Source organism: Pagrus pagrus (genome assembly GCF_965226575.1).
Source record: "Pagrus pagrus genome assembly, chromosome: 12".
NCBI lineage: Eukaryota > Metazoa > Chordata > Actinopteri > Spariformes > Sparidae > Pagrus > Pagrus pagrus.
The window spans coordinates 15805482-16093839 of NC_140196.1; the positions used below are offsets into that span (position 1 = coordinate 15805482).

General features: G+C 40.1%; 10 protein-coding genes across 16 annotated transcripts; 6 read left to right on the forward strand and 4 right to left on the reverse strand.

Moving 5' to 3' along the window:
• The first annotated feature begins 51346 nt into the window (after positions 1-51346).
• cdcp2 (CUB domain containing protein 2) lies at positions 51347-56038 on the forward strand. The gene is made up of 6 exons (XM_084369999.1): positions 51347-51532; positions 51779-52126; positions 52513-52854; positions 54186-54539; positions 55443-55621; positions 55724-56038. Exons 1-6 carry the CDS (start codon positions 51466-51468, stop codon positions 56027-56029), a joined length of 1596 nt encoding a protein of 531 aa, XP_084226125.1. The 5' UTR covers positions 51347-51465; the 3' UTR covers positions 56030-56038.
• A 34-nt stretch (positions 56039-56072) lies between these two features.
• tceanc2 (transcription elongation factor A (SII) N-terminal and central domain containing 2) lies at positions 56073-58820 on the reverse strand. The gene is made up of 4 exons (XM_084369998.1): positions 58385-58820; positions 58144-58285; positions 57273-57466; positions 56073-56597 (listed from the first exon to the last, which is right to left on the reverse strand). The coding sequence occupies exons 1-4, from the start codon at positions 58481-58483 to the stop codon at positions 56409-56411; spliced, it is 624 nt and encodes a 207-aa protein (XP_084226124.1). The 5' UTR covers positions 58484-58820; the 3' UTR covers positions 56073-56408.
• Positions 58821-59505: 685 nt separating this feature from the next.
• Positions 59506-63136, forward strand: tmem59 (transmembrane protein 59). 4 transcript variants are annotated; one of them, XM_084369879.1, is made up of 8 exons: positions 59506-59736; positions 59976-60081; positions 60304-60404; positions 60496-60660; positions 60784-60856; positions 61871-61988; positions 62127-62244; positions 62394-63136. In XM_084369879.1, exons 1-8 carry the CDS (start codon positions 59581-59583, stop codon positions 62544-62546), a joined length of 990 nt encoding a protein of 329 aa, XP_084226005.1. In that variant the 5' UTR covers positions 59506-59580; the 3' UTR covers positions 62547-63136. The 4 variants fall into 4 exon arrangements, with proteins under 4 accessions (XP_084226005.1, XP_084226007.1, XP_084226006.1 ...); XM_084369881.1 differs by having other exon boundaries at positions 60496-60648; XM_084369880.1 differs by having other exon boundaries at positions 60304-60398.
• Positions 63137-64436: 1300 nt separating this feature from the next.
• Positions 64437-66847, reverse strand: lrrc42 (leucine rich repeat containing 42). Its single transcript, XM_084369878.1, has 7 exons — positions 66025-66847; positions 65802-65933; positions 65594-65715; positions 65379-65464; positions 65190-65303; positions 64977-65061; positions 64437-64887 (listed from the first exon to the last, which is right to left on the reverse strand). The coding sequence occupies exons 1-7, from the start codon at positions 66411-66413 to the stop codon at positions 64604-64606; spliced, it is 1212 nt and encodes a 403-aa protein (XP_084226004.1). The 5' UTR covers positions 66414-66847; the 3' UTR covers positions 64437-64603.
• Positions 66848-66943: 96 nt separating this feature from the next.
• On the forward strand, positions 66944-71472 carry yipf1 (Yip1 domain family, member 1). Its single transcript, XM_084369883.1, has 10 exons — positions 66944-67029; positions 67316-67446; positions 67627-67784; positions 67911-67991; positions 68090-68177; positions 68362-68478; positions 68593-68759; positions 69549-69731; positions 70462-70569; positions 70860-71472. The coding sequence occupies exons 2-9, from the start codon at positions 67413-67415 to the stop codon at positions 70546-70548; spliced, it is 915 nt and encodes a 304-aa protein (XP_084226009.1). The 5' UTR covers positions 66944-67029; positions 67316-67412; the 3' UTR covers positions 70549-70569; positions 70860-71472.
• A 1747-nt stretch (positions 71473-73219) lies between these two features.
• LOC311266057 (uncharacterized protein) lies at positions 73220-73978 on the forward strand (the record flags this gene model as incomplete). The annotated part of the gene is made up of 1 exon (XM_084368241.1): positions 73220-73978. The coding sequence occupies one exon, from the start codon at positions 73220-73222 to the stop codon at positions 73976-73978; it is 759 nt and encodes a 252-aa protein (XP_084224367.1).
• Positions 73979-74385: 407 nt separating this feature from the next.
• Positions 74386-83174, forward strand: ndc1 (NDC1 transmembrane nucleoporin). Of its 2 annotated transcripts, XM_084369918.1 has the most exons (18): positions 74386-74535; positions 75595-75715; positions 75800-75901; positions 76567-76741; positions 76820-76952; positions 77134-77242; positions 77414-77465; positions 77602-77734; positions 78187-78279; positions 78386-78467; positions 78596-78757; positions 78844-79104; positions 79587-79699; positions 80425-80475; positions 80998-81061; positions 81159-81259; positions 82006-82166; positions 82266-83174. In XM_084369918.1, the coding sequence occupies exons 1-18, from the start codon at positions 74497-74499 to the stop codon at positions 82327-82329; spliced, it is 2016 nt and encodes a 671-aa protein (XP_084226044.1). In that variant the 5' UTR covers positions 74386-74496; the 3' UTR covers positions 82330-83174. The 2 variants fall into 2 exon arrangements, with proteins under 2 accessions (XP_084226044.1, XP_084226045.1); XM_084369919.1 differs by lacking the exon at positions 80425-80475.
• Positions 83175-84410: 1236 nt separating this feature from the next.
• Positions 84411-93055, reverse strand: dcaf8 (DDB1 and CUL4 associated factor 8). The gene is made up of 13 exons (XM_084369266.1): positions 92800-93055; positions 92226-92299; positions 92020-92115; positions 91084-91730; positions 90522-90662; positions 90300-90394; positions 89910-90020; positions 89670-89800; positions 89048-89155; positions 88683-88813; positions 88307-88426; positions 87666-87782; positions 84411-86574 (listed from the first exon to the last, which is right to left on the reverse strand). The coding sequence occupies exons 2-13, from the start codon at positions 92260-92262 to the stop codon at positions 86467-86469; spliced, it is 1842 nt and encodes a 613-aa protein (XP_084225392.1). The 5' UTR covers positions 92263-92299; positions 92800-93055; the 3' UTR covers positions 84411-86466.
• A 2869-nt stretch (positions 93056-95924) lies between these two features.
• Positions 95925-146368, forward strand: LOC311266762 (guanine nucleotide exchange factor VAV3-like). Its single transcript, XM_084369294.1, has 28 exons — positions 95925-96239; positions 99675-99791; positions 105775-105833; positions 106538-106603; positions 107286-107403; positions 108966-109055; positions 109469-109537; positions 109618-109721; positions 110372-110471; positions 111193-111288; positions 113314-113382; positions 114154-114240; positions 115773-115858; positions 116303-116435; positions 119441-119550; positions 122383-122484; positions 123006-123097; positions 123887-123909; positions 125062-125086; positions 128156-128286; positions 131833-131898; positions 132147-132181; positions 132332-132448; positions 135977-136064; positions 136525-136654; positions 141726-141779; positions 143541-143689; positions 144382-146368. Exons 1-28 carry the CDS (start codon positions 96036-96038, stop codon positions 144421-144423), a joined length of 2562 nt encoding a protein of 853 aa, XP_084225420.1. The 5' UTR covers positions 95925-96035; the 3' UTR covers positions 144424-146368.
• Positions 146369-157924: 11556 nt separating this feature from the next.
• On the reverse strand, positions 157925-226291 carry LOC311266759 (netrin-G1-like). 3 transcript variants are annotated; one of them, XM_084369289.1, is made up of 7 exons: positions 226105-226291; positions 218579-219235; positions 193258-193901; positions 173541-173713; positions 168435-168461; positions 166845-166889; positions 157925-159236 (listed from the first exon to the last, which is right to left on the reverse strand). In XM_084369289.1, the coding sequence occupies exons 2-7, from the start codon at positions 218822-218824 to the stop codon at positions 158998-159000; spliced, it is 1374 nt and encodes a 457-aa protein (XP_084225415.1). In that variant the 5' UTR covers positions 218825-219235; positions 226105-226291; the 3' UTR covers positions 157925-158997. The 3 variants fall into 3 exon arrangements, with proteins under 3 accessions (XP_084225415.1, XP_084225414.1, XP_084225416.1); XM_084369288.1 differs by lacking the exon at positions 226105-226291 and adding an exon at positions 224703-225248; XM_084369290.1 differs by lacking the exons at positions 166845-166889; positions 226105-226291 and adding an exon at positions 224703-225248.
• Between the last annotated feature and the right edge of the window lie 62067 nt (positions 226292-288358).

Below are 288358 nucleotides of genomic sequence, written 5' to 3' on the forward strand. Positions count from 1 at the left end.
TGTTCTGCTGATTTCTTAAAATAAGTTAGACTGAAGTGCGGTGCCAGAAGAAGCACGGTTATTTTCATACTGCCTTTGTTCTGCGAGATCAGTCAGAATGTCTCCAACATGGAGAGCAAGTCTCTTTGAAACACACGGATAAAGCTTCATCTTCAGATTGTCTCCCACTTCTCTCTCGCTTCCGCTTCACTCTTCCACTGTAACCCAAGACTTTGGCGGAGAAAAAGAGTACATGTCATCTAGTTTCTGCAGTGAGTCTTGTTGTTTTTTCTCTTTTCAGGAATGATTGTTTCTCCATGAGTTGAAAAAAAAATGCTAATTGCTGTAATGATGCTGCATCAGCACATCTAATTGATCCACTGATCACACACACAAACTACAACTGCAAGGCTGCACCTAATGATTATTTTTAATTATCAATTAGTCTATTAAAAAATTGTTTAATAAAATGCACATCACTGTTTCTCCAAAGTGACATCTTCAAATTGCTTGACTCTTTACCATCGTACATGACAAAGAAAGCAGAACATTTTTACATTCAAGAAGCTGGAACCAGCAAATGTTTGACATTTTTGCTTGAAAAATTAGTGAAATGATTAATTAACCTCAGTTTGATATCTTTCTAAAGAATCTGAACCCAATTTCTAAATCAGTTTAAGGTGTGACCACCTGGTGTTGGATGAGAAGCCAGATATATTAGTTTTTAGAGGTAGCTGTAAAATTAATTAACACTAACAATTGACATACAGTAGATGTTTTAATTTTCACATGATGAAGCTACAATGTGAAAATGAGATGAGGAGCAGAGGATATGACATGTTGACTGTTAATTGGTAATGCTTTTTTGACACACTGAAATAACAGCTGTGACTTTTACACCTGATTTTTCACAAACTTCTTCAAATATGTATGGTCTTGATTAAAAATCACAAGGTGAATGAATCAAAATATTGATTTTAAAAGCATGAAAAGTTTAACTTGGAATATTACGTGACTCCATTAGCTCGATCCTTCTCTGGAGAAGAGTTGCCTCTCTGTCAAACAACAACAACAACAACCCAGTTTTTCCACGATCTTAAGAGCGATGCTACACAGTGATCACTGTATAGCTGTCATGGAATTAACAGTTTCAGATCAAGAGATTTGATAGAATTGGAGATTAATGAATCTGGGTATTTGTCGATCAGGGACCAGATCCAAATTGAACTGCCTTTCAGAACTGGGGCTTCATTTTAGATTAATCTACTGGTTATTTTCGCAATTAATCAATAATCTATTTAGTCTATAAATGTAAAAATGCTCATCATAAATTTACGTAGCCCAAAGTGACAGTCCAAAACCCAAAGACTAATAAATTACAGAAACACATCTTTACATACAAGAAGCTGAAAACAGCAAATGTTTGACTTGGAAATTTTCTTGAAAATGACTGAAACCCATGCCTAATCTACAGTATGTTTACGATTTAATCATTAGTTGTATATATTTTTGTATAATGAGCAGTAATGAAAATGCACATTAACTATTACCTATTTCACCATGAGTAAAGAATAAACTGACCCCCGTCATGTCAAAGAGGAAAATGTTTTTACCACTGTGTCTACTGTAGTTGTCATGAGACAAGCCCTTTCCAAGGATCACAGGCACTGCAGAAACAGTAGGTCTAAAAGTGGATTATATTCGGTGGAGCAACAGTCTCTCTCTGTCCCTGGCATTTCCTCTCTTAATCCAATCATGTCCCAATTACAAAAACCCAAGATGAAGTCAGCGAAAGACAGAAGAAGAACACTCCAAATGTAAACTTAGCTTTCTGGCACCACTTTTGATGGATGAGCTTATGACCTTTATTTTTGCGTATTTAGACAGATCCCAGAGGAAGGCGAGCAGGCAAGCCAAGAAAATTTAATCAGGGCTTTGTGAAGTACACGGTAAATATCATATATATCCTCTGTGTGCTTCTGACCTGCAGACAGCATCTCCCAAAAGAGAGGAAGAAAGTGCCATACGGTATTTTACTGGAGAAGAAAAAACACAGGGACCAGCTAATCATGAAATTGCTAAATAAACTGAATCCTATACGGTAACAACGTTTGAATTTCCAGATGGCTACGGACACCCCTGAGGGAAGACAAACATTTTTCATCAGGGATGCAGAGATCGTTTACAATGTTGTTGTCTTAACTGCCGCTCTAAACCATTAACTCCTAATCAATTTAGTTTTTTTTTAAAGGAAAAGTTATATTGCTTTTTAGAAGCATAGGTGCCTTGAATAAAAAATCATTTTCTTTTATGGGGCCTGATAGACACCATTTGAATTGTTCTTAATGCCTTGGTCATAGGAAATGTTGCTTGACATAATAACTGAGAATTGATTTAGATTTGTTTACAGTGGCCATTTCTGCTCCAGGCAAAATGATTTCCCAATCTAGGTGTTTATCTTTGTACATATTGTACAACTGACTGTCAAAAAACTTTGTGAGACAGCCTCATCTAGCATCCCACTAATGGTAGCAGTAATTGTCACACTCAATATGACAGACTTTCAATCTATCTACAATAGTTTACTGAAAGCCTTAAAATCTATCTTACCGAAGGAGTATCGCTACAGAAGAAAATTAAGTGTAAAGTGTTTTTGGTTTTTTTTCAATCCAGTAAGTGCGACATCTTTATTTGACTAAGAGGACACAAGTAGGAGACTCAGTGGATGATTGGGAGTTTGACACATGGGACCGGGGTTTATGTGTGCTTAGATTTCAGCTACTCAAACAATGTGTTAAGGAAAGGGGATGACTGTTGTTTTAGTTAAATATTAAAACACTCAATGAGTCTCCCCTCGTGCTTAAACTCAGACTTGACTTTTTAAATATTTAACCAAAACAATAACCGTTCCCTAACCTTAATGTTTTAGTGCTCGTAGCTGTATAAATGTTAGTGTTAAGAGATGGCTCTTGTAGGTAGAACAAATGGAATACATTCATTGTTCATTTTGGAAAAACAGCATGTTACATAATGTACTTGATGATACAAATTAGTCATACTTGAGTCAGGCTGTACGGAGGATGTGTTGAACATGCTGCTAAAGTTATTTCATGCATCTGCTGCATTTCATTGAAACCAATTTAGTTTTGAATGAAAAAGACAGAAAAAGGCGAATCCTCACAATTGAAAGGCTGGAATGAGTTTTTGTTATTTTTGTAAGATTTAATCAAGGTTCAGTGTTTATTTATTAGTCATCTTACAACACAGGGTTGTAGAACAAAATGCAAGTTGTAGTCGCTTTAAGCTGCAGAACAAAAAGTATTTTTTTATAGAGTGCAGAGGATGAGTTTAAAGCCGCTCTGCAGTCTGGTTGCACGGCAGCAGAAACGTCTCTATCTCTGATCAGAACCAATTGTGGCTAGGGTGGGTGTGTCTTTTAAGTATCCTTTGGTCTCTGTGCAGACACTTCACCGATATCACCTCTGCTCGGTAGGTGGGTGCCACTGATGTTCTGGGCGATTTTAATCACCCTCTGTAGAGCCTTCCTGTCCTGGGCCGTGCACAAACCATGCCAGACTGTGATGTTTCCAGTCAGAAAGCTTTCTATTGCTCCTCTGTAAAAGCTGACAAGAACTTGGCACAGGAATTTAACATTATGAGGTAGAAAAATCAGAATATTTGCATCTTAATTTTCTGCCATGCTATGTTTTGTAAAATATGTTTTACATCTGCCAATTTACAGCTGCACTGTAAGTGAGTAAGTGAGGTTCTATTATAGTGTACTTGAATAATATGTCCATATGTAGTGTGTGACTATTTAAGCTGTCTATTTATCTTTGGACCAATGCCACCAAGGCAAATTCATACATAGTTATTGAAGTTGACGAATAGAGCTACGCTGCTAATTATTCAGTGTGGGAGCACAGTTCTTGAGGTTAATATATTTTGCCAGAACTTGTGAAACACTGTGTCCTTGTTGTACATCAGAGCCATTATTCCTCACAAATTTAGTTGTGAAAGACAGGAAGACTTTGGTTTATGTGCCTGAGGCCTCTTGTTGACCTGAATCATGAAATCATTCTGCTGCAGCAACAATGGCACACTGTGCGCGCGTGTGCGTTTGTGTGTGTGATGCTTAAAAAGGAGCCTTGGGTAGCAGGAAATGCAGGTCAGTAATTACGGTTTGCTCAGTTGAGCAACACTGTTAATCTGTATGTCACTGTTAATCTGCTGCTGTCTATATATGGATGTTGCTTCATCGCACCTGAAGGCACAACAATTACTCTTTTCCTTTACCTTTAAACTGGGTCATTAAACACAACAGGAAAAGTGTGAAATATTTCTACATCTTTAGCCTAGGAAAACATACAAATGAGACTGATCCTCACCTGAATGTCACAACTGTGACAGAAGCCTGTCACTTTGATGTACAATTTAAAACAGGCACTTTTGGAGATATATCGGTGGCCAGTTATGACAACGGCATCAGTAATTAGACTAATTATATGACTTCATTAGTGTGTGGGACAGCATCTTTCCGGAGTGACACCGGTAATCAGATTTAGAGCTCACATCTCTGACAGTTCACCGTTCACTCACCTACCCTCATCCCGCCCCCTTTTGTCTTTGACATCACCTCTTTAAAGATTCATAAGCCAGGGCAATTTACATAAAAGTTAAAGCGTCTGATTAGTCGTATTACAACCCACTCTGACCGACGTGAGCCCTGCAGGGACTGGAGGATTGGCCAAGGTTACAGCTCAGGCATGTGCTCAACAGCACTCGATGGGACCTACCATGACGCCAGGCATGGGAGAGATTATAAATTTCTTGAGAACGGAGCTATTTCACAGTCTCTTCTACACTTATGCTCTCCCTAATTATTGATACTGCTTAATAACACTATTATCTTGACACTTATCACACAGAATTAATTCTTCAATCGATTCACACAAGGAGTATTTGTATTAATGACACTCAGCTTTTTGCTTGAATCAATAGCAAACTGTGTGCATGTTCTCCACAATACACACAAAGTTAATTTGTTTTTTTTGTTGTTTTTGTTGTTGATGCGCTGAAATGAGTGACCATGATGCAATGCTGGAGCAATTTAATTGTTTTCATGCAATAAAAAGGCATAAAAATATTGAAAATGAAACTATTCATTGCAATTCAATTGGGGTCATCAAGTCAAAATTTGCATTTATATAGCAACATTAAAATGTTACATAGTATTGCTGAATAATGTGCTCGTTCATACCACTGCATCATAATTAATGGGTGTTTCCAAGGAAACCTAAGGAACCTAATTGCTCACAGGGTGGTCTCATTATAGCAGCAACACAATGCTTTACACAAGCCTGGCTGACCAGAGCACAGAAGCTGAAGGTATTCATTAAAGTTGGCTGTCAGGAAGGCAATCAAAATCAAGAAGTCACAGATTCTACAACAAATCGGAAATTCCTTAAATCCTCTTTATGTTTTATAGCTTTATATGTCTCCATTCTCTGTAAATGTCTTGTCATAGCTTCTCACTGAGCGAGCTCTTCGGTCATTTTGGAATAATTTTGCACTTTAAACGTGAGAAGCTTGCTGATGAATTTTGCAGAGGACCCTCGAGCCTACTCCTGCCCAAGCAACATCCCTGAGGCTGGGCAGAAATGCATCAGGACTTATAATAACTGCCTCTGCTTGTTTCCCCAGACTTGCCAGCAGCAGTCCACACCATGTTCTACAGGGTTTAAGAGAAAGCCTCTGCAGGCCAATACAGACCTCTTTTATAAAAGACAAAGAATATATAGCCCTCTTTCACAGGTAACACCCTGGGGCGTTCGAGCATGCATGTCTTGATAAGGAAAATAGTCATGCTTTACTGTAGGTTACGGGTTTGAGAGGTTTTATCGGGGCAACACAAGATCTTTTTTGTGCAATAAAATTCATACATAAAAATATACTAGATGTAAAAATACCAGCGACAGCTAGATAAAACTTTTATTTCTAAAACCTGCTTTAAAAAAGAAGTAAAAAAAAAATCCCTCTAATATTGCATTTTCAAGCCAATGCACTTCAGTAGGGGCAACAGAGCTCTAATTGGCCAGTCATCTATTCCATTAGCTGCAGTAATGGAGGCTATTATAGGCAAAGGGGGTAAAGTGGATGGGATGGTGCCCACTGTATGGAGGGGCTAGGTGGCACCAATGCAATAGTGTTGACATTTTGTTGTTTGTTTTGCAGGATGGAGCAAGAGGTGAGGAAGGTAGCCATATGGTGGGTATTTATCAGCCGATGGCTGCCAGAGTGATTGAATGTGAGCTGAAGGTGAAGCAGCAGACAGCTGAGAGGGAGAGCACGGCCTGAGGCCCGGGGTCTGGTACCAGGCTGTTCATCATCTCCCTTAAAGGAAGGTCAACAGTCCAATGAATCACGTTCACCACCAAACTTACAGCTTGTTCTCTGTCAGCTTTACTGCATTCTGCTGCAGTTCTCAGTGTTCAGCTGGAACCTAATCCAATCACTGTGTCCCTGCATGAGAGTCTTGAGAGGTGATTGGAAGATACCAAGATGCCAAAGACTTTTAAATCTAATGATACAGTATTTTTAGACGTCATCAGAAATGTCTGCTGACGTCAGTAAAGCAGCGACAGCACACCGTTTGAATTGGTGTTCTGCAAGGCATGTAATGAAAAGGACAAGAACCAGAATCATATCTGATCTCTCCGGTCCAGACACAAATGATACAGCCCACATGTGGTACAGAGACAATGGAGCAATTCCATGAACACACACTACACATTCAGCTGAGGGCTTGAGTGGGAAAACTGCAAAACCCACAGAGCATTAAGTTTTCATCAAAAAGTTCTTACTCAACCTTTTTAACCAATCGCCAAGACCTCACAAAACACATGGGAGGAACATACACAAGAGGCAGGGAAGCCAGGGATTTGGCCTTGAATACTGTAGACTATGCAAAATATGACAAGGGCACTCATGTTTGAAGAAAGTAATCCTCCTCCATGTAAAATTAGAGCATCCTCTCTCTCAGGGAGACACTCCTCTTACAATTTGGTGAAAAAGATGAAAAATACAGAAGTTAATTCCAATTTTGACTGACTCATCTCATTGTTGAGGACACCACAGGCAGATTTGGGCATCCCATGGGGTCAGTGTATAAGGTGCACCCAGTTCGTAGCACAGAGCCAGCACTTTCAGACTGGCAGTAGGTTTAGATTTAGACTACAAGTGTGACAGACTAAATAAATGAGAGTGAATGTGTGCAACAACTTTATATATTACCCAATATTGGGTGAATAAACAAGAGGAAGGAAGAGGAAGGAGAATTACAAGAAAAAAAGGCAGCTGAGAAGGCAACTTATTTCCAACCAGGTCTTGTTTCTGATCATGTTAGCTCGTGATATATATGAAGAGACAGAATCAAATGGTTCAGATCCTGTCGACTTAAAGCGATATTGAAACGCGGACATTAACGCAGTCTACTTGTCCTGTGGATGGAAATATCCCAGGGAGCCAAAAGCTTGTCAAACACAACTGAACATGACAATTGTTGCCTGTCATCCCCCACTCTGTCTCCTCTCTCTGCCTCCCCGCTCACCACTCGTACACAACCTAATAAAAGTATGAATGTCATGAAAATATTATTCTAAAAACAGGACGCACTGATAGAGAAGAAGCATCACTTTCATTTTGCTTCGTATGACACTATCACAGTTGCACAGAAGGCTTGTTTCATAGCAGGTGGTAAATACTGCAGCTCCCTCCCAAGCAGCTCAACCATCAACCCCTGAGGGTACAACAGGAAGACTCACACTTTATAAGTATACGCACACATACACACCACTTTATCTGGCACACCTTGGCGTTTGCTCCTCCAAATTCCTGTGTGACTAAAGCTTAAGTACAAATAATGCAGAGATAAAAATGTGCGGTTACTGTTCAAGTAAATGTTAAAAGCGGCAAGACGTGCGGTTCAAGTGACCTTGAATGTGTTATGATGGTTGATGTGCCATTTCCAGCAATTCATAAACAACCAACAGTGGCCAGGAATGGCTGCCCTCTGGACATGCAATAAAGTGGACCTAAATTCTAGCAAGTGCTGTCAGCAAAAATGCCTTGTTGATTAGAATTGAGGAGAGAAAAGCAAGACTCCAGGCTGGTTGCACACACACAGGGGGGGACAGGTATGTAAATACTAGCTGTGTACAATACCGGTGTGCAGAGGAGCATCTGCAAACAAACAACTCATCAAGGATTGGACTGGATCGACGGATAGCGGGAGATCAATGTTGGCTTCCAGCTAAGAACATGGGGAAGGTACAGCGGGCACATGAACACTTTCCAAATGAAGGGTAGGAAAAGCCTCCTTGGCCCGATAATTACAGTAAATATTGTAATACTGAACGCCAGGTCAATACGTAGAGCTAACAAGACAAATCTACATATCCACTGAACCGAGCAGAAGTAACACGATCTGGAAGCTAAGTCATGGTACTTTTGAATGTAGTCTTGCAGACTTGCTGCTCTATCTTTGTAGCTGTTATCTTGGTTTGAAGCTAAGGACATCCCAAAACTTCGGCGTCAGCATCTTTGCTACTTTGTCAGAAAAATCAAACTCACAACACAAGCAACGAGTAAACATGATTGCCATCAAAAAACCCTGAATTTTTGCTCGCTTTTTCGTACATTATAAAGTCTGCTCTTCCCACAGCTGGCTGTCAGGTTTTGTGAGGTGGAGGTTCCCACAGCACAAGAACGCACTACAGCACAAGTGTCAGCCACGCACATGGAGCAGCCTGCAGCAAACTTTCTCAACCAAATCTGAGAAGGCATGCAAAAAACACAGGTACTGTATGGGGCCTGAACATCATTATAAAAGATGCAAAAGGGAAGGAGAGGAAGCAGTGAATTAATTCTGTAGCTTAGAGCTGAGCAGCGTCGGGAGGTGCAAAGGAAAGCTACGTGCTAAATATATATACATGTGACTGACATTTTCAGCTCTGCTCATACAGGGGAAAATACATTGTGTCTCTTCATAAATCTGTGATTTGTGTTGGTACAGTAGCTTCTGTTTTGAGAAATAAATGTGATGTCCACAGTGGATAATTGGATTTTGTGATTGGCTTTCTATGTGTGGCTTCTGGTGAGGTTTTTTCTTCCTTTTCTGGGCACTCACATAGACATGAGTGTGCACACAAATTTAACATTTTGCGACTACTCCATGTGGCTGCACTCACACAACTAGATAATTAATCAATTAGTCAACTGACAAAAAATAAATCAACATCAATTTTGATAACTGGTTATTTAAATCCTTGATTAGGCACAAAGTACTTAAAAATGGATCGCTCCAGCTTTGAAAATGTGATGATTTGTTGCTTTTCTCTGTTTCTTTCTTTGATATTTTTGGGCTGTTAGTCGGACAAAACAAGCAATATTAAGACATCAGCGGGGGCTAAATTGTAAGGGGCTATTTCTAGAATTTAGAAAATTAGATAGAATAATTGTTTAATAATAATTTAATAATTGTCAAATATTAATTAATATTTAAAAAAAATCTATAGATAAATCAATAATTTACAACGTGGAATACATGGGTTGAAGCGACACATGAAGTCGACCCAAACATTATATCATCAAGACATACATTTAACACATAATGCAGCATGTCACTTTGTATTCTATACTATAAGATTACAATCACTTTGAAGGTGCAATCTGTAAGATAATTGATTACTCAATGTGGCATTCCATCTCCTCTTCCATTGCATTCATGTCACAACACCACTGCTGTTCAGATCATCTACCCCCTTAAGTAGTTGCCAGTTGGTTGCACTACCTAACGTTGCTAAGGCTAGTGAGCTGACATTAACATTGCTAACACTAGCTAACTTTAATGTCACTCACACTGGCTAGCTAACGTTCGGACAGAACAGTATGCACCCACAATTGATTGATACACAATAATAATGATGTTTTTAAGGAAAACAAAATACTTCTGCACCTTTATACAAGCTCTGAAGAAGTATTATTTCTTTCAATGATTTGACAGGGACAGGGAATGAGACTCAACAATCAACTACCTTTCTCCAGAATCACTTTTTGCACCTTTAACAGCTGAACATAACAGTGACTTTAGATCAGTTCCCACATCTCAACCCAAAGGTACACCTTCAGGATATCATAAAATTGAATGTTAACAGCAAAAAAGTGAGGTCAGAGTAGAGCAGGATCTCTCTGCAGTGTTTTCAGCACTTTGCTGACTCAATGAATTGAAGAATTCAAACAGTTTTGGTGGCAGAAGGATCCTATTCGGCGCTGGTTAGGTGTCCTCAATAAAAAGGCTACGGAGTGTGAAATGTTTTGTGCTTTCTGCCTAAATACTTAGCTATGTTCAAGGGATCAGTGCTTTGTTCCAAAGAAAGGAAATTACTCTCTCCACTCTGTTGGATATATGCAAAGTCCCTGTCTCTCTTTCTCACTTGCACACAGCGACACTGGCAGGTTATTGATTCCCAACCTCCCATTGTGTGCCATAGTGAAACTGACACCTAACTCACAGCAAAGATTATGCAGAAGTTGCTGCAAATGGTGAGGGAAAGTGAGGGATAACAGAAAGAGACAACGGCAAGCTCCTCTTCTCTGTCTGACCCTCCTTCCCTGATTATACTGAAACACGGTAAATGATTTTAAAGATCTTTTCCACACATGTATTAAGGCATACAAAGGTTTTTGTAGACAAAAAGTATAATCACCACATTAAAAAAATCCTTAAAATGGCACCTACAGTACTAATTCCTCTTTTAAATGTCAAGAATATATGAATATGCAAATATTTCATTAATTTAACTGCTGGACACAAGATGTCTCCTACTCCTACTACACTGTTAAGTCCATTCACACTGTGCCAAAATGGCACCTCAGTGCTGTCATAGACAATAATTAACCAGTCAGTCATTCAAATATCCATGTATTTCCCCTCTACTGAATCTGATAGTTTTAAAACAAGTCTAGAGAACCATATGTTTCTTAAGTTTTCTCAATGCTGTTGGACTGTAGTCTGGCTTTATTATCAACAGTTTTCTATGTAAAATATGCAGAGCAAGACTGATGAACTGGCAATGTTGATACATCAACTGATATTAGTCGGCGCATATGTCGGATGATAATTAACAAGAAATGTCAGTGTACAGAAATGCTAAATAATTGATTGAGGTAGTGTAGAAACAGTGTCACCATTACATAATTTGTCTGTGAGAGAGAGTTTACAATTGCAAAATGCCTTGCTCAGTACACATGTAGGTCACAAGTCTTTTAAAAAATAAAAAACATAATAGTTATGTGATCATATTGTCTATTTCTAATATTGCCTGATACATCATTATTGAACTCTTGTATACATTTATTTGTCATTATCTGTGTGTTTTCATTTCTTTATTTCTATTTTTTTATTTCTAGGTTAGGTTTGGTTCGGTTACTTCATTATCCCCATATGGAAACTCTTTATCAGTGAAACTCAGTCGTTTGGCATGACAATACAAAACAGGGAAAAAGGATACGACACTTCAACAAATCACAAATTAACACCAACCGTATCACAGTATCAGTATTGCACAGATCCCTCAAATGATAGAATGAGAAACATGAAGCTTCAGCGGTCACAATTAACATGAGTCATATCACCATATCACAATATTGCAAAATCCCTCAATTTATAGTCTAAAACCAACCTCAGTGCTGTACGAAACTAAAATTAAATAATGTGCACGGACCAGACCTGCTGGACAGAACCACAGATTTGATCACTTGTGGTATGAATTACTGTTTTGTTCTGTTTTATTGAGAGGGCTGGGTACCGAAACCTACAGCCAAAAACACTGCAGGTCGCCACAGAGCAGCACCCCCAAGTCAGGGTCTTATTAAATTCTATATTTATTACATAACTTCCTTGTATTTATCTTATTGGTTTCCTCTTTTCTTCCATAACTTCTCTTCAAAGGCAAACATTTCTGCCTGATATAAAAAGCAAACAGAGAATTGTCAATATTAACTGACCTGCTTATTATGAGATCTCACTGTTGGTCTGAGTGGTTGTGCTACCAGGATAGAGAGGATAACTCTATCATATAAGAAAGGCTGTAACAAGACTGAGACCAGAAAAAGGTGAAATGAACTGGACAAACACTCAGTCAGTCAGGGTTAAGTTATACACGAGAGCTTTACACTGACAGCAAGCCTATACGCAGCATCTACTGTAGCATGCATCATCCATGTATAAGGCTGTGGCTACAGGGTACATCAAAAATAAAAGGTTATATTTAAGTGAAAATAGAAGAATTTTGTAGGAATACTCCGTGCTCCTGTGCCAGGAAAATGTCAGGTATACAGCAGATATGTTACCATGCCACACATTCTTTCACTCAGTTGAATAAGCAAAGAGATGCTTAGCGTTGACAGCATGCATAGTTAAGTTGCAGTCGGAACGACACGCTTGACAGCACGTACGGTATATTCACACAGGGCATGCACGCTTCCACATGTCTGTCTGTTTTTTTATGCATGGATCAGCCGAGACCAGCATATCAGAACAATGACGAACTTTAAGGGACATTGCATAGCAGCTTTTACATGTAAGCTCGCCATTGTTTGCTCGAAAAGCACTCTTGCTTGAGAGCATCTAAATAGCACATGCACTTACTGTATGTATAGAAAAAGGAGGGCTGGTAAAAAGGCAGTACAGAAGTAATTCAGTTATTACATCGGGCTGCTTATAAAAAGCAAAGCCTCGAAATAAAGCCAAGCATCTATTGGTTCAAGAGCAGGGCAGATTTATAGGGAGCATTTGAAGAGATTTATTCTAAAACTAAACATTATAATTCTAGAAAAACCTTGGGGTGAAGGTAAATCACATTATGAGTTACTGATGAAGCACAATACCTCCTTAACTTAAAGAATAGTGAATGTGATAGTAAAATCATCTGGATTTATATCACATATCCCACATACCCACAAAATGCTGTGTTGTGAAGTGACAGAATTTCAATTGCCTCAGTTGTAGTTTGTAGTAGGGCTGGGTCAGGCTTGAATAAGAACAGCCAGTGCCCAAAAAGAATCATCTCCCTCATTTAATTCTGCATGTGTGGGTGGATCTGATGATTCTCAGTCCAAGCGTTCACATTCCTGCCTGTCTGAAACATTGCCTCAGGGTGTATGCCTACAATTCTCCAGCACACATAGGGTTGGTATGGGAACTCACAGAGCACAGAGATAGTGTTGAGAACTGGAGCCTACCACTGAAACCAGTCAAAAAATGGAAATGGACTGCAGGTGAGATATTGCCCCCTAGTGGTTTGTTTGCCAAAAACAGGGACTTCTCAGCTGAGTGACAGTGAGGCTGAGAAGCAGATTCATTGGACAGCCTTCCTAAGTAAAGCAGAAAAGTGTAGATCACCTGCATGAATCACCTTATAAATTGTAAAAATTCAGAATTTGATTCCTTCCTGTTGGTGAAACAGAGCGGGGTCAACACAAGGTAAAATGTTGGGAATATGAAACATGCTTGATCATCCAAAAAAAAGAAGGAAATTAAATATATAAAACCATACGCTGGAGGAGTTTGAGGATTTTCTCCTTCTGTGCCGGTCGAGGATGTGCAGCTGTTCAGGTACTGTGCCAACAACACGCCAAGGTTGACTCACTTCCAGGAGCTGCTGTGCAGAATCATCCACAGGCTGGGGAGTCACCGCTGCTGAGGCTGACTGACGCACTGTGCTGATTTCTTCATGAAATCCTAATAACAGTTTTAAGATATCACTCTAGTCCTGTGATATTAAAGAGAAAGCAGTCCTTTGAGGGTATGTTTTTCATCTTAAAGTTTCTTCTATCTTAAATATCTGACAGGACTCTAACAATCAAAACATCAGGGTTAAAGAAATACAATAACAGAGCTCAGTGGATATTTGCAGGGGAGGAATGAAGACAAAACAAATGTTGTCATAAAAATTGAGAGAACAAAATGAAGCAAAATGACAACAGCAGATAAAATAAACAAAAACTCCTGTCGTGATCAAAAACAGAAGAAAACTATCAAATAAGACTATCAATTCAGTCTCTCTAGTACCCTTTTGCATTGGACAAAAAACCCTCTAAAACCAACTACCATCTGACTATTGCCTTCAATGGGACAGGGTTCAGTCAGCATTCGTTTTTGGGTCAAATAACTCTGCAGTAGTCAGGGATTTGTATTGACCGCAGCTCTGATCAGCTGTGATGGAAACATGACATCCAGGTAAACACACACACTTTTGCCCCTTTTCTGAACGGGACGAACAGTCAGTCCTTATCAGAATAACAAACCATATAGGTCGCCTGTTAAAGCAGCTTATTACGACTCATATTTACATTTCTTGTTAGGCAGCGACCTCTGGTGGCCATCGTAATTATTATCACAGCACAGAAGGAAGTAAAATGGGTGACAAGTCTGCATAGGGAGGAGGTTGGGGATGGACAGTCAGGTTAAACAAGCACAGGACTTTCATTCAAGTGACATCATGTACTTAATGCAACTGAAGTTACAGTACATATACAACATTTGAATGTTCGTACCTGAAAAACCTGTAAGTGACGTAGTAATTTTAACCTAAACCATGTTGTTTTTGTCCTAAACCTAACCAAACTGTGATGGTTCAACAAAGGTCCAGTACTCCTAAAGCTGGTACGTTGCAATCATCATGTTGTTGTGGGAGCGGTGATATATGTGTCATTTTGAGAGTGAGTGGCATTTCGACGTATTCTGTCATTTAGGTATGAGGATGCGTTGGGGCCAAACTGGAAAGAAAAAAAAAAGGAAACTTGTCCACCGCCTAAAGACAAATCTTAAGTTAAAAATAAATACCACTTATGACACCACTATATGAAACTGCTCTTGGATTTGTTGTTGTTTAAGTGACTCAAACAGGCACCAGCGTATTTGTCCATCTTCGCTTGTAAAGAAGCAATAGCAGTATTAAACGGAAATGGTAAATGCTGACATGCTTGTCAGTTCTAATTAGTGTGCGACAACAAAATCAGCCCTGTGTCGCACAGCCCTGTAAAGCCATCCATTTTGTTGCTAAGTTACATTTCTCATCATCCAAGCAACAACAAAATTGCAAGTGACAATTGTCGTGATCCCCTGGAACTCTCAGATCAACTGATAATTGGACAGTTCTTCACAAGCAAAGAACAAACGCCATAGTAACATCACCCATAATTGCTCTGTGTCTCATGTTGAGTATTCATTAATGCTGGCTGGCCCTGCTGCCACTGTGTTGATTGGCTCACTCTGTCCTGACAAGAACATTGTGATCACAAGAATATTATCCATTCCATACTGAAACCAGCCACACAGACGGTAATTGGAAACACAAGGTCCTTGTAGCATTGTTTGAGGTTTCATTGACAAACACAAAAACTCGGTCCAACAACGTCTGCAACGAACTGCACGGCTTTTAGTTAATTCCATTGCAGCCTCTCCTTAAAGTGTATAAACTTAAAATGAAATAGTTCACAGAAGCCTTTGATGGCAGAAATTTTGAGGCTTCTTCAGTATGGCAGACACAATTGAATAAAAATAGGTTCTTCAGATTGCCTTAGCTCAATAGCTGTTTGTGTAATGTAGCATGAATTGTACAAATTGCTACAGAGGCCTGTCTCTTATCCTCTCTGTATTCGGCTGGTGCTCCTCTGAGCAGTCAAGGTCCTTTCCAACACATATTCTCTTAGATGGTAAACAACCTCTCTCACATGTCTTCTGTTCATTCTTTCAATAATCCACCTTGCATTTGTCTTCAAAATGGCTGTTTTTTGTCAAACATCAGCAACAGCAGAGCCAATTAACCTTTTTTCTGAGCTCAAATACATGTCGGCTTAGGACAGGGAAGACACATTTTGAGTGATTTGAGAAGAAGTGGTTCGAAAAATCACAGTTTTGTGAAAAAGTGGGTGTGAATAATGCGTGAAGAATGTTGTTCATCTGACAGAAACACGTACCTAGACAAGATAGAGGGATTGAGTGGGAGGCGAAGGTGAAGGTACTTTTGCTGTAATGTCGCATCCAGGTGAGTGGTTACACTGGCATGCTGCAACAAGTGTAGATAGTGATAGATGGCTTAAATGTGCTGTTCTTCACTTAGTGATTTCAACACTTTCATTCCTCAAAAAAAACAACACGTTTTCTTGGAGTAGAACAGGGAAAAAAGACCAAAGCCTATACCAGTTTGCTTCATGTGGCCGGATGGAAAATATCCTTTTGTCTCGTTAAAAACATCCTGTGGTTTCATGCTTCCTCATCATGAAAAAATCCAGTGGTTTATCATCCAAATCCAGTCTTAAAGCTCCTGAACTGCTTGCGGACTCATCAGGGCAATCCTGGTAACATATTTGATATTTAGGATTTAAAATCTGGATGATTACATCAGTACTTCCTGAACAGGACCATAATAGCAAAGGAAAGAGAAAATTGTAGAAATCTTGATATGATACATGCATCACATGTACAAATTTGCATGTATCAGTGGTTTTTGCAGAAATATAAAATGCCAACGTTTTATTCTGGCGACTGGGATGGTATTAATGCTCAGCCCTAAACAAATGCACTTTATACTATTCCTATGTTTTTGGAAGTACCTTATACATTATATAGCATAGGTACTTTGGGCTGACTGGAAAAGATGGGGTAGGGAAGTTGGAAAGCACTGACGACAACAAAAACATTGTTGGTTTTGGTCTTTTCAGAGGATTTGTTGACAATAACAAAAATACAGAATAACACCAACCTTATCACTTAACATATGCAATGTGAAAACGTTATCTGTAATAATCTGCTGCTGCTCAGTTAAAATGTAATCATAGATAAAGGCGCATTTTAAATTCCTCCAGGAAAGTTGCTTAGGTTGCACACTCTTTTGCAGCTATACCTTCAATTACAACCATACAGACACTTTCATAACGTATATTTCTATCTGCCAGCCCACCCGAGAGTCTGTTTTGAGTGTAACTCTCTACAGAAAAAGCATCAAGAGGGATTGAACAGCACAGAGATGTTGTGTATCAGAGAAAAACCCAAAGCGTACAACAACATAACAGCCATCCTATAGGATCAACTAGAATTACAATACGTGCTCCCTGCTGAGTAAAACGGCATCCATCTCCAGTTGATACAAACCTGCTGCTGTGAAAATATGCGGGGATGGGAAAAACAATCCAATTTGTGTGGGTTGTTAAGAATACCCTCTAATTTGATGTTTCCTTCACTATCCAAAAAATAAAATGTAAATGAAAAAAGAGTGAATAATAAATGGAGCATGATAAGCAGGGGGAATTGCTGATAAAGAGAAAAATGTTACAGAGACTAATGTGCTTGGAAGCTGGCCAATTATTTAGTCCACTGTCATCTCATCTCTTTGGAAGACCATTTGCTATTTTGATTGATGCGTGAGAACCTCCCGCCAGAGTTTACGCTAAATGTTGAAGGAAAGAGGAGTGGAATCGGTGGAATGGGGCAGCAGCTGGACAAAAGTATGATTCACAATTCCGCGCTCCTCCTGGCAACCCTGGCCTGATGGACTGCTGATGAGTGGTGGATGTTGTGGCGGATGAGTGGAGGACAGAGAGAACCCGCTGAGAGGTCAATAGTTCTGCGCTGACCTGTGAAGAACTCCATTATACCTCGATCACATCTCTGACTCCCTCCTTTTTCCAACTGGTGCAGCAGGCCAATACTGAGCAGTAACAATATCATTGTTGCAAACTGCACTAGAGTCCTGATTCAATCACAACCCTGTACAGAAATATATCACACAGTCGTCTCTTGCTTTCAGCAAAAGTTTGCAAGCACTTTGGCTGCAATATAGGTTGCAATTTGATGGCATTTCAGTCAATACTACGCCCTTCTATTTGATCCCAAAACCTGCGATCACTTCAAAAACACAATGCTTCAAGTCTTCTGAAAGCACGTCTACACTTTTGAAAGGTTGATTTATATGATCTGTTACAAACAAGCAAATGGCTGCCCCCTCACTTTCACTGAAACAAAAAAAAAGGAGAGAACGGAGCTGATTGAATTCCCTTACATAACACCTTTGTCTGTTGTTGAGAGGAGCAATCTGTTATTACTGAGGCTACGCTTTGTCACTGCCATTACAGCCAAACAATTACATGCCTGAATGTATTCACTTTGCCCTTACACACACCCACTGCAATTCTTTATGCTCTTACAACCTACTGAAACGCTTTGCATATGATACAGCTGCTAAGTTGCATATTCTATTTAGAAGCTGGAAGACCGTAAAAACCTGCAGGAAATACATGATAAGTGAAAAGTAGCTGTGATTTCTTCGAGGGTTTAGGGTGGGTCCCAATACTAGGGCAGTGATGGAAGAAGTATTTACATGTAGACCTGAGCAATCACAATGCTACAATGTAAAGTACCCTTCATATAGAGAGGTACTTTATATACTGCTGGGTTATTCAATCTACAGCAGTGCCCAATGTTTCCTAAAAGGCTGATGAACTTTTCAATCTGAAATGTAACTAGTACCAAAAGCCGTGAAATAAATGAGGAAAAGGCACGATGTAGCTTTAAATTAAAATACTCAAGTACAGTTCAAGAAAGATGTACTTTGGTACAGTAACTGAGTGACTGCCTGTGTTTACTTTTACAACTGTATGTTGAAATAAATATCATCACATTAACAACATTCTTCCGACAGTATATTAATTCAATTCAGGGGCTTTATTGGCAAGATAAATATTTACATTGCCAAACGTGTGAAACAGAAACAACACATATAGAATAGAAATGTGTACATACAATGCATCAATATGATACAAATGATCAGTATCACTGTGTGAAAAAGGTACATTTGAGTGTGTTGTACTTACAGTACTTATGACAACAAACCCAAGATAATAAATTTAAGCAATGTACTTTTCTGCAAACCACATATATATTGAAACTTAACATTTCTTTATGTTGCAACTTTACGTTTCTTCAGGTTCATTTTTCAATTTCATGTTGTGACAATGCTTTGCTTACAGTCTGGTTAGATTTAGGCACAAAAAAAACTTGGGTAGGGTGAGGAAAAGATATACGTTTTGGTTTATTATACCTGCTTTGGTCACCACAAAAACGGCTGAAGATGTCCCAACTTCCTGTTAAATATATAATATAAAAAGATTAGGTTTTGGGAAATCGTCACAAGGTCTCCTTAAAGCAACATTATGTAGAAATTGGCATTTTGTGCAATATGGCACCCCCCACAGTTTTACGAGTGTAAATACAAATCCCAGGTCTGTAACAATTTGTGCTAACTACAAACAAAACTCATTACATTATAACAATGTTATGTCTTGAAAACACTGTGATCCGACGCTCTCACTGAAGTTACATAGTGCAGAAACAAGAGATGGAGGGCAGAGTGGCTGAGACAGAGACACTATTCACAGAGACACTGTACCATTAAAATAGTTTTGAAGCTGTTATTTCAAGGTAAAAAAGTTACCTGATGTTGCTTTAAAAATGTCATTGCTCACTATGTCAACACACTGTGGTTCCTTGTCAAAAATATCTAATGGTTTCATCCTTACAGATGTTGAAATGCATTCCTGAACTGCGGTCATTGGCTTTGCAGCCTTCTCAATTTCACCATAAAGGATTGTGGTGCAGTTGAGAAGGTGATCATGAATCATTGGTTTGCCACTATAAACTCGGAACACGTGTTCATACTTTTCAATACCTTCATGAAACACGTTGATGAAGGTTCTCAGTCATCCAGGTCATAGGAAATCTAGGTGCTGTATCGTAGGCAACTGGACTTGTTTCAGTTTCTTGAAGACGTTTCACCTCTCATCCAAGAGGCTTCTTCAGTTCTAACTAACTGGAGGGGAAGCTTTTAAACTCTGTGTGGGAGTGTCCTTAAAGAGTCGTTAAGGACACGTGCGAGCTCTGAGTTTCAGAGTCGTTAGGGCCACTTGTGTGGTCGTTGGTCAAACCGGCCTTCATGTGGGTTTCTAAGGCTAGGTGAACCCAGGTGTGAATGATTGTTAGGCTGTCTGGGGAGAGAACTCAGTACAGCATTGTAGGTGGGTGATAAGTAATGCCTTAGGCCACCTCCTCTGTTCAAAGACGGTTGTTCCAGTTTGACATAGATGGATTCTTATACTGCTTTTTCAAACCATCTGTCTTCTCTGGCCAAGATGTTTACATTGTTGTCCTCATGAAAGTTGACAAAGAATAATATCAAATTATTGCTCTGCCCAATACAAACCATCCATCCATCCATTTTCTGAAACAGCTTATTCTTTTCAGGGTCACAGGGGGGCTGGAACCAATCCCAGCTGACACTGGGCGACGGCAGGGTTCACCCTGGATAAGTCGCCAGCTCATCACAGGGCTGACATATAGGGACAAACAACCATTCACGCTCACATTCACACCTATGGACAATTTAGAGTAACCGACTGACCTAACTTCTTTGCATGTCTTTGGATTGTGGGAGGAACTGTGTGGTGTGGGTCAACAGCGCTAACCACTGCGCCGCTGTGCTGCCCAATACAAACCCTTAAGTATAATTCTGTGGTATCATCATCCCATTCAATAGAAGGACAGGGAAGTCCCCCGGTCACTACTGCCATTGTTGTTGTTTTAAGACTGAGTCACACGGCAGGAGACGATGGACAGTCTGTCCTAGAGCAGGTCTTGCTTATTTGAATAAGCATGAATAATAACACAGACTCCTCTTGGCAATAAGGGCACCATACAACACATGGCAATTTTTTAATATCTCTAACAGCGCACACAAATCGTCAGTCACCACAATTATCTCTTTCTGAACCTTTATGAATAGGAAATTACAAACAGTAAACTGATCCAGAGATGTCTGTATGGCTACATGGCATGAGAGAGAAGAGTGATTCATGGTGTTGTATTTTGGTTGTAGGGAGATGAGCCCATAGTAATGAATAAGCCTTAAGGAGGGCTTGGCCCCCATCATTAATCTTACAAAACTGGGCTACAGAGAAACGCAGAGTCACTCTATTACCACAAAAGAAGACATCCATTCTGTTACGCTTTGTTGAACTCACCGAAGAAATACGCAGATTGCTTCAAAGCAATTATACGATTCCAGTATGCCATTATATGGTCCTCTAGGAGCAAATGAGAAAGCACAACTAACTTAAAAAACATGAGGGATGGATAACAGGTGGAGGACATATCTGATTCAATTAGGATTCAGAGCATTTTCCCTCTGAGGTGAAAGAAAAAGTAATGAAAATCTGGACTAGAGTAAATGGTGGCACTACTGAAAATGTTTGACTAGGCACTGAGCTGTTAGAGCTGCCAAAGCAATGCTGCTTGTGGTTTATGTCACAAGGCGAGTGATACCCCCCATCATTACACACCTAAGCTCCTTTTGATGAAACAGCTATCTTGGAAAATGTGTCTTCTTCCTGACACACTGTGTGGGCTTTTTCAAGTCTTCTCACTCTGAGCATGATGAGAAAACAGAGACAAGACGATGGCAACTATGAGACAGGAGCATCAGTCGCGTTTTCAGTCCCCATTCGTTTTCAGTGAGCGAGGCCGAAAACTTTGAAGAACTTCTGAAGGATTCTCGAGGTTTTGCAGAGAAGGTTTCAGTTTTTAGGAAAGTCTGAATTTCTTGCATAATCCCCAATCCACTCAGCCAGCTGTTGTCAGTTTTTCAATTCAGTTATTTCATTTTTTCTGTCTGGGATGCAATCCCGTGATAGGTCTTTCACTGTGCAGCTCTATACATTTTTTTTTCTTAACTCATCAAGTGCTTTCATTTAAGGAAATCAAAGTTTCAGCGTTGGGAAATGTGACTTTTCAAATGTAAAATACAATATCTGACACTTCCTTGTGGCAATCACAGGCTGAATTCGGTGCTTTCTCCTGTGAAATATGCCTGTCAAACACAATTTCATCCTGGGCCACATCAACATTACAGTTGCCCTCAAAGGGCCAAATGTAAAAACAAAAAAGTTTCTCCTTGTTATCACATTATATAGTTGCCTCTGAATTTGATTATTATTGATTTTAGTAATATTTTAATAATAAATAACTAGCTCTGAAAGTAGAAGTGTAAAGTGTAAAACAGTTCACACACTTTAAACAATCAATGGGGCGATTAAAAAAAGCAACAATAAAGCTGTTTTTTACACCTCTGCACCATTTCTTTTTGTAACTTATGTGAACATCTTCAGTTGAGAACAGGCCTTTAGTTTGGACTTTTGTTGCATTTCTTGGTGGCTAAGGATAGCATACTTTGCTCTGTGTTTGGTGCCAATGTGCCACTGTAGATTCTATGCCTTTGGCTCAGCTATATTAAACACACAAACAGTTTATATTAATATTGTCATGTTGGTGAGGATGGGTTCTTAAAAAAACAACAATAAACTCCTCACTTCAGTCAGTAACGTGGATTTTCACGTGTTACGTCACATAACTTTAGTAATTTATTACTGAAATAATATTCGTAACGTATTATATTACTCCATTACTGCAAAAAGTAATATATAACTTTTACGCATTGCTTTTGTAACGCATTACCCCCAACACTGTATATCTAGCTAAGAAGCAACAGTAGTAGATATCATTTATCTTTGAATAAGTTAAATATGTAGGTCAGTATTGCCTAGCCCTTTAGCAAAAAATATGCCTAGAATGTAGGCTACTTAGTAAAAAAATAAAATAAAATCCACTGAGTTAAGGAGGGGAGCAGAAGAAACTGTAGTCCAGAGAGAGACAGAACTTTATTTGTGAATGAAATTTTACAGCCTTACCACAAATTTACAAATTGTCCAATGTTATAACCTAGACTACTACTTATCACTAAAACTTGCCTTGTAAAATAATGTGTGACATGTAGTCATTGTCGTTACTGAATCAAATGTTGTTAAATTGCATTGTGTTGTATTGTAAATTGAAAAATACAACTAGAATCTGTACTTTTGTACATTTGCCATAATATGGCTGGTTAAAACAATGATTCTACTTGGCTCAGGTCCAAATGTCCGACTGACCAAACTAATATTCCAAGTCAGTGTTTGTGTGAATGATACCGCGCGGCAGGAGTCTCCGACACATTATATTTCGAAAGCCGTGTATTAATGCTAGCAAGCACGGTGTGTCTGATGCCCTGAGACATCCATGTTAGTCAACATTTTGTTTTCTCCAATGACTCCCTTGAACATTTTCTCTGTAATTACCATTTCAATACACTGGATAATCGCTTGAGTTTAATTCATTCCTAAGTATTCTAGCTTCGGTGCCTTCAGTTTTCATTTTCCCCTCACCAGAGCTACAGTGCATCTGTCACTAGTTTTGTTTTAGTCCACTTGGTGTGCACCAGGGACTGACAGTGAATTAGGGTAGAGAGAGACGAGCTCGGGGTGGAAATTGGTACAATTACGTTCATCTTTTTAGAGGATGCCTCAGTGAAAGGTGCTCCCTGGGGAATTAATCACCCCAGTGTTTGAGCATCTTACCTGTTTAATAACCAATTTAATCACTTCCTCCCAAGGTTCAACACTCCTAAAAAGATACGAGTGGTTGATTTTTATTAACACACTGTGCTTCCATTAAAGGCCAATTAGAAGCCATGAATCAGTCGTGTGCTTGTGTGTGCGTGTCTGCTGTAATTCATTTGTTGTAAACAAAATGAGATAGGGCTATTGAGAGTAACTCAACAGAGCTTTACCCGGATTAGTATAATTTATTACAATAACAGACACATATGAATATGGTGCTGCTGCTCATGCTATACATCAATGGTATCAATAAAATCCATAATCTTGTATTTCTATGCCCTCAGTTGCTGTATCTGCCTCACAAACTATTTATCCTCAAGTGACTTGAAAGGCTTAACATTCAAACCAGGAGCCAAGTTTAAAAAAGAGCCTTCTCAAGGTCAATGGCACACTTACAACAAGCCTAATTGAGAATTTGATCTAGTCGCTCGAGGGGGTGGACAAAGTGCTGCTGTGAATGTTAAAGATGAGCTATCAGGATTTGATCAGAAGTAATCAAAATTCTGGCCTACTTTTAGGTCACTTCCCTCTTTACCACCAAACTGTGCATCAGACATTAAACTGCCAGACTTTCTTAAGCACAGCAAACACATAGAGAACTCCTGGTATATCAGCAGAGATAGATAGGAATAGAAAAATCCAGTATATTTTCAGACATCTGGACAGTGGAGCAATAGTTTAACAACACTGTTGCTGATAAACTCCTCAGAACCCAGTGGGAATAATAGCATGCTATAGACAGACAGAATGATTTACAACAAATTTATGCTTTGTTTAAAACTCTGAAATAAAAAAATAAAAAAATACAAGCAAGTAACTTAAGCACACAGCATAACTCCTGCCAATGGGGCAAAACAAAATACATAGTTTGATGACATGAGTTGCTGTCTTCATTGTTCAACAACCACCAATAAATGCCAATAAAAAATGTACCCGACGTAACTCAGGCAGAAATGTTCAAAGACAAGGTAATGTTTAATAGTTATATTCACGTTTTATTTGGTCATGTCCATCGACCTCCTTCCTCATTCTGATGTTTCCCTGGACGTTCCAGCAAAATGATCAAATTAAATGTGTCGTTACCTTGAATAAAATTATGATTTTATCCAGGTTTGTACATTGTTAGAAACATTTGAGATGTCAGTAAACTCAACAAAATCTATATCTCAAAGATCTAGTCGTCTTTAGATGATTTAATTCCAACACATCCTCATACTTAAATGACTTAATAGAGAGATTGCCAGTGACTCGACGTAAGACGACATTCATCGACATTCAACATGACCCTTGCAGCATACCAATGACAGATGTACCGGTTCTTCGTTGTATGCTCACAGTTTGGTTACATTTAGGCAAGAAAAGTACTTGGTTAGTTTTAGGGAAACATCCAGGTTTGGCTTTAAATAACCACACTACCTATGTAACTTCAGTTACATAATGTACCTCATGAGACTTCACTCTGTTATATATTAAAACTGAAATGCAAATATGGGTTGTAATAATCTGCTTTAAATAAACTGTTTTTCTGATGAGGACAGCCTGTTTATTGCAGAAATGTTACATACTATATCTTTCATCAAAGGTATTCACATTTCAACACTCATAATCCCCATTTATGATAATTAAGGCATCTAGAGTATAGTACTTGGAGAAAACTTGACCCATTACAAGCAATCATGTACTTTTAACTTCTTTTATATTAAGCATACGATGAAAAGGCATGGTGTAAAGTCAACTAAAGACTGCAATTAATCTTTCATAATACAATGTTAGAGCCATGCCGTGCATGATATCCCTTACAGAGGAATGTTTTGATTGAAGAGCCACGTGAGAGCAGTGATACTGCAGCATGAATCTCTTGGTGAAAGGCAGCTTGTTTTCTGGGAAACAAACTTTTTGCAGAGAATAATGCTGCTGTGTTCTGATTAAAGGCAGACACCATTGAATATTTCATTGCAGCTTCAAACTGAACTTGTGTTGTGAGAGGCTTTGATGTAAACTTGCCGTTTCAACCAGTGGTGGCTTGTTTGACAGGCAGCAGTCACACAGAGACAAAAAACAGCCCAAAGTTGAGCGGGAGAAATGTGCCCCCCTTCTACAAGCTGGCAGAGTGGTAATGATTAGCTCTCTAGCAGGATTCTCCTAAGGCAAGTGATTACGACACGCTCTGCAAACTATGACACCTTTTACCTGGAGCCCAAACAAAGACAGCATCCCAAAATATTTCTAGAGCGCTGCTAAGAAGAGTTTGAGCTCAAATGTTGTTTTTTGCCATCTCCCTGAAAGAGTTTGTGTTTATCATTCGGGTTGAGGACTTGGGGGGGAAATTGGTTTTGCTAATGAAAATTACTTCCTCCGAAAACAAATGAACTGTAAATGCCATGCGTGAGAGTTGCATACCTGTTTTTTATTTTAGCTGGGTGCTTGAGTTGGATGAGAGCTGTTGAGTATGAATCATTTTTCTCAGTGTTTCGCTCTGTTTTGCCCCTTACCCGGGTTGTGAGCAGCGCTAAGCCTCCATGAGAGGAATAACCTGAAATGGAGGAACACTTCAATGTCGCCCTTTCCCCCTCTCCTCCACGAGTGATTATACAATTGATTTTTTTTCCACCAGTGGTTCCTGCTATAGGAGCAGTAATAACAATTTATCTTGGCTCCTTGTTCCATTACAGCAGAGCTGCAGTGAAACCAGAGGAAAAGTGCTGTGTTTTATGATTTATGGAGGCTATTTGACCCGTGCTTATTAGAGGGATCTACCGAACGTGATGCCGACTTCGGAAATAGACTATGAGCTTTGCTCTGTGATGGGAGTGTGGACATGGCTTTCAGGCAAGATGGAATGGGTGTCCCAACTGATTGAAAAACAAACATGACCCAGTCAGAACAGTGATGTTTAAATATATATCAGCTCTGCTGCCACATTTCAACACACACAATACTTGATACCATCTGATTTCAATTTCATTTAGAGGTCAAAAAGAAGAAAATCTCAGCCTTAATCCCTCTCTCATTCCCAAAAGTACTTAAGAATATAAGTTTTACAACAGCACAAGTGATTCACACATAAAGCCCCTGTTGTTGGGTATAATTTGGCATGGATAGAGATAAGTAGGTGAGATATTTATCTTCATGTGCCCTTACCTTGTTCCTAGTTTTTGTTAGAGTAACGCCTGAAGGAAACCGCCGTAGCTCTAAGGGGCCCCTGGTTGTTCCTCATTGACTAGCGTTTATGGAGCCGTTTAAGCATGGCGGCTACCTCGCTGCCTCCCACCACCAAATCCAGGTCTCTCTCCTGTGGCTAGTGATAATATTTAACTACTGACCTTATCTCCTCTTCCCCACATCTCCTCTCCGCCAGCGAACGGAGAGCATGTTAATGTCTGACACAGCTCTACATGTAGCATGCTAATCCATCTGTGGCCTGGCTGATTAAAGATGAATATCGGTGGGATGGTAAACACAGGCATGCCCCAGGCAGCTTCACCGATGACTACATCTGCACAGAACCATGTAAACGGTTACACTCCAACCAGCATATAATATAACAGATCTCGGGGCTAGATGAATAAATCACGGGTCCTCACTTAATAACAAGCAAACAAGCTGCAAACTTTTATTGTCAACTGTTTGGCACAAAGAACTATATTCCCATCTGCCTACATCCACCACAAATTAACAAAACATTTATCTTCATCTAAGCATCACATATTTTGCTTAACAGAATGCCATTTTACACTCAGCAAATGTATTGATAAAGAATAAGAGACAGATAATCACAAATAAGAGGGTTGAATTTATTAAATAGCTCTAGTTGATGTGTGAGGAATAAGATGTCTAATGGGACCGCACAATATGGGAGCATTGCAAAGTGTCCGTTAAATTAAATAACACCTGAAATACATATTGGTTATGTGACAGTTAATTTTAAAAGAAAACAAACCATAAATCATTCTCTAATTCATTTTTATGCCATGGTGACATGTACTATGAATATATCTTAGCATACCATTACAGCAAGCTGGTAAATATAGCTGAAAGCACATATATAAATATTATGACCGTACATGTAAAAATGCTGTATAAATGATTTGTATATGTTATACATAATTGCAACAGAAGGTTACCGTGCCCAATTAAAAGTGTAAAGGTTTTTATTACACTAACAGCAGCCAAAGGCAGAATAAACTCTACTTTTATTACATGACATTATTATTTAATGTTACTTTGGACTCAAATCTCCTTGTTGTCAAATACTCTCTACTCGCACAGAAAGATGTGTAAGTACCTCTTGTTTTGTGGAGAAATGTACACCAATATTAAAATGCCCTTTTATTATTCAACTCACTTGATGCAATATTCCCACTTTGTGGGGATAAATGTTTATGAGTTTGTAGAAATGTAAATACAAATACAGTAACCCTTAATTTCATGATAGTTGGATGCTTTCTTAAGTAAGAATTGCTATTGCTTTGTCTAGTAAAACTATATCTTTGTTCCCAAAGCAACTATATGTTCCTTGAATGCTGCTACAAATGTCTTATCCAGCAGACAAAGACAGAATATGTGCCGCCTTCAGCTGATCGATAGTGGACCACCTGAGAGTTGTGCCCTTTCTCTGTAGGCAGAGTTGTCACCATTAGCTGGATGAGGAGCACATAGTTGGAGAAAGAACGATAATGTTGGCTGACACGCTGTATAAAATACCTTTGAAAACAACAGAAGAGGGTAAAAACTGAACAATTTTGTGAAAGTGATGGTTGACTTTACTTTATAAATATCATCAGAAGAAATCATTATCTCTGTAGTGCTGAGAGGGAGAGCAGGGTGCTCTGCATCATATCAGGTGCAGTTCTCTTCTCAGACAAGCCATGGGGTGGCTAGACAGGAGAACCACAGTCTTACTCAGCTAGACTACTAATGAATCTGGGGAGTTGTTTGCCATCACCCACATGACTTGCTTTGGCTCATACCATCATCTTCCCAAACCAAACACAATACTTTGCACTACAGATATGACAAGCAGTTGAAACTGAGAGGTACGTTTAATACTACAACTGATATCTTAAACACTGCATGTTATTGATATGAAATTGTGTCTGTTATTAATTTGCAAGCAAAACAGACCACAGGCACAATTCAGGCTAAATAAATAAGTAAACTGAAAAAGACATCTGCAGTCTTTAGTTAGTTTTAAAATATGCTGTCAAGGATAGTTTACTCTTATTAAAGTCAAGGGAAAAACTATTTGATTGACATCTCAAAGCAAGCACAGATGCTGCAGTTTGGGAGAACTTTCAAGGGAACATGAAGGTTCTTAACCAACAATTTGCGTGGCTGATTTTTTTAAAAAGCAAACAGTTAGATACAGAATTACTATAGTGATAAAATCCTAACTGCATAACGAGGGTTTTTTAGTTTCAGTGTTTCTTGTATTTAAAGAAAATCTGTGAATTTAACCTTGTTATTTCAAGTAAAAGAAATGTGGGAAGATGCAAGACTCTGTAGTTACACCTCATTTGTTGTTTTGCCTCAAATGTACTTAGAGGCTGCATAATCCACATCTTATCTTGCATTTTATACCCATTTTTAGCTACAACCAGCAGCTCTATAGGTCACTTGCTCAGCCGTTCAGTTGGTCAGTCTACAAAAATGTCCCCATCCTTTAATGGCCACAGATCTCATTAAAATGGGCACATAGAACTCTACAAATGCCAACATGTTCTCACTCCCAGCTCATCAAATACAGCAGCTGGGTCGGTGGCCTTAGACTTCTAGACGCTCTACCTACCCCTTTAGCGTCTTGTCAGTGGCTTAACTCATGTCACGTAATGTAAGTTGACTCTTGGTCACAAACAGGACACAAACCCTGGTCTCTAAAGGGAAATTCTTGTGTATGACCCATCCAACCACCACCTGACTTTGACTTTCTTGCTCTTTATACTACTGCACTAGAGGGGCGCTTCAAGAAGTGACGCTAGAGGGGTTCCCTCAGCATCAAACTTCTAAGTGTAGAGCCACTGACCAGGCAGCAGCCCTATTTGACACTTTGGGAGTTGGGAGGGCTGTTAATGCCCCCCATTATGAAATGAGCAAAGCTCTCCCATTTGTCAGGTTTTTAACATTGCAGCCACATATCAGCCACAAGAGAGTTGAAAAGTGTCATTTTTCATTCCTATAGATAGACTTATCGGGGAGGTGAGAGTGATGTATTGCATTTAATTGTATTTATGTGTCATGGACACTGCACATTAATCAACATTAGAATGTAAATGTGCCATTGTCAGTCTCTTTCAAGAATGTTAAAATGGTCCTACCTGCAAAGATGAAGAGCCTCACATATTAAATGTTGTCAACTGAGCAGATAGCAATGCGGTGTTTGACTCAAAGGCAAGTTGAATAAGCAATATAAAATTTTAATTAAACTTGTAGGTTAACCCACTCAAGTTCTACTTCTTTGCACCTCAAGGAATTCTCTACATTTGTTCCATGTTAACCCAGAGCCAATTCTACTTTACTACTTGATGCAGTGATGGCTCCCACTGCATTAGTGCTTTCCTAGGGGACTGGATTTCTTATTTATTCTGTTTTATTTATTAATTTTGGTTTTGGATGTCAGTAATTTGGTACAGGATTTGTGTGGGCGGGCACTTCAAAATAAAAACAGTTATACAGACAGTTGTTGGCTTTTGCTTGGTCCCAGCTGTGATTTGGTGCTGTTCGATTATGGCAAAAACCATATTCATGATTATTTTGGTCAATATTGCGACCACAATTATTTAACACAATTACTCATCGCTGTGGAAGCATCATGCGCTCATTAAACATTGAAAAAAAAAACATTTTAAAAGAGGATTTCGTTGAACTTTATGTGTGATTCAACTGAAAAACAAATAAAAAATAAATGCTTAATAATAGTAATAAAATATAATGATAATAATAATAATAAAAAAAATAATAATATAAGACTTTTAATACACCATGTGCATTATAATGTAATTTCTATTTGGCATATAAAATGTGACAACAGATTGCAGAAATACGACTTTGATACTTTTTGGGTGCTCTGAGCTCCAATACTGTAACAATACTGATAGACGCGCATCAAAATCTAAGCGACAGCTGGCTTTTTGAAAACAGCAGATCACTTGCCAGAAATGAGCTGACCTAAACATGCCGCAACCTAGCTGAGAGTGTGTTTGTGCTTACGGAGAGGCGGCAAAACTGCACAGCTGAGCATCACTGTGAATTAGAATGCAGCACATGAATTTTTTTATCTTGATTATTTCATAATCATTGGAAGCCAAAATTGTAATTGAAAATAAAAAACAGCCAGTACTATGACATTACACCATAATGCGATTGAAATCATGGGGTAAGTATTGTTGTTGTCTGTCGACTGAAGTTGACTGGACCAACGGAAAAGATACAGCTAACAATACCTTCTAATTAGCCTAGCTTACTAGCTTCCACTTTCCTATACAAACTTGATAGGTTGAAGTTTTATCCTCTTTCGAAAATGGAAAAACATGCATAATGGCCGCAGTAAAATTTTTGTTTTTATTTCCTCACACAAAAGGTAAGGAGAATTTAAATTTCAGTTCAACTTAAAAGTTTTCTGTTTCTTGATGAGGGAGTCTTGTGGAAACCCACGCCTCCACTTACAACCTGCATTATTCTAAAAGCAGCCACCCTCCAGATACCAGCTGGCACCTGGAACATGTCCTTCTGTTGGTGTTGGCAACCAAACCAGCAGCCCTTTGCTGTTAATTAGCCTCTCTACCACTAGGCCAATGAGAAGCATCCATGGCACAGCATTTATGCACTCAGCAGTGCAACAGATCACAACGGTCTTTTTCCTTTTACATTTCAGACATTGACTCAGCCCCCCACACACACGTCAAAACCACCAGATGCCAATATCTTCAACCTCAGTTTGAGTGAAGAGGAAGGGGAGCAGTACATTAGCATAAATCGGGATTACTATGCATGACTGTCACTGCAAAGATAATCAAACAAATTAGAAAATTCTTCAAGTGTTCACGAATGTTGGAATGCGTCAGAGATAATCCACTTTGCTTTGATTCATTTATTTTTTTGTTTTTTTGCCAGTCACAAGCATTTCACATACTTATGTAACTTAGAGCCGGGTACTAATACAGGGCAGCAGCTGCAAGATGCACAAGTACAGGAAAAAAATATAATGAGGAGGGAGCAGCAGGGGACTGCAGAAAAGAGAGCACAGCCTTAAGTCTAGACAAGGTAATGGATACGGTCAAAAGCCAATAATCAATAAACTTCTCCTGCCAAATGATCATTATTAGCAGCACCTCCAGATAGACCACAGACACAGATGTGGTTTCTTCAGACTGCCTGAAGATGAAAAAGGGGTAGTTTTAGGCTTCTTCTCCTTAATAGGTTTGCTATTGCATCAAGATAGGGCTAAATCAAAAAATTATCAAAATCGCAGTATGACCAAGTGCAATACGAAGGTAAAATGTGTCACAATATACCACCATAACTGAAGCATTGTGGTGCTCGGGAGATACCACTGGCCTACAAATCATAGTCTCAGACATGAGGGAACATACTTGTCAGTACAGATCCTAGACAAAATCACAGTATCAACATTTATCAGTAAAAATGAAATGCAAAATTGAACATTCCCACGAAAATGTGACTCATATCGCAATGCAACCCGGTATCATGCCAAGCTGTGTAATAGACCCACCAGTCCGCCATGTCACTCACCTATTTGGCCTCACCTCTTACATGGTCAAGTTAACAATAACAAACATGGTATGTCCGGTTACAATTTCAAAGTAAAGGCACCAAAACTATTTGTTAGGTTGAGGGAAAGATCAAAGTTTCGCTTAAAATAACACTTTAAATTGCCTGGGCCCAAGTCCTATGAATAAACCATCCTTAACCTCCGTCAGACACAGACTTTCTTGTTCTTTTATCTGTGGTCATCTGTTATCCCCAACTGTCACCATCACATGCTGAACTCTAGTGGATCTAGAGTTGTTAAAAGCTCTGACGTTTGACTAAGCGCAATAGCTTTCAAAATAATCGCAATATAACTTTTTTGCATTTTGTTCAGCCCTAATCAATAAACACAATTAGTCAAATCAAAGGACAGGTTTATGCTGCGACACCAGTCGGTGTTTCAGCAATACTGCTGTCGGACAAAGCAAGCAATTAGAAGCTTTCACTGTATCTTGGAAATTGTGATGAGCATTTCTTTTTACTTTTCTCTGACATTTTACAGACCAAACAATCAACCAGTGAGTCTGACAAATTATCGATAAAGAACTAATCCACTACAGGCAGTGGTAGCCTGAGGATCAGAGAGACTCTGGGAGACAGATTTACACATTATTTCTAGCTGGGAATAACTTGGCAGGAGAAGTTATTGCTGATCCCTTAATCAATAACAGGTAACTGCTTGAACTTCTGCTCCAATAAAGCTGCTCACTCTACTGTACAACACAGAACTGCTGGGATTTTTTGTAGGTTCACATGTGAATCTAACATTTAAACCTTCTGCAACAGCTCCCCCCAGGCTGTTACTGTAGTCAACTTGTCCGATTAAATGTTTACTGGATATGAAAATGAAGACTTCCATCCCCCCAACACTGTAAACTAATGGCATCATATCTGACAACCCTGGGCCTCATCAAGCAGTCATAAAGTTTAATAAAGCACAATGAAATGTGATTTTCACATGGTGCCATTCATTTCCATAAGCCCTTCCTTTACTACCCTCCCGTGTCGCCTCAGTGTCTCAGTGGGGTTGTAGAAAGTGGGGCTCGCACAGGAGCGGAACACTTTCACAGCTCCATTTTCATTTAGTGTCATTAGAAATTCAATTCCCAGCAAATGAGTTTTTAGAATTTCACAGCAGTCCCTTAAGATGTTCTTGCATGACCCACTTTTGTCTCAGGCAGTACAGGCTTCTCTTCATCGCTGCAGTTCACATGCATATTCCTAAACTGCTCAGTCTGAGTCCCAGTGTTCTTGTTTAACTGTGGGTTTGTCAGGCCGCCTACTAGGACTGCTGGGGTCACTGCAGGGGAAACTGGTCATTTGCTTTGAAAGTCCCACAGTGATTCAGGACGGCGGTAGCTGCTGGCTGTTCTCAGCTTGTACAAAGTGTTGTCTGCAACCTGTATGTCCGTGTCAAATATGCAGCAATGGCTAGACATAGAAAGAGAATATTATCAATGACACTGCTACCTTGGGAAAATCGTTTTTTTCTTTTTTTGCCTTGAGACCAGGTTATACCCATTTAAAAAAAAAAAAAAAGAAGCCCAATCCACTGACACCCTAACACTGAGGCTGAATCATCCAGATCACAGGGCGATTTTCACCTGTGTACCAACATGAATTTCTCTGATGGTTCTGTTGATTGCTGACTTCAGGTGCAAACACATCGTACATCAACAGCTAAGCACGCTGAGATTATGTTCTGTGATCTGCCCCATCTGTTAAAAGGCCGATGACGAAAGCAGCAGATCTGTCTCGGCTCCCCTTCGGAGTTAAGTAGGAAGTGGGTACAGTTGACACTTGTAACTTTAAGCGTGAAATGAACACACTCACTTTTCTGTCTGTGCAAACAAGGCTTAATAAAAGGTGATGGGCTATAAATCTGGTGCTCCACCTTTTTCAATTTCCTGCTTCACTGAGCATCCTATGGAAGCAGGGGACCACCTATCCTCAGGAAATACCCCAACAAAGTGACATCACATATGAAGTAATGCGACACATGAAATGTGGAAATACTGAATTTCACACTTGGGGTTTAGGGAGACTGACCAAATGCAAATTAAATCATGTCAAAAAAGCAGATATGGGCCATCAGCTAAAGAGAAAGTCGACTCGTGGGACCCCAGAGGAAAGACTGTACTCCAGGACATTAAGCGAATGATGATTCCTACAGAAATCGCTCTATTCAGGTCAATGACACTGTTGCCCTTTGAAAGCCTAGGTCTAATGGAGCTAATTAATGCTTTACCATTGAGTTTATGAAGCGTACATCCTTGAACTGAAGTCCACTGCCCCCAAGTTGATCTTAAACATCATCAGTCGTGAGTCTGCTGGCTCTGACAGGTGGTCCTGTGTTGGAGAGCGGGTGACCCGCCCCTCCCTTCCCTCGATCCTGTCAGTCACAGTGACAAAGGTGACATTAGGAGCAGATCCTGCCAGGATGCAAAGGGCATCTGCACAGCATGTACATCTTTTAATAGCCTCTACCGAGATCAGACAGGCAGATAGTGACACGCAAATTTACCCACTTTTGAGTGAGTACACACACAGTGAGATACGGGACCCTCTCTGGTCTGAATACACACACAGGTACAAGATGTCCTCCTGAGAAAAGAGGACAAATAGTTTGTACATGGTAAGAAGCAGTGATAAAAGTACCACAGGTGGCAGATTGCAATGTTCTCAAATGGATTTAAAATATACTGTGTGTGTGTATATATATATATATATATATATATATACATATATATATAATGGTTTAAAATGCATGGTTTTTACTTTGTACTTATCATGTACAGTCCTTGTCAATATTACTTGTTTTTGCAAACTATATGAGAAATGACTCCAATACTGCCTAAAAGCTGGAATCCATATCGGTGAGTACAAGAGTCTATGCACCAATCCGATACCACATCATTTATTTATTAGAACTGGGACCCTGCTACTTCCCAGCTGTGTGTCATACACCTGCATACTACTTAACATACTATATACAAGCAGCCTATACAATAAAAATATGTAAATGTACATACAGTATATATACAGGTATTGGATCAATATCAGCTGATACACAAATTTCAGGTATCAGAATTGGTGTCAGAAAGGATGTCCGTCCTAATTCTGATTCAGTTTTCTGTCACACCTATAAGTAATAATAACATGGTACTAAGTAATTGCTCAAATCCTGAAACACAATTTTGACTAATCTGTCGATAATTTTAAGATTAATCACTATAAAATATATATTTTTTTTTTGTGTTATCACAATTTCCATCACCTGTGACAGATGTTTGAAATGACCAGAGTAATACTTTTACCATTTGCCTTTATGCCTTGTGTTGTCATCTTACTGCTGTGCAGTGTTGTATAAAGTACCCAGAATACAAATAGTACTTTAATAAGTGTTACGGTATCTCATATTAAATGCATTGAGCAAAAAGTACAATATTTTGTACTAGGTAGAGTAGAATTATATTGTACCAGAAAAGGGAAATACTCAAGTACTCAAAATTCAGTGCCTTTAAGTACAGTACTTAAAGTAAAGTAAATGTACCTAGTTACATTCCATCACTGCTGCTGTGTATCTGGCCCTGTCAGACTCCTTTTAAGCAATGTGGCCATGATCAATGAAATTACCGAAAAACTTGCAATACACAAAAATGATCCTTTAAAATACTGAAGTATGTTCCGCCTTTCCTATTGCTGCTTGGAGACCTTAAAGTGTAGAGTGTCCATGAAGAAACAGAAATAGTACACTCCAGTGAAGATGGATTGTGAACATGCTGAATCTTTCACAACCTCGCTCTGAAAATAACGGCGTGCTTTGAGGAAAATGTGAAATGGCTGATGTGTGGGAAAGCTCAAGAAGAGATACTGTGCAAGTCTGCACCGCAGAACAAAATGGTCCCCCTAGAGAGACGCTAGAGGCAACAGCAATCACTTCCTCCTCTTGTTCTTCCTGTCGTCATATCTCAGATCTGCCACTGCTGAAAACATGCTGTGGGCTGTAATGGATGTCTTTTCATCCTCGTCTCTGTGCTAATTGAAACAGAATCTGTGGGTAAATAGGTCCATTTGGTCAGGCTAGGCTTTTAACTCCAGTTAATGCACAGAGCTATTCGTCTGAGCATATGCTTCAGTCAAAATATAGTTACTGACTCAAGGGAAAAGTGAAGTTGCTTCCGTCGTGGACAGTAAAGATTCTCCTTGAAAACAATAGCTGATAGCTTCTACACTTAAGGGTTTTTTTCTTGTTCGTTTAACTTCTTTGCCAGATAAAAAGTGTTTTCATCAAAACTACAGTAGACGTCAGAACATATGTTGTATATGTTTGAGCTGTTTAACTTTGAGACGACATTATGTAATTAATAAAGCAAAACCAATTCTAGAAGCTCAGATTAGCAAAATGTGATAATGGAAAGCAAAGAGTGTAACCCTTGAGAGTATTTTCTTCCATATCATATAGACAAACATCACAATTAATAAATAATAGATTGTCATGTATAAAAGATTATTTGTGAATTATTCACTGCTGAAAATCGTTTATATCCGAGGTTTGATGTTTGTCGAGCACAAATAACAAATATAGCTGAAGAATTCTAATGAATATTTTATTTGAGCTGATCTATGTCAATAATTCATGTTTTACTGTAAAGACATCTTGACACGAAAGCCTGGACAGAGTGTGTGGAGTTCATCCAGGTTCAATGATGTTAAACCACTTTTTCATAAAATATCTTTAGTCACAGTTCTACAAAAAGGAACTAATAAACAATTTAAGACAGTATAAACAGTGGACAGAGCTTTTGGGTCTGAAAAGTGAAGTCAATGCAGAGGTGCCTTAAATCTGCATTCTTTCTAATGGCCAGCAGGGGTCAGGACCACTGGTTTCAAAATGAAGTCTGATTATATGTAAGAGAAAATGACACTACTTCTTTACCTCTGTAAACAGTTTCCTAAAATGTTTATGTCTCAGTCGCTAGTTTGTAGCCATTACAATGTTCATTTGTAAATTACAGTCCTATTTTGAGTAAAATAGACACTAAGGCTGGGTATGCTTTAGATTTAGCTACCTTGCCATTGACAAGTTGCTACCAGGAGGCCTCTTCTGGTTCATGGTCAAATCCAATCAAATAGAAGCTGAGCAATGCGTCCAAATACGGACACATCTGCCTCCAAAGAAACTAAGATGGCAACGGCCAAAGTGCCAAACTCGAGGCTTCAAACACAATAGGTGAAATTGTGGTGACTCTGTCCACAACATACAGTCTATGGGTAACACAGAACTGTCTTGACCTATAGAGGAGACAATATGTTTACTGAAAACATGTTTAAGCCTTTAAATTTGTAGGACTATATCAACAAATCCCACAACAATGTCTAAAACCAACAGTTAGCAAGTATTAAAACCTTGCACAGCCTGATCAGACCTTTTCTCTGGTGTACTTGGGAGTGTACAAACTATGTTTGACTGACATCTCTCTTCCTCTCCCCATTAGGTTTGTTGCACCTGTTATGCATCATATAAATTACACCATAATTACAAGCGACTGAGCAGAAAAAAAACATATAAGCGACAAATTGACAAAACTGGAGATCTAGCTGCAAAGCCTCTATTGCTGGCAGTTACAGTGTTGGCACCTAACTGCTCTAAATATATAGCACAACAAAAATTGCAAATTTAGATTAGGTTTAGGTTTCACTACATTGTATATTGTGTGATTGTGTGTGATTACTAAAAAAGATCCTTCTTCTTCTAAATGGTGTGACAACAAGGCTAGTAATGCATGATGCATGATGCCTAATTGGATTAGTGGGAGGTTTTGTTGTTCCTATTCTGCCAACATAGCTTGAATGTAGCACCAGCACAGACAACATACACCATTATTATTTATTGAAATGATTCATACAGTTATTATTCGGTAAAATCGCAAAAATTCCTGTCTGACTTTAACCAGCTTCTACCTGACTAGAAGTCTAATCAGCCAGAACTGAGAGCACCTGTATCGGTGTACATTAGTAAGCCATACTGTTGGGCTACAGATTCCTTTATCGCTACTGTAAATTAAAATAGTCTCAAAAAAGGTACCATTTAGTCATGCTTGAGTAATGTTTGCTAAAAACTACAGTGCCCATTGGCCCATTTTTTAATTGTTACTTTAAAAGGAACTCTAAATTTGTGACCTGGTTTAAAGAATGTCATCGTTAGTAGAAACAAATGGGCCCTTTACACAATGCCAGAGACAGGGTAGAGAAGTTGGTAAGTATTGAGAGACAAACAAGGGAATTGTTGGCTTTGGTCTCTCCATTGGATTTACTGACAATTCAAAAATGTAGAATAATGCCTGTGTTATGCTTTAAGGGACTATATACATCAACTCCTAAACCCAAACAACCAGGACAACATCCTCTGGGAATTTATGCAAAATCAGATACTAAAAGGCAGACGCTGTCAAAAATAAGGGACTGTGAAAAATAAATGAGGTTCACACCCTTATTTACACTTTTTAGTCTCCAATACATAAAGTCTCTGGTCCAATTCCTCCTCATGTCACAAAACACAATTAAGCCACAAAGGACCAGATGAGAAAACCCTGGCGAACCAAGGACATCCGCACAAGCTGCCCTAGTGGGAAGTTGATGAAATGGTTATACGATACAGTGAAACATCATCCACACATGAGCTAAAACACATTTCCATATTCCATTCCTAGAGAAAAAACACATTTTGAATGAGGAAGGGACACGTGGCACATAAGATGTAGAGCAGGGAATGGAATAATCTAAGCTCAGTGACCAAACAACCTTTCGAAAATAATAAGGTGAGTCGAGTTGTAGGTAGGCAGGGAGGAAGATTTGCAAGATTTTATCACATGAGGGCAAAGGCATATTAATCATAGTCCAGGCACACATGAGCACAATGGTATAGGGAAGAACTCAGGAAAGGTTAATGTGTGGAAACGTGTGTAATAACGTGCGGCGTTGGAATACTAAAATGGTAGGTTCAATATGCAGCAAAGCAATCACAGCACTTTGTCACATGTCATTGTACATAAGAAATGCTCGCTGTACACTGCTGGCAAAGAAATATGATGAAAAAATGTACAGCGTCTGCCAAACTGCATTAATTTAACAATAAAAAACAGAAATGTTTGTGTGGGAAGTTCAGCTGGTTAAGGCTGTCATTTTGAATTCGATTCAGCCTTTTCTGCATGTCATTCCCTTTCTTTCACATTTCCTGAATCTTTGCATAGACAAATAATCTCAAACATCATCCTAATCATCATCAACAACCTACACTTTAGGCAAATAATCCTTCACAAAAACCTCTACAGACACAGAGAGAAGACAGTGTAAACAATTTCCAGTTCCACTTCTGATTCCTTAATGACCTTGATAATGACAATAAAGAGCCACTGTAGAAGGAACAAAAGCAAAGCTGGCCCAAAATAAATCCAAACTTGAGTGATTCAGCTCGGCTTCTTTTTGACAGTCCGGCGGGCTACAAGCTTTACATCTCTGTTTCAAATGCAAAATCAAAGAGACTGTGTACTCATCAGCAGGCTACAGAGCCGGCGATCTCCCTCATTGTCCCGCGGCATTGGATGTCTTGGCAGCTGGCCCTGGTACTCATGGTGTCATTGCTTCTCACTAATGAATGCAGACAAGAATTCAAAGGCCATATTGAAAAAGTAGCAACATAACTCGAGCGTTCACTTTTGTAGACGTGCAAATTTTGCTGACACAGACGGCACCAAGGAGTCTGAAAATGCTGAAGAGAGCAGGAAGGGAGATCACATGGAAAAAGTAGGTTTTGATCAGGGAAGCCATATCAATGTCTGATCTCATAAACTAACCAATTTATGCTTTTCACATGCTTTTCATTTTAATAGCACCTTCTATGTCATCTTTATGCGATCAAGGGTGTTTAACACAGATGTTGAAAATCTGATTCTGTTTGATCAAGGTCCTTTCAAGTTACCGGTTTTCATTTTATCTGAAAAAAGTTAAAAAAAAATCCTTTTCTTTTATGTTGTCTCAGATAGCTCATAAGTGGAATCATAAGAGGAGTGGACCTTGACTGTCGCAGCTCCCTCAACAGCCGCTTTACTCCCTCCAATCAAGCAGGTTTGCAGCATTTCAACCGACACACCGGCTCAAATGTTACCACTTAGCAGCTCTGAATCATCTGAATCAGGGGAGCTTGTACAGTCAGTCAGTCAGGGTTCAGAACTGTTCCACATGAAAGAACTTTCATTCTCCAAATTCATTCAACAAACACCCTATTATTTCAACTGCCCTGTTTCAGAAAACATTATTCTTACTCGGAGACGTGGTACATTTGCAGACGAACTCCTGAAAAGCAAATAATTCCAGACATTTGCTGAGCTCACCATCAATGCAAATCTGAGCCTCACAATATCAGCATAGCAATTCCCCTGTTCTGTGGTGTAAAGGTGTCGTAATAAGCATGTCGCTGCTTCAGAATAACAATCCTAGCCCTCCGACACAGTATTGTGCAACATCAATCAGGAATGTGGGTACTAATGGAACTTCAGTGGCCATCAGAGAAGGGCAGCCTACTGATAGATGAGGGAACACAGCACAAACAACTCCATCTACACACAGAAATACACAAACATACTCCCATCAGTCTGCATGCAAGTAATGATTATGTCTTATGAAAGGCGATGACGATCCACCCACAACCCTGAGATTCCTAGATATGGACAACATAGGAGTAATAAAATTTGAGAACGCATAAGCAATATCTTCTTACTGTTTTATTACACTGAAAAACATTACTGGCAATTGTTGGTCGGGAGACTATTTAATTAGACCCCAATTAATCACAGTAATTGGTCATTTTAAATCTCAGGAGTGTAACTGGCCAATAGCTGTTAACCTTCTGTCTCTATCCCTGCTGTTGCTCGCCTAACTATTAATATACTGGTCGGCATCATTTCCAAATGACTCCTGGGAAGAGTTTTCATTGGTTCTCAATGAGGGGTTGATTATCTGTGTATTCATGCAAGGTTCATCATTCCTCAAGAGTACTTATCTCACATAAACACACGTTTAGTTAAGCTGTGAACACGTGAACAAGTACTCTGAGGAGTACACGTTGCTTGCTGAACAAAGCCACATCTAATATTAAAAAGGGAAAATGTCACGGAATAACTAGGTCGCTCTGTGTTTTTACCACCTTGTTTTGTCAGATCACCGCAACATTATGTAAACTGCTCAGATGGAACAGTACCAGCGTGGCCTTTGTCAAGTACTACGCCTCGTGAAATTGGTTTTCATATTGTGGTGTAACACGAGACTTTACATTATTTGCAACTAAATGCAGTGTGAATGTTGAATGTGTTGTGGGTGTTCTGCACGAGCCCAGTCTGTACATACAGCTGGTGCCACCCACAGAGACTGGGAAATGACCAGTACGCCAGACCATCTGTCAGGAAGCAAAGAGCAGATTCAGACCCGAAAGGCCACCAAGGCGAAAAGGGTCAGCAGCAGGGAGGAAAACTGTGGCCAGAAATGGATCCAAACGGTATCATAAGAACATTTAAACACTCAGAGGCCGTGTTGTCGTGCATATTGTTTTTGAGCTTTTAGGGTTGAGCTCTAATGAGGTGAACGTCTCATCCGTTGTGTTTACACAGCAATGACTGTAATTGTTAGACCCTGAGTCACAGGATCTTAGTGCACTGTATACTGTGAATAATGGCATTGCGTTCATATTGTTAACAGAAAACACACTTTAGTCATGGCACTCATGAGTCATTAGCAGTACCCTAAAGGTATGAGGGTATGCAACAAAAAATGGTGTCGTAACTGCCCTCCAGAACAACAGATATTTTTGGATCTGATGTCTGTATTGCCTTCAGAAACAGATCCTGTCTGTTGCTGTGACACCACTATGGTTAAGGTTTTGATAGTTAGTTGATAGTTGATTAGTTGATAGGAACAAAACACAGAGTAAGGTTATTTTTCCACCACTTGCTGAATTTCATTATCTTAGCCCACACTCGCAAGCCTTGCCCGGTTACCATTGCTGAAAATGTATGTAAAATGATCCTAAAACGCCGATCCCAGTCCAGCTGAAGTGAATTGAAAGCTGTTGTTGAACCATTTGAAGTACAGACATGTGTTTGGGTTCTTTTGAAAGGTCATGAGCTGACTTTGATTATTTGTTCTGCGGGTGCTTCTGGCAATAATCTATAATGTTTGAACACACTGAATTATGTATTTATTTTTTATTCTGTGAGTACCCCTGTTAGCTGGAAAACACAATAGGTCCACATTATGTAGTCTTACAGAGTTCAAGTTCAAATTAGATCTTTTTAAAACATTTTTTACTGAAAATAAACACTTAACACATTATCTTTTTTAAGGAAATGTTCAGGCAACTGACAAAAAAAGCAATTTTTTGACCTGAAAATACCCCTGCCGAAAGTAACATGGGCAAAAACTCATTATAGTTCTTTATTTCTTTATTTACACTAACTTTATGCATATAAAATAGTCAAGAACAAGTGCTTAGGTGGGAAAACAGCCTACTTAAAGAGCAAAACACATAAAACTACATAAATGCACATAAACGCACAGGACCAGTAATACCTGGGAACCTCGAGTAATTTGTAAAAATGTTTGTATGTGATCTTAATCCTGTGTGAATCTGCCATGTCAGTTATTTGGGAAGTCAAAATTCCACTGCAAATTAGAGAGACATTATTAGCCCGTGCAAATCGGTATGTCAGCTATAGGCCTTATATTTTTTCAACATCTGTGTTCTTTTGTTAGACATCTGAATTAGTAACAAATGTGATTGCAGCTCTTAATATGTTGAACAGCAGTTAACAGCTGTGCTGTGCTGTCAGATTGGCAACATTGATGTTTAAAATGAGCAATGACAGGGAATGTCACAGCCACAAAGGATCTATCACTTGATTTAAACGAGCTGCAAATGTGTATTTATTCTTGTAACACATGAAGAATTTGGCAAAATAACTCTAGCCTATATTATTAATGTTCTTCTCCACTTCTGAAAACCTGTCATATCATATCTGGGGGATAATATTAAATAGTAAATTTGAATAAAATACACACATCCTGTGTGAATGTGCCACATGAACCTAAGACATGGGTTGGATTTCTAAATCACATGAGGTCCCTGTGCAAATAGGGCTTTAGAATGTAAACATGACATACGTAGTTATGTCTGTTACGTTTCACCATCCAATTGATTCAACTGTAAGAAAAGTACAGTCCAGTCTAGCAAAGGCGTTAGAGGCGATCATAATGTCGAGAACTGAGAATCACGATACATCAAAAAATCTATTTTTTCCCTTCTTTTTCCCTTCTCCCTTCGACCCTCTGACTCTGACAATGCGACTATGTCAAATGTACATAAACAAGCTCTTTTTGAGCATTTGATCTTGGGAGGAAAATCTTAATTTATTAAGCCGAAAGACTTTCACCGCAACAGATAAAACAAACAAACAAAAAAATGCTGCACCAGTGACATAATAATTGTAATATTTTCAAGTCACTGCCCTCCTATTTGTCATCAAGTCGCTGAGCTGTCTGTGTCACTGATTCCTGTTCCCATCCACTTCATCATTCCATTCTTTTAATTACTTCTGTGAAAATTCATGCAAGATCATAGCAAGAGCAATCTTCTGAAATAGCTGAAGCATTATGACTCAGATGTTTAGTACCCAGTGAGCAAAGGGTACTAAAACAGCTTAATCAAGTGCTCTTGCTAAGGGCCATAATTGTACTCTGTTTATGTGCCAGGGTGCCCCCCCCCCCCCCCCTTCCTGTTATCTGGAGTATTTACACTGCAGCATCGCTATGTGAGTGATTAATTAAAATGCTGTCGCTTTTTGCCCAAAACAACACAGCCGTCGAGGCGGCTCAGTTGGAATTGATTTATAGAGCTATGCTTTTGATGCTGTGCATTGCTGTATGAAAAGCTGTGATATATATTATTTTTATTATACAGAAACACTTCACTTGTCACTGATGAAAGTACATCTCAAATGGTGCCTTGCGAAATTATCTGCACAATTAGCAAAGCTGAACTGATTGATATTGAATGTACTGATGTAAACAAACAGCACCGCAAATATTCTAAACGTGTCTAGTGTCTGTTTATCTAAAGGCTTGTCAACCAGTTTGAGCAGGATATCAGGTTCCTCCTCCAACCTTCTAAAACTAAAAACTAAAATACAAAGTTGGAGGTTCACAACAGATTACGATTGTGTTGTGACAGATATTAGAAAACATAGTTGCGGAGTTGAACCCGTCACTCACCATTAACATGAACCACGCTCATGACAGCAGAGACTAAGGGAGTGATGATAATAAACTTCACTAAAATGCATCAGATACTGAGCCCGAATAATGCTATTACAAGTTCTGTGTGTGGTCTTGTACCTATTGCATAAGCCTGTTACTTTGAGTTTCGTTGGACTGTTTCTGTAATGCTTCAATAACTGTAAAGCATGTGGAGAAAACTTGACTAGCTACCCTGAGTGTGACAAAAGCCATGTTGAGCTTCCCATGAAGCCACCATTGCAGGGGAATAACTATGTAAATCTGCTGTGTGCAACAGTCGTGTTTAGAGCCATTATACAATTTTACCCTCTACTAGAGACCTGGTTTGAAGTAAGCAAATAGGAAAGGAGGCAAAAGAACGGCAGGAACCTTTCTAAACCCATCAGTCTTTCGCATGAAGCAGCAGGCTGTAGTGTGAACACTGTGTGAAAAACAGCCCCATTATTTTCTTTCAAGACAACATTTAGACCACCTCTTTGAGTCTGAACGCCCGACACCTCAGCGTTGAAGCAGAACTACTAACCTGAGCGTATTAAAATGACAAAATGTATTTTTTGTTACGTGTCGTTGAAAGCAGCATGACCATCATCAGTACATGAAGAGAGTAGCAGAAACATAAACCATAAAGGACAGCCGTTCAGTGGATTACATTTAAGAATACAAAGCGACCGCACATCCTGTGTGTTTCAAAGGCTACTTCCTATGAAGCCAATATTACAGGGTAAATATGTGAAGAGGCTGTATGCGAGAATGCAACAATCATGTTTACATCCCTACAGCAACACAATCTTTGCCTCAGTTAGAGACCGAACAGTACAATGAGGCAATAGGACACCTCCACAGACGATGACATGACTTTCACAACTTATGCTAGTTATCTTTCAACTCCTCATACAACACCAGCGTGAAACCTTGTCATAAACATGCCAAAGTATAAGAAACCAAAAAGAGAAAAAAAACATGCTGTACCAAGAGAAGAATAGCTTCAATAGTTCACAGTTGCACAAAGATAGCACCAACATATAAAGAATTGCAAAAAGCAAGCCGCTTACTCCAAACAAGCACTTACGTGAAATAGCAAGAAAACAGCTAACATTAGCATTGTTGCTGTAGGAACTGAACAGAAACAAAACATTATTTCTTCATAAAGCCTTCCTGAAACAGACCGTTAGCAGGCTAGCTTTGCTATGAAATGCTACATGAGGAACAGAGTTAGCAAACTAGCAAACAACATAGCAGCAAACGAGCGGGAAAGTGCTTTGAGTGCATAAATCTGAAATAACTGATCATTTTTGGTCACGTGACAACATAAGCATTCATTTGAATTCCTATTCTTTATACTTGACAAACATAGGTTCAATATCAACTCACCTTTTAGCTCTGTAGTTGGTCTCAACCCATTCTTGAGGAAAATATCTGCCTCTTCTGCATCTAAATACTCCACTGTGTCCACCAGCTAGCTTAATCGCTAACTGAGGCTGTCTGCTGTTCAGTGCTGAGCAGGTAGTGTACAGCGGGTTTTTGAAGTGTTTCTCTGAAAACAGCTGCCTGCTCTGACGAAAAACAATGCTATGACGAGTAAGGACTAGTGTGAGTTCTGAGTTTCATAGTCGTTAGGGCCACTTGTGGGTTGTTGACTTAACTGGCCTTCATGCAGGTCGCTAAGGCTAGGTGAACCCAGGTGTGAATGATTGTTAAGCTGCCTGAGGAGGGAACTCAGGACAGCGTAATGTCGTAGCCACCTCCTCTGTCCAAAGACGGCCGTTCCAGTTTGAAATGGATGGATTCTTTTACTCCTCTTTCAATCCATCTGTCTTCTCCGGCCACATTGTTGTCCTCAAAGGACATATATAGGCTACAGCTATTTTGCCAACAATTTTATAAGAAACATTGCTTCCCGGACTATGTTTAAAGCATGAAACGAAATTACTACCTGCCACCTGCCAATTACATATAAATTTTGTCTGTGGCAGGTAACAATTTCAGGTCACCTGCCAACAGGGCGGACTGTTTTTTCTTATATTAATAAAAAAAAACATTTAAAAGTGGGGTCTGCAATTCTGGAAAAGGACAGCTGATTTGAAGGAAATGCTGCTGCATGTTAGTTGAGGTTGTGGCGTGGTAAGGTGTAGGGAGCAAAAGCAAGACTTCATTTCTAAGATACCAAGGGAGAAGTGAAAAGCCATACCGTATATTTGTTTTAAAATTTAAATTTGTTACAAGCATTATTTAGTAATGGAATCAGACTTATTCTGGCTCATCTGGTAATCTAACTGCCTGTTGTTTTTAGAGCTGCCTTACCACCAAGGTCATCAGTTGCGATTAAAAGCATGTATTTAAGCTGTGCCGTATAATCATTTGAATTTGTGTCCATTTACTGTATTGAATGTATGTGTTTCACATTAGTCTTTACTGCAGCTATGACAACCAATTAGTGCTGCAGTATGTGTCTTGCATTTTAAAATCTTTCCATTCCAATCCATTTTCTGTGATGCCCTTGATTTAAAGTCACTCTATATGCAATTAAATTTGTATAAATAACAAAAATATCCAGGAACATAACAAATTTCATCTCATCTAACACAGCAAAGCCAGGGTAGTAAGAATAGCAGTCGGCGAGGGAAGTCGATTCTTTCTCCTCTCTGTTCCTTAACCTGAATAACAGATTTCATTGCCCTCGTAACTGTAGAGGGAGGCTTAGCTCATTAAGGTCCATAATCCAATCTGTGAGCTCCCTGAATTGGAGGTGCAATGACATATCAATATTGTCCTTGGTAGAGAGAGAAGGTGGAAATGTAGAGTGGAGCAGAGAAAATGTTAACAAAACCACTGTGAGGGAGAAAAAACAACATTTCTGGCTGTAAGTGAACATCAGCTGGGAATACATGGCACAAGGTTGTAGCAATGTTTTCCTCTGTACTCAGTCAGTTTGGCTGGTCCACTCCTGCATAAGAATTGCTACCACTGTTACACACATTTGAATAATGTTATAAAAATGCTGAATGCCATTAAATACAGTTATTAGAAATTAGCTTTGAGTGCAGCCTGAGCTCAAAAGAGCTGAAACAGGAGTTACAAAGCCAACCAGCTGCAATGCAAACATTATGGATGAAACACTGCCTTGTCACTAAACAAAAAGCAGCACAGGGTGATTCAGGGTTATCCTTAGGCTCTTTCTGCAGAAATACGCCATGCATTAAAAATATTAAGAGACAAATCATGCTAAGACACCATACAGCACCAGGTACACTTGGGAATGACATGTAGATGTGCTGCCAAGCTGCAGGCTGTGTCAGAAACATTAAGTTTTTATTGTCCTGTGACATATATGCTTATATATTCATCTCATTTTCCCCTGACTGTCAGGGGCTTTAGAGAACATTCATCAGAGTGAGCAGTTACCAACAGTCCCTCTATACCCGAAGCAAAATCTAACATAATCTGTCCTGATGTGGGGAAAAGATGTTTTGTAAACAGATTATGTTTTATTAAAATTTTATCAACGTTCGAATCAGTTGCCGTCTTGCGTTTTGGATCAAAAGATGCCAGATGTCAAGGCTGTCAAGTCCCCTCCGCCCACAACAACACAGCTAAATCCAAACCACTTACAAGTCAAGGTGTAGACTGATTTATTTTATAGTTTTGCTGAACATAACACACAAATTGTAACAAAATGATTTGATGTATTTTTGAACCAAAATTATTCAATTAAGCTCCCAGTGCCAGCCCTGGTCAAAAGGCTGCTATTTGTATGACTGAAGTTCCCCTTTATTCTGCTGGAATTTTCCAGTTCTTTCAACCATATTTGTTTTTTTAAGTATTTACTTGCTAATAGGTGATTTAATTTCTCCAAACAAACGATATCTTTCTGAAACACATTTCAGCACTGCCCAGTACCCACATCCTTGAACAATGACAAGCTTTCAGAGAGGACAGAATTAAAATTCAAAGGCAGGGCGGTTCATTTTAGTTCCAGGAACCGCTGTGTGAAAAACACTTGACTGATTTTAATCACATTCTTATTTATTTCAGCTTAGTGCTCGGCATGACTTTTCAGAAGCCGTTGGTGATTTCCACTGTGTTTTCATGGTGCAACAGCACCATCTAGCAGGTCTCTTTTGGTGCTAGCTTTGATCACTGAGGCCATTAGACATTCTCTCTAAAAGCCCTGCCTTCACAGCACCGCTAGAATAGCAAACATTTATTTGCAGAATAGGTTTTTTGCTAAGAGTACTTTATCTCCCTGTCTGTAATACACTCCACTAAGTCAGGATTATTGTTGTCGACATGTGTCTGCACTATTCAGTTACACGACTGCCAAACCAGGAGGAATGAGTCACGGCGTCTGAGTGGCATTCTGCAAATACATCAAAATCTCTGTCTGAGCCTTATTGCAGCGTTCTCCTCAGAAACAGACGCTACAGTGTAAACAAAATTTACATTACAATCACTTGCGTCTTTGAGAGAGATGACCTTGCTTCGGAGGAGTCAGGACTTCTTCTCTATAGCTCAGTTAGTTTGTAATGAAACATTTATGTATGAATAAAATAAAGGTGCACTGCATAAAAGGCGAAATTACAGAAGAGAATTTAAAGTGTATTGAGCATAATTTTATGAGACAACTTTATTTCATGGAGCTCAACTTCTTGCCGAACTACATTTTTGGACAGCTGCAATTACTTTTGTGCTGCAAAACATGTGCTTAGCTGACAAAACCTCAAATTTTAGATGCCCATTCAGAATTACAAATGCTATGGGTTTAAACCTTGTTATCATGAGGGATGTCATTTTCTCCTACTCGATTACAAGCTGCAGGTGGAAAGATAAAACAGCACAGACAGGAACCAGTCTTCACAGACATTTTATTTTTGAGCACATTACAATCCAAATGTTTAAACACTTCAACACAGATGACCACTTACAGTGAAGTATTAGAGTGGTGTTGATACTTGTTGGTTTAGCATTAAGAGTGAAGACAGTGGCAAACAGCCTAACTGTAACTTGGCTGGGGGCAGAGACCTCATAACAAACCATTTGCCTCCTGTTTCCACACTTTGTTTGAAGCTGAGCTAACAGTCTCCCGGCCATGGCCTCATATTTAAAGAATAGATATGAGTGGTATTGATCTTCTCATCTAACTGCTGGCAATGAGGAATGAGCATGCTTTCCAAAATGTCAAACTATTTCTTTAAGGTCAAGGTCCACCCACTAACGTTTTTCCAAAATTTCCGACTGCGTCTCATGCTCTTCATCTGAGCCAACTTAGATTTTTTCTTTCAAACGACTGCTTCCAAGATCAAGAATTACATTTCATGCTCATTAATATTTCTGCACTCATTAACACTCTCAAACCACCTGATGCATTATATCACTCCGCAATGAGATGCATAACTGCAAACTGCTCTATGTTACTATGGCTCTCACTATTTGCTTCAAATAATCTTTTTTGTTGTTGCTCTTATGGTTTTACTCATTTATTGTCTTGTTGCCAACATCTGGATTTTACATTGACATCGTTCATTTTATCCTGTTTTTATAAATTTGGTCTACCTGTTATTTTAACTGCATTTAATTAATGTATGTCTGTACCTCGGCAATTTGCGAATGGGGGTTCTCCCTCAGTGTGTTCACCGAGGGTTTAAATAAATGACTGAATGAATGAATGGTGATTCGGTGACTGTGCTGAATTCCTGTAGCAGCTACTATAATAAGACACAAAGCATTTAATGCTATACCAAATGAGCTCGAGACCCCCCCATCACTTGTTTCTGCACTATGTAACTTCGTGAGAGGGTAGGATCATAGCGTCAGATACAAGTTTTCAACACTAAACATTGTTACGACAGAATTAGTTTTTCTTTGTTAGCACCTACATTACTTCTGATAAATTGTTACAGTCCTGCGATTTGTATTTATCACAGTGGTGTTGCTCTCAGAAGCTGTGGGGGGCGCCAAATCACACAAAATGGCAATTTTGACATAATGTTGCTTTAAGTTTAGTTTGTTTTGATAAAGGAAAGAACAATTATACCACAAGTTTAAAACATCATGTCACAATATAACAATCAGAAATACGCCAGGGGGACTAAAAGTTGTAATAAAATGTATTTAAATAAAGTAAGCTTAAAGCGGTTATATGTTATAACAGCATTATTATTTACTATATTCAGTTGAGAGAAATGTATTGTTTGATGTGAACTGTCAGTTCGGAAAAGTTTGGCTTTTTGATTAAAAAGTTTGATCTGTGAATGTGAAAATTTGTCAAAACAATAAGCAAATGAATCAAATCGATTTGAGAACAGAGATTTCTGTCAAACAAGAAAAGCAAAGTCTCCACAGCGCGCCTGACTCCATGACATCAATAGTTGTAGGATGTTCCTCTCCCTCACATCGCTCTAATGAAGCCATTTATATAAGTGACAAATGTGCTCCCTTTCTTCCTCTCTCTTTTATCAACTCCACTTGCAGCTGTGTGTGCGTGTGTTTTTGTGCGACCATCATTAAAAATGTATAGCATCTCTCCAAACAGTGTCCCGACAAGCCACTCACGCTCATTGGATATCAGTCATTAAAATTTAGTGAAGAGGGCAAAGCGTGGCCTAGGCAGGTATCGGGTTCCTCATTCAGGCTGCGGATGAATTTTTCAAAGTCCTATTACCTCTACAAGCACCACTGCTGATGTCTCAAGGCTGTGCGCTCTGACACTGCCGGTGTCTGTCTCTGCCGGTATTGTAGCTGAGGCGTGACAAAAGCCGAATCAACAATAACAACATGAGTCTCAGGGTGGCTGTACTGATTCATTTACTACTGCTTGTTGACAAGGCTGATTCTAAAAAAGGTGAGTTGCAATTTGTTATCTTGATGGAGCATAGCTTAAATTTGATGGAAGTGCTTTATCTTGCAGGTACTGTATGTACAGAGAAAGTGGGACCTCAATTGTTCAATGTCAGCATGTAATACACTTTCAGAGGCTGTTCCAGGTTGCTAGAAAATCATCAAATAAATACGTAAGCAAGGAAAGAGCCATAACTTTTACTCTGTACCTTTATTCTTTGAGCTGAAATTAAACCTCTGTCGTTAAAAGGTGTCAAGTGTGGAGGAATCCTCTCTGCACCATCTGGCAATATCTCCAGTCCAAACTTCCCCGGCCTGTATCCCTACAACATCGACTGTTCCTGGCTAATCGTGGTGGCAGAGGGTTCCTCCGTCCTCCTCACCTTTCACCACTTTGAGCTGGAGTACCATGTCAGCTGCACTTACGACTACATCAAGATCTACAACGGCATATCTGAGGACGAGGGGAACCTCCTTGGGATATTTTGTGGTGACATCTCCCCGCCACAGTTCACCTCATCTTGGAACGTCATGTCCATCATCTTCCATTCAGACCGCCATGTGGCCCACAGGGGTTTCAGTGTTGGCTACAGAAAAGGTAACTCGTTGTATTTGATGCTATATGACATGGATCAGTTGACTATCTGCCCAAAACTTGAGTTGATTTTCTCTGACAATACCATAACTCATGGCTTTTAGCTAGAACTTCTTGACCTTAACCTCAGTGGAATAGATCTCACAAAAAGATTATACAGAAAGAAGAGACAGTAGACACATGCTCGTGGCACTGTGAGTCATAGTGGTGCTTTGGGCTAACGAGTATGCTATCATCACATTGATTATGGTAGTGTGTTTATGTAAAGTGACAGCTCACCCCAAAATCAGAGAAACATACATGTATCGTTCCTATTACGAGTAGTACTATTTATCCATCTAAATTGTTTTGTTTTCAATGCATTTGAGTTTACCCTCTATCCTCTCTAGATATGTGTGGTGGGGTCCTAACTGGCCTATCAGGTGTTATCTCCAGTCCAGGCTACCCTCAGGAGTACAGCAACGATGCCGACTGCTCGTGGGCGATCCATGTATCAAACAACAGTGTGGTCACCTTGGTCTTCTTGGACTTCCAGCTGGAAAACAACGAGGGATGTAATTTTGACTTTGTCGCCCTGTTTGATGGCCCAACTGTCACCCACCGCCATCTGGGGAAATACTGCGGGGCAGATAAACCTCCACACATAGTCACCACCTCCAACCAGCTTCTGGTAGTCTTCAAGTCTGACTTCAACATTGGTGGACGTGGGTTCAAGGCTTACTATTACTCAGGTAGGAAAGTTTGGTCTGATTGCTTGTATTATAATAGAAAAAGTTTTCGGTATTTGACCCTCCTTGCAGGATTTGGAAAATTTAAAGGAGTCCTTCAGTCCTTTAGTTCAGTCGTTAATGTTACATACTGTGACTGTCAGACATTTGAGGTTACATAAAGCAATCTTTAGTCACAGAAAACCTATTCATTTGGCTTTGCAGAGCAGAAAAGCTACCAGGCAATCCAACAACCTGTCCTCAGTGAAAACCACTGACTGAATATTTTACTTGAAAAACAGTCTGTGATGAAGTAATGAAGACCTACAGATCTGCTTAGCGCTATAAAATTATTTAGAGTTAGACTTTAACTATAGGAAAATAAACAGGACCCATGGTCAAACTGATGTTAGTTGTAAGAAGAAAAAGTATCACATTATACCATGCTGCAGGTGTGAAACAAGGAACATGAATGACTTTGATCATGGCACAAAAGATCCTGTCTACTGATGAAATGAAAACTGAACACTTCGCTTCAACACAAAGAACTACTTCAGGATAAAGCAGAATTTGTCACCCATCTCACACCATCCCTACCAGAAAAGTCTGCAAAGTGAATGTCCTTGAGTGGTCCAGTCTGGACTTGTATCCAATTGAAAAGCTGCAGAATAACTTTCAGACAGCTGAACACAGACTGTCCCATTTGGACCTTGTTGAGCATAAGCCAGTCTGAAAAATCCTATTTAAAAAAAGAAACAAGAAACTGCTACAAAATGACATTGATAGACATAGTTTGCTGCCTATATAAGTCACTAATTTTCACTTTTTCAATATTTGTAAAAGTAATCTTTTCACATTTTATTTAATGTTGACGTGTAAGGAAAATCTTCTTTTAATCCATTTTGATTTCAGAATTGCAAAATTAAAAAATATCATGCTTTTAAAGTATTGGGAAAATATGTGCATTTGTGCAAAAAGGGTCGGATGAGAAGATTGATAACACGCTGCAATCTATGCATACAAAGCTACAGCTAGCAGCTAGTAAGCTTAGCTTAGCACAAACACTGGAAACAGCTAGTCTGGCTCTGTCCAAAGGTAACAAAACCCCTTTACTATTTATTTATTATCTATATCTTGGCCTGGCGCAGTGACCAGGTTAGCTAGCTCCTGTTATTTCCAGTCTCTATGCTAGGCTAATTACATACCTGGTATAAAAATAAATGTTTGTTAGACTCACATCAAATGGTGGATGCAGTATCTTAAAATGTCAACACTAAACTGAATACAATGTAGTAAACAAATATATATATTAAAAAAAAGTTGACTAACTTATATAACCTAATGTACTCCAACAGGTGAATGCCAGCAGGTCCTGTCAACTGTAACTGGCAACTTCAGCAGCCCCCATTTCCCAAATATCTACCCAAACAACATCAACTGCCACTGGAGCATCACACTAGCAGCTGGATACCGCATCAAACTTTTCTTCCCTGTCATGGACTTGGAGGACCGCAACAGTCTGTCAGACGGGTGCGACTACGACTATGTTGCAGTTTACGACGGGGACAGTCAGACGGACACCCTGCTGGGACGCTGGTGTGGCAGGGAGCAGCCTTCCTCCCTCGTATCCAAGGGCAACAAGCTGCTGGTGGTACTCAGCACAGACAGAAATGAAGCTCACAGGGGGTTCACTGCTTCTTATCTTGGAGGTAAATGTTTTTTTATGAAGACATCATCATCATTCACATTTATAACCTATAGGGGATTATTTCCACTTAAGATGAGTTTCCATTCAAGTATTCAAAACTTTCAGTCCATCTGTATGCATACTTTCTTCTGATATAAAATGCTGCAAGTACTCAACCAATCACAAGTGTGCGGCTGCAAGCCCCAACCACAAAGTTCCTATACGTTTGGAAAGTACTACCCCCGGAGCATGGACTTTTGATGGGGGGGGTTCCAATGTCCCTCGAGCATAATTTGTATCCTGCTCCCTGCCGGGGTAACCCACTGAGTTCCTCCTTGGGTGCCTACTCCCTGGGGACAGTTCCATTTCAAGTTTGATTGAGAGTAATGTGGGTGCCAGGTTTTGAAAAGGATGAAGGATGTGTGGAATAAAAAAGGCGATATCTTTGAGTTTGCTGTATGGTTTAGATGTTTTTCTTTTTTTAAACTGTGAGTCCAACAGTGTTCTAGGAGTTTAATGCTAGACAAGTGGACTGCTTTTCCTACATTGCCCAGAAATGGAGTATATGCAGCGTTCTCTGGACCCACAAAAGGCTTTATACTACTTTTTTTGCATATTTAATAGTACTCCCCAAGACCTGTGAACACACTTTGTGTAAAATTGGTGGAGCTACCCTTTAATTTGCACCCTGGTCCCTATGGGAGAAAACACAGTGTCCCTCCTTTGGTTGCTGTGGGGAAAGTTCCTGCGGTGGAAACTCAGATATAATCTATCAGGGCGGTCCATTTAAACCATGACTTTCTCAACTTCTCAAGTCTTTAGGACTTTAATTGCTTCCAAAATGCTAAATCTCTACCTCTACAAACAACTCTTATATATGCTGCTCTTCAAAAACAAGTGACTTGTCCTTTTTCTCCCCTCAAAGTGGTACCTGTAAACGTAAGCTGCACAAGATCAGAATTCACCATTTTGATACCCCAGCAGTCCTTACCTCAGCTGGACCGTGAGAGCATCTACCTGGGTAACCCGACCTGTGCAGCCCAGTTAACCGCCACCTCATACAAAATACTAGCTCAGTTTGTTAACTGTGGTACAGCCGGCCAGGTGACTAGCCACAGTTTGATATCACTTACTCATGCACCATAATAGGCAATGATTTACTGTACTTAAAAAATGCTGATCACTGTAACTCCTGATCCCTTACAGAAACATCGGAACATCACCGTGCTGGTAAACAAGCTCTACATCGATTTCTCTGATGGGAAGCAGCAGAATGTGCAGGAATACAAAGTGCAGTGTGATGCCCTGCGGAAGATAGCATCAGTGTCCATCATTTCAGCAGAGGAGCGTCGTCTCGAGGAGCAGGCCCAGCAAACTGAAAACCACAGTGATGGCCATGCAGGCGAGCCAGAAGCTGAGCCTCATGACCTGAGCGATATCGTCTTCATTAGCATCTGTGTTCTGGCTGTTATTCTCATGGTGATAGCTATTGTTTGGCTTGTGCTGCTTTAGTACACATGTATGGCCTTATCTGACAAAGAAAGGACTTCAACACTGAATTTGTCATTATTTTCAATCATATTTTGTATAAAAATGTTCACCAGCAGTATAAAAACAAAGCACCGATCAGCAAAAAAACGTCATGGTTCCAGTACAAAGGAATGGCATTATCATCATCACAACAATACGTTACATATTCTTGACAGTGATTTACATGCATAAAACAGTGTAAGGTTGCTGATGTGCCACAGAGTGTAAAAGTATTTTATATCCCCTTTACAGAAAATCAAGAAAATAATTTAAAAAATAAAATGTGTATGCATCAAAAGGTTTTCAAGTAAAACATCCATAAGTCTTCAATATGCAGTTGAAAGGTTTGCATGATTATCAGTTATTTCTTGTATTTAGAAACCAGCTGGTTGACTGATACTGTGTTGTCCTTCACTTGAGTTCTGATCTCAGGGTTGTGTTTGAAGGCAAACACGAGCGCTCTGACAGTCCGTCTGTATGAGCTGCTGACTAACCGGGAGCTCTGGTGAAACACCTCCCTCTCAATGTTGTCTATGAGGCCAGAATCCTCCTGTAAGTCAGAGAAGAATATATAGAATATATAGAATATATAAAAGTAACATACATAAGCAAACAGACATACAAAAAGATGTCAATGGACTTGCAGCCGAAAAGACCGTTCTTTACAGTATTTTTGGTTGTGGAATGTGTAGAAATGTGCGGCGCGGTGGTGCAGTGGTCGTCCGTCTCTGTGAGTTAGCCCTGTCACAAGCTGGCAAACTGTCCAGGACGTACCTGGCCTCTCACCTAATGTCAACTGGGCTGAGAAGTGGTTATAGATAATGGATGGATTGAATGTATATCAGTTCAATTAAACATTAGAAAAAGTGCCGCGTGCTGCACGGATCATGTATGATGAATTTTAAGTGGAACTTATCGATTTTGTAAAGGTCTTAAACATCTACAACACACGGCATGTTTTCTGATAAGGAAGGAAGCATTAAACTACAAGAAGTTACAATTCATGTAAGGTTGATGTGACTGATCTCTGATACAAAAACAAAAATGAATTTAACTGACCACATACTGTCACTGTGGCGTCTCCACTTATTTACTGCATATTCCCTCAACATCACAATCAATGTAATGCAAAATGAAGTGTAAACTAGAGGCAGAGTAAACAGAACGAGTTGAACACAAAGACTTTTGCTATCACAATGGACTCAACTGAGATGCTTTTTCTCACCTTGACCTCCAGGGCTTCAGACATTAGTCTCCTAGCGTTGCTCCGGAGTCCTTCAGATTGTTTGTCGGAGCGCACTTCAATAGACGGCTTATTGGAATTCTCCTCGATGAATGTCCTCCAGTCGGTGTAAACCTTTGCTGCCATTGAACTCACCTCAGGGTCCAGATGCTTTCGCATTTTGTTGACAGTGTGACCTTAGAGGTGAGAGGATTTCATACTGTGTTGAACTAATTAGGTGAAGTGAATAAGGGGCTGGTATGTATGAGGTTAACACAATTTTAATAGCTGATAACCCCTTCTGAGTTATAATGCTGCTGTAACAATGCAACGACAGCCAATTCAGGACACCCTGCATTTTGTTAATCTCATGAACTGTTCATTTTTTATTAGTTTAAATTGACTTGGTATTGTAAAGTCTGTGCTACATCCTGAGCAGAAAGATAATAACAATAAATGTTTGTGCTTTGGACTTTGGTGCCAATGCCAATACTGATATTAGAAAGCAAAGAATTTGAATATTTGATATACTGGCCGATATACACAGGTTTTTTGCAATGATCCCACACATGTGACAAAATTGTGTAACAGAGGCCGGATATTTAACAGTTTAACATAAAAATGTATAGTTCAAATTGATATGAGTGCACTTAAACAGTAAACAACACTGTAAAATGAGTGTAATGATTGTGAATTACTCCAATCATCTTTTTCTTCATTATAATCTTAATAAAGACAGTTTACAATAATATCTCAGAGTCTGGCTCTGCTTTCAACATCGAGAGGGCATTGTGTCAGTTGCCACAGCAATATATCAGCATATCAGTGACAAAGTGTAAAATAACATCTTAACACAAAGTTTTCCTCAGTCTACCTATTTTAGTGGACTTGAGCACCTCCCTGGATGGCATCTTCTTGCTCAGGTCTGTCAGGGCACTCAGCAGGTTGTCTTTGCTCTGTTCTGGTAGCTCCAACATGGACTTGTAGCGCATGATGTCCTCAATCACAACCACCCTCTGTAAGAAACACAAGGGAAATGGACGATTAATTAAATCTGTCACACAGTACCATTAGGTTTTCTACATAATGACTGAGAAGTAGGACTGATAGCTCACCCGTAAAGATTCAATTGTAGCTTGTTTGTAAACCTTTTCGTTGCTTTTCGATTTTTTAGGTGATTCCCCCTTAGCAAGCCTTACTACAAACTTGTCCATCGTCAAATAGAAATTAACAAGCTACCTAGTTAGCGGGTTGTTTTCGTTTTGTTTCTAAAATAGTGATTAAACAACAAACTAAGTTCAGAAGGCGGTTCCTCCACAGACTACCAGTGCTGTTATTAGCAGTTAGCTATCTGGCTAACGTTAGATAGCAAGCTACTTCTAATGTAATATCTGCTTAAAATTCAATATATTAAACACATTGCTGGGTTGGTTTAAGTCATTCGTTTGTACTCGACTAATTAATAGCTGCCTTTGTATCAACACATGTGACAAACATGTTTGGGAAAGCTAGCTACAACTGAGTGGTTAAAGGTAAATGGTAGCTACTAATGTTGCCTTTAGGAACTGTCGGAAATAACAGGGTATCGTGGACCTGACCCAACAAGCTGGTAAATAAGAACATTTGAAGCCATTTCAGTACACACAATACAGTATTCAAGAACTAATCAATGTTATGAATAAATATCGAAAAATAACTAAATTATCACAATACAGGTACAAATGATGTATTTCACAATCAAATGCAGTTGTTTGGATTGATGTGCAACTACCAATGTGTGTGTCTAATGTTGCTTACCTCTTGTTGTGGAAAATATTGTCCACGCAACTTGGTAAAATAATATTCTGCAGAGTCTGTGCAGCTTGATCTGGTTATAAAATAAAACAACATGCACACAAGATACATGTCCAATTATAAGTACAACCAGGAAAAAGGCAACAAAAATAAACAAGCACACACTAAAAGTAAAATAAAATGACTTTACATACCAAGTAACACAAACTAAGTTGTATGCATAAAAGTGTGATACAGGATAGCCACAGACAGAATAGCAAGTTCAAAGCCTGGATAACTAGATAAGAATAAGGTGTGGTCACACTGTTTATCGTGTGAATACTTACAGAATTTGAACATGGATTTTTGTTAACAGAGCCTGTCTAAAGAATGGAGGAATTTACGAGCATCACTTAAACACAGCAAAACATTAAAATAACAGTCTCGCGTGGTGCAGAGTTCCCGCGAGACAACAACCCGTTTTAGTAGGAAGAAGAAGAAGAAGAGTGTGTTGTTTGTTTAGGTTTTCGCAGGCAAAATGGGGACTTTTACCTCCTCTGTCTGTGTTTTTGGACTGCTCGTCCTGCTTGCGTGCACGTCTGCATCTTCAGATGTATTCGACAGCGTTCTGGGAAACACAGCGTCCTGCCATAAATCTTGTGAAATGACCTACAGTTTGCACACATATCCGCGGGTGAGTACTCCTCGATGAGAAAGTAATGTCTGATAGCACAAGCTAGCTAACCTAACGTTTGGCGAGTTAGCGAAGCAAAAGAAGACCTCTAACGTTACACTTCACCTAACCTTCTGTTTTATTTAATGTTTTTTTGCGATGGAGAGCCTATAAATTGTGTAAAAGTTAAATGTGCGTCATTGTTTGCGGATGTTGTTGTTTGTCGAGACATTCAACTGGTCCTTCGGGTTGTGTTGTAGGAGCAGGAACTGTACGCCTGTCAGAGAGGCTGCCGTCTGTTCTCCATTTGTCAGTTTGTTCGAGACAGCGAAGACCTGAATCAGACCAAATCCGAGTGTGAATCGAGTAAGTTACACACTGAGTGTTTGTCTTATGTAATTATCCTCTTCACAGTGTCCTGGCCTCTCTGATAGCGCTTGTTATCTGTGTAATCGCCCCGATTAAAGCTGTAAACCATTGTTCATGCACACAACCTGCACTATGATTGCGCAGCCATATTCCTTAATAATTAAATTGGCATTAAACACTAATTTGTCCCGTGTTTAATCGTCATCCAAACTCCCGCAGCCTGTCGTGAAGCCTACACCCAGTCTGATGAGCAGTATGCATGCAACCTGGGCTGTCAGAACCAGCTTCCCTTTGCCGAGCAAAGGCATGAGCAGGTACAAGTATGTAAAAATCACTCGGTGGTCTGTATGGATATACACCCCTCTCAGTGATGAAGAACAGTGTATTCATTTTTGCTTCTGTTTCTTTCAGTTGGAGGCCATGATGCCCAAGATTCACATGCTTTACCCTCTAACTCTGGTCAGAGGGCTTTGGGAGGATGTGATGAATCAGGCCCACAGCTTCATCACCTCCACATGGACGTTCTACCTCGAGGCTGATGATGGCAAAGTTGTCATTTTCCAGGTTGAGGAAAAAGTAGATGATTCATTCTAATATTCTGTAGAAAAAAACAACAACACATTTCATCCTGTTACTGTGTGCAGATGTAAAGGTTTAATTAACACTCTTAAATATCCAATGTTATCTTCTGTTTCACAGACTGAACCACAAGTCAAGTTTTTCTCCCAGTTCCAACTGGAAAAAGAAGATAACGAGGAGCCACAGAAGAGCTGTAAGCCCTCTACTCAGTTTAATTAACGTCCACTTAAAGGATAACATTAGTGATATTCTCTATTTTTTCCCAACCTGATTTAGTGCATTCTTCTGTGCAGTAGACCTCCATTTTTGGCCCAGTCGATACGTAAATGAGCTACATAGTTGCTCCGAGTGACATGTTTCTTCATGGGCACTGTGGGTTATTTTCAGTTAATCCCACATACACCACCCTGCTGCCATAAATACTCACTAGCGCACCTGATGTATTTATCCACAGCTAAAAATTGTCCACACCAAATGCATAATTTAACCTCATGTAAGGAAGATTAGCTAAAAACTACACAGCCCATCTGTTTTAGTAAATGACTGATCCTTTTTAAGTCAAAGTATACATTTATGACCAGTTTAACTGGTTTACATCTACAGAGGGAGCTGATGGCCTTGAGGGCTCATGACCGGGTTAAATTAGAAAAGAAGTGGTTCATCTGACATCAAAAGCTTTTGTAGTAGTTTTTTTCCGAACAGCTACGCTGAAAGCCGTCCATCAAAAAGATGCAGTATTGTTTAAATACTGGGCTAGCGGTGTACATACACGTCTCCCCTTGAAGACACTTATAGTGTTGCACTTGTTCACATGAAAAGTGATAGAAATAGTAGTGTATAGAATGAAAACTGAGAGCCAGAGAGAGGGAAGTTAAAACCCTGACTACTTTCTCACCAACTTACTGTAGGTCTGACCAATCATGGCATGAAGTGAGTCTGAATGTGAGGTTTTAAGGTTTTTGGAAAACAGTGAAAAGTATTAAGAGACCAACTGACAGATTGGGTTTTTGTCGTTTTCATGGAATTTGTTGACAAGAAACAATTAGAAAGATGCCAGCCTTGTCCTTTTTTAAAATCAGTGTTTCTTTAAAAAATGCTTATATCGAGGCTATATTTCAAGCACGATACATAATTGTTGCTATACAATGAGGGAAATAAACAGATTTGATGTGTGTGCATGTCAAGTAATTTTTGTTTTCTCTTTAAGTCCCCGGGTTGCCAGTTTACAAAGAATACCATCGCACTTTAATCCAGGAGAGGGACAGAGACATGACGGGGGACCGCAGCTACGATGATGAATACAACCTCTTCAGCTGTCTTTCAAGGTTGGTTAGCACAAATTTATCTACACTGTCAAGGAAATTAAACTGTTCAAATTGCGTAGTAAAGCATGACATTAACAGCACCAAGGATCTATTTGCAGGGGAGCCACAGAGGCTTACTGTTTGTACTTTACTCTACAGGAACCCTTGGTTACCAGGGTGGATCCTAACCACAACTCTGATCCTGTCTGTGCTGGTCCTGATCTGGATCTGCTGTGCCACTGTGGCAACTGCTGTAGACCAGTATGTCCCTGCTGAGGTTTGTAATGTCCTGTCTCTTTTTTTTTGTTTTTTAATAGAGATTCCTGTCACTTTGGTTAACATTTAAGCCTAATGCACACCATATGTTTCCAGACTTTCTGCTGGATTTAGTTTTCATATTTACAACATTAGTTTTCTTTTTTTCAGAAACTGAGCATCTATGGTGACAAGGAGTTCATACAGGAACAGAAACTGACCCCATATCCAGCATCCTCCCTGCTGATCATCACCTCCAAAGGGCCAGAGGAAGAGGCCGGGCCCCTCCCCTCCAAAGTGAACCTGGGCCAGTCCGACATCTAGAAGCCAAAGCTGTAGCAGAGAAGGGATGTCCTCCTTTATGAATAATCTCTTAGTTGATTTTTATCCTCTGGCACGAGACCTGTGCTTCTTGTGGTCTAAACAGGAGTAACTACTTGCAGAACATTTTGTATTACTGATATGTCTCGTCTCCCTTTTTTGAAGCTTTTAAAATTGAAGTGATGAAAAGGTTTATTTTCTGTATATTAGTACATTGAGGCATTATAGTATAGTGATATGAGTACAGGTAAAATAGGTTTGGGAATTTTTCTTAAATTTTTGATGTGTGCATTAGGTGTCTGTTGGTGTGCTTATTTTGTTGAACAATGTTCAGATGAACTATTTGTGACTTGAAGTGATGCAGGTTTTACCCCATACCCTCAACTTTTGGTAAATTGACTATGCTAATATTGCTCCCTGTTTGTTTTCATGTTTCTACTGCAGTGATTTCCACATATTGAATTTTACAATAAAACTACGCTCTTAATCTTAATTAATAGCGATGGTACATACAGTAGGCCTTTCCTGCTTTACTGTTGTCTGTTCTCTTTAAAGGTGAATCAGAATTAAACACAATGGAGTAAAGTGCTTGACATGGGTGTGACTTTTTTCTGTCATTATTTACTGTAGATAACCTGGGGTCTATCAGTTAACATTGATTTTTTTTTTTTTTTTTAAGTACGTAGCACAGAAAAAAGTGCACAGGTATGTTGAGGTCAAACTTCTCTACAGGATGTTCCTTGTTAAGAGTACACCACTGTAAAAGTCTTAGTCATCTAGTGTTTTTTCCTGCTCTCGGCATCAAATTGTTTATGTAAGACTGCAGAGAGTAGCACTAGTTTACTGTGTGATGACAGACCAACTGCTTTTTCACTCTAATCTCTGTAATGAGGAAGTAGACTGAGGGCTTGTGGGGGCAGTAATGCACCATAACACAATTTATTTTCCAGTGGAATTGGAATTGAAAGGTCTGATCTTGGGATCTAAAAATCCTCAGCTACCTTTTATAGCACATTATTTTGTAATAATATTCTCCTTCTTCACTTGCCCTAACTCGCTATTATCATGGCTTCTTATTATTTTGGTTTAAATATCCCTAGAACTAGCTCTTTGTCAGCTGAATTAACCTGCCACAGGGGCAAAAAATGACCTTCTGTATTTACCCCTTTTTTTTGTGCTATATGAAGTGTTCAACTTTTCTGTGTTGGACTTGGTATACCACCTAACCTCCAGGTTTGCTGTGTGGTAATTTGATTTTAAAGGGGAACTGCACTGATTTTACACATCAAAGTCTGTTTACAAGTCTTGGAGAGTATTATTGCATGTGCGAAAAAAAAGTTGTTTAAAGCCTTTTGTGGATCTAGAGGAAGCTGTGTAGATGTAATGAAAGGCCTCAAGCGATGTCTGTTGGGAGAAATTGGTTGTAGCTGAAGTCAGTAAGTTTGAAAAAGAACAATCTTGAGGTATGGAGTAAGAAAGAAGTGAGCTTACCAGACCTCCACAGCCCACTCCACATCTCTGCTTAAGGCTACAGTCACACATGCAAACCAGCACTGGCTAGTGATCGCCTCCCGTTCACTTATATTCTATGCACGCAAGAGGGCAAATTTCACATCTGGTGGTGAAGAAAATTTACATCATCCAAACTTTTGTGAGCTTTGCCACAGCCAACAGCAAACACGTTTGTGAGGTTGACCCATCAAACATTGCACTGCAAACCAAGCACTATTGTATGTAGCATTTGGGGTCTCAGGACAGTTGTCTACTTTGCCCAGTTGGTAATTGAGTGTTGATGCAATCTGCCCGCAAATCTGCTATATTTGGTTCTGATGGGCTCTTGTCTGAAAATCATCTCGTTTGTGTCTCCAAACAGAAAACTGACAAGCAAGGAAGTGGACAGAACACTGCAAAATACTCATCTTTATTTATAAAAATATATATAAACAACCCAACCTATATCCAAGCAAAGGTGTTTACAGTTCACCAGTGTGAGTCGTCTTGGAAAACATTCTTATTCATTGTTCATTCTATTCTCAGCTCCTTGAAATGCTACAAATACCTCAGTAGCTGTTCAACAAGTCAATGTCCTCAGCAGAAAAGGCTGATGAGGACACACGTTTTGTAGGAGGGCTTTGACGTGGACTGTCAGACCTTTCTGACTGACGCTGCCTTTTTTTGATATTGTTCGCTTGATGGTTTGTTGTGGCGGGAGTCTGTTTCTCCGGTATGTGGCCGTTTGCTGCAGGTCTGTAGAAATGCAGTCTCTCTTTCTTGGCCTCTTCCTCGCTCTCACATACCAAGGGTGCCGCATTCAGGACTTCTCTGACAAACTTCTGCCTTCCAACTAGAGACAAAAAAAACGTTCAAAACTATCTTAGATGTGTGACAATATCAGGACTAATACGATGTGAATGTGATGCAAAATGTACTTACAAAAGCGAAGTGCTGACGTTCTGGATTCATCCATTTTCTTCTGTTTGGGCACTTGTGAGCCATTTGTTTCCCACTGGTTTACAACCTGAAATGAGACAAAGCATTTGTTTATGTGAAGTTAAACCGCACCACATCTGCAGCATTTGGCCTATGATTTAAGAATTGTGCACTAAAGAAACATGTGTTTACTTCCATCACTCTGAAAATATTTACCTGCTCTGCCCAACCTTCTGTTTTACATCTCGAGTGATCAAACATGTCCAGTGCTTTCTCCGAATAAATGAGCCCCAACAGGTCCCATATGGTTGTCTTCAATCTTGTGCCAAGCTGGGGGTATAAATTACATTTAGATGGCGGCATTACAATAAGCTACAGCCGAGTAATCAACAATTACTGTTGTACCTTCAAATCGGTTCCAGATGCATCAAGTTTTTCAAGTTTGGGGAGGCATGTGAGGTATCTGAGAGCCCTCTCTGAGATAGGGTTATCTAGTAACAAATAGAACAATTAATAACATCTTAATGATGGATGTCAACTTAAACATGTTCTTAATTTGAAGGTGGTGGTTTTTGCGCTGCTACTACAAGATGAAAACAGATCGTATTTTGGTTACTCACAGGAAACGTCGAGAAACTGAAGACAGTCCAGTCCCTTCCTCATCATCCGGATAGGTGCAGTCAATCTTTGAAGGCCGACATCTGACAGACTGTTACCACCAATGGAGAGCTGAATCAGGCTGCTAAAGAAGCAAGGCAAAAGTGTTAGTAAGACCGTCTCTTAATTTCTCTACATTTTGTCTTTTGAACTGATAAAATCCGGCATGACCTTGCCAATGAGCTGGATGTGAGGTGCAGGAATATCTCATGCTCATCACCAAGTCTGCAGCCAAACAGATCCAGAGACTTCAAACTATGAAATGTTTTTATTTCATCCATCCTCTCATGCAAGAGTGGAAACCTGCAGAAACAAAAGGGTCCAAGAGAAGTTGCTGTTTCTTGCAAAGACAACCGGGAGGCCGGAGATACAGTATGTTGCCAATATGACTCACCTATTTCTCAGACAGAGGGATCCAAGCACCATCTCCCCATATGCATCACTGAACAACTGCAGGGCTTTCGGAGAAATATTTGTGTTTAGAAATACACGGTTCTCCTCTGCTGCTGCAAAAAGTCTGTCTCCTATTTGCTCAGGGAAGCCCACCAGAGAGTCCACATGGTGAATGTTGTCAGCCACAAATAACAGAGTGATGTCAAAGAGAGATTTTGTGGTGTATCTCAGACTTCCTTCTGCATTGTAGGTGAATATAAAGTGCTCTTTTCTCAGCACAAAGGGATTTGTCCTCCTGCATGATGACACTATCTTTGGCTGTGCCAGGACTATGTCACTGACACGACGAAGGTTGCCTCTTTCTCGGACATAAATGACACTATTATCCATACTAATGTCACACCTTTCCTTGACCTGAGAAGGACACAACTCTCAATCTCTTACGTTTGGTAAGCTAGCCGGCTAAACACCTGAAGCATTACAAAAACTCAAGATAGCTTGCTAGTTAGCTTATCTATGGCCCTCACTTGAGTTAAAACCAAGGCTAAAATGATCCCCGAGTCTTAGGCAGGACTCTTTTATTACCTGTTATCGTTTCTCATCTTATTCTGCCAAGTTATTTACCACTTTTCACCGGTTTTTGCCAGTATTTAGAGTTCCTTGTTGTAGCCTACAGTGCATGTTATCGTTGAGGTCTTCGCTCGCTAACTAACTTCAAAACAAAAGCCCGGGACAAAACAGGAACACGGTTATAAATCCCTACAAACAAAATAGGCAAGCAATAATAGTACAAATTCCACTTTGATAAACTTCTGACAACACGACGTGTGGTTCTCTATATTACGATAACATATATGTTCATTTTTTTTAAAGTTAAACCCTTACTTTGAAACTTCCCTGTAACAGGAAGAAGTCTTGTTTACAAGGCAGGTTTTTCCTGTTCCACGCAGCACAACGCTAGCTCACAGAAGTGGAATGATGCCGATCAGTTTTGGAAGATAATTTGGTGAGCATTCATTGTTTGAAAAAGACTATGGATTTGTTTTTTAAAAAATACAATCGAGACTCTTGCTATTTTTTGTCCGTCATTGCGTTACGTGAGGCATTCAATGTATGTTAATCACTTGTTGAAGAGCTGTCAAGTAAAGGCTTGGCTAGCTTAACTTAAGCTAACTTGTAACGTTGTTTCCTCTTGTTGCTGTATTGCGCGTAGTTTGCAACGTTTTAACACGTCACACGGTAACGAATCTTTAGGCTCTGATGCTAAAAAGTTATGTTTCTTCCCTTCACAGCTTCATAAGATTAAGTTGGTGCCTTAGTGCAACATAAACTTGCCGATAAGTTCCTTAGAGACGAATCTTACAAACGTCACTAAGTGAATTCAGGGCAATGGCGTCGGCAAATGATCCATTTCAATTTCAAGGTGAGTGTTTGCCACAGTTTTAGTAGTGATTGTGAAAATGAATTTGCTTTATTGATGAGTCTCTGTGACTTCTGTAAACACACATCTCTCAGAAGTCTCCCTGTGCTGCACAGTGATGCCCTGGTAGCAGCCATTCATACTTCACTAATGTCTTTCCATTCATCCATGCCATGAAAATAGAGTTTGAAGAAGCTGCCAGTCTGTTGGAAGCAAACAGAGATGCGACCACCATCACCATAGACGATGAGGATAACAAACCAGAAAAGCAAAGAATAGCTGCTGGGTTCACGCCTGATGATGACGACGAGGACAGACTTGCCAGTGATGACAAGGCAGAGGTCTGAACAACAAAAACACTTACATGAGAATCTGTTGATTTTCACGACACATTAAATGTTGTTGCATTAAATAATCATTTGATACATTTTGTTTTTCTCCATTTTTGTCTTTTCTCCCCCTTGAAGCTTCTCTCCGGGCAAAAGAAAAGCGTCCCTTTCTGGACTTTTGAGTACTACCAACAGTTTTTCGACATCGAGACCCATCACGTAATATATTCATAACTTCATTTGATATCTTTGCTTGAAACGATGTGAGAATTTGTCATGCAATATGGACGTAGTTTTTTTTTTAACATTTCTTTCAGGTGAAGGAAAGAATCATTGGATCAGTGGTGCCGTGGCCCAGAAAGAACTTTGTTCATGTCTACCTTCGAAGAAATCCTGATCTTTATGGTGAGCATTCAAACATTATACATTCATGTCCTAATTAGAGGTTGTCAGACCATTTTTTGGTAAATGGGAGAAAACTGAATTGAAGGCTGAATTGAAGGCTGAATTTTTGTAATATTTGTATTGTTTTTAGAAACCAAACGTATTTACAAACTTAAATTCTAATGTTTGATATTTGTGCTTTCAGGACCATTCTGGATTTGTACGACTCTTGTGTTTGCCATTGCCATCAGTGGAAACATATCCACCTTTCTGGGGAAATTAGGCAAACCAGACTATAAGTATACCCCAGAGTTTGGAAAAGGCATGTGCTGTTATTTTGTTGTGTTATTATGGTTTACTTGTTCAGGTTGAATATAAGAGAAAACTGTTTTTTTCTCAAAACGCTCTTATTTTTTAATTTTACTGTGTTTTCCAGTGACCATAGCTGCAACAGCGATCTTCAGCTATGCTTGGTTGGTGCCCCTTGCCCTCTGGGGTTTCCTGCTGTGGAGAAACAACAAGGCTATGAACTTAGTGACATACTCCTTTATGGAGATCATCTGTGTGTACGGATATTCCCTCGCAATTTACATTCCAGCAGTGGTAAGAGCTGACATTTGTTTTTAAATTTCAGAATAGCAGGTGTAAGCTTTTATAACATTGCAGTCATATCAGGGCATATATTAATCACCACACCGGTGTTACATGTACAGTACACGTATATATTTCTTGTAGCTAGCAAATCCCATGAAAAGGCCAAAAAAGCTACAGTGGGTATATTAATTATTAATGCAGAAGATTCTGTACACAGTTTGTACTTCTTCATAACATCAATCATTTTTGGATTTGGTCTTTTCACAGGATTTGTCGACAACAAGAAAAATATAGAATATCACCTGGCTTTGTTTAACATTTTGATAACATTCACCTGTATGAAATATACTGTGCGAGACTTTGGGATTTAACAGTTTAGATGAGCAGCTACTCTGATCCAGTTAGAGTGGCTTGTGAGCATATACTTTGCAAAAAATAAATAGATAAACGAACCAAGTTTATCAACCAAGTGTGACAGCATAAACAGGAGCCATTATCTCCGTTCAGAAACCACAGGACAGCATTGTTACATTTTGAACGCAGCATCTGGTGAATTTTTCAATATACCATTTAAATTGATTTTAGAACATTGTTTGCAGTGGCTGCGTATAAAACAAATTACTGTTTCACCTTTCATCACAATATAATGTGTCCGCTACACATTACACATCCTGACAGTTGATGAATACTTATTTTCCCCTCTATTATGAATACATTTAGGGCATTGATTGTTTCTTATAATAGCTGTCATAAAACGAGACGCACAGTATATACGGAGCTGTTGTTTTTCCACATTAGTTCCTATGGATTCTCCCATATGAATGGCTGAGGTGGTGCTCCATCATGGTGGCTCTCTGCCTCTCCGGCTCAGTTCTGGTGATGACTTTCTGGCCTGCAGTCAGGGATGACCACCCCAAAGTTATCATAGCAACCATGTCAGCCATTGTTGTGCTCAACGCTCTGCTCGCTGTTGGTTGTAAGGTAAGTGTCCTGACTATAATTATGATTTGGCATGTACATACTTTTGTCTGTAGGATTAATTACAAAGTTGAGAGATATGGAAAAATAAATCAGTTTGCTGAAATAAGATACAACATTCATTGTCCGGCTTTGGCAAACTACATCTGCACTAATCCAGTTAATTCAGGCTACCTGTCCATCTTGGTGTAGATAACAACAATGATTGACTCACTTCCATTTGTCCTCAATGATCTCAGTAGCATGGCCGAGCCTTGACCCAACTTGTCTTTGTCAATCACAGACTGTACAGTACACTACACGGACATTTCTGCGTGTCTCTCCCTGTGTGTTTCTGGGAAATGACTATACCTGATAGTGTCAAGTTAACTCCCCCCCCCCCCCCCCCCCCCGGGTGGACTCACTGGAAACTGTGACCGCATTTGCTAACTGGTGTGAGAACGGGCTATTAGTGCACTTCTTAAGGTGAATACGGTCAGGTCCACAGAGGTATCATATGTCTGGTCACATTCGTGTAATTAGTCTACAAAGTAAGCCCGTGTCTGAAGACTGACCAAGATGAATGGGTTGCAGGAATAAGGTATTCTCTCCTGTAATGTCGAACATTTGCTGCACACTTGCTCACAGACACACCGGCTTCAGCTCTTGATTGATTAGTAGTTTCTCTTTGTACTGTTATTGCTTCTTTGTTGTGATGTTTTACACTATTTTTCTTATTTGTTTGACTTTTCAGGTCTATTTCTTTAGCAAACCAGAAAAATTACTAGCAGTTGAACATGCAGCTCCAACAACACATTCTGCGGCTACACATTCAACATGAAAGCCTTTCATTGTTCTGAAGGTAAACAATGGTGACACAGAAGCTCTTCATAGCATGATCCTACTGTTCAAATGCACAAATAACCTGATACATGTAAGTCATATTCCTCCACTCTGTACCTCCTCATGGCATGGCATTCTCTTGTATAAACAATGATGACCTCCTACTTCAGTAGCCTATTTTAGGGGCTTTTGCTCCAGCTCTCTCTTTTTTTTTTTTTTTTTACCTACAAGAGCAGAACATCTGACACCGGACTTCCTTTTACATGATTTCTCCTTCCCAAAGCAAGTGTTATTCTTTTTAAATTGCAGGTTCTCCTGTTGCCTTATTAGAGAGAGTCGGGTTGCTGTGTTGATGAAGTCATGGGTCATCTGGATTTCACCTGCACTTGGACCCAGCAGCGTGTACGCTTGTTTAGACTGTGTGACCTCTGAAAATGAACACTGGTACCAAGTATGTTATTTCTAATGGGATGAGTTCTTAACTTCCTTAATGATAAATGGGGTTTGGTGGTACACAGTACATAAGATCTCTCTTAGTATGGTAGTTTTCAGTTGTATAGTTCATCTGTTGAAATATTTAGATAACTGATCTGTGCAGGTATGTTGGTGGCATCAAAGACATTTTGTATATGCATTTTTTAAATATTCCGTTAATGGGAACTGGCTAGGATACTTGGTGTAAATGTTTTTCTGTATAAACGGCACAATGATTATAAGTGTTGGTAAGATATTCAAGGGTTGGGCATATTATGTACAAATAGATTTATTGTACATTCCTCTAACTGATATAACCATAAGTGCTCTCAACTAATGCCAAAGACCAGTTCTAAATGTCCAAGGGACTTCTAACTTGTGTAACTATTTTTTAATCAATCTGTTTTTATTGTGGAAAACTGCATTTGATAAAATGTAAAATATGAAATGTCTGTTCTCAGTGAGTTTTTTCATAGGAAAAAAAAAACATGGTCTTTGTGGGACTTACCCTGACGAATGAAACAATCATTGTTATGACAATGATCAATTTACAGTCAACTCGGAGCCTATTTTCAGTCACTAATAAACTCAACGAACAGATTGTATGAATACTTTCTTTACCCACCTTAAAGAACTAGTTTAACATTTTGTGAAATACCCCTTTTTTCTGCTTTCTTGCTACAAGTTAGGATCAATGCCTCTTTCATGTCTTAAATATGATTCTAAAATCCACCGACCAGCAGCTCTTAACTCACACTGACTAATTAACATGTTATATCTTGTTGGTTTAATCTGCACAAAAACTGAAGTGTAAAAATGGGTGTTATGGGCCCCCCTGCTGTTTGGCTAGGTGCTGTGACTTCTTCTCAAGTCTTGATTTTGCCAAATAACCTGTCGAGTTCATATCGATCAAACATTAATTTACACCTTGTTAATAAGTGTTCTTTGGAGGTGCTGGTGGTCAGATTTTATTGCCTTTCAACAGAGCCAGGCTAGCTGTTTACACCTGTATCCATTCTTCATGCTAAGCTAACTGGCTGCTAGCGATAGCTTTACATTAATTTGACAAATATGTAAGTGGTATCGACCTTCTCATGTAACTCTCAGCAAGAAAGCGAATAAGCCTATTATTACAAAATGAAAATGATTCCTTTTAATAATATCAAAGTTGTTTTGTCCACATTTTTTCATTTGAAATATAAAACGTGGAAGACCTTATCTGAACACCAACTGATAATCAGATCATATTATATTTGATGAAATATTCATACACCTTGTCTGATCACTTCATTGTTCATTTGGTTTCAGAATAATGACAACCTGGATTCAGTGTTTTACATTGGTAAAAAACTACTTCAAAATACTAGTATCCTATGAATCCTTTAAAATGTCAGTGAAGACTTTTTGTTTCATTCAGTAAACCTTATTTTTTAAGTTAGGACAACCTTAAATCACCCCAGCCCCTGCACGTGTCAGCAACATGACTCTTCCAGCAGCTGCTGACAGTATTAAAAGGCTCTCAGTACATTTCAACAGTTTGACATTTTAAATATTTAAGGGAGAGATCGAAACTAATAGGTAAACTTCAACATTTCAAAGAGAGCGACTAACTTTAAAAGTGGCCGTTTGGCTGCTGCTGCTCTTTTTCCAGCTCATCCATCTAAACTGTCGTGTGGTCGAGCAAACAGATAGAATCTACGGTGTCACTATTTGGATGCACAGATCACCTGCAGTGGAAAATGTTACTTATATATGTGCAGCCTGTTTCTACAGGCACGCAGTGTGTGGTCGGCACCTCACACACAATGTGCCTCTGTTGAGTCTTTGTTTAATATTTCCATTGATTAGCACAATGGCAAAGTTTTTAGATTAATTAACAAAATAGGGGGAAAAAATTGTGTCACTTGAAACGGTGTCAAAGGGATGGTGGCGCCCTAATTAATGGTCATTCTAGCCCCAGCTTTGAGTTACACAGGAGCTGCCTGTCAAACAGATAACCCTCTTAGAGGACTGTCACCTGCCTCAGTCTCAGGCATGCATGTAGGCGCTCGTGCTTGTGATGTGGATTTACCAACACAATGCTCAAGGACTATTTGAAAAGCTTGTGAGTAATAACATTTTTTTTTTTTTTTTTTTAAGAAATGCCTTTCTAATACTTACTTTATTATAAAGTGATTTGGAAACCTTGCCATAGGATGGCAACCTCAAATGGTAAAGGTGAAAAAGTGTCCAAATTTGAGACATTGAAACTTTTGGAGAAATGCAGGAAGGAAAGAGATGATGCAATGCACAGAGAGAGTATTCTCAGAGAGAAACTCAGACAGTACGAGTCAAGGATGCGTTCAACTGAGGCTCTGAAGCAGAAACTGAAAGGCTTGACAATGGACAATAAGGAGCTGAGGAAACAAGTGAAGGCTCTTCGTACTGAGATTGGACTTGAGTGCAGCCCCAAGTTCAATGGAAAGACCACGAAGGACATCATCAATGACTTTCATGAGAAGGAGCGTGAGTGCAGTTCCCTGGTGGAAAAGGCTGGGAAACTGAGTCTGACCATTGATGATTTGACATCAGAGTTGGCAAATACTGTCACGTCCAAAACACTTCTAGAGGATCAAGTGCAATCATTGCAGCAAAATCTCAAGGATATGACAAACAATCAACGCCGGCTTCTGAAGCTGTGGGAGGACAAGAAGTCCCAGAGAGAGCAGCTCGCCCTCCCCGCTATTGGCCAGAAACCTGCACAGAAACCATTCGTCCATAAAGCGATTCAAACTGAGATGTCCATCAGTTCTTCCCAGAAGCTCCCGCTCAATGCCTTTGAGACCAAACCATTCTCTCGGGATCATGAGAAGAAGACAGTTTTGGATAAACACAGTTTTCCAAATTATGGAAATGGCTATCATCATGATAAGAAAGCTTACTTGCATGATGAAACCAAAGGAATTCAGAACTGACTTGACTATAACACTGCATGTAGAGAGTAAAGCAGAGATATACAATAATCAAACCAATGTTCAATATATCTGTAAATACACAAATGAGAAAAAATATATTACATTTAAACAATGAATAGCTGATTCATGGCTTGTCTTGGTACATATTGTAATTAAAAAAATATGACAATGCAGATATTTGATTATTTATTTGAACTGTAATATAACGTTATATATCTGTTCAAATTAGGACACGTTTTAAAAATCATTGTTTGTGAACTTATTATTTATAACCATGCTTGAATTGGCCAGACAATCCGTATTAATACTTATTTTATTGTTGAAAAGGCTTCCTAAACTAAAATTGTGTAGCTGTAACTGGCAGCAGGCAGCATCACGGACGACTTTTAATCGGGGTCCTTCAGAGGTCCTTTGAATGCATGTGGCGCGATATGGGAAACTCAGTGGAAAAATAGTTTGACAGCAGGAGAGCCGAAGAGATTATTATCGGAGTGTGGCTCTCCATCCATCCCAGGAACATGTTTTCTACAGAACAAAGTTGTTGGTTTGTTCGCAAGGTGAGTCTCTAAACTTAATTCTTCATTCATAAAGAAAGAAATGTATCGCGAGTGCTAGCGTGCTAACTTGTCTGTTTATGCTAGTTGGCTAACTTGAGCGTAGCTAAGGTTTGTTTCAGTTTTTGTTGAACGACACAACAATATAAAAACATGAAACAGAACAAAAAAGGAAACTACAATTATGCTAAAAAAAATAGCGATGTATGATTATATTTGGTTACAATACAGAAGAAAGAGAAGAATAAAGGTTATCAAGTTCAATAGCTGTTTACAAAATGACTGCCAGCTATATAAAGTTAGACAAAAGATCATTGAAATATATCCTGACATATCAGCATAGAGATGTCAAGCTTTTTTGTTAATATGCGATAGTTTTTAATTAATTAAATTTTGCAGAAAGTCATTTAAAAAATAATCGTAATCGACTTGTTTAAGTAAAATATGATTCACCCATAAGAATGATCAAATTAGTAACATCAAGCAGCTAAATAGGCAACTTTTTTTTAAAAAGAGGCTGTCTCAAGATGTTTGAGTAACCAAATCTGGGTGTCTTTCGAAAATGTGCTGTATGTACACACTAAAAGAACATATATTCAGTGATTTATACTGCAGAGGAACAGAGAAAACGTGACCCGTGGCTGCAAACAATTTATTTTAATTATGACTCATCTGCCAGTTGTTTTCTCTATGAGCAGAATGATCGTCTAGTTTATACATTTCCAGAAAATGTATACACTACTCAAAATGGATATGCACTAAAAGTCAAATGAAATGTGTCGCGTTATTTTTGGGGATCAAACACAACAACCTTACTGATTTTGAGTAATGTATATCACTTAAATGAAACTTACATTTTGAAAGCACTCACTGGATGAATAGTAACATCTGTTGTTTTCTAGCTTAAAGATTGTATTTCATGCACACATTAAAATCATAGAACGCAGGGTGAAAATCACCAACTGTGAAATCTGAGCCCTTTTGAATGTCATAGTCTAAACAGCTTCTGTAATCAGTGTGTTTTCCTTTTGTATATAACAATAACAATGACTGACTGTTCAGGTGATTTGCTGGAGAGCTGCGGCCAGTATTGCCTGGGCCGTCCTGTTGTTGGGACCCATCACAGCAGCTCTTGTGATCCTCGGCAGGTTCAGTCTCTTCCACCCCATTCAGACGATATCAGGTCAGTCATCATGTTCATTTTGAGATTTGACTCATCGCCACCTGAAATTGAATGAATCTTACTCTAGACTGTTTTTACATGCAGAATGCCTGTCCCTCTTAACGAGTGCAAGTGCCGTCTTCTCATTAATCCTGCTGTGTGGAGTGATCCTCATGGTTGGGTTCCTGAACCTGGAGTATTATACAGGTGAGTGGCAGGACACTGGTTGTTATTGTTTACTCACATCTGGCTTTGTCTTGAAGGATGTTTGGTGATTGACAGGGTCTTCCAATTACTGGTCAAGTGGGCTTTCAGATTAGCAGAGCAAAGATACATTGCACCAGCACATCATTTCAGGGTTTATGTACACTAAACAAATTAAACTGATGTCTGAATTCAATAGAAGTGTAGGTAATAAAAAAGGAATGAAGTCTGCATATGTTGCAAGTGTCTTTAACAAGTCATGACACACCCAAGTAATGTTTAAAAATACGGCACTTATGTCCTCCATGAGTAAAAGTAAAATGTATAATTATATGAACCAGAATAAAAGGAACTCTTTGTATTTGTAAAAGTGTATTTAGGAAACCTTTTGATATTTTTAGTATCTTATCTGACTAAAATAATTGATGGCCTGAGTGGCATTGATTCCAGTTTTAATTAATCATTTCGGAACTGCTTTACACACAGTAAAATGTTAACCACTCAATCAGTTTGTACATTGCTTTAATTGCACTCCTTGTCACTGTTGAGTCAAGTTTGCCCGCAGTGTTGGGAACAGTGTCTAGTCAATCAAAATAAGAGAAAATTTACAGCAAGTACACATGTTAATCATTGATTGTAACTCTGTTGTTTGTTCTGTTTCTGTTCAGTCATACCAACTATTGCGTGCTCTAAAATCGCCCTGTTGGGTCAGCTACTCCACCCTCGTCAGCTTGTCAACTCCGTGGTCCACTGTATCATGGGAATAGTCGTGGCTTGGTGTTGCGCCATCACCATCGGGGGCAGATATGAAACACTCGGCTACAGTTGCCCACAGAGTGATGGGTAAGTAGCTACTGCATACAACTGTTTAGCTGTATGTGCTTCAAAAGTAGTCTAATTGGCTGAGTTTGTTTCCAACAGTGACAGTTCATCTCAGATGTGTCTTAATGAGTATCACCTCATCCTCCTGCTGGCTGGAGCCTTTGTTGGATTCTCTTACAGTCTGCTCGGTGTGATCCATAACATGAACTATGTCTCTTTCCACACTGTTCAGGTATGTGATGATGCAAAGACTGAATATTTTTAAAACATACTTTTGTCTGAATGTCTTAGTGTAAAATCTAAAGAGTGTTTTTTGTAGTCAAACTTTACAAAAACACAGTAACTGGCACAATCCTTCAAATAGCTTCATGATCAGTGTTGATCTTCATTTATTTATTGTTATTCTTCCCCAGCAATACAAATACCTTCGCTTTAAGGGAGCTCTACCTTTGGTGGTGAAGTGCAGCGCCACTCAAGCACTTTACTCTGTCAGGAACTACATTGTTGTGTATTTCTTTTTGGGTAAGTAGTGAACTCTGTTTACAAATGAAATGTAACACAGAGCTCCTCTACCTCAATAGACATACTTTTATTTATTCAATTTTTGTATCTGAGCTCTATATCTATATTTTCCCCTTGTCTTTTTATGCAGAGTTATTGGAAGATACAAAATATTTCTTTTCTTGTTCACAGGATACATTCCAAAAGCTTGGTTTTGTAAAACATTGAACCTTTACCTAAACAGGTCAGTAAAGATTGTGTGTTTATATACGATTAAACAAACAGTCTTGTTTTATCGTTTTGCCCCGCCACAGAGTGGTACTTCCTGGCATGATACATTGGACTGAATTAATGTATTTGTGTTTGTTCTCCACCTGCAGCTCGGTCCATCCTCTTGACAGCATAGCTGGACTGCTGGACCTCTCCCTGCTCTACCACCTGTGGATCAGTGCCAGCTTCCTCCTCTTCACGTGGCACATCACACTGGTGCTCTTTAGGATCTTTGTCACTGAGGTATGTATCAATAAAAGACAATTTCTGCATTTGTTATGTTTTCCCTTCCTTCTGTTTCACTTATCTTGTTGTAAATTCTGGTTTTCTATTCGATTAGCATTGTTGTACCTGACTTGAGCACATCCTCAGGCTACAGATTACCATGTAACCAAAGATCAAAGTGCCAGCTGATGAAATTTCATGTGCTCAGCCAAGTTCTGATAATCAAAACTGATTCCAATTTGTGGCTGTAGTAGAGTATTGTGTTGCAAAGACTTTTTGTTTCTAACAGTTTAGAGACACTAGGGGGCAATGTTGTCATTGCTTTGAATGTTCATGAAGAGCACCAGATGTGACTGTTATTATTCATGGGGAATGTCTCAGAATTCATCTTAAGCGAACAGTCAAAGTCATTTTTCAGGGTCTTGACTTTAAGGTAATATGTTGTCTAATGTCTTTCCTTGAATCTGCAGCTGTACAGTTTTCCTGTGCAGTCATCTTTTACCGAGGATGCCCACCAGTGTCTTGCTAAAGTTCTGACCGAGAAGCAGCCAATGATATTGAAGGTAGCTAAAACACATAATTAGAATCTTTTTAAGTTCAAGTTCTCTCTTTCTGAGCTTACTGATCATCACATGTGGGTGTTGAAACTTGTCTTTTCCCAAATTGCAGTTCCTAGCTCTGCAGGACTTGGCTCTGCTGTCTCAACACTCCCCATCAAGACGCTGTGAGGTCTTCAGTCTGAGTCAGCCAGGTCTGTTAAGCTGTCTACACAGACGTGATGTCCTTGCTTGAACAGTTGACTTTTCACGTTTAAAATAAATCTTGACACAGTTCAGATAGCTTACAAACAAAAGCAAAATGTACATTTGACCTTCCCAGGTGGCCATCCTCATAACTGGAATGCCATCAGTAAGGAGTGTCTGTCTATGCTGACTGATCTGACCCAGAGGCTTGTAGCCTATCATGACACTGTTGCAACCAATGGCAGGGCCAAGTCATTGTCTACTGGGAGTGAAAGGAAGACTTCATCTGAGACATCAGGTATGTTACTATGAAACACAAATACACTGAGTTCTTTATAACCAGTCCTCTTTATCCTCTCTTACCGACTCTGTTCTTCTTAAAAGTAACCTCAGGTACAGAAGATCTGATGAGCCCGAGGCCCAATTTACTGATGAAAACTCCAGCTTCGGTCTTTGCACGCTCTGTTGTTGGCACCCCACGGAGCCCTCTGACAGCACCATTCACTCCTGACCTGGACAGCCCTTTTGCTTCTCCAGCCCTGCGGCGTCTTACTGCTCCTGTGGAACAATGCTCGCCGTGGTTCGGCACAGTGCAGAGCCCACACGTCATGAGGAGAGGACCAAAACTCTGGTCAACCTCCACAGGTGAGAGGAGGGCAATGGAAGACATCTGGTCAATAAATTCACACCGATACTTAAAGGTCCGATTTGAGCAAAATAGAGCTGACAAACATGAGTAGCAGCCATTGTTGTTCAGACTTGGTGCCTCAAGACTATTTTCAATACACAATATTAAATACTGTGTGTACATGGTAATGGGGAGCATGACATCCCCTTTGATGATGCCAAGACGTTTTTGGCTTCTTGTGTTGTTTCTTTTTGATTTTCTTTAGACCTCTGAAACTAATGTTAATAACTTAAGTCATTGTATATGCATTGTGTATTTTCACCTTAAATTACTAAGCTAATCAGCTACATTCAGCTATTACAGACAGATGTTTTAGAACTTCTGGCATGGCATGATGTTAACATGTTAATGGGTCATGTGTCATGCCATTAGTAGCAGATGGGTGAGGGACAGATATCTGTGAATATCTTTGTAATTTGTGATCTGGCCTCTGTCTCAGATTCACAGGTCAATGGCAGTCCTCAGTCATCCCCTGCCTCAGTTCCCAGTCCCAAGCAGGAACCATCCAAACCAAGTCTCCTCGCTCAGTTCCTCCAAAACAGAAAAGAACAGGTACTTATCGATGTTAGTAGGGCTGAACGAATGTCATTTATTTACATACAAAGCTTCTCTTGAGGTTTTAATTTGACCCTAATAAAAATGTAAACATTTTAGAAAATCTCATTTGAATAAAGTGATAAATCAGATTAAATGGAGCCAAGCAAATGCAGATACATAATATAATTACTTTTTCCTTTTTCTTCTAACTACTTAAGTAATTTACTGTTGTAATATTACACAGTTGTGTGCCTCCTTTATTGTGTGGCAAGCAGGAGAGCAAACAGTTGAGCAGATAAAATAATGTTTTGAATTTTAGAAATGATTACAATCAATATTTTTTCAATAATAGATTATTTTTACTACTTTCCTTATTAAAAGCTTAAGTGCGGCAGTCACTTCTGTGTTGGCACCAGAGAGATGTGCTTCAGAGATGAGACCAGAGAAGTGCCTATAAAATTGCAATGCAAATTCATAATGATTGTCCCTCCATTTCTAATTAAAATTAAAAGATATACTACAAATGGACTTAATCAATGGGAAGAACTGTGACTCGGTAAAATTAAGTTAATTTATCTACTTTAAAAAATAAAGGTCACATCCTCCGCTCTCAGGTGCTCTGTTTTGGTGATCTCAGCCAAGGGTTAAGTGTGAAAAATCCAATATTTATTTAACTGTGTAACATTTTTCATGTGAAGTTTTGGAAGCAAAATAAATTGACACTTAACTGTCCCATTCAGGTTAAAAATTTCTTGGCAAAGCGGGTGCTGATAATGTATTTGTTTAACAAGGTAAGGACGTGTGGCATGTGCATGCTGTCTTCTTTAGGCTTCTGAACACTGTTGGGCTCCCTGCATGCTCTCATCTAACAGAGTAGATTTTCACTTTGGGTTTGACCAAATCCAGCAACCTCCCCCTGCAGCTATCACTAATTCAGACATTAGTAATGTAGCTCTTTTCCACCCATCTAGCTGTTAGAATGAGCCTTGCTAATTACTTTAAAAGCTTGAGGTAAGGAGTCGTGTAACACACGTGTCTTGCAAGTCTCTTGATTATTAAAACTTGATTTGTTCTAATCAGTTTTTGGGTAATAATGTCATTCGCCTCACAGTATTTCCTTGTAGAAACTAGTTTGGTTAGTCTGCTTTGCTCTGTGAGGTTTATGTAGCTTCCTTTTGATCTTGCATGCATGTTGTAGTGTAGCCTCTCTAAAATGTGTCCGTCTAACCGCCAACCGAAATCATTAGTCTATTGTAAATGTGCATCTGTCTGTTCACTAGAGAACTCGTACTAGTTAACATCATCTCTTTCAGCTTCCAGAAGCCTCCAGTCAAGCTCTGTTTGCAGACAGCCAGGCTCACATCTGGGCGTTAGAAGGTACGAAGAGATGGTGGACTTAATGTTTATTTGATATGCATGGCACCTGTTGATTTAATATCTATGTGACTATGTCTTCCCTTCTATCCCCCTTCAGGGCTGTCTTACCTTGTTCAGGCCTCCTTCTCAGAAGACCAGTTTGGGGTTGTACAGACAACACTACCCAGCATTCTCGGTTGCATGCTGGTCTTACAAGAGGTAAGTTGTCGTGGTTGACTGCAGCTGCCCTGAGAGCACATATTGGCGCAGCTACAATTTAAAAAAAAAAAAACCTGCCTGTATCAGATGTCATAGCCCAGCTGTCTTGTACTAAGAATTTTCTTTGCACACCACTCTGTGGTTAAATACAAACCCTGCACTGAACTTTGTACCTTGTAAAGAAACAGCAATCAAACAATACTTTGCTTGCAAAGACTTGAGAGAGTTAAAAGGAAGTCAATCTAAAAAAAACTCAAATCAAAACATGTTTCCTTCACCTACTTGGCCTTTATACGTATGTGGTGAGTAGCCATGTAGAAAGTCCAGTGTTGTAGCATTTATCAACTTAACATTTCTCATTGTATTGATCAGCAACCTCCTTCTGACAAGGAGCACATTCATCACGATTCAGTTATTGCCAATATTTACTCTTTCACAACTTATTCATTTTATCACCACTGTACATAAGTCTATCGCAGTATTATGTTTTGGTCGCTTCTGTTTCACATATATTTTACTCCTATATTTTAACTTATGTAGGTGTTTTTTTTTTTTTTTTTAACGTGCTTGATTTTCTCTTCATATAATTTGTGCTTCCAGCATTGTTGGAGGGAGCCTGAGAAAAATAATTTCATTGCCAACAATGGCCTCACTGTCACTGTTGTGCATATGGAACAAAATTATTGTTTTTGCTTTGCATTGTGTGCCCACTGACACCTCTTACGTTGTGTCCTCCTCGTCTTCAGGCAGTAGATCGACACTTCAAGCTGCCTCATGCCTCCAGTAAACCAGTCAGGTCGACGGGCAGCATGGGAGACTCCACTCACAAAACACTGCGCTTTGCTCTCAGGGCCACTCTCAAGACTGCCATCTACAGGATAACGACCACGTTTGGAGATCATTTAAAGTAAGGCTGGACATTTAAAATGGAATTTCTTCAAAAAAAAAAAAAAATACCAATGCCAAGTATACTAATTTTTCCATGTATGTATTTTCTAATCCTCAGTGCCATTCAAATGTCTGCAGAGCACAGAAAAAGATTGCAGCAGTTTCTGGAGTACAAGGAATAACCCACTGACACTTTGCCTTCAGATTCTTATCAGTGTGATTTTTGTGTGTGTGTGCGCACATTAGCATAAATGAGGCAACAAGTGAAAGCCCATGATAGTGCCTCTTTTAATATTTATGTCTGTACGATGTCATGCCGGATTGTATTTGATAGGCTGGATTACATCTCCTCCATGCCCAAGCACAGCTGCTGTGACAGGCTGGACTGTCACTGCCTGCGGTTTGGAGATTTAAACTGGCTTACTGTATAAATAAGCAACTCATTCCAAAATCTGTTTGTTTCATTTATATTACAAGAAAAAAATCAAATCAAGTAATCATATTTGACTTTTCTTAATTGGAATGAGTTGTAAAGGGCTCTTCGTGCTGCATTTGTACTCGATCATTCTGTTTTCATATTTCATCTGCTGTCCTGTATTATTTTTGATGTGATGAATGAGAGAGATGGCACGATATGTCTGAGTAGTGAGAAAGAAGCTGTGTATATTTGTTTTGAAATCTCTTCAGTTTCACTTTGAGGCGTCAGAAAGTGTGCGGCTGTATTTTCGTGGCTCATGTCTTGTTCTAAACACCAGCCAGGAGAACTAGTTTACAGCTGTGCACATCAGTTCAGGTTCTCCAACGAAAAATACACCATGATCAGATTTATAGATCAGACACCTCTGTTTGTACAGGTTAACTTTTGTTTTTTGTCAGTTTTGTTTGTGTGAAATGAGGTTGTCAGATCCAGGATGGATACATTGTGTGACTGGTAACACGTGTGGGCAATTATGTTTTCACTGCCAACATATATGGAGTTTAAATTCCCATTCCCAAGATCTGTTGAATAAAAACATTACGTAGCGATCATTTGTCGAGTTTTTGTCATTAATCAGCTGAGATGAGCACTTTTTTCCAAAGCAGACCTTGTAGAAACAGCACAAGTGCCACTAATGACTTTGAAAATCTGTCTGTTTTACTCATGCAATGACAGACAGTGAGCAGGTACGCACAATAACAGGACCCTGAAACTGAAGGAGCTAAACCAATTATCTATACTAATGTCATGAAATGTTTTCTTTTACTTTTCTATGCATGAAAGAAGACATATTCTAAAGATGGAATAATTGTAAAGCAAGCATTTGTCCTTTTTTATAAGAATTACTCACAAGGTATCACTACTGTTTTTGGGGAAAGTAATGTGTATGTACTGTATTTCAAAGTCTTAGAAAATAATCTGTTTCTCAGTGATTTTGGTTCGGGCTTAGAGTATTATTGTTAATAGAAAGAGCCTGACTGACCAAAGGGCTCTAGACTTTTCACATTCACACACTGATGGCAGAGGCTGCTATGCAAGGTGCCAGCCTGCTCATTGCAAGTAATTTGGGGTTCAATATCTTAGTCAAGGATACTTTGACATGCACCCCAGGGAACTGAACCAGTGACCTTCCAATTAATGAACAGCCCACTCTACCTCTTGAGCCACAGCAGCCCACATAAGGCCTTTGCAACACAGGGATGGTCTCACAAAAGATGCTTTTGGCTTGCATTATGGGAAATGTAGGAGCAGTTTCTGGGGCTCAAAACTCGCGATTAAAAATCAGAACATCTTGGACTCTGCTGCACAGATTTTAATGATTCTTGTCTTAAGTCTTTCACTTCTGTGAATACTTAATGGACGTGAAAATAAACTAATATGGCACAGAATATCTAGCACTTTATGAATCAAAAGACATCACTCATGGAAAGAAATTTGAGAAAGTTGCATGTGAACTCCTTCAGTCTAACTTCTGAAAGTACATTTATTCATACATTATTTATTAGACCTCCATCAGCCAAATTTGCCTGACGGTCTAGTAACGAAATGTCGTGCAGGAGTTTGCTTGCAACTTCTGGTCTACTCGTCCCTTTCCTATACTCTTGGCTCATGAAAAATATGTGTGAATTATTTTTCTGTTATGAAGAGCTTTGAGAAAATCGGTGACAAACATCTCCACAGACAAAGAATAGGACCTCTTATGGCCCCATATGTCAATCAATAAATGAATTAATACATACAAGAACACAAGACAGCAAGACCATAGAATGACAAGAACATCAAATGCACTGTCTTTTTGTTTATTGCACGAATCGTACAGATTTCCAACTGACCTGGTGGAACGCAACATTAGGCAGTGGTTGAAAAGAAATTGTTCATCAAAAGCCTTATTATGTATACAAGATGCCAAAAAATAACCAGTGGGAAAATCTGAATACAACGGTCTCAAATGATGGATTATGATCTAGAAAGGAAATACAGTTTGTTTCTTCTCAAACAAGAAAGAGAATCAAAACTTTAATACTTGAATTTGAATACTCAATAGCGGTTCTGTTCATAACAGAGAGATGTCATTCATAAAAGGGAAAACTGAACAAAAATGGTGCCTCAAGTCGACATTGTTTTTCTCTGGATTTTAAAAGTACTTTGTCCTCATATAGAATATAAACTCTGCATCAATACCAATCAAATGTTTTGACATCTTTTTTTTTTTCTTTTTTGAAGTCAAACAGCATTTGCTAAAGTTGTTTTTTTTTTTGTTTTTTTTTACAGTTTTAATATATATTTATATATGTACATATAAATTCAACTAACTAGAGTTCTCATAGAAAATGAGAAAAGCTGGACTTTATCGCTCTCACACAACAAATGACTGGCAAGCATATTGACCCTACCGCTCCCTCTGTCCTCCTCTTTGAGCCAATGTTCGTACAGCACAGACAGAAGTATCCCCCCAAGTGGTGCGCTGGCTGCCAACATACGACCTGGTTCAAATAAACTGAAAATGTTAGCCCGTGATTGATCTGAGACTGTCAGCGTCACAGAAGGACTTTAAAAGGAACCACATGAGCAAGTGGAGTCCTTTATCAGTCCAATCTTGATTGGCACATGGGCAGTCTTTTAATTATGGTTTGATCCAGGTCGGTTCTGGCTCTTCAAAAAACTACACAGTTCCCCAACAGAGCCCAACATCAGTCCTTATATGCACATGCTAAACACCATCTACCTCTGTGTTTCCATGAGAGGTGAACTGAAGTTTTCCCATTCAAAGATGGGTGTCAGGGTGAAAAGTGAGGAAGGGAGAAGAGGAAGGAAGAAGAGTAAGCAAGAGGAAAAGGACAGGCTGGTGGAAGCTAAAGAAACCTCTTCCTTTGTCGAAAAACGCTCAAGTGCAAAACATCCCCCCCCCACTCAAAAAATGATAAGAATTAAACTTAACTTCACTGTGGGTTTTCCAAGACGAGACAACAGCTCTTCCCCCCGAAAAATCACATACTCAGTGCACGATTTTGTCTGTGTCTCAAACTAAAGCATCCCTGATTCAAAGTGCACTCAGCAGTGAGGGAGGGGGCAGTGATGGAGAGAGGAAGGGAGGGAGTAGCTGAGAGGCAGCATGTAGGTTGATGCAGCATGTAGGGATTTTAGTAGTCCTCGGAGAGAAAAATGCAACTAGCTGCACAAGCTCAGGGCCAGAAATGAGTATGAGACTGGGGCGATACAGTGAGGGGGCACCGGGGTCTCCCCTCTGTAAGTTCAAATCTTAAAGGGAGTCACATTTAGGGGATGAGTTTGAGGGAACTACACCCTTCCTCATCAGCACAGAAAGCTCCAGAGCAAGAGGTGTGTTACTAAGAGAGAGGGGAGGTTGTGTGCTGGTGATGTATAGCTTCCTACAGGGCGCCTAAAGAGGAGGTGCTTGTTGCCATACACGCACAGTACGTAGTTCTGGGGTTAGGCAGAGCATATTAGATAATGTATGGACAAGCAAGGGCCTCCAAGTGGTTTATAGGGATGTAAACCTCTTTGTACAATTCTCAAAATTCAGGATTCTGGAAGTGTGTACGCAGTCTGTAGTCGCGCCATTTGCACACTCACAACTGCTGGGAAACCAGGCGTTAAGCGTCTCTGTCACTCTGCTTCAAAACTATGTTTACGTATATGTGTGTTTATCTGTTTGAGTTTGTATGTGTGTCAAAAAAACTGAAAGAAAAACAAGTCTGTGGCTCATCAGTGTTTGAGTGCGCCAGTGTGTCAATAGTGCTTGCCTATGTGCATCAATTCATGGGCAATAAAGTGTGTATGTATGTATGTATGTCTATATGTGCGTGTGTGTGTGTGTTGCTCAGGAGGACATGCACTGGACGTGGTCTGGACCTCCTTCCTCTTCATCAGAGGAATCTGGAGAGCTCCAGGACTCATCTGTGTCTGGCTCTGCACCCTCACGGCGGGCCTGTATCGAGACAAAAAAAGAGAAGAATGGAGAAAGATAAGAATGAGACTATTTTGCAATGAGTGTGCAAACATCATGCCAACATTGTCCCTAATGTTAGAAATTGTACTCGTCTGCGTTTTGACGACATGTTAATGTGTGCGACCCACAACCAGGAAATTAAAAAAGGAGCGAACTCAAAGAACAGGAACAGCAAATAAAACGTCTGCAAACTGGGGAGACAATACAAGGTCCAGGAGCTCCACACCCTTCAAGCAGAGGACAAATCAGCTGCTTTGAGATTGTTGTTATTGCCATGTTATGGCATTGTTATTGTTTAGAAAGCAATGTGTATGTAAAACGCAAGGGTAGACAAAGATGCAGTCGTTACACGTTAGACCTTTTGCTTGTGGAATGCTGGCATGCTATCCAAAACCATTACCGGGGGCAGCGGTATACCTCTGTTGTTTTGTTCAGTGTAAATAAACAAAGCCTTCAAAAACAAGGGTCCTTCATGCAGCTGCACAGAGTACCGCATTAATGATTCCTAAATCCCAGGAATAAGATGGCATTTATTTTTGCACTGGCCTACAAAAATTTGTCACCTATGCAGCACTCTAATGTGCAGGCTCTGTGTAAAAAGGACCCTTGAGGATTAAAATATTCAATGCATTTCCTTCCTTATAATTTTTTTTCCCAATGTTTTAAATTCTTTACATCCATGTTTGCTAGCTTGCAGTCTTCCTCTTTCCTGCCTTTGTAACGTAACCACACTAGTAGTCACGTGTAATCAGCGACAGCTTCCTTATGGGCTCCCGTTTTCATTAGACAAAAACCACAGACAACAGACTGTATTGCAAGTATAATACATGCTGCATCCTGCATAATATCTAAAGGGATCTTTAGCAATTTAGTATTACATTACCATTAAATTGAGTAACTCGCAAGAAACGGTCCCTACTAAGGGTCAAGCACAAACAAAGCTGGATCCCACATTTCCCACAATGCAACCAATAGTATCTTCCTGCCAGGTAAATGACCACATCGTTTCACTCTGCTCCCAGGAACAAAGTCAGTGCTTCTCAGGTTTGTGGAAGTGTTTGAGAGCTCACCCTCGGAGGCCGTCTGTTCCTCATGTGTCTCATCAGGAACCACAGCAGCTGGGTGTCGTACTGGTCGCCGTGGCGCACGCTGTCCTCATCGCGCTCCCGCTTGTTTTTCTTCATCACCTTGACAAACACCACAAATTGTTTACTACAGGTCTGAATGTGTTGAAGAAGAACATGCACACACTGCAAGCATGTTCCTGATAAGTTATTATATATGCAAATTTAATAAAACTATTTGTTTTATGTCCTGGACTGTTATCTCTTGTACTTTTTGCCATCATTTCTATGCTGAATTATGTCCCCAATAATTTATGACCCAAAATAGTCATTGTAAACATATATTACAATAAAGAGTCACCACTACACTGTAACACTGCTGCAGTGGACAGTTACACTGCCCAGTTCAGGAACATCCACTTTCATTTTCACTTCCAAATAAGTGGTTAAGACGAACAGGTTAAACTGGGTTAGTTAGATATATCTGTCTGATCCACCTTTGCTCTGAAATCAAACAGACTGTGTTTTCTGTGGTGTCAATGCATCCCCGTCTCTCTCAAAAAAAAAGGGGTGAAATGTTACTACAACCAACAGAAGGCCAAACATATAAAAAGCAGAATGGAATAAGATGGAGCAAAACAAAATACCTCTTTAAGGCCCTTGAGTCCTGTGGGGTTTTCGGCTGTGGGGGCCCACAGTTTGATGTCGTGGTCCAGCCCACTGGTGGCCATACCTGGCAGATGGGGATGTGGCTCCAAACAGTTCACCTGTAGTTGTTAAGAGTAGAGAAAATGAATGAAGATGAGGGATGTTTTACAGAGAATATTCTTGGGATGGATGCCTCAGCAGCAAAACTCTCAATTTATCACAAAGTATTAAATATAGTTCCTTGCTGCAGCTTAAATAAACACTAAATAATCGCCACTAAGACAAAGAGATTACAGAAGGAACACTACCAACCACCTGAGTGTTTTCCAAGTCATCTTTAAACTGAACTTATACTATTCTCTCTCTCTGACTCACCACTCCTCCTCTGTCTCCCTCCATAAACTGGACGATGCGAGCAGAATACTTGTCCCACAGGTAGATGTGTCCACAGTCACTGCCGCTGACCACGAACTCACTGCACGGCCCATAGAAGTTCACCCCCTTCACTGTGAGAAAGAGGTTGAGATGAGAGAGGATAATGCAGTGTCAGTCTCCTTACAGTCCTGAGTGTATGCTCAGGAATAATTAGCCCCAAGTTTTCATCAGCCAAATCTCACCAGCAAGAACAATCAGTGATCATGCACGGTTAGTTCAACTACAGCTGATAAGCTTGATTTTTAATCTGTGTGTAGATTCAAAGAGCACGACTTTAGTGCTGCAATAAATGATTGCTGTAACACCTGTAGCATTATTGCGGTGTCCCTTGTATCTCCTGCGGTAGTCAGCACCATCACTGTGGTTGGAGTCAAACAGGTAGATGTCCTCGTCATTGTAACTGGCCAGGAGCTCTGCAGAGGCAAAAGAGGTCAAACGGCCATTTGTTTAATTTCCTTTAAAAGGAAGAGGAACATGATACGGGCTTTTACATTATACAGAAATTATGCAGCTGAGCGCAGCTAAGTTGTTTATCTCAGAAAAATAGATTGTACTTCCTGTAACTGGCCCATAAAATGACCCATGAAAAGAGGTGATCACACCAATGCTTTTTATTCAGTCAAAACAGACGTCATTCTCAACGTTTCTCGAGTGTCACTGATATTGCATTGTGGTTGCATCAGGAAGGCTTTAGAAGAGCACAAGTTTTAAGACCATGAATCAAGCATGCATCAAGTGAAAGGCTCACTGGTTCAATTCAACATTTTAATTTAGAGAATGAGAAATTAGGTAAGGATAATCAAATTGAATTCCAATATTACCATGAAACAGGATTACGGAGCAAGAAAATAAATCATGCTTATGTTATGTAAGATAACTGTTTTTTAGCACATCTAAAATGACATTTTTCTTAACATGTTTTTTTACCTGTGCCATCGTGACTATAAACAAGGCAGGTGATGTTGGTTTTGGACTCGCTGGATACCAGATGTGAAGGACAGAACTTTTTCAGTACGCCGTTGTTATCGTTCTCATTGATCTTCCTCTGGTCATAGATCCTGAACAGGGTGAGGTGACGAAAAGGAAAAAGAATTAAGAACTAACGGCTATTTTCCATTTGCATTGTAAGTGAAATAATCAGCACTTGAACTACAACCTGGTCCGTACCTCACATACTGATCTCGTCCTCCCACAGCAAAGTGTTGTGTCTTTGCTGGGTTGACAAAGATGGTGTAGAGTCCTACTTTTTTATCACCCTCCTTCACAACCACCAGTTTACTGCAGCACAAACATAAGGAGACACAAAGAAAAACAGGTATTAGCTCCAGCAGGGGAAAAGTTTGAAAAATCATTTCCAAATCTGGCAAAGAGGAACGACTGAAAGACAGGACATTTGTGCAACAACACTACAAACTGGGGCCTTAAAAGGACAGAGTTGTATCAATACCTCTTGTGGTTTATGATATTTTGCCCAGCTATTTCACAAGCTGGCCAGTTAAGAAACCCAATTCCTCACTATATTTACACTTGGTAAACTTGAGTAATGATATCATTTACTTGGCGGGACGGTCTAGACGCAGATCAATACCAAACACCACGGCATCCTCTCCAGCAGACAGAAAGGAGCATGGGGAATCTGGCTCGAGGGCCAGCTAGAACAAAAGTAGGTAGAAAAAAACACACGTGTAATCATCAGTTTATCAGAGTTTTAAATAGATCTACCACAGTGGGCACAAATACCTCAGCATTTACATTCACACATCCAGTGCAAACACTCACCTTGTGTGCCGCCCCTTTGTGCTGTGCTACCCGCTTGGTGTTCTTGCAGCGCTGTGTGGCAGAGAGCTCAGCCACTCTGATCTGACCATCTCGAGCACACATGGCCAAGGTGGAGTCCCCACTGTGAGGCAGGAACTTTGCCTGTGCAGATTAAGATTAAAATAAATGTATCACTATCCCTAATGGTGTTAAAATTTCTTTGCCTTTGGCTAAATTCCTCTCACCATTAATCAGCTCTAGTCTAGGGCTGCAGATCCCGATTATATTTGTTGTTGAATAATTTCTCGATCATTTCTCAATTAGTCAATTAGTTGTTGGGTCTATAAAAAGCCAGAAAATTGTGCAAAATGTTGTTCAGTGTTTCCCAAAGCCCAATATGATGTCCTCAAATATCTTATTTTGTCCACAACCCAAAGATATTGAGTTTACTGTCATAAAAGAGAAATAAAAAAGACAAGACATTCACATTTGAAGAAGCTGGAATCAAAGAACCGATTAATCAATCATCAAAATACTTGCCAATAGTTGAAAACTAATCGATTATCGTTGCATCTGTCTTTACCTGAAATACATTGCTCTTATGGCCGCTGTCAAACTCCAGCTCTGCACGGCGGACGGCCCAGTCCCAGATCACCACTCGCAGGTCATCGCTGCCCGATGCCAGGCGTGTGCCCGAGGGGTTGAAGTGCAACGTGTTGACGCAGCCTGTGTGCCTCTCCAGGCGGCCCTGGAGCTCCAGCCTCTGCACGAGACCGCGGGCTCCACACACACGCCTCACAAACTGGTGCGAGTCCCTGCCGATCTCCCTGGAGCGCAGTGAGGGTACCGCCCGCCACACAGGGCGACTCAGGTCACGAAGCTCCGCCAACAGCCATGCCTCCATGGCATCATCATCATCATCTTCTTCATCATCCTTCTGCTCTTCTTCATCGTCCTCATCGTCATCGTCGTCTGAGCTGGTGGAGTGATTGGTGCCGCCGCCAGGTCTATTCCTCTTTCTGGCAGCCCTTTTCCCACCATCTTTATCCTTTGCCCTCTCCCGTCTGCCTCCCTCGCTCTCTCTTTCCCCGTCCTCAGTCAGAGAGTAAAGACCGCTGCCATCCATGCTGTCTGTGTCTTCTTCCTCCTCCCCCTCTCTGTTTTCCCCTGTCTCTCCTTCCACATCTGGCATAGGCTTGTCTCCAGACACCTCTCCTGTTTCTTTGGGAGCTACAGAAATAGGGAAAGCCAGAGGTTTGGAGGAAAAGGTTAAGACATTGGAGTCTCATTGGGAGATTTGACAAAAGGTGTTGCATTAATTCTCCTGCAAAATGTAATATCAGGCTGCACAGATTTCAAGAAGATTAGACTCCAACAATGATTAAAAAAAAAAAATAGCAGAGTATCCCAGCAGTAAAGATACAAATGTGAACATAATTAAAATATATTCAAGCAAAGTTTCAACCATAATGAAAATGTGTGCAGCGTGAGGTTTCCCATGACTAAAAGATGTGGTTACCATCTTGAGAAGAAGACTCTGTTTGTCCTTCTTTGCTTCCAGAGGCACCCCCATCTTTGTGTTGATCCTCTCCTGACTCTTTATCTTCAGAACCACCTAGTAAAAAGCAGACATGTCCACTGATCAGCTGCCAGCGCTACAGAGCAGAGACAGCTCACACAGTTATGGTCAGTATAAATAGTTACTTTCTGGCACTGATCCTTTACCGTTAAGCACAGTGGATTTGCCATCAGCTTCAGCCATTATGTCTCCGTTGTCCTGCGTCGACCCGAGGGAGAACCTTTGAGTGCCACACACAGAAACAACATTTATATTAACAAGTGATCGGGCTCAAATTAAGAGGAGCCACCTGTTATTGTGCATAAATACAAAGGCATGGCTGCTTGCACTCGCTCAACTGTTGATAACTACCGCCGCACCGTGTGACACAAGTTACCTGTTAGCTCCAAAACTAACAGCCAAGCTAATTTTACCACCTACCTACCGCTACACACCGACATAAACAAAGTAACTCGATGCTAGCTGTCTCACAGGCCTGAGTAATGCCCGATTTTGCTTTGACATCTTGTAAGTGTATTGTCCCCTGCAGTGCTCGGCTACCTGTCACTGTTATTGACCTGAGCTAATGCTAACTAGGCTCTGTGCGGCTAACAAATCTCGAAACTAAAAAAGCTGCTGTCAGTCCTGCTTCACGACCCAACAGCTGGCTGTCAAAAAAAAAAGCGAGCAAGCAAGCAGCTAGCGTAGCCTGTAGTGGCTAACTAGCACAGCTAGCGTTACCTCTACTCGAAGGCCCGACGAGGCGTACTTCTTAGTTTAGTCCTAATCTTTACTGCAGATTTATTTTCTCCACCTCACTGCTTAGCAAGAGAGCTAAGTGCCTTGACTGGGACGTCTCTGAAGGTGAACACACGACATGAGGAACGCGTGCATAAAGCTTTTTGTTGTTAAAGATAGGTTTAAAGCAAGCTAGCTGCGTTCACACAAGGTTGACTGCTCTGTTTATGTTTTGACGGTTCAGCTTCTTTTTTTTCTTCCATTTCCGGTGTCGTGCTCGCTTCTTTTTTCTTCTTCCGGAAGTTTACACAGGAGGAACGAGAGGCATAATAATAACAATAGTAATGATGGCGACAATAATGATAATAATAATAACAACAACAATAATAATAACAATAACAATAATAATAATAATAATAATAATAATAATAATAATAACGATGATACTAATTATGACAATCATACTAATAATAATAACAATAATAATATTAACAACAACAATAATATTAATAATTAACTATATCACTTTGAACTATTTAACAATTAATTGAAAATTCCACATCTAACTATCAATATATATACATAAGAAGATAGCTTCAAGCAAAGTGTACAGTGATTTATGAATATACAACATATTAGCACAAAACCTTATGGAAGCCAGTTAAAGAAAATCAAAACATAAAAACGCAGGCTATAAATTACAATGGTAAATCATAGTTATGAGATAAAAAGTGATCATTCTGAGAGATTAAAAAAAAGTAATAATTAAAGTTAAGTTAAAAGGTTGAAATGATGAGATAAAGTCAAAAGTATGAATTACATTTTGTGAGATACATTACATTTTTTTCTTTTTATCTTATAATTTTGACTTTTTTTCTCATAATTAGAATTTCATCCAGCTTAGTTTTCATCTTTTCTTTTTTCTTTAACTGCCGGAATGGGCTTTCATACATAACTGAATAACGGTGGTCTTAAAACTCGATTTTTTATGCTGAGTCCTTCTTGTCTTCTGTAAAACAGGGTCACATGGGTCGCAATAAAGCTGGACTTGCTTAAACACCTGAATTAATAGATTTTTTGGCCACAGGGGGGCAGCAACAAGCTGTCAGCACAGCAACACTGACATTTTAAGTTGTTGGAAAACAGTAACCAACTCGCAAATACGGAACAATGTCAGCATTTGTGTCAAGTTGTGTATCTGCCCACCTGAATAACTTCAATATTCACTCAGCTTTAAGCTCTTTTTTTGTCTCCATCAACTCCTGAGGTAAACATCATGCTGGTTAGCTCCTGAAAGCCGCGCTGTGTTTATTAGCTAGTCGCTAACTGTGTCACTTTGGCTTGGTTGCACACAGTGTTTTTTTTTAAAACAGATGCCTGTTTGCAGCTGGAAACAGAGTTTATGAGAGCAATGACACTGGACAAAAACAGCAGGCTTGTATGCCATAAAACCAAAAACAGTGAGCTGAATGTGGCTAAAATACTCCATAGAGTTGGGAAGTCATGTGATCCATTGTTGAATTAAAAAAATGTGATCACTACAGCTTTAAAAACACTTCACATCAATTGTGTCTTCGGGCACAGTAACCAGCCCTGGTGCAAAACTGAACTAATTTCCTTTTAAGTCCCACCTTCATCTGTCTTTTCCTCTTCCTTCTACTGATAATATCAACTTAAACAGTTCTTATTTAACCTCAGTTACAGGACACTTCACAGCACATCTAATTTAAGCAAATGCAATGTTGAAATTAGATTAGGAATCAAGTTTTTGTGTAAAGAAGTACTTTTATGTTTGTTAACCCCATCAGCAGGTGCTAGACGCTGACCAGTTAGTCATCCTCAATTTATTTGCAAGGAGTTTATCTGATACTCTGCTATCGGGTGAACATTTGCATTGTATTATAGTGATTTTTTTTGCATTTAATCGTTTAAAAGAACACGTTTTCCTGTTTAACCTACCTACTCTGATACAAGTTCAAATGTATGAGCCTGCGTATAGTCTGAGGAAACATCTGTCTCTCTCTCACTCGGGGTAAAGCAAGATGGGATCCCTCGGCTTCCTTCCTGTGTTTATGTCATGGGTATAATGACAGTGATCTACAGCAAATCCCATGGCAGGACGTTGTCCTTCTCTCTGCGGCTGTTAGGTCCCTTGATTCTTGTCTATGTAGTTTAACTTATGAGCATACTGAAACATTATGATCTCAGCGTCTCGGCACACCACAAAGAACTCAGATTATGGTCACCTGTCAAATAATCCACATGGAATGTCAGCTGAGAGGAGGAGACTGTGAGGGAAATGATTACTCTGAAGCAGACACGATTTCTTTAGAATAAATAGATACAAACTGTGTGTGAATTATAAACTCTGATGTTGGTTGTTGATAGTTGCAAACAACTTCAATTATTAATCGACCACTTGAGCCATTTATCAAGGAAATGGTCAAATATGTGCTTGTTAAAGCTTTCCAAATGTGAGAATGTTCTAGTTTTGTCTTCTTCACATTGTCATTATTTGAATGTACCTGGGTTGTGGATTGTTGGTGAGACAATAGAAGTGATTTGAAGAAACATATGATGGACATTTTCTTTGCTTTTTCTGATTTTAAAGACTTAGCAGCTCTGTATAAATGAAGCCATGATTTATACACTGTACGTGAATGTAAATGGTCATTTTCACTTTCTGAAACAGCTGGAGCTCCATACATAAAGTTTAAAACCCATGTCAGATCTATAGCCATTAAATCAGGCTAACACATGCATGAAAATAGTGGTGGAACCTCAAAGTACAATCTCAGGAATCATCAGCGTTGATTCAACACCTCTCAGACTTGATAAGGAACATTAAAAGCTTCACATCGCACGTGATTTTTGTTGTTGTTGCAGGATTTGCTTTGTTAGATTCTGCAGGTGCAGAAACTGGCAACTCGTTTCAAAAGTGAACGGGGCCATGTGGATTTTTCAAACTCTTCTTTGCGACCACCTCCGTGGAAATATGACAGAAGGAGGAAGGGGAAGTTGACACAGCCAGAGGGGGGTTTCACGCTGCCGTCCCCAGCTGTGCAGCAGCGCTCATAAGCTGCAGCCGCTTTCTCTGCCCTCCAGAGGCGATGCTGGAGTTTGGACACGCTGACGGACGGCGCAGAGCGCAGCTAACATGCCGGGCACAGGCTCAAAATAGGGACTAAGTTTTTAAATTTTTATTTATATATCTGGCTTTAACCTGCTGTTTTCACAACATGGAGTACTGGAGGCAATGCGCGATGTGGCTGATCAGCTGCAACGTGCTGCCCCCGAACCACCGGGTGACTGCGGACACTGCGCAGGTGTTCGACCTGGCGCAAACCCTGCGGGACGGGGTGCTGCTCTGCCAGCTGCTGAACAACTTGAGACCCCAGACCATCAACCTGAAGGAGATCAATCTCAGGCCGCAGATGTCACAGGTAGACCGATCACTTCTACTCGGCTCTCAATGCAACCTGTGGTTGTAATGTGTGCAGGGCGACTGCAAAGGAGGTTATCCAAGTGAGTGCAGCCAGACATGAATGGGATTTAGCAGCATGTAAGCAGTAAGCAGTGGTAAACATTTAGCTAGATGTCAACACGAGACACAGCAGAGGTCAGGAGTTGATAATCAGGTGCTGCAGAGTTGTGTTAGTCCTGCTAGTGGAAGAAACCACATCATCTTCACTTCTGCTTATGAAGACTCAAAGTGTGTTCTGGTATGCACAAATCAAGAAATGACAAATAAATAAAACAAAGCAGGTCCATATGGTCTTTAAACACACCACAACAGGCCGCCTGCTTTAAAACACCTGCAGGTAACAACACTAATCTGGATACAGAAGCCTATTTTCCTATTTCAAGCAGAACCTGGGAACAACACAACCTTTCCCTTCTGATACTGTCACTGTAAACATCTTAGACACCACAGAGTGACCTCTGACGGAGAGGAGATTTACTCTGGCATCGACCCGTCTTCCTCAGTTTTACTTCTTCTGGATACAATCACTTCAAACTGGTTAACTGCAATTTCTTTTCTACATGTCTGTGTTTTTCTTTTACATCTAAATCTTAAAACCAAACAGTTATGAATAACCAAAGTAATGTGCCTCAGCCCAAAGGAATGGTCCAGGGCTTGACCTCGCTTTACCCATAATTCTCCTCTCTGCCACTGGAGAGTCCTGATAAAATCCTGGCTTTGATCCACCCATTAGTCAGGGAACTTTTACTATGTGTGGAGAAGTTTGTAGTTTGCTGAAGTTTACTGAGTATGAAGCCATACATGCGTAGTTAGCCACTAGGGGACTTTATCGTTTTTAAAAAATGCTTTAGAAGAGTAAAAGCTAAAAAATAAGAACATTGATTTCCTACTATAGATCACTTATTTGGCTATTTTGTTTCTTTCAATCTCAGTGGTAGGTGTAGTGTAGTAAATATATTAACCTAATGTGGCGAGAAGCACATTTCACTTGACATAACAGAGACAGACATTTATAGCAACATGTCTCCTTTAGGTGCAGATAAACTCTGACGAAAACACTCCCTAATTATTTTCATGCCTTTTTGTAATTTGTCACCATAAGAACAAGACTTCCTGTGCACCCATTTCATTCGGGCAACGTTATAGGTGACTAGATCTTTATCAGGCCTTCTCAGAAGTACAGTGTGTGTGACAGATGCATCATCTCGTCAGTCTCTGAGCACGTTTGATTCCAACCTTGTTGCTTAACCTATTATGGTCAAATTACTTATTCATAATAAACGTCATATGATGCACACACACACAAAAAATCTTATTCTAAGTAGATCTGAAAATAATCATCACCACAGGTTCTCTGAAAATGATTAAATCACGGAAACATGTAAATTTGACCTTAACTGCCATAAACAAATGCAGATTTCAGCTAAAAAAACAGTTTCCTAGCCGGGTAGACTGCGTTCTGCCTTGCGTATGTTCCCTGTCAGTGCACTCATCTGTTATATTCTTGATAGACAGAGAAAGCAAACTCGTGGCATAATGTGCCGAACAATGGGTAGCCAAAGCCTGCAGCTGTAGGCCATCCGAGTATGGTTGAGAAAGGCATGTGTGTCAGTGGGCTCCAGATTTTAAATGGCCCTTTCATTGTGCCCTGCTGACCCGCGATCTTGGAAATGGAAGCAAGGGCATGAAGGTATAATGGACTGGAGGATGAGGATGCAGTGTGTAATGAAAATGTGCTCATAAGCGCTATTTTTTAAATTTTTTTTTTAGCAAAATGTATGTTAGGTGCAAATGCAGGAGTGTGACAGTAAAATATCATGTATGGTTAATAAATACGATACTCGACATCTGCCTTTGTTACGTTCACGGAGAAAGCAAGAGTACAAATATTCAAAGACAATCTTTCATGAACCGACCTATGCTGCTAAACATCATTATATATGAGCACAGTGAAGTGGTGAAAGTGGCATCTATTCTCAAAGTATGTAAAGAAAGTGAATATGCACCAGAGCTTTGTGTATAATCAGCAGTACGAAGCTAGTGGTGATACAAAGCCATCATGCACTTCCTCTGCAAACAAACAGGCCCCAGGGGGCGGTGGAGTGATTACAGGCGTCTCCACGATGAGCTGACGTGATAAAAAGGAGCCTATCTATTCTCAAGAATCTTGTTACAGCTCTGTTTTTACTGCAAGTGATCACACACGCTTTCTCCAGTTTAGTCATCACTTAATAACGTGCAAACGGCAAAAAGGCTTTATTGTGGGCCAAGCTTGATTCAGACCCATGACTATGAGAATATTGTCTTTATGAAAGTTGTTCGCCCTCTTTCCTCGGAGACACAGATCCTATTAGGAAGTGACACCAAGAGCACATGCTTAGTGGTTTTATTTCGCACCGTGAAACTTTCAGTTTTCATTTTCAGTTTGCTGTGTGTGTGTGTGTGCGCGTGTGTGTGTGTGGTTCACCTTCACTTTTATAAAGGCAACTTCAAGTTCACTGTGCTCTCATTATACTGTCAATATAGGTTTAAAGAGTAGACAAAGCTTTTCAACTTACCTCAACCTACCTCACAGAAAGTTTTGTAGCAGCAGAAATCTGTCTGAAATAGATGGAGGCCCATAAGTCTGTGCTTTTTTAAGGGGATCAAAGCATGAACATCTCTATTTAAAACAGTCAACAGCAAAATCTTTGTCTGGAAACAATGTCACTGTTACTCTGGATCAGGGCCTCCACGGTCCGAAGTCGGCCCACAATAAGGTTCAGTTTGGCCCGCCAGATGTTTTATGCTGTTTTACTGTTTAAATATGTAGGGTCCCTAATTATTATTTTGCATAATCTGAGCACAGCAGGCAGAGTGGCACAGTACTGTACAGGAATTCATTCAATTAAATTAAATTGGGATCTGAGTACCAATTTGCATGTGTGCATATACATTTTATCAATACAGGACATTAGGTATATACTTTCGGCCCATGGCGCACCATTACATTTCAGTTTCCCTCCAAGGGAAAAAGTTTGGGCAGCTGCGCTCTGGTTAATTCGCACACATCGCTGCCATTAGTGCAGCAGATCACAGGGACTATTTCTTTCGTAAAATATCCTTGTAATGAAAAATGTTGCTGTAAAGGCATGTAGAAATTGTAGACTTCTTAAGCCTGGGCAGGTGTATTTTGGGTGAGGGCACTCTTTCAATGTATGGATCACATTGTTATTGACAACATAAGATTCAGAAAAATAACGTATATGTTTTTTTTTTGTGGAAAGACGACCCATTATTCCTGGGATAAGGAGAATTTAACAAACATGTTGTGCCTAACATGATGTGCCTAAAACTGAAAACATGCATGGAGATTTCTGGAGACTTAATTGATGAGTATTTCTGTCCTTCGCAGTTCCTGTGCTTGAAGAACATCCGCACATTCCTGACGTCTTGCAACGTGGTGTTTCTGATGAAGAAAAGTGACTTATTCGAAGCCTTCGATCTATTCGATGTTCGGAACTTTGGAAAGGTAACACCCACATCCATCAGATCATCCGTCACAACACGATCTGAGTGATATTCTCTGATGATGGTCAAATATCTTCTGATCTGTTCTTTTCTGCTTCTTCCCTACTAGACATGATTAATGCAAGTCTTAAAGCTTGTCAGGATGTCACACCTTTACAAGCAGTTTTACTAGGAAATCCATTTGAGTGAGAACATTGCCTGTTAAATTCACGTGACATCTATTACAGCTGTGTGATTAATAGTGCTTTTTACAGTGTTTCTTCATTGTCCATGTTATGAGCAGAAACAATAGGGTAGAACAAGATAAACAAACATTAAAACCGTGTCATAGTTTGCAAATGGTTGTTGTGTTGCCAAAAACATTGTCACACAACGGTGTCTAAAAAGGGAAATATACATCAAAGATGCAAAAAAGCAAAGCAAAAATAACAAAAAAACAAACAACCAAACCAAAAAAAACATAGTACATGAAATTTTTGGTTAGTAGCTGCAAGTAAAAGTAGCAATACCACAATGTAATAATACTTTGTTACAAGTAAAAGTCCTGCATTCTAATACATTGAAGTACGAAAAGTGAAAATACTCATTTTGCAGAATGACCTAATTCAGACTGGTATTGTGTGCAAAGTAAAAAAAAAACTGCTAGAAACATGAAGCGTCACTGCATCACTGTGTGTACAAACCGCATGTGAACATTGTAGATAAGTGATAATACGTCTGTCTGCTCGTGCATCGCTCTGACGGAGGCATGGCACGTACGAGTGAATGTGAGTTTAAGAGCATTCCATATCTGTCTGCCATCGCCTGCTCTTGCATTTTCCTGGTGCACTTCTGAAGGGATTGGTCAACTACTTTTTTATTGCTGTTCTATTGTGGGAGCTGGTTTTAGTGTGTGTACACAGAGTTACCAGGTCAGTGGGTTTGTAGTGCACTCCTCCCAGCTACAGTACTCAGTGGCTCGCAGCGCATGTAGGAGCTTGATTTAACTCCACTTAAGAAAGAAAGCACCCTCACTCTGACCGGCCTCACTCCAACATTTCCTTAGCCGAGTGCATTATATTATTATTTAAACCATTCTGTGCTGAATATATCTATTTTATGATTCAGTACATTGAAAGATTAAGTCTCTTTTATCAATTCAAATAGATTGATTAATTTTAAATAATTTAAACGTTATTGGATTTGGTTTGAGAACTCAAGGTGTCCTGTGCTTGTATGTGAGTGAATTTTAATGAAAAGAATTGCTCTCCAGGCAAAAGGTGCATCAAAACTCCTTTAGTCAGGCCTATTATACATGATTAAAACTGTCTTCCCTGGTTCTCTCTATAAGTTTGAGGCAATGCATATTGAGCTGTGCGTGCAGTTTTTCCACACAGACTCTCTTTTCTTTCAGTTCAGTGTGTTGTGCTCTAAAGAAGCTTCCAGTTAATCTGGCTGCTGATAATCCCACAGGGGAGGTGCTGCCTGCAAATATGTACAGTACATCCAAGCCGGGCCGCATAATCTCGGTCATGTTCAAGGGTTGTCCGTTTAACAGACAAGCTTCCGGAGGGGGAAGATTGCGTTGCATCATTACTTTTTTTTTTCATCATTAGTTAAAGATATGGGTGTGTGCAGGTTACAGCGATTGGATTGGATTGGCTCCAGGAAGTGATGTACAGATGAACAAGAAATGCTCAATCTCTTCCTTATTTCACAGAAAACATCCAAAAGAGAACATCTCAAATCTCAGCCAGTCTAATCCACTTGGGTTGAGTTGTGCCAACTCTGCCCGTAGACGGAGCATTAGTCCACTGAATATCTAATGAGAGCTCTCTAACCTACATCCCTCTGCTGAGTTACTACAGGCTTCACCCCGGGCAGCCACGCTGACTGCATGCAGCCTGGAGGCCAGAGGGATGAAGGGAATAAGCCAGAAGAAGTGTTTATTTCTTCCCTCAGCATAAAATTATATCAACCTTGTCTGTAAAAGCAAAATGTTTGCATACTAAATTTAAGTGAACAGAGAGGGGCATTTTACGTTGAAGGAATGGCTAGTTTTTTCTTTTTTCTTAAAGAAACAGTTCAATGATTTGGTAAATACAAAGCAGCAACCTTCGAGGCTGAAAAATGAAGCCGATACAGAAGTCCCAAAAACTGCAATTGCTCCAATGGCCACTTGAGGATGGCTCCAAAAGTGAGTCAATCCCCATTTGTACAATGATCCTGCCCTCTGTACGATGAACGACCCATAATGTATGATAATTAAGCCACTTTACGAAGCTTATATTAGTGGTTGGTATTGGTAACGTTTTCAAGCCAATCATGCTCAGATTGAACTGTCTCAGTACGGTTTTCAGTACAGGATTGTTGTATTAGTAGGCTATTAAAAAAATTGCGAGACTGATGGACATCGCCTCTAACACATCTGAGCTACCTCAGCATGCTTTAAGAAATACGAATTGGGTAGATTTGTAGGCGTGGACACCTATTCATTCTCGTGGTTATGACTTGTGGTCGATAATTTCCCCCAAAATATGAATAATTTAAGGCTCTGGCCTGATAGTTCAAGATTTTCTATCCGTCAGCGCTAAGCCCCGTATAAAAATAACCCAACTTTACAGCAGAAATAAACAGCATGCTACAATAAGCAGTTATGGTCTCTATAGCTAATTTGCCTTTTCATGACAGGTGTACGGGGTGAATTTTAATATTGCTCACTTACGGCTTTAAGGTAGCTATGATTAAGTGACAACTCTGAGTGACAGCTAGCCGCTTACTGTTAGCTAGCTTACAGTAACCAGTCAGGCACTGCCATGATGGCGACGGACAGATGTCCACGATGAATACAGTCTTTGGTAAATAAGCGTAAGATGAGAAGACAGAGACAACTTTCATGTCTGTTTGGTAAATATGCGCAGCCGGAAGGTGATTAGCTTAGCTTCACAAAAACACTGGAAACAGAGGAAAACAGCTAGCCTGGCTCTGTCCAAGTAACAAAAGCCACGTGTTCTCTGAACCTTCCTAGTTATAACTTTATATCTCGTTTATTCGATCCCATCCGTTGGTCGACTGCTGGGAAATTACTGCACCCAGTCAAGAAATAGTCGAGCGCATAACCCCCTCATAAACCAAAAAATGTGCTATCTCTATCCTAAACAAACAAAATACCTTTAACTTGCTGTGTGTTTGATATTCTTAATAATGAGACCGTTTTATTGTTATTGTGTGTATGTACTGTATATTATTTAGGTAAGAAAAATAACATGAACATGTGTTTTATGAATTGATGCTGCAGCTCTCCTTGGTGTTCTGGGAATTTCAGATTACCTTGTAACTAGGCCACACTCACCACGGTGGTTGGACTTCAGCTCAGCTTGTGGCTTTTACTTCTCAAGTCACATGTGGCTTAAACTGAGTGTCAGATCATCAGGCAGGTCAGGTGTGAGAACAACTTGTTTTTAAGACATGTTTCCAGCATATTTACGTGGGTTCTTCCTTCTCTCTTAAGTGATTCTTACTTAGTACTGGATGTGTTAAAACCCCCCAAAACTGATTAGTACTGCACAGCATCGGCTATCACTAGCGTAAATCAGTTGTGACGGATGTGATACAACTGAGAATTAAATTTACACTGATAGTGTCAAAGTTGCAAGAATACCACATAAATGAAATCATTCATGTATTTTTTCTAATGCTGATTAATTGTAAGCATTTCATTGTATTGAATCTATTGACCTTCAGGACCACAGTGTGTTTCGAGTGTCTAGCTGTGGAATAATGATACGCAACTAGATATCAGGGCTGCAAGTACATAATAAAAAATCGAAATATTCTCACTTAAAAGGCAAAAATCTTTTGTTTTCTTCAGGAAAGACATCATTTAGACTGTTGTTATTGCCTTGCTAAGATGCAGAGGTCTTGTGCAGTTTTAAAGCTGGTCTCTCACACTACAAACAGGACTCTTTTGAGTCACATGCACACCTGGGTTCAGCCAAAGCCACAGCACTCATTCACACAGGAAGAGACAATAAACTGCAGATAGACGGGCTGGTTTAACTAACCCCATCAACTATCTTTTTTTAAACCACGCCTGCAAATCCAAATCCTGAGAACACAATAAATTGAAGTGAAGCCTATTTGAGGAAATGATTAATAGAGGAGAGTTAACTGGCAGATGGGTCACTTTTCTCCTATTTTTTTGGAACGAGAAGCACGAAATGAACACATTTGCTGCGTTTGTATGACAGAAAATACACATTGCAATGCAAACATCACTATTTTTACTGTGGCCACTTTTTATCATGTCATCCTCATCAAACACACATCTTATTTCCTTTCATTATTTCTCCTATTGAGGAAAAACTGAGGAAGTTTTTGTTTAGTTGCAGCACAGATCTGTTAATCAGACTTGTCTCTCTTTCTTCTTTTTTTCTTTTTCGCTCTATGTGACACAAATACCACACCGTCATGGACACACATGCAAACATCTTGATGCAAAGGTGTGAGAGGCTGAGGTAGCATGACCATTTCCTGCAGACCATGCTTATCTTTCTCTTCCAGTCTGTTGTTCTGCTGTCTGTCTCTTACTTTAGATCAAGTCAAGTTTTGTCAAACAGAATGAACATTTACAATGTAATTTAACATTTGCCAATGTAAAAAAAAAGGATAGGACAACAAATTGTTTGCACAGAACTACACAGCAGACACACAACGTTGCTATATAACAAAGAGGATTCATGTGTTGAAGGAGCTCAGTAAAGTTGCATGTGTTTCTCTGCTGGTTTTCACTCTGGCTGTCGATTGCTCTGACATATTTTGTTAGTACCATGGCAAATGCTGAATTCTTCAATTCTTGGTGGTTTACTCTTGTAAAGGAATCTGTTGTTATGTTTCCTATGTCGTAGCTGGGACACACATTTGGGGTGCTGACTAGGGCTTCAATGATGGTTGCTTAATGGTTGCCGAGCATTAGCTAGTTGGTTTCTCTGCGTTTGCTAAGGTGTTACTGAATTTTATAATGGTCAGAAAGCCAGCCAAATTCTTGGTACTTGAATCTTGGTAGAGGTATCTGTTGTTGCTTGCTTGCTGTGTAGAAATCAGCTCCTACCAAACTAAGTTTTTGGCCATTTAATGCCCTTATTAGACAGTGATAGTGGAGAGGTGACAGGAAATGAAGGAGAGAGAAGCAGCAAAGGTCCCCAGCTGGATAAGAACAGACAGCGCTGTGGTTCAAGGTTGTATCCTGACTCCTAAGCCACAGGGGCCCTGCAATTTTGCATTTTTTCAGCTGAAGGCTAACTGATGTGTTGCTACCTGTTGAGACATTGGCTTTTGTTTGGTGTCCAGCAGATGAGTAGTTTCAAAGATGTTGAAAATGTTTCCTGTGTCGAGTCAAGTCAGTTTTTATTTATTTTATTCATGTATTACCAAGTCCCCGACATTCCCGAACAAGCAAACACTTCCTGCCAGTGGCGAGAATACCTTTGTAGCTGGGAACATTTTTTGGGATGGTTACAAGGGCTTCAATAGGTGGTTGTTAAGTGGTTACTAAGCGTTAGCTAGTTGGTAAATTTTCAAGGTAGCCTATTTGCTTTAGTGATTGCAGTGGCATGTTGATTTTTGTGTGTTTATTGCTGGTAGTTACATGGGTGATTATGGGCTTCAATAGGTGGCTGCAGAATGGTTGCTTAGCTAGTTTTTTGCTGAGTGTTTGCAAAGGTGTTACTTACTAAATACGATTTTCGAGATACTTGCTGGGGTAATTGCAGTGGTTGTTACTGCATTTTGAAAGTGGCTGACTTGTGCCATGTCGGCATCATGGGATATATTTAAGAAATGGTAAAGATTCCCATGTTTATGACTTGTGCATCATCTGAGAACTCAAATAGAGAATACTGTGCATTTAAAGTATAACACTATATCCTTAAATCTGTGCTCGTCTCTAAGCCTCTGTCTCTCTGGGCCATACAAAACATTCATTACCACACCTGTTTTTTCACCAGGTTATGGACACTCTATCCAAGCTCTCGTACACAACAATTGCACAGCAAGGAGGATTCAAGTAAGTCACCCACAATTAAAAACAAACAGACTGGGATGTCAGACACTTCATAACGTGCTAACACATTTTACACCTTTTAGAAAATAAGCCCTCCAGCCCCCACACCTCCCCCACCCCCGAGTCCCTGCACCTCCACTTGAACTCCACCTCCTCAACCTTTTACCGACACTGTGGCCACATTAGCTGCAGCTCACTCACTTATTTACAGTCTTACAATATGTTTTACTTCTGCACCAGAAAAGGGGAACACCATTTGATTTTCCCTTTTTAAACAGCTTATAGGAAACAGCACAATCACTAACAGCAAACATTAAAGACATGACATACAAAACATGACAAGTATAAGAAATCATTTGATTAAAGTATTAAATGCTTGCATTATATGGAGCTTCCTTTTGCTCCGTGTGTTTTTATTTTGCCATCTTTGATATTTTTTTTGGCATCCACTGCACGCGCTAATGGGGGAGTTGCAAATCTCCATAAAAATAAAATTAGGCCCGTTCCCAAAGCGAGTTGTGACCGATTTCTGTCCTTTTCTGCCATACAAAAGCAATTTAGGCTGTTCTAGATATTTGAATACATTTTACCTCATAAATACAGCAAAAAAGTGAGTTTCCTGCCTTAAGTCACTCATTAATTAGAGCTTCTTCATAGTGATTTTCTGTGAAACACTGAGTCTCACTCTGCTTCGTTGTCATTTCCAGGCCATTCCCGACCGAGGAGAGCCTGAAAGACGAGGACATTTACAACAATCTGGAAGACTTGATTGAGTATGTATGAGGCTCCTCTCTGCGGGCCCGTTAGTGGTGTTGATAGAACATGATTATTTCGCTCAGTAGCAGAACCAACTCTGCTCATCATCCATGCTCTCCAGGGGTCTGAACACCCACATGTTTTGGTAAAAGACTTGGCTCCGTTTCTGTTACTGTCAGAGGGAACAGATGAGTAATTCTGCATGTGTTTGCTGAGTGCTCGCACTCCACCCACACCGAGACTCTGGATGGGTGCTGTTGACAGGTTGATTGATAGATAAGGAAAATAACGGTGATGTAAAGAACATATAGAACAGATACTATCCGTATTACAAGGTATGTGTGTTATTTAAATGTCACAATGGAGTCTTGTTTTCTCTGAGTTGCAGATTATGCCTTTCTAAAGTATTTCAGTCTCTAATACACAAAGCTGTTAGTAGTTAATGAATGTGTGAAAAATGGCAGCCTTGAAGACTTGACTCTTTAGGTCTTCTGTTATTTTTATAATGACTCATGAATTATTATATTTCTCACTGTATTTAACATATACAGTATATGTTTACATTATCCGCAAATTGTTGCCCTACTGCTCAGTAATTTGTGACTGCGAGTCAACACATTTTTGAGATGTTAATGTGTGTGTGTGTGTGTGTGTGTGTGTGTGTGTGTGTGTGTGTGCATGGTTGTGTTTGTTTGACAGTGAAAATGCCCCTGAGGACGAGGACGACTTGTACGCAGCTGTCTACGGGCTGGAGGAAGACTACGCAGGTGGAGAGATCTATGAAGACCTCATGAGGGCTGAGCAGAATCCCCCATTGGTACTGCAATGAGTCACACAAACACACACACACACACACACACACAAACACACACACACACACACACACACACACACACACACAGTCAATGTTGAGAAGAATACTTAGAAAACATTGTTTACTGTAGGTCTGAGCTGAACACCTTCACAAGGCATTTTGAGTACCTCAGCTTTAACGACTGACTTTTCCCCACACAATCTGAACTGCTTAATTTTCACACGATCCACACGAATTAGTGGACGAAACTAAGGATCAGGATATCTTTTAGCGCTGATACTGTAAACACTGATACTTGCAGGTTAGAATACTCATTTCAAGAGAAAGCCCTACATTCAGAATAATACTGAACTAAAGGTGCAGAAGTATGATCAGCAAAATATGATTAAAGCATCCATCCAAGTAAAGCTACTCATACTGCAATAATAATATATAACATGTGTTATTGATGTTTTAGCATGTGAACAACATTTATTATTGTGGCTGACCAAACCTGGAGTGCAGCACTTTAACGTATAAATGAAAGATCCTTATATTCAAGTCATTGCTAAAATGAGTTTGCACAATGCTAATCAAGCCTATCACCGCCGGATAAATCTGTTTGCAGAGTACTGGATCATTTCTACGCTGGCACACCGGTAGCGATGCATTTTATGTCAGTAGGCTACAGCAATTATGAGTACGGTGGAGCCTATAGCATCATTAGCACTTTGACACTGTTTGTATAATTACTGTCATTGTCAGGTGTGGAACTAATTTAAGCTATTAGTTATTTTCCAACCATGTTATTAATTTGGAGTACCACAGAGGTCTATTTTGGGACCATTGTTACTTAAAGTTTGGCCCATGCTGTTGTGTAACTACATAAAAGTAGGTAAAAAAAAAATGAAAACAAAATATCTTTCCAGGGACTGCTGATAAAACAAGCCATCTGGCCATTAACATTGTCCCTGATGACTAAATAAACCGTGTACTTAGTTTTTAATAATTCATGTATTAATTTAATAGTAATTTACACGTTGGCCAAGAATTCACAGTTACGGACTGGACAAGTATAAAAGACTGAAACACTGAAATTATATCAACTGTCTCATTTTGTGCCACAGCTATTTATGATTGATTAATCAAAATCAAATGAAATAATACAGATACAAAACAAGATTAATATCACTAAAATGCAGATACTGCAGATACTTGTAGAAGTATAATGAAAACGGAGAGCTCACATGTAATCCGTATGGTCCACCTTCTAATGTTTACAATCGTGATAAATAATAAGTACTCACCTGGACTTGCAGCAGTTGAAACTCAGCTGTGATCTGACTGTTTTAAAAATACTGCTTGTAAAGAGTTAGTTTTTTTTTTTTAAAAAGAAACAATATAGAAAGATCATCTCACTTTTGAAATTCTCTGATGTGATCTGAACTACATATATGTCATCCCTGTAGTCTGATTCTGACACACTTTCTTATCTGCAGATAAATATAAAAAAAGAAAATCATGTTTTTCTCTGTCTGATTGTGATATTAAAGCAGCATTTTCTAAGTTGTGTGTCCTCCCAAAAGCAGGTAGAGGTTGATGTCCGGAGCTGCTGCCTCACAGAAATCAAACAGACGGAGGAGAAATACACAGAGACCCTGGAGTCCATCGAGAAGGTACTGAACTTCCTTAAATTATTGCCTCTGCGCTGAGATCATATACTTTTACATGACAAATGTTAAATGATGGGTTTTCTGAGCAGGAGATATCAAACTTCTTTCAAAATAAAGAATTAATCGGTAAATAGAGCAAATTAAAATGTGATGCACATGACAGCATTTTAGGGGGATGTCAGGGGAATTCTCAGTTGATAATTCCCTGATTGCCATGCTATAGTCCGCTTATCTGATATCGAATATATAGTTTGTTATTAGTTTCAGTATGAGTGCACCCCAGCTGTTACAGTCATATCACTGCTTGCTATGAATTACCATTAAGATCGCTTCTGGCTGTATGATAACATAGTGTGTGAATCTGAGGATAAGAGCTGAAATGTGTCAGTCAGATTCCCCATTGTTTCTCTCTCCAGTATTTCCTGAATCCCCTGAAGAAATTTTTCTCTGCGGCTGAAATTGACAAAGTTTTTGTCAACATTCCCGTAAGTTCCCCAAGTTTCCCTTCTGTTCACATGACTGAAATGAAATGTTTAGATGCTGATTTCTTCTTTCTCTAATGCAGGACCTGGTTAAAGTTCACAAGAGCCTGATGGTTGACGTGCAAGACTCCATCCTTAACAAAAATGCCTTAAATCTCTACCAGATTTTTATTAGCTACAAAGAAAGGTATTCATGAACACCATTCATTGTTGTTTATTGTAAGGATGCAGGGAAAGTACATAAGTGCACTTCACTGCTACAAATGTTGAAACACAGACTGAACTGCTGTGACTGGCTTGGCGGCCTCCTTGCCTCTAACTCCACCACCACCATCCCCTCTACCTTCTGATATGACAGTCAGGTCATAAACATGTTACGTGAATGTGTTATGATGTGTTTTGTAGAAATGTCAATATAGCACATCGCCTATAACACATACAAATGTGAACGTATCAGTAGTTTGCAGAGATTTAACTGCCAACATTTTATCCTGGCAACTGGACTGGATTAAAATTTAAAGGGCCATAAATATAAAAACTAAAATAAAATGCTTTGGCTCCGTCCAAATGTTTCTATCAGCTATAAAGTTCATGGTCAACTGAGAGCACTACAAAATGTAGTGAATAGAAGTAGAATTTGATTGACAAGTGCTTTTTGAAGAATAATCTTCACATATCAGAGAGAGGATTTCCTTCTCACTCGTATCATGATGTAGTGTAGATGAATGGACTTGTTACCACTTGATAACATCTTTATCATGAGCAACACGATTGCAACATCTTAAGACTTACACTGGGTTACTTTGGCTCATCAACTGTGTTTCCTTTGAATTGTAGACTGCTCATTTATGGGATTTACTGCAGTCGGGTGGAGATCGCCATCGCTGTTTTAGACCTCATCTGCAAAGAGAAAGAAGACGTTCGCCTGAAGCTCGAGGTGAGACACCTGAACAAGGTGTCCAGTCACTAACACATATAAAGCACACACCCTCATGCACACAGGTCAGATCCAGTTTTCTAGTCCCCCCTAGTGTTTAGTATGTGCACTACACACATACGACAGAATGTATTTTTAAGATAAGCCTAAATACAGATAAATAGAGAAAGAAGAAGAATATAAAACTTAATAATAATAAAATAATCTATAAAGAGCAAACAACAAAAATTGACAAAATTACAATTACAGTATTGCATTATGTTTTCTCCAACTTTAACAAACTATATACCATACTTATTTAAGTGAATTGAAATAACTTATATGGTAAGGCAAGTTTATATGTATAGCACAATTCGGACACAAGGCAACTCAAAGTGTTTCACAGGGACATAACATTACATTAAAATACATCACAAATTACATTAAAAGACATTAAAAACAAGTATGAAGACATCAAGAAACAAAACATTAAAAAAAGGTAGGAATAAGCTAAAATAGAACAGGTTTTGATAAATACGATAAAAATTACAGTGCAGTTCAAGATATTGATGAAAGCCTTAAATTGAAAGCCTTGATTTTGTTAAATCAATATTATCTAAGTTTAGATAATAAATGTTAAATAAAGTCTCAGTACCACCAAAGGATGACATGTTATTGTAACGATATGTGAAAGGATGCATCATAGTTTGCTGTTATAAAACGTGTATTGTATTTGTTCCAGGAGTGCTCAAAGAGAGCCAACAACGGGAAGTTTACACTGAGGGACCTGCTGGTTGTCCCGATGCAGAGAGTCCTGAAGTATCATCTGCTTCTTCAGGTACAGAAGGGGTTTGACTTCACGGATTTAAAGTGTCAAACAGCACGTCACAAACTGAGAGAGTGCTCAGTTGTTAAAAGAAAGCACAGACGAGATAGATCATCTGACTCTCGGTCTGATCTTCGAATGGATATGCTGAATCTGAGTGCCTGTTTACACCAATCCACCTTTATTACTGTATACACCTGATGGTTTTAGTCTGCAGCTCTCCTGGAACATTTAGGGCTTGCTGTTTTATTTCAGGACACCATAACAGTAGCTGTAAAGCCTGGAATAAGCATCAACATCGCCTTAATTTTAACTGTTGCTGGAGGGATTCAAATCGAACACATATCTATTTTATTTTAGTACTTTTTTCTATAAATGAAAGCGTTTTTAACTCCTGTGAGGTGAGCACTGGGAAGTTTTGCCAATGTAAATGCAGCTGCCTCTGTCAGTATGAGGTTGGCCACTTGAGGGCGACATTCTCCACATTTTTGCTTCACGTTTGCCTCCCGCCACAGAATCTCAGCAGATTCACACTGCAAATAACACCATCGATGTGATTAAGATCTTGCATTCAGTCTCAATATTTCACACCACTTGGAAGAAGTACAATGAATGAATGAAGTGACATGATTATAATCTGCCTCAGTAGAATGTCCAGAATTTCCCCACAAACAGGGATTTCATTGAAGATCATTTATTCCTGGAGAGTAAGAGGAAGAGGAGTAATCTGTCAGCTGATTGCAAAATAGAACAAGTGAAATTCTCATTGCATCATTTATTGATTTTTTATGAATTATTGCAATGCGGTTGCACTCTTGCTTCTGCAGAAATCAGACAAGCAGCCCTTTCAAAATCCCCCCAATCTCACTGCCTGCTGATAACTGTGTGACATCGTCTCCCCTGGTTAGTATGAATCAGAGGTCAAACTATAGCTGGCAGGGCAGATGAGGACAATGACTACAGAGCTGTTTTAAATTGTTGTGCAGGGTAAAGGCCTCCACAGTACGTGTGGTGATCGTGGGTGTTCTCTGAGGAGAGGCTTTGGGAAGGAGGTAAAAAGGGAATAGTTAATCTCTTCATCTGTAAAGATATTAAAGAGGTAATGAAGTGTAAACTAGCCTCAAGTGACTCTACCAACCTTCTTATGTATTTTTTTTTTAACCATACAAAGCACATATTACGCAGCAAATACTGTGCTGGCAGCACTCATTAACAAGCAGCATCTGTCTAGAATTAAGCAAAAATGAAACGCAAGCTAAAACAGAAAATTAAGAATGATGCCACAGTATAATATCTTTGAAAACTTGTGAAACTGGTGCCAAACTATCTATTCACTGCCTCAGATTTATGTCATGATATTGTTTTTTTTATATTTGCCGCAGGAATAACTCAGTCTGGACTAGTTAGATTATTCGTTCGCACACCTCCTTTGCTGCTTGTCTGCTGTTTTGACGGCAATGAAACCAAAGTCTTCCACCGGAGACTGCAGATTTCATGGTGCCTCTGTGCAGGTTACACTCCCAACAATAACTTCCATTTATGGAGTAATTAAACGAACATGTGTGTGGGTGTTGGGATGTTGATGTCAGAAAATCCCCATATCTTCCTTTTTCTGGCAGTAAAAATACATTTGACAGTATTTGTGTAAATAAAAAGAAGGAGGAATCCTATTTATCCGTCAGCTTAATTATACGACTGAAGTGCATGTGCCAATCCAAGCCCACAGACCCCTTTCTGCCCTCGAATACGATTAAGAAAATGAGCTGTCTTCTAAAAAGGTGGTTTTTGCTTATAAATAATTATTAACTGAAGCATATTTGTCAGTTTTTCCATAGAAATTCCCCCTTTTGTGCATTCAAATAAGACAAATTTAAGAAAATCTCTGTCGTATGATTACAACAGCAAACAAAGGCCATCTTGTTACAAAAACTACACAGTAGCACTTAAAAGAAATCTCGCAACAATAATCCAACTACTCAAATGTTTGCCTGGGTGTGAGTTTTATGTGTATCGTTTGTCTTCTCTCCCCTCTGACAGGAGCTAGTCAAACACACTCACGATGCTGCTGACAAGAGCAACTTGAAGATCGCTCTTGATGCCATGAAAGTAAGTGCAGTACTTATGGTAAATGCTCTGTAATCACTGTGGTTTCAGCTTGTCACCAATAGCGGGCTGATTTAGAGGATAATTCCCAGACAGGCTCTGCCACTCAAATATCAACTTTCATTAGATTGGAAAAAAGTCATAAATCATCATGTTTCTCTTCTACAAATGGGTGTAAATTAATACAACTTTACATTTACAGGCACATTAGTGAATGCCCTTTTTGCCTTTCCACTTTAGAGAGCTTTAGACATCTTGAAGGCTTGATTAATACTCATTATATTCACACGATGAGCATGCTCAGCTTAAGGAAGCCCTTGATTGTCACAGTACAACATTAACGCATGTGTATAAAATTGGAATAGAAGAGATTGTCATTTAAATTGTCGACAATTTAATGAAGTCCATTTATTTGCTTTCTTGCAGAGAGGTAGAGGAGAATATTGATACCATTCAACCAAGTTATTTTGCCTGTAAAACCACTAATTTGTGGTGTCTGCTCTTTGGTTTTAACAGGCTAGCTGTTTAATACTGTTTTCAGTCTTTATGCTAACGTTCAGATATGAGAGTTGTAACAATCCTTTCTAATTTAACTCTCAGTAAAGAAAGCAAAGAAGTGCATTCTGCATTCTGTGCATTCACAGTAAATCAGTTTTTTTTCAGGCTTCACAAATGAATGCATCTGACTTTTTGGACATATTCCACTACCTCCAGACTCAACTAACTCAACAAAATGTGTGTACTTGTGTGTCTGTGTGTGTCCGTGTTGCCCAGGACCTGGCTCAGTATGTGAACGAGGTGAAGAGAGATAATGAGACTCTCAGGGAGATCGACCAGTACCAGAGGTCTATTGAAAACCTGGTAAACCAAGAATCTTTTTCTACAGCTATCAGCTTCTGTTAGTGAGCACTCTGTAAGAGTGCAGAATATCAGGAAGACATGTTGTTTTCTTTTCGTCGACGATTAACTTTGCAAGTCGAGTTTTGCCCAACAAGGTCAGTCTTCCTGCTAATTTGGGGTGGTCCTCGGAAATCAGACAGTTACACAGGATACAACACAGAGACCATAAAGTCTACGACACACATGCTCTTCAGTGTTCATTTTACCTTGATTAACCAAATCATTGTTATCAAATATGCATTTTCTGTGATTTTTCTGTAACATTTTCCTTTAATTTGTTTTTTTTCCTCTTTTTTTTTCAAAATTGTGTTCTTATGGACAATAAAGATAATAATCTGTATGACATTTTATGAGTTTAGAGCTTAAAGTATCAGATTATGAATAAACCAATTAATATTGTCAAATGGCAACATTTGCCATTTTTCAACATTATTTTTATTTTTAAGTACCAAACATGAGGTTTTAGACTGTTGGTTTGAAAAAAAAAAAAAAAAATAGGCATTTCAATATGTCACTGTATGATCAGGTACATATTATAATGGACATTTTTCACAATTGTTTTGTCATCTAATCAAAGCAACTAACTGAGAAAATACAGCAAATTAATCGATACTGAAAATATTGTCGGTTGCAGCCTTATACGAATCAAATATATTGTTAACAGCAACTGCATCTCTGTGAAGAATGTTTAAAATATCAGACCGGTTTGATATTTCTGCGAGAGAAAACTCAGCTCGGAGAATCTAGGTTTCAGCATGGACTACAGTAAATCCCCCTCCAGAACCATACAGCGCACACCACGAGCATATCATGTGAGGTAGAATAAATGGAAAACACCTCATACATAAGTCAAGATATGCCATCACCGAGTGGTAATAAGAAAGCAGAACAGGATGAGATAAGGTGGTGAAAGTAGACAGGATGAGTTGCAGGTTGAAAAAAAAAAAAAAAACCCGTATTCACCAGCCGAGGCATTATGAGTAAGAGATTGTCAAGTTAGAAAGACCTTCTTTTCTTTGTCTTGATTGAACTCAATTGGTGACTTGAGTGAATGTCATTGGTGATAACAAGAGTCGGCAGTTGCTCATCAGCTGATGGTGTCAAAACTGCCATGTTGTTGTTCTGCATCAGTTTGGAAAAAAGAAGAAAAACAGTAATGTGTGACGGAGGTCTGTTGGATTCCTCTGCTGAAATAGGTGTTTCTGGTCTGGCTTATATTTCACGTATTTGAGGGATTTCTTCTGTAGCATGAACTACTACTAGAACGTGCTGATTTTCTCAAAAACTATTGAATTTTCAAATTTTAAAAACAAAACAAAAATATGATGCGCATCAGTTTTGAAAACTTGAGACAAATGAGACATTGATTGTGCCAAAGACGGTTGATGCTGGAAATCTGACATTTGAACTGAGTTTAAAATGAGCTTTTGACTGGAACGGGTTGCATAATTCACATCCTATTCATTTTAACCCCCTGCTATGTTATTTTTCAGAATCAGCCGCTCATCAGCTATGGTCGACCAAAAGGGGACGGTGAAGTGCGCATGGTCTCCAGTGTTGACAAGAGGAAACAAGACAGGTTGTTCTACCTCATCGTCCTGAGAATGTAGAAAGGGTTGCACACAGGAAGATCACATAGTAAATGTCTGATATTGAAGCGTAGCTATTGAGTACATTTACATTTACAGTGCCTACAGAGACGAAGAGCTTATTTTTGCCTCATCACTTACGTATTTTCCACCCACCTGTCGAAGAAAGGTGTGTAAAGATTACTTTCTCTGTTAAACACACAGGAAAAACAATATATGATACGATGATACGATATATGATTGCTATGAAATCAGTTGTATATATTCTCATATAGTCCAAGAAAGTACTTGATCAGACATACAGAAAGAAATGAAATGAAAAACATCTCAGCAACCTCATCTGAATTAATACGACTGACCTTATTTACTTTAACCAGCAGTATAATATATAATACAATATAACAGTATGACATTCTGCCTCCTTATTTTTCCAGACACATCTTTTTATTTGATGTGGCTGTCATTGTTTGCAAGAGAAGGGGAGACAACTATGAGATGAAGGACATACTCGACCTCAACTACTTCAAGATCACAAACAACCCCACCTCTGACAGAGAGGGCAAAAAGGTCAGTCGGCTGGGAAAACACAGTATACTTTTATGCATATAAATAAACAGATGCCGCACTTGTATATTGGTATCGGTGCACTTTGCATTGCTTTGAATATTGTCTTTCTCACATTTTCATTAATTTATAGTTCAGACCAATAAACCAAGCCAGCGTATGGAAATGTTGCACATCTGTTTGGCTGCAGATTTTATTGCTGAAATGATTGTTGGACGCCTAATGAGAGAAACATAGAATGATATTTTTTTTCATGTTCCTTTCTGAAAAGAAATCCTGATTTGCAAGGTCGCCACCCTGCACAGTTTATACACCATGCTATTTTTCGCCTCGTGGGAACGCTCGCAGGCCGTATTGTAGTGGAGGGGACTTGTTGATGTCTTGTTGATGTATGCCACAGATGGTGTCTTCTCACCCCGCTGCTGATTTGCTAATACTAAACTGACAGCTTGCCAGAATGGGATGGTTCTGTGGGTTTTATCAAAGGGACCCCATTATCTTCCTCATTTACTCTTTTGTGAAATCATGATGTGTTGGGATTCAACATGTATGGTCTGTATGGGTTTTTGTGCGTTTTGTCGTAAACATCATTTCTTTACACATGAGTCATTCCCTTTCATTTGTATTCTCTCCGCCTTACGACGTTTTGCTGCACAGAAAAGACACAGACGTGTACGAGAATTTATTTGTAGCAAGTCTCGCACACAGAGACACAGAAAAAGACAAATATTCACAGTCAAACAGATTCCGTGTACCTACATACACCTCAACACACACCCACAAACACACACAGCGCAGGACGGAGATGCTAATATCAGGTGATGAATGTGCGCAGTCCTCCAAGGCTGCTTATAGCTATATATCATTTTCTGCTAAATGAAACTTCAGAGTGTGAATGCGGTGCCACTGAGCACCCACACAGTCATCAATGATTTAACACTCAGCAGAGCCCTAAAACACTCAGGACTTTGCAGGGCCGGCCAATCACTGACGGCTAAACCCCACCACTTTTCCTGTTATTAGATATGACACAACAAGCTGGAACAGATTAGGGTGGCAAAAGCCGAGAGGTTTGGGAATTGATTGAAAATCTTTCCCAAATATTCACATGAGCGAGGCGTTTAAGCTGTAAGAGCTGCAATGGTTATAGATTCTCTCCCAGCTGTGAGAGAAAACAAGCAAACAGCAGTAATATTGCACACACAGGATTTTCTAAAAAATCGATGTAACAACATAGCAACTGCGACTTAGAAGTTTTGGTGGTATTTTCTAAATTTAGTATTTGGAAGAGAAGGATCGAACGCTGTCTTCGGTTCCTCCGAGGCAGATTAGCAGACTCTTCCTCACTGTCATCACAGCTTAAGTCCTCTTTGGGCAGAACTCTGGTTAAACTCTGATTTCTGCTGCTCTCCTGACGTTGACAAAAAACAGCAGTCATCACACTCTGGTTAGTCTGTCACATGAAGACACATGAACTACAGCTAAGAGGGACTGATGACAGCATTAACGGTTGTACATCAGGAGGGAGGTGTCTGAGAAAGTCTGTTGGCTCGATGTAACTGGAGTGGCTAGGCAGAATTAAATTCGAATCAGGCTTCACGATTTTTTTAATTGTTTTGAGATCGCCATAAATCAGGCTAGACAATTTAATTAGTGTGTCTTTGTCTGCGAGGACACAATAGGCAACATGCTAGACAATATGACAATATGGCGGATGGCGATCAGGGAGATAATATTGACAAGTGAACTTCAAGCAAGGCAAACAACATGCTTAAAAGTTATTCTTTGTCTAACTATTTTGCTTGTGTCTTGTAGTGTCTTGCAGTGTTTAAGATAACTGGAGTTTTTCTACGTTCTGTGATAGCTAGCTAACATTCGGTGAATATCACTGACTTAACGGAATAGCTTTTGCCTGTTTGGGAAATACTGACATTTGATTTCTTGCAAAGAGTTAGAGGAGGAGATTAATATCACTCTCATGTCAAATATGAAGCTAACGGCAGCAACTAGTTAGCATAGCAGAAATACTGCAAACGGGGGGGGAAACAGGTAGCGTGGCTCTGTCCAGAAAAAAAAGGCCCTCTAAGAGCTCACCTTTTATCATGTTATATTGTTGTATGCTTAATCCATACATTACAAGTGTGAAGCCAATTTGGTAAGGTGCGGTCACTACCTGGCGTCTTGTTGCCACAGTTTTTAAAACAGTCATAATGCTAAGCTAAGCTACTGAATGTAGCTTCAGATGTATTGTATGGGTACAATATAAGAGTGGTACTGATTCTTCTCATCTTACTTTCAATAATAATGCAAATAAATGTATCTCCCAAAGCAGTATTAAAGTAGTAGTAGTAGTAAAGCATGTAGAACTATTCCTCTGAAATTAGGTACGGCATGGGGAAAAAGCAAAATATTTATTACAATACCTAGCTTAGTATTTCAATACAGTATTCAAGTACAAGATATATAATAAGCGTAACAATTTTCACAAATTTAACAATTTAGTTTGTATTTTGTCTGTCCTCCTTCTGCTTTAAGTCCAGCATGGACTCCACAAGTTTGTGCAAAACCTGATGATTCATATTATCCCAGCATGATTTTGCTGAGTGCGAAGATAATCAGAAACTTTTCTTAAACTTTTAACTCAAATTATGACGCTGATATTATTTTTAATGAAAAAATAATATTACATTCAAGACAAATGCAGACTTATTGACCCCTACTGTATTTTGCTATTTTTTTAACAGCCTAACCATAAATAGCATTTAACTTGTTAGCCATCCTCGGGTAATTGAAATAGTGCTCCAATTTAAGGATACATTGAGGATTATGAACTGTTTACATTTCAACCTACAAATACATCATAACATTCAGTGACAGATAATAATCAGAGTATGAATTATTGTGATGTTACTTTCCCTTCTATACACATAAATATGCCAAAAAATACATATACATGCATTCATGAGATAATACGTGTCTGATTGCTGTCTTCCTTCTGACCTCCACAGTGGTGCTACGGCTTCTACGTGACTCACCAGCAGGGACACACAGGCTTTGAACTCTTTTTTAAAACCAGGGAGCTGAAGAAGAAGTGGCTGGATCAGTTTGAAATGGCCATGTAAGTACACGTGAACGAGAAGCCTCCGCAGTCATGGCGGTTTGTAATCGACGCAGAAGGCCAGTGTGGGCATCATAGGAAATAAAGTAACTGTGCACTTGTATGTGCAAGTGTGCGCGGTGTCTGTTTGCCTTTGTTTGCATGCATGTTATTCCAAGGCCGAGATAGGTGTTGACTCTTTCATGTGCACTGTTTGATCAGGCCTTGCTGTAATCAGCACACACTGCTGACAACAGAACGATAACACACACACCTACACCTACACCTACACCTACACCTACACACACACACACACACACACACACACACACACAAACACAAACATAAACTGCTCCAAAGAGCTGCAAAACTACAAAGAAGTCACTCTGCCTCTATGTTTCTTCAAATCAGTGCTTTATGGAGGTATATCTTTTGTATTATTTTGTAACGGTGGGAGGCTTTTCTCAGGCAGATATCCTGTCTGCATCCTTTGTTATGTTGATTCGGGAGAATACAGTGTTGTTTTGACATTACACTCTGATTGACTGAACAAATGCTTTTGTGTTTTGGGTGGATATGTATGAAAACATCCCTGATATGCATGCTGACTACCTGCTATGGCCTTCCTGAACACATTTTCACTTCTCAAAGTCACTTGTATATATGTGTATATGCGCTGTAGCAAAGCAATGCAGTGTGTGGGGATGTATATTAAACAATGGGAAATTTAAGTGCCTCTCCTTCCCTAACTTGAACTTAAAGAATAAGTTCACCCGAAACTGAAAATTCAGTTATTATCTGCTCCCCATTCTCCTAAACAACTGAAAAACAACAGACTTGTTTAAGACGTAAATACACAACCAGAAAACCTATAAAATGACTCCATACGGCTCCTCATCCAACTCTTTGTGAAACCCAAGATCCCGAATTTGAAAAGACATTATTTACACCTTCAACGTGCAGCCACAATTTAGATTCTTGTTGTGCTGCATCGTAGGCAACTGGACTTGTTTCAGTTTCCTTGAAGACGTTTCACCTCTCATCCAAGAGGCTTCTTCACGTGTGAACTTTGAGTTTCTGAAACTCAAAGCTCACACGTGTTCTTAACAACTAGAACTGAAGAAGCCTCTTGGATAAGTCCAGTTAAATTTACCATGACCTGGATGACTGAGAACCTTCATCAACACGTCCACAATTTAGAGTAGAATTTTTTCACCCACTTCTTGGAGCTGTTTTCGCCACAGGTGCAGTTGTTTGTGTCGGAAAACAGCTATGTGTGCCTCTGTGCATTGGGTAATGACACCAGAAGGGGCCCATTCAGAAAGTGAAAATTGTACCTGTAAAGAGGATGTGGGCTCCTGATGAAGGACTCACTTATGGGAGCACTCAGTTTAAGTGGCTTCTTTATGGTGTGTTCAACACAAAAAGGCATTTTTGTGCCAGTGGTGTTTGTTCGCCTTCCAGAAAGGGCTGCTTATTTCTGCTATGCATGTTTCCCCTCTCATGTCTGAACACACGCAGCTTCAAAATCAGGCTGACTCAAGTGCTCTCCATAAATACGTACACAGGCACCGGGGGTAATAACAGCTTTTCTTTCAGTCAGTTGAGGGAATGTTTTTGTCACAACAAAGTAGTTTCATTCAGCTAATAACGAAATGATTAGGAGTGTTCCATGGCTTGAGTAAAGAAAGAAAATTGTTGCCACTACTGAAACACACACAAATCCAATCACCACATGCTAACAGCACGGCTCTCTGGCAATGTTAGTCACTCAGTCAATACACTCGGTTCTAGACTGAAATATCTCAACTAAGTTCAAATGAGTTGCCATGAAATTCTGTACAGACATCCATGGTCGCTAGAGGACGGATCCTAATGACTTTGACGATGCCCTGACTTTGCTTACAGCACCATCAGCAGGTCAAACCTTTCTTTTATCCAGTGAAAAAGATCTCCGTATCTTCTAGATGGTCTAGCACATGAAACCAATTGACTTTGGTGATCCTCTGACATTTCTTTTGGTGCCAACATGAGGTTGACCTTTGTGGTTTCGGGTGAAAAGTCTGTATGACTTTTGGATGGATTGCTGTGATATTTTCTACAAACATTCAAGCATCCCCTCAGGGTGAGTTGCATTAATTTTCTTAGGTCAGAGCTCCTGCAGTCATCATTAGGTCAAAAGTTTGTTCAATACTTAAACTAATTACTTTCCCATTAACCTCAGCTGTACTACTTGTTGAGTGCTGAGTGTGTGTGTTGAGTAAAAAGTCTGATATTCTGATATTAAACATACTTAAATATCAAAAATAATTTTAAAAAAACCAACCTTAAAGTACATACAGTACATGTATGCATATTGTATACGAGTAGCTGACTTGTGGTAGAGTGGAATTATAAAGCTCACAATTGTACTTAAGTACAGTACTAATTAAAATGCCTAGTTACAGCTTACAGAGTAGGGGTGGGAATCAGATACCGTACGATTCTGTGATAATCGAAACATTGTAAGACAATCATTGATATCATCGACACGATATCTGTCTAGCTGAAGAATACAAAAAAACCCTAAAAAGGCAAAGTGCAGGAATTGATTCACTGCATTGTGCTGTCAGTTTCACAGATTTTGACACTGAAATGAAACAATGTACAAAAAGTGTCTTAGCTCAGTGCAACATGTCAATGTTCACGTGTGCCATCATTCCAATGTGCCGAATGTTTGCATAAAAATAACAATATTTGGTTCCAGCATATCGATAATCCTAAGTTTCACAATATATTGCCATGTTGATATTTTGTCCCATCCTATCACAGAGTTTTCATTGAAACATGTTTTGTTCTTATTTCCTCTCTCAGATCAAATATCCGACCCGAGCAAGCGAACCACAACTCTCACCAGTTCAAGATGCACACTTTTGAAAGGATCACTTCCTGTAGTTTTTGTCACCTCTTGCTCAGGTAATATTCAAAGTGAACAGACGCTTCTCTCTTTTGGATACAGATAGTAGAGTAGAGTAAAAACACTTCTTCATGGGACTCAATCCTGCGTCTCAGACAGGGTGACAGTGAACTGTAACAACACACGTTGTTCTAGGATGGCAAATCATGTGTTATTGTGCTGATGGTGTTTTTCTGTTCTTATGAAAATACACTTTCAAATCTTTTTCATATTGACGGTATAAAGGGAACACCATGACGTTTCACATTCTGTCATGTCTTCAGTCAGTTTTCCTCGGACAGTTTAAGAAAAAGGACGTTTTGGGAATTTAGCCTCTCACTTAATTGTAATAAACAGGCTACAGACTGTGAGCTGTCTCATTTTTCAGCAGACGGCATCAGTTTCATGGTTTTGGGAAGCTGAAGGACATTTCTGGAGTCATTTTTCTTATCTTGAGACTGTGACAGAAGCCTGAAATTTCAAAATGTCAAGGTGTTTTTCTTAAGCAGACGAACTATATCCTGTGTTTTATTGTGTCCAGGGGCATCTTTAACCAGGGTTATCTCTGTATGAAATGTGGGCTGGGGGCTCACAAGGAGTGCCTGGGTCGACTGGGAGTCTGTGGGAGAACAGGTGAGATGGAGGCCTCCCACACTGATTGTGTTTCACTTCTTAAACACTAATGGCATCATTTCCATGATATTTGCTGTGTATTGTGATTCCCCTCAGAGAGTATTTCTTAATTTTTTGGTGACCTTTCCTCTAGTGCCACCATCAGGCCACGATTTCCACTTATACACACAAAATATCAAAATCTAAAAGGCAGATTGCTATGAAATTTACTGAGCGCATTCATGCTCCCTAGAGAAGGACCTCTTTACATTTGTGGCACTCCCTGAGCGTTAGCACCACATACTGATGCCAGATTGCCACCCTTGTACATAAGATATCTAACAGATGGTATACTATGAAATCTGTTGTAAATATTTATGGTATGTGTTTACCTTTTGACCTCAGTTTCACACTTGCACAGATCTTTATTTCCCCCTCAAAGTAAAATCTAAATTCAAAACAGCAAATCGCACATGATATATTTTTCGGCTTTGTACATTTGTAGTAGTTGTTTAATTAAAAGCTAAACTATGCCGTATAGATATTTAGCAGTTGTTGCATCGTACTTCTATGTCAAGCTTAAGCTCTTTGTCACCAGTCTGGGGCTGCAGGTACATTACCCTCCCTGAATACACAGACTGCTAAAGGCAGCCCGGGCCGTTGACAAGCCATCTCGGCAGAAGCACTGTGGTCTTTATGCATTCTGAGGCGTGATGAGGGCCAGCAGAGGTTGACAGTTGAGGTTGTATGTCAGGAAGCCACCATGCGCTGATATTGTATTCCTCTCACTGTGTCTGTCTCTAACTGCAGATACTGCCAAGCCGAAGCCCAAGGTAAGACCTGCACTCTTTCTCTTCTTTGACTTAGACACCAAAGAGAACATAATTAGTGAAGCATAACATAGCAGACATCACAGAGCAGGCGTAGGTGCAGGTAACTATCGACAGGAGGAGTTTGTCACCCACATCAGTCAGGTCAACAATTGGTAATGCTGGTGAAGGGTTGGTTAACTGATGGGTTCGAAATTCAATCTCATTAATTTGTCACATCTGCAATGTTTACAGTTTACATTTCATGGTTAATTTAGCATTGTGAAACTATAATTAAATACTTAAGTAGTGAATATTCTTCTTCCTGTTGCATACTTAAAAGGTAAAGTGTGTAGGATTTAGTGGTATTTAGTGTTGCGGTCGCAGATTGCATGCAAAGGACAAACAACTCTTGTCTTACCCTCCCCTACGATGGCCGATTTAAATGTGCAAGGCCCTCTCTAAAGCCAGTGTTTAGTTTGTACCTTCTGGGCTTCCATAGAAACATGGCAGTGCAAAACGGCAGACTCCATGGAAGAGGTTCCTACTTTCTTTGTAGATATAAAAGGCTCATTCGAAGATAACAAAAAACAAAACAATACAACGTCTCAGTTGATTACACACTAATGAAAACAGAATAATTATTTTTATTTTCCATTTCTGTCCCTAATTCCACCTCAATCCTGCTCACAGGACCTTTAAGGCTCCATGTAAACCACCTGTCATGTGGGTAGAAAATGATGAAAAAGATATATGCTTTTAATTTTGAAATGAGTCCTCATTCAAATTTTGCTTCTCGGGCATTCCTGTTAATGCAATTTGTGACAACAAATCAAAAAATACTAATTACCATTATGATGAAGTGGCTTGTGGAAAAAACGATTCAAGATTTATGATTTTTTTTCAAAGTGCTCAGAAACAGAGCGCCTAAATTGTAAGCTTGATGCGCTCTTTCCTCTCAAAATGGTTAGCTCACACGTCTATAAACTGAGTATAAATCTGAGAGATTGTTGTATTACGAGTGTGACTCACTCTTCAGGTCAGACTGATCCTGCACAAGGAGCAAGAATGACCCCTTCATTTATCCATCTCTTCCCCCCCTCCATAATTCTTTCTTTCTTCCTCGTTTTCTTGCTTTTTTTCGCCGTTGTGCTCACGTTCTCTCTTCTTCCACAGGAAAGCACAACACCACCAGACCCAGGTCAGTATGGCTTGACCACTTCCCCACTTTAGTGAACCTGCCAAGGGCTTTACGTGGTACCTCTTAAGCCGCTTTCATCTCGGTTCTGTAACAAAACAGAAACACAGACAGGATGAAAAGGAGACGGTTAGTCAGGGGCCAGGGTGAGACCTGGAGGAGTTAGACGGTGGTTGAAAGCTAACGCTCAGATGTTATCATACACCGCCGCCCTCCTCCCCCCTGCTCATTTTTGATCAAATATTACTCGATTCGTGCTTTTTTTCAACAAAAAACAAACAAACCCCGAAGATGTTTTCTTCGAAATCCACTGACGTGAATCTCTCATGCGCGCACAAAGGGTTCAAAGGAGGAAATGAACAACAACAGTTTCCTCATGACAAATATATTTGTGTAAAAATAACCAATGAATAACAGGATGCAGAAGGAATCCTTAACCAAAGCACAAAAAAGACCTCGCACCGCATGCTGCGATGCCTAAACCCAAGACGGCATTGAGATGAATTGGAGTGGGTGGAATCATTATGAGGACGGCGGCAGGAGAAATGCTGGCAGAAAAGCACTTCCAGCAGTCTATACGCCTCAGCCTCAACCGCTGTGCTGTGCCTTTGTGATAAATCAATTTCCATAAGGGGCTTTATGAGAAAGACATCCACGCTTATTGTTCTTATTAAAAACATGAATGTGAGATATTCCATTCATCTGAGGTCACCGTCAGCTAATAGTTTCCTCGGGCTGGTTTGCAGGGGAGATGTGTCTGGATGTGTGAGTCTGGGGAGAGTAAGTGACTGTGTCTTTAAAGTTGGCAGGGGTGTTTAGTCTTAGCCTGAGCCGGATGCTTGTGGCTGTATTTGTCACGCCGAGGAAATATTGGAGCTGTATCTTACAGGAATAGAAGAGATGAATTTTCTGCGAGAGCAAATTGCTGCTGTTTAGGATGGTGGCATTCTGGCCATTTAGACCTTGTTTAGGAAGATTTTCAGGGCGTCCACACACGTACATGTAAGAGATCAATTGTGCTGGAAACCTTCGGATGGTGAAAGTAAGGGAAGGCAAGCAACATAAACAATTATTGAAACATAAAAGGAGTCTTTTTCACCTGCCTCTAGTGATGTCTTAATAGTTCTGGTTGTATGTACCTGGATCTTTTGACACAGCTGGATCTGAGAAATCTACTGCCAACCCAATACAATGGAGTTGTGATGCAGAATTGTGTTTGTTGTGCTCAACACCCTTAAAGAACAACTTAACAGCAGCCAAAACTGTTAGTTTTGCCAGCCGAACTTTTCACTTTGCTGCAGTGATATAGAAGTGTACTTCAGGGTGTGTCAGTACACCTGGATGCTGCTGTTGGCTGTGGTTACAGGTGAAACGGAGCAAACGTCCGACCACACCCAACCACGCTCGTCCGTAACTAGGTTTCCAACCAAATGTAGTGCAATGTCTGTCATGCTATTATTAGTGTGAATTAGAGTTTCCTCATTGAGATAAACAGCTGGTGGTGTTAATTCTCAGGTCGGGTGCCATTAAACTATTGCAGAGGAAGAAGGCACAACTAGATGTTATTAAATGTGCGTCAGTCGTACTTCAAATAATGAAAAACTATGAAGACAACCCAGTGGAAACAGTGCCTTTATTTTTACCATCTGTGACAGCGTCAGCAGGTAATGTTTTCACCTTGTGCGTGTGTGTGTCATTGTTGCAAAAAGTGGTCCTTGAGGCGCCTGTTGTAGCAGGAACTTTTCCTTCTTTTTCCATTGAGTACTTTGCCAGGTGTCTATATTTCTGTCGGTGGTCAGATTTTGTCAGCTCGATGGTGTCAAAACCGTGAAATGTGCAATCACAAAGCTTTTCAGTTGTGTAGTCGAGATAAAAACGAAAGCTGAGTTTGAAGATGGTTGTGGTCCCATGTAATGATGTAGTAACTGTTACTGAGTAGACATGGGTCTAAACATCTGTTTCCACTGAGTTATTATTGAGCTTTTAGTGAAATTGTTACTGTTGCTGCTCTGGTAACCAAATAGTCGGACTATATTTAAAATATTTAGTTGTATTCCTCTTTTTTTTCTCCATATTTAATTTTTTTATTATTATTTTTGAAAGAAATTATTTTGTATATAACTGATATAAATATGGATAAAGAACTGAACAGATAAAGAGTATCAATAAGAGTAGTGGCATTGATAAGATCTCAACCCGTCCCTATTGACGGGTGTCGTGACTGGTATGATCTCATTACAAGATGGTCTCTTGTTGTTTTATGTATTAATTTGAGGAACAGTCTCCACATCGCTCTATACAAATCCATAGTTTTGGTCAAGTGCTATATTCATGCAAGAGGAGTCTTCAGTGGGTGTTTACATTCTATCGATGCAAAAACTTTTCCACTTCAGCCAAATATTTGCCATATTTTGAGATTTTTTTCTTTAATTTCACTGTTTCATCATATTTGTATTTAGCACAAATTGAAAATGCACAGAAGCAGATCCATAGAAACTCACCCTGTGATGCTGTTTGTGGTGAAAGAGTTGCAACACACTTTCACAGAGAGAGACCACTGAAACACTGCTTTTAACTCGAAGCAAATGAAATAACATGAAACACATCAAAATGCATCTGTGTGTGTAGTCTAGGTTACAGTCTGAGCTAATGAGAAAAAGGCGCCCCTTTAGACTTAAAAGCATTAGAATCACAGATGTAGCTCCCCTTTTACCTCCACCTCGGCTTCTCCTGCGTAAATATTCATGTTTGATTGATCAAATGTTTTAACATGTGGTGTAACTCGGCAAGTCTAGCAGAAAATATCTGAGCTTTCCATTTTAGTCACAGTCTGAGCAACTAGCACCCTGTGACTCTAGTGCCTTCTATGAATTCCTAGATCTCATCAGTACCCTCTTTCCTTTAACTGCTTTTCCTCTAACCCTTTTATATTCCAATTTCATACACAGTCACAGTATTTTTAAATGAATCAACCTCCACAAGGTCTTACCGCTTTTGTAATGCTGTATGTTATCCTGTGGTTAAATGTCTGACAATTTGAGTCTAAATGTATTTGTATTCCCTGTCTGCTAGGTTTACCCAGGATGGTTGTGATCAGAGACTACAGTGGCATCCCCTGTCCCCAATGTGGGCCCCCACTAAGCATTCATGCGGGGGATGTCATTGAACTGATGTTTGCCGACCTGCACAGCTCCTGGTGGCAGGTGCGTGTCACTCAACTCATCCTCGTTTTATCTCAACATCTGTGACTCTATGAAAAAATAACATGTTACGGCTCAGCGGGTTGCCTCGGCGCACGCGATGTCTTTGCAGTGTCATTGGTTTGAATCGGCGCTGCATGTCATCTCCTAACTCTTTGCTGCTCGTCGTCCCGCAATCCGACAAAAAAAAAAAAAGGCTTTCAGAAAATATAAAAGGGTCGACATCAACAATCCGTCTCAGTTTGGCCATAATTGTTTGTATATCATCTGTGACATTGCGGTTGTTTATGACATTCTTTGTCAGGTGAGCCATAAATATGACATTAAGATGAGGTCAGCGCTAATTAGAGGATAAAATGATCTGTTTGAGCTCCACAGAACCCCGGTTACATTACAAACGGGTATCTGTTCTTTCACTCCTCAGATTGAATCACAGCCTACATCAGATGATCTAACCAATTAGTGGCTTCAGTTGATTAATTGAGTGCCACGGTGAGACAATAAAACAGCAGACACTTCAGCCTCTGGAGGATGTTTTAATGGTGGTGCACAACCTCATGTACAGGCACATTTAGCAACCATCTCACGAGGTCAGCCAACGGTTGACAGCGTTTGACCTTATCTATTTTTGAAAGGATGGAGATTTATCTGGGGTCTTCCGGCGGCCTCCCTAGCTGTTTCTCACACTGCTTTACGGCGGCATTAAAGCCTCATCCTCCTTCTGGTGCCGCTCCAATCAGACTGCAGTCTTAGCCAACGGCACGGCTGGGAGTTGGCAGTTAGCCTGAATTTCTTTGCTCCGTGTTTCTCTCTGTTGTGACAGAGCACGAGGTGGAGGGCGAGGGCATGAGCGCCAGGAGACTTCTTGTAAGCCGATAGAACGGCATGCAGAATGTCACACTGCAGACCTGATGGCACTGCATTGTTTGCTGCCATGGCAACCATGCATGCTGGGAGGTTGATAATTAAATGAATTAAATGATAATGCAGATTTGAGTGTACTTCCGCCCTTTGCACAATAGAATTGTAATAAGGCTCCTATCCTGCTGCCATGTTGTTCGCATTATGCGTTTAATCGGTGTACACAAAAGGATTGACAACATGCTGGTTTCTGAAGTTCCCTACAAAGGCAGAGAACTATAAAGTTAGGGCAGATGAAAACAAATAGAATGTGATGAGAAAATACACTATCTGCAGACAAAATAGTTTGTTTTTCAGCTTTCTCCATTTTAACTAATGTGTTCTAGACAATGTACTTCATTTTCTTTATTCATTGTCCATAGTTCAGGTGAATGAATGTGTATCTGTCTGTTTACTGTAAATCAATACCTTGAACTAATCTTCAATTTAATACATTAAGATATGTGATTAAGAAGGCGCTTACCCGCACCACATCACACAAACTCCCCCAGAGTCAAAAGCAGAGATGAGTAACTCAGTCTCTATTTTAGCAGCACTAGCTTAGCCTGGTTTTTCCCCTTTATGGTTGGATTTAGCCCCCAGCCTCTTTAGATTAGAGCTATGTGGAAAAACAAACTGGATGTAAGATGGTGTTTCATGAAAATTGAATATTTTTCATTAACAGATAACAGCTAGGGGGGAAAAATGCAAATGTAGTTTTAGCTTTTGGGGCTAGCAGCTGGCAAATTACTCTACAGCTTGATACAGCTTGCCTAGTTCAGTGATTCTGAACCTTTTTGAGTCGCGACCACCCAGAAAAACCGGGTTGGTGTTGGGTGAGTGTCCTTTGAGGAACTACTGGCAGTTGGAGAGACAGCAGCTATATGCATGGTTTAGCTGTGTCAACCAGTGACAGAGCAGCTGTTCATCTGGAAACAACAATGACGGCTCCTCAAGAGGTTAAAGTACATGCTGCTTTAGCATGAGTTATATCAGAACTGGAGAGTATATTTCAGTGAAAGAAGAGCAAGGATCAGAAAATATATTTTTCACTCTTCTCTAGCTGGCTTCGGTAATAATTTAATGCACCAACTGGCTCCACTGCTGGTTGTGCTATAGTTGATTTGATTGGTTGAAGTTAGCCCCCGATTGACGATAATAGACACGTGGTTCATCCAGTAACCTGCCAAGTACTTTTTGAATGTGCCTTCCCTATTCTAAATATTTTAACGGAAATTATTAAGTTCATTATTGGACAACAGTGTTAATGAAAACTTTACAACCTTGAGTCCAAACCACACATTTATTTAAATAAACACTGTCTTTTTTACAGTTTACATTTACATTTCTGCGAGGGCACTCATGCATATCAACAGTTGGTGGCAGCCATGAGCTTTAACATGCAGGATGCAGTAATAAAAGAAAAGAAGATTAAGAAGACTGCTATGTAACATAAACAATACGACTCTCAAAGCCCACAAATTAAGGCTTTGCACGTCTTTTCTACAATTTTATCAAGTCGTACGGTCACACACAATGCGTTTTGGTTAGAAAACACTGGATCTTCACACAACCGCGTTTGTTTACAATGAAAACTCCACAGGGTACCTTTAATCTTCAGTGTCCCCAGTGGCGCCAGAGGATGGAATTACAGAACATTGAGAATTCATATCCCCTGTTACCCAGGAGGCAATTATCCCCCATCCCACTGGCAGAACAATACAATCAATCACCGTAATTTCATTTGATCCTTTGGCTGCTGCCTGTTTATGCCAACAGAGTAATAAGTTTAATCTTTATCATACGCTTATCGAAGGCATAACAAATAGAGAGGGGCTCTCAAAAAACCTTTGATGAAATGTTATTACACAGAATGAATCATAGAGATGGGTAAAGATTCGCTTTCCAATCTAGTTACTGCCGGGGCTTGCACGGTCCCAAAAAGCATTTCATACTCTAATAAAGAGGAGTGAGTAGGAAAGCATAAACAGGGCAGGAAGCTGAATGAAGAGCTCCACATGCCCTCAACACTCACTGTCTTCTCAGATTGACTCAATGGACTCCAAATTGACCTCGAACTCAGAACTGGAAACTCAAATTTTCTTGAGCTTCATGTTGATATACTGTAAATGCTTATTACCGTCTACGAGATCATGTAGATGATAGAGAATTAAGGCTATGAAATATACTGGACATCTACGCAGTAGTAATTTGTTTAACCAATTTGGTTTATTTATCTGGAGAAAAAAGTGTTTCTACACTATGTTTGTTGAAGGAATTAATGGTTTTCATACAAAGCTTGTGTTTGCTTGAGGCGGGTTAGCTAAAATGCAATTGTTAGTCTTTAGTGCAAGCCAGAGAGCTCACGCTGTTTGGGTATTCAAAGACCAGAATAAGATCCATTATTTAGTGTTAAACGAAGCTCTTGTTTTGATGCAGTACAAATCTAACTGCCGGCAGAGTTTGAACCATAATTAACTTGGGCTGCAAATTAGATGCACTGCTTGTTGTGTGCTAATTGCTGAGGATTTATTGAAGCGAGTGTGGGAGGGGAAGAGAAAGGGGAAAGAGAGGAAGAGAGAGAGAGAGAGAGAGGTGTAGTAGCTCCCAGACATATATAATGCGATTAACAGCTGCTTGCCATTGCAGGGCAAAATTCTGGCGACAAGCAAGATTGGCTTCTTTCCAAGTGATGCTGTGAGGCCTTGCCCGTGTGTAAGTGTGCATATTTTTTCTACTCAATAAGACACATTTAGTGTGATTACAATGCATTCAGTGGATAATGGCTACTATTGATGTCTTAGCAAAGGAATGCTGCCCTTTTCAATTGCACTTTTTCGCTGCAGAAGACTGATTTAAGCCATTAGATGTGGCTTGAATATCACATTACAACAAATGACCTCCACCCCGTCTGTATCGACTCCATTAAGACACAAAATAACCGAAATTCTTTTATGTGCCAGGTTCCAAAACCTGTTGATTACTCGGCCCAGCTCTGGTAAGTGATGAAAGCAAACGGCTGTAGATTGCTGACAGCAACCTGAAGGCATTCTTACTCCATTTTATTGAATGTATTGATTGTTCTCATCCTCATGTTCAGAATGATTGATTGCAGTATAAGTGCAGTAGTTGTTCACGGGTGGTTCAGGTTTGCAGGGCCTATGGAGAGGTACCAGGCTGAGGAGGAGCTCCTGGACCGAGAAAACAGCACGTATCTGATTCGACACCGCAGTAAAGAGTGCACCGAATACGCCATCAGTATAAAGTAAGTGATGTGACGTCTTGTTTTCCATTTATTCCCATAGTAAGCCTCCTGCAATTTTCACTTCACTCCAGTTTACCAAGAACGGTCGAATAAACCAAACACATGCAGTCAGCAGCAGTCTTGTGGGCAAAAACACCTTACTGTGAGAGGCAAGTGGTAAAAATCATTCAAAATGCCCACATGCAAATAACAGCTCCGTACAACAATGGTGCAGTATCTGAAAACAAACACTTCATCAAACGTTGAAATGGATGGGCTGCGGCAGAAGGAGATCACGCTGTGTTCCACTCATGTCAGTGCAAAACAAGAAGTTGTCGTGACTATATAATCATCAAGAGCAGCAACTGAAGGATGGGAGAAGTTTGACCAGTCTGATGAATCACAGTTGATATTGAAATGCAGATGGTGGGGGCAAAATATATTTAAAGTTGTTTCACACAAATTGCAAAAATACATTTTTTTTCACTTACCAGCTAGTTGTGTAAAGCAAATGTGTTTTGTCCAGGTTTTGAGATATCTGTCTCAGAGCGTTCAGCCTCTAAACAAAACTGTACAAAACCGAACCCAGTTTTACTTTTTAGGAATTTTAATGGATTATCATGGCCGTAATTGTTTGTTAAACTTTAGTTAGTACTCCTTTAGGTGTGTACTTTACTACTACTTTAGCTCAGGGCTATGTGCTTTGTGCTAACTGAGTTAGCTGCTAAACCACAGGCTCAGAGGCTGTGTACTGTGAGTGCAGCGCTTTGTTGTCATCGCCACCCGTATCCAACTACCTCATGTCTCACTCACAACCTAACGTAATCATGAAGAACATGAACATCAACATAGCTTGTGTTGGTACTCAGCGCTGTCAGGCTAGCATGTTAGTATTTGGAAATTTTGGCTGCACCTTCTCTTACATTCTTATAGCTTTAGCAGTATATCTGCACCAAGCCTAGGAAGACTCCAGTCACCTGCAAAATACATGCACGGGCAGAGTGCATGCAGGCGGGCAAGTACTTTGGTAGACAGACTGGTAGCCTGTTCAAATTATTTCATATGGGCCGAATGAAATGATTCAGTGGGCTAAGTAGAGGCCTGCGATATTTGTCAGAGCATTTGATTTATTGATTTTTGTCGAGGTCTTGAGAGATTTTATACAAATGTCACAAAAAAATGCTTCCAAAAAATAATTTCCAGTTAGGCCTACAATTTAACCTGGATAATTCCCAGACCTCACTCTGAACTGTTTTCAGTACAGTATAGAAGAAACAGTCCCAATGAACTGCTGACAGTGTGGTATGCTTCTGTTACTGGAAAGAGATGGACGGCTTCTGTTGACGTCACAAATTTTCTCAACAGTGCTCTCAACATCAAACATGAAGGTCTGACTCAATTATACTGAGATATAGGTAGAAAAGATAAGTATACTTTAGCATCCACAAAGAAAACCCAGGCTCACTGCATGGTTTGACAAGTGAGGGAAACATTTTTTCTCTTGTTTGAGTTGCCCTTCCTGTGTCAATGGCACAGGCTTCGTTTGAACCTTACATCATGCCCCAACATTGTTGCTGTTAATTTCAGTTTACTCTGATGGTCGGAGCCCATACGTCTCAGCTGAATGCAGCCTGGGGAAGAGGTGGAATTGGATGATCTTTTTAACCATCTATCTATTGTCTGTCTCTTCTGTCCAGACATTTGTTCAAGGAGAGTCTGATAGCTTTGCATCATACTATTCGCTGCTCTTTGGCTATCAGTCCTAGAAATGTATGTCAAAAGAAAGATAGCAACACACTCAAATTGTAGATGAAACATCCATTCCTTTGGGCCTTAATAAATGGCTGTTTAATCTGCAAGTTCAGTGCCTCGGTATCCCTCTTTTGAAATACAACGCTGTCCATTTCACTGGCGAATATCTTTCAGGCTACATCAAAGCTTGTTCAGTCTTTTAAAAAAAAGAAAGGACTGTCGAGTCCTCCTGACCTGGCATGACGGCTCCAAGAGATTATAACGATCGAGGGTGCACTCTGAAATAGTGTTTGGATGTTCAGACTATTTAGCCAGTGACACACCATTGCAGCCCATTTGGTTTGGTGGACTCATACCGTCCCTCATTCAAAGCTTTGATGTACAGGGCCAGTTTCTGAAAACTCCAATCCTAATTGCCTGTCTCACTGCTTAAGATCATTATCGGGATGGCCGTTTGAGATAATGGTGCTTTATACGGAGAGCTGCTTGTAATCAGCTGGAACCGTCTAATGTCAAACACCACGAGTCTTCAGTTTTTGTGTGTTGAATGATGTTTGTGGGTATGTATGCAGCCATGAGGAGCCTATAGGAGGAAAGAGAAATTCAGCCTTCACCAAACATGGCTCGTCTATCTCCACGTGTTATGCAACATATAACTCAACACACATCAATTATGCATTACTCACCATATATTCATAATGTATCAGTGAAACTGCATTGGACGATTTACAATGTGGATCTATCTCCGGTGTAACTTGTGCATCACCATATGGGAGACATGCAATATACGGTGCTGTGCTTGCAATCGGCTTGACAGGACATCCCCACATGTGCCTGCAGTATGTATGGACTGAAAAGTGTGTATGTGTATTCAAGGTTGGCCCTCAACTAAGTACTCAGCCCGAGCTATGGTTCTCACATGACATTATTATTTAATCACTTAATTATTGAATCAGGCCTATACCATATGCTCTCAGATACTTTGGAGTGTGTTTTTATTGTCAGTTGGGATACATTTTTCTATCTTGGATTAAGTGAGGACATGAAATGGCGTCTCCCAGGAGAGGGATGTTTGGTAAAAAATCAACATAAAAAAATAAATTATATTGATAATAAAGTTTATTCATATAGCATGTATGTAAACAAGGTTACAAAATGCTTTACAGAATACACAAGTATAAAACAAAAGTAAGAGCATGGGCAACCATACTGAATATAGTTACAAATGAGAACAAATAAAAACAGAATAGCAGTGTAGAAGTTACAGATCAGCCATCAAAAAAGGCTTTCCCATAAAAATATGTTTTAAAAAAGGTAATGTGTTTAGCGTATAGGGCTCTATGTATTATGTATGTTATCAGTGTAGTGAGAAAAACCTAAAAACCGTGTTTTGAAAAAGGGGAGTGGTCATGTCATCCATCCTTATATACAGTCAATGTTGCCGGTAATAAAGATACAAATTAAGCATTCATAAAATTGCCAGTGTTCATACTAACTATGCTTGATTTCTGTGTGATGAGCAAGTAATGGAGACTATTGTCCCACAATGTTTTGCACAAAACAGACTTTGCACAAGACGCTGCTCACACCTGGAAAACTTAAAAATTGTCTCTTTCACAGCAGACATTCTCACATGCCATAGCAGGAAAACCAAAAAACAGAAAAAAAAGTGCTTTGTTGTCATTCTTTGGCGCACCTTTTGTATTATTTCCTGTCAGTGCAAAGTGGTAATTCTTACAGTAACTCAGTTGATTGATTGCATTGATTGGAAGCCTGCGTCTCATCCATCCTCCACAGGTTCAACGAAAAAGTCAGGCACATTAAGATTCTGACCAAGGATGGCTGCTTCTACATCGCTGAGAGCCGGCTGTTCAAGACCGTGCTGGTAAAGGTTTTAACTTTGTATGGATTTTTGTGCCCTTTAAACTCATGTAGCATTAATGAGTACAATCATTTTGACATTACTCTACTTTTGCAGCACTCTCTTGAGATAAACCCCGACATGCATGTGGACATTTTAATTAAAGAATATGTCTACTTGTGGTTGATTTCTGCATTTGTGTATGCACTCAGAAAGCAACAAGTGCATGGTATGAGCAACTGCCTGTGGTGCTGTGGGGCAGTAGCTAATAGTGGCTTGTTTTTAACCCTAACGCTTACACTTGAAATGGGCAGATAGAAAAATATAGCTGCCCTGCTCAGGAACACACTCTGGCTGCTGTTGTATTGTTAGGATCGAACAAGCAGCTTCCTCTGTAAAAAATGTCTTCCATACATTTGCACACAATACCATAAAGATTTACCCTGGCTCATTGCTGTTTCGTTTCGTGGTGTTTTTTACACAGGACCTTGTGGAATACTACAAACAGTACTCTCTGAAGGAGGGTTTCAGCAGTCTTGACACCACTCTGCAGGTCCCCTATAGGGAACCTTCCAATGGAAACATGCCCAGGGCCATTACTAAGCCTGGCAGTGGTGAGTATGCTTCACAAACATCCATGTTCCCTGACTGAGAGTTGAGATCTGTCTGACAGGTGGAAATGCTACCAGTTCAGGTCAGGTCTCAAAGTCGAAAGTAGTTGAAGTAATTTTAAGCATCTGTTTTGAAGTACCTGAGGAATGGGTTTTACTACACCAGTCGAGTTCAGATAAAGAAAGGTGAGTTTATCTGACCTGCTTTGTAAGCCTCTCTATATGACCAAAACTGTGAATGGCAACTTCCCTAGTCATCAAATAGACATAACAAGACAAGCTAAGGGGAACAAACACTTTCCTGAAAATGCACTTGCTATATTTTGTTACTACAGGCCAGCTAATACACTGTATGCCCTCACCTCGAGGAAAAAATGTTCCAGCTTACATTACAAAATCATGCTGACAGAGCATTAGGCACTCAAATTAAGACTGTCTTGATACCCGAGGCAATCCCATCTTTGACGTGTGAAACATGCTAGAAATATTTAGTACAGCAAATTGAGCTAACACGATTCCCTACGGAAGAGCGCAGCGTGGAAGACAGCAGCAGTTTTTATGCGAGACGTGCCTCCTCGGTTTTGTTTGATTCATCCTCTTCTGTCATTATCACATAATCAGGTCAAATGTGGGCAAAAACAACATTTTAGCACATGTATCATGCCATTTAGATTTGACCGCACAAACAACACCATATCTCTTTGTAACATGGGGCTTAGATCTTGGTCAATGAGTGTGGTTGTAAAATGTTTGCTAATGTCTTCAATAACTTGCAAATAGTGTTCACTGCAGCTTAGTTCAATGATGTAAAAAATTCAAAAACTTTTTTGTTAAATTGCAATAATTCCATCACAATGACTGTGATAATTTGTTCCATTTTTTATTATAAAGAGGACATTGATTGTAATCTATCACGCTTCTATGTATTCATGTTAAATGATGCGATGGATCAAAAGTGTTGAAATGTGCTGACCCCAATGATGATATTTGTACTTTCGGCCTCAGTTAAACTAAAACTGTTAACAGTTAAACTGAGCTGTTTATTTTTAGGAGAAAATAAAACAAAAATATGGCTTTCATTTTTACAAAAGTCGCAATGAAAAAGTAAAAGATAAACAAAATACAAGCTTTCACAGGATCGGACTGATACATGCTGCCAGTATTGTGCCTCCACCGTGAGCAGTTCAGCAGCATCTGTGATTCCAACCTACCGAAATTAACAGGCATGAATAAATGCATCCGTGCGCTTACATTCAACAAGTCCAGTCATGGCATCGTTACTGGCCCTCAGAGACACAAGCAGATGGTCATTCACTCTCTGGAGAAGAAGAAAGGGGTCTTGAGGAATAAGAAGTGGGGAGAGAGGAGGTGAGAGCAGGGAGCAGGGGAAAGGCACGACGAGGGGGAAGAGGCAAAAGGGTTTAGGAGGCAAAAATGTGGGATACAATGAGAGAGACATTAGTTTTCATCAATGTATTTTTATGTGCAATTTGAGGTTTCACATTAGAAAATGAGGGTTGATGAGCTTAATGTAATCAACATTTCACTCACCTGACTGATCAGCTGGTCTCTTGTCAGTTGGTCAAGGCGTCTGATTTAGCTCCCTCTTTTTCTTCTTCTTCTTCTTCTTCTTTGAGGTTTATTGTTGGTTGGTAAAAAAAAAAAATGGCTTTGTTAATTTGTCTTCTCTGTTCGTAGCCATATGTACCGAGCCTATACTGACAACTTCTTATGAAACTATGCTTTGCATGGTCTAGTTTATCGCTCCAAACCAGTTGATAGAAATACCTGCCTAATTAGCATTTTCATTTTTTGCAACTTTTTTGAAGGTTGCTTCACATTCGCTTGACAATTAGGTGGAAACAGCCATTGACGTAAGAAAGGGATGGGCCATTTGTAGCGTTTTGAAGTGGAGTTAAGTCACCTTTCAACTAACCAAGAGTTTGATGAAAAGACTGATACATTGATATAGAGCTGTTTATGCCATCTTAACTTAGCATAAAAAACTGGAAACGGCACGGAACAGCCAGCCTGTTTCGGCACCTCTAAAGTTCTCAATTGTAATGTTAAAAAATATAATTTGTGGTTTGGTAGAGTCTCATGTTTCTAACAAAGAACAAGAAAGTCGCTGCTCCCAGACAAAAAATGGTCCTGCACATAACCCACATCTTTCAGTCCTCATGCTAAGCTAATGAGCATCGGCTTCGCTCTCGCTTCTTACGTAGCATTCAGACACATGAGCTGCTTAGATCCAATAAAAGCCAGACCACCTTGAGATGTGATGCACAATTACTCTGCATTTGCACCTAGAATTAAAGTGTTATTCCTTACCCAAATAATACATCCAGATGCAGATAGCATGTTAATATCATGGTTAAAAGGAAGACACACAGTACAAAGGAACAGCGTGAGGTAAGAGAGTTGGAGGTAGAGCACAAGACAAAAGAGGAAGTGAGAGAGACAGTGAGTGAAGGAAAAAGAAAGGAGCCTCGGCAGCTCACCAGGCTTGGCAGAGAGGTCCCAGTTAGGGCCCAATGCCCCAGGCAAGCACCAGGAGCCTGCTACTGCAAACGTCACACTGCGCACGCTGCTCAGCTCTGAGATGGCTTCACAATTTTCCTGACAGGACATGACATTTCACTTGGGCTGGCAGCGGAGAAAACCGTGTGACAGCCGCCTGCTGACACACTCCTGGGGGATACCCCTGGTCCAACCGAGGGACTGCGCCTGTTTCCACAAAACTGGGAAAAGTTTGCAAATATGATCTGATGTAAAAGAGCAGAAAGCAGCTGGAGGTAAACTGTCTTAACATAAAGAGAGGCGTACGTGTAAACAACCACAGCCGCTGCAGCAGCAGCAGCCGAGGCAAGCAGAGGAACGCTGGAACAAAGTCAAAGTTAGCCTTTTGTGTCTGTTCGGATGTAAAATTCTGCTACATCCTTGTCCCTCTGCCTCCTTTGGCAGCGTCGGTCTCCCAGCGCATCAGGCTTCAAAGCAACTCTGCAAGAGGTGTGTTTTTTGCATCGCTGCCATTCAACGTGCTTCCTTCTGTGAGAAAGCCTTGACAGACCCGCCGTTGCCTCAGTGCATTCTGGGATAGATTATTATTGCCTTAAGTCGTCCACCCCCATAGACAGACTTAGTGTGGGCACCGCGTTCTCTGTCTGGTAAACAGCCTCTGTGGAAAGACAGATGTCATGCCAAAACAAAAACACACACACACACAAAATGGTTTGAATCTCAAAACAGACACCTCATAGCAAAGAAAACAGAATGTAAGACTAAGTAAACAATCACAAGCTGCGGAACTGCTGAAAAACCATCAAAACTCGGGAGTAATTTGTCTGGAAAATACCCCAGCCAGCATCTTTAATTAAGTCTGACTGAGATGTTTTTCATCTGTGGATGCAAGAGCAGGGAAATCATTAAAGCTATCTTTTACTATCCGTCAGGCGGATCATTTTGTTGTTAACTGTCGGTGTCATCAGGATACACAGCTCTGTTGTCTCAAATGAATGGTTGTAAGTGAATACTATTCAAAATCTTTATCAAAATGAGAATTGTCAGATACATATTAAAAACATTATACAGGTTTATGAGACTGGAATGTGTCAACCTCTCATATGAAACTCTGCTTTATGTCCTGTACGTACAGTATGTGCTTGTTTATGTACTTCCTGCACTTATGTGTGTAGTTGTTTGTGTGCATTCTGGTCAGACAAACACTTGACACATTTTGGCCTGCATTTACTTATCCCTGTGGGGCAGAGAAGGAACGCATGGAAGCATATTGTGGTGATGACAGGAGGTAGTTTTCTCAGTGTGGCTCAGATGGGATTTCATATGGGAGCAGAAGTCGTTGGCTCTGCAGTGTCGATTCCCAGACGTTGCCTTGTCAGGGCGCCGTGCTGTGCCCAGACGTATACTTACCCCCATGCTGCTGCCTCGTCTCACCTGGTCTGAAGCTCAGGAGGTTGTTGTTGCTGATTATTATGCAGTATGACCCGGGGAAGGTTGTGGAAGCTATACTACATGGTAAACGTATGCAGACAGCTGAACATCTGATCTTTACACCCATATGTGATTCTTGAGCATCTCATTCAAAAAACATGGGCAACAATATGCTGCTACAATAGCATCAGCTCTTGTGGGAAAGCTCTCCACATGGCTGCCATTCAACAACAAGAGCATCAGTGGGGTTGGCTGCTGCTGTCGGGCAATAAGGTTCAGACGGAGAACAGTTATGTGTTAACACAACACAAAGGGACTGCGTTGGTCGGGGCAAGTTTCTTCAGGTTCCAGTGGGATGATTTAAAAATATGATTCAGGAAGTCAAGTTTGAGTCTGAAGGTTTGTCAGAAGCACTACGCAGAGATTCATAAGACGTGATACAGGATTTAACAACTAGATTACGCGATGGGAACAATAATGAGTTTGCATTGCAAAGCAATCTAGCAGGAATGTTTGATTGCTCGTGTTTTGATTGGCCACTGCAGCTCTTTGCTGGATGACATTGCATCCAAAGGAGGAAGTCGAACACAGGAACAGTACAGAGCATCCGGTCAATTTTCAGAATAACACATTATTTGCAGACTCTGAATTTAAAGCACAACAAAGTCAAAAATAAGAACAATAAACACACTTAAAACAGACACAAAATGACACCATTAACCATGTGTCCTACTCATCCATGGTAGAAGCACAAAATGGGTGTCTGCATACTTTTGGACATGTGCATAAGTTTAGTATGTTTGTTGATTACTCAATACCCACCTTGTATCGGTCATTATTTCATAAATATTTCATAAATATCATGCGTCTGGTAAAATGACAAATGTCGGATGCTTTCACTGTTTTGCCCTCCATTCCCGCTCTTATCTCCCACCCGTCCTCGCTCTTTTTTTTTGTTCTATGACTTTGCCAACTTTTTCCCTCTCTCTCTCTCTGTCTCTCTCTCTCTCCTTTACCATCGCTCACACTCTCTTTCTGTCAAACTTGTGTTTACTTTGCTTATGTTCTCTCTTTGCTCCCTCTACGGCCTGAACCCCCCATCACTCGCCCCGTTTCTCTGTAGTTCCTCCTGGCGGCTGCAGCTTTGTTCCTCCCTCCTCCTCGCCTTTCTGGTCAGGTACAGGTACAGCTTTTCTACTCTCTTTGTCTCTCCCTTGCTGCATGCCCACATTTCCAGGTTTGCAAAGATGAAGTGAATTGTTTTTTTCCGACTCTGTTAAATAATGTAGTCTAATAATTCTGCTTTTTACATCATATTGCACGGATCGTATGACTTGCCATGTGGGATAAACAGTCTTCCATAATTCAAATTTGGAAATATTTTGAATTTCTGACAGCTGTTACATCTTCCACGGTGTGAAAATAACTGCAGAATTGTCAACATATAAGTGGGAAAGAGCTGCAGGGCCACCATTGTTGGCATTTACACGTTCACTAAACTCGAGAATACAGCTAATTAAAAGGTGGCATTTTATTTGCATGATTTCAGTTCTTAATAAGCCACAGCAAATATGTGACACATTAAAAATGTTTCTTCAGGTTCAATATGTGTGACTACAAGGCTAGCAATGGCAGTAACCATCTTGGAGTAGTTCTTCGTAATTCTTCCAAGCCACAATAGCAGGAGGTTTTCCTATTTTTCACAGCATAATAGTCTCTGTCTGTCCTGTCTTTGTGTGCACTGTGCATGAGCATATGAACATATGCATGCATGCATGTGTGGGCTTGAGCGTCAGTGTTGGCATGATGTGCCTGTGTGTGCACAAGGGAGTAGATGTATTCCTTTCATCCAGCCTATCTTCCCAGCTGTGTCACCTGTATTTCCACAGATAAGGTAAACAAACCCATGCCGCCCCGAGTTCACATGTGATATCAGCCTTGACCTGCATGTGTAGGAATAACCTTGTATAACCTGGAGTGCTGATGCAGTGATGATGCCTGAGCTGTGTTGAATATTAACTTACCTAGTAAGATCAACACACGACCACGATAACCCAGGACCGTCATCTCTACTGTGTGTTTGGCACCACCAAGCTGAGCAGCTGTGTGTATGTGTCTCCTCTCTCACTAGTGAACATGATGTAAACCCTCATCGGTGTCTCTGTGGTTTTGCTTTTACACTTAGTATGAGTCACGCCCAAGACACAAGGCTCTTTGCTGCCTTAGGGTTAGACATTTTATTGCAGATAATACCTGTGAGAAAAGTGTTTCATGCCGTTGTAAACCTTGTAGAAGCTACAAAAGTTGTTGAACTGAGTTTGCCCTCTCATTTTCCTTGAAGTCTCAAAAATCTTGTTAGCACTGGTCATGGAACTGTAGACAAAATTCGAACTGAAGGTCTTGCATTTGGACTGGACCTTGAGTTAACTTGTAGTCAATTTCTTATTACATTTAAAAAAGTTGCTCGCCTGCATCAAGCAGTTAAGTGGATAACTTTTAGAAAGGCCAGGATTTCTGAATGCAGAGGAGAAAATAGTTTCTTGAAACTGACACAGCTGATAAGGTCTCTAAACTCTGAAAAGCAGGGTGATATAGATTAGATAATGCAGAACGCGAATGGATTTTTCTCACTCCCAAGTTAGTGAGTGTTAAGGTTTTAAAAAAAGTTAGGTTACACGAACCAGAGGGAACATCTGTGAGCCATATTTTGGATGAGATTTGAGAGACTTGTTGTATCGAGCGTGACTCTGGGTGAGATAGTTCTTGTTGGACCAATAACAGCAAGAGAGTCCCATAACCACAATGCCTGGGGTAATAGTTCTTGCCCATTTGTCATCCAAGACTTACTATATCACTTTGAATCTCTGAAAGTATTCTCAGAGAAAGTGTGTGAAATTTACTGGGCTCTGGATAATAAGACAGGATCTCTCTGTCTCAGTGTTTTCTCCCAGGGTGGTGGGCATTGCGGTTGCACGCTATGATTTCTGCTCCAGGGACACACGCGAGCTCTCCCTGCAGCAGGGAGACATCATCAAGATCTACACCAAGATGTCCAATGGGTGGTGGAAGGGAGAGGTCGACGGCACGGTAGGTCTGCTGTGGGATCCTGTTAAATAAGGACGCATTTTATTTCATCTTCACCTCCATACATCAGACAGTTCCCTCTTGAGATAAAACTGCTGAACTGGGCATACAATTCTGACAATTACTTATAATAGTTAATCAATTTCTACTTTCTCAGACTTTCTTAGAGTTTAATTGTCCGAGCAGTAGAGCTTTAGTGTATACACTGACCTAAACAGTCAATAGTGCAAACATTGTATTGTATAAACTAATCAAAGTACAATTATTAGGTTTAAACCATGTAAATGCTTTATATTTGGGTGTCTTGGAGGTGCTGGGCTAAAAACATCTGGTCAACATCACATAGTTGAGAGTGCTTGGTGGGGGGAAGCCAGTGAGGGATCAGATCGTTGGATGGCCGTGGCACCTGCAGGTGGGTGCTTTGATCTTAGCGGGGAGGGAAGAGGTAGTGCGATATGCTCTTTGTGCATTACGCAACCTCGGTGAAGCTTCTCACAGCGAGCAACATGTGTAGGCCACGAGAGAAAGACGTGTTGTGACAGGGATTGCAGTGTGAGGACATCTCACCAATTGAAACCGAGAAACTAATTTCTAATTTAAACTAATTTAAACAAATGGCACCTAAAAGTATGTATCCTGACTGAGTTGATTGCTGCTGCCTGAATTACAGTATATCCTGTTTTGCTGCCTGACAGGTTGGTTGGTTTCCCTCTACCTACGTAGAAGAGGAGGACTGACTTCGCTGGATTATTGACGTCTATTCAGCGTCCACTCAAGACTGACCACCTCCAGTGAGCGTCATGCTGCTCAGCCACTCTGTGTGCCCTGCAAGTCAGATCTCTTCGACAAAACCCAGAGACTCAGACTTAAGAGGAAGCGGCAGTGCCCTCAAAAACCCTCTCCTGCCCTCTGACAGACTCACACACAGAGCAGATGTCAAATCACAGATTCCAGGAGTGTCACGCCATATCTCGCCTCTCTGCGGCATCGTCTGCCCCTGCGGCCCACGGGGAAGTGCATGTGCTGTGCCCAGATAAACCCACCTCCCTCCCTTCCTGCTCACCTTGTCTTATTATTGATGGCTCCATTGGCTGTCGTGAGACTTGCCTTGGCTGTCATCATGTTTCGATACCAGGAAGGCTCAGTCACCCAACTGGAACACAGATCCTGCTGACAGGGCACCGCCCAGGTACTCCACCATATTGAAATGCAGGCGGTGAGGAGCTTCGACTGTCGTTGGAACACTACAGCTCTCTTGACTTTTGTTTTCAACTTCCTGTCCAAAACCTATTTTATTTTTCTAACGTTGAATGACTGGACTGATATAAACAGCGTGATATTTAAATGCAATTGCTGAAATGCATTTTGACACTGTTTTGAAAAAAAGGATGGAAGATTTCAGCAGCGCAGCGTGAAGCACTGATCTGTAATTCACACGTGATGTGTTTGCAGTCTTGAATGACTATTAGTCTTGTGGTGCAAGAACTAATTTAGCCGTATCACAGCAGGACATCTGGAGACAATGTAGTTGATAATGTGGAAAAACTGATAAAGCTATGTATGTTTAATATTATTTCTTTTTAATCATTGTCTATTTTCAATCACCACCTCAACTTTAAGCACCATCTTTATGAGGCATATCATTGTTCTCACCTGAATGGAAAGCAATAGAAATACACTGCCAAGCGTTAGATGTGTAGATCGGTATCAGTCTGTTTGCTCAATACAACCAGCAGCTGGTTAGCTTAGCTTAGCTTATCGTGAAGCCTGGCTCTCTCTGAAGGCAATGAAATCTGCCTCTAAAGTTTACCAATTAACATGTTATATCTTCTTTGTTTAATCCATAAAAAACTAAATATTTAAATGATAATACTGGGTTTTATGAGGTTGTGTACGGGACTATTGCTTGGCTGGGAGCAGTGGTGTCTCGGAGTCTCTGCTCGTTGCCTGCCACACGGCGATGACAAGAATTAGTGAGCTTAAGAGGAATCCCCCTACCAGGGTGTATTTTGTTATGTTGGGCAAAAGCCAGGCTAGCTGTTTTTCCCCATTTTCCATTCTGTCTACTAAGATAAAACTAAACGGCTGCTGGCTGTAGCTTCATATTTAGAGGACAAACATGGGAATGGTATCAATCTTGTCATCTAAACTGTCAAGAAAGCGAATAAGTATTTCCCAAATTGTTGATTTAAGCCAAAACTGACTTGTTATGGCTGGTCCCCTGAGAGAAGGTGAATCATCTAAAGGAAGAAGGAACACACACTCGGATAATGTTTCACAATGTTTAGTGGCACTAAAGGAGAAAATAAAAAAAAGGTTCCCAGAGCTCATGTTTGGCTTCAGACACGTGAAGTCATCAAAGAGAAAAAATATGCACAAAAGGAATTACAAAGCCAAATAAGTGCGAGAGGTGCATGTGTTGTAGGTTTACACGTCACTGTGAGCTCCTTCGTCTTTTGATCATTCACTATGGAAACCGGAGAGCCCTTTTACATTCCACAGATATTGTGTTTACCTCAACTCTTTTTGGTTTCAGAATGAATGATTCAAGGGTGATGTAACCGCTGTTCACTGTAGAGCAAGGTAGCAGAAGGGCGTTAAGTGATGGTGTTTTCCTTCAAACGTTAACATCCCGCTAACCATGTGTGTGACATCAATATTTAATAAAAGTATGCTCTTTGAATTGTATTTCTGAAATTTGATAGGCTATTTCTCCTTCTTCAGGCCAATGTCTCATTGCGGGAGCAAAGCCTTTGCGGTTGCATCACAAATCAGAGCCGCGGCTGACACAGTTGTGGAGGTGAAGTGCAGAACTGTCAGGCCTCAAATAATGGCTCAACAAACAGAGCAGAAACGAGACACACCTGAAATCAGCTGTGGTATGGGAACATGTAAGCTCAGTGAAGGTCCGTGTTTTCTCTCTGAATGTGTGTCACTGAGACAGTCAGTCAAAGATGTTATTTTCTGCATGAGATCATTCCTCTCTTGTTATTGTTGACACGATTCACTAATTAAAAGAAAACATAGCTGTGACCTATGGAGGAGCATGTGAAAGCCCTTCAGGATTCTATAATTAATCTCCCCTTTTTAGGCGACAGTCATTTGTGAGATGTGATGCTGACATCATTTGCAGTCTGTGTGCAAGCACCGCTCGCTTTTGTGAAACGAGCCCTTTGTCTTTGGCTTTGTCTGGGGGAAAGCTGTTGTTATTATTGTCGAAATACAGAGCTATTTAACAGACATTTAATGTTTAAAAAATACACACAATCCATGGCCTTTTAGTGTCATGCCAATAACAGACAAGTGGTGGTCACAGCTTTATTAATAATGTTTGGAATTAAAAAAATGGCTGTATGCATTAAGTTCTTTATCAGTGCAAAAGCTTTTTTTCCATGTTTGATGTATTTGACATCAGTTGATGAGCTCTCTTCTACTGATTTACAGACTTAATTAATAATTCACTACCTTTTGTATGTATGTTTTTTTCAATGCAACATTCAGGAGAAATACACGGTCAAATATGAGAACACATGTATACACCAGAGTCTCACAATATCAGTATTCTTGTAAAGTAAACATTCCTCCAGGCTTACTTTCCCCCCACTGCTCTGCAGCCTCTCTAATGACCAAACTCAGCAGAGGGAGGGCTCTGCTGGGCTAACTGTAACCCTCCCGTCACAAAGAGGCAGAAAGAATGGCTCCCCTAATACTCTTCCTCTCCTTAATCTGCCTGTTCCTGTCTTAGCCAAAGAGATGAAAGGCGATGACAGAGAAGTTGGACAGCAGCCAGGGAGAGAGAAATGGGTGTACAAGGTTGCACGGTGTAGATAAAGTACAGGCAGAACGAGGATGGTGCGTGCGGGTATGTGCGCGTATCCGAGAGGGAGAGAGACAAAAGGCAGATGGAGAGAGAGAGAAGGAAGCCGTGCATCATCTTCATCTGTCTGAATGATCTCCTTAACCCCCAGTCTTTGCCAGTCAGCCCCTCTGGATCTCTATATGGGGTTAAACAGGGATTTAGCGAAAGCTGAAGCTGCCCTTAAATACGGTGAGCTCTCAGTTCCTCTCAAAAGGGCTCAACTCTCCGAAAGACTTTATCTGTGAGATTTATATTCAACTGCTGACTTGTGACCATCAACCCCCCTTACAAAATCATAAAACTATAACTACAGAGTTTTTTCTGGATTCAGGCAAGACATAAAAAAAGGTGCCTTGCAAAAGAAAAGAGGGACGGAGAAAAAAGACGTCCAGTCCTGTGAAAAAACCCCAGAGGCTGTGGAAGACGACATTTACTATTTAATGGTCGAAATGACATGACGCCATAAAATGGAGATTTGACTTGATTGAAGGTGACTCAGTCAAAAACGTAGCCAATAAATCAAAATTCCCATTGATTTTGTAAAACAGCAATTAATTGTTGAAACATTACATTTACACTCCTGTCTAAACACTGTATTTACATTCAGAAACATAGGCAGGCATGGCAGGATTGTGTTAAAGTCTTATGGTTGGGATGACAGTGGATGCCATTAATGGTCAATGTTGGTTTCTGAAGATGATCTTTTTATAACTTTGACCGTGACCACAAGCAATATCTCAATGAGGGAATTTAATGACTTGTTAAAGGCTAAAGGCTTCCATTTAATGCACGGTTGCCCAAACTATTTTACTTGGAAGACCAAAACCATAACTTTAAGTTGGGCCATGGGCCAAAACACATACTGGTATTATTAAAATGCAAAATTATTAATTGACTGACTTCCTGTACAAAGTGTCACTCTGCCTGCTGCTCAGATTATGAAATATAATGAATAATTGATGTCCCTTTTTTTGGTCAAGAAAAAAATAAAACAAAGTAAGACAAGAATTGTTATTTCATAATATATATATATATATATATATATATATATATATATATTTTTTTTTTGGTTAGGGTTAGAAATATCTGTTGGGCCAAACTGAACCTTATGACAGGCCAACTTTGGCCAGCCCTGATCAAGTGTAATCAGGAGGTCAAGTTCATCATGAATATCCAGTGAAATCCACATCTGTAGATGGATATGCACAGATTTTTTCCTTTTCCTTTACCATCATCAACAGGTCATAATTACATTTATTGAGTATAGTATATAGTATAATTAATAAATAAATAATTAATTAGACAACTAGTGATGGGGAGTCTGGCTCCTTCGGCTCCCTAAACATTCAAAACATTATTATGTGTATCGCACGTTTTATATATACTGAACAATGTTTTGTATATTGGCAACCAGCACAATATCCAAAATCTCACCATGTTGAGTCGTAATTTTACCAAAGTCATTATAAAATAATTACATTCTGTTTTTATCTACGTATTGTATTTATGTCCCAAAGTTTCTGGAATAGGGTTTGCAAATTAAGATGATGAACGTGGTCAATATTACCTGCTTAATATCAGCAAAGGTGTCATGCTGATTTTAGCGTTTCACTGTGCCAAAGAGCAGACTCCCCCCAGACTGGTTGAGAACGCTTACTCTTTCTAATTTATTAATAGAAATATCATTAAACAAAAATGTCTGGGAATTGAGATGAATTTTTCCGGAGAAGGAAGGAATGAGAAAAAGAAGGTAAGGCGACGACCACCCTCCACCCTCCACCCTCCTCGCCTCAATGGTGTTGCTAAGTCTCTGTGAGGACTCTATCAGTGCTACCCAGCAATTAAGATCTCACAGATCAAAGCAGCCTAAATGAGCTAATCCTCAGAGAACCGCTGCTCTCTCCTCCTCTGTCTATCGCTCTCTTCCCCTCTCTATCTCTCCCTCACCCTAGTTACTTCCTCTTGACTCATGGCTCCATGTGCTGACTGCGCTTTGATGCTTGACAGCGGTGGGTCTCTTAAATGTAAAATGGTGAATAAATGTGCATTAATGGGTAACGCTTTCATATCCTTAATGCCAATTTGCACAGGCTGGGGAGCATGTTTTCAAAGGTCTTAAGACGTAATTGGTGATCATGAATCTCTAGCTACTCTATCTGATGCCCACATGCGGTGTAGCTGAGTGCAAAAGCCCAACGCGAACTCAGTGGAGAGACGTTCTCTGCGCTTGGTAACAAGCAATATTAATACATCTAAAACTTACGGTGCAACGAGCCCCCTCTGAGTGTGGTGAGTTGGAACCGGCATTGGCGAAAAACCAAGTGACAGCTTTGAGGTCAATAGTTGTTCAAAGGAGCGTGACGCCGCTAGCCGCTTAGCAGGTCGGTCATTATCATAGAAAAAGCAGAGCATCTGCCTTTGACTCCTGCGGACAGGTTTAACGAGGTGGCGCTGCTCGTCATGGGGGCCGCTTTGGCAGGGCCTGTCCGTATCTCACCCCTCCTGCTCCTTCTCTCTCCCCCCCGTCTCCTTCTTGTTCTCCAATCCCTTCCTCCGGGTCTGCCAAACAGGGGTGTTCGTGTTTACTGCTGCCTCTTTCCATCAGGGAACTATTGTTTCATGGCGGGCTTTTGTGATGAAGGCTTCTGTCTTCCCTCCTTTATTTCTCCCCACTGTAACTTGAATCTCTTTGTTTTTGTGTGCCCGTTGTCTGCCTCTAAACTAACCCTTCTTGTGTCCCTGCCAGTCTGTCTCTCTCACTAACTGTCTGTTTCTTCTCAAACCGCTTCTTTGTAGCAGCTCTTTGTTTTGGGATTTTCTGCCACCGCTGCCACCTGTGCCTCTCTTCTCTCCGATACATGAGACAACAGTCCTTGGATTAACCGATTCCGTCACCAGCACAGGTTTGTAACACATGGAACAAGTCATTTTTGTGAAAATAACGGACTCGTTTGTTGATAGTAGTTCAACTGAAGTTAAAGGTTTGGTTTGCACAAATACAAAAACAACAAAACTTCAACATATTTTTATTTTTAACCTGAGTGGTATTCAGCAATGCAGAGAGTTGTGTTTTTTATTTTGAAGTATCCATTTCTGATGTCACCCTAATACAGTGGAGGTGACTTGCTTTTACTGAAAAAATAGTCCCTTTGAAAACTGACAGCGAGGTCTGAATTATCAAGACGAACTGAAGACTGTGTCTAGACAGAGATATTGCCTTTGAATTGAGAGGGGTTAAAAATAAAGCGCTACGTATACATCTATCTGTGCCTTTCACTTTGAGCTGATGCGAGTCAACACATCAGGGCACATCAATGTTGCTTTCCGTAGCTTCAATGCATGTCAGCTCCTTAGAAAAGCAGCAACTATATCACATTTGTGCTACAGACGTCCATTGACACGCACCGAACAGTGGCGGCCTTTAGCATCTAAGGGACTATTATCTTTGTTGTTTGTGTCCATTAGAGAATTAAACAGTTTGACGAAGTGTTTGAGCTCTGCATCGTGTGTCTGGAGGTCACGTATTTCGCTGGTTTCAGGCACAGTGACCAGTATGTCGGTGATGATCGTGTCGTCAGTCTTCCACTTGTAGTTGTGGTGTCCTGTGTTTATCTGGCAAAAGTCTGCTAATGTCTGAGAAAGTTGTTAATATTTTGGTTCAAGTACAATAAAAGTGTAGAATCCGATCACGCAGCCAGGAGCCGCCATGTCGAATTTCACACCTCACCGCCGTGGTCTCCTGATCTCACAGAATCTCACACTCCTGTCTACTGAGTTCACAGAAGGGCCACACAGGAAGACAGTTCACTGTATATAGAAAAGAGGGTGAATTATTTAATCATGTCAGGAACGAGGGCATGGGCTGTTTCCATTGAAAAGGGCGAAGATATTGCTATGGCCAACAATGGCGCCCAATGATACACTCTGTCTTGGCAATGTATCTTTTCTGGTACTCAGGGTATTGTCTTATCAGGCAAACCCAACCCATCTGGTGTCTTTTTGAATGGTAGAGCAAAAATACTAAATGTTAAAATTTCCTACATATGATTTCTAGGACTCAATCTCTAGAGGAATGGATGCCAGTCTTTGTGCCTTGAAACAGCCGATAATCTTTCGCACAATCTACAGGTACGTTATTTTTGTTGTCCTAGTCAGAAGTGTTTATACAAAACCCAGGTACCAACATCAACCTCACATCCCTCCCAGCATGTAAAATAAAAATGAGGATAAACAGTTTTCTTCGAAGCTGCGGGGTCTCTCGAATAGACTGTAAACGGTATCTTTTATTTATGGACAGATTTGGTGTGAGACATAAATAATTTCTTCAACATGGTGTCGGGGGCTTGCGGTGCCAATCCCGGCCGGGGCTGATTTGCAATTTAGGTGTGGCACCGAAGGCCAGAAGAGCTGGATTTGGCATTGAGAAAAAAACAGACAAGAGCTGTGATCGTGTGTGACACTGAATAGGATTACCATCTGTAGCCGAAGAGCCGATTGCTGCCCTGGATTGTATTGAAATGAGGGGACATCAGATTGGTTTGTGGTCGTGACAAGAAAGCAGATACATATTTTTTTCATAGCTTTTGCTTAGCACAAGAATCTCTGTCCTTACTTAAAGCCATTGCAGTCCTCAGCGATGAAAGGAAAGTTAGGAATGAAATAGATGACCTGTGAGTGGTTTATGAGTGGTATTTTTCACATCTTTCTTGAACTAATGGACGGGTGCAGAGTGGAAACATTACTTCCTGTTTAGTCAGTCCTAAGAACCCTGAAAGGCCAGTAGGAAGAAAGGTATTTCCATTATGTTCCAGCTGAGGCAGCTTAACTTCCTCTTTGTTCTGTCTATTGATTCTAGTGTACTCTGGCTCTGTGCACCAAGCCAGCGAACCACCCACCAGCTGTCCTTGCGATGTCACGGATGTGAATAGGAGTTTGATAAAGCCACAGATGGCATGCTGCTCCCTCCCCTCCATAAGTGCCATTCCTGATGCGTTGCCACATAAATGGAGTCGATACAATTTCTACCGCTGGAGCTGAAAAATTGATTAAGATGGAGAGGGCGGAAGGTCCTATGGATGTCGGCGAGACAGTGCGCCGGGCTGCATGTACAGTATGTGTTGTATAAATAAAAGCAGGAGGTGCACTCTTACATGGGTGTGTGCGTCATGCTGTTTCATTTGATTTTCAGCCTTTTTTTACCAGCCCATTGCACACTTATCTAATACCCATCTAATAAAAGTTGAATCAAAGCACAAAAGCATCAGTGTCTATTCATTTTCTGTCTTTTTATTTAAACATGCTGTAAGGAACTTTTAACTGATTATGAAAGAGGTTCAGTTTAATACTGATGCCTTTATTTCATCTACACAAGACCATCAGTGACAGTATGGGCTATTTCTATATAGTCATTTTTCATGCCTGCCACAAGGTCAGATTCCAAAAATTTCATTTATTTTTTAGTGGTTGAGTGCAGAGGATGAACTGAGGAGTCTCACAGGTTGAGGAAAGAAGCTGCTCTGTAGTCTGGCGGTACGGCAGCGGATACTTATCATTTTATGTTAGCTTCGCTACTGTGATATATCTTGCTCTTGGTTTATGATTATGATCAAACATTACTAGGGAATGTTGATAACGCCAGCTTTCTCAACCAAACTTACTGTTATCAAGCAATCAGATCTGTTAGCTGTGGGATTGCATCAGCACTAAAACTATTGTCGTATTACAGTTATTACAGCTGTGTTATAAACAGAAAAAAAATGTGAAAAATCACATTGGGTATTTATTTTATTTGCTTCCAAATATAAATAAATAGGATCTCTACGACACAAGGCAATGTATACCACTACTGTCCACAGGGACGACCAGAATCAACCCTACATGAAAGTTCCTTGAAGCTGCCTTCATTTATTTCCTAATTAAAAAAAATATATACATGTCAGTACAGCATGATAGATGTGATGATATGTAAAAGATAAATATATTCTCACAAAAGGAGAATTCTACCCTGTATCACTGATTTCTCCCCGCGGCGCTGCTCTGCACTACTGTACCACACCTTTTTATAATAAGCTTGTTGTATCTCAGAAGGGAAAGTAAATCAGATAGAATGATTTGCACATGTGCTGGCCCCTGACTGAGGCTGAAATTTATAAGGCCCTGTCAGATTAGCATTTGAAAAAATATGATTTTGCAGTGAAATGCTGATTCCGCTACGGGGGACAGGGTACACCTGAACCAATGTTTCAAGTGGAGTTTGGTTACGAGTGCCATGGATGAATAGCAAGCTGTCTCGACAGTGCTGCAGACAGGTGAAGAGGAGGCTATCGTAGCTTATGCCGAGTTCTCCATCGACTTTTATTTGACTGAGATATTGTTCTATCAGCAACCAAGCTAACACGCTTGCTACCAGTTGGACATGACAGTTGGAAAGCTTGCTAGAGCAGAGTTGATTTGGTGAATAAAGTAAAAATAAAGTAAAATTGTGACTGACTAGCTCTAGCATGCCCCCGGCTGGCTATCGACTATTTCAGTCAGCATTCTCCTCCCTTCAGTGATCTGTGTTTTACTGTTTTCAAAATCCCCATCCCGACAGGAAACAACAACAACCTCAGAGCAATCCCAAAAAACTGTAAGTTACCCTAATCCTAACCTGGTAGCTAATAGTACCAACCTAAACAAGCCAGCAGCTGTTGACTAATATCTGCAGGGATTCAGCCATTTTAATGCCAGGGCTCGCCTTGCAAAACATGTTCACCCTGACGCTACTTGGCGTGGGCTGCATTGCTACATCCTGGGCTGAGTGCCACCCAAGGTGATGGTGATCACTTTTAAGAAATACAAAACAAGACAGAGCCAGAAAGACAACAGGTGCAGACAGACCTTTTTATCCAGCGCTAACAAAGCACTGCAAGACTGGTGAGTTTAGCCCGATTGCCACAGACGTAAAATTACAAACAATTCAATCCAACAGCTCAAAATCTGTGCCATAACTGTACAGTACAGTAGTGTTAATTTGGCACTCGCAATCATTTTGCAATACTAGGTGTAACCTTTCTTCAAATGGTCGATATCTCATGCGACAATTCCTTTTCTGAACAAATGCACAAACAGACAAGCAAATAAATAAATAGATAAATAAAGCATCTCCCATTGTCAGGCAGCAGGCGGCTGTCGCTTTATGTGAATTGTGCTGCAGCTCAAAAGAAGAGAGGGTCTTTGTAGAAGCTGCAATGCTCCATACGGAGCCGTACGCTCGTGGTTTCATTTCTGTGTGTGACGGGTCAAGGACGACTTGTTGATACAATAGTATATATATAGTATATGGTATAAAAAGTCATGAAATATAATATACAAGCTGTAAATACACTACAACTACTTTCTAATTAAACTTACTTAATGAACTAGGCTTTGCATCCCAGTTTCAGCATATGTATTAGTAATATTCAAACGGTTGGCATAAAATGTAAAGCATGGGACTTTATATAGCACCACTCATCATATATGCATAATTTACAGTGTTGACTGACAGAAAAGTTTAGCTCCCTGTGTCTGAACAGAACTAATTTATGCTTTAAGTTCTACTGCTGTGGATTGATCAGCTGAATATGGATATAGGATTGCCTATAAGCTGAGTGCCTCAGTCATGTTGCTGAGCCTCTTCTTTCCCAGATACTGAATACCCCTTGTCTTATGTTATGTAACTTTCTGTTGGTGCCACCAGCGCTGACAGTGGCAGAACACAAGGACTGCTTGTGTCTAAAAATGTCCTCCTAATACCGCCTCCTGAGTCTCAGAAGTGAAAGGAGGAAGGACAAGGCGTTGCTGTGGCACCGAACCGTGGGGAACATCACTAGCGAACAAAATCCTCAGGTCTTTTCTGTGTTTGCTGAATTCTGACCCCTGAAAAAAAACCAAAGAAAACTCCAGAATTGTTCCAAAAAGTCATTATCATAAAATGTCCCACTATTGGCATATGTAGATTTAATGTCAGCATTCGTGTTAAGCTATTTATTCATGCATATGTTCAGTGATGCTGTTCATGCTGTAGTTGTTACTTTTGCTGTTTTTAAATCTGTAAAAAAAAAAAGAAAGAAAGAAAGTTGCTTTAAATATTCCCATGACCATCGTCCAACAGTAAGCAGGCCATGAAGAGAAATTATGGCGCTCATTTTCCCTCCGTAGCTGAAAATGTCGATGTTGGCAGTTTGTTGCACTTGCTCATGAGGCAGAGCAATGGTCTCCATCCAGTAGTTCATCAACCTTTTGTGCCATAATCTGCATTTAAGTGCAGGAGACTTGGATTTAACCTTAAAACTTTTTTGCGCTAATAGCTAAACACAGCCCAAAGCCAGGAGCAAGTGTCATAAAACACCAATTTTATTGCACTAACATGTCATAAAGGTAATTGTCTTTCACACACACACACACACACACACTGGCCCTTAAACACTGCTGTAAAGCTTCTTTTCCTCGAACTGTCACCACAAATGGTCTCAAGTGTGCCACTTCACATTCTGCAGAGCCATATCAACGAAGACGAACCTTGAACAAAACTATTAAATCACAGAAGGCCTTACAACTGTAGTCCTGGAAAGATTACTGTGTTTGGGGTGAGAATTATTTGACAGTTTAAGTCACATCTGCAGTCTTGAAAACAGCAAGTGACATTTCGCTTTTCCCGTCCCCATTCTGCACGATGGACTATCAAGCTTTCTGTTCTTGCGTGGAATGAATGCAAATGAAAACCAAGACAGATTTATAATATTTTAAACAACTGGTCCTTGATTTCAGACAAGTGGACGATAGCAGACTAACCCATTTGTTGCTGGCACCTATTGGTGGCTGTAATGACAGCTGTTGCTGAAGATTTCATACACTATAGCTAAATAGCTAAGCTAACATTCGCTCCATAAGTTGGTTGAAAACGCCATCTCCAGCGGACTTCTTATAATTCGTATATTCATATAGACAAGTGAAATGTCCTTTAAAGCCGTCCGGCATTCGTATGTCATCTCAAGAGATCGCCTTGGAAAGAAGAAGCAGCTTTTAAAGAAAGATTAAAGCTGCATGCCCAAGGAAAAGAGTCTCCATGTGGAAGACATGAAAATAAAGAAATAACATTCATGTAAAACGTTACAAAAGGAAAGGCTTTAAGGATAAGGACTAACCAGTGGGTTTGGCGAGCATACTGTAACGTTATCATTAACAAGGTTAGCTAGGTTCAATGTAAACGTACTCAAATCCTGAAGTGAACTGGACAGATGCGCAGTAGCCCTTACTCTTATGGGCCTACCGTCAAAGTTGGAAAGCACTACAGTGAATAATGCTGGGTTAATTCTGTAGGTGGTAAGCTAGCTTGCTGAACATGCAAACAATTGCAGCTTACCTTTAAGCAGAGAAACACAGTGTTTTATCCATTCCCTCTTGTATTTTTGGTTTGGAAGGGTTAATAAAACTCTTTATGTAATTGCTTTTGATAAATCCCAGCGCTCATTACCTCCACGTGTGCAGAGATCCAAGCTCGACATCCCTGCTGCGCAGCTGTAAGCTTATGAAAGGGCAATCAACGTTTTGGGGAGTAGTTTCGCAAATGGTCAGTTCTTCAAGGAATTACTTGTATTACTGATTTATTTTCTCATTGAAATAAATTGACAATCACATTTCCAGCACACCTCTCTTATTATTTACACAGTGTTTCAAACTCCTCATCTTTGTTTTCCAAAAGTGGCTTTCTCCATCAAAAAATGCATTCGCTACTCTTTTCATCGACAGTGTCATTTAATGAGAGGCACTTACAGTAGACTCTAACACAATTAGGTGTTTCATGACAACCTCGGGAGGAAAATTAATCTCTCAAATGAAATTGGTCTCAGTGCTCAATATGTCACCCAGTGGGATGCGACTTCATTTCTATTCATTGACCCTCCATGAATTACGGCTCATTTCGTGAACGTGTCGCTTCTCGGAGGCTCCCGCAGCAGGATGCAGGCTTTCAACCGTACCGGCTCAGAAAACCTTTCCCTCTTTCCATTTGATTCAAGGATTAGATCTGATTAAAGATTTGAGCCGGACAACCTCTGCGACAGCCGTGCAATCTCCCTTTTCCCAAGTCTTCTTGTTAAATTTACATAAAGCTGATAGGATTTTGGCTCGAAATTCTTCTGATTCTCCCATGTTTCACGAGCACAACAAGGATGGGTTACCCCACATGAGAAAAAAAACAACCTTAGTCATAGAAGAAGGAAGTGATTCGCTGACTGATATTATGTTGCCAGCGACTGTTGCTTCAGTGAATAGGTCGACGACTGGCATTGATAGCTTTCATAAATCCTCTAAAATAACATTCAGCTATTGTCATTGGCTGGCGCCTATCTACAAACAATACACCTCTACACTCTACACATCTTGTCTCAAATGTCATATTACGACTTCATAAAAAAAAAAACTGTTCAACAACAAGACAAAGACATGTTTTTCTTTTTCCCTTTGGTGGAAGTGTATTGTGTACGTGTGTATGTAAACATAGTTTTGACAGCAGCTCTCAAATGAAGAGAACCATGTGCCACACAAGCAAAGAAATAATACAACCAAACTCCTTACGCACTCAGAGTCCACATCTAGGACAGGTTGGCAGCAATAGAAAACAAGTAATACATCTTTTTGTTTTTGCGTAGTCATGAAAATATCTGTTTTATACAAAAATTAAATACAGTTACAGTATGTTACAACTTTTTTTTTTTTTGTTCCCATACAGGTGAGCTCAAGCATGACTACAAAGCCTCTGAAAAAGAAAACGAAGAAGTACTAGGTTGGTACTCGTCAAGGGGCTTGATAATAATACATGTGCAGCATTTGGCAAAACAACAGACACCCTTCAGCAAAGTAAAATCACCAGAGTCACCAAAGCACAGGGAGGAGAGAGTGAGGGGGAAAGGGGGGGAGTGAGGGAAAAGGGGGAGAGAAGTAGTAGGTAACAAGTAAGGAAGGAGGCGGTGAGGCAAGATGTTTTAAGATGTCCCCGTCCACATTATTATTTTTTAATAACTTCAGATGATACTTAGAAATCATGTGTCTAGTTTTGTACAGTTTGCTCTTAGAATGTGGGTGGCTCTATCCGAGTCTCCAGCCTGCCTTTAATGAAGTATCAGCCAATGACATACAATCACACAGCGAGGGCTCCAACCATTTTCCTCTGTGAAATAAGACAGCAGTGACTTCACCAAGCCTTTCATAAATCCATATTCAGTATAATAGATCAGTGCACCACCTGTTGCACTCGTAACACCCACCACTGTGTTCTTGGAGATACAAAAGAGTTGCTTATATTGTATTTTTAGCACATTGTCCAGACATCCTTTGTCCTTCATGTCCTTCATGTCCTTAAGGTTGAGAGTTCAGTCTCAACATATGTGGTCTTGGGTTTTGGTTGAGGATGGGAGGCCGTTCGGGTCTCTCAGCAAAGGGAAACAATCAATAGAGGGAGCACTACGAGGGTAAGAGCGAGCTGGCGGCCGACGGCGGGATGATTGAAGGAGGCCCGTCCAGACAATTGGTCATCACACTCCCCGGGGCCCTGGCAGCGAGCTCTCTCGCACAGGACGCCCGTGAAGCCGGGGGTACAGTGGCACCGCTGATGGTGGTGGCACGTGCCACCGTTCTGACAGCGCAGCATAGCGTTGTCACACACCCGAGCTGCGGAGACAAAGCAAAAAGGGCAGGGGAGACAGGAAGGGGTGATTAATAGATCACTCCTTGATAGGGCGGCGGAGAATATCAACAGGCGAGTTCACAGGGCACAAGCTGCCTCTTCGTGTCCTGTCTGCATCGCTCTGTGTCCTCCGAGCACAGCTGACACATTAGGAAGGGTGAAGCCAAGGACTTTTGTGTAGTGTGCATACGAAGAGGAGGCAGATAACCAGGGCGCATCCTGTATGAATGCTAGAATGCAGCCCACAGCCTGTGAAAACCCCTTCCATAAATGATTGTTTATGACAAAAGCACACAGACAGACATTTTATGGGTGCAGGGATATTTTTAGGAGCACCAAAGGGAGCAAATAATCCTGGCAAAACAAAAAAGCAAACAAACCATGGCAGTGATGACGTGAAATTAATGATTAGTGAATAAAATGATGCCAGCGTATTGTGAAACAGCTCCTCTCTGCAGGACAGGAGAATTAAATTTTGCTCCCCCATGGCACTCAAAGAACAGAAAGAGGAGACGACACGGGATGGATACCCGGCTCCACCTACAGCACCACCGCCACCTTTGATATGCAAATAAGCATTTCCAGGTAATTCACCAATTGCTGTTATCTTCTTCTGTGTGGTTGACATTAAAACAACCCTTCAAGAAGAAGAGTACATGCTGTCTCAGGGCCGCATTGTTTTAGTGGCCACCGAACGATGCATTGTTTTGATATACAGTGGATTGATTTGGACTACATAAGCTGATGTTCACATTTCCAGACAAAAATTCACGACTCAATTATCCCAGGAAGCCCCTCTGCTGGCAGAGGTGAAATCCTGGAAGAGGTAATATTTGCCAAGAGATTTCAGTGTAATTGGATATCTCTCCCTGCATAAATAGTAATCACAGTTTTGGTTTTCAGTAATGTGGCTCATGCATCAGAATAAACTCAACAAATAATCACGCCTTCTGCCAAAAATGATTAAACATATTCCCATCCCTTTCTCACATACACCACTACTGCTGTGTTTTTATATGGATTCCACCTGTAGATATGGGATTGTATTGTCATTAATGGCTTTTCAATAATTTTGCGATGAAGTGTTGGATGTGTGTCTTTGAAAGCTCCGAGAGACGTGATGCGACAGCCTTGTTGTCTTCGACTGTTTTAATGTATTTTTAGAAGGATTGATAATGATAGCGTTCTAAGAGCAGTTCCTCCAGTCAGTCAAGCTCCTTACTTAAAATGCAGCGAGGTCTTGGGGCTGCGTTGCATGATAGATTTCTCCCCGTATGATTGTTGAACACTGCTGCGAAATAATGAGTCTGGCAAGAAGCCACTGCTCTTTGATTCAGATTCAGAGTCTGACACCCAAACCTGACATTTACCAGTGATGTTTTAGATATAGATTTAAAAATCTTTGTCGAAAAAACTTTTTTAAATCGATGTTGGGAACATGAAGTCATAATGTTTATATTTAGATTAAACCCACACACAGGAACACAGGAGACCCTGATGTGCAGATCACAACATGAATAAGCTGTTTGTTTACATTCATTTTCCTTTGAAGGGGAAGTCAATACAGCCAGAAAAGAACTGTGGTGCAGATTTTTGATAATTTTCATAATTAGAGGCGGTAGCACAGCTGTGAAAGAGATTGCATTATAATTACTTTAATATTAGTAGGCAAGGAGCTGCCTGACATGGCTTCAGCCATCGCAAGTCAGCTCCTCTCATTCCCTTTATAGGCACTGCCCTCCCTTCTTATCATGACCACTGAAAATGTCTGCAGGATTAGCAACGACGCAACATTTTATACATATTTTGCAAAGATGATACAAAGTAAGAACGTAATGCTTTTAATTTAATCACTGTTTTTATTAAACTTTATATGTGAAGTGAACTATGCTCAGCTTTACTAAGTGTCTATGCAGCTCATTGTTTTGTTATTCCTGCCCACTCTCCCTTTTTGGTTCACTCTTGCTGCTCTTGTAGGATCATTTTCAGCATCTGCAGGCAGCTGTTATTAGCAAAAGCCAGTGCGCCCTTCTTGCCCAGCATGTCTTCAGATATTAAGCAACTACCTGTTTAAAATCAGTGGAATATTTAGCATCTTAAGAGTCAGATATTTTGCTCAGGAGTTGGTGGAGACCAAGGTGAGAAGAGAGTGAATAATTGACTTCTATGAACAGAAACACGGCTCCAAATAAATGCTAATGCTCTCTGTCTGCTGGATGTGTACACGAGCAACTATTTACTTAGCAACGTGATTTCTCTGTTGCGTTTACAGCTTATTTCCATTGGCCCAAAGTGTTCGAAAATATTGGTCAGTGCAGGTTTAATTATACTCATATTTCAAGTCTAATCCTAACCAAAACCTGTCCTTAGTCAGTCCACTGTGTCAGTCCACAGTCCAAATGAACACCTTACTAGTACAAAAGTGTCTGTGCTTGAACCTTTGCATGTATGATAATGGACTCCTGAGTCTCAGAGTGCTACTGCCCCGTCCTCTGTGGGTTCAAACATTAATGGCCTTCTGGCTACGCCGCAATCAGTAATGCCAGCTTTCTAATTTTACAGCTAATGGAAAACACCTGCTCTGTGTGTTTTGGTCAAAATTTCCAATGGGATTGGCTGAGTCTCCATCGTCTAGTCTACACATTAACTTTGTTGCCTGTGGCCGGAGGATAATCTGTGTGTCCTCCAGCAAACCCTCAGGACCATTGTCTTTCTAAAAGCATCTGTAGGCCAATTAGTTTTCTTTTCTACAGGCTTAAGCCTGCGGTGTCTTTGTTGAGCAACGGGGCTCGACTGTCATAACAAAATACAGTGCGAAATAAGTCAATTATCTTGTGTCACTCAGAAAAAAGCTCACATAGTGACTGAATATGTGAAATAATAAGTTTGTAGATTTGATTGGCATCTTCAGTTCCAGTCTATTATATGTAAGATGAAACTTGTCAGTGCTAAAACAATTTGGGACTCCAGTACAATAATACATTTAGACATGCAGAGATATAATCAATATAACTTATTTAAATCTGATCATTTTATGTAGGTTTAAATATGAAATATAAAATGTAATTATAATCTCATAAGGGATGTTTAAAGGGACAATTTACTAATTAGTATTGCACTACCATAACATTTGGGGACAGATCTGAAAATGATGCATCAAAATTACAGCAGCAGCGCCTTAAATATCTTCATATTTAGTCTATTAAGCATGGGTCAAGCCCCCAAAACACTGGCTACTACATCTACCACAATGCAACTCAATAGTGGGGCATTTTTCAATCCTGTTCCTGGGGGCCTCCTGCCCTGCATGTTTTAGATGTTTCCCTGCCCAAACACACCTTGTTCAAATGAATGTGTCTTTATCACACTTCAGCAGAGCCTGATGACGAGCTGATCACTCGAATCCGGTGTGATTCAAATAATAAAGCAGAGGTCACTAATAGACGGACTGCGGTTCGGGTCTAGACTTAGACGCCGTCCCACCCGGACTTGTACCCATGATGAATTATTGGGAGTAATTACATTTTGATGGAGTGTTTCTATTTTAATTGGCACAGCTTTTCCAGCCTTTACGGTACTGGTTTAGTGGCCCCTGGAAACCCACAGACCAATTGAAGGCGGTGTAAATCATCTCCTGTGACGCTAATGATCCAATCAAATCAACACATTTGGACAAGCTAACTGTTTTTAATACAGTTGGTCGAGAATGTGACGACGTGAAATTGAGTGAACAAAAAGAAAAAAAGAGGAAACTCAAGGTTTTTTGTTTTTTTATTTATTTTTTATTTATTTTCTAAAATGAGGCACTTTATTTTAAGAGGCTATTTTTTTTCCCTTACTGGACCTCTTTGAATTTTAATTGAATACCCCTGATCTAAAACATGCAGGGCGGGGGGGCCCCAGGAAGAGGATTAAAAAATACTACAATAATGTATTGTGTTAGAAACTCACTGCTTGGCAAATGCCAGTATTGTTCAAACTCCATGCCCCCAGTTTCTAATACAGGTTTTCTCAAACATGTAGTATCATGTAAAAAAATAACCCTGATGAGCTGTTGCACAGTGTAGCATTACTAGTAGTAACTCTACATAGATGAGGGGTTGTAGTGTGGCTGTCTGGCACTGGAGGAGAGTGGAAAAGATGTTGAACTGAAGAAGGGCTCAGGAGGCAGAAAGCTGCGCAAAAAAGTGCTAGTTTTACAAACGTAAGATCACAAGGAAACAAAATAAAAAACTGAAATAGCAGAGCCTCACAGGAAGCTGCTACAGACAACAACTCTCCAACAGTGTATGTCTGAGTGACTGCCTTGTCTGGCCCCACCCTAATTGGACTAAAGGGCGTTAGGGAACCAAACAGGGAAATTCACACTATTTAAATTTAAACAATGTTTCAAGGTGAGTAACAGAACTGCTTCAATAAACTATTCCCCTCAGTGTCTGATCACACTAAGGGGGGAAGACTACTCAGCTCTCTCTTTCCTCTTCACCACTAATTGCCAATGACCACAATGACACAAGCGAAAAGGGGAAAATAACAGTGAGCCAACATCCTAGGCAATATAACCACGGTCAATACACTTTGCACAAAAGAAGCACATAAACCTGCCGAAGGAACCCATTTTCTCTTAATAGCTTATTGGTGATATAAGAAATGAACCACCAACTAATTGCAAATTAGCAACTAACTAATTGATAGCTACTCCCTGTGCCTAACTAGACACAGGTGGCCTGACTAAGCCTCGTGTCAGTGAATGCTGCAGTATGGGAAATTGGGTAGAATGAACCTTTTCACACACAGGCTGATTAGTACTCTCTGTGACACGTACACTGAACTTCATGCGTAAAATCACCCTTGAATCATAGATAATAAGATACAATCTCATGCTTTTTGAATGATTTTCTACCTCTACCTCGACATCGCTCTCCCATGGACCAGGGCAGCAAGTGAGAACACAGCAATTCGAATCCTACCTAAGCACCAGCGTACGCTCCCTCTCTGAGACATATGTGCACCTCACACCTCTGTCAGATGTGTGACATTTTAGCAGGATAACTGTTATGACAGATATATCTCTGGGGCTTGGTGTTGTATGAAGCAACAAGGAAAAATTCTCCACAGCAACAGCACAACAGTAATAGATAGGTACGATGAAGAGCTGAATGAGATTTCGTATTGCTGCTTGTGTGACTGGAGGCATGCTACAATTGAAAGGTATGTTTTCTTCAACGTCATTTGGTCGAGTGCTATTGTGCCACGTTCTCTAACCCAGCATTGGTTGGATTATTTGGTCGATTAGGACACATTTCATCCTTTCATCAAATCGCTCCTTCAGTTGTTACTTTTATAGAGGACCCTGCAGTCTGTTTATGTCCCAGACATACTCGGGCAGTTCTCTAATCCTCTCATCTCAGTGAACTCTTGAAGTCTGCAGACACTGTGCGACTGAAGTCTCTGAGATGCAGCAAATATCAGTGTGATATCAGGTTAAAAGTCACAAATGTCCCGGACTATAGTTCCTGTCACTCTTTTTGTGGAAGATCGAGATCTTAAGAGGTAAAAAAATAAGTTCTATTGAACAGCCAGCCTTTTCAAATGCTTCAAGTCATAACAGATATCTGATATTGCACAAGGCGCTGAGTTTTGTTGCAGTTGTGGAGTTATTTTACTAAAGATCAGCTTTTTTAAAAGAGTGACCCTGCAGACAGCAGCTCTTCCATTTAATTGCATAAAGGGAAGAAATTACATTGATAGTGATTCATTTAATAGTTTTAAAAAGCCTTTAAAACTATAGATTCACCATTGCAATCAACTATAGCTGGAGACAGTTCTCAGATACAGGATCTGCTAATTATATGCTCTGAGACAGAATAGTGTTGCTTCAATTACATTGAATCAATATCTTTTGCCATGATGTCAGGGTAAGCTGAAACCAGCATTCAGCCTCCTGTTATCATATTAACATGAAGGCTTCATCATTAGTCATGACTGGAGGCTGTGAAATTCAATATAAATTGTCAGCAGCATAGTAGCACTTGACAGTGGCAAGGATACAACACTGCGCCTAAAGACAGAAAGTGCCTAATTTTCCTTTTACTCGGATACAGGTGGTCCTGTGTTAGCAAATGCTTGTCAAGTCAGATTTGGAAGATTAGAAAGGAAAAGGTATAGTTCAAAATCACAGGACATTTTCCCTTTCATGCGGAGAATTACAGTAGATAAGAAGATTGATACCACACTAATGTATGTTAAATACCAGCAGCCTGCTAGCTTCGCTCTGCACAACAAGTGGAAGCACAGGGAAACAGCTAACCTGGCTATGGTCAAAAATGTGCGCACATATGACATGAGTCATGTTCGTTTAACCTATACACATACAGAATGTAACTCCAAATAAAACCACAGCTTGTCCTTTGTTGATTTTTGTCTGTTGTACCAAACTTGTACTGAACTGTGACTCCTACCTCCGTGATGGCGTCATACCTCGGTGATGACCAATGGCCTACACTCCTATTGTAGACTTTCTCAGACCAAACAAGCCTTTTAAAAATGTCACTCTGGAAAATTTGAGGGGGTTTTGTTCTGACATTTGATATGCAAAACTATTGATCGGCCGATCAGCCAGAACAAAACCATTGACAGGTGAACAAAATAACATTGATCATCTCGTTAGAATGAAATGTTCTACTGGGAAGACCAAAGTACACCCTGTCATGGCAACGGCAGGCCCCAGTTGCACTGCCCCAACCCTCAATGTTATTCACTTCACCTATTAGTTTTTTTTTAATGTTGTGGTTGATCAGTATACATCTTGGCTAACAGAAATGTCACCTCTCCTTGCACTAAAGGATTTTTCCAATGAAAACATCAGCTAACATGGTTGTTTAGAACTGATTTATATGGAAATGAAACAGATTACACAGGAAAGCTGAATTGTTTTTAATCCACCTCAGTGCAGTAACTGGTGCCTTTTCACCTCTGACTGCAGCACACCGGATTATTTTTATATGGTGCACCTCGTTCCCACCGGTGTGACTCCAGAAAAGATAGACGGAAACGCCCTCCCTGGATTGTGGAAATCCTGAAAGTCCTCTTTTAATTTGTTCTCCTCTGGCTGTGAGAGCAGTGGTGCAGATGCAACTTAACACTTACTACACAGGATATCTGGGCCCGAGGATTAGCTGGAGATAGCTGGAGATCAATCTACATAAACCCCCCTGGAGCTTCTTCTCTCCTTCTCTCTCCTTCTCCTTTTTTTCCTTGTGAACATGGCAGAAAGGGTACATCCCCAGAGAGCATTCTGGGTATTTAAAAAGAGGGCATGATCAAAGGGGTTAGGAGGCTGTGGACTCTGTGATCATGAGGCATGTGGTCCATTCCCTGTAGTGTTCTCACAACAAAAGGTCTGCCTTGTAAAGACTAGCGTGTGTTTGTGTGCGTGCAGGATGAAAGCATCTGGGCTTTGGGAAAACAACCTACTGCACACTGCAATTTGCATATTCTAAGTAACACCTTTTTTTGAATTGCCAATCAATAAGCAAACAATTCTGTGTATTGTTAATGTCATGCTGAAGTTACAAAGCCTATGAGCCTACCTTGGTTACGATTTGCAACACCAAGAGATGAAGCATTTGCTCGATCTGTGTAAAAATGGGAAAGGTTATATATTACACTGAGTTGTCATATAATTCATGCTGTTATGTAGTTAAAGCACACGGACAGCATGCATAGATTCTCATTTTTACATAATCTGTTTGTTATCTGGGCTGATTTGCCTTGAAAATGGTCTGCAACACGTTTGGAGTAGTGAATGGACTATATATGTAGAATAGTGTGCATGCAGCTCGAATGAGTGAACCTTCCACAACACAAAGGCAGAGACGCACATACGGTAGCTGCTTTTGTTATCCAGCATGAGGAGTCACCTTCAGGCATCAACATGCATAGGGATGCATGGGGGGAACCACGTCGTTATAAAACATGTCTTTCTTTTCCATGGCTTTGGGCTAGTATCTGTCTGTGCGCTTCGAGCAACTATTCTAGTGTTGTGAGAGAAGCATTCTTGGTAGTGTCTGCCAATACATGCAGGGCTCCGACAGCATTAAATATTAAACCATATTAATGTTTAGGCTTGTTATTTACAAATCATGTACGCAATATTAATGCTTGCTATTTTGAAAACCATGCTGCAGAGTTTGAGGGTATTTCCTACCTTAAAACAAAGGATGCCAATAGAATAGGAAAACCTTACAGGCATCCATTGTTTTCCATTCATTTCTGTACAATATGGAAACCAAATAGCCCGCCCTCACCAGAAAACAAGCAATCTAGTATAACCCGTATTTACGCTTACTGTGGCAGTAGTGGTTATGAGGGGAGCTACTAATCTCATATCTTTGCAACCCTACTTAACCCTAACCCTGACATACATACTACTGCATGCAAGTAATATTTTGGTTGCTCACATAGCTCAACCCAAACCAACCTCTTTTCCTAAACCAAGTAGTTTTGTTAGGTAAACCTAGTCAAGCAGTTAATGTGCCTAAATCTAACTAAACTGCAACCACTTATCAACGTTAACCACACAACGATTAATGTCTGGTTGACATTTGCCTGTCGTTGGTACTGTACTCTCCAATATGCCATAGTTTTCCTGTCCTTGTGGGAGTGGTAATAATGTTGTTTTGGCACTTGTTGGCAAAAAATTTACTCAGTCATTTAGGTATGAGGATGTGTTGAAATCCAAAGGCTTCTTAAAACCTTGTGGCGTTTTCAACAACATGATTTACGAAGCTCCAGGGTCATTGTCAGAACTTGGTTTTCATTCATTTCCCAGACAGGAAAACACAATATCCAAATATGAAACAGAACAGCATGGTTTGCAAAACTGTAAGCAGCATGTGCAGTAAACATATAAGATTTGTAATAATAGGTTAAAACATGAAAAATCTCACACCGTGCATTGGTTCATTCCATTCACAAAAGTCGGATAAAATAAGACATAATTCTACATTAATGCTTTGTTAGAATGGATTATTATCACTGTGAAAAACATAATGATGAATGACAATGGAAATGTACGGCACAATTTCTCACACCAACATCATCAGTCACACAGAGTTAGTTATCACAAAAGGAGGAAACCATTTGTCAGCATGCCAATTTACAAAGCTCGATCAACTTACGCACTGGTCCATGATTACTGGGAATACCTGCAGAAAGAGCAAAAAAAAAAAAGATTATGTTCAATTAAAGCATGACTCATGTTTTATACTCTTGAAACTTTATTCATGAAACTGCAAGAGAAAACATTTTTCTGTGTGTTGCTGCTTTGAATAATTCAAAGCCCTCCAACTGGTCTCCACTGCATCCACTGATTAACAGCCGCCATGGCTCAGACCACTGCATGGTCCAACACCCACCCTCTTCTGATGATAATCACAGGTATGCCAGTGATGAAATGTCAACAGAATCAAAACTCTTAAGGATACATAAAGTCTTTTAATCAGCATTTCAATTTATGTTTGATATAATCATGTTATCATCTGTTTGTTTTCTGCCGATAGATTCTCTTCACAACAAAGATAATGTCTGTATTGTGTTTGAATCAACCAATTTCAGGATCTGCACATCATAATTCATAGTGTTTACTGTAAACTTCTCTGATTGGTGAGAAATTACTTTTAAACATTCACTTATGATGTTGCACTACGAAGACAACATCACTTAAAAGACAAGATAAGGCAGGGTAACACTGTTAAATAAGGTACACAAAACTGTGAGTAGTTACTGAGGAGTGAGTAAGAAATTAATTAGTTGAGGGTGGCACAAAAAGAGTAACAAATCATTAAGTAATGAGTAATTAATGAATCTAACTGGTAACTACTTACTTTATGTTTTGCTTTACTTGAAAGCTCACAAAAAAGTGTAACTAATGATTAAGTAATTAGTAACTACTTAGTAATATATTTCACTTTACATGAAGGTGCATAAAAACTGTCACTAATGATTAAGCGGTTTGTGATTAATAAGTCTACTTTGTAACTACTCAGTATTATGTTTCACTTTATGTGGAGGTGCATAAAAACAAACTAATGATTACATAATTAGTAATTAATGAGTCTAACTGGTAACTACTCAGTATTATGTTTCACTTTATTTGAGAGTTCACAAAGAGTATCTAATGATTAAGTAGTTAGTACTTAATAAGTCTACTTTGTAACTACTCAATATTATGTTTTGCTTTACTTGAAGGTGCATAAAGCTTATGATGAAGTAATTAGTAATCAATGTGTCTTCACTAGTTTGTGCTACTCAGCAGCTGGTTCACAGTTAATCAGGAACAACTCATGAAGAAAGTGGTAAGTATGTCGATTCACAAAGCAGGTGACGGCCATCTGCTCTTTACTTATCCTGTTTCATTATGCAGCAGGTAGCCTGTCTGGGAGGCGGTGCTACATCCTTGTCGAAGCACCTGGGCCTGGTGCACTTACTATAAAAGCTCCACCTCTCATGGCTGCATCTCTCTTCCCTACTCTTCACTTCTCCCTCCACCAGCGCATTGTTTGTTTGTTTTCCAGCGTAAAATCCTTCGTACACACATCTTACACTCATGCACACTCACACCACTGATTTTACTGATAAAACACAGCTCATCTTATCTTCAGCTACCTTTATGTTGCAAAATTATGTGTTTTTTGTTAAATAAATGATTTATTTGTTTGCCATTAGCTGCATCACCCTCGTTTTTGTCACCGCTTTAGAGCGGGGTTGTGACAACAGATATTTATGAAGTAATCATTACCTAATGATCAATAATATAGTATCTTCCAGTCTGTTCAGTAACTCATCATTATCTACTATATAGTTCTTGAATCATGATTTTGAATTATCAACTTGTTCCTGATTCATTCCTCACTCACTCTTTAATAACTACTAACATTTTTGTGCACTTTCGTGTAAAGTTTTACTAAAAGCATAATGACAAGCACTAATAATAGGCCCTGTCTATAAGCTGGAGCTGGCTCTTCAGCAGCCTTTCTCTGAAACATATGTGTTATCAGTGTCTGGCTCTGGAGTCCCCGTCTTTGTGTTTCGTTAATGTAATCAATGGACAAATCCCACCCTACAATTACAGCAAATTTTGATCCTTTTTTCAAGCATTACCGATTTGTCCTTCTGTGATTCTGTTTCACTGGGGTATTCATACTATTTGCACCCCATTCATCACTTCATTACACGTTTCGAGCTGTCACAGCGACTGTTGGCAAGTGCACAACACTGCAGCAACACGCATTTTAAGCTCCAATTTGCAAGAAAGCAAGCAAGCCGCAATTCCTAACCAATAGTTGTTCTATGTGAGGAATAGAGGGCAAACAATATTGCCCTTTGAAGCCAAAACACATTCTACAGTCTGATCAAACTCTCAGCCCCAACCCCGCTTAACCTGTGAACCTGCTTTGGAACACAAGATGAGTTGACGCTCCCTGCAAAGTGGACTGTCAACATAATTCTCGAAGTGATTCCTCTTCTGCTCGGCTGGCAACTTACAGATTTTTCCCCTCCTTCTGTTCGGGAAGCCTTGGATTTGAATCACTCTCAGTCACTCTGTGCTGCTGACAGCTATGGCCCATAGCAACACAGGTCTCCATTTTGGGCTCTAATTTATTAGATGAAGGGTCACGTATGTCCATATATCTGCATGGGCAGGGATTTGAATATGTAATAGACCTTGCCCTGTTCCTACCTGTGAGATAAATGACTTCCATGATTAAAGAGGAAGACTTGATGACAGATGAAAGCTATTAAACCATAATTACATTTTGCACGTTCAGCATATTTGTCTTGAAAAGAGGGCTGTATGTTTAATATCCTCATAGGAAATATGAGCTTCACATAATGGATAAAGGCATGTTACCGGGCCTGGGCTGTACTTATGAGAGAAATAAGAATAATTTAAGATAAAAGTGTGTTCATTCAACACCTGGGGGACCAATATTGTTACGTCACTTCCATGTGCGACATTATTGCATTTTATGCCACTGCCAAACAAGTACTAATATTACTTTTGATATGGCTAGACCTTGGTTTCATCAGTTCAGTGCAGATGCGGCCAAGTGTTGGATTTTTTAATAACGGCCTGTCAATCTGACAGTGAGCAGCACATTGCAGGGAGGCTCATAACACAGAAGAGGTGCGGGGGTAAATCCAGCAATATCTCCGTAGAGATCACAAACGTTCCCACAAACAAACTCCCACACGCAATCAAATGTGTTGCATGTGCATGCACACATACACATACAGTTTTGGGCACATACACGCTTTAACCGCCACAGACACATACTCATTAAAATGACTGTGTAATCCTCCCATTCATCTTCAACAAATAGCCTGAAGAAGAGCAAGAAAAAGCAGCATTGCTTATTGCACGAAGGTGCTCACAACAATTCAGCAGATCGATAGCAATATCATATCTGTGTACAAATCTAATCAGAGCACCATGTCTGAGAATTCGAGTCAGACGATCAAACTGAGCATCTGAAAAACCTGCTGTCAATCCCAGCAGACTGCTGCCATGAGCGTCTCTGACTGTAAGGCTGAATCAGAGTGAACGGAGGACCAGAGGGCTAGATCTTCCACCATCTGGCCTTGCCTCGCCGTCCATTGCCACATCCCTGAGTGGCTGTATTAGATTTATTGAGGCAATGAGCCCCCTGCCTCAGGCATGGGATTTGATAAATGTGACTCAACTCCCGTCCAAGATTATAATGGGGATAATGCAAAAGAGCACCTTCTGCCTCAGAGTTAGCACGTGAACAGGCAGAAAAATTTCCAGCGTTAGTTCACACTTTTTAGCTGGGAATATCAATATGAAAGCATTGGCAGGAGTGCCGTTTATGTTTACTTAGTGTTGACTGAATGAAACATATCATGATTTATTAACGATTAAGTCAATATCTAACCCTAACACAAACAGGCAAGAGGTGAATATACCCAACAAATGCTGATTTCACTGCATTCCAAAATGACCCATGAGTCACCACTTGGTATAGATTGTATATAGACAACTAAAACTATGTGTCTCACAAAATAAACTAAGCTTAAGGTCATTTTACAATACCTTAGGGAAGTTTTGTGGAACTGTTATCTTTTGACTGCCTGATAATGTTATATATTATTATTGTTGGTGAACAATGACAATTGTTGTTGTGGTTGAAAGCTTCTAATCCGCATCAGGGGTCACACATTACAAGATATTTATCTGGGAGAACCCAGACGAGTCTGTCTGGTCTCCAAACTATGTTTTGTTGTGAAAACAGATACAGAAAGTGATGTAATGTAGCAATGCCATGCGCGTGTAACCAATTTCTTTTTCCAAGGATGACGAACAAATGACCCACCCTACTCTGCCTCTGACTGGCTAGTACTAGTTGACTAAATTGGATTGGTTGCTTAGGTTTAGACATTAGGAGTAACAATTGGTCAGGGTATGCCAATCAGAGACAGAGTAGGCAGCCATTCTTTGAGGGCCATCCTAGGAAAAGAAATATTGTGTCGACAGGACTCTTTTCTTAAATAGATATCCACAAGTTGCATGAAATTCCTGTCCTGACCCCAATATGACCAGATTTTGACCTTGCTTGATATCTTTCGGGAGTCTGTGAGGCATCGGTGAGCTCTTGGATTGAGTCTTTGAACAGTTAGCACATACAGTAGTGACTGAGTGCCGAGCGACTGAGTGACGTTTTTGCTTTTGTTCATCTCAAAAAACTGTTGTCTGGTGGAAAATTAGGTGTAAAATCCGGAAGTGTGAACTACTAACAGCATTAAGAGAAGACCACCAGGATTGACAGGAATCAACAGTGATTGTTGGGAGGTACAGGATGCAAACTGCACCCTCTTGTTTCACTGTAATTCCTCTTGACATATCTACCATCCACCAGAATGTGAGGGGAATTTGAGAGAAGGGCCCATTGCAGGCCAGGTCAGTGGAAAGATGCAAGTAGATGCAATTATTTGGGACGCTGCAAATTGATGCAAAAACACAGACAAAGACATTCGCCAACAGAGATGATCAGTGTGTCTGTTGCTAGCTAGCTTACAGCTAACGCCTGTAACAAAGCTTAATCAAAAATAAAAGGTACAAAATTTCATTTCATTCATACCTTCGTCGGGTATCACTGTCTGTTGTAACCAGACTGGAAATTGTGTGTTACTACCACCACCAACAATATCACATATAAATTAGCCATATGGCCAGTCTGTATCTACTGAAAATCAAAAATACTTACATATATTTGCTGTTCCTTTGGGAATAGGGAGGTAGGAGCCAACACTCCAGGCTCTTCCGTGGTAGTGCTTCTTACAGCGGCTGCAGTCTGACCCTGTGGTGTTGTGTTCACACTCACAGCCCAGCTTCCCCTTGTCAAACACACAGCTGTTGGCATGCAGGTTGCACTTGCACCTGAGACAGAATGATAACAACAAAAGACGGACGCATGAATAGGCATCATTCTGCACCCATTGAATCAATACCCTCTGGAGGGAATACACAAAGTCTGCCCTTGCAGCAGTGTTTATTTGCGCTTTTCAAATTTTTTGACAGGGGTAAATTGAAATCCTGGTGGGTTATCTGACATGGATCGTGCCTCCACAAAGCTTCATTATCCTCTCCTTTAAAAAACAAGGCCTCATTTGTTGCCGCCCCTGAGGAGGGAACAGCGATGCGAATGAGGTCACTTTTGCCACTCTGAGAGCGAAATGAAAGACACTCTGTAACATTTACTAATTGAGCACAAAACAGGGATCTGATAGAGAGATGATAGCATAAAGAGAAGCAGCGTAGCCTGAGAATTCTCTTTTTTCTTTGTCTTCAAAGTTGCTGGGATATTTGGCAAGGGAGCCTTCAGGCAGGAAACCCTACCAGTCGACGGAGCTGGTTTATTAGACAGAACCGTGGCAGGGCTGACAGATGCTCCTGACAGGAGAGGAGAGGAGGCCTGACGGCTTTCAACACTAGACCAAATCCACCCCTGTTCTGACCACATGGAACAAGCACGCTTGTATTTCCAAGCGAGCGGAAAAAGAATAATTTGGTTGCAGTTGGAGTGAACAACGAGAATGAGCCGAGAGTAAATCTCTCAGAATACAACCTGTTTTATTTCAGTGAAAGTTGTGTTTACTCCCAGTGAAGAGCTCTGTTGGAGGCAGAAAATGTTCTGTTTATCATCACATTGACATATTACGGTTTCATATACCACATGTATTCCAAATATAAGTCTCCGTATTTGATTTTATTCCTAAGAGGGTAAAATGTTACATCTAGTGACCCTGAGCTTCTTGGGAGGTTGGAGGTTGATACAGAAACAGTTGGGGAGGGGAAACATCGAGTGGATCTGACACACTACCCGTCTCCAGGGGTCCGGGCGGCTCATGGTTTCACATCATGACTATGTTTGTTTTTACAAAGTGCTTCCGAGGGAAGATTTCTCCCATTTGAGACTGAGGAGCCGGGTATCTGTTGCCTACAATCGCAGTGAACATGAGACTGAGAAATGACAGCAGCAGTCAGAAATACATCCATTCTAATTGACTTCCTGGCCTCAGTGTGACATCTCGTATTAATGATAGATAACTGCGGGAAACAGGGGAAACTATAGCCTGTTGTGTGTGGGGGACAAGAAGCAGTAAAGCCACTGAATAATGTCTAAAATCGTGTGGATGTCTGGTAACATCTGCTTATGGGTAACACTTATCTAAGCATCTATAAGCACCATAGAGACAGGTACTTATGTGATTTTCTGCATAGTGCTTTTTTGAAAATGAAAGGTGCTTGGTTAGGGCTTGAACTGTTTGCAAATATGAATATTTTAATGAATTTAAAGCAGCATTATGTAACTTTTTTACCTTAAAATAACAGCCTCAGAATCATTTTGATGGTACAGTGTCTTGTAATAGGGTGAATGGTGTCTCTGTCACATGTTTCCGCACTATGTAACTTCATTGAGGGGGTAGGATCACAGTGTTACACATATGTTTACCTCAACATGCAAGTTTTCAACACAATACATTGTTATGGTTTGATGAGTTTTGTTTGTATTTAGCGCCTACATCAGTCTGACAAACTGACTAACCTGGGATTTGTATTTACGACAGTGGTGTTGCACTCAGAAACTGTGGGGGGCGCCAAATTGCACAAAATGCCAATTTCTACATAATGTTGCTTTAAGTGAAAGATACATGCATGTATGAATACATCTTTCGTATGTTAACATTAGGGTTTCAAATTATACATAATGATATGCCTTATACTGTACTGTATGTTGGCATTTGACCATTTTAAAGAATTTATTACATGTTCATGTTTAAACAGTTTGAAATTGTATTTAAAACCCCTGATGTGATCATTATGTATGATTCCGACTATATAATAATGTGTTTTAAATCATTTGTTAACAGTTTCTACATTAGTTATGGATGTGTAAGGTAAAAGTTAATACATGTATACCAGGGCTGTCAGAATATCGGATTTTCACTGCAGGATCATCATGGTCAAACAAATTCACGATAATGATATAATCGCTATATCTGTAGGAATTTGACATTTGAAGAAAATGCTATCAATCAAATCCATCTTAAATCTGGTTACCTGTGTGCTTTGTGTCTTTTTTTGTGGCAAAATGACCCTCAAAATAAAAAATTAGGGAGGTGGAGAGAGATTCACTAAGGTAATAAAAGAATACTTGCACCGAATTACCAGAGAAAAGGCAACCTGATGAACTCATTAACAAAAGATGCACAAAGTCAAACATCTTTAGTCGCCCAATATTATCATGTGTGTATCATTAAAAAGATATCAATATTCACTTTTTTGATATTACAGATATGGTGAATATTGTCATATCGTGACACACCTAATATTTACATTTCTATACAGAAAATGTCCCTTTATCTGTTTAAAACTATATAACAGTGTGTTATAAACTGTCTCTTACAGCTTATAAATAGGACGGTTTAAAAAGTCTTGCCCCAAATGGCAAAATTGGTTAATCATGTCGGTAAAAAATCCTTATTTTCGAAGAGGCATTATGAGCAATACAGAACTATCTGTGAGGAGCTCACTTGGTAACAAAAGTGCCGAAAATAGCACCAGCATTAGTAACAATAGAAACAGTGTACAAAATTCTCACTGCAGTTTTAGACATTTCACAACAGGATTTTGACTATTTGCAATGATTTAAAGTACAGGAAACTCCTAATGGAAAACCTTTAGGGTTCAAGCCAGAGAAAAGTAAACACACTACATGATTGTCACTGCCTCAGCAGCATTAAAGTAGAAAACAACTTTTTGAGTCTATCTATACAAGAAAATCACCATCTTTCCTCAGGTGATGTGCTGTCTCACAATATTAGCAGCCATAATGGATGCAAATGAATATCAAACCACATTCACAGCAACTAAATGCTGGTGCCTCTCACGACGCGTTCCCCATAGTCCTTAACTTTTTAATCAATTAAAGTCCCTGCTCCATAAAATTAATGACTGGGTGTAGCTCTTCTGCCATGCAGACAGCAGAGGCTCCCTGAAGTAAAAAGCGATGAGATTTGACCTTCCATTTAATTAAAAACCAGCAAAATTTGGATCATTGGGCCCAACCGGTGCGGGTAGCACGCTGATAGAGCCGGGGATGTGGACTCAGGGGGGCTCTGGGATGTGATGCTTTTGCCGCTGGCATTGTCATATTGAAATCAGAGAGCATTACTGTCCCCAGTTTGGGTCACAAGAGGGAAGAGATCCCTTGTATGTCCAGCGTTTTGAACCGGCACCATTACAAAGAGACATCGCTGAAAGTTTTAATGACCTTTTATCCCGTGTACTGCCCAATAGCAATTGGTATTATCCATTATCCATACAAGTGACCCTCCCCTAGGAGACACTGGGGATCCTTTAGCTTCTCTGTCCTTCACATCAATTGCATTTCTTCAGCTCGAGATAAAAATGCTCTGAGAAAGGATGAAATGAACGCTGTTACGGATGAAGAGTGTGTGTGCTCTTGTTCAGGTGTATGTGTTTAAAAATTTTTTTTTCTGTTTTGTGATTTTGATAAATATTTTCTCACCTCGGGTTACGCACACTGAAGCCGGAAAGGTCAGTGTAGAAAAAGAAAACAATTTGTTGAACAATTTTCAAAGTCTGATTAAACATTTAAAAATCTCTCCTGTGTTTAAGACTCACGAAAAAGTAAATAATTAGTCTTTTAAAAATGTATCTACCTCCTTTTTTGGGTGGTTGGCTTTTGTTTTGTTAATTTTTTCTTTTGTCATATTTTTCGTATATTTTTGTTATCATTGCTGCTCATGATAATGCTGCTGTGCTATCTTTTTGTACTTTGAATGCAGAAGTGTTGATGTATTCAGAGTTGACTTGAGGCTCCATCTAATTATGAATGTTGTCGTGACCTTCTTAGTTTTAAATTACCTTCTTTAATCCTCACGCTGGAAAAAAAAAGAAGAAGACATTTTTGCTGCGCTTGGTGAATAATGTGATACAGATTCGGGTTTTAATTCTGACTAAATACATTTGCATGCTAAATGTAACTAAGAACAAATCTCTAGAGCGAAGTAAGGTGGGGCGAGGGTCTAGTTTATGTCGATACTCCGGAGCAGACGGCAGCAGTGCCCTGTGTCTTCTCCTCTGGCTGCTGCCTAACCTTGGTTTCTCCTGGCTCTTTGGCACCGTGGTGACAGGCTCGCAATGTCTTACACAGCTTTTCTTACTTGTGACAGCTTCTAGCATCTGTGCTTCAAGACAAGAGAGGAGCACAGAACTTGTTAAAAAGAACCTCAAAGTAGAAGAGCCTGAGATGACAGGGAATCTTCATTTTTTTTGTCGTTGAGTATTTTCAAGTTGAACCTCACAAAGACTTCCATTAAAAATCCCATTAAAGCGACTGATTTCATAAAGTTTAACTTTAAAGATACAGTAAACAACTGTAAATGTGTTTCTGGTCTCGGCCACATTTAGAAAAAATTATACATTTATCTGCATACATCTCTGAGGTAAATACTGGAGACTAAAGGATGTGATATAACAACCGTGTTGCATTACCTCTCAGACAGATTGCCAACAGATTACAGTGAACTCAGTGTCAAGCTATTCAGCCATGTAAATGTTTGTTTCTGAAAGCCATAATGAGTCTGTCGAAAGAGCAGATAAAAAATGTCACAAAATTATAGTTAGTGGTAAGTGATTTCTTGTTCATCAAGGCGATACAGTAGAAACATCATTATTGAAAAAAAAAGGGTGAAAAAAATGTGGAGCTATTAAAGCTTTTCACAGTCTGAGTCTCATGATACTTAGCTTGAATTATGGGTGCAACCTCAGGTCATTCCTTTCATTGAACTGGTTTCTTTGAGAACAAATGGTATCACACAGACAGTGTTCGCTGGTACGCATTTAAAAATAACTTGTTATATTCCAAGATTACTGCCATTAAAAAGTAACTCGCTACGTTACAACATTACCCACTGAGGAAAGGGACTTATTACATTAGTTTTGCATTCGCAAAAAGGTTTTAATATTTGGTATGGTGGGAATTTTCAGGGGTGTAAATAACTTATTAGATTTACTCCAATTACTGTAATGAAGTCATGTTTTGGGGTGCTTTTATGAGTATGTTTTCAAGTCTGTAATTTTACTTGTAATGAAGAATGCATTCAAGCATGCAATCTATTCAGTTAGACCACTGAGCAGAACAGAACAGGAGTTGGGAGTAATTTAGAGCGAAGATTTGGAGAATCAGAAACCCCTTTGAGTGAACGCCTGCTATCGATAATGCTCTAAACATCAACGGTTAAAAAGTAACTAATACGTATTTATTTTAATACCAGTAGTTTTACTTGTAACTGAGTAATATTTCAGTAATGTAACTGTTCTTGTACTTGAGTAAAGATTCAGCACTCTTTCCACCACTGGGTATTTTCTTTTATTGTTTTACAAAAGGTAACTTTGTAACTGTTACTTTGAAGCGACGATCGAAATATCTGACAGAACAATAATGTTTCTTTTCTTTGTGTTTAACTATTCAAAACTCTTCATTCAAGCAAAGTATTTAGTATTACAGTGACAAAATAAGCTACTTTATTGGCTGCATTACTACTGATGATAAAGTTCTGTTAACTGCACATTAATCTTACATAGTTTGTTACTGCTATCTGAAACGTCTTTAGATGTTTCCTCCCATCCCTTGGTAGTAGAAATGAAATATAGATTGGTTACTCCCACATCTATATTTCCCCTAAATCTGAAGAAACCTGTAGCAAGGGCTGACTCTCATCAATGAAAGGAATAACCGGAAGCTGTGCCTATAATTCATAAAACAACACACAAGTTATCATGGGGCCAGAAAGGTGAAATAATTCAATAGACATCTTCCTTCACATCTTGCTTCTGATGCCCAACAAGTCCACCCACACAGCTGTTTTCACTTATCTGTGTAATTAGACCTCTAAAGACAGTGTGGGTGTGTACAGAGTGTGTGTGATTGACATCTCCCTCAGGCTACTCTCTTGTTGTACCTGTTAAGGTGGGGCAAATTACACCATTTACACTGATATGGGCTCCTCTTCACAGGAGACAATAGGCCTGTTTGAGATGAACTGTGCACGGAAAGCGGACGAGAGCCGGCAGAAGCAGCAGTGGGCAGAGACAAAAAGCTGCAATTAAGTTTGAGCTTTCAGGAAGCCAGGCGATCGGTGATTTCTGTTCATGGTTCAACCTCAATTTACTTGAATTCCCACATAATCACAAGTTTGCTGCTGTATTTAAATGTCAAATTAAGACCGTCAGTGCTTCACATTCTACTTAGCAGAAGTTTTATGTGCTGCAACAATTAAATCAGTCCAATGTTAATATAGAATAGACTACAACTTTGATATATTGTAGGTAATACTATAGTTAACATGAATGATTTGAATCTCTCTGACTACTAAATGTCACCATCAGCCACACATTTATTAATGTTATGTTTTATTTAACCGACTGATTGTTGACTCTTTGAATAGCTAGGTGTTTCCATTCATGCACTGCGTCTTGCGCTTGGCGGGGACGGACGGTGGAGCTTAGCTCTTGAAACTGCATCCACCTCGATGTCATGTGATTATAATCAACCATGCGTGCATGATGTCATCAGTCCTGATCAGGTTGGACACATATTTAACCGGCATGGACTGTGCAGCGATCGATTCTGCGCAGACCTCTCAAATGAGACAGTTTTCACACATTCGAGGCATTTAAATATTAAACTTAATGATGGCTGAATTTATTTAAGCTGTTTTGGTTTACGGGTTCTGGTAAGTTTTCCATCAGCCTGTTTTTATGTGTTTTCATTCAGCATGAATAAAACAAACACCAGAAAGAGGAATTTTCTTGGAAATTCGGTTAAAATTTGCGCTGCATTTGGATGGAAACTTTTCTACTGTCATGGCTTCCTGGGACACTTGAATAGAACAGGACCATCGTTATTGTTACTAACACCTGTTCTTTTCCTACTCTCACAAGTCCGAATGAAAAACAAAAAAAGGCTTTCGATGGATTGAACTTTGTAACTTTAATCATTCCTTCCCACCTGAGCTGAGGTACAATAAGTCAGAATAACTGAAAACACCTGTGTTCATGTTTGCAGACTATATTGGCATTAAAAAAAGAAGAGCAGTGATAGATGCTTCAGTTCAAAGTGAGCTAAATTTAGATGAAGAGTTGTTTTGACATCTTGGATATATATAACCATCGTTCAAACTGCATTCCATTGCCTACATCTGAGTTCAAGTAAAGTCGTTGAAATCCTGCTGAAACAGACTGTATGTGATACCTAGATTCCTCCAAAAAGTTTGCACAAGCAATGATGTGATTGACCTAAATGATTGTCTGGACCTGTGGTAGGTTACAAATCCTGAGACTTAAAGGGCCAGGTGATACACTGATCAGGAAAATGTCTGTCTCTTTTATTCTCCTGCAAATATTTATGCAGGGTTTTATAAAAACGGTGATACAGTATTTTCGTACTTTATTTCTTTCTTTTTCCTTCAGAGATTTAACCCATGAACGCCACACTGACCGATAAGACTGAGTGAGCAAACCACTCTCCCTCAGCTCTGTATCTCACCTCAAGTCGCCCATGGTCAGAACCTGTAATGCGCCTCCATGCTGTATAAATACATACTGAGGTTTCCTGAAACTTCCCTCGACAAGACACTTGGAGAACCTCACATATCCTGAACCAGTGATAGCTCTGACAGATATGGACAGATCAAGGCTGGTGAGTGAAACTTTGGCCTTGCTGAAAGTTTTAGATGAATGTCAATGTGTTACCTGGACAAACTATAATAACCTGCCCAACACCTTACGGGGAAAGAGAGGCTGTTTGATGTCTTTTACATGAGAGGAATGAAGGCTGTGATACATGTGAGCTACACAGAGAACAAAATGGGAGAATTTCATTTAAAAATCAGGAACATGGTCCTGTTTCTGTTGCGTTTTCTAGCTCTTGGATCCTGTTTCTTATTGTCCTTTCCTTCACTGACACAGAATGTCAAACATTATTATATTTTATACAATATTTGACAATCTTCCATTCTGCTATTTGCAAAATTATATGAAATGATTTTTAAATAAAAGGTGTCTTAAAAGGGTGATCAGATGAAAATGGGCGTAATCTGGACAGGGGAGTTGGGGGTGGGTGTGGTCACATGGTCACGGTGGTACTGAAAAGTAAAACCAATTAGCGTCAAAAGTCAACTCTTAAATTATGGATGTTCACCAGGTCCCTGGATATCTGGCTCCATGTCAGCAATGGCTGGTTTAATTTAATATAAAAAAAACCAACAGTCATACTTTAAGTAGGATTCAAGCTGCAGCTGCAGAGCCGGCTGCAGGGTAACACCCAGAAAGTGTTTCACAACGGTCAGTATTTAATGTTTAATTAAGCTACAACTAATCAAATCACTTAGACCTTAGTATATGGAAATAACATTTACAGAACTTTAAATATAACAATTAAATAACAAAAATATGAATGTATGAGCTGTTGTTGAAATTGACACAAATAAATTGGAAAGTTTCATGTTGGAAAACATATTCAAGGTTAATTGGTTTGCTCAACTGTGTTTACTCTTGGAATAAATGAAATCATTCATGTTTACTCAGATGAATAATACAGCTTGAATATTTTGATCTAAAAATAAATACGGAAGTTGAAGGGCTGTTTGCTGTAATGTACAACCTCATCTGGTTAGAATTTTTAGTTTCATCCAGGCTGCCTTCAGCAAACGCCACAACGCAACATCTCAGGGAAAGAAAAGACAAAAGTCGACCTCAACGAAAACAATTTGAGAAGGAACAAGGCGACTCAAGGTAACATAATGACTTTGACAGCGTTACTTTACATTGACTGCTTCCTTTTACGTTTCAAATGGCACTGAACTTTTTCACGAGGAGAGGTGGGGAGTCACAGAGTCACCTCATTACACCAGCCTGTGTCACCGTGAAATTGAGGAGTCCGATTAGGCTTGTTTTCGTCGCTCTGTGCTGTGGCCAATTTTGTCATTCTTCGGGGTGTAATGTAATACATCTCAAGCAAATTGTTTGCGTCCCCCACTGAAATATAAAGTAGCCCCGCCAGGGCTCCCCAAATTGTTGGAGAAATATTAGGAATGGATCACAAGTTAATTCCCCCTGCTTCAATTTTCTGCCGAGGCGGAATGAAATTTGAATTTGCGTGGCTTGGGCCACTGCCACTGAAAGACTGTGATTTGTTTCAATGACAGGGCCTATTATTGAAGTTGTGCATTGATGTAGGAATACAGTATGGTAATGTCCAACCCCCCCCCAATCCCACCTCAGCCCTCATGGTGGAGGGCCGTCTCATTCATGTGATGTAAGCCGCAGAGACAAGGAGGAAGCCGTGAAGAAATCGGCAGTGGGAAAGACATATTAATATGGAAATCAGAGGCCGGCTGCATGCTCTGTGTACTCTGTGTGTGTGTGTGTGTGTGTGTGTGTGTGTGTGTGTGTGTGTGTGTGAGCAAAGAAGCATGCAAGTGTTGCTTACTGCATGCACTCATCTACTACAGCATGAAGGATGAAAGTACGAATAAAAAATCTGTTGCAGAAAAGTGATACTTTACTGTGATGAGAAAAAACATGCTTTACCCCTGCATTACTCATGAAAGGACACACACACACACACACATACACATACACAATGTGAACTCTGTCTGTCTGTCTGTCTGTTCCACTGCTGGTAAAGATGATCATACAGTAAGTATAGCAAAGCGGATATGTTGATGAGTTTACTGTTCGTGGCTGCTGTCTCTCCAGAGACAGCTTATGCTGATGCACTTTCTCTCCATATATTATTTACAAAGAAAGCTTGGGCCTTAATGAGCACTAATTAAACGCCGGAGACTGTGAGATGACTGGCAGAAAACATCGCAGCATGTGACAGGCATCTGGTGGAAGATAAGTGAGCAGGCGTTGGCAGAGCCAGCGAGAACCTTGCGGTGGTAGCGAAGTATCGCTGGGGGTCGTGTGAACCTGCACTTGAACCTGACTTTCAAACTCTGTCAATCAAGCTGGCTACAGCTGTCATGGTTCACAGGGCACGGGCTTGGAGGATTGGAAGCGTACGTGTGTGTGTGTGTGTGTACTGTATGCGAGAGGCTGGATAAGAGCCAGTGGGTTTGTGTGTGCATGTGTGTGTGGTTATGTGAAGGGCAAGACTGCAGTGTATCCATTTAAAGGGGCAACAAGGGAGATTTCAGTCCAGTTCTGGAGAAATTACAGTGTTTGATAGGCTTGACTCAGTGTTTACTTTGGCTTTCAGCCATGTATAAATGTATTTCTTCCCAACTCACCACATTTTAAACTCCTAAATAATGAACAATCCAAGATACCCTCTTCAGTAAACAATTCTGTTAGATCTCTGCTCTTAATAGCAGAGCTGCAACCATATTTTCAAGTGCTTAGTTCATGAAGAATTTCTCCAACGTTGCCACACATCATAAATATTCATTGGTAATTTTACAGGTCAAGCAATTTCATGGTAAAAATCTATTTCAATTTGGTTTTTATTATTGTCCCCAAATTACGACAGTAATTACCTCAAACTGTCAAAAACTGTCATTACTGTCAAATCCATTGAAAACTACCTCAATATTATTCAATAATAATATTCTAATATTTTTGAAAAAGCATTTGATAAATAGCTGGTCATTTTTTTGACAAATTTCCAGGAAACTTTCAACTGGTTTCCGCTTAATTTCTGCCGTGAGTGAGTTGTTGCAGCTTAACTTCCAGCTAGTTTCTGTCCAACTTTTGCTTAAAAAAAACATTAAAGCAGCCTTAAAATTCGCATTATAGTGTTAAACCCTCCACCTACCCATAAACTGCACCACTTGTCCCCAAAATAGCTACCGCCTTGCTCGCTCAGTATTTTCAGATCTCTAGAACGTTGACTGAGTTCCAGTCAGGGAAAACTCAAAGGACACGATGCAACATCTTTTTGTCACCTTTAGAGGTTCAGGTTAAGATCGCTTAAAAACCCCTTACTTAGTGTATACTGCTAACTGTCTGGGCATGATATACAATACAAATAGCGGATCACCAATTTGAACTTTGGCAAATGGCTGATTCTAATAAACAGCAAGCTCCTGACACACTCCTCACCAGACATGAAAAGAAACAGCATCTATCTGAGGCAGCAAACGTCCCCAAAGGGAAAGAAACAGGAACTGCTCAAAGATGAGGGTGAATTTGGGTTCAAAAATCTTTCCATGTGAAAATACTGAAGGAGGAAAAACATGTTCTGGGTTAAAAACCCAGCTACAAAGCTGTTTACACACTGTGGGGCTCTGGATGCTCTGCAGTCTTTGTAGTGGTCGCAGCATCATCTAATTACGTCTCACTCTTTTTAGAGAGCAACAACCTGCAGAAACAGACATACATGCTGTAGTATTTGTGTAAAAACATTACCACGTCGGGGTACGATTGCATTAGCCGAACAAAAGCGGCCTGCACTTAAGACTCACAAGGGATGTGACATCCTGAATTGGGTAATAAATGAAAAATGAGGAAAGCGATCACACACAGCAATCAGAGAGTGATATGGTAACATTGTACTAAACGACACTGCTGGAATAATGACTTCAATTTTTCAAACATGTGTGGCCGCATCTTTATCGGAGAACCAGTCATAACATTTGTTTTTGATAGTATACAATAATCACAAACTCGGAAATGTTTCCTCCAACTGAACTAAAAATCTTACATCCTTAACATCCTTTACTCAAACACAATCTGCATCCTGCCTTATGAACTCATACTCTTTAGTAGGAAAGAGACACGTAAAGACAGCTCATGATGGAAGGATATTTAAATATCAGTGGTTTAAATGAGGCATATTATAAAGTAGATGATGTGGTGTAATTCAATTACACTGCTTTTTCTTGAGTTTCTATCCAGGACCATTGAAAAGCACACACTCCAGATATCCTCGCGGTTTAGATCTTTGAGTGGGGTGTGATGCCCGTCATGTGAATGCGCTGTGAAGAAGTTACAAATTTAGACTCTTTTTAAGTACGAGACACATTTGAAGTGTGTGCCACTTTTATGAGTTCAGGATTCCCACCGGGAGAGGGAGATCCAGAGTTTCTCTATGGCTGCAGGGGAACATTGGGGAGCATATAATAACAGTAAAATGTTTCATATCTTATCATAAACTACAATTCTTTTGTACCAAAATTGCCTTTTGAATAACTCTCATGTATACCTCAGAGGGAAGGTTCAGGATTAAATATGTTTTTTGGTCTTTGAAATTTGCTTTTGTTTAACATTTGCCAGTGTGGAAAGTCGGTGGGGAATGAAGCGAATGAAACAACTCTTGTTTAAATTTCTACAAGCCTGCAGTCATGTTAACATGAGATAATCTTACTTCCTCATGTTTTACAAAGCTGCGCTTTCAGTTTTGAGACCTGCCAGTCAAAAATGGCATATTGTTCAAAATGAAAATGAATCAATGTCCTGGTTTTGTGATCAGTAAGGCCCGTCTTTTATTTAAGTGAGCTTTAAAACACCCTTTGTTTCAGAGTTATAATATCTCCATCTTCTTATATCGCACATCTGTTTCTGTCTGATAACTGGACATGAACTTGTGGCCTTGTTGTTTTTTTTGATGCAATTTTTCAAGGAACAGCAGGGTAAGAAAAAGAAAAAAACAAAGAAGAACAGGAAAAAGGTTCGGGAAAAATAGGGAATGACATGCAGGGATGAGAGAAATAGCACATTAGCACTTATGGATTAGCTGCCTCTCATTCCCAGGCCCCGCTTCAGCCCTGTAGATGTGCAGCTCTGACCGCGCAGCCAGCCGGTAGCGGTCATGTCTTAATTAACGAGCAGACATCTGATCAATAAGTGAGGAACGATGGAGAGGGAGACGTAAAAGGTGGGACAGCCTGCACGGTTCAAGGTTTTTGTTTTCCGTTGATGTGGAATAACATTAGAAATCAATAGCAAGGCTAGCCCCGCCACACACTCTGACTCTCCACTCAGAAGGAGGTGGAAAAAATAATCCCCCTTTCTAGCTGTTCCCTGTGTCTTCTTTTACCCATCACTTTTCTATCACACAGGATCTTTGTAAAAGAAGCATTCTCGGTGCAATGTGATCCTGAGCTTTGAAAAGCCAGTTTTATAAACTTGTCCTTTGTAACAATTCTTAGATTATTAAAGAGAAATCTGCCCGGGTTCTTTTGTGCTGTCATGTGTGGCATCTGAAGCTTCCCAGGATCTATTTCTAAAGCAAACGTCATTTACTTTTATTAGTGTGCCTGCTCTGCTCCAACCTGCCTCAGGCATTTTTAGTTTGGGATTTCTTCCCACAATGACTTCCAAGAGTGTGTAGATAACAAGCCGTGTTCATTAAAGATTTGTGAGCACAACTTTTGCAAAACAACAAATGAAACAAGTTGATGATGCCATCTTATTTACTTTAATACATTTGTAGTTTTGTCCCAGACACCCCACACAGCAAAATGGCGACGAAGGCCGACTGTGTTGCCTCACGCCACCTATGTCTCGGCCAAAAGAGTTGCACTTGAACACAGCACGTAGACTTCAGCCGACGGCCATCTAGCGTTTATGTTTTGCACCTGCTTGAGGAGGAAATAGCACTCCATACTGCCAGGTAGTCTGTATATGTCATTCAAAAGGGTAAACCTGAAGATTTGGGATTGTGGACATATAAGCAATCATGATGAAGCGCCATTTTTTGACACCACTCTCAAATGGCACTAGCGAGGAGGCGGAGGTCAAAATAAGCAGCAACTGCACTAAATGGGTGAATTCATGGAAATCAAGGAAGTTAATGTTGTAGTTTTGACAATATAGCTGTTTTAGGTTTGGTAAGAGTTAACTTTATTTCATTGTAGGTGCAAGGGGTTAATGGGAGTTCCACTGCAGACGCCTACATGTTAAGTTTTAATAGTTCTGAGTTAGATTTCTCCCACTGACAGCACTATTGCAACACCAGACGGACGTAACATGTGTGGTCAGTCTGCATATTTATGTTGCTTCGTCTTTGGGATGGAGAGGGGCGTCACAGTGAACAGAAGGTTTGCATTAGAAATGTTTTTTGCTAGATATGTGTGACTTAAAGGAGAAGATAACTGAGCCCTTTTCTCACCATGTTATCTTCACTCTGATCTCTCTGTACTGGCAAAAGGACCCTTTCCACTGAGGTCACTGAGGAAACGACCATAAGTCTTTGCTACAAGACCATCAACCTTTGACTTCCACACCCTTACTTTCCCACTACACCTAGGGCTTCTTCCTTCACTGGTATTAGACATACAGTAAATTGTGAGGTACAGAGTTTTCTGTCATTCAGCTCTGTTGTATCTGGATGTATTCAAAAGTGCCAACTAGCAACCTTATATTAAAACGGTTATTCTCATTCTTTTGAAAAGATTGCGTTCCTAATAGTTCGATTTCAAGGAAGTTAATGTGTTTCATGATCGATTTTTCCTCTTTCCACATTTCTCCAAATTAAATCGCTTATTCATTTGTGACTAATTCTATATTATCTTTTCATCTAAGCAAAGAATTTCTGAATTGTAAAATGAGGCCGAAGTGTTCACAGATCATTGTGGTGATATAATTTGACGTTTCTAAAGCGTGCCGGTATCCATCCATTCAGAGCTCTGACATTCATGAACATATCCGCGGGTTACCTGACGCTGCAAATATTCAGCTGGCTATGAGCGAAAGTTTATCAGCATTCGTGGAGTATTCTGGGAATTCTCAGACAGGATGGCCATTCTGTGATAAGGCTTTCACATTTGGTTGTAGCCAGAAGGCTGCTGAGGCTGGTGGGAACGCTAATCAGTCTCTCCCCACCCGTCTCCATCACCCTCTTTCAAGTGAGTTACTGATCCACCTCTGGACAGAAATCCTATGTTTATTTTCTTTTCTTTCTCACTGCAAACTTTTGGTGGAAAATTGAATTTGATGCCCAGGGGCAGGATGGAAAATTGGGCAAAATAGCTTATTTCCCCCCATTCAACCTTTTGCCACTCTTTGTAATGAATGGCAAAATAAGATATCTGTGGGAGATGCTATTCTGTGCTGGGTAGCAGGCCTTGCAATTTAGAACTCATCAATTCATGTTTACAGTACGAGTGTGAATATTGGTAGAGTGTGTCTGAATGCAGAACATGTATATCTCTCTCATAGGGCTGAATTGGGAATATCACACACACCACGATTGCAAAAAAATTGTTATGGCATGATCAAGTGCCACATTTGCTCGTTATAACTGCTCATATTCTGATTTGTTCAGATTTGGCAACCTAGCAACAAATATGGTTGTTAATTACTAGAGATCTCTGGAAATGTGTGTCATTTAAAGAAAAATCTGTAGCCTGCTCGGAAAGGAAACCTTGTAGATTAAACCATAAATCTACTCATTATTAAACAGGGCAAGGCTAAATTTGGAACCACAGCCTGGCAATTCGGAGTGTCTCCACGTTTCACTGATGTGTCTCCGATGATTACCATTTAATCAGCTGCAAATGCTCTTAATTACAAGATTAGTCTCCTACCAATTAGCCAACGTGCTAATGGTTCTAATCTGCCATTGAAGTCGACTGAATTCTAATTAGGGACTAACTGTTTCAATTCACCCAGGGCCCATCTAATGGGTCATTACCAACCTAGTTATCCTCATATAAACCAACTGCAGCAAGCAACACAGGTCCCATTTGGAGAGCAGCTGTAGAGGCTTTACGACCATCGTGTGGGCCATTTCCATGCGTCATGAAACGACAATGTTTCCATTCCCTGGCAATCGCAGAGGCATTCTGATGACTCACTGATGAAACTATTGTACACTGGAGCATTGCAAGTTGAGTTAATGGCATATGCAGAGAAATTCTTCTTCACAAAACGTACCATTTAAAAGTGGTGAACAATGAGCGTTTGACATAAGTGGAACTGGAGTATCTAATGACAAAAGGGTAAAAATGATTGGTATTATGTCAAGTGTTTCTCTTTAAAGCTGCACTAATCAATATTTTTAGATTACCAATAGATCAAACAAGTATCTGTAACTTGAAGGCAACTGTTTGTAGTGACAAACCCACTGATTTTTTTTGGCATTTTTTGGGTTATTTTGTTTTTTTAGCCTGAAAACATCGTCCGCCTTTATTCCAGCAAAAAAAGCCACTGTACACTAACTGTTTGGCATTGAGTTACAGACAGAAAAGGTTAGAGATTATCTGGTGAACATAGTGGAGCTGCTAAAAAGTCCAGCTTTGCCTTGAGGGGTTGGTGGAGACCAGACCAGAGCTAAACAGAGAGTTAAAACTGGACCTACACTATCAGATGGTCAGAAACATGACTGTAAGTGAAAGCTAATCTTGTCTTGTGTCTGTTGAAATAAGCGACGGTTTGCTAACAAGTTTGCCAAAGGACTTTACACTGAAAAAAATGCCGCTCCAAAAATAAGTGAAAATAACAATGAATAATATTTTTTCTTGCTTGTAATAAAATAAAACAAATCTGTCAATGGAAAAGTGTATGTTGTCTTATATCAAGTGTGATAAGATATTTTTGATGGAAAATTAGACAAAGGCTGATAATATGTCCATGTTGTGTTTACAGTGTGTTCTGCCGCCCCCAAGTGGACAAAAACCACCAAATGCAGCTTTAATATAACTTAGATTAACATCATGTGCTCTCAATTTATCATTCATTTGTTTATTCATTTACTACATGAACATTATTCACATTGCAAACATATAACTGTAACTACTGTTAGAGACTATACAACTTAAAATAGCCACACAAAAGGTTCCCTTCTGAACATACAACTCAAGCTCCCTAAGTAATTATTCATCCAGAGGAACTCAACAGAAATTGAGAACACTTTAGTGAAACGAGCAGCCCTTAAATCACAATATATTGAGTAATAAAACACAAAATTGCCTTCGTCTTCTGTCTTTTCTCTTCAGGGAGAACAGTAAACCTGCCTATAGCTAATGGTGTAATGTGCTTGGACGTAGCACACAAAGATTTTTGACTTCTGGCTTGATTCTGCTTTAGTATGGGTCTACATTGTTGACAATGAAAGCTTCCATCATACATTTCTATTTTGTCAATGTATTATATCTTTACTGGCCTTGTTTCTGCTGTCCTCCATGCCCTCTGTATTGTGTGAAGGTGTAAATTTGGCCTAAAATAAAACTGTTATTAAACATTTTACCATGTGATTGCATTTACAACCTTTTAAGTCATGATAGGAGCTGATTTTGTCTCTCGTGCCACCGTGAGGTTAATGCTTAAGGTAGTTCAGCTGATGGACAGAGTAGGGAAAGACCACCAGATACAATACATCTGCTCACAATTAAGGATACAATGGGAAATGAGTGTTTGATTTGTGGATGCCGATATTGTTGCCACATTTTACAAAGTTCTAATGTAATGATGTCAAGTCATTTATATTCATCGCAAGTCACAGTAATCAAAAGAAAGGTTTTATGTTGATATTGAACTGAACTGACTGCAAAACATTTAACCAAAGTAAGTTCAACTTTATGTGCTGCCTGACCCAATAATGGTGATATCATATTATGGGATTATGAGATGTCTGGAATCTTGATGTGTGTCTGCAATAAAAAATTAAGAGAGACATGCATTAAAACTCTTCTCTTTGCCACGGCTCACGGGAGGCAATCTCAGCCCTCTGTCCTTGTCAAGTTAGGGTTACGATAAGTAATTTAGGAGACTACAGTTCAGTATCTGCTCAGGCTGCGGCTTTTCTTTTTTTTTTCCTGATTCAGACTTATTTTAGGAACAGAAATTTGGGCTAGGGTGAACTGATTCAAGCCACTTTGTAGCAGCCACAGCCACAATGTGCAAGAATCAGACTAAAGATAGAAAGATAGACACTGTGTCTTTTCTTTGCATTTTGGAGGCCTAAACATTTGTAATCAGTGATGTAATGTCTCATTGCTTCTATTCAGGTTTTGACTGTGTCAGTTGATGTAGCTGGTCAGCAACATTTTTTATGTCCCTTGGGATAACAGTTATGATATGATTTTTTTTGTGCCAAAACTGGATCATCAGAACAACTCAAAAAAGAGGCAACTTTGACACAAGATACTAAAAAGAAAGAAAGAAAGAAAGAAAGAAAAAGGGAAATATTTTCGAGTATTTTTCAGAGACGAACATAGTTTGATTTGTACCGGAGGTGGTAAACCATGTAGCACGAAGACGCCACAGTATGGAGGTTTTCATTCATCTTATCACCTCAGCAGGTGATCACACTGATGAGTTCTTCCTCTCCACTTGAAGCAGTGCTAATTAGTGTTTGGTGTCTTTGTTTGTAATGAAAACCTGCAAATTGTTTGCAAATGGTTGAGTGCTCCCAGTTAATAATGATGGTCTGTGATAATTATGATACCATTCTATTAATATTGATATGGCCTTGTCCAATGCTGAGGACTACAGGACTTACAGGAATATTTACATAGGCATTCTTTTCCACACATTTAAAAGGTCCACAGGTTCTGTTTTAAGAATTTAAATCATTGTGGACGTAGCCACATTTGTACAAGCCTCATTTCTTCTCCCACAATTATTGATAAACGGATGTAGAAACAGCCTTAAACATCTGTTTGCAAATCAATACCTGTTCCTGCTCCACTGCTCATTAGATCTGCCATTAAGAAGAACGATACAGAAGAAAAAGTACAATTCGATTGTGTTGCATCGATGATGTTCTTCATCCTCAGAGCAGCTCCAGCTATTTATACTCATACACTCATTTACACTCATAAATTTAAGATTTAGTTTTTTATGTTCCTCAGAGCGACAGTTTTCAGAACACTGCGCAAACTACTATAAAATATCACAATCATTTAAATATTTCATCTAATATTTCATATCCACCTCATCATTTCACCTGCAGCGAGGTCTTAAGGACACCTGAGGTGCACACAGTCTTCTTTTCTAAATGTGGAGGAGATGATGTACGAATGTTTTTTGTACATAGACGACACGTCATTTACTCATCTTGGACTGCTGTTTATACATCGGGGCCAAGAAGTCAAGAAAAAATGTTTTCTTCTTGATTTCTTGACAACTGTGCCGCTTCTCACACGAGGTTTCCCGCTATTCCACTGAATGAAAGTTGATGGCGGTAATTTGCAAAGGCAGTTAAGAAGAAAACTACCAAACAAAAAAGCATGTAAACCTTTTACAATTTAATGTACTGACAAATTAGGTCTGTAAATATATTATGAGGAGTTTGAACTGATTGATTAGACCTTAAAGATACACAGTGTTATCTGGTGGGTTAGGGTTAGGCACTAAATGGAAACATAACTTATGTTTCCCAGAATACTCTTTTAAAAAGGTTGTAAACTAAAGTAAAAACCAGAAGTATGAAAGGGTCTTACCTGCCCTGCACCTTGATGTCAGAGATGGCGTAGAAGTATCTGGACAGGTTATTCTCATCCACCATGGTGGCTCCAGTGGCTGGCTTCAGCAGCTTAATCCTCAGATCAGTGATGGTGAAGAAGTCCCTCAGGTTCTTGGTGGTATCCAGCTGGCCGTACAGCGAGGCCATGTTGTGTAGCCGAGGCCCGGCAAACAGGGCAAAGCGGTCCTTTATCTCAAAGCGTACCGTCTTGTCGTTCTTCCACACGTAGCCTCGGGAGTAGTCCTCAGTGCAGATGATATCCAGCAGTGTGCGCTGGGTGAGGTCCATGACTGTCTTGGGTTCCATGGTGAAGGCGTCCAGGCAGTCGGTGGCGTAGAACTGGTACGGGGTCCAGGTCCGGCCGTAGTCGAGTGACTTTTCCAGGACCATCTGCTCCGGTCGGCCTGACTCAAAGGTCAGAATGATGTCGTCGGTCAGCTCGATGGTTTTGTTCCATGACAGCGTGATGTTCACCTGGAGGGGCTTTGGGTATTTCTTCCATGAGGTGGACTGCCAAAAAGTTGTGGGGTTGCGACCTTCGAAGTCAAACATCAGCTCTGGAGGATGAGCCAGCTCCTCAGTGTTGGCATCACATTCGTTGTTGCACATATAAGGATTCTCCTATGAAAAAATAAAACATAGATACACGTGTAAGTGAACATGGCAGTCAGGGTATAACAATGTGTATTGTGCAGGTTTTGTATAGGTACAATCTGCAATCACAAATTTAAGTGAGTTGCCCTATGTCAAAGATTTAGCAGGGTTCATTTAGGGACATGTACCCATATGATCAACTTAATAATATAGAAAAATGTGCACCCAGTAGCACATTGTTCAAAACGAAATCAAGTATTCATAACATTGCAATGCATTTGTTGTATGTTGTTCCCCAATAGCCAATGGTGTCCTTTTCCTCAATATCACAAGACAAGTAGCAATAAGCAAAAAGCTTAGATTTTTCTGTCCTTTTTTTTCATGTTAAGCACAAAAGAAGTTCATTTATTAACATTCAAATAAGTGGACTTTACACTGTTATAGCCTACAGAAGCAAAATCCTTGCAGTATCTAACCATTTAAGAGATGCTCAACTTGTAGACCCATTGAGAGTTAAACAATGCAAAAACACCTTCAGTAACAAAACCTTAGAGCAAGGTTGTAAAATAAATTTTACACAATTTGCTGACAAGTGGTTTAGGGCAGAATTTAATTGCTTTTTTTGTGTTAGTCTGTGTGAGTTTCCTGTTGGCTTCTTTTTGGATTGTATCAGCTCTCCCTGCTGGCTGAGGAGTGGGTACCTCTGCAGCAAACTACCGGATGAAAGTTTGATCAGAGTTGATCAGAACGGTGGTTAAAACAATTTGAAATGAACGCCAAGGCTGAAAATATCTGAAATTCTTAACGCGCCTGTTTACCTCCGTGCGGGAAGAGTTTTGTACAACAAAACAGACAAATGGTGAAAAAAGTAGGGATAAGCTACAGTCTGTAATTTTAGTAAGGGAAGTGGAGCAATTGAAATGTCAAAAAGGCGGTGTTTTAATATTTAGTTTTGAATAAAATATTCAGAGGAGAAGTGGAATCCTGGAACACTTGTTAGTCATAGAGCGGCTCGCTAAAGCATCTCCCAGGTCCGCTGTTGGTCTACTTTGCCTCGAAAGGTTATTTATTTTTCCTGTGCCGTGTTGATTTGCCATCCTATCGCGATTCCACCACCGTACTCAAGAGCATTTCTATCACATTCAGGCCAACGTGTATTTTATAATCTGCGCAAGTAATGTTGGCCCTCGAGCTCCAGGAGACACTGACCCTCTCATTAAGATGACACTCTGGATCCCATATTCCCCTTCAGCGGCATTCCTGCCTACACTGCCACCCAAATTGCCAGTGTAATTGATATTCCTGTGTGGTTTTTCAGCCGAGATGGGGATGGAATCCCGATGAGCGTTTCTTATGAAACACGCAAAGGGACATGCATTTTTCATGGGCCTGTGTCTGCTCTGTACCATAGACATCCACCGGAGTCTGGATGTTTGTGCGAGCGCGTTGGTGGGGAGAAAGAGGTGCTCTTGATGTGTTTGTGTTTGTTTGCGAGAGGGATAGAGAGCTCTGAATGTGTTTGTGCTTGTGTGTGCGCATGCAGTATGCGTCCGTGTGTGTGTGTGAGTAAATAGCAAAAAGAGAGAGAGAGAGAGAGAGAGAGAGAGAGAGAGAGAGAGAGAGAGAGAGAGAGAGAGAGAGAGGTGAAACTGAGCCAGAGAGAGAGAGAGAGCACAAGACACACTCCAATTGACATTCCTCTCACCTCTGCTCCAGGAACAATGAGGTTAAGTGCAGATGAGATTCAGATCAACTGTAAAGCGGTTCGATAATCAGCAATCATCCGACACTCTACACGCAAAATTATCTAAAGGTGAGAACAGTGCTATCTGCAACATTACACGCTTATCTCTCCGGTATTGCAGTGCATTCAACACAGACCGGCACTTTGTGGAGTGAAGATCACTGGCAGGAATACTGATAAGCAGACGCCATTATATTTTATTTGAAAAGACCAATGGCTGCTTTTTGTCTTTAAGAGCGAGGACCCAAAATTCCTCTCATGAAAGAAAAACATTATTTGATGCTTCATCTTCGTCACAGGAAAGACAGTATTGTATGACTGGCCTGTTTTTTTAGATACCGATCTCCTCAGTCCATTTTATTTCCTGTGGGACTGTGATATGCTATCAGCGGCCTGCTCGTCAGCTAGAGGCGATAACTTTACGGCGAGGTTGAACAAGACAGAGGGATTGTGGGTCACTGGGCCTGCTTGGCTGACTGAGAAGAGCGTTGCGTGATCCAATTAGGAGGGTAATAAGGGTTATGCTGCTAAGACAGAGAGGGAGAAAAGAAGAGAGAGTGGGAGGCAGAGAGATATTGTAAGTGGACCTTTTTGCAGTGTGTTTTTTTTTTCCTTTTTTTTTTTAAGGAAGATCTCAGTTGCTAAAAGTATTCTCCTCTCAAGCCCATGCACACCCACACACAAACTCAGAGCCAACATGAAGCTTGAAAGGCCACGCTGTAGCCTGAAAACAGAAGCACAGGGAGGGAGAGATCTGAAAGGGAGAGTTGAGGGGTAATAGGGAGGATGTCTGCTGCCTGAGTTTGGCCACAGGGACAATAAATTGTTCTGGTGTCAACTGTTTGCCAATGATGTGTGCTGAGGATCATTATATCATTATATTCCCTACTTGTGCTTGAGCAGCCTTTTAGGTCTGCTCCGAGCTCAGACCTTGACTGTACATGGAGATGAGAGGGAGGGAGAGAGACATATACAGTGTGAGAGAGAGTGATTTCCCTGTTGACATTCAGGACCATGAATTTTCACTTATATTTGTTTCATTTTCTGTCACGGGGGGGGGGGCGTCTGCCTCCGTGTCTTCCAAAATGGGAGCCTTATTCACCGACGATATAAAGAACTCAGGCTGCAGCGTCCGTGGCTAATGAGAAAAACAATTTCCCGGTTGAACAGTGAGAAACGGAGTAAATAGGAGTTTTTAAAGAGAGAGAAATTTGCTTCATCACGCCAGCAGAAGAAGTGTTCAGAGACCAGTGGAAAGCGGTCATAAATTCAATCCATAATCATTCTCTCGACTTCAGGCCTTCAGGGAAGCGATCACTCTAACCAAGGAGCCAGTTCACATACGGAAGCTGGCTGGGGACAAAACTTTCATAAAAGCCCCTTCCATCATTAATAACACTCAATAATGCGCAGGCACTTTTCCAATCTAACATTAAGTGACACGTATAGTATTTACTGTCTCCCAGTAATCCCCTCCACACTGGAACGGTTTCACACAGCCGGGTGACGGTGGAATGATAAGGACTTAGAAAAAGGTCAGGACCTTTAATCGGATTTCCTGTGGTGGTTATTTAACAACAAAAACAGTGCATTATGAAGATCAATACCTTCTGTGGTCATTTAAGACCCAGGGCTTCAGTACTATGCCGGGGGGCGGCTATTGAAAAACAATAAGCCCTCTCAGCTTGATCCTTTACCTGTGATCATGGCTGTGGGAGAGGGAAATAGTCAGCAGAGAATCAGAGAGAAACAAGAGTTTAGTACCAAAATGAGATATCGACCACCTGGAAAAATGTTAACCGTCCTTATGAAAGAAAAGCTGCTATAAAAGCATAACTTAAGTCATGGATTATTAATGTAGTTAAAGGTTAGTGTCACTTTTAATCGAAATGTAGTGTTTTTATTGTTATCATTAAAGGTCATATTGATCACATTTTTAAGTAGAAAAATCATTTTAGAATAACAAAACATCTACAGAGCTCGTAGACAGGTGCAGAATTAAAGTATCTCTTTCCATTTGAAAAACATTATGATTGTGAGTCAGTGATTTAAAAATGTTGCCAACCAAGAGTGTTGGTAGCTGCCAGACACACTGGCAGCTACCAGACCAAACTGTCTGAATCCTCCAGAATGGGCCCGGCATACCATACTGCCCAGAGTTAGATAGCTAGCATGAGTGACAGTAATGTTAGCTCGCTTTAGCAACATTTACGATAGCTCGCATTACAAACGTTCACATTAGCTAGCTAGCATTCGCAACAAACAGCCAACCACTTGAGGGGGCAGATGATGTAATGGAAGAGGGGACGATGGAAAGGCACATTTAGTGGCTTAATGTTAACAATTACAATTTTAATAGACTTACTGAACTTATCTAAGATTTTAATGATATACATTTAATATGTAATCATTTTATGGACCATATGCCATGCTGCAAAAACTGAAAAGCTAAAATATCTTGTTTGGCTCTGGAGGGTCTTTCTCAGGTCTAAGAAAGAACCCTGATGACATCATAGCTATTTTACTTGAGTCTTGGAGACCAAAATGTTTTAATTGAACATTTATTATAGAAACCTCTCTAGTAACATTTTATTCACCACCAATGTCGGGAAATTAACTTTTGAAGTGTAATGGGTTACAGATAACTATCTTGTGAAAAATGTAATAAGTAACATAACTTCTAATTACTTAAAGTAAAATGGAAATATTTCATTTGAGTACTTCTCTAACAAATCATTTAAACTTAGTAATAAAACTTAGTAAAGCGTAAACATGCAGCCTACTGGACGGGCACCGACATAAAAAGACCTAGACTACATCTTGAACATGGATTATTATCCATCAATTCAACCAATCAAATCAAATTTTCATTGACAGACAAGAAGTGTTGTGAATTCAAACAAAAGAACCAATCAAAAACAAAACCTCAGTGCATACTGTCCAATGAATGGACCTGGTTTATAGGTATACAGCCCTTTGAAAGCCACTCTAACCTTGATGGTGTTGCACTCAAATGTTTCCCAATCAGCTGCCAACAAACCAACATTTTGATGAGCAACTGTAATTTGATCACATATTTTTTCCTTAGTAACTGAAAACAATTGCATTTATTTTGTAATTTCATTACATCCAGTTACATGTACTGGTTACTCCCCAGAACTGTTCACAATACAAGATGTTTTAAATGCCACATTTCATTTCATTTTATTCTATGTTGGTAAGTTTAAAGGATCCCCAGTAGCTCATGTCACAGCAGTCGGACTGTCTTCCTAATCCCACACCTACTGCCATTACATACAACGCTGCGAGGGCTTCTAATGGCCTGTCTCTTATTGGTATTGCTGACATCTCTATTGCCACCAAGGCTGCTGTGTAACCGAGCCCAGCTGGTTTCTATCAGTGCTATATGATCCGTCCGGGGGCAGCAGCTTAATGCGGGAGGCCTTAGCAGCAAGTCTGCGGCTGGTCGCAGCTAATGATGTCCTGATCTCTGCAGCCTATAAGGTCAATCCAATATCAGGGTGTCACACAGTAGGAGAACAAGAGAACAAGGAGGGGAGAGAGAGCTGGGAATGTGAATCCAAATGTCATTCACTGGATTATAAAGCAATTAGGTCTTCAGATTGTCGTGAAGGCTCAGTGGCTATTTAGATGAAATTTCATGGTTGTGTTCAAGAGTTTGAGGTTTCTATCAAGAGAAGCAACGGACTGAGGAGGAAAAACAACACAGTACGTTCAATATTTCAACAAAATCTTAGTATTGATAGAAAAAATGTGGTTAGAAATACAACAACTGATGTCTTCTTATCATGCAAAAATCCATGGTAACCCTAAACACACACCCCCCCCACACACACACGGCATGTGATGATGTGTTGTGAGGCAGATGTTTAAATGAGTGACATATTGCCTGTGAGACTGACAAAGCGCAAACTATTGATGTGCCTTTTGACACGAGATGTAGCTCGGCAGATAAATTCTCTGGCCAATGACAGCTCCTGTTGAAGGATGGGCGCAGGCAATCCAACCAATCAGTTTAGTTGACAGATCTCTGGACTTGAAGCTCAGATCAGAGATTGAACTCAACACAGTTTTCTTCTCGAGCCGTCTCCCTGCAGGCGAGCTTGTTATTTTCGCCACTGTGACATTTTAGCTTAAAGTGTGATATGTGCTCTCCTCTTTGTTTCTCTGGGAATCACTCTGAGACAGTTTGACTTCATACAATCTTAATTAATTTTGGCCGATGCAAACTTTTTAGGATTGAGGATCAGTCACCAAACAGCTCTGGGGAAATTTATTTTGGGTATAAACAGAGGCCGGAAACATAAAAAGAGATCATTCAGTACATAAATTGCACAGCAGTACAGTGAAAGGGTTTAATAATGATTATTATTCTTCACAGTTTGTTAATGATTCGCAGCAATTACAACTAATCAAAGTCTGATTCAATCAAATCGTGACGCATTAAATTTTGATTAGTCATTACCTTATCACCCCTATGTTGACGGAAAGAAAGAGAAATTCAAGTATCTAGAAGCACCAAGATCCCAGATTGAAGAGGTTATTTACAGACCTTTTAAAGCCAAAACCTTCGCTGTAGCTGCCAAGCTAAAAGTGTAGAGCGCTCCCCGTCTGAAGTGGGTAGACAAGCTTGATCATGCGTCAAGGGTGTAAATTGCGTCTTTTCATTCCGTTTCTGGACTTTGAAACTTCACCCGACTTTCCTTCAATATGGGGACGAAAAGATAATGACAGCATTTCCCTTTTTAGGGTGAAATTATCCTCTGATGCAGAGACACAATTCTGTAAACTATTTAAATGGTGATTTTGAATTACTAAAGACCTTAGTCTGCAGATAATGCATATAAAAACTGTAAACAGTGGCTCAGATATATGTTTTCTGGAGATCCGTTCCAAAACACTGGCTGTTACCCCCAGAGGCTAAATCATCGTCAGACAGTAGCTGATTGTAGCATTCCCGTGTCAACAATTACCTTGGTTAACAATGGCAATGATGACTACTGTAGAGCTACTATTAAAATAAGACAAAAAATTACCTGAATTTTTCGTTAAACCTGAGACTCCACCCACCTTTACATATACTGTTTGAGTTACATGTAAAACTACAATGTGAAGCGCAAGGTAATATAACATTTAAAAGTCTGTGACCTGTGTTTACTAATTTGTACTGTGCCCTCAGTTACTTCCTTGTTACAGAGCCTCTGCGGCTGTGAAAGAAGTCTCTCCCACTGGAACTGAGGTGTTGCTGGATTAATCAGCCCATTATCCTGCTTGGCTTTACACCTCCTAACCTGCCGCATGACACCTGCAGACCTGTCGCTGGCCCAAACCCCCTCTATCACACCTCCGGATGCCCATCCTCATTCACGGGGTGCACCGGAGGAGGAGAATTTGACAAATGACAGCTTGGTGATGTAATTCGACTGTGATTCAAAGTTCAGGGAGTCGATCCAGGACAACAAAAACTGTCATGTTTTGAGCTGGAGCACCACTTGACTAAATCATGAAATGCCCATCTGACACTACAACAAAAATGTCTCAGCTTTCAATTAGTGCAAAAAACGGAAGGTCTCTTTGCCGGGCACTCACATGGTACATCGATATAACCGAGGATGATTCTGGTGTAGTGATACACAGAGGACAGGCCAAGAAGGATGGTATCAAGATAGATCTAGGTCGGCTTTTTAGAAGAGGGAATGCTCAAGTGTATAGTGAACACAGAGACTGGGTGTTGATTTCAGGGCTCGGTATAAGCTCTGACGGAAGAGACAGCTGAGATGAGCCATGGTGAGATATTGGGAGAGTCAGAGCTTTGGCAGAAACTCAATAGAGCTTTAATGACCTGCAGTCAGGGCCAGCAGTGGCTCACAACAGAGCCAGGCTTTTCATTCTTCTGACCTTCAGAGGAATGAAGGACAGTAGGATTGCTCGTCTGACCTGTGAGTGCTCCATCGTATCATATCTGAGGTTGGAGGGTTATGAACGTGGGAGACCTGACAACAGATAATTGCCGTTCAATATCATGCATTTAAAAGAAACACCATCTCAAATGATAGTTTGAGAAACCTAAATGGTCAGGGCATGTGAAGGATTGCTTCAAAAGAAATCCTGACATTGGAGTGTGTGAAGTGGTTTCACACATTTTGAACCTATTTACTACAAATCACATACTCTTTACATCACAGCTAAAGATTCTGCAGAGCTTGCTGCTGTTTTTAAGTTTAAATGTACTTTTTTAAACAATGACTGAAAACTTCTATAATATTATTATATAATATGTAATATTCTTACAAATTCCTGAAAACAATAAATTTACTTAGTCTGAAAGTAAAACAAGAAACCAAACAAAAAAAACACCTTCAAAATGTGCACGATTTTCTGTGCCTCTTCATACTCTATCACCAAAGACCTACACTTCTGAAAGGTTTTCCAGCAGAAAACTCCTCATATAGCCACCCAAACATTCTCACAAGACAGACGATCACTCTCCATGCACAAAGATGTGAGATCAAATACACAGATTATTGTAAAACAAAGTGGGCTTTAAGTGAGTACAGGCTGACATTGACAGAGCTCATCAAAGTGTGTCAAGTTACCAAGTTTAAATACCACGTTTTTAGTGAGACCCCTCCAGAGAAGTTAATGGGAAGGGCCGGTGTATCCCCTGCACGCAATTATTAATATCAACATTATTAGGATGGATACATCTTCTCTGATACGTCAAAAATATTTTTTATAACTTAATTCAGTGCAGACTTTTCAAAACAATCAGCCGTTCATAGACTTAATATTGCACCGTCATAAAGTCTGGATACTTTATTTTTTCATTGGAGACTAATTTAAAAAAGGATGTTCAAATTTAGTGGTCCAAAAGTCAATATATCCTGACCTTTGTCCTAATCTCGAGAGGATCAGCTTGACCCAAACTAAAGTACCTTTGTCGAGATGTATTTTGTCGATCAGCTACCCCTGTTTGTTGATGATTTCCTGTGCAGAACATTTCAAGAATGCTTATTTTTGGGTTTCGATGGCAAATATCTAATGTTTTGCACATTGCATGTAGAATTAGTAATAGTTTTCAAAATGTTGTGACGGTCATTATAGTGCACCTGGGTGCATTGAAGCTGTAATGATGCTGTTATTTTTACCCCCATCCTGAAAAAAAGCTGTAATGCACTATATGACAGTTAAGATTAAGCAGCATTTCATCATTTCCAAGTCTGTTGTACAGAAATTAATGGCTTTTTTGAAAAGGTGAACAAAAAGTAGATTATCTAAACAATAATCTAATCAAATCTAAATTTAAACTGTCCAGAATGCATTCAGAAATATGTAGATTATACATGATTTTTAGTTATAGAGTTAAAACTTCATCAGCATTTTCCTTAAGTGTCATGTGTGAGGCTGCACACAGCAGGCAAAATGAAACATATGCATCAGGTGGCCCAGCAAACAGCACATCAGAGGGTGCAGAGGTGATGGCTGTAACTTGCTATCGACGCAGACGTCTGATCAAAACAAAAACACAAACTTCTCCCGGCGCTTGTGTTTCGATTTGCCACATGCCAAGAACTCCACCCTTTGGAACGCTGCCCTCGCCAAAGCAGTCCCTTTGAGGACTGCAGCACAGCCAGTCTGGCCTTTTGAAGTACGCTGCTTGGCAAATCAGCCGCGCCACGATCCAGGGCCGCAGCCTTGATTGGGATTCACAGGGCGTCGGCAGATGAGGGGAAACGCACTCCACATTAATTAACACCTGGCCTCATTATCTGTCCCATGTGGCAGAGTCCCACCGGGGTAAATTTAACACCGCCGTATTATCATGGGGGATGGTATGGAGGGCTTTCATGTGTGCGTACATTTGTTTGTTTGCGGAAATCCGAATCAAAGTCATTTGTACGTCTGCATTTGTTGTTTTGTGTGTATGTTTATCTGTATGTGAGCATACCTGTTTATTTCTCTGTCAATTAGTGTGCGTGTGTGTGTGTGTGTGCTGCTGCACATTTCCTCCCTGTGTGAGCCTGGCTGTGTGTGGGATTAGATTCCCTCTGATGTCAGGATTCAATAAAACGCTTTAACATTGCTATAATGAGAGGATGTTTAATTCTCTTTGCCAGATCTCTCCCTCTCTTTGCGGCGCTCTGTATTCCAAAGCAGCCATGGGATAAAACGCCGCCTGCTTGTGTGGTAAAAATTGATATCTCTCTTGTCGAGATACTTTAGACAGAATATGTAATGCGGGCAGATGTGTAAAATAAACACATCAGATGAATTTACAGGCATTACTTTTGATCCTGTAGAGACCGAGCATGACACTAACAATGCCGGGGCTGGAGGTTTGTCCCTCATCTTTGTTCTCATCATTCAGACAGGAACTGTGAATAAATATGGCCTCACCCATAGGACAAGATGTTGTCTCAAGTTTCTTTGAGCATTTTTGTCCAACATAATTGCATATTTCAAACTGCATTATACTCACACAGCACAGACAGCTTTGTGTGTGCCAGTTTAGCCCCCCATTTATGTAAATGGTCTCGCTTTTCTCTGCTCCCTCAACATTAAAGCAATAGTTCAACACTTTGGGTAATACGCTAATTTGCTTTCGCTCCGAGAGTTAGACGGGAAGATCAATATCAATCTCATGTCTGTGCATTAAGATGGGAGCTAGAGTCAGGAGGCAATTAGCTTAGCTTGGTTTAAGGACTGGAAGTAGAGGGAAACTTTTAGTTACCCAAAAACTCTAAGACTCACTAATTAGCACATTGTATCTTGTCTGTTTAATCTATACATAAAAAGTAGTTAAAAAAGAACCACTGTTTACTTCGTTTGTGCATGATTAAACAAATGAGCTACAGCACTTTAATTAGTGAGCTTTGGAGCTGCTCGTATAGGCCTGTGTTCGAAAGTTGAGAGCTATAGCTGCTTTCTTCTGCTCTCAGTCTTTATGCTTATGTAAAGCTTATATGATAATCACCTCCAAGCTTTTGCTTCATACTTGATGCCCAGACATGATAGTTGTGTCAATCTTCTCATCAGACTGTTGTAAAGAAAGAAAGTTAAAATATAAATGCTACTTTCACATGTAGACTTTTGTGAACATTTTAGCATGAAAGGAGAAAAATGTCATATGCGAACTGGACAGTGGAAACTAAACATGGCGCATGAAATTTTCTTTTCACATGTGAATTCCATATTTTCACGTAATTGGTTATTTTCACATGCAAACTAAAATTTCTGTAAATGTGGAATAAAAATAAGTCACGTGAACTGGACTGAGTAGCTTTTCACATTTGAGCAAAAATTTTCACGTAAGAAATAAACATTTTCACATGTGAATGGCAGAAGTTTCGTAAGAGAGATTGGCTTTCACGTGATTCAGAATTCCCACAGGTGGAAACAGTTGCTGTAAATTTAAAGCTACGAGTGGTCAGCAAAAATGTTGGCAGTTTTAAATGAGACCTCAGGACATCTCCACTTGTGTTTCAAGTGACCAAAACAAGGTGTTTTTAAGCTAAAACATGATCTTTTCCTAACCCTAACCAAGTTGTTTTTGTACCTAAACCTAACCAAAGCATCTGACAGCATTGTTACAACATGACAAAATTAAACCTAAAGATACGCAACATAAAGAAATATAAAGTTTCGACATTGCCAACATTTACTCTGGCGATTGGGTTGAAATCAGTGTTCATGAAGTTGGATGAAGCATCATAATTTATTGTTGCCTCTGCAAGCTACAATTAGATTGATCTGAACTGATTTCAGCTGGGTCTTTCTGATATAAATGGCTTAGAAAGGGTAGCTGACTTTTGCAAGGCTACCAGACTTCTACATCTTCAAAATCTTGATTGCCATCTATCACAAAGATTTACTTTGCAACCCAGACTTGTCTCAACAAACCCTATTTTCACTCCTATTAGGCCATGTGGTCTGAAACAATTTAAAACAAGCGAAAACGAAATGAAAGTGTACTCCGTTCTTTACCCTAGAATGCCTCCACCCTAACAATACACTAATAAACTATTCTAAAGTCATTGCATTATTGATTTGGACTCTTGCGAGCTTCATATAAGCAGCTTTAAAACACATGAAAAGTCTGGCACTGAACGGATTCTGAGTGCTCTCTCATTGAGAAGAAACTCAGAGGACACAGACTCAGTTCTCAGCCTTTCACAATGAGATGCAGGGGTCATCGCAGAGAAATTGATAGAAACTGGGATGAAATTGAGAGAGCGAGAGAGAGAACGAGAGTGAAATTGCTGCATTGTTCGGTGTGTTAGCTCATTGTGTGTCAACTCATCCTCCATCTTTTCAATCTGCATGGTTATTAGAGGCTTTTATTAATTTGAAATGCCAAAGTGAGGAATAAAGCATTACTGAAATGTCACCCTTTCACTGAGCATGATAAAATCACACCAGCCACTTTTGGAAACGAACATTATTCCCCTCTGTACTTTCATCCCTTCCTCTCTCTCTCTCTCTCTCTCTCTCTCTCTCCAACACAGTCTTTTTCACTCCTTCTCAGAGATCGATATGGCCTGACAACATGATGGCTGGGTTTCCTAAGGGGAGGTGGGTCGCAACAGTTGCCTGTCATCTCGCCATTATTTCTCCTTTTCAAGTATTTCCCCTTCCACTCAGTTCATGATTTCTCAAAAAAAAAAAAAAAAAAAATGAATACAAAAACATAAAATTCTGCCCTGTAATGCTTGACCTTTTCAAAAAACACAGCCAGCATTTTGACTTCTAGGGGATTTTTAGAGGTGACGCAATGCAATGTTGATGCGCTGCACATATTAACACCTTTGAGGCACAGTTGAACATTTTGGGGGAAGAAGAGTAAGATGAGGGGAGCATGATCGATATTACGTCTAGTATAGAGGTGAATTACCATGAGCTACAGCACTTGCTATCAGAAAATTAAACCATTGGGATTGAAGTTATACAATGACAAATGTTTTCCAGTGTGTGCACGTCATATGTTTCATACACAATATTCATCAACACACTTTTGTCAAGTCATACCATTTAAACTCTGATGGGTCAGTACTTTAAAGAACTGGTTGTTAAATGATGTTAAATGCCACTAAAAACAGAAACACTGAATGAATTAACACTCCAAATTTGCCAAATGCCAAATACGGCAGCCAAAGACACCAAATTACTTTGTTAGGTTCAGGAAAAGATCAAACTTTGGGTCAAAATAACTACGTTCAGTCCTGTAACTTAAGCAACGTAAGTGACAGAAGTCTGTCACTTACGTAAAGTAAGTTACCCTATTTACGTATCTTAAGTTGCTTATGTGATAAAACTTAAAAAATCCCTCTTTACTATTGATCTGGATGCAAACGCCTGTCTCCAGAGGGAAAGTACCGTGAATGACACATCCAACCACGCTGTTATTCTGCCATTACATACCAAGTGTTTGATAACTACATTAGTGGGTTTATTATACTGTATTTGGGCCAATATATTGATATCAACATTTTTTTACAACTAAATATTGGAATTGGCCCCAAAAATCAATGGTTGGTCTTTACTCAGTAGCACCATTAAATACCGCCAGTATAATACTCCCCTTATTGCCAAATTTACATCTCATTTCATGTGCCGTTAAACAAAAAAGAGATACATTTATTGAATGTGGATGCATATTACCTAAAAATGCTTAAACTTCTTTTTGTCTTAATGTTCAGTTGGTGATTAAAATATGTCTTGCAAGATAATCAGAGTAAAGTTGATGCAATAAACTGGGAATCAGTCATATAAATTTTACTTCAAATTTTCTTATTACTGCTTCACATTGGTGCCTTATTCTTTGTTACCCTCCAATATTATATTCTAGCTCTAGCATTAAACTCAGGAAGAGGTTATCTGCTTTATGTTCATGTTAAATATTTAAATGTGGCCTTTATAAAAAAGAAGCTGTCATTGTAACACAGCTGTATTCCCACCAACACAGACTTTTCAGGTTGAAGCTTTCAAAGTGTTCCTCTCCCATGAGAGCACTGCTTGATTGCGCGACACTCCTCAGTCTGGCCAAAATTATAGACAGTGTCTTGGGGGAGGGGAAGTCCTTCACAAGCACATGCACTTCCCTGCGAAGAAAAAAAAAAGGAAAAACCTTTGGCAGACGGGTGAGCCAAGTTGAGTTTTTTTGGGCAGCAACAGAGAGCCAGGCTGCCAAATTGCTTTTGAGTAATTCAATTACTGTATCTTTTACAAGAATCCCATTCAGCTCGTCAACCATAAAAGGCTGAAGGCTGGGAGGGAGAAAAAAATTCAATTTAATGGTGTAAGGAATTCCTTTTATTTCGAAAATTACAGTGTGGACAGTCATTGCCTTACCCTCTTATTTCTCTATTGAAAAAGGTAGGAGTGCTGACATGGGCCTGGCAAAACAGAAGGAACAGGAAGCTCTCTGAGGGCGAGCCAGTCTCAAAACAGCTGATGTACTTGGGTCACCACCACGGCGTCATCTCTCGGAAAGTGCTTCATTCAAAGCTCTGGGTTACTGTCGCTCTCGAAGAACTACTGTCTGGTTGGTATTTACAGAGACACCACGCACTGAAATAACTAATTGTTTCCTGTGTACTGAGGTGTGAGACAAACAGTGATTCATAGAATGAAACATTCATGCTTGTACTGCAGTGTGTCTTCGCCAGGCAAGCGGCAAAAATGCGTTGGCATGTGTGTCTACAGCAAATGAGTTCAGTGTGGCTGGACGACGACAAGAAAGGAAGCTGAGTCACACCATGAGGTAAGAGGATTTCCTTTGAATCACTCCAAAATACCATCTTATCTCCTGCAATTTGGGTCCTCGAGCAGTAAATGCTAATGAGATTAGTCTTTGTCACCCCATTTCAAAATTCAAACCCTTAAGGGAACAAAATAATATTTAACATCTTATGTCAAGTTCTTAGATGTAGAATTTAAAAAGAGATGAGAAGTAGGGATGCAGCTGATTCACTTTCAGTTTGATCCCCGGGGGTAAAAGCACAAACCATCCATCAATAAAGAGGTTCAAATTAATGCATCAATCGTTATAATTCAATAATCTAATATACAGAATGGCCTATTTTCTGAAATACGTACTTTTGGTACCCTCAGTATATTTTAGTTCAACTTTAGCTTACTTCTCTTGCGGCGTATAAGATGCCTTGTTTATTTTCATATCAGCACCTTTACATCCAATGGAAGTCTGATGGCAGCCGCTGATGATGCAAGTCCAGCTCATCAATAGCTACACGTAACCTTATGCTTTTGGTAAAACATGACCTGCAGTTTCTGCAGATTTCTCATTTATTCTCAAAAATCACCACACAATTGTTACTGATTGGGCTGTTTATCTCTGCTTTTCTCAACTTGTCAAAACTCAGGCTATACACTGCTCTAATTAACTGCAGCAAAGTGAACGCACAATGTGGTCAATAAATCGGTCATCTGCTGAGCTGAATCAGACAGATCCTGATGCATCAGCCTGTTATCAATGTTGACGCACACTCATACGTAAACTATAAATGTATTCATATAATATTCAGACCAAATCAGGTGTTACGACGGTTGTGTGGCGGCGTGGGAGTGTCATTCCATGGCCTGCGTGGAAGGTAATGTAACTTCTACTTTACCCGTCTCTTTAAGACCCCTGTCTGAAAAGCACAGTCTGCTGATCTCTGATTGGTCATCTCTAACACTACTGAGCAGGCACCACCTACCACGTTTCCTCATCATCTCCGCCTGTGTTTTTGCTACAACAGACATCACAAACTAACCGATGTCCTGGTGGTTCTTTAAAAAAGGTAGAGATTCTGAATACAGGCTGTGTGCATGGCTCCGTGGATTGAGCATTTTGCTACTTTAACAGTATTTATGTAGCAGCTAGACCTGCTTTATAATCAAAAAGGACTTTCTTCACTCTGGGACATTAAAAACAAAATTATGTGTCAGTTGGCATTGCTTGGCCACGTCATACAGATAAAATGTTCTGAAATTTCTGCTGAATCTACTTCCTGCATCACGTAAATTAAATGTGCTTCAACCCAAGCTGTGTTAAGTGGAAACATATGTCAGATTTCCACTTAAACACAGTGGGCAAACATAATATCAAAGCACATTGAGGCTTGACAGTCTGTGAATGGCAGGCGGCTTGGATCCAAAGCATGTCAGTGAAACTAGCAGAGAAGCAGTGAAGCAGCAGAGAAGTACAATATAAGACTTGTGAGATCCGTCTCACACAATGATAACTGCCTATAAAACTTAAAATGCTTAAAGAATGTATAATAATATTCAATATTTTTATTAGTGAAAGACAGTCTGATGATGCAGCAACAAAAGGAAACTTGTATCGGCTTTTGTGCTGAGAAAGCAATAATCCATCATAAATCTAGGAAAAAAAATCCCAAAGTGGCTTTTCAAGTATTATGTCTGCTTTGGGAAAAAAGATGAAAAAAGAATGAAGCACTTATGCATATGGTTATTGGTGCTGCATCTCAGACAGTAAACATGCATTCTAATGTTTAGCTGTCCAGAAAGACTCTGTCTAGTCGAACCGCAAAGCCCATCACTTTCTTTTATATCTCCATGCATAATTCATCTGTCTTTGTATTTACAACCCTCTAAGAATTAACCTGTCACAGATCCCGGGGAATAATGCCGACATATCTCTATCTGTCAAGTGCTTCACCTCATATGGAGCATCCAACCTCCACATGTTCAAACACGGCATGGATATTATGCATCATCAACTGACAGAAAACAAGGGACAGGGAAATTAAAAAGCCAGGAGACAAAAGAAGTGGCAGGCGAGTGAAAGAATAAATGATGACTCCCCGCCCTTCTCCTGGAGTCAGGGGACATGTTGCATGTCATCTCGGTGTCTTGGTACGCAGTGGTGCGGTGATGATGTGCTGGGCAGGGCCAGTTCAGAACAGAGTCAAGGGCACAGGGTTGACAAGAAGCTAAACGCTCCAACTGTTCCCTGTCCCCAAACAAATATATGGATGAGTGAACCCCCACCCCCCCAAGACGGAAGGGTACAGGGATCAAAGAGGGGCAATGGCAGTTTCTGGTCTGACCTCTGAACCGCTCGATAATTTCAGCAACTAGAGACACTCTATTCATGACATCGATGCTCAGACTGGTGTGCCACAGACAGGCTGTTAAGACAAACATTTTATTTGAATGGCAGAATTCTGTGTGTGAAATGTATGCACTATATAGTTTTCTTAAAAATCCAAATTGAACGAAAGAATTATGTATACTACTTTCTGCAGATGCAATGCATCCCATTTTATAAATTGTAGATTGTGTGACACTACACCTCACATTGATGGAGATTCATGTGTGTGATGAGCAGTAAATTGAGATATCTTACTACAGTTGCTCTTTTTCAACTCAACAGCTGAATGATGTTGCTCTGCTGGAAACAGTGGCAGATGTAAAACAGGGTTACGTTTCTCCAATAGTCCAACAAAATCCTTGCATCCTTTAATGTTTCCAAAAACACGTTATTTTTCTCATACTGTCAACACTTGCAGCACTGTTGTTAATATGTTTATGGGGGAATGCAAGGTCACTCATTAGCAAATAATGCCTCTTTCGGGAATAATGAAAGTGAAACAGGAAAAAACTGAAGGCGTATAGAGGGGCTTGGATATCATGGAGCTTAACAAAAGAAACCTACAGGGCTCAGGCTATTGAAAGGCAAGCAAAATCCCATGCACAAATAAGCAAGGCCCTGATGAAGGTAACCTAATTGAACAGTGACTTTTGATGGTCACTCACCTTGGTTGGAGAATGCACACAATTTCCCTCAGCTAGAAAGGACAAGGGCAGCAAAGAAATCTGAATAGGGCCTAAACAGAGTTTCTGGATGGCAATCTGTTTGGATGATGTCTGCAGTGTGTGACGGACAGAATCAGAATGACCTGGGTGCGTCATTCCCCACCTCTCTTAAGCCCTTCAAAAAGGGTGTCCTCACACCCTGATTGGCTGGGAGGGGAATGCCCCAAGCTGCTCTGACTCAGTAATTAGGAGCCAGTCTCCACACCCTGCACCCTGATCTCAATCTACTGCAATCAATCCAGAGGGACCTTGAAACTCAGCTAAAACAAAAAAAGTACCCGAGTACCACACAGTGGGACTGCTACAAGAAATTAATCTGTTAACTCTAACTATGGATCATTACACATATGCTATACTTTAAAAGTAGCAAGTCATCTATAGAAATAAAAAATTGTCCCTGTGCCTGCATGGGTTTTCTCCGGGTTCTCCGGCTTTCTCACAGCCATGCAGTATGGGTTAATAAGTGACTCTAAATTGCACATAGGTGTGAATGTAAGCGTGAATGCTTGTCTGTCTCTCCGAGTCAGCCCTGTAGCAGACTGGGGACATGTCCAGGGTGTACCCAGCCACCCAATGTCAGCTGGGGACTGCTCCAGCCTTCCTGCAAACCCTCTTAAAGATAAGTGGGTACTGCTAATGGATGGATGGATGGAGATCTGCAGTGACAACCTAAATTGATAAAGCATGTCTGTACTGTATTTTTATGTTTAGGCAACTTGAAGCCAGTTAAATCTGCATTAATTGATTTTTTGGCCATTTGGGGGCAGGATGAAGCTGATATGGCATACAGTATAGGTTTAGGAAAAAGTTGCCAATATATACATTGAGAAGACATGGCTCAGTGTTAACATATATTTGTAGTTGTGTTTCTCACGATACAGAAGTCCAATATTCATTCTTCCTTTTTGCTCCACTAACTCCTGGAGGAGAAATACGGCTCTCTAGTTTCTAAATGCTTCACTATTTTACCAGCAGGCTACTAGCTTTGCTTAACCTTTTTTTTTTTTTTTTTTACCAAAAACTCCTGCTGTGATAGAAAAAGAGGTTGATGAGAGATTGACCATTACAAGTAACCATTTTGTCATCTCTTTTTCTTAAAACATTATCATGATTGTGAAACAATAACTTTACAATGTTTGTCAGGTCCAACATAAATGATTTGTTTATCTCTGTGGAAGAATTCTGACTGTTTTTAGGTTTGTCAGCCAATAAGATAACGCCATTGTTGTCAAGTGGTGTCTGTGTAATGCTGGCGATGAAGAGTCTGGTAGTGGCCGGTTTTGTGGAAAAAAAAACGTGAAAATGGCAAGTTAATGTCAACAAAACGTTAACGTTAGCGAGCTAGTGATACCAAGGTTAATGTATGCTAGTGTTTGCAACATTAATGATCTGTCCCCTCAAGTTCTTGCCAGATTGTTGCACTAGCTAGTGTTAGCAATGTTAACGTATGCTAGCTAGCATTAGCAACACTAGCTAATGCAACAAACTGGCAAGAACTTGAGGGGACAGATGATTCGAACAACAGCGGTGCGGTGGTATGAATGCAATGGAAGGGGGAGGTGGAATGACTTATTTAGTGGCTGAGTGTTATCAATAACACCTTTAAGGTTAGGTAGAGATTGTGGTGTCTGGTGTTTAACCTAAACCACAACCTTTCTCTAACTTCAAACATGTTTATATGCTAGTTTATAGCACCACATGGATGCAGGACATGCACTCCTGAACTATCCAGTATTGGAAAAACATCTTGTAAGTGAACTTAATCCAGGCTTTGACTTCAAACTAAAAGTTAGTAGTCGTCAAACATATTTCTAAGACTGAGTTGAGACACTTGCCATTCTGGAGATTCACTGTTTTTGTCATTGACCTCACAGCCTACAGTATCTAGCAAAGGTTACTTCCCTTTCTCTAGTCTATAATCTATCTTTCTAAAGTCTGTTACGTCAGTTCTTGTGGGCATGTAAGACACAGATTGAAAGTTCACAATGACTGCCGTCACTGCCAGCAAAGATAAGTCCGCTGCATTGACTGTCAATAACGCGGTAGTCTCCGAGCAGCTTAGTGGGAGCTCTCGTCTCGTCTTTCCTTCCTAAGCCTCCGAGGGGGCCGTGTGGTGAACTGGCAGCCACAACTCCTTTCATCCATTCTGAGAGAACTGAATAAAGTTCAGAGGAATTACAAGAATCTACCCAGTTAGACTCAGAGTAGCTGGAATAAGCGCCATTACTCCATCAGTCTCACAAATGTTTATACAGTGCCAATGTGACGTGGATGAATCAGCATGACAGCAGAAACTGTGGAGCATGTGGGCCGCTGACAACTAACTCAAAGCACACATTCATTCATTTAGATCAACTGCCAAATCACTGTAGATATTGTGGGAGAGCAGACTGTCTCTCAACTTCTTCCTCCAAGATTTTCCCTGTCACGTTTCAAACAACCGAACCACCGGGCGAAAATGGCAGTCACAGTTAGAAATGCTTCACAGGGTGGTCTGTTTAAACAGAACAGAATCTATTTACCCACCTGATTCAGATTGTGAACATCTGCCAAACGCCTTTTTATGTTCAGTGAAATAAACATGTCCCTGCCCATTACTTGGCAGCTACAAATGATTTGGTTTAACTCCGAACTGCATGAAAATTAAACCTCCTCTCTCACTGAAGTCGGAGTAATCGGCTGCCATGGCCTGTGAATTGCCATTCAATCCAACATGAAAAGTGCTGTAATTAAAAACACTCTCATGTCTGTTCACCATATCAAAGATGATTAGGAGAGGTTTTAGATGCAGATGCCTTTCAGCTGGTATTATTCTGCATTAATAGAATAATGCCCGTGTGGTGCAATAGTGTAATAATAATTGTCTCGTCTGTGACCATCTGAATGGGTATAACTGACGAATTTGTATTAAATTCTGGATATCGAAAATCTATTGTTTCTACTCATCACAACATAATCCATGACTGAGAAATATCTTATACATTTTAAATATAAATACAAACTAAATTAACAAACTCTCTTTGTTTTCATGGCTGAATAAACTGAGTAAACAAACTGACCTTAAAGAACAACACAATTTCATACTGTTTTATTTATATTTGGCGGACCCTGCCACCTTTCTACCTTCAGACAGTGTTCTGGGGACCTTATTTTCCTCTGAGAACAGCTTGTTTATTAGTTAGGGAGAAATATAAATATTTATAAGTTTGTTTTATTACCTCATTAATGTTGTAAATTTTAAAATTCTGAGTTTGAATTTCCTCTCCAAAAACTACATAGTGCCCCTTTAAATGGCAGGGTCTGTATTTCAGTGTTTTAGCTCTCGCAGTGCCTGATAGTGTATATCGAAAAAATAACAGACCCTAAACCTGTGTTGGCTGATGGTGAGTGACAGTGCGCACCACAGGAGGACAGCCTTAATACCAACACATTTTGAAGAACCCCTGAAGGTCTGCAGCTAAAAATAAAAACAGGGCTAACTCCCTGATGCAGAACACCTGTCCTAGACACTGTTTATCCTGGACTCTCTTTATTGCTTGCCCTAAACACTCAAGAGAAAGCAGGTCTGGTTTTACAACCAAAACCAAAAGGGTATTTTAACTATTTCATCCAAAGTAGACAACCTTAAAGTAACAACCTCAAACCTTAAGTTGCAAAAGATCCACTTTTGAATGATTAATGCCCCTTTCATGAGCACAGACTCTGTCATAACTATATTCGTCAGAGCTTAGTTTGAACCAAAAAACATCCTTGAGCGACAGAGATGGGAATCATAAGCACAGAGGCAGAGGGAAGGGAGGGAGGATGAGCCATGTAGGATTCTTTGACCATCCGCAAAGAGGCAACTCCTGGGCAAGAAGATTAGACTGGGCTCAAAACTGCAGGCAACTTGGTGATTGGTTAAAAGAGCTCATTTGCATGCTCCTCTCATCTCCAACAAACTCTCAGGAAGCGCCGGTGAATAAGGTCACCCGTGTCAGTCTGCCTGTGTGCCAGCCGGGAATGTAAACAGATCAAACAGGCGTTCGGGCGAGTACAGGAGAATTCTGTGTTGTTGATCATTTGGACAATGATGACCTTAAATTCATGTCAGAGGTGATAGACATGCTGGCTTTGAGGTGTAGGGACATCTGAGAAAGTCGCATAACAAAACCACACAGAGATCATTTGTATCTGGTTATGGCAAGGCAGTATTCTTTGAATTCTCTCTTCTTTTTTTCCATTAAGACACATGATCCATCAGTCAAGTGTTGACTTTTGTATCATGACAATTTTGTATAGCTTCTCAGGGAGCAAGACGACAGTGTTTTAATTTTTTTTTAATTTATAAAACAAATCTTATTTCTCGATAAGGCTTGGCAAGAACATCTCTAGCCTTGAGCTAAATGCTAAAGTCAGCATGCTAACATGCTCACAATGCTACCGTGCTGTTGTTTAACAGGTAAAGTTTACCATCCATCTTACCCAATCTTATTTAAGCTCATGACTACGCTAACATTTGGTATTTAGCACTAAATAGAAAACACGGATTGAACAAAGTGAAATGTTGTTTTGAGAATTGGGCCCGATGAAATCCAGGGGATCAAAGTTAATTATACTGAGGAGAACAGGGAACATCTGAGCCAAATTTCGTGGCAATCTATCTAATCAAGACACTTAAAAGGGCAAAAGTCTCCCTCGCGGACAAGCTACAGGAAAAGGAAAAGGATCACCAGAGTCACAAAGATTCATCGTCTGAAAGTTTGTCCTGATCTGTCTCATACAGTAGATGTCCACATGTCTCACTGGATAGAGTAAGTGAACATTTTGACCACTAGAGGAAAAGCCAGCTGAACGCCAAAGTCAGTAGGACTATACACTGGAAAGCATGAATGTCGTTACTAACTTTCATGGCAATCCTTTCCGATTGGTGTTGAGATATTTCAAGCTGGATCAAAGTGTTGTTCTGATTCATGACCGACTGACCTTGCTGCTCGGATGGCAAAAAATCTCCAAATTTTCTCTTTTTTTCTCAATGGAAACAAACAACCAGGCAAACTCTGACTGCTTAAAGATCCCAAAGCACCTTGACAAGGTGTGTAGCATCAGCTGTTCATGACAGCAACATTTTCCCAGTGTTGGTATAATCAGGATTAACACATCATCCACCAATGTCAAGTTGATCAGGTACATCATTTGGTTATATTAGTTATTAGAGCTTTCTGTCACATAAAAGTAGATGCAGCTTTCATGTCTCATTACTATCGTCTATGCTTTCCAATTCCAGTTTTAGTGTTAAATATGTCATTAATTATGAAAATAATCCGTATGCAGTATTCTGTTTATGAACTGATGCATTCAAACAAATGAAAAGCAATACATAGAAAAACTTGTGACAAAGCATCTTTAACCATCAGCAGTTACTGCAATGAAATGAAGTCTCAGTCCAACCACTTCGACTCTCTTTGTCTCTTTTTTACTGCCTATGCTATGATGATGTTGTGTATTCAGGATAATCTACTGGGCTGATAAAGGTTTCACTGTTCGCTCTGATATAAAGCTTCACAGACCGTCACACGCGACTGGAGACCGGCTCCTTTTTCATCCTACAGTGGCATTAAATGTCTCAATGCCATCTGGAGCTGCCAGAATAAAAAAACTCTCCTTTTTAAGATTGCCCATTTTAATTGGTAAATATTTACTTGCAGGAGCTCTCGGCGGGCGCACACACGACTTCTAATGAAGCACTTTAAAGCCTGTGGGCTCTTGCTGCTTACTTTGAGTGTGATTCTAAACAAATTCAACCTGGGGTTGAACTGTTGATAATGTTTGATAAGGGCCAATGAAACACAATGCTGAACACTGCGGTGAGCATGCAGTGCATAATAACTGCGGCAGTTCAATTACCCTGTCACTGTTAACACTGATCCTTCCTTTGTGTGAGTGAGTGCGTGCAGATCTGTGTGTTTGACTGTGAATGAGCCCTCACATGTAGATGTATTTATGTCTGTGCATGTTGACAGAATCCAATACTGGTGACCAAATACCTTGATATCCATATTGAGACTCACAGATTGTCGACATTTTTTTGTTGTCATTTATTTTGTTTGTGTTCTTAATTATTTTCAATTTTGTGCCAGAGAGACAAAGAAATCTTCGTTATGAAACTGAACTGTTTGAAGATCATTCAGCCCTTCATTACACCTTCCTTAAAACAGCGCAAATTAGATACTACAAATTTGTCTTTCACATGGAAAGGGTTCTCTTTTTAAAATACCTGCTTCAAAAGCCTATTTAGCCTGCTATACAAATACCTATTCATTGAGAAGAATATTTCAGTACTCGCATTGCCTTAAAAACTGATGGCAGGGATGTCACTAGCCGGTACATCATGAGACACAACAAGCATCAACCAGCAGCAGTCAACGAGGCAAATATTGGCTGATAAATCACCGCGTCCCTACGTACACTGAATATTTCTCAAAATTGTTGCTACTTTTAATGGAGCCCAAAAGGAGACATGGGAAAGTATTTCAGAATCTAGAAAAAGAAAAGAAAATACAAATTTTTGCAAGACAATACAAAACTATATTTTATCTATATTTTATACTGTGTAAGAAACACAAGGTATTTTTTCTCCCATTTTTGTCCCTTTAAAGAAAGATATAAACACGAGAAATTTGTGACAATGATCAGAATGTAATCTTAGAGATTTATTTCTAATTTTAACCTGGTTCATGTGTGTTTGTATGTCTTCATGTCTGTGTGAATGTGAATGGGCTTGTGTGACTACGCCTATGGATGCCTGTATGTCCTTGTCCGGTACTTGTTTTGGTGTGTCTGTGTGTACTAATGTGCATTTGTGTATTTTCACACCTGCCTCTCCAACCTCTGTGCATATATTGATGTGTGTCTGTGTGTGTAGCTCGTGAGTGTGCCGCTGGATGTTAGCACTTGTATCCTAATGCACACCGGCTCTGTGTGTACATCAATCTCTGCTGCAGCGGCAGCAAGTTGCCTTGTATGCACTGCTCTCTATCCCTGACCCAGTATGCTGTGTGATCCTGCCTACAGCCTCATTTGTCTCCATCAGGGGACAGGCGAGGTTACGACTCACCAAAGCGCAGTACGTTTCTGGCGGGTCTCCACACGTGATATTTGGGGGGTCGAGGGCCACTCGCAGGTACTTTGTCATGTCGGTGGCTTCTGGCTGACAGGCCATGTAGTCCCAGGCCAGGCCCTCCTCGGTATAGATCTGGGACTTGCACACGTCATAGTGTCCCCAGGCCGCGGGGTAATGTTGCATGGCATGTGCCACGCCGCTGCACACAGCTTGCAGAGCGAACAAAACGGGCCAAAGCATCGCTGATCTTGTTCTGTATGTTTGCTGTGGAACCTCTTTTTTTGTCTTTACAGCTGCTGCTTCGTCACAGAGATGACAGTTTGGCTGAGAATTCTCTAAATTACCTGCAGCTTTGAATGGTGCAGTGGAGCATTTGGGAACAGTGGCAGCATGTTGCTACTTTCGCATGAGCAGCTTCGGGCAGCGATTATCCCCCATTCAGTTATTTCGTCTTCGATTGCTGCCACCTCTGCCTGGCTGATGAGGTGTGTCAACAAGTGAGCTTCTTCACAAGTGTTGAGCGTTGATGAAAGGGTCAACTATCGGTCAGATGTGATGTGCACAGAGGAGTGACACTCCTCATAAGTCAGTGGCTGTCAGATGTCTTAGCTTGATCTCCTGTCTGTTGTGGTTATTGCCACAGGCAGCATCCTAAAGGACAGAGGAAAAAGATAGTTTTGGTGAAATAAACACATCGCACAAGCACAGAAAAAAAACATTTGGAAATATGAACACAGGTTTAAGTGCACTGAGGTGGGTAAGTAGTGCATCTCACTCCCTACTACCACACAAGGTTCCACTGTTTATATATACACCTCAATAATAACCTTGCCAAAATCAATGTATACAATTCAAATTGCCGTGTTCTGCAAAGCCTAATCTCCATTTGATTTTCATACAAAAAGGCTTATTTCCATGTGTCAAGTCACTACATTTAAAGTATTGCTTTCGCCGACTCTTGCGCCTTAATAGCAGAATGTGGAGTTACGTTTGTCCCAGTGCCCTCAGAGGCATTTGGGAAACATTAAAGCAAAATTGGGAGACAGAAATGGTCTATTTGAGGGATTGTACGTTTCTCAGAGCTATCACAAGCCATCAGTCAGATGGCCTAACTCGTCAGGTAATGGTGCCTGGCAGCAGTCAGTGGAGACCTGCACGATCTCAATGTCTCAGCTCAGAAGCGTGTGCCGGAGCGGGGGAAATAAAATGGAGCGGCTGTATACGGCTGCCTCCAACAGAGTAATGACACTGTAAATAGGCGTTAAGTTAGTGTTGACTGTCATTACTTAGATGGCCTGAGGTTTGGCCTTAGTGAAAAGAAGTCTATGATCCCAAAAGTGGCTGTACTTACATTGCAATTGAACCTCTGCCTACTTAGGACACAATTCTAACAAGCATGTACGGTTATCCCCTTTCAAAGCCCCTTACAAGTACGCTATGCGACGTCACGGCATTTATTCTAATGCAGATTCACACTTGCAAAATGTCTAGATGAACCGGTAGCTTTCCGGTCAGCGGCTTTATTTTCTACCTCTCAGGCTACAGCCGCCCCCCTGTGACTGACAGTCACTGCAGACATGAAGTGTTTCAGGTAAACTCGGGTCTGGAGCATGTGGAGAGTCTTTTATGTTCAGAGGAAAGAGCCATTCGATCCGTGTCAAAAGATAACAGTTCTTATCAGGAGAATATCAAGTCAAATCAAATCAATTATCGGAAGGGTTTTAATAACAGCTTTATCATTATGAAAGGACAAAAGGCTCAGATCTGGTTTGGGTAGCAGAAACTCATCTTAATGAGTCGCTGTGGCTCGCACGCGCAGGCTGGTGTCTGTGCTCCCTGCCGACATACGGAGCCATTAGAATTCAGTATTTTAACTCGGCCATCTTGTCTTGGACTGAAAATTTTGCCAATCTGAATGGGTTTTGACCACATCTAAGGCAATTACTGCTTGCCTTCTCCCAAGCCTAATGCTCCTTTTACAAAATGACTACAGGCTTGAATACATTCCGACTTTAGTAAAAGATGTTCATCGGAGCCAGAGAAATTATCTGCACTGCTATTCAGAGCCTTCAAAGTGAGCCATGTCAGGAGGTATGGATCGCCGGCTTCATTTGACAGACCTCTGCTGGGAGTAGGGAGGAAACTAGGGGGAAAAACGGCATCGGGGAAAGAATTTTGGCTCTTTAAATGTGCTCATGTCAATCAACAAGGCTCCTAAGAAGAGAGCAATTACAAATTTGATAACACGGCTGGAGCTGGAGTGATGAGTAAGCTATTTCTTTCATGGGGAGTATCAAATTTCATAAATATAAATGTCAGTGCATGATCAGAGATGCGTCACGGGATGGACTGCACTCATCACGTGCACGCACACAGACACACACATAGCCCTGACTTTCATTATGAAAACAGTCAATTTAGGTACCAGCGGCAGGGTGACGGAGGTCGCTTATCTTATTTTTATTTAATAGGGAACATTCAGAGCTAATAAGCGAAGGCAAATGGGGCTAACTGCAGGAATATTGGAATTAATTCACAGACACCTGGAGGATTGAAATCTATACAGATGAAAGGAAGAGGTCAGGTTGCTCGGTGAACCTCCGTGAACAGATATCATTCAACATCAGAGCACTGCTAAGGTGACAGTAAAGCGATTGAAAGCATACAATATAAAATGTTTTAAATGTGATTGTTTCTGCTTTCAATAAGTGTTCTGACACCATTTAGAAAGCTAATTCAGCTCCCACAGAGACTTTAGAGTAGAGGAGCACAATATGTGGTTTTTACTGAGACCCACCTCCTTTTGGCTGATTACCGATGGCGATACAGATATATGCTCATAAAGTCTGTCCTGTATTGGATCTAATATTATTTTTCTCTACTCTCGTGGTGACCCACTGACAAATATGAGGGATGGAATGCAACTAAGTACATTTACTCAAGTACTCTACTTAAAATTGAATTTTGAGGTACTTGTGCTTTACTTGAGTATTTCAATTTTCTGCTACTTTAAAGTTCCACTCCACCACATTCAGAGGAAAATGTTGTACTTTTTACTCCACTACATTTTGTGGATGACTTCGGTTACTAATTACGTTGCAAATTACATGCTGCATCAGAGCCAAGGCAGCACATTTTAAAATGTGTTTATTTAATCCGCATTCGGATAAATAAACAAACGAAAACATGGATTCTGATAATCAGAAAAATGATAAATATCAGATCTGATATTTGGTCAGCTCAATAACGGCAACACTAAGTATAACGTTTATACATATGTGAACATTTATGTTTAATTTACTTTCACTTGTACTCTTCATATCTAAATACATTTTTTGCCAGAAAAATACAAAAGTACATTTCATATCAGATACAGTACTTTAAGACTTTTACTCAAGCACTGACTTTTGGGTACTTTATACAACACTGGCAAATACAGACATACAATGATTTTCATCTATACGATTATTTAAGCAAATATTTTTTTATCTCATGTCGCACAAATGGCTTCAGTGCCTTCTGTCAGACTGGAGGCTGACAGATTAAGCCTGTTCTAACATGGTCCAAGATCCTGGAATGATCCACAGGCCAAGCTTAAACTTGAGACCTGTGTACCTTTGGATGAATGTAAGTGCAGAATAATGAAGTTTCACCTAAAATGATTTTATTGTGATTCGATGTCGATATTGTGATTATATTGGTCTTGTCGTGACCTTGACACTGCTATTTTGACCCTGTCTTGGCGAGGTCTCACTTGTAAAAGAGATTTCAATCTCAATGTCACTTCCTAATGTCATTTATTTTAAAATGTAGACGTTCACTGGTGAAAACCATTCAGTCAACAGTTTGTGTTGCATGATGGTTATTACATTTCTTAACCACAGAAATGTTCATTTCTTGTCAAAGCTGATATTCTGTTTTCAAGCCTTTATCGGCCGACACCGATGGCGTTCTGATAGTATTGTACATCCCTACTAGAGGTCTGTAGCAGGTGAACTGGTGTATTAGACTTTAATTTAATTTTAATTCAAAATTTGTCCATGTTGTCCTGGTTTAATGTCAAAATATTTCATTATGATTACACAGAAAGAGATATAAATGCAAAATACAGCAAAATGCATCGAACCCTCGTTCTCAGTGGCACTCAAAATGCAAGGAGAATCTCAGGAATGTCATAATTTCACGGAGAAAAATATGAGGTCAGATTCTATATTAAAAGTCATCAATATTTGAGCAGCTCTCCATATGCAGGGAGAGAGAGAGAGAGAGAGAGAGAGAGAGAGCTCAGGGTGACCACCTCACCTCTCTCTCCCTCTTCCTCTCTCTCTCAGTCTCTTTTCCTCCACTTGTTTTTGAAGCCTCTGAAACACCCCCTTGTGTCCGCTTGCATTCCATCCCCTGGGCAGCTCAAGCATGGCAGAGTGTTTTAAAAGTCAGCAGGCAGCCGTGCCCCGTGGCTTATATTGGTTACAAACTCCCAGCCAGACTCTTAAAAACCATGGCGGATGTATTCCATTCATTTTATAGTAATCCCGCTAAAGTGTGGCTTTGCTCTCAGTCTGCGAGTGTGGCTTTTCTGATCCCCTCTCGGCTCCCACACAGGGCGATGTGGAGGGGAAGAGTGGGGGCTGTCCATGGTGCTGATATACAGGACATTAGATCTGCCCCTGTGCTCCACGCTGGAGGACCAGCAGTACCTTAAACACTGACACCGGTGATTGCAAGATGACACTTTTATTGATTTTGACATAAAAACAAAAAGAGACTCTAACAGCTCAGACTCCCACTGTGGTTTATCCTGCAACAATTGCTATTTTGTTGTCTCTCTGTATCGAGCACCTGGTCAGGATTTTGGATTTTCACACACACAATGCCGCCTTGTTGTGTTTATTGATTTTGCTGACTTCCAACCAATAACTTCTGATCCATCGCCAGTTCGAGCAGACTGATGCTTTGTGGCTGGCTGATGAGTGCAACAATAAACGGGTTAATGCTTCCAACGTCCTCCGAGCCAAGAACCAACCCTTCCATATGAGTCACAGTGGGATTGACTGGCAAGCAAAAGCATGTTTGTACTGGCACAAATTTGTCTTCTTATTGTCTTTCTCTCCTTCGTCCTCTCTCTCCGGGTCCCTCATTCAAACTCTCAGCCCTGCTCTTTCTCTCTTCAAACCTTCTCCATTTCTTTGTCTCTCAATCCTTGCTGCACTACATCCGTAATCACATAAAGCACACGTAAAACAAGCAATTAATGTCCGATTGGAGTCACTTTTTATTTACAACAAGGGCTGGCTGTGCTTTCCAGCAAAAAGAGCCTTTTTCCCTGAGAGGATGTGGTTGGTGTGGTGACAATGTGAGGGTCCCTGAGCGTGGAGCCCAGCCAGAGAGCCAGCCAGCCTGCACCACTGCCACACATGAAATCTGCTGCCATACATTATTCAAAGTTCTTCCCCTGAACCACTAAAATGCAAAAATGCAGAGCATGCTGCAAACATTTTTTTAAAAAACAGGAGATGCAATCAGAAAAACACAGGGCTGGAAACCAAAGAAGAAGTCCAAAAATCAAGAATTCAATTTAAATAAAGATGCATGAAAAAGCAACCCACATCTCAGAAACGTGCGGTAATCTAGAAATGTACAGTAACAGAAGCTGTGTTCTGGGTCAGATTTTGCGCAGAGGCGAGGCACACCTAGATCTGACTTTGCTGACCTGCTGCGCAACAGGTTAAAGTCACATTATTCGCTTTATTAAACGACTGAGGATGAATGTGATGCATCTACAGTAATAACAGCTTTAGAGGAAGTCTATACGATGCAAATCCACTGTTAAAATCTCCCAAAGAGAACCTCATATGTACAGCAAAACTTCTGAAAGAGAGAAAATGGTGAAAAACGCTCTGGACGTGAGCTGCGATGTTTTTATTCAATTTGATACGAGCCGCTCGTTCCTCATCCATTTAATCCACTTCAAAACTCATCCTCGTTAACGTTCCGCCCATGAAACAGCCCACTGTAATCACCCCATTACTGCCCATTTAGTCATGATTGTCAACATCATACAAGTGACGGTATGCAACAAGAAAAAAAAAAATGCAGTTTGAAAGCTCATAATACTCACATTTAAATGCGCTCCCGGGACGAGCTGCTCATTCAACAAGTTATTTTACAGCCACGAGTAGTTGCAGAGAGATTTCCAGACGCCTTTGACTGATTCTCCTTTTTTTTTTTCTTTCTAATTTATTCTAATTTCGCACCAGCTGGATCGGTAAAGGAGACGTATGCGCAGGAAGCGCGCATTCACGCGGAGAGCACAACGTCTTCTCTCCCTCTCAACTTTTCCTTAAAACTTTTGCGTCTCGCTTAAAGCAGCCTTTCCTTCCCAAATAAACGCTCACGTTCAGACCTCTCCTGTTCGCGCTCACAAACGCCGCCGAGGACCGACTAGAGTGTCCACACGGGGCTGCTCGGCTTTACGCAGCGCTGCTCTTGGCGCAGCGTTCGTTGGAATGGCGCACGACAAATTCTCCAAGTAGCCGCTGAGGGGATTCACAGTGGTCGCAAATTCATTAAAGTCCATCAACACGTATTAGAAAACACATCCCGACGGAGAGCAACTCTTGGGGTGGTTCGGATTGGATAGATTTTTCTCAGCTCAGCCGAGTTGTGGACGGGAGAGGAGGAGAGAGATAAGCAATCTCCCTCAAATGGAGCCACTATGTCCAGTTACATACGAGTTGCTCCGCCGGGTCCTAAAGATAACACTGACTGGTAAATCTCAACTTCAGCTGTTGTTTTGTAAAAACCAAACAAATGCGCAAAAAGCATCCATCCCTGCTGGAGGCGATCGAGCCACCGGATGTTATTTTTTTCTTCCTGCAATTGCTTCTCAAATGCGAGAATCAAACACAACACGTGAATTTATCTCGCAGTGCAGCCGATGCAAATCTATTCCCTCCCTTTCATTTTTATACAAACTCATCGCCTGATGCGAATTGATCTGTAAACGGAGACATGTTTGCAGTGGCACTAAAGTGGACTGTTCTATTTAAAGTTGCTCGATAATTACTCAGCACTGGGCTGCATCGCTTTCTACAGCAGCGTCCAACTGTTTACAGCCCAACAGCTGCGAGCCTCAACACACTGATGTCATTTCACAACAGTCAACTACGGCATGCGGTCGTGGTTAATCGCGAGGCGCACCTGTAACGAGGCAGATCACGTATTTTTTCAAGTGTTAAAACTCATTAAGCTTTGGTTACGAGGGGTGCGTGTGGAGAGGAAATCCGCCGAAACTTAACAGAGGCGAGTCAGGTCTCAGGGCAGAAATTCACACAACACAAGCACCATTAAGTTGCAGGAATATGATCGTTTAAGAGAAGAAACAGAAAAAAACTGTCTGAAAATATAATTAAAATATTTTTTGCGGTGGAGGTCACACACAGAGTATCACCTCCAACAGCATCGCTTCAGGACTCGATGAAAACAAAACCAAAAAAAAAAAAAAAAAAAAATCATCTTACCTTCCATCTAAGAATGTGTTGGATTGCTACCGCGCTTGCAGAAAAGGAGAAAAAAAAACTCCCCTGGTCGGAGTTGTTGCTGTAATTATTCGGCGAATTTTGAAAGCAGAGCTGAAAGAATAACTACAGTTAAGGTGCGTCTACCGGGCTCCCTTGGCGAGGAGTCACAGATGTCACCCTCTCCACTACAGGGTGCCAAGCAGCACGGCAAACAGCCGCGGTGACAGGTCGCTTTGAACACGCATTTTAATTGTGGTGTAATGCCAACTGGTGGAGATCGCACGATAGGAACAACCGCGCCCATCTGAAGGTCACCACAGTAATTGAGCAGAGCGCATCCCATGTCGGTCCAATAAAGACTCAAAACTACTCCTGAGTTGGAGATTCAGTAACTGGAGCGGTTTTTTTTTATTCTCCATGGGTGTGCAAAAGTGATTGTTTCTTCAAAGACAGACAGCAGACTGTGGCTGTTGCGAAGGGGAAAGCTGCTTCATCAGTGTTCTCACATTATACCGTTTTTACTGTCTGGTTCCCATCTGACGTGCATGCATGTTCAGCACCATGGACAGCTCCTGTGCTCTGTAGGCAGCCTCGCCACATGCTGGGGTTAATTTTAAATGAAGAAAGTTAAATGATATTACTTAAAAAGATGCTTAAAATCACTTTGTAACAGTTGTTTGGGTGAATAAGTTTGAGATGAGTATAGCTGACTATCGTAAGAACCAATTTTGGGGCTTGCCGTGGGTTCAATCTCTTTCTCCTTCCTGCATTATTCCTTATATTTAGTCATTCAGATGTCCTTTCCTCCCCTCCACATCCATCAATCCATTCAGCCCATCCTATTTCAAAATGTAGGAATAAACCCACTGGAATCAACCATCTCCATTTCAGGTCCATTTTGACCTTCTTTGTTTCTTTCATTCCGTCTCTTCCTTTCAGGAGTCGGAATATTTTCCTCGCTCTTCACTTCTCTTTGTGCAGAATATACGCAAAGCAGCTGAATGTTTAAAATGCCCCCGAATAGAGCCACAGCCCGTATTGATTCCTCGCAAATTAATATGCAATGAAAGACCTGTAGTCCCATTAAAAAGTGACAATGCCATTTCTGTTCTGATAAAGGCAGATTTTGGTCGAGACCGGCGCTGAATGACAACAAGTCTCTCATCCCCACTGAGGTAAAGTGGCTCACATTGTATCAGAGGGTTCAGCCTTTGCTTGGAGCGACGGCTGCTCTTGACATTTCCATTAAATCATTCCTCCTGGAAATACTACCATACCACCCTGACAGGCACATACATGACTGTGCTGGCTCATTTAGATTCTTAGCCGTGTAGATGGATAGATAGATAGATAGATAGATAGATAGATAGATAGATAGATAGAAAAGCAATCTAGCATTTGTGTATTACCATTAAACACAAATTTGGCTTCCAGCTGCTAATGGGAATGCTGTTCATAACTAACCCATTACTGCCCATTAATGCTCATTCGAGACACTAAACCTTAGATTTGATTATTAAGTTTGTAAATATAATCATGTGCTTTTTCCAGTAAAATGTAAAAATAAAATCCGTATCCATCCTATTTGTTGCCAACACTATTTGTAAAATGTGTCATCACATCATAATTAGTTTGGGAAACGATCGAACAATTAGAGCTCAGTCCAACACATTAAAAATGGTGATGTCATCCTCCTGCAAAATTAGCTGGCTAACTAGCAAAATCTGTGACAAATAGCAACAAAAATATGGCAGCATAATTTTTAACAAGTGTGGATGGGATCGACAAATGCATCATACCTCCATGACCTGACAACATTATGTCAATTACTCCTAGTAGGCACTACCGCATAAAGTCAGCAAGGTGGATACTTCATTTACTGATTGTTTAGGGGAAACACAAAGCAACAGGCTTTATCTCAGTTGTTCTACACCTAAAATTGCCACATCGTAACTTCTGTGTCCAAAATGTACTTAATTTAGCTGAGATTGTAGCAGAAAATGCATGTGACTAAAAGGATGCGACACGAGGAGTGTTGTTAGTTTTGCAGCTAACTAACCCTTTAATGTCCACTGTGGGATTTTTTTATTCCCCTAATAACACGGCTCATAGGAACCTGTATTTCTCTTTTTTCTTTTTCTTTTTTTTAAATGAGTAACCCCATCTGACGAATGACAACATAAAGTATGATACAGAAATGGCTTTATCTCAAAAACTACAATGAGGAAACTGTAAATGAAATGGTTCAGTACTTATGAATTTTATAGTTGTTGATTATTTTGGATGGGATCAAAGTAGTGGACTGACAGACCGACCATCACTGAAGTTCTTAGAGCAATGCCGCTAGCTTGGTTAAATTAAGGTAGAAACATGTAAATTCAAACAAGCACAAAGTAATTTTTTGCCCAAACGTGTGTGAAAAATGACCTTGGGGGTGTTTATCTTTGACATCTCTGCTTTGATTTGTACAGCAGGCTCTATTAGACCATAGTTCATTGAATATCAATGTTTGCAAACTACAATAGGTAGGTGGAAATAAGAGATGCTGCAGAAGACAGTTCTCCCTACTCTACTGCCCCAGCCCCCTCCGGTCAAAGGCTACAGGGTCAGCTGAATGAATCCACAAAGCCTGCTTGAAATGACATCAGAGAGTCAGGAATTCCACCTTAGCTGCTCTGCGGTTTTTCTGCTAGCGTACAATGAGGAAGCTGAGGTGGAGTCTGCCCCCTCACCCTCGGCGTGTCCTCTCCCTTGGTGCCACCGAGATCTCGGGCTGACAGAGATGGAGGGTTTGCTGTTTGATTCAGCTCCCGGGGGTCTATTGATAGTTTCAAAGTGGAGTCCACCTGCCACTGCTTTAATCATCCATGACCCCGGCTGCATGTTGGAAGACCGCAGAGGGGGACGGGATCAGCAGCCCCTGTTCGTGCGCGTGTTTGTGTGTGAGCAGTCAAGAGAAAGAGAAAAAAGAAGAAGGAAGAGGCAGGCATAGAGAGAGGATAAAGAAACACTCAGACCTGCAGAGATAAGATGAGGGGAAAGAATGAGTCTGTCGAGCCTCTTTTCAACCCTGTTGTCATCAAAACGTATGCGGGTTAAGATTTTCTCCACGCTTGCTGTGAGATTTGGAATAACACTTTTTAATCCCATCCAGCTCTAGGCTTCTTTGTCTCGTGAAGCATTTCTATCTGGTCTAAATGTATTATTAGTATATTTAATCAGATTTTTCTCCAGAGGTGTAGGAGAGTGAATCAGCATGCGGGCACAACTTATGGCTGCCAAATTAATTCAATTTATTCCAAAGCCTTTCTTAAGGCCAAGGTTGTAATTATGGCATGCAATTAGAGGGGCTATAAATATTAGATAACTTTTCAATTCCCGGTGAAAGTTAACCCAAAAGTTGTTTTTTCAGGTATTGGTGATTTACATAAAGATCTCAGAGTGCTTCTGGCTATAATTAAAGCAAAATTCACACGCTGCTGACAAACATCACTCATCCATGGTCGAGTTTGGGTGAGATGGTTGTTAGATCTGTTTATCTTTGCTGATTGCGTCACCAGGAACCTGCTGATAATTGGAGTGAAACCTCAACTTTAAAGTGGCAAGTTGAGCAACCATGTGGTGGCATATGACAGTGTAGCTTTTCACAAAGTATGACACACTCATGACTTCGAGTGGGTTGTTACCACACATAAAAGTCTGTGTACAAGGAATATGTGACACTTTTTCTGGAGAGTATGCCAAAGCCACTGCAGTGCAGCTTAGAACAGGAAGTGATCAGGGTAAGGAAGGAGAGTCAGGAAACACGCTTTGGAATTAGTTCAAGCACTGCAGCGTGTCCGCATGTGCGTGTGTGGGAGTGTGTGTGGGTATGTGCGAAGAGAGATTTATCCATTAAGTTTGTAAACATCCTTATTTACGTCTGTGGCTAAAATTTCAAAGGAAAATCTAACTGCAAGTACTTCTCTGTCTTAAAGGTCCGGTGTGGAGGATTCATGGGGTTTAAGGACAGAAATGGGATATGATATCAATAATTAAGTTTTCATTAGTGTATAATCACCTGAAATCACGAAACGATATGTTGTCTTTACCTTAGAATGAACCTTCTACAGAGTCCGTTATGGTGCATCGCCATGCTTCTACAGTAGCCCCCAGACCGGACAAACCAAGTGCTGACTCGAGAGAGCGCCTTTGCATTTTTAGTGATCACTGTAAGGGAGGCTGAGACGAGGGGTGTTCAGTTGGTTGCATTCTACAACCACACTACTAGGCTAAATGCTGCTAAATCATAGACACTCCACCTTTAAAATCCTAGTCCCTATTATATAATGTTTTAACTGTGAAACCACAATATAATTATCACAAGGAATTAAACTATGGGGATGGTGATTGATAGTCTTGTCCCACTAGTCAATAGCAGAAGTCTGATGGATAGTAGTTTCCCCAATTTGGAGAAGCAATCAACCAATTAGTACCTTGTATATGGCATCAAAGTTGGTGATGTCCTCTTCCTACATAGCTAGGCAGCTAACTAGTTAAATCTCTGACTAATAGCAACAGAAATATGGCAGCAGTATGGATGGTATTGACCCAAATCGGCTTATTTCTTTGACTTGACAACATTTGGTCATCTGCTCCTACCAAGCACTACCGCAACCTTCTAAGAGGACTTCAGCGAGGTGGATACTTCACTCACTACTGATTGTTTAGGGTCAAACAAAGCAACAAGCTTTTTCTAAGTTGTACAAAATTACATTTTCTGCCTTCATTACTTACATGTATGTGCTCAAACTTATTAAATTTACTTAACTGGGCTGCAATAGCGGTGGAAAATATGTGTCGTGCATGCAACTTTAATTGGCCAAAGGACAATCACACTCGAAAATAATCATGTTGTATTATCCCACTTGTACTTTTGATGGAAAGACTTGGAAAAAATAAGAGAAAATGAACAAATAAAGAAAATGGAAATTGCAGTTCAGTTTTATTATGGGGCAAATAGCAGTGGTGTTGCTGAAGCAATTGTTTCTTAAGACACAGACCCAGGTACTTGTATGAATCCCACTGTTTCCTGTTGAAAAGAACACGTCAATGCTCTTTGTTTCATTACTGGCTTCTCTCTGGATCTATTCACAGGTGAATGCTCCACAATGTAACACTGCACTTTTGAAAGCCTTAGAATTAAAATCCATTTGCCCTGGACATGTTTTGTGCTATAAAGACATCTGATTAGATCTTACTCACTGAACTCAATGCATGGAGTGCAGAGGTGCAAATGTCATGATGTTATTGTACAGTTAAGCCTAAAGGGCCTTTTAGACATGATGCTCTGAAACCCATTATTTTCAATGGCTTGCGCTGTGCTGTCTCGTCATAGCCATGATAAAGAAAGGTAGTTGATGATCAGACATGCGTCATTCTATACTTCAGTGTTTAAAGTGGAAAATGATGAAGTGCCAGTACACTCCTTATACATCTTGGTGTGTGGGTGGGATGTTGCTCACAGTGGGACAAGTGGCCCACGGATCCACCACTGGGACTGTCAGACAGGCTATAGGGAGCACCAGGATTTCCCCCAGTGCTTCCGATGGCCAGTCCAACTGTGTTGCCGTGTGTGTGTCCCTGGATACTGTCTCTACTTTAAGTAGCACTTAAGCCGAGAACACAAAGGTAAGCATCGCATAGTGCCCACTAGTATTTAGGGGTCATGATCAATCATCCTGATAAACTGACATGGAAAAGGCACCGGCAGCTTGTGAGAAGTGCCAGTACAAGGTACAAGATGACTGATTGATTTTACTGATTGATCACTGGCAGCGTTTCCAGTCTTAAACAACTGACCCCCATTAAGATTCACTGACCATATCTGGACCTGGCTTTGTTAGCGAGGATGGTAAAGAAAAACATCCAAAGGATCCTGAGGACAAAGTCTGAGTAAACGTTGGTATCTGTACACATCATCATAATTCAGATAGATAGATAGATAGATAGATAGAAAGCCAACACTGTACTCTCTGCACTTTGCACACTGGAATCTGGAGTCAGAAGTCTTGTTGAGTGGGTGGAACACTTCCATTCCCTGCCAGGTACTGTATGTGAGGCAAGCGGGTGGCACCTCAGCTGCACCAAAACCAGGGCATGTAAGCAGCTGGAGCCCGGCACCTCTTGCCTTGAGAGAAACGGGCAACATGCCAACCTCTCTGGGAGCTGTGCTACATTTCAAAACATGATGGATGGCCCGAGTCATTTTTAACCGTAACAACAAATCAGTTCATCGACAGCCCTCCTTAATATTTGAGAGGAGATAAAAGCGCTCTTTTAGGATCAAGGCTAAAATTTAAACTCTAATGAGGTGATAACGGTGGACTATTCCCATCTGAGCGACAAACCAATTGACACATTCAGAGTGTTTCCTGCCCTCGTACTTCAATCGACAGATAAGATGATGCAATTGAGGGCTCGATTGTGGCTGCATGTATCGTGGAAGGCTCATACGTGCCACGGGCTTGTTGAAATTTTCATGGCAAGATGACCTTGAATGAAATTTGTATTGGCACAAAACAAGCTTGGAGGTAAGGGGATAATATCACTGATCGGAGGTGAAAAAGAACATCCTACTAGTTATCAGACTGTAGGAGTCTTTGCACGTTGTTTTTTCTTTTGTACTAAAGCATTGATTCCTTGCTTGATGTTTTGATTCACACATCTACAAACCCACATGAGCTTTGACATTTATTAGGAACGGCATGCCAAAAAGTCCACATATTCCCTGAGGTTCTTTTGCTGTGTCTTGACAAGGTTTAGACTTTTTCATGTTGTGTGGAGGAGAGCTGAGATTTCCATGCGAGATTTCTGGTGGATTGAAATGCTCATAAACACTCCGCAGCCTCCACTACGTACCGTGGGTTTGCACTGCAGATTGCTCATGTGTAACAGCTGACCGTAATGTGTTAATTGCACTGTGGCTTGATCTTTGCCAGGTTGACATTTGGTGAGGTTTTAAGCCTGATTCCTGGGGAAATTGTGGCATCGGTTGTTGGAGCATATTATAAAGATTATTAAATCAAATCTCTTTGTCAGGGGGAATGAAAAAAGAAAATCATTAGAATGAATCAGGCCAAGATAGTATTTCTTGGCTCGGCACTCATGTCTTGAAGCTTTTTAGTAGTAGTGTGACCACTTGCCTGCTTCCCAGAAGGCAGCCTTAGATGGAATATATCCCAGAATCAATTATCTATAAATTGGATTATATTACAGAGAACAGTAGCACTGAATATGTCTAGTAAGGCACTCTGGAGATAGTAAACAGAGTGTAACCAACCAACACTGGGCACATGTTAACATAGTTTAGCACAGACAAACGCTGCCACGGTCATTAATTAAAATTCCAGGCAGCCATTCATTATTTTTCCTGCGCTACTACATGCATCTCTCTATTTTAGAGGCAGTGGAAAGTGGCTGTCCTGCATGCATGAAAACATTAATGTATTGGGCTTTTCTTGTGTTCTGCCATATTAATCACCTGACTATCAATTAAGCCTGCACAGGCCGTGCTGAGCATGTTAGTCCCATATATCAAGCTATTTGTGTCTGTCATGTTCTGAGCGGTTCATTATTTCCAGCATGGACCACTGGCAGCCGACAAGGTAGTCATTGACCTCTACCTAATCTGCTTTTGATTGAGGGTAACAAATTTCGATGTGGAAACTGCTCGCTAATGTTTAGGTGTTCAGTGAATATTGATTCGGCAGGTTAGCGTACACTGTAAAATAAAGTCCACCATCTTGATTTGTGTGCGTAAATGCTTGACTAAGCAGTCACTCACCCGTGTCTAATCCACTTTTTATTGAGGTTAACATATTGGGATAAACCTCAGGGACCCGTGCTGCTCATGAACTGAACTCAAATGCTAGAGCTGCTGTAGTATCAGGAGGGAAGAGATCACATCTTCAAAAACTCCTGCCAGCTCAATGAATAACAAACCTCTCGCTCCCACCAGGTCCCCTAAACGGCAGGCGTTTCACTTTGAAATTACACTAGTGGAGAAATTGGCTGAATGCTGTTTCTGAGGTTATTTTACAGCTTGTCCCTAGCCACTACACATGGCATGATATTATCATTTCTAAAATCATGTGAACCAAGAAACCCAGACAAATGCATGTTATGTAATAGCCGAAAATTAGCCAGCACGGCTTGTGTAGCCTCAGGGTTCGAATCCAGACGACCTTGGTTGTCAAGTCAATTCTTAAAGCCAATGTGGTTGAGTTTGGGGTGAGATCAGGTCCAGAGTACACTACAATTCACATTATTTCGAGACACAAGATGAAAACCCGGTACTTAAAAATACATTTAAGTTATTAAAAATGTAAAAGCACAGCCTGCAGTATAGGTTCACATTTTTTTTCAAATCATGAAACAATGCTTACATGCCAAATGTAAATAGAAGAGTTATTGGAGGCTGCAATTGTTCCTGTTGTACAAAATGACCATTAAAGATATAATATGTAACATTTGTGCATTAAAATGTCTAAAAACAACAAGGCCTTTAGACATATTTTGTGGAGTTTTGTATTTACATTATCCCAAATGTCTGAAAAATGTTCAAACCGAGTAAAATCAGTAAATTTATTCAAGGTAACTGTATGTTTCATTTGGTCAGTTAACTTCAGATGACACTGTATGTCAGAGAGAGAGGAAGGTAGTCAGCAAATGTGACTATACGTAACGTGAATACAACTTTGATTACCTTGTCCTTGAATATTACTGCCTCAGTCAGGTCAGATAGATTTTCATCTGCAGGATGGCTGTTTCAACAATGAAGACAACAACTCCCATTTTTTTTATTTTCTGTCTGAGAGACCCCTTGTGACAGAAATTGAATTTCTGTGCCTTTAAGTGATTCTTTTGTAACATGATTCCACATAAGAAAAGGGGTCACGTAAACCAAAGTCCTCAGTTCATGGAAAAATATGTCCTAAAATCCATCCAAAGCTTACATCAGCAGTCTGTGTGGGTCAAATCATGTTAAATATAACTCCTTCAAAGCTGCATTCTTTATAGTACGAGTTCTCTAACCTATAATGTGTCTCCTCTAATAACAAACACACCTACTCTCCATCTGTGTTGTATTCTTCCACCTCCAGTTAATCAAAACAAGAAATTACCAATCAATTCAATGACTTTGGATGCCACTTAAATATAAATGTTTCCAGGACTGAAGTGGAAGAAGTCGTTTTATTTTTAACATGTCAAGATTCCTCTGTGGTCGGGATGTGAGGGAAATATCTTTTTCACAGAATGCAAGCAATTAGAGCAGCATTTCGCAATTCGTCTATACTGTAGCCCACTGAGCTGGTTTTTATTAACACACTCTTTAGCAGGTTTAAGATAACAGGTTTAAGTTATAATTAATGGCTTTAATAAGGGTTAAATTATTTACTGATCCTTTATAGATCATTTATAAGCAATTACTAATACCAACCTTTGGCTTGCCAGGCTGTGAATAATCCATTTGGTTAGAGTTCATCCTCCTCCAGCGTGACGCTTGCTTTGTCCTTTTTTACAAGCTCTTCAGTTCATCAGGAAGACCATTTAACCAGTTACTGCACCATCTTAGAAAGGGGCTGCCGAGCACCTGGAGCACATTTATTAACACACACTCAACTGACTATTGTAAGAACCTTTCATTAATGACTTTTTAACATTCAACTTTGCAGACTTATTTGAAAGAGAGAAGCCTTTTACCCTTTAATAATGACTTACTACCATTTGTAACTGCAGCCCATGAATATTTATGAATGGATTACCAACATTTATAACTGCCTCTGTTTACATGCTCAGCTATTCATTGGTATGCTGCAGCCAGAGAACAGTTGGTTTGTCTTTACTCCCGGTATTAACAGGCATTGACATGCCTCCAGCTAAGGTGTTTCATCAGAAACTCAGGTGATTAAAAGTCGAGGGGAGGCAAATTTTCAGCTGTTGGAATGTCTCAGCCACAAGTTTTCTGGAGCAATGCTTGAGCTGACTTTTATGTGGAAGATAACTGTCATCACATATTTTTTCCTGCCAATCTTATCTCCCCCAAAAAACATGATATTTTGGGAGATAGAGCTACTGTATTTTACAAGCTTGCGTATTCACCCATAGAGTTCTCTGTTCTTCCCCTATACTACCCCCAGATATGTATGGTGCCTTTATTTATTCCACCCACACAAGCAGATACATGTGCACACAAGCATGCTGACACCAACACACACGCACACACACACACACACACACACACACACACACACACACACACACACACACACACATCATCCCAACAAGAATACACATATTTGTAAACACCGCCCTCAAACGGAGGCATCCTCGTCAAATGTTTCCTGTTGTTTTCTCATTCGGGTTCTCCGTGCTCCTTGAAGTAACCTTACTCATTCTGAGAATCTGCAATGCAGGCTGTCTTCATTTAGGTGTTTGTTGGGTGGGCAGGATGCAGGCTGCATTATTTATGATGAGGCAAACCGGCAGCAAGTGATAGGCACCAAACAGACACGAGAACAGCCCCTCATACCAGAGCGAGGCAATCAAACACAGTCCCCGTGCATTTAGTGACGCCTCATGACACCTCTTTTCATTTTAAACATAAAACATTGCATCCTTCCCCGCTGAGAGCCTCGGAGAGGACAAAGCTGAGAAGCCTCAAAATTGAGGATCCTAAGGGAGGGTGCCTGCACATCTCCCCCAAATGTTGGTGCAAAAGTGTTGCAGCTGATTTGTCAGAGAAGAAAGGAGTGCGTAGGAATCATGATAAACATTTCTCCAGATGAACAAGGACACCTCCATCTCCACCCCTCATCTGGAAGAAAACGTTTCCACAGAAACAAAACGTCACATCAGCGGCGAAATAGGCAGCCGTCTCCCGGATATAGACAGATCCAGTGAATTCATATTACAATGCAAATAGCAGCTATCCATTATCATCCACTACTGAATCCCTTTTGTTTGTCGGGATTCACATTAATCCCAGAATCCGAAGAGTGGCTGACAGACAGAGACTTACTTGTGATGTTCATGTTATGGAAAATGAATAAAGCATGAAGGCGAAGTGTTTGGGTGCAGAGCAGGCTTTGTGGAGCAGGCAGGGTTGGGTTGAGAGATGTGGTGGGTGGGTGGGATGGGGGTGTTGCGGGATGGAGGGCGGTGTGGAGGCCACAGGGTCCGCAGGCCAGGTCCGTTGAGAAATCCTCGTTTTTTCTTCAGTATGCAAGGCAGGTGCTGGAATCCAGCGAAACCTCTTAAATATTAAACGCCAACCACCTGCAGTTTTTCTCTCTCTTTCTATTCAATAATAGAGGACAGCCGTCGATGCTCTGATATTTCTGCATGTGAGAGAGTCAATACTTGCATAACAGTGAATAAAGCATGTTTACAACAACATGAAAACATAACCAGACAATTGCAATTTACAGGACATAAATTGTGATGGATGAATTTTCTCTCCTGCTGGAGCACCAGGTTTCCCTGATGTCACGAATGCCTCTTGATGAAAAGGCTGGCAGGTTGTTCTTTTTATCTTTTGATGGCTAAAATGTGAACAAAATCTGAATTTCTAAAGAAAAAAAATCCTCCTAGAGAGATGGCTACTGGTGCAGCCATAGCCTCATTTGTGTATATTTTTCTTAATTAGATAACCACAGGCTTTGCATTTGACAAATAGATAGTTTGTTGATCTTTTCATTCCCAGAATTGACTTCAATCCCCAAAATGGATTTGGGTATTTCTCTGGAGGCCCAGTGTTGGCCTCATTTCCTGATCAAAAGAGTTCTCTCTTCCTGTCTGGCACAAATCTGGGATTAAATGGCTATCTTTGATGACTCACTTAGCAAAATTACAACCCTGTCTCCAAAGATTACCCTCCCGGCTGCTTCCTTTTTGCCCCCATTTCTGAGGTTCGGCCAGTTAAAAGACTTAATTTTTAGATGTCAACTTAAAATCAGAGCCTTTTTGGTGTACTCATGAGATTATCTGACTTTTTTTCTCCCTTAAATCTTAATCATTATGTATTTCAATTAGATTGTGGCAGATATATACTTCATGCTGTTAACCTGACAGATAAAAGAATAGAATCCATTCAAAATGAAGATAATCATAGATGTATGTTGGTTATGTCTAGCTATAAACAGTTATGAAAATAAATTAAACATGCACAACAAAATGACAGTCTGAAATGAAAGCAAGAGTTAACAGTTTAAATATTTAAGGCTCACCCAGAGGTCCAAAGGAAGAGCAACTTCTAGTAAATAAGAAAACTAATTTACTGCTGCTGTTCAAGAAACAGGCTTGGATTTGTATTTTGTCACTTCCTTTTGGAAAATAACCTAAAACCCAAATTCAAACGCATTAACTTTGATGTGAAGAGTGAGACAAGGACACGGATACCACTCTCCTGGAGCCAGGAGGTGATTAGCTTAGCGTGGCCTGAAGTAGACAGGACAATACAGCTAGCCTGGCTCTGTTTAAAGATTAAAGTTTAAATATTGAAAATGTTCCTCACAAAAGCTCACAACTGAATTATTTAACACACAAAATGATAATCCAACTACAGCCAAGCCGAGTGACGTCTTCTTAACCAGGTCCAAGGTCCAGACCAAGGTCTCCAGGATGGCAAAGTGTTCACCAAGAAATAATTACAACAGATAACTCTCTATGAAACCCAAAGTATTACATTTCTATTTTTGTACAAATTCAACAGAGATAGGGCGTAGATTCAGTGAGCTTTAGAAGTTTTGGTAACCATGTTTTTTTAACCAGACTGAGCCAGTGTAGGTGTTTTGCCCTGCTTCCAGTCTGCATGCTAAGCTAAGATAATCATCGACAGGTTCTAGCTCTGTACCTGATGTTCCCTAAAGGTTAACTATTCCTCTCTGTCAGACTATGAATCCAATTTTAAGAACTCTTTGGTCTGCACAGACTTTCTAATCTTGCTCAGCAATCACCTTTTCAAACCTGCAAGTACAGATTCAGCATTCTGAATCAGGTTGAATAATGGCATAGTTACTGTTGAGGACTGCATTGTGTAAGGACAGAATTTTCTCATCCTTTACTGAGCTTTCATCAAAGCATCACTTACCTAACACCTATCTCTTTAGTTTCTTCTAAACCTCAACTGCAGACTGGAGAGTACGACTATGGATTCTAACCAAAGGAAGGGCATCTGAATAACTTGTGAGTCCACGGGCTCAGCCAATCCAAGTGTCCCTACTTAAACCGAACACACCTGGCAACAGGATCTGGAAACCGACCTATGTAAGGGAAACTTGAAACATATTCTAGACCTGATCCATTCCTCCTCCAATATATGTACCTGTTATGTGATGCAAGACCCAGAATCCACTGACCCAATGCCGGACCAACCCGATCACCAGGATAAATGTCGGCACTGTATAATTTCTGGAAACCACTGACATGTTGAAACTTTACATTCCTTTACGTTCAGTTTTATGTTATCACATTGATAATTTAATGATAATTTTACGATTTAACAATAAAATTTTGAGGACATTGTCCCTAGGCCTCCATAAAAATATGAAATGGTTTCACACTTGAAACGCACTTGAACTGCAGTCACTGCCTTGACAGCCTTCCCGCTACCGCTAAACATGTAATATGACGGTGATATGAGATGCGTTGAAGAAATGTCAATATGACAAGTGCAAATGTGAACGTATCAGTGGGTTGATAATCTCATGCACATGTTCTGGTCTTCTGATCATGTTCGTAAACATCCGGTTGAACATATCTGAAATATATTTGAAACGGGCCTCTCTGTTGCTACTCGGCGAGCCCTGGCCTTCACAGCGTTACCGACCATACGTATGATTCTACTGAAATCGAAGCCAGTTCTCTCTCTGCACACGATCGATGAAAGAAGGGAGCTCTATCTAATATTAAACTCCAGAACCTCAGATTCTCTCTCATGGAATCTCCCCAGTTGTCTTTTTTCTGACCTCTTCCTTTGTTGTTGGTGATTTATTTTTTTCCTTCCCTTTATGTGTTTCTCAGCACGAGCCGGGTGGGTGAATGAAAGTTTAGACATGTTCTAGAAATGTTCTGTCTTGTTTAGTTCTATGTGTGCTGGAATGACAAAAAAACCCACTATACAGTGAAAATGCAGACAATTACTGTGTGTATGATGATGTAATGCAGTTATTAAGTTTTGATGTGAAATACCTTGTGTGATACCTTGACAAATAGTGAGGTGATAGAGACAAGGGGCAGGTTAAATGAGCAAATAAGTGCATTTCCCAAAATGTCAATTTGGGCAATTGTTACGTTCTATTTTCTCCTCAGGAGTGAAAGGATGCAGTTTGGTTTTGCTTGTTTTCTCTTTAAGCTATACAATTTATACAGTTCAACAGACCAGACTTGCAAATTATGCTCCGTGCTTTGAGTCATTCCTTCTTTTTCTTCAAATTACGTATTCAAGCAGTTCCTCATGGATCGTTCTCTTTGTCTTACTTGGGAGCTAATGGGAGCGAAGAAAATAATGGACCTGCGAGGTTTGATGCAACTGAAACAGAGAATGTCATTTATATGAATGTCAAAGATGTAAGGAATTATATCTGAGCCACTGGTGCAGCTGCACACAATGAATATATAGAGTGAAGTCTTTACTCTCAGCCAGTGCAGGGACGAGAGGGGCAACATATGGAAATGAGCTTCCTTCAGGTTTTTCTTTCTAATATTGTGGGTAGTCAAGAATTAGTGTCGGGCAACCACGGGGAATGCTGTTTATGCAACAAAGCTGAGAAGAACAGCAAATGCAGACTTACATTAAAGATTTTTTTTATTGAATTGTCTCTTGACCTTCTGGGTCAAGGCTAGGTGCTCATGTCTGCAAAGTGTATCCTCTGTTTTTTTTGTGTAAAAGCAAGTTAAATAATGGATTTTTTAGCTTTAGATGGATAAGTTCAAATGCTTGAAAAAGGAAGGCAGGGCAAGTCAACAGCACAGTTGCATTGTGGGGGGTGGCAGGAGCACACAATGTCCTTTGCTGAAATGCTCTGAAGCAAAGCATTTTGTTTGTACCTGAGGCAGAAGAATGTCAACATACTGGATCAATGTGGATAAATTCTTTGTTGCTGCGTTTGGTTCAGGGTTGCAGTGATTTTGCATTTGTTCAAAAGTGATGGCCAGAACTAAATGTTGAACTCATATCAGTTACTGTTTAACATTTCACAGACTTCATCCAAAGTCACACTTCTTTTCTAGAAGCATAGCCTTCACATATTATTGCTGGTAGCAGTGACTCTAGGGAAGACCATTTTGGTCGTTCATCCAGTCGGTCAACCATTTCAGACCAGACCAAGTGTAAACTCACCGTGACCACCCATTTGTTTTTGGAATACCGTTTTGAAGCCTCTAGTTTTGCATTTCAGCCCTCGCCGTCTTACTTTTTTGGAGCCAGAAGTGATCATACTTGGACGAGAGGGTGGAGCTGGGGAGGATATCCTGATTGGCTCTGACTGAGAATCCGAGGACAGGCTGTGGTAGTGACTTGTCAATTACGAGGTAGCCACGCCTGAAAGCGTCCCCTGCCTAATTGTCTATCTTACTCTAAACATGGCCATAATTCACAAAATGAACATGGTTCTGTATTGAAGAAGGCTTGAAACTAGAGACTGAGACCATACATTCATGAGGAAACTGTTTACTGAGGTGATACATCGCTTGTGAAGTAGGGTCATTTTCCCATAAGCTTACATACAATCAGACCTCTTTTGCAACCAGCGTAGTTGACTCTTGCTGGCCATTATACAGAGTGCAGGTCAAGGGCACTGTCTCTGAAGCCCTGTCCATATCTCGTTCAATCAACTATTTGATGGATTGCGAGGAATCTCTTTATACAGATATTTATCACCCCTAACATTTTCTTTTAAGTAGAGGGCTGTATGATACAAAATCCTCAAAGTTTGTTTTACTCCTTCCATACATTCTGTTGCAGCTTGTGTCAAAAGAAAAATGTGATGCAATGTGACTGATGGAATACGAAGCTTTGATCACCACTCAGCTTCAGAATTTCAGTTTTGAAAGCGTACAGTAGGTGATAGACACATTAGTGGGACAAGATGAGAGAATAATTAAGAAGTAGGGTGATGAACACTGAAATTACATAATTATAATGAGACACCATTCCCCATGGGCCCCAGGAAGATTAGGGGCTGCCCTGGTAGCTACTTACAGGGATCCCATTGAACAAACAAATTTCCACCTGAAAACAAGTGTTAATGTGATAAAAGTTACAGGTTGATTTAATAAATATTCTTGTCACAACACCAGCTGACTCCAACGCTCACATTCCCATGTCTGCATTGCTTCCCTGCCACGTTTTAACCCTCCTGTCAGACGTTCCTGCTAATCCTTCCTACCTGCACACCTGTTCCCCACTTTTCCTGTCAGCCTCATAGCATATATACCAGCCTATTTTCATTCATTCCCTGCCAGATCATCTACTGTGCCTCAGCAATCTGCTACTGCCTGCTTGTGTTCTGCCTGCTTTTGGACTTCCTGCTTCCTTTCTGGCTCTGTTTGCCTGTATTTCTCTGCCTGCCTGGTTTTAACTTTTCCCTGTCCCTGACTACAAGTAAATTTTAACTTTTACTGTACCTTGTCGGTTTCTGAGTTGTAGTTTAAGTTCAGACCTGATCCTTACGATCCTTCTCCAATCGCTCCATCGTGAGTCATGAAATGTTATAAAAAAGTCCACAGTGGGACACTGGGCTTGAACTTCTGCCCATAAAGAACATCAATATTTTGTGTCTGCCAAAATAATTTATATCTGGGCTTATTTGGACAAAACATCTACTAATTATTTTACTGCAACATAGCACAATAACATTTACATTTAATGGTCCCTTCTGAGGAAAAGAATTACTGATTTAATAACCGACAGGCTTCTTGGATTTTTACTACACACATATGAGGATAAAACTATTAAAATCAGAGCACTCTTGTTGTGCTTCAGCCTCCGCCTTGAAAGGCTGCTTTAAGTTCAGCTGACCACAACATGTCAGTGTTGCTTTGAATCTTTTTTTTTTGGCACAAATTGAAAAACTGAAAACCAAAAAAAGCTTCAATAAAATACATCCCCTGTCTCAGGTTTCCACTATTTTTAGTGAAATCTCAACAACTTTTGGATGATTATCATTAAAATTGGTTCAAATCTGCAGAAAACAATATAACAAGTGAGGATCAGCATGTCGGCATTATCATTGTCAGATATCATTCATATCAAAGTATGGCTGTGCCTGAGTACACACTTAAAGAGCCAGGAGGCTGTTGGCTCGTGTCCACAGGATTCGTCGTTTCCAGGCTTCCCATTCATTGTCTATGCAAGAAGCAGTGCATTGCATTCTGGTAGCAAGGCGTCAAGTTTTGAGAGATGGGGCTTGAATCAGGGATTTCCCACATGATGCGCCACCTCAGGAAACTCCTGAAAAACTGTAAAAACTCAACATTGTCAAGGACAAATGAATACAGATCCTGCAACTGCATGGCTTATCTCTCACTGAAAATGTCTTCAGAAACACATCTTGCTGAGCTATTTTTGGAATGTCAGAGAAAGTTTCCAAACGAGCCGACACGTCGGTCTGGTTTGAAAGCCCAGAGCACGTGGCCCATGAGTGGCGTTCGTCCAATGTCAAGCGGTACTTTCCTTTGCTCCAAACGACACCCCTGTGGACAATTACCATTAGTCTTGTCTAGCTTACACTGGGCAAAGAACCACAATTTATTTGAATAGTTAAGCTTAGCTGTGGCTCAGGAGGTGGAGCGGGTCGCCCACTAATCAGAAGGTTGATGGTTGAATTCAAGGATCTTCCGGCTGCATATCGAAGTATCCTCGGGCATACTTAACCCCAAATTGCTCCTGATGAGCCAGTCGGCACCTTGCGTGGCGGCCTCTGCCATCAGTGTATGAATGAGTGTGAGAATGTGAAGTTTTGTAATGAGCTTTAAGTGGTCACTGACTGGAAAAGTGCTATATAACTGTAGTATATATAACTATAAGTCCATTTATCATTTACCATATTGAACCACACTGTGGAATTTGTTCTGCCTATCGTTAAAACTGGCCTTAAATCACAACAATCACCAAACACATGAACATGACTTTACCTTTTATGAAATTACCATTGCAAATATCAGGAAACAATATAAGACAACTACAGATGTTGCTTCCAACATTATCGACATTTTATTCTTAGATATTACATTTTTAACATAAAAGATCCTTAAGAATGAACCCATTCATGGAGCATACTGTACATCCATGAGCCATGTAGTAAGCATAGAAAGTTCATATTGTGAATTCTTATCCACAGGGAGGGTGGTTGCAAGCATCCTGTGAAAATGTGACATGTTTCTGTACATTGACTTCTTTCCTGGAAGGCAAACAGATCAGATTTGTGTTGGCTGCGTTAAATAAGCATGACAGTTCTTTTTTTAAATAGTAGCTTATGGTGTGCGCACAGTGCAAGAGCGTGGGCGTGCAGGCATGAAGTAGAACAACAACAAGAAGATATTTTCAGAAACATTTTCACTGGTATATTGATTAACTGTCTACAGCAATTCCATATGGAGAAGCAAAGGGCAAATGCCTCCTGATTCAGATTACTGTGAGATCAAAACAGTGGAACATAAATAACCTTTGTTTTTATTATTTACCAGGTTTAAATTTTATATATTTTTTTCCTACATTTTACATAATTCTACGTTTTTGTTTGCCTTGCATACTATTATAAATACCAGTGTAACTGTGTTTTTTGTTTTGTGTATTATTTATATTTGTATATACACAGTCACTGATATATCAAGCATAACTCACTTAAAATGCTGTAAAGTGTGTTTTCCTGGAAATGTTCTTAGATATGAAAAATGAAGAAACCTTTCTGACATGCTGACAGCGGTCTAGATTCAGACCCATTGACGCTTGAACTACCCTCTGCCATCAGTACATTATATCTCAATAAAAGAAAAGTCCACAACATCCCCTATAATAGAGCACCCCGTCAGTTTCCCCTTAAACTGTGTCATCCCAGATGTGTACTTAAAAGTTAATCCCATTTTGAGGGGCAATTGTGAATGTGGCCCACTCTAAAGCCTTTTTCTTAGGTAGGGGTGATCGTGGTAACGAGGCCCAACAGGGCACTATCAGGGTGCATTTTATTTCATGTCACTATCCTGTCATTGTGTTGCCTGACAGCTGTGAATGGCAGAGACAGAGAGGTCATAACGGGGAATTTCATCGGCTCTGTGGCGAGGGGCGAGCCGAGACATGTGCACCTCTGTCAAGGCAATCCAGAGCTCGCCTGACAGATAACTGATACCTGGGCTTTAAAAGAAATGAGAATGAGAGCAAGTCTAGGGCATCATAATCCCTTTGGAAAGGTTTTCCATCTGTCACAAACGGTGGTGACCGGTCTTGGGTAATTTCCCCACAGGATTTACAGAGAACATTAAAAAAAAGAGTCATGCAATATCCCCCCCACTCACCTCAGAGAGGCAGGCAGCACAGTAATGCCAGGTATGGAGGGATATGAGGATCCACCCTTGTCATTTCACATGTAAAGCCAGGGTGGATGTTTGAATGGCACGGTAGGCTTCCATCTGTGGATATTTATTTATTTATTTATTTTCTATTCCGAGAATTACAAATTACTTTTTACATCCATATATATTGTGTGATATATATGGATGTGATGATGATTCAATAACTCTAAGTTCAAGCATACAGTGGTTAATGGCATTGACATGTGCTTTATAATGACTAATAAAGAGCCAGTGTGCTACTAATATCCGTCCTATAAAGCAACAAATCAACGATGAATATGTATAGACTACCCTTATATAAAGTGTTAAAAAACTAAATAAAAATCAAAACTCTCAATGGTGCACAGAAATTCATGACATTTCAAACAGAGCTCTGCTCACTTCAAAACAGAGGGAAGAGCAGAGAGGAAAGAAAGAAATACAGAAATCTATCATGCGAAATAAACAAGCTCTGATAGTAGCTCAGGCAAAAAAAGAAAAAAATAAAGAAATAGTGTGTTCATGTTGGACTTCATTGCTCACCATGAGATGCTTGTAGAGATAACATTCATGTGAGCTGGTCTTCAATAAGGGATGTTTTCTCCATACCCCCTCTTTCAATCCTTTCTATTAGAAATGTGTATATATCTACACACAGTATATACAATTTGCAACACCATATACGTTGTGAAAGGAACGTGATGCTGACCGTGTTACATTTTTTATTAACCTGAACAAAACTTGAATTTGAAGACCTTGAAGCATCTTTTGAGTACCTTTAAATGACTCCTCTTCGCCCTGAAGGAAACATGTTGGTTTCTTTACATAATCCTTGACTCGTGCTGCAATATGTCATGGTCAGTGCTTTTCTGTGCTGTATACCTCCAAGCATATATAATAGTTTGACTTTTCATATCTTAATGGGACCTTCCATGCTAGGTAAAGAATAAATAGAAATAAATAGAAACATTATAATTTATCGAAAAGCTACTGATACTGAACATATCAGTAAAATATTCACTGACAACCTCATTCATATGTTTTCTGATAATATATCTGCTATTGACTACAGCATTATTAAACGTTTCTTTTAAACCACTGGCAGCACTTGGTTAAGGTTTAGGTAAAATCTAACTACACACATAGGAGTCTGGCAGCAAACCCAGTACACAATCCTGACCTTTCTACACCCACCTCCCGCCATGACCTCCTCTGTGCAAGTCCGGCACTCAGCACATCACAACTGGCCTGGAGGATCAACCAGTGTTATGGTGTTTTGGCTGCTGTGCCCTCAGTGACCTGCATGATGATGACAGCAGCGACCAGGAGAACAGCAGTAATTCCGTGGGAACTGACCACTGTAATCTTTTCCTCCATGGAAGGAGGACACATGTGGTACATGGGGAGAATCTCTAACATTGTCATGTCTCTGTGCCAGCAAGCAAACTCTGCTTCTGCCATTTAATTGAGCTCATATATGCCCACCCCAAAGCCTACAATAACCAACGAGTGATCGACCCACTCTCTTTTCTTTCTCCTCTCTCCTGAGCCACTTACACGCCAGCCTCCAGATGAATAAAGCATCACGTAGCCAATGAGATTTCAAATCCAGCAATATATATTGTGGTTAAGTCAGTCTTTAAAGCCATAAACTTGGAAATGATGCAGGTTTATGTAGTGTTATGCATCTTGCTCATTGTATAGGCTGTTCTTTCACCTAGGAACTTGTTTTTGACTAGTTTATATGCATAAGGATATTGTAAATAAGGAAATTAAAAACTTAAATGACTTCTTACCCCTGTTACACTCAGGCAGGGGTATTGTGAGATCAGAAAATTGCATTTTTTTTTACCAGGTGCCTGAATATAGAAAACATGTGTTCAGTGTCAATTTTCAGTGATATTGTTATCTAATTTGAACTCGGACCGTGTAAGACTATGATGTAGACCCATTGTTCTTTCCAGCTTATAGGGACATTTACAGTTCATCTGCTGGATTTTTTTTTTATCTTATTTTCCTCCTAAAAAATTTAGGCTGGAAAAATAGATGAATAAATCAGTGTGTTAAAACTACAGAGCTTGACACAGCTTGTAAAAAAAGACTGACTAGACTGGGATAGGCATTTTAGGATAATGTTACACACATTGACAGGAATAAGAACAGGTTAAAGAAAATGTTTAGTTAAGTCAAACATTCAAAGTCTCATATCCAAACTGGAAAAATCTTAATTTTAAGATTTAAGGTTGCTTAAAAGGACATTGACAAGGAAACCTATTAAGTAAGGAAAGGCAAATAAGGTAAAAAGCTAGAATTACACAAAATATCTACTCAATATTTTAAGGAAAAACCTTTAAGTCAAAAGATGTTGTTTCATAATGTGAATTTGATGCCTGACCAAAGTCATTTCTCTAATAACATACTGTCATTGCTGACAGTGTGTGGGAAAGCAACCTTTTCTTTTGCATGACCAGTGAGAGAAGTCAGATATTCACATCAGCGCTGATCTGCAGCAACATTCTGGATATTAAGACGTAAGCACAGGCAAATCGGCTGTGGGGTCAGGGGTCACTAGGGCTCATTGCCCTTGACAAGATTCTGCCTTCCATAATTGGATCCTGCATCATAAATGGTATTGTTCCACAGATGGATGGAGACACAGATCTGGCAAAGGATTTGCCTGCGGGTGATATTAATAGGTAATTTCCTTCTTGTGTCAAAAGAGAGCTCAACACAGTTCACAGGCAGTTTTCCTCTAAAGACTCTAAAGATATATAAACAAAAAAAAAAAACAGTGTTTGTGTTCTCTGTGATATGCTGAGTTTATTAAAGGGTTGTGTAATTTGCTCTTCTTTGCAATCAGCAATGTCATTTCTCCAAGTTTTGAAGAACTCTGTATTGGCCAGAGAATGCACAGAGGTATCCACTTTCAGTTCACTAAACTTGTTTTATGATAATACATTTGCATGGACATATTGTAAGTAATGTTTACAAATGACAATCAAGGTCTCCTCCTGTGTCCTTACTTAGCACCAGGAGCAGACCTATGTGTCTGTGGGACTGTGCTTTGTGTTTTGAGGTGTTGTTTTACTTCATACACCTGCCTATTTTTCTACACACCACCTACTGTTTGGCAGCTGGGGTAGCTGGTGGGTGGCATTTGCTGCTTGAGTACATTTGATGTGGAAGAGACCTGTGGACCAAGAAGAGACCTGTGGGCGTGAGAGACAGATGCCAGGGCCTACAGTGCTGTGTACTAAGTCAGAAACTTTGTGTTATATACTTTATGTGAACACCACCTTTAACCAAGAGGCAAAACTACTTAGAAAGTGGCTTATCTCCCTTATGATTGGTGTGTCAGGTCAGGTGCACTCTGCTCTTGGGAGATACCCATGGGTATGGTAGTCTAGACTGTTCTCATTCCCAGGACGTCAAATACTGACGTTTTGTCACGGCCCTCGGCTTCTCATACAGATGCTTCGCTTCTCATACATATGCTTCACATACCCTTTAGTGTCTGTATCGCCAGCCTGGACTCTCACCAGCATGCATTCACAACCAAAAGATCCACAGAGGATGCCATATCCACTGGCCTCCACTCAGTCTTGACACCCATGTGAAACCAAAAGTCAACGTTGACCTTTTAAAGTTTTAGATAACTTACTAACGTACTCAACTGACGCCACGTATGGCAACATTACATATGTAAGGGACATATATGTACCAATTTATGTCATGTAAGTTATGTAACGTACTTATTTTTACACAAACCATGACTTTCCTATGCATAACAATGCCTAAACGAGACCAAACGGCAACCATTTCACAACATTATTCACATGTTAGATGGGCTTTCTGGCAGAAAGGCTTTCTGTCAGTCTGTCTCATACACATGCTTAAGGGTACCTTGTGCATCTGTATGAGACACCAATGGGGCATGACAAAACGTTGGTATGTGGGAATGGGAACGTGGAAAGGGAAGTTGGAAAGACGATGTGGTACAATTACGCCAACCATGTGTCAGCTGGGTTTACCACCAGTTCACATACATTTATATATTAACAATTCATCTATAGTCTATAGACCTGAGGGGTCGCTGGATGATAATGGAAGCAGAAAGCTCTTGTTGAGCTTCTAAAGTGCAGTTAAATAAAACAAACACTTTTTTTTTATTAAATACTTCACAACAAATATATGCTGACAAGGGCTGACAAGCCTTTCATAAGGGGTCACAAACTTGAAAGGTAAAAAACCAATGGTCTCGAGAGGAAACCTTATGTGACCACTTCTAAACTGGGTCTCTGTCAGTATTTCAACACATGGAATGGTTACAGTATTCAGTTTATACAGTATATATTGTTTGCTGTAATTCAAAACGCTAGAACCCCTCAGCTTTCCCACCATCCCACTACTCCAGTAGCTCCAAACAAATGAGGAGTAACACTGAATAAGATACCATATGTATGAGCTCGGCTCAACAGGTACATGCTGATTTTTAGAGATTTGTGAGACAAGCAGTTGAATGGACAAAGCAACATTATACCTCAGTTCCAAGAACCAAGATTGTAAAATGTAGTTGTCAATCTTTTTGTGTGTTTTCTTTGTAATTGCATGACGTTTCTATCAATATATTAAAGATATCTTGTACGTGCCCAGTCAAGTGGAGACTAACATGTGAGAACATGTGTGTGTGTTAGCCCTTGTGATGAACTGTCCAGGTTGTTTTTAACCAGTGTATGCTGGCATATGCTCAGGCCTCTGGACTCTAAAAAGGTCATAGAGTGGGTCCGAAAAAGATGTTCACCATAAATTATTTATTTTTCCATTAACATTACAGATAATGACATCAAGGATCTGATTAAAAATATAAAACACATCCCCATTGTTTAAGTTGATCAAACACTTATTTTAGTCGAACCAGTTCACTCTTTCTTCCTTCAGCTAAACAGGTAAATATGGCTCCGAATAGTAATGAGAGCAACGGTGCATGGCCTTGAAATTATGCCTGTCTGATGCTCACCCTTGAGACACAGTTGAACAGTTCAGTGCTGAACCAGAACGGAGCAGCGTGAATGAATATGCACTTTGACTGGGTGAGTGGAAACCATAACCTCCGCAGCCATGCTGTCTGACAGCCTCCTGCTGTTCAGCACTTGACTTGTGGCAGCTTACAAAGTTTTTGTTTTTATTATGGATGGTAAGTTTGGTGGATCACAAGCTAAGCCACTCTGAAATGAAATGAGCAAAAGTTTTTTTTTAGATGAAGTTGTTAAAGCAACTTAGCGTCCTGTACTGCTTTAGTATTTTGACAACTGTCAGGGACACTAAGTGTACATGTACTACAAGCACTGGTTACACAGTTTTGGGAGTCTTTTAAAGCAACCCGAAGTGGCAGGTGAATGCAATTACTCAAACAGTAAGAGAAAAACAGCAGTACACGAGGCACCTGTGGACTAATAATGTGTGCAACTGCCCAAGTGCCCAATGAGTTGATACAGAAAAGTGCTTAGAAATCAATTGTCAAAAGAGAAAAAGAGAACATAAAAGTTGCTTTATGTACATATATCTCTGGTAAGTTTTAAAATATGTATTTTATTGTGCTCACATTTCATGTATATTAACTGACTTTCATGTCAGGAGTTAGAAGGGAAGGTGTTGGAGTTACAGCTTGGCGAGACAGCTGCCGAGCCAGAGACCATTGTGGGCCACAGCGTTTTAACTTGTTTAATTTGTAAGTGTGAAACGACTCTTTTTAACGAGACATTTTTCAGCTGTGTTTGTGGCAACAAAACCAGACTTGTCCTTTTTGACAACACTTCGGGGCATTTTCAAGCCTGACTAGTGGCAACAAACATGGGCGCCCGGATGATGTCCAGTGGTGTTAATTGGGACAGAACCATTATCTTTCCCTACTGCCAACCAGCTAGTTTGTGTTCCTAAACTAAACCAGACCATAAGCACAGCATTGTCAAAACAATGCATCCGACAGCTTTCAACAAGTTTCAACACATATCACATCACTATCCCTCTTTTTCTGTTGGTATTGTTTAGCCATGCAGTTTAATAAACACAATTAAACAATCACTATTTTCTTGAATGAGAGATCAATCCCAAACACCCCAAATTAAAACTGGTTGCACATGAGAGATAAGACCAAACTTAGGTTAAATTGTGTAAAGCATAAGAAATGGGTTGGTTCACAACTGGAAGCAAATAAGATTTCCCCAATTCATTGTAGCAACCAAATTGCCAGAATAAATGTTGGCAATGTACATTTCTGCAAACTACAGTTATATGAAACATTTCATTACTTTATGGTGCAATTCCATGTTTCTGGTTGTGTGCTGTGGTTAGGTTTAGGCACAAGTTCGAATTGTGTTTGAACTTGTCCCTATAACTTGATGACAATTTCCCATCAAAGATTTCCAAGTTTGTCGCAATAAAACACACCTGGAAACTGTAACGAGGTCTCCTTAAAAATATCCTGTGGTGTGACACCTACAAAAGTTGAAACACAGTCACCAGATGCGGTTACTGGTTTGCCAGCCTTCTTACCTGTGACTCAACCACCATTCCCTCCACCTCCAGATATGAAAGGTCATAAACACTTACAAACTTGAACGTATCTGTAATTTGCAGAAACTCTATAACTGCCAACATTTCATCTTGGCGACTGGGCTGAATTTAGAAATGCACAGGAAGTGAAATCTGACATGCCTTCACCTTGAGTTGTCAAAATACTTTTAATCTTAATGTTTTAAACCAGGATAAAAGGAAAAATTCTTGGTCTATGAATATTTCAGATATGCAGTTTTGACATATACTTGCCATACATCAAGACATATCAGAATAATAAATGCAGGAACACAGGAGAAAAGCTTGAAAATATTTATTCTTTATTTTAATGATTCTATAATAAAGCACTTCCTAGAAATTCACATTTGTTCAGTCTACACATCTTATAAAACATACATATATTGTGAAGTGTTGCTTTGGCTGTAATCATTGGCCCACAGCTGCACTTTTATCACTTTTTCAGAAGTAAAACCCTTACAGTAAGGAGGACGTTGACTCACTGTAATGCACTGCACTGTACAGCCTGTCACAATGAAGAGAAGCTCAGTGGAGCGAGAGGAGAGAGCACCAGAGGGGATGTGGAAGAGAGGACTGGGGCTAAGTGTTATGTGGAGACAGGCAGTGACCTCGTGGGAAAGGTACACACCATCTCAGTTCATGAATTGGCTCCAGATGGGAGCTGGCAAGTGGCAAAACGGAAGAGAATTGTATCGACAAGCCATGCCTGGGCAGGCCCCGAGCAAGGCCATTAGCCATGTTGCCGATTCACCAGGGAAAGCTCCGTCAGTCTGAGATTTCACTTCACCTGAGTGTTGATGGGAGCTGTCTCCGGCTATCCTGCCCAGCAGCCAAACACAGAGGCAGAATCCCAATCAAGGTGCTGATGAGAAAAACACCCCAAAACTAAAGTAATAAATACCTCTAATGGCGGGAAAGGTTCGGGATAATGGTCTCATCCCTGTGCTCATCTCCCTCTTTTTTAATGAGATTATTACAAGGTCCTATTACCCAAATGACTTGTTCTGTCCTTCCCTAACTTTTACTAATTCACACCATCTATTGTTAGTACCTGAACGTTGGGAGGCTATTATCACCAGAGGGCTCAGCAGGAACACTGCATGTACTTTGTGAGTTACCTTCTGGCTGTCTTTAGAGAAAAGACACTTAAATGGCTACAGAGAAGGTTATGACAAGGTGGATTTTAGATTTGAGTTTAAACGAATCAATCAAAAGAGAAATATGAAGACAACAAAGAAAAGACCAGAATAATAATAATGGGAAAAAGATGCATGTAAATATAAAAAGAGAAGCTGGAACCTGTGTGTTGATCATGATTATAAATCCATGAATCCAACTTCATAATGATGTTGATATATCCATCTTATGGTGGAATATTATCAAACACACAAGCTTAGTCATTCACTATGCTTTGATACACTCATTGCACTTGGCAGATGCTAATAGGCTTGTCAGTTCCTTGTTGGCAATTCCAGTTATATCTGTTCAAAACAGAGCTTGCACACTGGGAGCTATTAGTTTCTGACAAGTTACATATTTAAAAGCATTGGAATCAACACTATCAGCCGAGCCTATTGCTATCATATTTTGCATCTTGGTATATTTTATTTACAAGTTTTTCCATGCAGAAAGGCTTTCTTTCTTTATTTCATTTGTACCTGGCATCGTCTAAATCGATGGTTCAGCCTAGGAGGTTTGGAGCCTGAGCATGAAGAGCAATAAAAGTAGAGTAATAAAAACAAAATCTTTAAATCAATTCTAAAACAATCAGGCAACCAGAATAGAGATGCTACAGTACAAGCCAAGTAATATGAGCTGAATATGAATTAGCTGCAACAGTAAGTTCTAGTGGGAGTCTGTGGAGTGTCTTGTTTATATCTGTCAAAGAACCGGTGGTTTAGTCACAGTTTCAGCGTGTTTGACAATCAAAAGTGATTTTATCTTGGAGATATTTCTTGATGATTTCAGGACTGGAGAGGTTAGCTGCTTGATTGATTTGGGACACTTTTCCCCATTATGTTGTGCATGCAGATCAATGAATTTCTGTTTTTTAAATATTTGGACATCCAGTCTTTGCATCTTTGACACAGTGATGTAGAAGTGTGCTCCAAGTACACTCTGGCATCACTGTTGGGTGTTGTTAGAGGTGACATGACTGACTGCAACTGTTTTTTTAAACTTTCAACCAGGAAGGGATTAGACTTTTTCATTAGTAAACCTTACCCTAACCCTAACAGTCGATGTTTTACTTTTTGGAGACGAACCTAACATGGCTTTGTATGCACACAAAAAAACTAAAATAAACTGATGGAAGTGCAATGCAAGTGTTGAAAATCATCTGACCAACTCTAGTGTTTTATGTTGTCAGATCATAAAACAGAAAACTTTTTTTATCGAACTTCTAAGTGTTATATCGTCTGCAACTGGACTTGTTTCAGTTTCTTTAAGACCTTTCACCTCTCATCAAGAGGCTTCTTCAGTTGTCAATTTTATTGAACAAAATTGGCTGAGATCCTTTAAATGAGTTCTATTTTGTGTTCAGGGGAATTCTGAGTAACTTTACCTCAATACCTGCAGGCATAGTGATCATAACGTTTTACTTCACAATAACTAGAAAAGTTATTTTCAGATATTTCTGTCTGCGTGAGTCAGTAAGTAATAAAGCAACACAGAGCTTCACCATCATCGGCCACATTACAGACAACGATAAAACTCCTCAATTCATCCACCGTACTCCATTGTATAAAAAAAGTTTGTTTTCTTGTATTTCTGTTATAAAGCACAGAAGGACTAAGCTCAGTTTTGTTTTGCCAGGTTGGTGTTGTGAAATGACAGAGAATTACAGCTTCACCTTTTACCTTTTGATCTGTCTCTGTTCATCCAGGGGAAAGGGATTATTCTTCAATAGCACTTTCAGAGCTTTCTTCCATTTCCCCCTGTAAAACGGAGGGTCTATGGAAAGTCAGGTTACATATTTACTGAATACATGTGGACATTTTTTGAAATAACCTAATCCATTCGATTAAGTAACATGTAATGTAATCTGAATACATATGATTTCTTTAAAATCAAACATTGAAAATATTGCGCCTTATACCAAAAAAATTATTTCAATCACAGAAATCCCAGATATTTTTCTTATCTTGAAACGTCTGTCTTTTTATTGCAAATAGAATACATTTTGCATATTCAGCATTTACATTTGTAAAAAAAACAAGTAATCCTTTACATTATATATGTGTGTAATATATTGTAATTATGATCTAATAACAAAATTCTTCACATGTAGATTTGGTTGATTATAGTTACTAATTTTTTGTAATCTGATTACATAATCATGATTATATGTAATCCTTCATGAGCCAACCCTGCATACATTGTACAGACTGTAAAGGCCCTTGAGATAAATATGTGTTATTGGGCTTTGTACATAAAATTGGCTTCAGTATTTTGTACCTAAAATGTGGATGAAGAGATGAATAGATCAGTGTATACAGTATACAGTTCACTGTATTTGGCAATATATATTTGGCCACTTCCACTCCATTTAATATGTGTATAACAAGTCAGGACCTATACCTAAGGCATGGTCTGAGAAAGGAATAACTGACATATTGGAGAGTTTAACAAGATGTTACAGGCCATCGCCATGCTGTAAAGTGAGCATCCAACTGCAGTCCCCACTTTTTGACAGTGGTGACAGACTGTGATGCGGAGCTCTCCTAGCAGTGCGGAGAGAGGCGTCAATTCTGATCAGCTCCACTTGGAGCAGGATATTTGGAGTGAACACTGTCAAAACCCTCTGCAGTCCTAATGTCAGCCGAAGACAACTCGTGCCACAGCACATCAGTCGGAGACAGGCCTCAGTGCCTCTGTCGCCATGAGAGAAAATTTGGTGTGAGTGTGTGAATACATAAGAAAAAAGTTTGCAGATGACATTTTTCTTTAACGGCGAGTGAATGCACCTGGGTAGACAAGCCTCAATCAATTTTTAATAAACTTCACCATGCTAGAAGTTGTGGACTCAGTGAGAGCAGGTTGGGTATGAAATACATTTTAAGAGAACATTGAAGATATTTGTAGCATTTCATATAATACAGATTCTTGTCATATTGACAGAGAGGTATTTTTTTGCAGGTAATAGGATTGTGTGATTAATAACAAACAGCAAAATATGAATTGCATTTGCAGCACATTTGTCTGTGTCTTGCTTACTCCCTATCCATCCCCCTGCCAGCATCTGTGAGTGTGTGTGTGTGTGTGTGTGTGTGTGTGTCTTCTCCTTTACAGTGTGTGTGTAGATGCGTTCCTCCTCTTAGTTGTCTATCAACACCTACAGTATGTGTTGGCGTGTGCCTGTGTGTATGCATGTGTTCGCTGTCTGACTCTATAAGCCAGGGGAGTCGAGGGAGTTGTCAGAAGGTGGTTGCCCTGGTTTCCTTAGCAAGAAAGATGAGGGCTGCGCAGGAGATGCAACCTGCTTGACTGTAGCAGAGAAAAAATAACTATCAGAAAAAGCTCCCAAGACCAGTGAACTTCACCAATAAAAGCCAAACAAAATAGATTAAATTTGACTGTACTCATACTAATCCACCTCATTCCCTTTTTTTTTTGTGTCCCTGCATAATAAATCAGACTATGTGACTTTTTCAGTCTCCATCTGATTAGAAGCAGCCATTGTGACAGAGGATTAAAAACTCACTCATCTCAGCTTCTTGATGGTAGTTTGTTTGCTGTGTTCCCTCCTGAACTGTCTCCGCCAGCTGATGGATTTTGCATATCCCGCGTGCAGCCTCCTTGGGCTTCGCTAAATGAATTAGGGAGGCCTGAGTAGCTACATTTTTAGCTTCATGCACTAGATGCACATTATCCTGAGCCGTTGAAAGCCTAAATACCTGCTGGGCCTCGCTATGGCCGTTCGGCTGCCATCAAGAGCCCGCAGAGAGGTCGGAGAGGATGAGAGACTGCACAGGATAGAGAGAGAGCACGCCGGAGAGAGCGGCTGATGACAGTAAAATCGATTAATTGAATGAGTGGACAACTCTTGCACGGATTGAGTTGCACTGCTGTGATAAAACAAAGTGCACATTATGTTTTAAAATGAGTAAAAAATGAGTTAAGCACCTGGAGGCCAAGCAATGATACCGACTGCGTTCCCATGTTTTATAGCCGGTGCACAGCTGCAGCTCAGACAGACGCAGAGGCACCAGAAGACGCCTTAGCTTTCCCTCCCAGGAGATTCACTTCCTCCATCAGTATTTAAGTTTGTTTATGTTTAGCTGTTTCACCTTATTGACCATACTCAGGGTACATTGATATTTTCTTAAGATATCTCTTATTTTCAGAATGCAGCAGCCATATCACCAGATAGATTTGTTTGCTGTTATGTGCAGAACTCTTTCTTAAAGGGTAACTTCACCAATTTATACATTAAAGTGTGTTTACAGGTCTTGAGTATAACTACATACTGTATGTTAAAAAAAGTAGCATAAAGCCTTTTGTGGCTCCAGAGGAAGGTACATGTAATCTGATAAATTGGCTCCAGTGGTGTCACTCGGTTGCTAAATTGCATTGTGGGTAATGTAGTAAAAAGCAGTTCAGTGGTCTCGCATTGCACTCCTATCATGGACAGCTTAAAGCAAACGACCCAAATCAATACAGCAAGAGTTATCTCCTGTTTTATTCCATGCATTCTTCTTCTTTTTAAAAAAAAAAAAAAAAACACATTACCCACAATGCAACTTAGCCACTGGGTGACACTGCAGCTTCCACTGGAGCCACAAAAGGCTTTATACTACTTTTTTCACGTACAGTGTATGCAGTGGTACTCCTCAAGAACTGTAAACACACTTTAATGTGTAAAATTGGTGTTACCCTTTAATTCAAAGGTTTCCTTAGAAAATAAGAGCACAAAACTTCCTTGTGATGTTTAAGCTAATATTCAAATAAATGAAACAAGTTAAAGATGATATAATATGATTTATGCTGTGCTGTGAAAGGGCAGTGCTATAATAAGACCAACTGAACAGCTGCATTATCAAACTCTGCCATGCAATGTTATCCCCAATAACGTCCAGTTTAATGCTCACTTAGCTGAACACTAACCAGTGATCCATGACAACCCAATAACTCTAACAAGAACCTCACTGGTTCGCTGCCAGCTTTATTTGCCATCGAGATAGAGCAGGATAACCAGATCACAGGTGCACTACATCCGTCTCTGCTAGTGTCAATGGGATTACCTGTCCTCTGTAGCCTGAGTCGTACAGGGGGAGGGATGGAGCTAAGAAGCTGGGGAAATAGGTCAAGCACACTGATAAGGGCAGGTGTTCTATTGAAGATGTCTCCACAGTCTCTGGGGGACCGAGTACAGCGAAACATTACTGACTTCGAAAGAAAAAAGAGAGCTTCGGTTCAAATCAGTGCAGCGGTATAAAGGCTTCCATAAATGTTTAGGTTAAGATCCGAAGTTGAACTATTAATGTTACTACATGTCTGAGTCGTGTAATTAAGAAGAATAAGATGGAGGCCCAATGATGAAGCGTAATTCTCCGAGCTCACTTTAATTTACATTCTTGAATCACACATGCCCCTGCATTCCTTGTTCTGTGGATTTTTGTCTCATCATGTCATTATAGGCTACATCATAGAAGGAATAGGTCTATTGAGTTTCATATGACTGAGCCTCCAAGTAAAAATATTTATTCCTCTCTCATAATATATCTGACTTTGATCCTTTGTCTGCCTGCTCATCACTGTGTCCAAGGACATTCATTTATTTAAAATGATATAGGCTATTTAATTGTTCTTTAAAGGTTATTTGGGCATTCTGTTTAAATAACTAAATACTAGTGTAAAGAGTAACTTATTACTCTACACAGACAGTAATATTGTAACATAACTTTAAACTTTAACTTTAAAACAAAGGTAACTAGTAATATGTAATATATTACACTTTGAAATGAACCTGTGCAAAACAGCTTGTAATCTTCTTGATGTACCTCAGAGATGTATTTTTTCTTGAAGTACATAGAGACCATTTCAAATATACGGGTCCTAAAGGTTTTATCAGGAAACAGATGACAGGACTGCAGAGTTTGGATAACCATCTGGTAAAAAACCTGCTTGGTACTGAAAGTGATGCTCCGATACTGAGGGAACAGAAGAGAACAGCGGGAAAGCTGAGAAAGATGCAGTCAACTCTCACAAATGGCCCAAAACAGAAAATATTACATAAAACTGATAATTTATGAAATCAGGAAGTGTTTTACTTTACTTACTGAGATAACTGTAGATTCTAACTGTGTTTGCTGCATTATGACAGTATCAGAAATAAGAAATAATCATTCATTCATTATTTTGCCAGCACTAAGGTATTCCCTACTGGACACTGATCTATTATTCATTATTATAGTTTATATTCAAGGTAAGAATGTCAAATCAATACACCATATCTAAGTGTGCTGGTTTAAGCCTCTAAATGATAATCATTCATACCTCTGTACAAGTGAAGGAATCTTCTGGTTTGTAAATTCTGATTATTCACACACTAACTTATGAGAGCAATTTGTGTGTTTGGCTCATTACTGGAAAGTTGTTTTTTTAAATAAAATAAATAAATTAAAAAAAAATTAACTGCTCTAAAATTCAGATACCAGATGGTTTAAGGACAAATCCAATTTATTGTAACATGAGTCCTATGGTCGCCTTTAAAATATCCAGTGGTGTCACACTTACAAATATTGAAACAGACTTGGCCTGTAGCTCCACCATCCCCTGCACCCCCCGATATGAAAGTCAGGCCATAAGCATGTAATGTGAACTTGATATGGCACGTTTTGTACGGTGGTCTTCATGGTGTAGAACCAGACAACAGCTCGCAGGAGAAGAATATTACAAAATGATTTTAAAATCAAATTAAACTCAGTTTGGGAAGACAGAAACAAGCACACTGTCTCCAGTTCATTATCATTGCAGAAGCTCCAGACCCCCTGATGATATCCCAAACCTTAATGTCTAAGCAGGGCTTTTGATTAAACTCTCCTCAACAACAGGAGCGATACATAGGATTTTGTCTTAATATGCAGCATTTCATTTTAATGAGACAGGTTCTCAGGTGTAGCCAGAGGGATGATGTCATTGTGATGAAAGGCAAAGTGGTCGTGTCTTTCATGTCGGCAATCCCCTCTATTAAATAACAGATGAAAGCGCAGCTTAAGAGAAAAGAGAGCTGGTCATGCCGGATAGAAAAGACAAAGCTAATGCTTAGAACAGGATTTCAAGGACAGGTGGCATTGTATCTCTGCACTGACAATGAATCTGTCGACCCCTCTGTCATCTTGGGAAGAAGCTTTGACCTCGGTGACGGATTTTGCATTTGGCATCCTTTTGACTTTCCTCCAATGCCAACATGAAATAGAATCCAGATACTTTGAAGTTAGGTGTCAAAACACGAGTCCTCACTTGCTAGTGAATAAGTTATGACAGTACCTCTTGTGGTCAAAGTTTTTATTATTCTTCAAGGTTTGTTTGGGAGATGTTCAAAACGCTGCTGTATACTGTTCAGTTCCCTTTTGCTAAGAACTGATATGATAGCATACGATTTACTTATTAGAGTTATGATAATGTCAAGTGTTATTTTCACACGAGCAACAAGGACATGCTTATGAAATATAAAACACTGCTTCAGCCAGTGATTCTCAACTTTTTGGCTTGTAAAATCTATGGTTGGAAACATCCTAATGCCTACAAGACTGAATAGGTCGATTGCCATTCACTCCCCAAACAACATACAGTATATTACCGCTCCCACAACAACTTACATACGTGGCTGCAGTGACGTTATGTGCATGGTTTAGCTTCACTACGTAAACACTTTTGGTGTTACACTGGACGTGAACAGTCATCTCCTGGATCAAGGTTCTGTGCTTGTTTGACCCATTGATCCATCCCCGACCTCTCCCTATGTGGATTTTCTTCACACAACTTCCTTCTTTACTAATTCAACAATTCCTACGGCCACTAGAGGTTTGCGCCTTACAAGAAACATCAACAGGGGTTGTAATAAGCTTCCTTTACTGTTGAGGATGAGCTTTCTGAACCTCTTGGCAAATGTTAGATGTCCATGAGTTGTGAGCAGATACAGGTCCCATATTCTACTAATTTTTAAGGTTCAGTTTTGGTGTCTACTAGAAAATATTGACAGGCTGTCAAGTAAAAAATACTTTCTCATACTTTCCATTTCTGCAGCAGCTGTTCACCCTCTGTCTGATTGCTCCATTTTAGTGCCTGACGGCTCATTTGAAGTTTCTGGAATACAGCTGTGTGCATTTTTCTGTGAACTGAGTATTTTAATACTTTCGCAGCATTTAAATAGCATCTATCACTGCTTTATAATAAAACATTGAAAATTCACTTTCAACAATATGGGACCTATAAGAGACATTTACTCTCTGAACTTGTTGGATGCTTTATTTAACTGACTGCTCAAGCTCAGACTTTCCAATATGTCACAGGCACACACAAAAAAAACCCAGAGACAAAATTCATTCATGACCATTCAGATTTATTTTGTGACCCTCTGGAGAGGGTTGGGAACCATTGGACTAGCAGAGTCTATTATTAATGGTGAAAACTATCTACGCTCAGGCCTTCTACACTATTAAAATGCTGCATTCACAATATTGTATAATTTAAGAACATAAGTTACAGAGGCCAATTTTCTGCAGAACAAGTAGTTTTACCTTTAAGTACATTTTGCTGATAACACTTATGTAGACATATTTGCTGCTGCACTATCTATCTATCTATCTATCTATCTATCTATAGTAAGTTATTTGAGTATACTCTTTTTCTTGTGTAAAGGATCTCAGTACTTCTTCCACCACTGTCTGGGTTATTTCAGAGGTATTTTTCTGTTCAAATATATATTCTGTGTTGCTCATCTCCAACTGCAGGGTAGTGAGTGGGTAAATCAATCATCATAAATGAGGGACAGCTGCTAAACAGATTCATTATTCCACTCACACACCGACTGTTTAGCCGTCTGGAGGCGTTGTGAACCAACTTCAACAAGACATGGGTGACAGGAAGATGCCCACTTGGTAACACCGGTGTGCTCTCCCCTCAGCGTTTAGCTTTAAAACCCAACTCGGCTTTCTATACGAGCATTTATTCATAGACAGCTCGAGGGAGGAGTTACTTCCATCTGTTTGTGTGGAGAAAAAAAAAAGTGTTACAACACTCTACATGTAGCTCATTATATTGATTTCAAAGCAGCCATCATGATAGCGTATAGCAGTTTAGCTTGCCGAGATCTAATTGTGTATTTCCCCAATGTCACTGGATGCTGCGTATTTACAACAACCCCCCGTCTCCTCATCTGAACATTCCCATCCCGCCCCCTCATTAAGTGAGTCATTTCGCGAGATGCTCTAATGGCTCCTGGAAATTGTTTATGGGCAATTTAATTTGTGTGTAAGGAATCCTAATAAACACTCTCGGCACACAGACGAGTAATTATACATTTGGCTAAATAGATAATTGGATGGGCTTGAAGATAGATTAGTGCATCTGTGTTATATTGGTCTTGTTAGCAAATACAGTGACTTTCGAAGAGATGCAAAGCACAGTAATTGTGTGCTCCATACTGTATAAGCATAATTGAAATGTTGCTTGATTTGCAAGTTAATGAAACAGGAAGAAATTAGCATTTTTCATGGACAAATTATATTTTTAGCTTTAGTAAATAATGTAAATGTTCCTCATGTTGGCAGAAAGCATCTACTGAAGCACTTTGGGCTGGCATGCAGCTCTATTATATTTCTTCATTCAATAAGGTCATCTCTCTCCAGGAGTCTAACTTATTGTCTCAGTTCACAGAGGAATACTAACCTCTGACATAGAAAGGAGTCTGTCACTATAAGGTCAAGCACAATATATTTGCAATGAGGCTGCAATATGTTGGAAATTGAGTTTCTCACTCCACCCATTAGTCTATTGATCCACAGTATGTATTTTTCAAATTATATTGACCAGCCTGATAATGTCCTAAAGTAAGATGTATGGGTGATTAAATGTGTATAACTGCAGGGTGTGGTCAAGTTCTCAGCAACGTGCATGCACACTTTAATATCATTCACCATCATGGTTCTGATGATGAAAAAGGTTTAAGACTTGAAAAACAACACTGCCCATTTCAGCACGCCGGCGGTGGCACGAGCCTTCCGTGGAAGTATTCATCAGTGGAGCCACCAAACAGCCTGCGACTGTGTCAACCTGAAATCTCTACGCGGCAGAGCCTGAATGATTTATGCATTTGTCATTTCTCATTTGTTGAAACAAGGTGTCAACGTTTTTGTTCCGTTGCGCCAGTCAAGCCTGCGGAGACAAAGAGGTAAGGATGGAGCAAATGCCCTTGAAGAGAATAGCAAAGTCAACCAGGCAATTTGTCCAGACGCGCCTCTTTTCGCAAGTATTTTCGTCGTGAAGGTGCAACGGTGGTAGACAACCACCTTGTGACTCATTTGTAAATTCACTCTCTCCTTCCACAGTGATCTCACAGTGCAAACTTGTGCATTGTCAAGGCAAGACGGTAGTAAAGGGGACTGCTATTTTAAGAGAAATGATCTCAGTTGCTTTTTGAAAATTCTCCCACATGGCAGAAACTGATATCAACTGCTTTAATCCACTTTGATGAAGAATTTATTCATCATCTGCATAATTCTTTCACTAAAAAATTTGAATGAACTCACAAAATAGATACTTCTGTAGTGTGTGCATCGTACCTGATCTTCACAGCGCTGTGTCAGGTCTGGAAACACGTCTGGCTGCATGCCATTATTATTCTGGTATAGGTGGAAAATAGTCTTGGGTGGAGCATTGCCCAGGAAGTACTGACTGTGCCCCTGCATGTCTGGGGGTATTAACTTTGGTGGAACATTTGCATGTGGGGAGGTGAACCCTGGCACCAAAATGGCTAAATCTCTGCAAAAGAAAGGTGAGGAGCTGCTAGGTCATTTGCATTCATACATTTAGCGGCCTGAGGCCTGTCCTACCAGGCAGGATTTGGTGTCTATGCTGGACACCTAACCTGCAGGTAATGTTTTTTTAGATAACAGATCAACAGGTACACAAGCACCTCCTTCTGACCAATCAATTCTCTGGAAAATGGATTTATCATTCGTAGAAGATACTCTGTCTTTTTACAGAAGCTGTCATGCCATCACTACTGTCCATCATACACCTTGAAAACTAACAGATTGAACCTAAACCTTTCAGTGCATCAGGTATTCATAAAATGTGTTACTGCAAAGGTAACACAAGTGTAAATTCACCTCAGCCATATTAAATGTTGGGCTGATGTAAAGGGACAAAAAACATGATTCACTCCTGACCTGCTCATCTCTCCCGAGCGCTCAGCATCCGTGTGCACAGTGCTGCCTCTGGTGGCCGAAAAATAAATGATGATGGTACCATCAGTATTATTCGAGTTTTTATTGTCATCATCATTTAATATTTTTATATGACTTGCTGAGGGACTGAAATGTTCATGTTCAACACAGTGCAATGGATCAATAAGCGAGTCAGAGTCAGTACTAGCCAAATACATTGATTGTAAAAAGTACAACAGTCGTGTGCTGTAAAAAAAAAAAAAAGGAAAGAAAAAAGAAAAAAAAGGCACTTCAGTGGTAGAGCTAAAAAGAAGCAACACAACCAGTCTAATAGCTATTGACCCGCTCATATTCATATGTTTCAACCACTTCATGTACTTTGGACTTTATGTACTTTGGACTGTATGTATTTTGGATTTTATACCCACCTAACTTATGCGACATTGCATGCATGCAAAAGCGTGCAAAGAAGTACTGTATTCAAACAGCTCAATCTTACATATACTCACGTACACCCACACAACTTTTGGGGAAGCTTGGCCTCATCCTGTCAGTGCAGGAGCTGACAGACAGGCTTTTGCTGTGTGTGTCAAAGGAAGTGGTCCGGTATAGACTTGAGGGATTCACTAACTGAACACTGAACAGGGGAAGAAAGAAGGTGAGAGAGAGAAGGAGACACAGACAAAGAGAGAGAGAGTGACAGACACAGAAAAAGAGACGTGGAGGGAGAGGAGGAGAGAAGCGAGGGTGCGTGTATATATATATGTGTATGTGTGTGTGTGTGTGTGTGTGCGTGTGTCGTGGAGAGGGTTTAAAGTGCCGCAGGCTAAACCACGTGTGAAGATGGCAGGGCCTGAGAACTCCCTGCTGCTGGGGAAACAAGACAAAACAACAAGCCCAAATGTATAAACTTTAACAGCCTGTCCTTCCTTGTAAATGCATGAGCAATACCCAAAGCCCAATTTGACATTTCACTAACTCAGTTTGGTATAGAGCACTGGTTCAATTGTGGTTCACATGCAGGTGCTGCCAAACTGAGCTACACTATGTACGTATCTGAAATATCTTATTTTAGTCAGAGTAAAGTCTAAAAGTGGAGTCAAAGAGGATTAAATGTGTTTTTTAAGCACACCAACAAGCTACAGTTAATGTAATGTAAGTGGGCTATTTTTTATGGCTGAATACACAGATTGCCTCACATTTAAGGGTTATTTTTGTGGTTGAGCCACATTGTTGAGACTTTTAGTCTGACACTTTTTTAGGAGTTCACTGTTCGCTGAAGCGCTTCTTCAAATAGCAATTGTTCAGTCATAGTTAGACCACCAAAAGTGGGCACAGCGGGTCCGTCAAGCTTGGGAGTTCAACCCACAAGCCAAAGTGTTGTGGACAGGGCCTCTTTAGCCTTTCCAAAACCGAAAACACAAGACCAGAAGTGTGAGGAATCGCTTAAGCTGAATGTTTGCTGAAACATTAGCAAGTGTGGCTAACTAGCTTCCTACAGTGTAACTCCAAAGCAAAGAGTGCATCATTAACAGGCATTCATTAGAGTTTTGGTGTTACACCAAAAAAAAGCACAGCACTGTGTGGCAGCCAGTCCTGGATGTTATCAGTTCAGGCTAGTGTTAGTGGATCAGGTCTTTTGTTTGAGAAAGTTACACTCGCAGCAACCACAGCAAAGGTTACCTGAGATTAAGTTGTTTTCCATATCACACCCACCATACTAGAGCTAACTAGGTCTACACAGCAGTAGGCTACATGAGCACTGCTGAGTCTCATTCTAGTTGTAGTGTTAAAATTTAAATGGCTGATTTAGATGTTTGCAGAAAACCGTAGGTTACACTGCAGGACTGTAAGGGAATCACTCAGCACAGCCTACAGTATCAGAGCACTGACAGAAAATTTTCCAGAATCTGAGACAGCACAGAGAGACGAGATACTTTCAAAGTCGAAAGGCTAAGGGCAGAGGAAATGACTCCGGCACAATAGTAGTCTGCTCAATGTTCAATTATTGCTGATGAAAGGGACATTTTGTGGGGCGGACATCAGAGAGTGGGATTAGTGAAAGTGATTTCCTTGTCCTGGGTTGTTTGACAAAGTCTGCCTGTAATCCTCTTGAAAACTTTGCCGTCTTGGCTTTTCCTGATTGTTGGCTTTTCCGCTGAGCTGAAGATGGCACACAGTGCAGTAAAAAAAAAAAAAAAAAAAAAGCGATGTCCACTTGTGATCAAAGCCATACACATAAAAATTGTGGAGGGTATATTTTTCAGTGTCAGCTAAAAAATGAAGCGTGACCTAAATTCTAAAGCTCTCGTCTGATTTGTTTGCCAGTTGACTGTGGTCCACAACTGGCCTCACTCAGTGATTTATTATATTAAAGACTGGTTGAATTGATTCATTATTTATAGGAAGCATATAATAGAATACTGAAGCATAGATTAAATGTATCAAATTCATTGTCCTATAATTACTTTCAACAGGTGCTTAACTTGAATACAAAAGTCAGCTCATTTTATGCGCGACGATTTCTAACTCTTACTGTAGATGTAATGACGAGGACATGAGCTGTATAGTGTCCACAATGTATGAGAACTTGTTTATTTTGTATGAGGCTGTGAAACAAACGCTAATTGTCCCACTTTGCTGATGATGATTATTGAATGTTTAAATGTTTAATGCAGACATGAATAGTTTTGATATTACTAAAAGCATGCTTTCTTTCCCAGGATCATTTAAGCATGAATACATTAGTGAGAACACTTTATCCGTAATTCTTTCCAAAAACTTTCACTCTTTGACTGTTGAAGACATATTCAGAGGCATTAAGGCTTCAATTCAGAAAACCAAAAAAAGAGATTATCTGAAATTGGTTCAAGTTTAATTCAAGTCTAATTTCGATACATGTCTCAAAATCTGATTGTTTTTCAGCGGCGGTGTCTCATCCAGCTCCATGATCCAGCCAAGTGGATCCGAAGACATGGAGATTTAATAAAACATACCAACATTTGGCAAACAGTCCTCCATTTGAATAAGGCAGGATTATAAGGATGGAGCGTGCTGATAGCAGTGAGGTTCTGACTGCCTGAGGCTATCGCAGAGAGAAGATTTACCCGTAGTGTCCTCTCTGACGAGGAATGAAGAAAATAATACCTTCTTTCCAGCTCACATTTGCATGAGTATAGCAAACCCCAGACTGGATGGAAGGCGGATGGACGGACAGATGGATGGATTCACAGCGCTGCCTCTGTCTAGCTCCTGCTGACGTGTTTCAGTGTGATCAAGACTCCTTCCCAGGTGCAAGCACATTGTTCACTAGCTGACCTCACTGTGAGAGAATCTTCCTACAGTGATCAATACGGTATCACATTTTATGGCAGAACCATGATGACCACGACGTGTTCTGGTTGAGTAGACGTGCAGAGAGCTGCCCTGCTAACCTTCGGGTATTGATACTGGATATTAAAACCACAGTCCATCAGCGTCAACAGTGTAGTATGTTGTGTAGTTAAGCCCACATTGTTTATCCTATCTTAGTACAAAGACCAGACCTCTGTACGATACTCCCAGACTCAGTCTTATGGACTTCTTAGGACGAACCTTAGGGAGGAAAACATGGTAATTATTTGGGGTTGAGGAAGGAAATACTTGGAAAAGGATACACTGTAGGTAAAGATGGTTTCAGACAAACTTTGCCTCTTTTCATTTCTGTCTTTTATGCATTTGCTGTGATTTTGTGGTGTCTTTTGCTCAGTTTCCCTCCTGTTTACTTGCGCTCCCCTCAGTCTGCTTTCCCTCCACACCTGCCTCGCATCTGTCTCATTAGCTCTTTGGCGTTCTGAGTGTTTTTCTAGCCTATCAGCTCCTTACCTGTTCCCTGTGCTTCTCCGCCTCACTACACCTGCACCTCATCCCCTTGCTAGCTTGTATCTAAGTCCAATCTTTGTCGAGTCATCAGTTTAGTTTCCCTGATCCTGCCGTGTTTGCCTGTTCCTGTTGTTTTTCTTGGACCCTGCCGTGTTTTTCAGTTAATGCCGTTGATCCTAAATAAACTGCTCCAGCATGACACTTTTTAGATAAACTCTGGTCTCCCTGAAAGTCTGATGCATAATATCCACTGACCTAACCTCAATATACTTATTTCTGCCTCCACTACTAGGGTCCACTACTTCCTGCATTGGCACTGGATGTTGGCACTGGACTTGAATTATGTGCTGCAGAATTGTCTAATATTAAAGCAAGGTTTCAATTCCAAATGGGAGAAATCCTAGTAAAATATCATCTGCGTAAAAACAATTCACAGAGACAACAACCCAAAGCATCAGTATTTGACGACCTGGGAAGTCTTTCTCCATTATTGCTTTCGCCGCATTTATTACATTTCAAATTGGTCATAGAGGGAACTATTTTCACTGGACATCGGTGAGATAAATATGTCAAACTTCAACACAGTGTCCCATTTTTAACAGAAACCTGATATTAATGATTTTCTTTATTTTATGATGCATGGTTGGAAATTCATCTTTATTCCTCACTCAGAAATACAAAAAACATTTGTAGGCAAAAACTGTTTGCTTAAAAAAGTGCTGCACACAGGATGTTTCACTGAAAAGACAATTTTCAGTTCCAAGTTTCAACATAATACTTGTATAAATTGTAAACTGGACCAAGATTGGCCTCCAAACTAGTTATAAGAAGATCTGAGGAGAGCACAGGGTAACGTACCCCTGTCAGCAGCCTCCAAACTTGGCCCACGCATTCTGCAGAGTGAAGCTCAAGCATCCAAGGGAGGTGGGCTAACAATAAGCAAAACACATTATTGACTGGAGGGGGATTTAAAGCTGCACCGTCAGTCAACGTTTGTGTCCTTCGTCCACGACCACAAACCTTTGTCTGTAATTCAGAGGTCAGACAAAAAATGTGCCAAATGCAAGTGAGATTAAAACAAAGAATAAACTGAGCAAGCAGATATTTAATCTAAAAGAATGTCTGCAGTGCACTGGGTTCCAGATAAAGCAGGGGCAGAAAAAGGCCATGAAGACGGCGCCAGCAAGACAGCACATAAGACAATGTCTCAGCATTAAGTTCAGAAGAACTCTGTGTCAAAAGATTTTCTAGCAGTTATATACATTCAAAGCCGCAGCCAAAAGACAGGTCTGTGTTTTGCCCTCGGGGTGGAAAGGTTGGAGCTCAAAGATCCAAAATGTTTCACTCTTAAACATTCATCCTCCTCTGTGCGGCTGAGAAGTTCATGTTGATTCTGAACTTGGCCACAGCAATAAAACTAGTAAAACTAACGCCTATGACTGAAATACACATGCTTAGCATTTACAAATCATTAGCACCAGAGATCTTTGTAAGTTTAAGTGAAATGAACATCAATACAAAGGGTATGTTGCATTTTTTTTCCACAGTATTTACTAAAACTCTTCAAATCGCATTAAGACAGAACCTGCAACGCTGAGGACCTTGTGTACAGTAAGTGTCAAATCATTTGAAACGAAGGTGGATTACAGCATTAATCTCCACACTGGATTAAAATGCCAGAGACAGAGTCTGGACAAATCCATAGCTCTCTATTCACTGAGGAGTGCTGGCCCCTACGCATATGTATAATCTGTTTAGTATTCCGAGGCAGGTCCGCAGCATTTCCTTCAAATGCTCATCCCCTTTCTCTCCATCTATTGAATTGTAATAGGATATTTAAATTTAAAGAATGATGTTACACATTAGGGGGTGAAGAAACAGTTCCCTTTGGTGGCCATTATTCCACAGACTAATGGGGGAACACCCTGCAGAGACATACGGCACAGTGTTATCTAGTGACAAATGTTTGTTTCATGCATTCTGGTTTACACACAATTCATGATGTGAACCACAACATGATATGTTCAAATGACTGTAAAAAGCTTTGAATTGTTACTGTCGTTCCATAGTTCCACATGCACTACTACCCTACTGTATATACTTTATGTAGGAGGATCAAACCAGCAAAGAGATTAATAAGCTAAAATATCCAATCCAATTTTAGACGTATAGAGGCGAAGAAAAATATTCTGAAATGATGCAGTAATTACTTCGATAAGCCAATCTTCTAAACATGCTGATTTAATTTCTGTAAAGACAGAAAGAAAAGCAAATTCATTTTAAGATTTCCAAAAATACCTAAATATCTGGTTGATTTTCCACTTTCGTGTTCCAGGTTGGGTCTCACTTTAAACTTGGTATTTCTACTTGTATTTGTGGTGTTGCAGGATGTATCAGCAAGCTCCGTACAGTCATCTATAAATTCATTTTCTCAGCCAGTGCTCCTGGTGCACATTTTTACCCTGCAGTTCGTGTAATCAGTCTCACATCTATGTGCAAGAAAAGTGATAGCTGCCTTGTAGGGCTGTTTGGGCAGTTATATGAGAAGTATTCAGACAAAAAGCCTTTAGAAAGCCAGGTGATCCAGTGTAAAAATGGACAAAGGCTTGTTAAACAGCAAGTCCTGATAAATGACTGGATCTTGCATAGGACCATCATACGGATGATCAGAGTTTGCATCCCACGAATGGGGTAAACATTTTGACATTTTATTTTTAGACTTAGTAAACCTATTCTTTCCAGGTGTTTAACAAAAATGTTTTCAGTTGTAGTTTGGCTCGGTTCAGGCAACAACCTGACCAATGTGTGAAGCTGGACGTAAGGTGGTGTAAAGTTTAGAGGCAGTCCCATTCCGGATTATTTCCCTTCCAATTATCCACCCTAAAGAAACAGATAACAAAATATTCAACTTATGTTGTCAGTCCCAGGGGCCTTTTCTTAGATTGCACAACACATCCCATGTGAGTTTGCAAATTCACAGTGTCAGGCTTCAAACTATATGCTTGTCGCCGGACAAGCAGTGGGTGATCCAAACGTCCTATGACAACTACCGTCAGTTATGGGCTTGGTTTAAGTGTGAAGACCAGCGAGAGGAGCGACTGTTTATTCGACAGCCTGCGTTTTCCCCTCTTGCTGATCACCTGACCCACTCACCTGCTCACCTAATTGCTCCTTAACATAATTGGTCTCAGTGTTCATAGAGGAGAGCTCAGCTGCTGCCAGTTCTTTGCTGCTGATGTCTCTATTTTCTGAACTTCTCAGCCTTGACACTGTTGTGCTTCCACACACCTGTTCTCATGAACATCTGCCTGCGAATCGTTTCTCTTTGGAGTTCTTTGCCTTTCTTTTTCCAGCCGTATGCCTACCTAACAACCAAGTAAAGGCTGGTTTTACCACACCTGCTTTGCCTACTGATCCTGCATCTGGGTGTAGTCCTGAGAGCGACTTTTAAACTTGTAGCCAGAATTTTGAAGAAAGAGCTGCCAGGCAGAGCTGAGCTGGTAGTTATTAAAGCCAAACCATGATTTTTTTCCTAACTCTAAAAAGTGTTTTTTGTGCGTAATCCTGAACAGAGAAATAGAAAATTCAACTTAAACACACGTAAAATTGCAACATAAAGAAACTTTCAGTTTTGCAGAAAGGCACTTCGATAACATGTATTCTGGCCATTGGGTTGGTATTTGTAAACTACACTATTTGTATTAGGCTAGTGAATGGAATATTCAGATACGTTTCCAAGTGTCTAAAAAAATATGTAAGTGCTGTAAAATAAAATGTTCAAGCTCTACAATAAGTTCAAATTGATGTAAAGCTAATTCTGCCTCCTGATGCGCTGCCATACTGCTGTGACATCAGTCTCCACTTTGGAATTCTGATCTGAATGACACTCATCCGTGTCAAAGGCTGTTTTTTCCGAGCCCAGAGTGCATCGGTTTGCAGCGTAAGAGATCCGACTGCACTTACACAAGGGCTGCAAGGACGGTGTCATCTCTATTTCTTTTCTAAAGGATGGCTCAGTGTATCCTATGCTCATCCTATACATCCTGTATTATCCCATGCACCCTCATTTCACCTAGGAACTGTTCACACTGTGAACGCTGGCTCACTGTCATGGCTTACTGGGACGCTTACTGTAATAGAACTGGGCCAGTCTGAACATGATTTGCTTCACCTGCGCTTTTTCAACTATAACAAGTCAAAATGTCTGCGGTGAAAAAGGTCTGCTTCACTTCACACTACTGGTGTGAACTTAGCAAGTACAGATAGTCATTCTTCAAAAATGTATTTAATGGAAAAATGGAACAAGAACAAGGGGAAGTGACGCCTTTTTCTATACACTTACATTTTCCATATTGATGCCCACAATGTACTTTCTGATATACAATTAGTTGAGGTCTAATATAGGAATTCAGTGGTGGTCATACAGATCGGGAGAAGTCTGCAGGAGCAATTCTAGATCATGCATGAGGCCTTCGTGATCCAGTCCTGCTAGTGTTTTTTTGTTTGTTTTTTTTTAAGCTGGGGGACTTTGCTGCTTTAGAGCTGTTGTTGTTGTTTTTATTGAACAGCCACTGCAACAATGTAAAAGGAAGATATATAGATTGTTCAAGTACTGCTTGGATAGATTGTATTTAAAGCGTCCGCGACAGGAACTTGCACTTAGAATCTAGAATCTAGCTGTCTTTGTTTATCTATTTATTTCTTTACGTATTTATTTGGTGGAGAAAGCTGTCAGCCGGAACCCACACCTGCTAGAACAAAATGTGTTTCCAGCAGGCGTGGGTTATGTTTGATGCATTATGCTGAAAGAAAAAAAACCCAAAACAAATGCAAACAATGCAATGACAAAAACAAGACTATAACATTGACTTTTCAGTGGTTTTTATGGGATGGAAACGGAGCAAAAGTAGTCGAGAGTTCACCAAAAATACATATTTGCTGCTTTGGAGAAGCTTATAAAGTAAATACGCCTCAGTCATTCTTCAAGCAAACTCCACTCAAATCTGTCTGTAGATCCTCTATCCCAACAGGTGTAACTCCATTACCGTAGACAATTATATGATCAAACATATGATGATGTGAAGAAATTGACTTTCTGAATTTACCAGACCTGTTGGATAATTACCTGAGCGCCTGAGTGTGCTGACAAAAATCTTATATTTCTGTGTGATGACACCAAGCTGATCCAGATTGATTTTTGTTCAAGGTGGCAGAACAAATGAACAGGAAAGGTACAGACAAATGAAATACGAGAAGAATAAACCAAAGATGAGAATGGTTTGTTATTTAAAGCTTTTAAATACAATAGAATCATTCCAGATATACACACTTTCAGAAAACTTCATCATTTTAACAACTGAAACTATGGTCTGTAAGTGCTACAGGGGACACACAACAAAACGTATGTGTCGAACCATCATACAGTAGCAGAGCAACATAGCAGCTTCTCCTTTTGGCTTTTGACTGACTGACATGGGATAAAGTTCAAAAATCTATTTTACGCCTTTATGATTTTATGATGCTTTTGGTTGCGTAACCTTAATCATTCTTTCAAACTGACACAAGCAGATATTGAAGGACTCAACTCAAACATGTTTGATTGATTATAGTACAGTATGTGCTCTTTCTGTACAAAGTATGCTATTGCAAAAATACTCAGACAAAACATTAGTCACAGTTGCACATACAGCATTGACCAGAACTGAAGCACGGAAACGCAGAGTAAATCAAGTCTTCATGGAGGGAGTGAACAGATTGGGCACCGGTGGTGAAACAACTTCTTACACAACACAATGCAAAGGCTGTAATTATAACTGGAGACAAACAGATGCGCATTCTGCATTTAACCACCATTTCCATTTATCTCTCCCCTGGGTCAACCTCAGACATTATTTGTCGTTTTAAGTGTTTTAAATTATTGTAATCCGTCTTCCCCGTGTGATCTTGCAATTTAGCAACAATTCAAAAACTCAAAAATAACTGTGACTGTAACCTTATGATTGATGTCACAAAAAATATTTTAATCAAGTTTAAAATTAACATTGAATTAAGCAGTTGAGTCACTGTCAGGCTGCTAATATTTATAAATTCAGAGTTCACCAATCTCCACATCTCTTGCGCTCCAAATATGTCACGACCAAAAGCATCAGGGAGCCTTCGTCACATCCATCTCCCACACAGGAGCCAACCAAGCTACAGGGAGGCTTTGTAAATTTGTCAGTGTGTGAGAGACAGAAACAGAATTTTTCACTGGAAGAATACATGATGATAAATGATTGTATAAAAGATAAACTGTCTTTACTGAAATGATCACAAAGGTTTGTGTGGGAAAAGAGGGCCTTGAAAAGTGTCGATCTGTGCCGTAGCAGAAAACATTTGTGCCCATGTGTTTACTCTGACACTTGTGGGGTTCTCAAATAAAAGAGCCAATAGACTCAGGCGAGACAAAGTCAACTGTGCAGCGCTGAGATGACGCCTAATCTCTACAGCCTTTAGTTTGTAATGGAGAAGACGCACAAAAGCTTTGCACCAAAGAATGTTAACAATTTTGGTTGTGAAACGAACTTTTTAAGAACAAAATAGTTTCAATGCAGTGTGACAGAACATAAGAGATGAACTATGCTGCATGAGTAGAGAAAAAACTCAGTAGTTACAATTGTACCATATTTTTGACAGAACAAAACAGAGATTACAGATTAGAAATCATATCAAACCGTTTAACTATAATGTATGCAATATAAATAGATGTTAATGTGAGAACTACATATTGGGTCCTGCGTATTTAAGCCTTGTATTTTTGCATTGTATTTACAAACGACACTGAAATAAACTCACATTTCTGGCCCTTCAGTCACTATTACAGACCAAAAAAAATGTTTTTTGATGGATTAGATGGCTCCATGGCATGTTTTTAGGATGAACGACTGTAGGTACAGTACCGATAAAGGCGTGCCTGCTCAGAATTGTTTTCCTTCTCATTGCATCATGTTGTTACACTATGCTTTAAAATTTAGTGATTTCATGCATCTTGTTTTAGTAATGTCTTCCTCTGTACTCTTTGATAAGTACCGCAGTCAAAAAAGAAAGTAAAACACAATGAAAACTGTTCATAAAAAGCATCCAGAAAGCTTCTATTTCACCCAAACTTTTCTGTCCATTATTTCATGTCAAAAAGCAATCACAAATGGAGGACCAATCCTGAAAGCCCCACATTAATCCTTTAGTGCTACCCTACTTCCCGAACCTCAGCCTTTAAAATCACTAAGGAGTGTTTTTCTCCTTGCGGCCCCCTGATTGCATGAAAAATCCCAAACATTTGTTTACAACCTGAATGATCCGTTGCTAAATGCACTACAGTTTCGAATCTTCTCAGCCCTTCTTCTCTGTGTGTTTGAGAATCTGCTGCCTGCTGACATTTGTCCAATTTTGGTCCATAGCCTTCATCAGTAAAGAAATCACACAGTGACAATGTTCGATTTCTCTGAGTGGTTGAACATTTGGAATCATATGCACGAATCCCCTCATCATAATATTTAACCAGGTTTAAAGGAAATATGGCGAATTCATCCTACAGCATTGCAGCATCCAAACAACAGAAGGTGACTATAAATGAGAATTGGTGCACTATTTGCAAGACTCTCAAAATCTTAATGGTGATTGACAGCCATAAACACCTACATACATAAAGTGGAGTTCAAAGGGGTTCATTTGCATCCACAACAAGATGGTTTTTGACAATTTCCCAGCTGCTCACTGTGGGAAACTTTCTAGAGATAATGATCCTCCCTGACAGATTTGGTGCAATCAAACTTGTTTCTGCAGCGTTCTTTTCATTGCGCATACTCCAGCCTAACAAGGACATTTTCAAAGCTAAGAAGTGAGAAGATGTGCAGAAGAAACTTGCGTGTGTCCACAAGAAAGTTTAAAGAAGACGATAATGCCGTGGTATTGCTGTGAGTTTGTGAAATTACTGAGCAGCTTCTAAACGAGGCATCTCTCTAAATTGTCCAGACTTACCCAATGGAGCAACTACATGAGGGCAAAAGGATTAAATTTACAGTTCTGTCCAGTTTTTACCTTTATGATACACCAATGACCAGGCCTCAAAGACAGATGTGGCTGTCAAAAGGAGCTGGCATGTTTGAAGTTGTCCAAAGGAAGAGAGAAAAACAGGCAGGGGAAGATAGAAGCAGAGACAGGTTGACAGATGGAAAGAGAGACATCACTGATTCATACCATGTCAAAGAGCCTTGTGATGGTGGGCGGGTTAGAGCCTCATCCTCACCCAAGAACAGGGATATTGTTGTTCTCTTGATCATTATTCCAACCACATGTGTCTGGCATGTTGTTGTGATATGGCGTTAATGTTTGAACTCTGGTGAACCTTACATCTCAATTTGCCACTACAAAGGGTAATGGCATGGGAATTACAGAGGATAGATCTGATCGTCAAGCACATAACTGTGGAGAAAAGCAGGAGCTATGATCACTGAGTGCACGTAGAGGTTAGTGTGGCAGCACATTGCACTGACAACAATCAGGTTGATTCTACAGAAACAGCTTATTTGATATTCCAGTGTTGGTTGTCAGCTATTGCATGATGCATACTAAAAGAAATGTTGTAATGAGGCTGTTGTTATATTGTTTTTTTTTTTGTATTTGCTAAAAAATCCTGTAAGAAAAAAGCAAAGCCAATGTTGCGGTTCAGGCCGACAGCAACCCTTCATGTTACAAAGTAATTCAACATGAGTATGTGCCTATACATATCTAATTGGCCTCCGAAGTGCACTGCTAGATAATGTGAGCCAGGTTCAACTTACATGTTGTTCAATACTCGTCGTCCCTATTATTTTGGATGCAGTGTAAAAGAGTGTGAACACAACATTGACATACCATCACCTTTCACGCTGTGAAACCAGCGTGGAGATTATTCATTTGCAATCGTGTCTTTGGCCACTTGATGAATGTAAGACAATGTTGATTTATTTATTATTCTATCACACCGGGGTTGTAAAATGAAACTGAAGTTTGAGTCCCTTTATGCTCCATCATAGAAAACAAGAAAACAAAATATATATATATATATTTCAAAGAGTGGAGAGCATAGGAGTCTCACAGCTTGAGGTATGAAGCTGCTCTGTAGTCTGGTGGTACGGCAGCAGATACTTCTGTATCTTTTGCCAGATGGCAGTCCAGTGAACAGACTGTGGCTGGGGTGGGTGTTGTCCTATGGTATCCTATAGACTCTGTGCAGACATCTCTCTTCACCGATATCACTGATGTTGAGTAGATGGGTACCAATGATGATCTGGGTGGGTTTATTTTCACCCGCTTTATAGCCTTCATGTCCTGGGCCGTGCACGCACCATGCCAGTTTATGATGTTTCCCGTCTGGACACTCTCTATCGATCCTCTGTAAAAGTTGCCAAGAGTTTGGCCTCAGAATTTAGCCCCCTTAAGCTACCTTAGGAAGTAGAGCCTTTACTGTGCTGTTTTTACAAGGGTGAAGGTGTGCGATGACCATGATAAGTTCCCTGTGATGTTGACTCCCAGGAACCTAAAACTGTTCACCTGTTCCACCTCAGCTCCACTGATGTAGACAGTGATGTTGACTCTGTTTTTGGTCTCCACCAGCTCCTGAGGGGAAATATCTGACTCTTCTCCTCTATGCTCAAAAGCTAGACACTGTCTGCTTTTTGGTGCTGAACAGGTATCGAACATGCAATTTTTAGACATATTCACTGAAAAAGCTGCCTGCTGCCCCCCGACACTTAGAGATCAGGGAGAGTAAGCCAATAAAATAAAGTTGATCCAGTAAACCTGGATAAGTTGGTAAGGCTGCATATTTCACATTCACATTTCCGATTTGGGACGTGGTTATTATAAACATATTGACAATAGACGCTACTAACTTTTTGGTCTCAGAAATTTCCTGAAACAGTGTGGCACTGTAGTTTTAAGAGGCATTTCTCAAACACCAGTAAATAGTGCAGTTGTTGGCAATAATATCAAGCCATGGATTAATGTGTGTTTACAGCAGCAGGATGGTTTATAAGGGATTGACTCATAATAAATTGTGGTTCACTAATGTTCTTTTAATAGTTTATGGACAACATTGAAGGTCTGTTGCAATATAAGGCATATCAGACTTTGGCTAAGTAGGCAATACTTGTATCATTTCAGTCTTAATTTTGGACATTTCATGGGGTTTGTTGACAGCAAGAAAAATAAAGATTATCACCTCGTCTCTCGCTGAAATAAATGTAAAGCCACAAGGTACAGAAAGCCAATAAATGCTGTCCGAAAACAGAAAATTACCTATAGTTATATTTCCATTGCTGTGATGTAAGCAGAAAGATATTTGCCAACAAAGTACTTCAGCATCTTCACTGAAAAACACTTTAAATTCCTTACAAATTGTAATATTGCTGTGTAATTGCAGGGTAAGTATCTTCTCACTCCAATCCAACTGAGGCTTCAGATTGCAATCCTTTTCCAAACACAGCCAGGCCAATCGACAGCACAATTGATTTCCTGATTAATGTCCTGGCCCACCTACTAACACTGAAGCCTAGAGACATAATTTCCTTGTGAGCATGATCAATAGCTGCATCAACATAAATAAATGCTGGAAGAAAAGAAATTTAGTTTAGTTGGGGCACTGAGGCCAAAATCCTAAGTAATAGCTTTTTTTCCCTGTTTGCAGAGATGAATTTAAGATCACAAATTGGTTTTCTGTCTGAATATTTGGATGAAATTAAGTTACAGAGTGAATACTGGGAAACAAAAAAGTAAGAATGCAGAAGACAAAACAGATTTAATGATTAATGCAGACAATGAGAACAACAGTTTGACATTATGCGAAATGCTCTCTTGCATGATGTTCTGTGTTTAATTAGCCCACGTGAAATAACCTTAATAAGGCAATGCTGATTATTTATTGCTCTGACTCACAGAGACAACAGTAACAACACAAACTAATTCAGTACAGGCAGTCAGGTGCAAAACGAACAAAATGTGAGCCCGACCTGAGTGTAACATTTTCTGGTGACTACAGTGGAACATGGAGGTAGGGGAGTTGTCTCAGTGCTGGACTGCTGACCTCTCTCCAGCTTGTCTTTACATGATGAGCAGAGATAAAATATGTAGTAGGCGGACGTCTAATTTTAGCTCGCAGCTCTTCCATCATCACTTTCTAAGTTTTGTGGTTAAAAAAGGTCTCTTGGGCTCATTATCATCTCCTGAGTATTTTACAGGGCTGTGCCTGCGCGAGACAGTGTAAGACAGATATGTTCTTCCAGACTTTGGCCTGAAAAGGTTACATCTGATGTCAAAAAACGTGGTCATGAACTGTAAGAATATAGCCTGAGAATATAGCTGAGACGTTTTCAAGGTATAACTGAAATCATTAAAGCCATCCTTCATGTAGTCAAAAACAACTGTCAATACAATCTTTGAAATGACTGTTATTAAAATATAATTATTACTGATTACAGTTATTATTATTACTGATATTTTTGTCATGTTACTCGTCTGGCTTTCTCTTTTTTTGTAAGGCAAGCTGTTCCGATTCCAGTCATAAATGTGATGTGTGTAGGATGTAGCGGCATCTAGCAGATTGCAACCAAGTGAACACCCCTCTCCTTACCCTCACTTATGGTAGCCGCTAAAACATGTCGCCTTTCTAGAGCCAGTGCTTGGTTTGCCTGTTTTGGGCTACTGTAAAAGCATGGTGTGAGACCATTAAAGAGAACCTGCTTCCTCTGTAGGTATAAAAGGTTCATTGTGAGATAACAAAAACACGACAATTGAGCTAATGAAAGCATCACTATATGTATTGTTTCACAACTCTGCCTCTAAATCCCCTACACACTGGACCTGTTAATGCTAAGCTAAAAGGCAGTAATTAGCACTGTAAAATGTGTACGGGACTACTAATAACAGACAGATATGACAGTGGCATCTTCTCACTGGACTCTTTACAAGAAATCAATCACAGATATTTCTATTAATGTCAAACTCCTGCTTTAAGCATGCAAGGTGCATGTCCGTCCCACCAGGACGAGCGCAAGGCTTTAAAGCCAACTTTAAATAGTGGCCAAACAGTGTAATTACAATGCCACTTGATCCACTCGGGCCCAAAATGACTTTTTCCCAATGAGCTTACATTGTGACAGAAGTGGCTGTAAAATGGTGGGTCCCTTTTTTTAGCATCACAACCCCCCCAAATGACTTGTTTCGCCATCAGAATTTGAACCATTCGGTCCAATAACATTTGGAAAGTCCAGAAGAGCCTCACAATTAAATTATTTTATCCCTAAACAAGTTAGCCAGGGGCTAAACCGGAAGTTAGCCCGGACGATCTGGGTAATTTTATACCCAGAAAGTCTCATTACTGAGCAGCTTTTATAGGAATGAACGGGGCCCGGCCTCTAAAGCTGTATCCAGTTGTCATTATACATTCATTGTACTTGTAAGAGGAGAAGAAAATGTGTGTTTTTATCCAGCATTTGTGTCACAGGCTGCTGCCAGGCTGTTAGTATTAATGACAGCCAGTGATATGATGGTGATGGCCACTGCATATAGGTTTAAAGTGAAATGATTTCCTTCTTTGCAAAGTCGTTCTGCCTATGAAGAAAAGATCGAGACGAAAACATCCTTACTGCTTTATGCATGAAAACAAAAAATAAAGAATACAAATCTATATTAATAAAAAACTCTCCTTCATTAAGGGAGCACATAGCAAATACCTGTGCTGTAACATGGTATCTAATTTAATTCAGACTTAAATATGTCTGTCATAATTGAAACATCTTTAAGGTTGTTCTGCTCCTATTGCACAATGATTGTCTAATTTTCACTAAATGCTTCCAACACAAGACCTGCACAGCGACTATCATTTATCGTCACAGTCCCTGGTGTTGTAAACCGACCCTAAACAAAAACTTTGATTCATTTGTAGTATGCTCAAGACCAGTATTGGTTTCAGTCACTGATGACTTTGAGAGAATAATTAAAGTGTGAACTAAGTGTTGCTCGGGGATATTTTACATGCAGTGGAAGGGACGGGACGGGGGAAGCGGCCAGAGATATTGATTACTGCTGGGATTACAGCACCATGAGCATCGCTCTCAGTCCAACAATGTAATCATCAGCCTTCTACTTGTAATGCGCAGGTTGCCACAGCCTCACCAGGGGAGGGAAGGGGAGAGGCAGAGGGAGAAGCGCAAGTGGACGCAGAACAGATGGATAATGTTTCATCTGCCATTGTCCTTCAACTCATAATGAATTTAAGGTTGAAAATTGCAGACTGGGAATTTATTTTTAAAGCAGCTTTAAAGGAGCGGCGTCACAAAATAATTACATGGATACAGTATTAGTGTCTAGTGTGTATTTATTGTCAAAAATATCTTTAAGAAATAATTGTTTTGTCTAACACCTGCTCTGTTAAATGAATTACATCCGTTGCAGTGGAATAAAGCTGTATTCTTCCCAGAGTTTAAGCCGATTGTTTCTCCCTTGCTCAGTGACTGTCACCATGGCTGCGCGCTCTAGATTGGATTCAGGGAATGCACTGATGTAAGTTGGCAGATACTTTTTAAAAAAAGACTCCTCTTTGAGAGTTTAATCTTCAAAATGCATGACAGTGCTGATCCAGCACTTTTCCCTTACTTTTAGACAAATATTTTTCACTGTTGTCTATCTCTCAAAACTATCAACTCCCTCATAGAGAGCTGCATTATAGTCATCCTATATGTATTTATATCCAAATGTCTCTCCCGACATTATTCTTTAAAAATATTTTAAACCAGAAAGTGTAACTTCCTGATCCTCCGTCTCCACCTTGAGCATCGCATCAGTGCTTTATTTTTCATTACTGTGATGCATTTGAGGAACTTGTTTTGTAGTCGGTAAGATGCTTCTTCACAATCTCATTTTTCTTCTTATGTGAGAGTTAATGGCGCTCTCTGTACACAAATAAAACATAGAGTTAGGGGACATATTATCAGGATGCATCTTAAAAAATGTAATCATGTAACTTCACCCATCTTGTCTGGGTAATAAGTAACTATAAATAACTTCTTACTTCACCATCATTGAAATGAGACTTGCATTCACTGATTTTGGGCCACTTGGAGGCGGCACAACAAGCTGCAAAGACAACATTAGCATATCATCACTAAATAATGCTGAGGAGGTGAACATGTTAGCAAGAAGGGCTAGATTAGCATTAGCCTTCGTCTGCAGAGGTAGAATATATACATTTATATCAGCTGACTAAAGGGTCTTCAGCTGCTTCACTGGCTAGTTGCTAACTTTGTTTCTGTTTTGTGTCGAGCAGGTGGCATACAATGGAATGTGATTGTTTTTGAAGTAGTAGTTGGTATAGAGTTGGTAGTAAATAATTATTTGTTAATTCATTAGAATGACCCTTTTGAATTTATATATAGTCATTTGGCCACTAGTCGATATGCAGCCTTAAAAAACTTAAACATTCAGACGTGTGTTGTTACAGAAAGACATTGAAGTTTAATTACAGCCTTAAAATTCCTCTGCCAGTGTTTAACATTACTGTGGATGCTGCAGTCAGCGAGGTAATTGCTCTTTGTTTAAATGTATCCGCACTTTGAAGTGGAAGTGCTCCCGAGACGGTCAAGGGTATTTCTTGGAGTTCTTTGAGGCGCCGTAGCCCTGGGGCGTCCCTTGAAACAAGTCCCCATCTGAGGCAGAGAAGCTGGGACATCTGAAGCGAGCGGGCCAGGTGACATCATTGTGTTCCTGTCTTCTCCTTGCAAAGTGTCACACTTGCCAACTGTCTGGCAAACTTTCTTGCAACTACTTGGACATGGATTCTTATATAAGTGTTCGCTGAGGCAAAGGTGCGCTGGAGTGGAAGGCTTATACTCCATGGTATGAATTCTTACCTGTATTTTTATTTTTTTTATATCAACACATCATTTTAAAAGCCCGCTTTTTATGCGTTTACCCTGTATAACCCACACAGCATTAAATTCTTTCTCTGCACGCCTACACTAATTATTAGAAATGACAACAGTTTTTAAAGATGAAAACAGAGCTTATGTCTTCTATTAAGGTCTGTGTGTGTGCTGCATGCAGGGACATATTTAGTTATTTAGTTACTGAATGGATCTGTCACCAGGTAGCATCTACCAGTTGATTTATCACCGACGAGGAGAGACAGCAGTCCATGCTGTCAATACTCAATCGAGTCATGCCTGGTGGTGGTGGTGGTGGCAGGAATCTGGACCTGATCCTGGATAATGACACCATCCAGCCTCATATGGGGAAAAGTGGAGCTACTTTCCCTCGGGGCAGTGGGAGGGGAGGAAGATAAGCAAACTCCGTGTGGCTCCCATCTGGCTGACCAAGGAAATTGTGAGTGTTGTTGCTAGGGCTGTTTTCAGATACAAATAGAGACACTGTAACCCCCAAATCCAATCGGATTCATGTAAACGTTGATATGCAAATCACTCAGAGCTACTATATGTGCCTCTGAAACCTGACGCAAAAACTGTGTGTCTCAACTCAAACAAAACAAAAACAGAGCACAAACAAAGGCTCCTCAAAACATAACACCAATTCTATCGGAAGTACAGTCCGAATGTAAGCACCAGTAATTGCGTTGGGTCACCCCTTACAGATGCCAGTCAGTGAGATTACACCATTTGTTTAAATACAGCCTGGTCAAAAGGATAAACTCAAATCAAACGGAACTGAATTGCCACCTCAGTTTCCACCCTTTGTGTGTTTGCACTGGCAGCGGAAAACAAGGACAACTGGCATAATATTGACAATCATCAAACACAGATGTTCAAACCCATGCAAAGGTATTGCTGCTTATTTGGTTGCGGTCCAATGTGCAGAATTAGATAAGAAAACTAGAAATGAAAACAATGATTATCAGTCATATGGTCGAGAACAAAAGAGTGGAATTTTCACCCGGCTCTCACAAAAATGCGCCGAGTTTCCTAAGTGCAAAACGTTCCTCGGAAGAAGGTTTAATCAACGCTGTGTTAGCAACCAGGTTACATTGCAGTTTGGGGTCAATTATTGCTGTCCTAAATACAATGATGAATGATGAATCTGTTGTACGTGAAACTAAGCAAAACACGCGCTTCATGCTTGATCTGCATCACTGAAAACAGAAAGAGCAGGAGTGTGAATTCCTTTGTTTAGGGAAAAGAGTGTCTGCAGGGCTTCTCTGAGGTGGCACTTGTCATTGAAGGAGTAGAGAGAGATAACCCGGGGGCCTGCAGATAAGTGAATCTAAAGACCTCAATAAAGCCCGAGCCAGGAGAGGAGGAAGACGCAGGCAGGTATTAGTCCATCCATCATTTCCCTCACCCGATCAGAGAGCACAAAAATATACCGCTCTCATCTAATCTGCCTAGTTCTCTCTATCTCTGTCATCGGTGGCTTCAGATAACCAGCGGAGGCTAATCCCTGGATCATTGATGACTGGAGGTGGGGAGCGATGTGGGTTTACTACCGGAGGGTCTTATACTCCAGTTTTATAGGAAAACAAATCAAAATAGGAGTCTCTTTTTTTGTAGTTAGGGCCGCATCGCACTGCTATTTCTGTTATCATAATACTTTACAAACCAGTTTCATTGGAACATGAGTTATACTCCCAGTTTTTCACCACGATCCAGATGCATTTTTTGACATATATTCATTTATTTTAATTTTATTTTATTGTAAATATATGCTTATTCTGAATGTGATGCCAGCAACATGTTTCAACCAAGTTGGGACAGGAGCAACAACAGACTGGTCATTTAAATAGCAAGACTGGGCAACAACAGAATTCCCCTTAAACGTGCACTATGAAGTTATGGGAAAGACATTTTAATCAGAAGAGAAAAATGTTCACTGATAGATTTTCATGAATAAACGGAATAAATAAAATTTCCTCAAAGGACCAGGCAATTTCAGAATGTTTTATTTGTTTATATTTGCAGGATTCTCTAAGTAGCCACCTTTCTCGCTTCGCACAGTACACTCCTCTGAGGATGGCTTGTTTATTCAGTTTGGGAAAAAATACATATTTCTGAGTTTTATGACCGTATTAATATTTTAAATATTACCTCTCTGAGTTTGAATTTCTTTTCCAAAATGAAATGGTACATGTACAAAGCCCCTGGAAAATCTTTTTTATTTTTTTATCTACAAAAGTGATTTGTAATTCGTCGGCTGCAGCCCACTGGTCATCCGTGAAGGTACTGCAGGTGGGCCACGAGAGGTCATTTACAAAGGTTTTTAATTAATAATTAATGAATTGATTTAAAAAATATTTATGGTTAACTATTTAAATAAAAAAAAGGTAATCAGAACTGATTAGACAAGGGAGCTAAATTACATTTGAATCTTTATTTCTATCTTCATCAGGTGTTGTGTTGAAGTTGTTACGCTGTTTCTTGTTGATATGTGCTCCATCTACTGACCTTAACCATGGATGGCATTGCAGGAATTCACATTCTCAAGTATTATTAGTTATTTATTTCTAGTTTAACATAAGAACTCAGCTGATCAGCTTAATCAGGACTTGTTTAAACCACAGGTGTTTTACAGTTACGTTTGCAGGTGAAGTACGGACATCATACAGTATGTGGCACGAATGAGGACACTTGACCTATTTGCCTCCTTGTTCCACAGATCCTCCCAGTTGTTTAATGTCAGCACTTAGTATTCAGCTGTTGTGAATCAAAGTGGCGCTGGAACATTTTAATTACAAATGGAGCACAAACAAATTAGTGAATACTGTACGACTGGCAAACATGAATGATAGCAGTTAATGGTGGGTGAGTCAGTCTGATCTTTGACATTAAAGTTGCGGAAATGTGAGAGCTCAGATGTGTTAATATTAAAAAGCTAATCGGATGTCTTTTACTGTGTTATTTCAAATCATTTGCAAATATAATGAAACATTTGCAGTGTGGTTATGAATGAGAAAGACAGCGTTGATGGTTGTGGGCTCTAATTTTTTTAACCAACATGATAAACTACGCTTCTGATGGGCCATTCTGCCTCAACAACCATATATTTTTACACGCAGTGCACCCTTGATGGACTGTTTAAATGCAGTATACCATTGCTATGTATGATATGCTATTAAAAAAAAAAATCCCCTTCATATCCCCACATCAAAGCGCGACAGGAAACGTTGCTGAGACTTGCTGTGAAAAGATCAATAGCAGAGCTGACCTTTGTCACAACCTACACAACATTTAGCGTCTTTCTTTAAGGTCATTGTAAGAGATCCTGGTTGTTCCTGCCCCTTGTGATCTTTTATTGTGGGCTTTGATGAGGAGTATTAAAACAGGTCATTTGGTTTATGTCCCTCTCTGTCCCATCAGCAGGCGGATGATGTTGGCTCCACTAAAACTCAAGCCAGAGGTCGACATCAGTGAATTAATTGTGCAGCGCGAGAGACGCCATTCCCGGACAACATATTGATCCGGGCTTGTTGAATATGCTAAACATTTGTCTGACAGAGGTGCTTTGATAATCACCGAAACTACCTCCCCAGAATACCAGGAGCGAGTCTGTGGGGGACTGCGTTTAATTATACAACTAATAAACGATGCAGATTTCTAGTCATCGAGCATTGAATCATTTGGTGATTTGCTTTTGTCACCAGTTAATTACCATGTTAAATAAGTCCATGATTAAAATTCTTAATACCTCTATTATTGATGTTTGCTTTCGTACTGAGCAGGTTTCAAGATGGCTTTTTCCAGCTCAGACATGTAATCTCCTCATAGTGAAAATGTGCGTGCACACTTCTCCAATTCTCATATGAATGCTTGTGTGTATGCACAAACTCTCACCGGAGTACAAGTTCCCTCTCCTTAAAGATTTTTGCTTCTGGTGACATCTGCTGGTGTTGAGTTTTGGGAAAACTTTGCAGAGTAAGGAAGGGATTTGGATGGTGGGTGTCTAACTGTCCGTTCTGTCATACATACCAAGTCAAAGTTCCCTGAGCAAAACAACATAAAACAGGATTTGACAGTCAATATTTGAGTTCCTTTAGTTTTGAGACAGCCAGCCTTGTATTTCAACAAACCAGGTTTTTTTCTACAAACCCTGCAGGGTACCTTGTCCGTATTTGATGCTGAACTTTTGTGCCGTTGACCTGAGTGCCCATGAGTCTGCAGTCTGTCATTAGTCTGAAGTCCGACTGAAGAAGTTCTTCAGGTTCCAGCAGTGTGAAATGTAGTGAATGTAGAAACCTGTTTAATTGCCTCTAGTTCCATCCGAGGCCCGTCTCCGGACTTTTGTTCCACTGCAGAGTTGGACACCCCCACGCTGTGCAACCTTCTGTGATTGAAAGGACGCGTGTTTGATAGCCAATCATCAGAGTGCTGTGGGAATCCCTGGGAGGGAAAAATGTGGAAGTTTCCCTTTGATTGTTGGAATTGGAGTATCAAGAAATGTAAGTTTTCAGATCTTTTGTAATTTTAATTAGTAACTCCCCCACTGTTTGCTTCAATGCCAAGTAGGAATCACTGATCAGTGGTGCACATTACGACTTTCTAGCAAATTATATTTGAAGACTTATCATCTGTAAGCGCTCCAATACAATGTAAAGATGTTTTCTCCATTCATATACTGATCTATAAATCTATTTGTAGGAAAGAAAAAACTGTGGAAACTCTACACTGCAAAAGATAAAGGACTCAGCTGATGGAGGAGGCAGGAAGGCAAAGAAAGAGAGTAACAGACACGAAGAAAAGTTTTCAATTCCCCCCTTACAGGTGCAATATGTAAGAATTGGTGTTGAATTCATATTCAAAACA

What these genes read in the sequence shown, in the direction of transcription:
- tmem59 (XM_084369879.1), top strand. Translation starts at nt 59,581, where the DNA reads ATGGGGACTTTTACCTCCTCTGTCTGTGTTTTTGGACTGCTCGTCCTG. An exon ending in GTTTGCACACATATCCGCGG is followed by an intron (nt 59,737 to 59,975) that starts GTGAGTACTCCT and finishes GTTGTGTTGTAG; the next exon opens with GAGCAGGAACTGTACGCCTG. An exon ending in CTCTTCAGCTGTCTTTCAAG is followed by an intron (nt 61,989 to 62,126) that starts GTTGGTTAGCAC and finishes TTTACTCTACAG; the next exon opens with GAACCCTTGGTTACCAGGGT.
- dcaf8 (XM_084369266.1), bottom strand. Translation starts at nt 92,262, where the DNA reads ATGGCTGAAGCTGATGGCAAATCCACTGTGCTTAACG. An exon ending in AGAGTCTTCTTCTCAAGATG is followed by an intron (nt 91,731 to 92,019) that starts GTAACCACATCT and finishes CTATTTCTGTAG; the next exon opens with CTCCCAAAGAAACAGGAGAG. An exon ending in GGAACAGACGGCCTCCGAGG is followed by an intron (nt 86,575 to 87,665) that starts GTGAGCTCTCAA and finishes GTCTCGATACAG; the next exon opens with GCCCGCCGTGAGGGTGCAGA.
- ndc1 (XM_084369918.1), top strand. Translation starts at nt 74,497, where the DNA reads ATGTTTTCTACAGAACAAAGTTGTTGGTTTGTTCGCAAG. An exon ending in TTAGGATCTTTGTCACTGAG is followed by an intron (nt 77,735 to 78,186) that starts GTATGTATCAAT and finishes TTGAATCTGCAG; the next exon opens with CTGTACAGTTTTCCTGTGCA. An exon ending in GCATGCTGGTCTTACAAGAG is followed by an intron (nt 81,260 to 82,005) that starts GTAAGTTGTCGT and finishes CCTCGTCTTCAG; the next exon opens with GCAGTAGATCGACACTTCAA.
- LOC311266759 (XM_084369289.1), bottom strand. Translation starts at nt 218,824, where the DNA reads ATGCTTTGGCCCGTTTTGTTCGCTCTGCAAGCTGTGTGCAGCGGCGTG. An exon ending in GACATCAAGGTGCAGGGCAG is followed by an intron (nt 173,714 to 193,257) that starts GTAAGACCCTTT and finishes ATTCTGTCTCAG; the next exon opens with GTGCAAGTGCAACCTGCATG. An exon ending in CAGTAATCATGGACCAGTGC is followed by an intron (nt 166,890 to 168,434) that starts GTAAGTTGATCG and finishes ATTTTTACACAG; the next exon opens with ATCGAGCAAATGCTTCATCT.
- tceanc2 (XM_084369998.1), bottom strand. Translation starts at nt 58,483, where the DNA reads ATGGACAAGTTTGTAGTAAGGCTTGCTAAGGGGGAATCACCTAAAAAA. An exon ending in GCTCAAGTCCACTAAAATAG is followed by an intron (nt 57,467 to 58,143) that starts GTAGACTGAGGA and finishes CTCACCTCTAAG; the next exon opens with GTCACACTGTCAACAAAATG. An exon ending in CTGAAGCCCTGGAGGTCAAG is followed by an intron (nt 56,598 to 57,272) that starts GTGAGAAAAAGC and finishes TCTGACTTACAG; the next exon opens with GAGGATTCTGGCCTCATAGA.
- LOC311266762 (XM_084369294.1), top strand. Translation starts at nt 96,036, where the DNA reads ATGGAGTACTGGAGGCAATGCGCGATGTGGCTGATCAGCTGCAACGTG. An exon ending in TCAGGCCGCAGATGTCACAG is followed by an intron (nt 96,240 to 99,674) that starts GTAGACCGATCA and finishes TGTCCTTCGCAG; the next exon opens with TTCCTGTGCTTGAAGAACAT. An exon ending in CTCCTCGCCTTTCTGGTCAG is followed by an intron (nt 141,780 to 143,540) that starts GTACAGGTACAG and finishes TCTCTGTCTCAG; the next exon opens with TGTTTTCTCCCAGGGTGGTG.
- lrrc42 (XM_084369878.1), bottom strand. Translation starts at nt 66,413, where the DNA reads ATGGATAATAGTGTCATTTATGTCCGAGAAAGAGGCAACCTTCGTCGT. An exon ending in TCCCTCTGTCTGAGAAATAG is followed by an intron (nt 65,934 to 66,024) that starts GTGAGTCATATT and finishes TTGTTTCTGCAG; the next exon opens with GTTTCCACTCTTGCATGAGA. An exon ending in CAGAAGGTTGGGCAGAGCAG is followed by an intron (nt 65,062 to 65,189) that starts GTAAATATTTTC and finishes GTCTCATTTCAG; the next exon opens with GTTGTAAACCAGTGGGAAAC.
- cdcp2 (XM_084369999.1), top strand. Translation starts at nt 51,466, where the DNA reads ATGAGTCTCAGGGTGGCTGTACTGATTCATTTACTACTGCTTGTTGAC. An exon ending in CAAGGCTTACTATTACTCAG is followed by an intron (nt 52,855 to 54,185) that starts GTAGGAAAGTTT and finishes GTACTCCAACAG; the next exon opens with GTGAATGCCAGCAGGTCCTG. An exon ending in ACTGTGGTACAGCCGGCCAG is followed by an intron (nt 55,622 to 55,723) that starts GTGACTAGCCAC and finishes GATCCCTTACAG; the next exon opens with AAACATCGGAACATCACCGT.
- yipf1 (XM_084369883.1), top strand. Translation starts at nt 67,413, where the DNA reads ATGGCGTCGGCAAATGATCCATTTCAATTTCAAG. An exon ending in TGATCCATTTCAATTTCAAG is followed by an intron (nt 67,447 to 67,626) that starts GTGAGTGTTTGC and finishes CCATGAAAATAG; the next exon opens with AGTTTGAAGAAGCTGCCAGT. An exon ending in TCGACATCGAGACCCATCAC is followed by an intron (nt 67,992 to 68,089) that starts GTAATATATTCA and finishes CATTTCTTTCAG; the next exon opens with GTGAAGGAAAGAATCATTGG.